Source organism: Muntiacus reevesi, chromosome 5 (genome assembly GCF_963930625.1).
Source record: "Muntiacus reevesi chromosome 5, mMunRee1.1, whole genome shotgun sequence".
NCBI lineage: Eukaryota > Metazoa > Chordata > Mammalia > Artiodactyla > Cervidae > Muntiacus > Muntiacus reevesi.
The window spans coordinates 39,341,151-39,616,613 of NC_089253.1; the positions used below are offsets into that span (position 1 = coordinate 39,341,151).

At 38.7% G+C, this 275,463-nt stretch overlaps 5 protein-coding genes, 1 non-coding gene and 4 pseudogenes across 11 annotated transcripts; 7 read left to right on the forward strand and 3 right to left on the reverse strand.

The window, feature by feature from the left end:
- Positions 1-5,762: 5,762 nt before the first annotated feature.
- Positions 5,763-70,636, reverse strand: LOC136169663 (solute carrier family 22 member 10-like). Of its 4 annotated transcripts, XM_065937572.1 has the most exons (11): positions 70,509-70,636; positions 32,679-32,989; positions 23,591-23,694; positions 16,722-16,876; positions 16,452-16,620; positions 14,657-14,780; positions 13,971-14,086; positions 11,693-11,907; positions 9,307-9,415; positions 8,644-8,847; positions 5,763-7,214 (listed from the first exon to the last, which is right to left on the reverse strand). In XM_065937572.1, the coding sequence occupies exons 2-11, from the start codon at positions 32,757-32,759 to the stop codon at positions 7,154-7,156; spliced, it is 1,338 nt and encodes a 445-aa protein (XP_065793644.1). In that variant the 5' UTR covers positions 32,760-32,989; positions 70,509-70,636; the 3' UTR covers positions 5,763-7,153. The 4 variants fall into 4 exon arrangements, with proteins under 4 accessions (XP_065793644.1, XP_065793642.1, XP_065793643.1 ...); XM_065937570.1 differs by lacking the exon at positions 70,509-70,636 and having other exon boundaries at positions 32,679-33,268; XM_065937571.1 differs by lacking the exons at positions 13,971-14,086; positions 70,509-70,636 and having other exon boundaries at positions 11,693-11,831; positions 32,679-33,268.
- Positions 67,757-67,860, reverse strand: LOC136170058 (U6 spliceosomal RNA). The gene has a single exon (XR_010663516.1). It is a non-coding gene; the product is annotated as a U6 spliceosomal RNA (small nuclear RNA).
- On the forward strand, positions 68,500-72,303 carry LOC136169288 (FH2 domain-containing protein 1-like; annotated as a pseudogene).
- A 12,053-nt stretch (positions 72,304-84,356) lies between these two features.
- On the forward strand, positions 84,357-122,437 carry LOC136169665 (solute carrier family 22 member 10-like). Of its 2 annotated transcripts, XM_065937576.1 has the most exons (11): positions 84,357-84,413; positions 84,510-84,960; positions 85,645-85,748; positions 99,408-99,562; positions 99,661-99,829; positions 112,859-112,982; positions 113,465-113,580; positions 116,483-116,697; positions 118,233-118,341; positions 118,820-119,023; positions 120,532-122,437. In XM_065937576.1, the coding sequence occupies exons 2-11, from the start codon at positions 84,559-84,561 to the stop codon at positions 120,590-120,592; spliced, it is 1,659 nt and encodes a 552-aa protein (XP_065793648.1). In that variant the 5' UTR covers positions 84,357-84,413; positions 84,510-84,558; the 3' UTR covers positions 120,593-122,437. The 2 variants fall into 2 exon arrangements, with proteins under 2 accessions (XP_065793648.1, XP_065793649.1); XM_065937577.1 differs by lacking the exon at positions 113,465-113,580 and having other exon boundaries at positions 84,411-84,960; positions 116,483-116,558.
- Positions 122,438-127,311: 4,874 nt separating this feature from the next.
- LOC136169161 (glycine cleavage system H protein, mitochondrial-like) lies at positions 127,312-132,738 on the reverse strand (annotated as a pseudogene).
- A 3,117-nt stretch (positions 132,739-135,855) lies between these two features.
- Positions 135,856-150,840, forward strand: LOC136169664 (solute carrier family 22 member 10-like). The gene is made up of 10 exons (XM_065937575.1): positions 135,856-136,418; positions 137,153-137,256; positions 140,197-140,351; positions 140,445-140,613; positions 141,761-141,884; positions 142,580-142,695; positions 145,685-145,899; positions 147,972-148,080; positions 148,565-148,768; positions 150,061-150,840. The coding sequence occupies exons 1-10, from the start codon at positions 136,017-136,019 to the stop codon at positions 150,119-150,121; spliced, it is 1,659 nt and encodes a 552-aa protein (XP_065793647.1). The 5' UTR covers positions 135,856-136,016; the 3' UTR covers positions 150,122-150,840.
- Positions 150,841-168,878: 18,038 nt separating this feature from the next.
- Positions 168,879-192,810, forward strand: LOC136169662 (solute carrier family 22 member 10-like). 2 transcript variants are annotated; one of them, XM_065937568.1, is made up of 10 exons: positions 168,879-169,408; positions 170,319-170,422; positions 173,445-173,599; positions 173,702-173,870; positions 175,343-175,466; positions 177,984-178,099; positions 185,250-185,464; positions 187,233-187,374; positions 188,777-188,980; positions 191,297-192,810. In XM_065937568.1, exons 1-10 carry the CDS (start codon positions 169,025-169,027, stop codon positions 191,355-191,357), a joined length of 1,674 nt encoding a protein of 557 aa, XP_065793640.1. In that variant the 5' UTR covers positions 168,879-169,024; the 3' UTR covers positions 191,358-192,810. The 2 variants fall into 2 exon arrangements, with proteins under 2 accessions (XP_065793640.1, XP_065793641.1); XM_065937569.1 differs by having other exon boundaries at positions 187,266-187,374.
- An 820-nt stretch (positions 192,811-193,630) lies between these two features.
- Positions 193,631-197,495, forward strand: LOC136168819 (transmembrane protein 216 pseudogene; annotated as a pseudogene).
- Positions 196,852-232,953, forward strand: LOC136169289 (solute carrier family 22 member 10-like; annotated as a pseudogene).
- Positions 232,954-236,666: 3,713 nt separating this feature from the next.
- On the forward strand, positions 236,667-261,227 carry LOC136168821 (organic anion transporter 7). The gene is made up of 10 exons (XM_065936519.1): positions 236,667-237,068; positions 237,752-237,855; positions 246,323-246,477; positions 246,581-246,749; positions 248,049-248,172; positions 256,856-256,971; positions 257,647-257,861; positions 259,211-259,319; positions 260,000-260,203; positions 261,096-261,227. The coding sequence occupies exons 1-10, from the start codon at positions 236,667-236,669 to the stop codon at positions 261,154-261,156; spliced, it is 1,659 nt and encodes a 552-aa protein (XP_065792591.1). The 3' UTR covers positions 261,157-261,227.
- Positions 261,228-275,463: the final 14,236 nt, after the last annotated feature.

Below are 275,463 nucleotides of genomic sequence, written 5' to 3' on the forward strand. Positions count from 1 at the left end.
TGACGTCTTTGCCTTTTAAAACACTGTCTACTTTTGTCAATGCTTTTCTTCCTAAGAGCAATTATCTTTAAATTTCATGGCTGCAGTGATCATTTGTAGCGCTTTTGGAGCCCAAGAAAATTAAATCTGTCACTGTTTCCACTTTCTCCCCATCTCTTTGCATGAAGTCATGGGACTGGATGCCATGATCTTAGTTTTTGAATGCTGAGTTTTAAACCAGCTTTTTCACTCTCCTCTTTCATCCTCATCAAGAGATTCTTTAGTTCCTCCTCACTTTTTGTTGCTAGAGTGGTACCTTCTGCATATATGAAGTTGTTGCTATTTCTTCCGGCAATCTTGATTTCAGCTTGTGATTCATCCAGACGGGCATTTTGCATGCTGCACTCCTCATGTAAGTTAAATAAACAGGGTGACAGTATACAGCCTTGACGTACTCCTTTCCCAACTTCAAACCAGTCTTTTGTTTCATTTCCATTTCTAACTGTTGCTTCTTGACCTGCATACAGGTTTCTCAGGAGGTGGGTAAGGTGTTCTGGTATTTCCATCTTGTTGAGAATTTTCCACAGTTTGTTGTGATCCACACAGTCAAAGGCTTTAGCATGGTCAATGAAGCAGAAGTAGATGTTTTTCTGAAATTCCCTGTTTTTTTCTATGATACAACAGATGTTGGTAATTTGATCTCTGGTTCCTCTGCTTTTTCTAAATCCCGCTTGTACATCTGGAAGTCCTTCATGCACATACTGTTGAAGCCTAGCTTGAAGGATTTTGAGCATTAGCTTGCTAACAATGAACTTAGAAAGCTGCATACAGAGATGGAATAATGAATGGTGAAGCAACCCTGACCCAGAGGAGAGGAGGAAAGGGAAGGTGGTTACTGGATTGGAAGGAAGACAAACTGAAACCTGCCTTCTCCTTACTGAGACAAACTGCTTTTCTATTAATAACAAGAGAAGTTAGTTGAGAATATAAGCTCAGTTCCCTTCTCTGTCATGTCTAGCTCATAGAAGAGAAGTTTTGCCCATTGTGCCACCATTGCTTCATTTAGCTCACTTCCTGATGTGAATCTCCAGTATATGTGCTCACTTGGATGCCCTGTAACCCTCTTTGTTTTCATTTTCAAAATATCAGTGTGGCTATATAAATTCCTGGTGTCTCCGTTAGCTCCCTACACCACCCTACATATCACCTCCACACCTGTGATTGCATGTATACTACGTTATAGAGAAAGAAAGGGAACACATCTCTCTTGTTTATTGTATGCCAGTGCTCATCACAAAACATGGCACTATGTTGGCAAATGATATGTGTTTTTTGTTGAAGAGTTTGAGAAGAGGAGGAACTGGAGGAGGCACAAATGAAAACAACCCTGTTGACTTGTTCTGCACACCCAACCTATGTAAGAGGATTTGCCCCCATCCTTTGTGAGGAGAGTGTCATACAGTACATGACAACATTCAAAGAGAGGGGACATGTATCTAATCTATTTATGTCAAAGTTCATAACAGTGTTGTGAGAAGAAGACACTGATTTGGAGATAAAAGGTGAGGAAAACACACCAAATAAGACTCATATGGAACAGATTACATTGTGTAGATTTCCTTATTCATATCACACTGTCAGTCTCTTCACTGGAGACTGATGTAGAGAACCTCCCTCACAGTACAGATTTTGTCATTTAATATTCTTCATTTTTCTTTGAATTTTAGTTGAAGAAAATCTTGTGCACGAAGTCATGAATAGATAGAGAATATGTACATGTCAATGACTATTTCAATAATTAAAATGTAACCAAGGTCCTGATCAAGCTAGAAAAATCTGAAAGCCTCGGAAGGTCCTCTCATTTACATCTTGAACCACATTAACAACCACCACCACCACAGCCTCACTCTCACTTCCTCCTCAGTGTCATGTCCCATGTACTGTCCTGATCTTCATCACTGTATCACAGTTTAGTCTGATCTTAACCTTCACATAATGTAAATGGTAAGAAGATTCTGTGACAACCTCCTTTCCTCATGCTCATTCATGAAGAGCCATCCATTCTGTTGATGTAGCCGTAGGATGTTCTCCTTGCTAGTGATTTAGTTTCCATAAGATTAATACTTGTGGGAACTTAAGATGAATAATATGAATACTAATGGAAACTTAAGGAGTTCAGACCATGAACTCCTTATTGCAAAATTCAGACTTAAATTGAAGAAAGTAGGGAAAACCAGTAGACCATTCAGGTATGATCTAAATCAAACCCCTTATGATTATATAGCAGAAGTGAGAAATAGATTATAGGGATTAGACCTGATAGTGCACCTGAGGAACTGTGGACAGACGTTCATGACATTGTACAGGAGGCAGTGATCAAGACCATCCCCTCCTTCCCAAAGAAAGAAATGCAAAAAGGCAAAATGGTTGTCTGAGGAGGCCTTACAAATAGCTGAGAAAAAAAGAGAAGCAAAAGGCAAAGGAGGAAAGGAAAGATAAACCCATTTGAATGCAGAGTTTCAAAGAATAGCAAGGAGAGATAAGAAAGCCTTCCTCAGTGATCATTGTAAAGAAATAGAGGAAAACAATAAGATGGGAAAGACTAGAGATCTCTTCAAGAAAATGAGAGATACCAGTGGAACATTTCATGTAAAGATGGGCACAATAAAGGACAGAAATGGTATGTACCTAACAGAAGCAGAAGATATTAAGAAGTGGTGGCAAGAATACACAGAAGAACTGTACAAAAAAGATCTTCATGACCCAGATAACCATGACATGGTGATCACTTACCTAGAGTCAGACATCCTGGGATGCAAAGTCAGGTGGGCCTTAGGAAGCATCACTACAAACAAAGCTAGTGGAGGTGTTGGAATTCCAGTTGAGCTATTTCAAATCCTAAAAGATGATGCTGTGAAATTGCTGCAGTCAATATGCCAGCAATATGCCAGTCAATATGCCAGCAAATTTGGAAAACTCAGCAGTGGCCACAGGACTGGAAAAGGTCAGTTTTCATTCCAATCCTAAAGAAATGCAATGCCAAAGAATGCTCAAACTACCACACAGTTGCACTCATCTCACATGCTAGCAAAATAATGCTCAAAATTCTCCAAGCCACGCTTCAGCAATATGTGAACCTTGAACTTCCAGATGTTCAAGTTGGATTTAGCAGAGGAAGAGGAACCAGAGATCAAGTTTCCAACATCCATTGGATCATTGAAAAAGCAAGAGAGTTCCAGAAAAACATCTACTTCTGCTTTATTGACTATGCCAAAGTCTTTGACTGTGTGGATCACAACAAACTGTGGAAAATTCTTCAAGAGATGGGAATACCAGACCACCTGACCTGCCTCCTGAGAAATCTGTATGCAGGTCAAGAAGCAACAGTTAGAGCTGGACATGGAACAACAGACTGGTTCCAAATTGGGAAAGGAGTACATCAAGGCTGTATATTGTCACTCTGCTTATTTAACTTTCATGCAGAGTGCATCATGCAAAATGCCAGACTGCATGAAGCAAAAGCTGGAATCAAGATTTTTTGGGGAAATATCAATAACCTTAGATAAGCAGATGACACCACCCTTCTGGCAGAAGTGAAGGAGCACTAAAGAACCTCTTGATGAAAGTGAAAGAGGAGAGTGAAAAAGTTGGCTTAAAACTCAACATTCAAAAAACTAAGATCATGGCATCTGGTCTCATCACTTCGTGACAAATAGATGGGGAAACAATGGAAACAATGACAGACTTTATTTTTGGGGGCTCCAAAATCACTGCAGATGGTGACTGCAGCCATGAAATTAAAAGACACTTGCTTCTTGGAAGGAAAGCTATGACCAACCTAGACAGCATATTAAAAATCAGAGACGTTACTTTGCTGACAAAGGTCCGTCTAGTCAAAGCTATGGTTTTTCTAGTAGTCATGTATGGATGTGAGAGTTGGACTATAAAGAAAGCTGAGTGCCAAAGAATTGATGCTTTTGAACTGTGGTGTTGGAGAAGACTCTTGAGAGTCCCTTGGACTGCAAGAAGATCCAACCAGTCAATCCTAAAGGAAATCAATCCTCAATATACATTGGAAGGACTGATGCTAAAGCTGAAGCTCCAACACTTTGGCCACCTGATGGGAAGAGCCAGTTCATTGGAAAAGACCTTGATTCTGAAAATGATTGAACGCAGCAGGAGAAGGGGACGACAGAAGTTAAGATGGTTGGATGACATCACTGATTCGATGGACATGAGTTTGAGTAAACTCTGGAGTTGGTGATGGACAGGGAGGCCTGGCCTGCTGCAGTTCAAGGGGTCTCAAATAGTTGGACATGACTGATTGACTGAACTGAGGGTATACCCTAGTAGACGCCTTTTGCATTTAGTTACATTGTGCTTTTTCACCTTTTCAGTATTCACTCAGAGACTTACGTTTCTGAATCATAGACAAAGTGCAAGGAAAAAGCAGAGATAATGTTCAAGGGAGGCCTTGCTTGCAATTGCTCTGATCTGTGGTGTTTCTTCTGTTTCAATATCTAAGTGTAGCTCTCTCTGGGTGTAGTGGATCATTAAAGTGGACCTCTGCCCCTTAGATACTTTCTGGGTAAAATGTAGACAACCCAGGGGAAAGCTTTGATTCCATTTCTGATGGTGCAAGTGTGCTTTCCCATATCCTTACAGTTTCTCTGGTCCTAAGAAATCAGAAATGAAATTTCAGTGTCCCAGAATAGTGTTAGACTTTAGGAAACTGTGCTCCTAGATCAAGGTGCCACAGATGTGTTTTTCCAGCTTCAATCACTATTTGAGAAAACAGAAATTCTTCCCTGTGTTGGGATTGAGATGCAAGAGGTCAACAGGATAACGAAACCCTCCCTTTGATCTGAAATCCGTAATTTTGGCTTTGTATAAAGATACCACAGTGGAGAGATTTTGAGAATATACACCCGACATAATTCTGGAATCCTTCCAAATTGGAGGGACTTGAGCCTCCAAGTTATAATCATAGACTTATAGAAAATCAAAATGTGACACCCAAGTTGCATTGTGGCCTACATGAGAGTTCTGATTTTATGCTTTTTGTCCCATTAAATCCCTGTATCCACAGAAACAAGTCAAGTCCTTTATATGTTACACATACATGACAAGGGGCTCCCTTGATAGCTCAGTTGGTAAAGAATCCACCTGTAATGCAGGAGACCCCAATTTGATTCCTGGGTCGGGAAGCTCCACTGGAGAATGGATGGGCTACCCACTCCAGTATGCTTGGGCTTCCCTTGAGTCTCTGCTGGTAAAGAATCTGCCTGCAGTGTGGGAGACCTGGGTTAAATCCCTGGGTTACAAAGATCCCCTGGAGAAGGGAACGGCTACTCACTCCAGTATTCTGGACTGGAGAATTCCATGGACTGTATAGTCCATGGGGTCGTGAAGAGTCGGACATGACTGAGCGACTTTCACTTTCACTTTTCATGCACAAGTGTTTGCTAAACTAAAAATTGAGTAGAACTCTTAACATAATGTCAACTGTTTTTGGCAGCATTAGAGCATATTTGCTTTTTTAAACTATACCATGCTGTCTTGTATGTGAGTGTCTATTGCAGTGTACCCTCAACCACAATGAGAATTGTTATTACTTTTGAGTCTGTTCTTTTTAAAATGAAAGATTATTCTTCAGACTTGTTGTGTCTTAAATTGCTATTAACTTTTCCTATATGGATTAGCCATGACACTTGAAATACAGCTTTTTCCCACTGAATCAAACATTTTGTTATTTAAAATTCTTTTTATTGGAGTATAGTTGATTTACAGCGTTATATTATTTTCTGCTTCACAGCAGAGTGAATCAGTTATACATACAGATATATCCAATCTTTTTTAGATTTTTTACCCATCTAGATCATTACAGATTGTTGAGTAGAGTTCCCTGTGGTATAGAGTAAGTCCTTATTAGTTACCTGTTTTATATTTTGTAGTATGTATATGGGGCTTCCCTGGTAGCTCAGCTGGGAAAGAATTCTCCTGCAATGCAAGAGACCCCAGTTCAATTCCTGGGTTGGGAAGAACCCCCACTCCAGCATTCTTACATGGAGAATCTCCATGGACAGAGGAGCCTTGGTGGCTACAGTCCATGGGGTTGTCTAGTTGGACACAACTGAGCAATTAAGTACAGCACAGCACAGTGTGTATATGAACTTATTTACAAAATAAACTGAGTCGCAGACGTAGAAACCGATCTTATGGTTACTGGGGGAAAGAAGGGGAAGGATAAATTGAGAGATTGGGAGTATAGCTTTTAGTTTGTAGTGATTTTATTAAATGCATACACATTTTGAAATTGCTTATACTTCAATTTTGATGTCTTAAAATACTAAAATTATACATGCTAATTGTTGAAAATATGAAAAGAGAAAATCCAAAGAGAAAGTAATAGTCACTTAAATCCTGCCATGAAAAAAGTCACTATTATCATTTCAATGATTGTATTTTCAAAGATTGCTTCCCAGGTGGCACTAGTGGTAAAGAACCAGCCTGCCAATGCAGGAGATGTAAGAGATGTGGGTTCGATCCCTGGGTCAGGAAGGTCCATGGAGAACGAAATGTCCATGGAGAAAGAAAGGTCCATGGAGCAACCTGCTCCAGTATTCTTGCCTGCAAAAGTCCATGGACATGAGGAGCCTGGTGGGCTACAGTCCATGGGATCGCAAAGAGTCAGTCACGACTGAGCTCACACACACAAGATATTCAAGGATTACGTAAGTTTTCTTTTGAAGGAGATTTATGATGTCAAGTGTATTATGTTAAGCATATACGTATTGGGTATCTGTTTCTGGATTTCTTTCAATGTCCATTTGAATATGATATAGTGTTCTGATTTTTGTAAATTTTTTCAGAGTTCACCATATGCTGTTCCCTATATTAACCAGTCAGATCCTAATTCCATGGCGTTTCTTTGTTTCTGAATCATCTTGTCTATTAATAATTTATTGATAAATTCAAAACTTTTTAAACTACTTCCCCTCAAATTGAACTATTCATGAAATTACATGTTCCAACAAAGTATATGGTAAAGTGCAAATTAATATAATGATTGTAAATGGGATACATTTTCCAGTATATTTTCTTGCTAGTTTGTGAATAAAAAGGAAAATTCATATTTGTTCTTCATATTTTTCTTTTCTTCACCAATAACTCCTTAAAACTTTGTCACTTTTATGTAGAAATCTTTTTCACTTGCTTTTCTTGAGAATTTTTTGCTGGAAAAACAAGACAGAAACAACCAGTCAACCAACCAATAAGTAAATGAAAAACAATCTTTAAAAAAGAAAATGTGAAAATCGGTTTGTGTGCCCTCCATACATAAATACAAATTGATCCTCTCCATCATCTTTTTTAATTCAATAAAATCTGTGGGATTGACACTCATGCTGGAATAGGCTCTGCTGGCTGTGAAGATCCTAGAAAGTTACTACCATCATTTGGTCTCTTTAGAGGTCTGCCAGTGATGAAAGAAAGGCAAGCGGTGAGCTGAAAATCCTAAGGGAGTTTCCCATTTGTTATGGGTTGAATCATGTCTCTCCTAAAATTCCTGTGTTCAAGTTATAACTCTTAGTACCTCAAATGTAAGATTGCCATATTTGCAAACAGGGCAGTTGCAGATAAAATGAATTAAGATGAGGCCATACTGGGCTAGGGTGGGCTCCTAATCCAATAAGACTGGTGTCTTTACACAAAGGGAGCATCAGGACACAGGTGTGCAGGGAGATGCCATGTGAAGATTGGAGTGATGCTGCCACAAGCAAAGGAGCTATTGAAATGTAGGAGAGACCTGGAACAGACCCTTCCCTAGGGCCTATAGCAGGACATGGCCCTGCCAACAGCTACAGCTCAGACTTGCAGACTATACAATTGTGAGACAATAAATTTCTGTTGTTTAAGTAACTTAGTTTGAGTCACTTCATTATGGAAGCTGTAGGTCAGTAATGAGTTTCCTAGGTGGGGCAGTGGTAAACAATCCACCTGCCAATGCTGAAGACACAAGAATTTGGAGTTCATTCCTTGGGTCAGGAAGATCCCCTGGAGTAGGAAATGGCAACCCATCGCAGTATTCCTGTGTGAAAAATTCCATGGACAGAGGAGTCTGGTGGGCTACAGTCCATGGGGTTGCAAAGAATCAGACATGACTGAATGACTGAGCAATTTTCTTATTTACAAATTTTTTTTTACCAGTTTCTTATTTTCCTTATCCTTGATATTTCCATTATTTATGGCAGCAAAACTGCTTAGTCTTAAAGGCACCAATATAAGATTTATCTCTCTAATATCTTTTCAAAGAGAGGCTTTAATTTTTATGGATCTAAAGATTATGAAACATGATCAGAAATGTATGTCTCTCATGAGGGCAGGTAAGATGTGCCCTAAGATTATTAGTAGAGCTAATATCTTCTCTTCAGCACTAAAACTACCAAAGAGAACAGGGCAGAAGGGATCTCTGCAGTCTAGATTGAAACTCACAGTGAATAGAAATGACCTTGCCCCTTTGAAGGCAATGGCCTGAGATGGGAGTATCCCGGCAAGGTTCAGCCTCCCCAGTGATCTGAGGGACCCACGCAGTGTATTGCCTTTGTCACCCACAGATCCAAAGCACAAAGTCCCTCCCGGGAGCTGGTTAGAAGGTTTACTCACTTATTTTCCACATCCTGGATGGTGTCAGGCAGAGGCAGATTTTTAGTTTCAGGTAGGAGAAGGAGAACAGGAACAGCAATGATGGGACACACTCCATAGATGATCCAGGGCAGAGTGGGTAGATACACCACTAGGGCCATCAGCAGGGGAGCCAGAGCTGCCCCACACCTATTAGCCAACAGATCTAATCCTGCAGCTTTTGCTCTGAAAGGTAAATGACAATATACAATAATCCAGTTAAATTCTGGACTTAATTTGTGATCTATTATTTTGACTTTATTTTGAACCAGAAAACTCCACAAGTATTAAATCATGAGCTTGATGAAAAAGCCTTGCTTCTGTCATTTGCTCTGTGATTTGCTAGATGTCTTTGTCAAGGTCAATATGAATTAGTCCTTAAACAGAGTGTTACATGTTGTGACTAGCCTGACAAATCTTCTAAAAAGTTAAGAGAGGATGCATTGAAGTACTGCTTAGCATGGTACATGGCACAAAGCCAGCATTTACAGTAATTTTGGTTATAATTATTTTTAAGGTACTATTACAAATACTCATAATTGGTTTACAATTAACAGATCTTATTATGTTTACTCCCTTGAATAAGTACCAATTAGCTGGGAAATTTCTATTATGGTCCTTGGCAGAGTATTCATAAACTCATACCTGACAATAGTGGGGGTGAGTTCACTTTGATGGACTGAAAAAGAGGTCTGAGAGGCAGCAACACAGCTGATTCCCACACTTGCCAAAATCAGACGCAGGGTCTGCATATCTGGAAATGAGAAGATCAGTGAGATTAAAAAATCTGGGCTGAAGGAATCAACACCCACAAAATTTAGTCAGTAAAAAACTCTATAAACTGTTTGTATTTTTGAAGTATATTGTAGATTTATCTCTGGGCTTTCTACCCTGTTCCAGTGATTTATATTTCTGTTTTGTGCCTGTACCATACTGTGTTGTTTACTATAGCTTTGTAGTGTAGTCTTAATTCAGGGATCCTGATTCCTTGAACTCCATTTTTCTTACTCCAGGTTGCTTTGGCTATTGGGAGTTCTTTGCAGTTCCATACAAACTTTTTTCTTCTAGTTCTTTGAAAATGCCATTGGTAATTTAATGGGAATTGTATTGAATCTGTAGATTGCTTTGGGTAGGCTAGAAAGTCCAGACAGAAATTCATGAACCTATGGTTAACTAAACTTTGACAAAGGAGGGAAGAAAATACAATGGAGAAAAGACAATCTCTTCAACATGTGGTGCTGGGAAACCTGGACAGCTACATGTAAAAGAATGGAATGTGAACATTACCTAACCCCATTAAAAATAAACTCAAAATGGATAAAAGTCCTAACTGTAAGGCCAGACACTATAAAACTCTTAGAGGAAAACATAGGCAGAACACTCTTTGACGTAAATGGCAGCAAGATCCCCTTGCTGCACCACCTAGAGTAATGAAAATAAAAATGAAAACAAACAAATGGGACCTAATTAAACTTAAAAGCTTTTGCACAGCAAAGAAAACCACAGACAAGATGAAAAGACAACTTTCAGAATCTGAGAAAATAATTGCAAATGAAGCAACTGACAAGGAATTAATCTCCAAAATATACAAGCAACTCAATATAAAAGAAATCCAAACAACCCAATAAAAAATGAGTGGAAGACCTAAATAGATATTTCTCCAAAGAAGACATAAACATAGAGATGGCTAACAAACACCTGAAAAGATGCTCAACATTGCTCTTTATTAGATAAATGCAAATCAAAATTACAGTGAAGTATCACCTCACACCAGTCAGAATGGCCATCAACCAAAAACATGAGCAATAAATGCTGGAGGGCATGTGGAGAAAAGGAAATCCTCTTGCACTGTTGGTGGGAATATAAATTGATACAACCACTACAGAGAACCGTATGGAGGTTCCTTAAAAAACTAAAAATAGAACTACTATGTGCATGCACACTCAGTTGCTTCAGTCGTGTCTGACTCTTTGCAACCCTATGGATGGTAGTCCACCAGGCTCCTCTGTCCCTGGGATTTTCCTGGCAAAAATACTGGAGTGGGTTGCCATGTCCTCCTCTGGGGGATCTTCCTGACCTAGGGATCAAACCAGGGTCTCCCACATTGCAGCTGAACTACCAGGCTAGCCCCATCATATCTGGTACTGAGCCAAAACAGGGGGAGTGACCATATTATGTTTTCACCTGGGATATAATTACAAGATCTCACCCCTCCATCCTTGTTATTAAAAATGTGAATGGCAACTGAACAAGTCCTGTCCTAGAGGAACTGTCAGGAATAATAGTATCAGTTTACAGACAACTTTCACTATGTGATGATGATAAATAGATGTCTGAAGTGCCACTTGCTGATCTCTGGTTCTTTTCCTAAAATCTTATTAGGATTTCTCATAAACTCTTTGATTGGTTTGGGTAGGACTTAGCCTTTAATTGGGCTCCCCTGGTGCCTCAGTTGGTAAAGAATCCACCTACAATACAGGAGAGCCTTGTTCGATCCCTGGATCGGGAAAATCCCCTGGAGAAGGAAATGGCAACCCACTCCAGTATTCTTGCCTGGGAAATTCCATGGACAGAGGACAGGGGAGCCTTATGGGCCACAACATGGGTTTGACTTGCAAGAGTCAGACATGATTTAACAACTAAACCACCATCTGCTCCATAGACAGAGTATGGGCTGTCTCTGAAGGCAAGAGTTTCAGCCCCAGGGTTTGGGGTCAGGGTCTCTGATAGGGCACTGTACTGGGAGAAACACGTTCCATAATGTGTTCCTGTCTGATCTACCTTAAAAGGCCCTGAGGTGTGGCGGTGGTAAGTTTTGTTTTTTTTTTCTTTCCCTTTAACTACGACCATTCTTTACTGCTGGCTGATCTACCTTAAAAGGACCCGAGGTGTGCGGGTGGTAAGTTTGTTTTTTTTTCTTTCCTTTTAACTGAGACCATTCTTTACTGCTGACTCTAGACAGTGTGACCCATACAATCCGTGGTGGTTTGAAAAAGACACTTCCTTTCCCCAAATTCCAATCTTCTCTCACCTTGAGGCACAAATATGTTGATCAAAATGGAAAGTCCCACCAGGAACATGGAAAGCATCTGGATTGGTCGACGACCCACTTTGTTCATTGGGTAAAGTGCAAGACATCGGACTGAGAGAGTGAGAACGCCAAAGATTACCTGGAACAGGAAAATATTGCTTCCAAAGTGCTGTAGATTGATGATAATGCCAAAAAAGGATATTGAATTTGCAAATCTGTAGTGAACAAAAGAAGACCCAAGCCATAAGATTAGAGCCCATTGCTTACATTGATGATTATGTTGACCCAGGCAGCCAATGGTCAAGGTTAAAGAATAAAGGTCCAGTCTGCTTTCTATAATACTTCATTTTATGGTGATAAAGGTACAATAAAAAATTACGTGTCTGTATATGAAAGTGACACTCCCTCTGTCATTTTTTTCTGAGTCCCTAAAGCGTAGAGTTGACAATGACAGGAATACATAATCTGGCCCAGTCCACCAAAATGAATGATTTAGAGAAATTGAACACAGAATGATTGAAATTTATAAACTGTAGAAGGATTTCTTTTTGTGAGTTGTCTGTATAAATGTACATATGTATGTATGAATTCTGTGAGTCCTCCCTCTCTTCCCCCAACACCAGTACTGGGAAGAATTCCCTTTTTTTCAACTATGATTGAAGTTTGCAAAGAGACTACCAGTGTCTCCTTGACCTGGGAGCAGTGTCCTGGGGTCTAACAGGATTCTGGGAAATGTAAACTTAGTATCTGATTTCTTAGCACCAAAAGAAAATGGAAGAATTCAGAAAGCAAACGTGCAGCAACTGTACCATCAGAAATGTAATGAAATATTGCCACTGGGGATCTACATCTTACACAGAAAGCATCTAGACTTGAGTTCACTTTAAAGATCTACTACAACCGGAGAGAGCTACACTTAGAACTTAGAACAGAAGAAACACCACAGATCACAGCAATTTTAAGCAAGGTCTTTCTTGACCATTATCTATACTTTTTGCTTCCATTCTGATTATGTAGGATTCCGGAACATAAATCTGTGTTTCCTAGTGAGTAAAGAAATGTTGAAACAACCCAATGCATTTAAATGCAGACGTCTACTAGGGTATGTCTGGAAAGAAGGAAATTGTTAAGCTTAGTAGTTACTTCTTAAGATTGGCAGTGGGTATGTATTTTCCAGTGGCTTATGTGTGTGTAAGTCTTCAAAAATTCAGAACTATATTTAAGGTTTCTCCTCCTGACACTATCAAAGTTAGTAGTTATATCTCCTCAAGAAATAATGAACAAGATTTACTACAGAAGCCCTTGTGCTAGAGCACAAATTGTATCCAAAATGGAAACAAATAAAGTCCACCAAGTTTGAAGTACATACAGACATTGCAGTGTATTCATGTAACGGAAACTATAACAGTGGGGAGAACAGTTTACTGGTACAAGCAACAGAATGGGTGAATCTTCATGAGTGAGCCAGAAGAAAGAAGACCTGTCACAGAACCCTTCTGTCATTTATTATGTGAAGGTGAAGATCAGGCAACACTCACCTGTAGTGATGGAGATGGGAACAGTGCACAGTGGAGGGCAGTGAGGAGGAGATGAGAGTGGGGTAGTGGTGGAGGTGGTGGTGGTTATATGAGTTACACGAGCAGAACTCCTGGGGAATTAGGATTGTTCTATCTTGATTTGTATGTTGGTTACATTATTAGACATTGAAATACTCATTGATCTGTATTTATTTGTGATCTCTTCACATTAAAGTGTGCCAGACTTGCTTCAATTAAAATTCAAAGAGTAAATGAAGAAAATTAAGTGCCAAAATTTGTACTGTGAGGGAAGTTCTCAACCTCAGTCTCCAGTGAAGAGACTGACAGTGTGATGTGACTGTACCGTCATCATAAAATCAGTTCCACAGGAGTCTTACTTGGCCTGTTTTCCTCATCTTTTAAATGCAAATATGTGTATTACCATATGTGAAACAGATCACCAGTCCAGGCTCGATTCATGAGACAGGGCACTCAGGGCCGGTGCACTGGGATGACCCTGAGGGATGGGATGGGAAGGGAGATGGGAGGGGTGTTCAGGATGGGGGACACGTGTACACCCATGGCTGATTCGTGTCAATATATGGCAAAAACCACTACAATATTGTAAAGTAATTAGCCTCCAATTAAAATAAATACATTAATTTAAAAAATGCAAATATGCCCTTCCTCTCACGATACCATTATAACATTTGAAATAAATAGATTCGTGTTTCTTCTCACATGCACTGTGTGTAGCCCACCTCACAAAGAACAGGAGACAGGTCCTTTTTCGCAGGTTGGGTGTGCGGAACAAGTCAAACATAGTTGTTTTAGTCTGTGTTGTCTCCAGTTCCTCCTGCATGGTTGCTCTCAAACCCTTCAACAACAGCAAACACATATCATTTGCTAACATAGTATCAGGAATTGTGATGTGCGCTGGCACACAAGAAGATAAGAGACGTGTGTTCCCTTTCTTTCTAGTGTATCATATTATACATACACTCACATGTGAACATGAAATGAAGATGCAGGGAGTTAAGGGAGACTCCAGGAAATTAAATGTTAAAATGCTATTTTGAAGAAGAGGCCATAGATGGAGGTAGGGGTGACTCAAGAGTAGAAAAGTTTTAGATTCAGAGGAAGTGAGCTAAAGGATACTCCTATATGTATCCCTGAATCCCCCCACTGTTCACCTGAATCTATCACAACGTTGTTAATGAGCAATAGTCCAACACAAAATAAAAAAGTTTAAGAAAGAAAGAAGTAGCTGCACAGTGCTCAAAGTTTCTTTTCTACTAGATGCCCATGAAAGACTAGCGAATTTCCATTTTCAACTAGCTGTCCTTGCTAGAAAAGCAGCTTGTCTATCTCAAGAAGGAGAAGGCAGATATCAGTTTATGATTTCCCTTCAACCAAGTAATGATCTTCCCTTCCCTTTCTCACTCACCTCCAAGTTCAGGGTTTCTTCAATGTTCTTCATTCCATTTCTGTGTGCAACTATTTTAAGTTCCTTTAAGCCCTCATCTGGTTTATTGGTGATAATCAGCCATCGAGAAGATTCCACCAGCCACCTGATGAAAGATGAACATGCAAGTGCAGTCAGTTGTGCTCAGTCACTCAGTCCTGTCCGACTCCTTGAGACCCCGAGGATTGTAGCCTACCAGGCTCCTCTGTTCATGGGATTTTCCTGGTAAGAAAACTGGAGTGGATTGCCATTTCCTTCTCTAGGGGATCTTTCTGCCCCAGGGATTGAACCCACATCTCTTGCATCATCTCCTGCATTGGCAGGCAGAATCTTTACCACCAGCACCAGCTGGGAGGCCATTGCTTATTTGTCACATGTCAATTGATAATAGTTGCATTTTGCTTTCCATCTAAAATCTACCACTTCACTTGTTGGATCAGTTAGTTAGTGTTAACTGCTCAGTCGTACGACTGTGACCCCACTGACTGTAGCTTGTCAGGCTCCTCTGTCCGTGGCATTATCCAGGCAAGAATACTGGAGTGGGTTGCTATTCCCTTCTCCAGGTGATCTTCCTGACCCAGGGATTGAATCCAGGTCTCCTGCATTGTAGGCAGATTCTTTACTGTCTGAGCCACCAGGGAATATGAGAAATTCCAGATCTATTATATAAATACTAGGAGAATATGAGACCAACCACTCCATGCCAGTGCACTTGAAAGATGTAGGAACACAGACTTTAGAGTCAAATTGCCTCTCTGCTTACTCACCAGGAGGATTTACAAGAAGCTTGACAAGCTTAATCTTGAGAGTCCCTCACATGATAATTTCCTTCCACTGTGGTGTGGAACAAACAACTTTTTGCACATGATATATATTTACAGTATCTATTCCTTTAAAAAAGAAGCCCCCAAAATGTCAGCTTAAAGCCTAACAATGACTACAATTACTCCTACTACTACTAGTTATGTTGATAACTAATTATCCAATTCCTAATACCAATTAATGACTAATTACTTCTTTACATCTGCCTCAGTTTTCTCATTAATAACATGGGTACAGTAGTGCTAGCTTCCTTGTAGTGTTACAAATACAGAATGACTTAATAGATGAGTCTGATGTGGATTATACGGTCTTCTCTCTCATCTCGCTCTATAAAACCTGTAGTCATCTCTCTGTGTTCTCCTAAATCTGATTTTCCCTAGATTGGTTTTAGTGTGGGAATGAAGTTATCCATTAATAATTATTTGTTGAAGTTATTTAAGGGAAGAAGGAGTGCTGAATTCATAATGTAAATCATCTAATCTGCGTGCAAATTTAACTAGTGGAAAATCTTGTTGCTATTTTGTGAAACAGCTCTGTGAATAAATTTGCTGCATCTTTTTCATCCAATTCCATCTGCAACAGAGCAAATCACTGAAAGTTTTTCTGTGACCTGACTCATTCCAAAGCCAAAATAGAATTAAAGGTATTTGTTTCTTTTTTTTTAATAAAAAATTGAGTCTGTATTTTATATTAAGGAAAATAATATTGGAATAGCTCTATTACCTTTATATTGGGAAACAGTTAGGAACCAGGTGGCAGAAAATACCTAGCAGAAAGATTATTGTTACTCCATGTTATGTTTCTCAAATTTCAAATTGCCCAGAATGAACAAGTGAGAGACATGGATTTCAGGTCTAAACAATAAGAATGTGTCAGGGAATAAGAAAATCAGTATATCCCAATTCAATGTGCATTTTATCCCAGATTTCCTTAAGAGAGAGAGAGCACTTCATACCTTGAGGAGAGAAAGAAGACAAAGAAAGGTACAGACACCACTAGTTGCAGGGTGTGCCACTCTCGAAAGACAAAAGCCAGTCCTCCCAGGATCATCTGTCCAATACTAAGGGCACAGTATATCAATGTTAATACCATGCCTTTCGATTGGGATCTTGTCCACTCTATAACTGAAAGATATCAAGACAGTGTTATCACGTCAAATAAGTGTAAAATTTCAAGCTCAAATTCAAGGCTAAGAAGATGGATTAGATCAAAATTGTTGGCTTACTTAGAGAACAGTTGTTTGCTATTACAACTGCAATGGAGCAGCCCGACAAGAAACGCAGTAAGCAATAAATGAAGATGTTGGGAGCGAAGGTTGTACAGGTCCCAGAGATGGCAAGTTGGAGTAAACACCACCTGAGAATCAGCTTTCGCCCAAACCTACAAAACAGACAGTCAGCTTAGGTGATATTAGTAATGATAATTTGTGGTAACAAATTAAGAAAACAAAAACATACTCTGAAATTTCAACAAGAGAATCATGTGCCTGAAAACTTGGGTAAACAAAAGCTAAATCAACAATGCAAATCTCCATAAAGTAACAATCTTTGACTATATGCAAACAATACAAATACTTCATCATACAACCACCAGATGACTCTGTCAGATGACTCTGACACTGAAAGAAATTGTTCATCTGTGTTTTTATTTCTGCTTTGCAAATAGGTCCATCTCTATCATTTTTCTAGATTCCACATATATGTGTTAATTTATGATATTTGTCTTTCTCTTTCTGACTTTCTTCCCTGGTCTTCCAGTAGTTAGGACTCCATGCTTTCACTGCTGAGGGTGTGGGTTCTGTTCCTGATCCGGGAGCTAAAATCCTGCAAGCCATGTGGCATGGCCAAAAATAAAAATAAAAATAACTTCTCACAGAAGAAACCATGGTGTTGGAAATTGTAACATTTCTGTAAGCAGTCGTGTATTAGCATATGTGTTTAACTTGGTATATAGTCTCTCAAGTGTCTGAAACATAAGGGAGCTAAAAGTGTACTTGGGTCTCTAGGACCACACAGGCAAGGCTAAACTGATGCAAAAGATCAGTGGAATAATGCATGAAAGTTGTTGAAGGGTTAGGTAAGAGTCACTCTTTGTTGAATCTGATTTTATTGGCCTAAAGCCATATACTTTTCTAGAACAGAATATAAGAGCACCATAATTCAGCCAGAGGCTGTTATATAAATATCTCAGAGGAAAGAATTACCTAAGATGGAGAATGAAGGGAAAAGAAGGTACAAAAAAATGAGGAAAAGTGAATTCTCTGTATCATTGGCCATCAAGAAAAGAGGGCTTTAAGATACATGCATCCCATGCATGAGACAAGTGCTCGGGCCTGGTGCACTGGGAAGACCCAGAGGAATCGAGTGGAGAGGGAGGTGGGAGCGGGGATCGGGATGGGTAATACATGTAACTCCATGGCTGATTCATGTCAATGTATGACAAAACCCACTGCAATGTTGTGAAGTAATTAGCCTCCAACTAATAAAAATAAATGAAAAAGAAAAAAAAAGATACATGCATCCCAATGTTCATTGCAACTCTATTTACAAGAGCCAGGGCATGAAAGCAATCTAACTGTTAGCTGATGAAGGAATGGATAAAGGAAGATGCAGTACATATCTACAGTGGAATATAATTCAGCCATAAAATAAAATGAAATGATCGCATTTGCAACAACATGGATGGATCTACAGATTGAAATACTGAATAAAATGTCAGACAGAGGAGGAGAAATGTCATATGACATTCCTTATATGCAGACTTTAAAAAGATATCATAGAAATGAACTTATTTACAAATCAGAAACAGACTCACAGACTTAAAGAACAAACTTATAGTTGTCAGGGAGGAAGGGATAGTTTGGGCATACCAAATGATGATCTCAAAAGATGAAAAAGTCTTTTGACATAATACAATACCCTTTCGTGATAAAAAATACTCAATTAGGTGGTATAGAAGGAATATAACTCAACACAATAAATGTGATATAGACAACGCTTCAGAGAACATCATACTCAGCAGAGACAGTTTGAAAGATTTTCCTTTAAGTTCAGGGAAGAAAAAGTGCCCACTCACACCAGTTTTATCAACACAATTCTGTAAGTGCTAGTTAGAGATATTAGGAAAGATAAAGAAGAAAAATATAACCATACTGGAAAAGAAGAATTTTATTTTCTTTGCAACAGATAATATGAACTTGTATATATTAATAGAAAATCCTAAAGATTCAACCAAACAATTTGCTAGAACCAATCTACAAATTCAGTGCACTGCAAGATACAAAAATCAACATATGAAGTTAAATGCATTTCTATACACCAGTAATGCAATGTCTGAGAAATTTAAAAGGTAGCAATTCCACTTACTATAGCATCAAAATTGTAAAATAAGTATCAGTTTCATGAAAGAGATGAAATACATAGATACTACAGCAAGACTTTGATGAAAGAACTTGAAGAAGACACAAATAAATGGAAAGATAACCCACGTACATGAATTGGAAGAATTAGTATTGTTTAAATGTCTATGCTGCTCAAAGCCATCTATAGATTCAATGCAATCTCTATCAAAATTCCAACGGTAATCTTCCCCACTATCAACATTAAGGGTATATGAGAAATCTCTGTATTTTTTGTTTAATTTTGCTATGAACCTAAAACTACTCTAAGAAATAAAGCTTACTAAATAAAAAGTCTTGGGGTTTGAGCTCTGACTCTGCAGTTTACGAATTAAAATGCCCCGGGCTAATTAACTTATTAGACATTGTAAACTGCTGGTACAAGTGGTATTTACTTCCCAGTCTTGCCAAAAAAATGAAAATGAAAATGAAAAAAACTCCAATGGCATTTCTCACAGAAATAGCAAAAGCTATTCTAAAATTTACATGAAATTATACATGACCCCAAATGCCAAAACAATTATGACAAAGAAGATACCAACTTAGAAGCATCACGTTTTTTATTTCAGACTATACTATACAGCTACAGTAATAAAAAGATTATGGTACTGGCATAAAGATGGACACATATAATAATGCTCTTATCATGATTCCAGAAATTAATTCTTCAAATATCACATTTGATAAAGGAGCCAGTAATATTCTTTTCAATAATGATGTTGAGAAACTGGGTAATCACATGCAGAAGGATGAACTTTGATTTCTATTCATACCATTCAAAAAATCATTTAAGATGGATTAATGACTTAAACATTACCCTGAAACAGTAAACTCCTGGAAGAAAGCACGAGGAAAAAGTTCTTTGACTCTGGAATTGACAACAGTGTTTTAGATACAATGTCCATCCAAATGATGTGAGGCTTTATCTCATTGTTGTTTTGATTTTTCTAGCAAAGTAATGCTCAAAATTCTCCAAGCTAGGTTTCAACAGTACATGAACTGTGAACTTCCAGATGTTCAAGCTGGATTTAGCAGAGGAAGAGGAACTAGAGATCAAATTGCCAACATCCATTGGATCATAGAAAAAGCAAGAGAATTCCAGAAAAACATCTACTTCTGCTTTATTGATTATGTCACCCCTTTGACTGTGTGGATCACTAGAAACTGTGGAAAATTCTTAAAGAGATGGGAATACCAGGCCACTTGACCAGCCTCCTGAGAAATCTGTATGCAGGTCAAGAAGCAACAGTTAGAACCAAACATGGAACAACGGACTGGTTCCAAATTGGGAAAGGAGGTCGTCAAGGCTGTATACTGTCACTCTGCTTATTTAGCTTACATGCAGAGTACATCATACAAAATGCCAGGTTGGATGAAGCACAAGCTGGAATCAAGATTTCTGGGAGAAATATCAATAACCTCAGATACACAGGTGACACTACCCTTATGGTAGAAAGCGAAGATGAACTAAAGAGCTTCTTGATGAAAGTGAAAGAGGAGAGTGAAAAAGCTGGTTTAAAACTCAACATTCATTTTTAACTGACAGTCACATCGCTTCATGGCAAGTAGATGGGGAAACAATAAAAACAGTGATGGACTTTATTTTCTTAAAATCACTGCAGATGGTGACTGCAGCCATGAAATTAAAAGATGCTTGCTCCTTGGAAGAAAAGCTATGACCAACCTAGACAGCTAATTAAAAAGCTGAGACATTACTTTGCCAACAAAGGTCCATTTAGTGAGTACCTCATGAGAAATGCTGGGCTGGAAGAAGCACAAGCTGGAATCAAGATTGCCGGGAGAAATATCAATAACCTCAGATATGCAGATGACACCATTCTTATGGCAGAAATGAAGAGGAACTAAAAAGCCTCTTGATGAAAGTGAAAGAGGAGAGTGAAAAAGTTGGCTTAAAGCTCAATATTCAGAAAACTAAGATCATGGCATCTGGTCCCATCACTTAATGGGAAATAGATGGGGAAACAGTGGAAACAGTGTCAGACTTTATTTTTGGGGGCTCCAAAATCACTGCAGATGGTGATTGCAGCCATGAATTTAAAAGACGCTTACTCCTTGGAAGGAAAGTTATGACCAACCTAGATAGCATATTAAAAAGCAGAGACATTACTTTGCCAACAAAGGTCTGTCTAGTCAAGGCTATGGTTTTTCCAGTGGTTCTGTATGGATGTGAGAGTTGGACTGTGAAGAAAGCTGAGCACCGAAAAATTGATGCTTTTGAACTGTGGTGTTGGAGAAGACTCTTGAGAGTCACTTGGACTGCAAGGAGATCCAATCAGTACATCCTAAAGGAGATCAGTCCTGGGTGTTCATTGGAAGGACTGATGCTGAAGCTGAAACTCCAGTACTTTGGCCACATCATGTGAAGAGTTGACTCACTGGAAAAGACCCTGATGCTGGGAGGGATTGGGGGCAGAGGGAGAAGGGGACAACAGAGGATGAGATGGCTGGATGGCATCACCGACTCGATGGACATGAGTTTGAGTAAACTCCGGTAGTTGGTGATGGACAGGGAGGCCTGGCGTGCTGTGATTCATGAGGTTGCAAAGAGTTGGACATGACTGAGTGACTGAACTGAACTGAACTGAACTGATGGTTCTTCCAGTACTCATGTATGGACATGAGAGTTGGACTATAAAGAAAGCTGAGTGTAGAAGAATTGATGCTTTTGAACTGTGGTGTTGGAGAAGACACTTGAGAGTCCCTTGGACTGCAAGGGGATCAAACTAGTTGACCCTAAAGGCAATCAGTCCTGAATATTAATTGGAAGGAATGATGCTGAAGCTGAAACTCCAAAACTTTGGCCACCTGCTGCAAAGAACTGACTCATTGGAAAAGACTCTGATGATGGGAAAGATTGAAGGCAGGAGAAGGGGACGACAGAGGATGAGATGGTTGGATGGCATCACTGACTCGATGGACAAGAGTTTGAGCAAGCTCCGGGAGTTGGTAATGGACAGGGAAGCCTGGTGTGCTGCATTCCACTGGGTCACAAAGAGTTGGACATGGCTGAGCGACTGAACTGAATTGAACTGATGATCAGTGATGTTAAGTATGTCTTCATATACCTGTTGACTACTTCTTTGTCTTTTTTGAAGAACTATCTATTGAGCTCCTTTGCCCAAATTTAGCAACAGGTTATTTATGGCTTTTTTTTTTTTCTATTGGTTGTAGTAATTCTCTGTACATTTTGTATATTAACTCTTTATCTGATTCATGGCTTTCAAGTATTTTTCTCTCATTCTACATATTTCCTTTTTATTTTATCAAACATTTCCTTTGCTCTGCTGCAGACTTGTTTTGACATAGTCTTCTTTATCTATTTGTGCTTTTGATACCAGTGCTCATAAACTTTTTACCTATGTCAGTTTAAAATCCTTATCTTAGCTACAATGCTATCTCTTCACCTAATTTTCCACTCTCAACTCCTATCATAACTCACACAGACACAAACCCAGACATCTATGACTCTATGTCCATCTAAACTCTCAATCAGCATTTTATTATGAATAGTCCTAAAAGGCTCAGTCAGTAGGCTGATCCAAATGAGCACTCTGATCCAGAAATCTTTGACTAATTACACTGAGGTGATACTGGCAGAGTTCACAATTTTCAGTTCTAAGATTAAATGATATTAGGCTTACAAATGACAAGGGATACTTACTCTAAGCCTCCCATTTTCCCTATAGGAGACTTGAATGTGTAGCTGCCATGTTTGTCCTATTGCTTTAAGAATGTACTTTAAGAATGACCACTGTCAGGCACAGGATAATCCAAACTTCTCACACCACACATGAGGTCTATGAATTAGTTAATTGCCTTGTATGGTGGCAAATATTACCTGTAAGTAGGCTTTTTCTTTCTTTCTTTCTTTTTAAACATAATCACATAGCCTGATTATAGACACAATTATTTCTACTCCAACTTCAGTACCATCCCAGAAAGCACAGAAGTTTCATAGAGCACTAATTACAGTAGGGTAACCATGATATGGGATTCCTAGGTGGCTCCGTGGTAAAGAATCTGCCTGCCAATGCGGGAATGCAGAAGACATGGTTGATCCCTGAGTCGGGAAGATCTCCTGGAGGAGCAAATGGCAACCGAGTCTAGTATTCTTGCCTAGAAAATCCTGTGGACAGAGGAGCCTGGAGGGATACAGTCCATAGGGTCGTAAAGAGTCGGACACCCTGAGTGACTGAACACACATACACACAAGACCATGACATGAGGACGAAGGTAGGAACCTGCAAGCGTTTAGCTCACTGATCTGTGAGGGACACACAGACTTCATGGCAAAGGGCTACAACTCTGTTTCTTCAAACAGGCTGAGCCACCTATCTTGAAAATATCTTCTCTTATCTCATTGGTAACTCCTTCTCATCTTTATGAGGTCTCTCTAATTTTATGGTAATTTGCCTCTAAAAATTGTTCCAAAATACCCCTGCCCTTAATCTTATGGAAAGGTTATTTCTGTGTTAAAACAGAGAGATCTGTGGCAACAAATCACATCACAATGAGTCTAATTCTGAATTTCCATCCATAGCTCCCTGGAAACCAAGGCAACCCACAACAACATAAATTGTATCCTGGAACTATAGAAACATTTCCTGATGAAATAAGTAATCATAAACTGTGAACACACCACAGAGGAGGGGAAGCAGTGATGTGGAGATACTCACCTGTCTGAGAGATGGCCATAGATGAGGCCCCCCATCAGTGTTCCAACCATGACTAGGGATTGAATCAACGGTTTCTGTGACTGTTGGTCACATACAAGGTCCCACTGGAAGAGAAAGAAATCAGCCCAGAGGAGCTTCACAGTATGTTATATCCTTAAATATCTGCTCACTCTAATAGCCCTTTAATGAACTACTCTCTGGTCTCCTTTACAACCTTTACTTCTCCGTATCATTCCAGTCACAGCTTAGGCAGGACTTTTTCAGATCCTCAGCTAAATCTCGCAGGTTATATTAGGGCCAATCTTCATGTTCACTTAGCACTGCATACATCAATGTTTCTGTCTTTTGTTTTGTTGTTCAGTTGCTAACTCGAGTGTGACTCTTTGTGATCCCATGGACTGCAGCACACCAGGCTCTTCTGTCTTACACTATCTCCTGGAGTTTGCTCAAATTCATGCCCATTGAGTCAGTGATGCTATCTAACCATTTCATCCCCTGCCACTCCCTTCTGCTTTTGAGTTCAATCTTTCCCAGCATCAAGGTCTTTTCCAATGAATCAGATCTTCCCATCAGGTGGCCAAAGTACTGGAGCTCCGGTTTCAGTATCAGTCCTTCCAATGTGTATTCAGGGTTGATTTCCATTAAGATTGACTGGTTTGATTTCCTTGCAGTCCAAGGAACTCTCCAGAGTCTTATTTAGCACCACAATTCAAAAGCATCAATTCCTGGGCACGGACTTCTTGATGATCCAATGCCCACATCCATACATGACTACTGAAAAAATCATAGCTTTTACTATATGGACCTTTGTCTGCAGGTGATGTATCTGCTCTTTAACGTGTCTTGATTTGTCATAGCTTTCTTTCTAAGGAGCAAGTGTCTTTTAGTTTCATGGCTGCAGTCACTGTCTGCAGTGATTTTGGACACACTAAACACATTTTAAAAAAAATTTATGATGCCTGGATTTTACATTTAGGGTGAAATGCACTCTGATTTCATTTTTTGATGGACATGGAAATTAAAAAATTAATACACATATTTCCAATTTGTAAGTAAGGCAAGAACATTCTACCAAGGGTAGTTTTCACATATTATATCTTTTCTAACTGTACACCTTCACACAATTTAAAGATTTGTGATACTAAAATTCATTTCTAGTTTGTTTTTTCACTACACTTAATGTTGAAAAATAAAGTGCCTTTTTCATTTCTGGTTTCCTCAGAGTTGATAAGTAGTGGGATTGCTGAGTCTCATGGTGGTTTCATTCTTAGTTTTTTTTTTTTTTTAAGAATCTCTATACTGTTTTCCATAGTGATTGTATCAGTTTGCATTCCCACCAACAGTATAAGAGGGTTCCCTTATCTTCACACCCTGGCCAGCATTTATTGTTTGTAGACTTTTTGATGATGGCTATTCTGACTGGGTTGGGAAGATCCCCTGGAGAAGGGAAAGGCTACTCACTCCAGTATTCTGGCCTAGAGAATTCCATGGGCTGTTTAGTCCATGGGATTGCAAAGAGTCGGACACAAATGAATGACTTTCACTTTCATATTCTGACTGGTATGAGATAATACCTCATTATGGTTTTTATTTGCATTTCTCTAATAATGAGCAATGTTGAGCATCTTTTCATGTATTTATTAGCCATCTCTATGTCTTTGGAAAATATCTGTTTAGGTTTTCTGCCCACTTTTTTTTAAAAAAACTATTTTTTATTAAAGGGTAATTGCTTTACAGAATTTTGCTGTTTTCTGTCAAACCTCAACATGAATCAGCCATAGGTATACATATTTACACTTCCCTTTGAAACTCCCTCCCATCTCCCTCCCCACTCCACCCCTCTAGGTTGACGCAGAGCCCCTGTTTGAATTTCTTTAGCCATACAGCAAATTCCTGTTGGCTATCTATTTTACATTTGATAATGTAAGTTTCCAAGTTACTCTTTCCATACATTTCACCCTCTCCTCCCCTCTCTCCATGTCCATAAGTCTATTCTCTATATCTGCTTCTCCATCGCTGACCTGTAAATAAACTCTTCAATACCATTTTTCTAGATTCATATATATGCATTAGAATATGGTATTTATTTATGTTTATCTTTCTGACTCACTTCACTCTGTATAATAGATTCTAGGTTTATTCACCTCATTAGAACAGACTCAGATTTATTCCTTTTTATGGCTGAGTGATATTCCATTGTGTATATGTACCACAACTTCTTTATCCATTCATCTGTCAATGGACATCTAGGTTGCTTCCATGTCCTAGCTATTGTAAATAGTGCTGCAATGAACAATGGGATACATGTGTCTCTTTCAGTTTTGGTTTCCTCAGGGTATGTGCCTAGGAGCAGGGTTGCTGGGTCATATGGTGGTTTTATTCCTAGTTTTTTAAGGAATCTCCACACCATTTTCCATAGAGGCTGTGTCAACTTACATTTCCACCAACAGTGCAAAGGCAATCCCTTTTCTCCACATCTCCAGCATTTATTGTTTGTAGACATTTTGATGAGGGGCCATTCTGATTGGTGTGAGATGATATCTCATTGTCGTTTTGATTTGCATTTCTTTAACAATGAGTGATGTTGAGCATCCTGTCATGTGTTTGTTTGCCATCTGTATGTCTTCTTTGAAGAAATGTCTGCTTAGGTCTTTTCCCCACTCTTTGATTGGGTTGTTTGTTTTTCTGGTATTGAGTTGTTTGAGCTGCTTGTATATTTTGGAAATTAATCCTTTGCCAATTGTTTCATTTGCTATTATTTCCCCCCATTCTGAGGGTTGTTTTTTCATGTTGCTTATAGTTTCCTTTGCTGTGCAAAAGCTTTTACGTTTAATCAGGTCCCACTTGTTTACTTTTGTTTTTATTTCCCTTACTCTAGGAAGTGGGTCATAGGGAATCTTGCTTTGATTTATGTCATCGAGTGTTCTGCTTATGTTTTCCTCTAAGAGTTTTATAATTTCTGGTCTTACATTTAGGTTTTTAATGCATTTTGAGTTTATCTTTGTGTATGGTGTTTGGAAGTGTTCTAATTTCATTCTTTTACATGTAGCTGTCCAGTCTCCCCAGCACCATTTATTGAAGAGACTGTCTTTGCCCCATTGTATATTCTTGCCTTCTTTTTAAAAAATAAGGTACCTAAAGGTGGATGGGTTTATTGCTTGGGCTTGTTTCTGTGCCAGTACCATACTGTCTTGATGACTGTAATTTAGTAGCATAATCTGAAGTCAGGAAGATTGGTTCTTCCTGCTCCATTCTTCTTTCTCAAGATTGCTTTGACTATTCAGGGTCTTTTGTGTTTCCATATGAATTGTGAAATTTTTTGTTCTGGTTCTGTGAAAAATGCCATTGCTAATTTGATAGGGATTGTGTTGAACCTGTAGATTGCATTTGGTAGTATGGTCGTTTTCACAATATTGATTCTTCCAACCCAGAACTTGGAATCTCTCTCTAGCTGTTTATGTCATCTTTGATTCTTTCATTAGTGTCTTATAATTTCTGTGTGCAGTTCTTTTGTCTCCTTAGGTAAGTTTATTCCTGGATATTTAATTCTTTTTGTTGCAATGGTGACTGCGATGGATTCTTTAATTTCTCTTTCTGATTTTTCATTGTTAGTATATAGAAATGCAAGTGATTTCTGTGCATTGATTTTGTATCCTGCAACTTTGCTAAATTCACTGACTAATTCTAGTAATTTTCTGTTACTATCTTTAGGGTTTTCTATGTACAGTATCATGTCATCTGCAAACAGTGAGAGTTTTACTTCTTTTCTGACCTGGATTCATTTTATTTCTTTTTCTTCTCCGATTGCTGTAGCTAGGTCATCCAGAACTATGTTGAATAATAGTGGCAAAAGTGGACACCCTTCTTGTTTTCTTGATCTTAGGGGGAATGCTTTCAGTTTTTCGCCATTGAGAATAATGTTTTCTGTAGGTTTATCATATATGACCTTTACTATGTTGAGGTAGCTTTCTTCTATGCCCATTTTTTGAAGAGTTTTAATCATAAATTGTACTGGAGTGGGTTGCCATTTCCTTCTCCAAAATTGGTGCTGAATTCTGTCAAAGGCTTTTTCTGCATCTATTGAGATTGTCATATGGATTTTGTCTTTCAGTTTGTTAATATGGTGTATCACATTGATTGATTTGCATATATTGAAGAATCCTTGCATTCCTGGAATAAACCCTACTTGATCATGGTGTATGAGCTTTTTGATGTGTTGCTGAATTCTGTTTGCTAAAATTCTGTTGAGGACTTTTGCATTTATGTTCATCAGTGATATTGGCCTGTAGTTTTCTTTTATTGTGTTGTCTTTGTCTGGTTTTGGTATTAGGGTGATGATGGGCTCATAGAATGACTTTGAAAGTGTTCCTTCCTCTGCAAGTTTTTGAAAGAGTTTTAGAAGGATAGTATTAGCCCTTCTCTAAATGTTTGATAGAATTCTTCTGTGAAGCCATCTGGTCTTGGGCTTTTGTTTTTTGGGAGATTTTTGATCACAGCTTCAATTTCAGTGCTTGTAATTGTTCATAATTTCTGTTTCTTCCTGGTTCAGTCTTGGAAGATTGAACTTGTTTAAGAATCTGTCCATTTCTTCCAGGTTATCCATTTTATTGCCATATAGTTGTTCATAATTGTCTCTTATAATCCTTTGTATTTCAGCATTATCTGTTGCAACCTCTCCTTTTCATTTCTAATTTTGTTGATTTGATTCTTCTCTGTTTTTTTCTTGATGAGTCTGGCTAAAGGCTTGCAATTTTATCTTCTCAAAGAACCAGCTTTTAGTTTTATAATTCTTTACTATTGTTTCCATCATTTCTTTTTCATTTATTTCTTCTCAGATCTTATGATTTCTTTCCTTCTACTAAATTTGGGGTGTTTTTGTTCTTTTTCCAGTTGTTTTAGGTCTAAAGTTAAGTTGTCTATTCTATGTTTTTCTTGTTTCATGAGGTAGGATTGTATTGCTACAGACTTCCCTCTTAGAAGTGCTTTTGCTGCATCCCATAGGTTTTGAGTTGTCATGTTTTCATTGTCATTTGTTTCTAGAAATCTTTTGATTTCCCTTTTGATTTCTTCAGTAACCTGTTGGTTATTTAGAAATGTGTTGTTTAATCTCCATGTGTTTGTGTTTCTTGCCGCTCTTTTTCTTGTAATTGATATCTAGTCTCATAGCGTTGTCATCAGAGAAGATGCTTGATACGGTTTCAATTTTCTTAAATTTACTGAGATTTGATTTGTGACCCAAGATGTGGTCTATCCTGGAGGATGTTCCATGTGCACTTGAGAAGAAGGTGTATTCTTCTGTATTCAGATGGAATGTCCTGAAGATACCAATGAGATCCATCTCATCTAATACATCATTTAAGATTTGTGTTTCCTTATTAATTTTCTGCTTTGATGATCTGTCCATTGATGTGAGTGGAGTGTTAAAGTCTTCTACTATTATTGTGTTACTGTCAGTTTCTCCTTTTACGTCTGTTAGTGTTTGTCTTATGTATTGAGGTGTTCCTATGTTGAGTGCATAGATGTTTACAATTGTTATGTCTTCCTCTTGGATTGATCCCTTGATCATTATGTAGTGTTCTTCCTTATCTCTTGTAAGCCTCTTTATTTTACAGTCTATTTTGTCTGATATGAGGATTGCTACTCCAGCTTTCTTTTGCTTCCCATTTGCATGGAATATGTTTTCCATCCTCTGACTTTCAATCTATATGTGTCTTGAGGTCTGAAGTGGGTTTCTTGTAGACAGCATATATATGGGTCTTGTTTTTGTGTCCATTCAGCCAGTCTATGTCTTTTGGTTGGAGCACTTAATCATTTACATTTAAGGTAATTATTGATATGTATGTTCCTATTGCCCTTTTCTTAATTGTTTGGAGTTGATTTTGTAGATCTTTTTTCTTCTCTTGCATTTCCTGACTATATAAGTCCCTTTAACATTTGTTGTAAAGTTGGTTTGGTGGTACTGAATTCTCTTAACTTTTGCCTGTCTGAAAAGCTTTTTATTTCTCCATCAATTTTGAATGAGATCCTTGCTGGATACAGTAACCTTGGTTGTAGATTTTTTCCTTTCAGTACTGTAAATATATCCTGCCATTCCCTTCTGGCCTGCAGAGTTTCTGCTGAAAGATCAACTGTTAAGCGTATGGAGTTTCCTTTGTATGTTACTTGTTGCTTCTCCCTCGCTGCTTTTAGTATTCTTTGTGTTTAGTCTTTGTTAATTTGATTAGTATGTGTCTTGGCATGTTTCTCCTTGGGTTTATCCTGTATGGGACTCTGTGCCTCTTGGACTTGATTGACTATTTCCTTTTCCATGTTGGGGAAATTTTCAACTATAATCTCTTCAAAAATTTTCTCATACCCTTTCTTTTCCTTTTCATCTTCTGGGAGCCCTATAATTGGAATGTTGGTGCATTTGATGTGGTCCTAGAGGTCTCTGAGACTGTCCTCAGCTCTTTCTATTCTTTTTACTTTATCCTGCTTTTCAGAAGTTATTTCCACCATTTTATCTTCCAGCTCACTAATTCGTTCTTCTGCTTCAGATAGTCTGTTATTGATTCCTTCTAGAGTATTTTTGATTTCAGTAATTATGTTGTTTGTCTCTATGTTTATTCTTTAATTCTTCTAGGGCTTTGTTAACTGATTCTTGCATTTTCTCCATTTTGTTTTCAAGGTTTTTGATCATCTTTACTATCATTATTCTGAATTCTTTTTTGGGTATTTTGCCTATTTCCTCTTCATTTATTTGGACTTCTGTGTTTCTAGTTTTTTCCTTCATTTGTGCAGTATTTCTCTTCCTTTTCATTATTTTTATATATTTATTTTGTATGTTTATTAGTCTTTAGGTTTTATTTTTGTTTGAAGTTATTGTGTTTGAGGTCTGCTTTTCCCAGGCCTCAAGGAAAGTTGAATTCTTTCCTTGAAGAAGGTTGAATTGTTTCTTCCTTTTACTTTCTGCCCTCCTAAGATTGGCCCAGTAGTTTGTGTGAGCTTTGTATAGGGTGAGATTTGTGCTGAGTTTTTGTTTGTTTGTCTTTCCTCTGATGGCAATACTGAGTGAGGTGATAATCCTGTCTGCTGATTATTAGGTTAGAATTTTTGTCTTGTTTGTTGTTTAGGTGAGGCATCCTGCACTGGGTGCTACTGGTGATTGGGTGATGCTGGCTCTTGTATTCAAGTGGTTTCCTTTGAGTGAGCTCTCACTACTTGATATTCCCTAGGGTTAGTTACCACAGGCTGCTTGGCTTGTGGGGACCCTGCTGGTGCCAGGTGTGCAGGGACACGGGCTGCCTCTGTCACAGGAGTTATGGCCATATCAGAGTCTTTCTTCCAGTCTTTTGTAGCTGGCAATCCGAAGGCCTCTTTGGCCAGTCTTTCTCCATAGCTCCGCCCATTCAGGCACTTAGAGGGCTCCCTTGCCTGGAGTCCTTCTCTGTTGTTCAGTGAGTCAGGCACATAAAGGGTCCCCCCTGGCTGGGGTTCTACTCTGTAGTTTGGCATATCAGTCACTGAAAGGAGCACCCTGGGTGGGGTCCTAATCTAGTTCAGTGCGTCAGGCATTTGATGGGCCAGGCTGTCTGTTGTTCAGCTGTCGATGCTGGCATGTGGGGAGAGAGAGGCTATGGTGATGGCTTCACCCTCTACGTGTGACTCAGCAGTATCACCTTGCTTCCATGGCTGCCGGACTTTCCTCCACCAGCATTTTCCATCCCAATCTCCTCCCTCACATCCCCTCAGTCCGTCTCTCCGCAGTCAACAGCAGCCCTCACCCTGGGATTGCTCCACAATCCCTAAACTCCAGCTCCCAGCTGCTGTGCCTTCAAGAAGACCAGCGTTCCTGTCTGGGGTATATATGGCTATGGCAAGGACTGTCTGATTCTCATTCCATCTAGGCTGCCACAGATCAGCTGTTTCACTCTCAGCCTTAAATGTTTCTCCTCTGACTCAGACAATTGCCTTGCCATGGGGATTGGACCCCTGCTTCAGTTCCCCCACCCATTGAGGGTAGGTCCAGTCCTACTAACACTCCTGTTTTCCCCCCTGGTTCCTTTGTCCTACCAAGTTTTGCATGGTTCTATATATTCTTTTCCACTGGTCAGGTACTCTGCCTGCCCTCAGCTGGTGTTCTACATGCACTTCTGTGTCTGAAGGTGTATTCCTGATGTATCCGTGGAGAGAGATATACTCCACGTCCACCTATTCCTCCACCATCTTGTTCTCAGTCTCTGCCTACTTTCTGATTGGGTTGTTTTTCTGGTATTGAGTTGCAGGAACTGCTTGTGTATTTTGGAGATTAATTCTTTGTCAGTTGTTTCATTTGCTATTATTTTCTCCCATTCTGAGGGCTGTCTTTTCACCTTGCTAATAGTTTCCTTTTTTGTGCAAAAGCTTTTAACTTTATTAATGTCCCATTTGATTATTTCTGTTTTTTTTAAATTACCATATATAAAATAGATAACCAGTGTGAGTTTGATGTATGACACAGGGCATGAAAAGCCAGTGGTTTGTGACAACCTGGTGGGATAGGGTGGGGAGGGAGGTGGAAGGGGGCTTCAGGATGGAGGGGACACATGTATACCTATGGCAAATTCATACTGATATATGGCAAAACCATCACAATATTATAAAGTGATTATCCTCCAATTAAAATAAATTAATTAATTAAAAAGAATAAAGTGCTTGGCAATTAAAAAGATAATCAATCACTACATACAAAAAGTATGAATGGAAGATGGCTATATTATCTACTCAATGATTGAAGACTTGAACCCCGATTAATTTATGTTACTCTAAACAGGATAGGAGCACTCCCTGGTGGTTCGGTTGGTAGAGTCTGCCTGCAGTGAGGGAGAACTGGGTCCGATCCCTGGGTCGGGAAGATCCCTTGGAGAAGGTAATGGCAACCCACTCCAGTATTCTTGCCTGGAGAATTCAGTGGACAGAGGAGCCTGGTGGGCTACAGTCCATGGGGTCATAATGAGTCAGACACGACTAACTTTTACTTTCAAACAGGGTATGACTCAGGACACGACTATATGCTTAGGACATGATCGAGCATACACCTAAACTTACAAGAAGTAAATGGGGTCTTTACCTCAGTCACGATGGTGGAGGAGAACAAGTTGTGGTCATACACCCAGCCGTCCACACAGGGCTCCGTGTCCAGGTCAGTCATGTTGGGGAAGGTCCCATTCAGGTGAAGGAGCTGCCACTGGGGGTGGAGGAAGCGGCGACACTTCTCTGGTTTCAAGTTTGAATCCAGTGGGATGGAGATTCTCAGGAGGACATCAGGGCTGAGGATCCCAGTGTCATTATCAGAGACAGTGGCATTATCGAGGATGTGGACCCAGCAGCGATGACCAGGAACGGCTGCAGTGAAGTTCTCCAACAGTGAGTGACAGACTACTACCATGAGAGAAGGGAGAATTAAAGTCATCTGAAGCATCTGGAATTTCCCCAGGCCACCAACTTTATCCAGGAGCTCCTCAAAGGCCATTGCGAACAGGTGATACTCAAGAGGAGTCAAAATGACTTTACAGAGAGACGTTCAAAGGGAGAAAATGTTTTCTTTAATTCACACTAAATCTATGTGACCTCATGCCAGTTTCTCATGCCTGGGTCTAATCCACCTCACTACTGTAACAGAGCAATGGGATCAGTTTCCCTAGTCCTTTTGAAAGCATGGGCTGGTTTCTTTTTAGCAAAGTTATGGAGAAAATTATTTACCAAAGATATCTGTATCTGATGAACATTAAACTTGTTTAAAGATTTACTCTCTGAATCTGTTTGTCCTTTGCGATACTGTGAAACTGGCATAGGACTTTGTCATGTACACGACCTCTGAATAACCTTAAAGTAAGCCTGCTACATAGTCTTCAGTCATTTCTAAAAAATGAAACTTGAGAGACACAAGGATGATTCTAGGAAGGAGTAGAAAACAGTTTTATCTTGTTTGCGCTGTCAAGCGCAAACACACTAGTCAAGAAAACACAATCGTTTGCTCTTAATTAAAGTGGCATGTGGTGCAATTTCTAACTGGTTCAAAGTTGGGAAAGGTGAACAACGAGGCTGTATGTTGTCACTCTGTTTATTTAACTGATATGCAGAGTACATCATGTGAAATACCAATCTGGATTAATCATGAACTGGAATCATGACTGCTGGGAGAAATATAAACAACCTCAGATTTGCATATGATACCACTCTAATGGCAGATAGTGGAGAAGAACTAAAGAGCCTCTTGATGAGATTAAAAGTTCAGTTCATTTCAGTTGCTCAGTTGTGTCTGATTCTGTGACCCCATGGACTGCAGCACGCCAGGCCTCCCTGTCCATCACCAACTCCTGGAGTTTACTCAAACTCATGCCCATTGAGTCAGTGATGCCATCCAGCCATCTCATCCTCTGTTGTCCCCTTCTCATCCCACCTTCAATCTTTCTCAGCATCAGGGTCTTTTCAAATGAGTCAGTTCTTCAGATCAGGTGACCACACTATTGGAGTTTCAGCTTCAGCATCAGTCCTTCCAATGAACACCCAGGACTGATTTCCTTTAGGATGGACTGGTTGGATCTCCTTGCAGTCCAAGGGACTCTCAAGAGTCTTTTCCAACACCACAGTTCAAAAGCATCAGTTCTTTGGCACTCAGCTTTCTACATAGTCCAACTTTCACTTCCATGCATGACTACTGGAAAAACCATAGCCTCGACTAGACAGAACTTTGTTGGCAAAGTAATATCTCTGTTTTTTAATATGATGTCTAGGTTGATCATAACTTTTCTTCCAAGGAGTAAGTGTCTTTTAGTTTCATGGCTGCAGTCATCATCTGCAGTGATTTTGGAGCCCCCCAAAATAAAGTCAGCCACTGTTTCCACTGTTTCTCCATCTATTTGCCATGAGGTAATGGGACTGGATGCCATGATCTTAGTTTTCTGAATGCTGAACTTTAAGCCAACTTTTTTACTCTCCTCTTTCACTTTCATCAAGAGGCTCTTTAGTTCTTCTTCGCTTTCTGCCATAAGCAGAAAGTGTCCTGCAGATATGCAGGACATGCATATGCAGAAAGTGCATATGCACATGCATATGCAGAAAGTGACATGCAGATACGCATGTCACCTGCATATCTGAGGTTATTGATATTTCTCCCGGCAATCTTGATTCCAGCTTGTGCTTCCTCCAGCCCAGTGTTTCTCATGATGTACTCTGCATATAAGTTAAATAAGTAGGGTGACAATATACAGCCTTTTCCTATTTGTCTAACTCAATGAAACTATGAGTTATTTCGTGTAGAGCCACCTAAGATGGATGGGTCATCATGGAGAGTTCTGACAAAATGTAGACATTATGGAGAAGGGAATGACAAACCACTTCTCTGTTCTTGCCTTGAGAACCCCATGAACAGTATGAGGATAAAAGAGGAGAGTTAAAAAGCTGGATTGAAACTCAACTTTCAAAGAACTAAGATCATGGCATCTGATCCAATCACTTCATGCAAACTCAAGGGGAAAAAAATGGAAGCAGTGACAGATTTTCTGTTTTTGGTCTCCAAAATCATTGCGGACAGTGACTGCAGCCATGATACTAAAAATGCTTGCTCCTTAGACAGAAAGCTATGAAAAACCTTTTGTTGGTTTTCAGTCACTAAGTTACATCCACTCTTTGTGACCCATGGACTGCAGCCCTCCAGGCATCTCTGTTCATGGAATTCTCCAGGCAAGAATACTGGAGTGGGTAGCCATTTCCTTTTCCAGGGGATCTTCCTGACCAAGGATCAAAACTGTGTCTCCTGCATTGTAGGAGGATGCTTTACCAACTGAGCCACCAGGGAAGTCCATTATGTTGAAGTAGTTTCCCTCTATGCCCATCTTCTGAAGTGTTTTTAATCATAAACCTGTGTTGAATTTTATGAAAAGCTTTTTCTGCATTGTTTGAGATTTAAAAAAAAATTAATTTGCTCTTGTGGTGTGTCACAGTGATTGATATGTGGATACTGAAAAATTCTGCATACCTTGTATAAATCCCATTTGATCATAGTGTATGATCCCTTTATATGTTGTTGGATTCAGTTTGCTACTATTTTGTTGTGGATTTTTGCGTCTATGTTCATCCATGATATTGGCCTGTAAATTTTTCTTTTGTGTGTGTGGTTTTGGTATCAGAGGGATGGTGGCATCATAGTATGAGTTTGGGAGTGTTCCTTCCTCTATAATTTTTTATTACTTTTTTTTTTTTTTTTTTGTCTACACTGTGTGGCATGTGGGATCTTAGTTCCCTGACCAGGAATGGAACCCAAGCCCCCTTCAGTGGAAGCACAGAGTCTTAACCACTAGATCACCAGGTAAGTCCCTTCCTCTACAGTTTTTTGGAAGAGTTTCTAAAGGGCAGGTGTTAATGCTTCTCTAAATATTTGATAGAATTCATCTGTGAAGTTATCTCTCCTGGACTTTTGTTTGTTGGGGGATTATTGATCACAGTTTCAATTTCAGTACTTGCAGTTGTTCTGTTCATATATTCAGTTTCTCCCTGGTTTTGTCTTGGAAAGCTGTACCTTCATAGGGATTTGTCAGTTTCTTCTAGGTTGTCCATTTCATTGGCATACTGTTTTACTTCTGTGGTGTCCTTTGTAACTTCTAATTTTATTGGTTTGAGTCCCCCCTTCCTTTTTTTTTTTTGAGGAGTCTTGCTAAAGATTTATCAATTTTGTTTATTTTCTCAAAGAACCAACTTTTAGTTTCATGGATCTTGCTTTTGTTTTCTTTGTATTTCATTTAATTCTGTTCTGATCTTTATGATTTCTTTCCTTCTACTAACTTTGGCTTTTGTTTGTTCTTCTTTCTCTAGTTGGTTTAGGTGTGAGTTTAGGTTGTTTATTTGAGATTTTTCTTGTTTCTCGAGGTTAGATTGCATTGCTGTAAACTTCCCTCTTAGAACTGCTTTTGCTGTGTTTCATAGCTTTTGGATCATCATGTTTTCATTGTCAATTGTCTAGATATTTTTTAATTTTCTTTTTGATTTTTTTCACTGATCCACTGATTAATAGCATTTTGTTTTACCTTTTTGTGTTTGTGTTTTTTTTTCAGTTTTTTTCCTGTAATTGATGTCTAGTCTCATAGCATTGTAGTTGGAAAAGATTCTTAATACAATTTCAATTTTCTTAAATTTATCAAGGCTTAATTTGTGGCCAAATGTGATCTTTCCTGGAGAATGTTCCAAGTGCTCATTGGAAGAAAGTGTGTTCTGTTTCCTTTGGATAAGTGCACTATAAATATCACTGAAGTCTATTTGATCTAATGTATCATTTAAGGCCTATGATTCTTTATTAATTTTCTGTATGGATGTTTATCTCCATTGGTGTAAGTGGGTGTTAAAGTCTTCCATTTTTATTGTGTTACTGTCAATTTCTCTTTTTATGACTATTAGCATCTGCCTTTATGCTGAGGGGCTTCTAGGCTGGGTGCATATATATTTACAATTGTTCTGTATTCTTCTTGAATGATCCCTTTATCATTATGCAGTGTCCTTCCTTGTCTCTTAATATTATTTATTTATTTGGCAATGCCAGGTCTTATTTGCAGCATGCAGGATCCTCAGCTGTGGCATGCAAACAGTTGTGGCATGCAGGATCTAGTTTCCTTATCAGGAATTAAACCCAGACCCCCTGCATTGGGAGCACAGAGTCTTAGCTACTGGACCACCAGGTAGTTATTTTTCCTTGTCTCTAGTAATAGTGTTTGTTTTAATGTCTATACTGTCTGATATGAGTATTACTATTCCAGCTTTTATTTGACTTCCATTTTCATGGAATATCCTTTTCCATCTCCTTACTTTGAATCTGTATGTGTTCCTAGGTCTGAAGTGGGTCTCTTGTAGACTCTCTCTCTCTCTATATATATATATATGGAGATATATATATATATGGAGATATAACATTTATATCAATTAATCCAGTCTACATCTTTTGGTTGGAGACTTTTATTCCTTTACATTTAAGATAATTATCGATATGTATGTTCCTATTGCTATTTTCTTTTTTTTCCATTTATTTTTATTAGTTGGAGGCTAATTACTTTACAATATTGTAGTGGTTTCTGCCATATATTGACATGAATCAGCCATGGATTTACATGTATTCCCCATCCCGATCCCCCTCCCACCTCCCTCTCCACCCGATTCCTCTGGGTCTTCCCAGGGCACCAGCCCCGAGCACTTGTCTCATGCATCCAACCTGGGCTGATGATCTGTTTCACCCTTGACAATATACATATTTCGATGCTGTTCTCTCTAAACATCCCACCCTTGCCTTCTCCCACAGAGTCCAAAAGTCTGTTTTAATACATCTGTGTCTCTTTTTCTGTTTTGCATATAGGGTTATCATTGCCATCTTTCTAAATTCCATATATATGAGTTAGTATACTGTATTGGTCTTTTTTTTTTTTTTTTTTACTTTAGAGTTTTATGTATTCAAAATGCGACTTTGTCTTCCTCTGCATATAAGTTGAATTGCTTTGAATGTCTCTTCCCCTCTGACTTCTCTAACTAAAAATGCAACATTATAGAAGCAATCCTTGTATGGCTGAGTCCCTTTGCTGTCCACCTGAAACTATCTTAATATTGTTAATCTACTATACTCTAATGCAAAAAGATTAAAAATATAAAATAAAAGCAATCCTTCATGCTATTTAAAAATATGAATTATAAGATTTTTTTAAAAGATTAAAGGATAAATTAATAAAGCACAGTACCTGTCGACTAAAAAAAAAGTATACTGTATTGGTCTTTATCTTTCTGGCTTACTTCACTCTGTATAATGGGCTCCAGTTTCATCCATCTCATTAGAACTGATTCAAATGAATTCTTTTTAATGGCTGAGTAATATTCCACGGTGTATATGTTCCACAACTTCCTTATCCATTCGTCTACTGATGGGCATCTAGGTTGCTTCCATATCCTGGCTATTATAAACAGTGCTGCGATGAACATTGGGGTGCATGTGTCTCTTTCAGATCTGGTTTCCTCAGTGTGTATGCCCAGAAGTGGGATTGCTGGGTCATATGGCAGTTCTAGTTCCAGTTTTTAAAGAAATCTCCACACTGTTCTCCATAGCGGCTGTACTAGTTTACATTCCCACCAACAGTGTAAGAGGGTTCCCTTTTCTCCACACCCTCTCCAGCATTTATTGCTTGTAGGCTTTTGGATAGTAGCCATCCTGACTGGTATGTAATGGTACCTCATTGTGGTTTTGATTTGCATTTCTCTGATAATGAGTGATGTTGAGCATCTTTTCGTGTGTTTGTTAGCCATCTATATGTCTTCTTTGGAGAAATGTCTGTTTAGTTCTTTGGCCCATTTTTTGATTGGGTCATTTATTTTTCTGGAATTGAGCTTCAGGAGTTGCTTGTATATTGTTGAGATTAATCCTTTGTCTGTTGCTTCGTTTGCTATTATTTTCTCCCAACCTGAGGGCTGTCTTTTCACCTTGCTTATAGTTTCTTTTGTTGTGCAAAAGCTTTTAAGTCTTAATTGCTTTGGATTCATTTTTGTCCATCTTCTTTCTTCCATTTTTCTTTTGATCTCTTATCTTGTGGTTTGATTGATGTTGTGTTTGGTTGCTTTTAATTTTTTTCCATGTATCAATTTTTTGCTTTTGGTTTGCAGTTCCCATGAGGTTTTTAAATTTATTTTATTCCTTTGGCTGTGGTAGATCTTCCTTGCCGCATGCGGGCTTTCACTATCTGTGCTGAGTGAGGGCTGCTCTTTGTTACTGTACGCAGGCTTGTACTTGCAGTAGCTGTCTTTGCTGTGGAGCGGAGGCTCTGAGTGCCCGAGCTCCAGCATTTTCAGCCCGTAGACTCAGTAGTTGAAGCTCATGGGCTCCGGAATGCAGGTTCAATAGTTGCGTGTGTGAACATTGCTCAGTCATGTGTGACTCTTTGTGATCTCATGGACTGTACAGTCCATGGGATTCTCCAGGCCAGAATACTGGACTGGGTTGCCATTTCCTTCTCCAGAGGATCTTCCCAACCCTGGGATCCAACCCAGATTTCCTGCATTGTTGGCAGATTCTTTACCAATTGGGCCACCAGGGAAGCCCTCAGTAGTTGTGGTCATGCGCTTTGTTGCGCCATGGCATGTGGGGTCTTCCTTGACCAGGGATGGAACTGGTGTCCCCTGCATTGCAAGGCAGATTTTTCTGGACCACTGGAGCACCAGGGAAGTCCACTGCCATGAGGATTTTATATAGCAATCTATATATGTAAAAAGTTATTTTAAGTGGCTGGCTTCTTAATATCAAATGCATTTCCACTCCCTGCATTTGTGTTCTCCTCTTCTCATAATTATTGCTGGTTTTGATATCATATTTGTATGATGATGTCTTATAGTTACTTTATGTTTGCCTTTACTTGTGAGCTTTTCCATTTGTGATTTTCTTATATCTAGTTGCCTCTTCAATACATCCCTTACCTAGAGAAGTTCCTTTAGAATTTTTGTATGGTAGTTTGACAGTGCTGAATTCGCTTAGTTTTTGCTTGCCTGCCAATTTTTATTTCTCTGCCTAATCTGAATGAGAGTCTTGCTGGGTATAGTATTCTTGGTTGTAGGTTTTCCCCTTTAATCATCTAAAAATTATTGTCTACTATTATTTATTTATTTACTATGAACCATTTTTTAAAAGTCTTTATTGAATTTGTTACAATATTGCTCCTGTTTTATGTTTTGGTTTTCTGGCTGCCAGGAGTCTGGGATCTTAGCTCCCTGACCAGGGATGGAATCTGCCTCCCCTTGTTTTGGGAGTTGATATCTTAACCACTGGACTGCCACAGAAGTCCCTTTCTGCACTTTATTGATGAGAAAATGAGGCAATGTATTGTATCGGACAAAAAGTTTGTTTTTTTCTGTCAAATGTTACTGAAAATCCTGAACAAACTTTTTGACCAACACAATCAGTGACTCATTCCTGTATTCAGCTACCAAGATCCCTGGAAGTGGCAGAAGTACTTATAATACTTGTTGGTGTTTGAACTTATAATATTTAGGGACTTCTTTCTATTTTTTTAGAATATGTGCTATAAATATACACTATGTGCACAACATTGCTAGAGCACATGCCAAGCTTTGGGAGGAAATCATGCTTGTGAGTGACTCTCAGGTTTAAACTTTGAAGTTTCTTGGAAAATTTCCTGGTGAATAAACAGAGAGCAGTTTGACTCCAAAGTCTCTGATCCCTTGTTTATAGTACATGTTTTAAGTATTCATATTTTCCTAGAATTTGTATAACAGAACATGAATTTGTATTTTTGATCCAACAAGTGAAGTGGTGGATTTTAGATAAAAGGCAAAAAAATTTGTTGTCAAGAATCAAGTGACAAATAAGCAAGAGATAGTTGACTGCACTTATGTGTAATTCTTTCATCAGGTGGTTAGTAGAATCTGCTTGGTCAGTACTGATAAGTACTGATTATCAACAACCACTCGAGAGTTTAAAGGAACATAAAAGTTTGCACAGAGACATGGAGTAAAGAATGCTGAAATAACCCAAAATATGGAGGTGAGCAGGAAAAGGAAGTGGTTATTGGGTTGGAGGGAAGACATATGGCAACCTGCTTTCTCCTTATTGAGAGAGACAAACTGCTTTTCTATTAAAAACAGGGACATTCAGTTGAGAATATAAACTCAGTTCCTTCTCTGTCATGTCTGTCTCATAGAAAAGAAGTTTTGCATGTTGTGAAAATAGTGCTTCATTTAGCTCAGTTCCTGATGTGAGTCTCCAGTAAATGTGCTCTCCTGGATTCCCTGTACCCTTCTTTGGCCTCATTTTCAAAGTATCAGTGTTGCTATATAATTTCCTGTGTCTCCCTAGCTCCCTACACCATCTTTCATATTATACTCACAACTGTTCTTGTATGCATGTTATACTAGAAAGAAAAGTAATGTATCTCTCTTGTCCTGTTGGGTGCCAGCACTCATCACAATACCTGGTGCTATGTTGGAAAATGATACATATTTCTTGTTGTTAAAGGTTTTGACAGTGACCATGCAGGGGGAACTAGACACAGCACAGACCAAAACTACTGTTTGACTTGTTCTGCACATCCAACCTTTATAAAGGGATCTGTCTCCTGTCTTTTGTGAGGTGAGCTTCACAAAGTACATGACAGCTTTCAAAGGGTGGGGACATGAATCTATTTATTTCAAAGGTTATAACAGTGTTGTGAGAGACAAGGACTGATTTCGAGATAAAAGATGAAGAAATAAGACTCATATGGGACTGATTATATTGTGTAGAGGTGGTTTTGTCATATCACACTGTCAGTCTCTTCACTGGAGATTGATGTTGAGAACGTCCCTCAAAGTACAGATTCTGGGGCAGTCTTAAGATGGTGGAGGAATAGGACAGTGAGACCACTTTCTCCCCCACAAATTCATCAAAAGATCATTTGAATGCTGAGCAAATTCCGCAAAACAACTTCTGAATGCTGGTGGAGGACACCAGCACCCAAATAGGCACCCAAAAAGGCAGCCTATTCTCATCAAAAGGAGGTAGGACAAAATATAAAAGACAAAAAGAGAGACCAAAAGAGTTAGGGATGGGGACCCATCCCAGGGAGGGAGTCGTGAGGGAGGGGACATTTCCAAATACCAGGAAACCCTCACACCAGCGGGTCTGTGGGGAGTTTTGGAATTTCAGATGGCAACATAACCAGGAGGAAGAACACACACACACACACACACACACACACACACACACACACAGATTATGCACCTAACCACAACTCCCAGAGGAGAAGTAGCCCAGATGCTCGCACCCACTAGCAGTGAGCAGGTGCTGAACAGGGAGGCACGGGTTGCATGCTTAGGGTAAGGACTGGGCCTGAATGCCCTGAGGACAACCTGAGGGAGCTAACATGAGAAAGCAACCTGAACTGTAGGATAGCCAGAGAGAGAAAAAGAGAGAGAGAGAACTTTCCCATGAAAAGCTCTAACCTAAGGCACAGCCTGGCCCACTCACAGAACAAAGGATTGAGCGAACACCAGAGGAGAGCTAGCTAACTGCAGACTGACCCTCCCCATGCTAGAGGCAGGGAGGCAGGCAGGTGACAGCTGGAGCCGGAAGGCAAGGGGCAATCTTGTCTCCAGAGATGGCATCCTCCACCAAACTGCGAGCAGGCTCCCAGTTGCTAACCAAGTCTTCCTGGGGTCCTGGATGATTGACATCTGCCAGAAGGATCGTAGCCAGAGATCAGCTCCCCAGAGGAGACACACGGCACACCTGAGATGGCGCTCTTGCTGCGCACCCAGGAAACTGAGCAGCTGGGACTGGGAGGTGATAAGATGCACAGACCCCCTGGGACAGTGCGCTGGCCAAGCACCTGGTCACCTGAGCTGCTCGGGCCTGGGATGGGCACAAAACGCATGCACAACCAAGTCTGTGCCTTTGTGGAGTTCCTGAGAACCTGAACCTGAGCAGCTTAGACCTGAGAAGTGCACACAGCCCAGGGCACACTTTGGGCAGTTCCCCTGCGAGAAACCTGGAGCCTGAGCAGTGTAGACTGGGAAAGAACACACACCGTGAGTGGGGGCAAACCCAGTGTGGCCCAGACACTGTGAGCACTCCCCACACACGCCAGTGATATTTGTTCGCAGTGTTCCTCCCTCCCACAGCACAACTGAACAAGTGAGCCTAAATAATAACCACCTTTGCCCCCTTGTGTCAGGGTGGAAATCACACACTGAAGAGACTTGCAAACAGAAGAAGCCAAAATAAACAAAGAATAGGGAACTGCTTTGGAAGTGACAGATTCAACACATTAAAACCCTGTAGTTAGCATTGACTACATTGGAAGGGGCCTATAGACCTGAGAAGAAGTATAAACTGGAACAAGGAACTATCTGAAACTGAACTGACCCCACATTGCCTCAACAGCTCCAGAGAAATTCCTAGATATATTTTACTATTATCATTTTTTAATAAATTTTTTAATTTTTAAGTTCTTTATTATTCCTTTAATTTTCATTTTTATAACCTACCATTACCTTGCAAAATAAACCCCTATTTTAAAGCAAATTTCATATATATATATATATATATATGTTGTATAATTTTTGTGATTTTTTTTAATATTGTATTTTTGAGAGTCTAACCTCTACTCTAGATTTTTAAGCTTTGCTTTTTGGTATTTGTTATCAGTTTTGTACCTTTAAGAATCTAATCTTCAGTATCCAGTTTTATTTAAGAGTGTGGTCACTGGCTCGATTGCTCTCTCCCCTTTTTGACTCTTCTTTATTTCTTCCAGGTCACCTCTATCTTCTCCCTTCCTCTTCTCTTCTCTACCTAACTCTGTGAATCTCTTTGGGTGTTCCAGGCTGTGGAGAACACTTGGGGAACTGATTATTGGCTAGATTTGTCTCTCTCCTTTTGATTCCCCCTCTTCTCCTCCTGGTCACCTCTATCTCCTTCTTCTCTCTTCTCTTCTCTATGTAACTCCATGAACCTCTCTGACACAGTTCCAGACTGTGGAGAGCACACAGGGAATTGATCGCTGGTTAGATTGCTCTCCTTTTGATTCACCCTCTTCTCCTCCAGGTCACCTCTAGCTCCCTCCTCCCTCTTCTCTTATCCATGTAACTCTGTGAACCTCTCTGGGTGTCCCTCACTGTGGAGAATCTTTTCACCATTAACCTAGATGTTTTATCATCAGTGCTGTATAGATGGAGAAGTCTTGAGACTACTGTAAGAATAAGACTGAAAGCCAGAGGCAGGAGGCTTAAATAGAAAACTTGAGAACACCAGAAAACACCTGACTCCAGGGGACATTTATCTACAAGAACTCATCCAAAGCCTCCATACCTGCCCTGAAACCAAACTCCACCCAAGAGCCAACAAGTTTCAGAGCAGACATACCAAGCTAATTCTCCAACAACGCAGGAACATAACCCTGAGCAGTAAAATACAGGTGGCCAGAAGTCACACCAAACCCACAGACACCTCAAAACTCTTCTATGCCAGTGGACACTTCATTGCACTTCAGAGAGAAGAGGTCCAGCTCCACCCACCAGATCACTGACACAAGCTTCCCTAACCAGGAAACCTTGACAAGCCACTCGTCCAACCCTACCCACAGGGAGGAATCTCCACAATAAAGAAGAATCACAAACTTCCAACATACAGAAAGGCCAATCCAAACACAGAAATCTAAACAAAATGAAAAGAGAAATATTCAGCAGGTAAAGGAACATAATAAATGCCACCAAATCAAACAAAAGAGGAGGAGGTAGGGAGTCTATCTGACAAAGAATTCAGAATAATGATAGTAAAAATGATCCAAAATCTTGAAAACAAAATGGAGTTACAGATAAATAGACTGGAGACAAGGATTGAGAAGATGCAAGAAATGTTTAACAAGGACCTAGAAGAAACAAAAAAGAGTCAATCAGTAATGAATAATGGAATATCTGAGATCAAAGCACTCTGGAGGGAACCAACAGTAGAATAACTGAAGCAGAACATAGGATAAATGAGGTGGAAGATAGAATGGTGGAAATAAATGAAACAGAGAGGAAAAAAGAAAAAAGAACTAAAAGAAATGAGGACAACCTCAGAGACCTCTGGGACAATGTTAAATGCCCCAACATTCGAATCATAGGAGTTCCAGAAGAAGAAGACAAAAAGAAAGGCCTTGAGAAAATACTTGAGGAGATAATAGTTGAAAACTTCCCTAAAATGGGGAAGGAAATAGCCACCCAAATCCAAGAAACCCAGAGAGCCCCAAACAGGATAAACCCAAGGTAAAACACCCCAAGACACATATTAATCAAATTAACAAAGATCAAACACAAAGATCAAATATTAAAAGCAGCAAGGGAAAAGCAGCAAAAAACACACAAGGGGATTCCCATAAGGGTAACAGCTAATCTTTCAATAGAAACTCTTCAGGCCAGAAGGAATGGCAGGACACACTTACAGTGATGAAAGAGAAAAACCTACAACCCAGATTACTATACCCAGCAAGGATCTCATTCAAATATGAAGGAGAAGTCAAAAGCTTTACAGACAAGCAAAAGCTGAGAGAATTCAGTACAACCAAACCGGCTCTTCAACAAAAGCTAAAGGATCTTCCCTAGACAGGAAACACAGAAAAGGTTTATAAACTCAAACCCAAAACAACAAAGTAAATGGCGATGGGATCATCCTTATCAATAGTTACCTTAAATGTAAATGGGTTGAATGCCCCAACCAAAAGACAAAGACTGGCTGAATGGATACAAAACAAGAACCCTATACATGCTGTCTACAAGAGACCCACCTCAAAACAAGGGACACTTACAGACTGAAAGTAAAGGGCTGGAAAAAGATATTTCATGCAAATGGAGACCAAAAGAAAGCAGGAGAAGCAATACTCATATCAGATAATATAGACTTTGAAATAAAGACTGTGAAAAGAGACAAAGAAGGGCACTACATAATGATCAAAGAACAATCCAAGAAGAAGATACAACAATTATAAATATATATGCACCCAGCATAGGAGCACTGCAATATGTAAGGCAAATGTTAACAAGTATGAAAGGTGAAATTAACAGTAAAACAATAATAGTGGGAGACTTTAATACCCCACTCACACCTATGGATAGATCAACTAAACAGAAAATTAGCAAGGAAACGCAAACTTTAAATGATACAATGGACCAGTTAGACCTATTTGATATCTATCGGACATTTCACCCCGAAACAATGAATTTCACCTTTTTCTCAAGTGTACATGGAACTTTCTCCAGGATAGATCACATCCTGGTCCATAAATCTAGCCTTGGTAAATTCAAAAAAATTGAAACAATTCCAAACATCTTTTCTGATCACAATGTGGTAAGATTAGATGTCAACTACAGGAGAAAAAGCTATTAAAAATACAAACATATGGAAGATAAACAACATGCTTCTGAATAACCAACAAGCCACAGAAGAAATCAAAATATGCATATAAATGAATGAAAATGAATACACAACAACCCCAAACCTATGGGATTCAGTAAAAGCAGTGCTAAGGGGAAAATTCACAGCAATGCAAGCTTACCTCAAGAAACAAGAGAAAAATCAAAGAAATAACCTAACTGTACACCTAAAGCAACTAGAAAAAGAAGAAATGAAGAACCCCAGGGTTAGTAGAAGAAACAAAACCATAAAAATTAGGGCAGAAATAAATGAAAAAGAAACAAAGGCGACTATAGCAAAAATCAACAAAACTAAAAGCTGGTTCTTTGAGAAGATAATTAAAATAGACAAACCATTAGCCAGACTCATAAGGAAAAAGGGGAGAAGAATCAAATCAACAAAATTAGAAATGAAAATGGAGAAATCACAACAGACAACACAGAAATACAAAGGATCACAAGAGACTACTATCAGCACTATATGCCACTAAAATGGACAATTTGGAAGAAATGGAAAAATTTTTAGAAAAGTATAACTTTCCAAAATTGAACCAGGAAGAAATAAACAATCTTAACAGATCCATCACAAGCATGGAAATCGAAACTGTAATCAGAAATCTTCCAACAACCAAAGCCCAGGACCAGATGCCTTCACTGGTGAATTCTACCAAAAATTTAGAGAAGAGCTAACACCTACCCTACTCAAAATCTTCCAGAAAATTGCAGAGGAAGGTAAACTGCCAAACTCATTCTAGGAGGCCACCATCATCCTAACACCAAAACCAGAAAAAGATGCCACAAAAAAAAAAAAAAAAAAAAAAGAAAATTACAGGCAAATATCACTGATGAACATAGATGCAAAAATCCTGAACAAAATTCCAGAAAACGGAATCCAACAGCATATTAGAAAGATCATGACCAAGTGGGCTTTATCCCAGGGATGCAAGGATTCTTCAATATTTGCAAATCAAAGTCATACACCACATTAACAAATTGAAAGATAAAAACCATATGGTTATCTCAATAGATGCAGAAAAAGCCTTTGACAAAATTCAACATCCATTTATGATAAAAACCTTCCAGAAAGCAGGCATAGAAGGAACATACCTGAGCATAATAAAAGCCATATAGGATAACCCCACAGCAAACATTATCCTCAATGGTGAAAAATTGAAAACATTTCCCCTAAAGTCAGGAACAAGACAAGGGTGCCCACTCTCACCACTACTATTTAACATAGTTTTGGAAGTTTTAGCCACAATAAGCAGAGAAGAAAAAGAAATAAAAGGAATTCAGAAGAAAAAGAAAAAGTAAAGCTCTCACTGTTTGCTGATGACATGATCCTCCACATACAAAACCCTAAAGACACCACCAGAAAATTACTAGAGCTAATCAATGAATATAGTAAAGTTGCAGGATATAAAATTAACACACAGAAATCCCTTGCATTCCCATACACTAAGAATGAGAAAACAGAAAGAGAAATTAAGGAAGCAATTCCATTCACCATTGCAATGAAAAGAATAAAATACTTAGGAATAAATCTAACTAAAGAAACAAAAGACCTATTTATAAAAAACTATAAAACACTGATGAAAGAAAACAAAGATGACACAAATAGATGGAGAAATATACAATGTTCATGGTCAGAATAATCAATATAGTGAAAATGGGCATACTACCCAAAGCAGTCTACAGATTTAATGCAATCCCTATCAAGCTACCAACGGTAGTTTTTAGGGAACTAGCACAAATAACTTCACAATTTGTATAGAAATACAAAAGATCTCGAATAGCCAAAGCAATCTTGAGAAAGAATGGAACAGGAGGAATCAACCTACCTGACTTCAGAAGATACTACAAAGCTATAGTCATTAAGACAGTATGGTACTGGCACAAAGACAGAAATATAGATCAGTGGAACAGAATAGAAAGCCCAGAGACAAATCCATGCACCTATGGACACTTTATCTTTGACAAATGAGGCAAGAATATACAATGGAGAAAAGACAATCTAACAAGTGGTGCTGGGAAAACTGGTCAACCACTTGTGGAAGAATGTAACTAGAACACTTTCTAACACCATACACAAAAATAAACTCAAAATGGATTAAAGGTCTAAATGTAAGACCAGAAACTATAAAACTCTTTGAGAAAAACATAGGCAAAACACTCTCTGACATAAACCACAGCAGGATCCTCTATGACCCACCTCCCAGAGTAATGGAAATAAAAGCAAAAATAAACAAATGGGACCTAATTAAACTTAAAAGCTTTTGCACAATGAAGGAAACTATAAGCAAGGTGAAAAGACAGCCTTCAGAATGGGAGAAAATAATAGCAAATGAAGCAAGTTACAGAGAATTAATCTCAAAAATATACAAGCAGCTCCTGTAGCTCAATTCCATAAAAATAAATGACCCAATCAAAAAATGGGCCAAAGAACTAAACAGACACTTCTCCAAAGAAGACGTACAGATGGCTAACAAACACATGAAAAGATGCTCAACATCACTCATTATCAGAGAAATGCAAATCAAAACCACAATGAGGTACCATTACATGCTGATCAGAATGGCTGCTATCAATAAGTCTGCAAACAATAAATGCTGCAGAGGATGTGGAGAAAAGGACACTCTTACACTGTTGGTGGGAATGCGAGCTAGTACAGTCACTATGGAGAACAGTGTGGCGATTCCTTGAAAAACTGGAGACAGAACTGCCATACGACCCAGCAATCCCACTTCTGGGCATACACACTGAGGAAACCAGATCTGAAAGAGACACGTGCACCCCAGTGTTCATCGCAGCACTGTTTATAATAGCCAGGACATGGAAGCAACCTAGATGCCCATCAGCAGATGAATGGATAAGGAAGCTGTGGTACATATACACCATGGAATATTACTCAGCCATTAAAAAGAATTCATTTGAATCAGTTCTAATGAGATGGATGAAACTGGAGCCACTATACAGAGTGAAGTAAGCCAGAAAGATAAAGAACATTACAGCATACTAACACATATATATGGAATTTAGAAAGATGGTAACGATAACAATGTATGCAAAACAGAAAAAGAGACACAGAAGTACAGAACAGACTTTTGAACTCTGTGGGAGAAGGTGAGGGTGGGATGTTTCGAAAGAACAGCATGTATATTATCTATGGTGAAACAGATCACTAGCCCAGGTGAGATGCATGAGACAAGTGCTCAGGCCTGGTGCACTGGGAAGACCCAGAGGAATTGGGTGGTGCTTTATACCCTTTATACCCTTCTAGAGGAGCCTGTTCTATAATCGATAAACCCCGATAGACCTCACCATTCCTTGCTAATGCAGTCTATAAACCGCCATCTTCAGCAAACCCTAAAAAGGAACAAAAGTAAGCATAATCATAGTACATAAAAACGTTAGGTCAAGGTGTAACCTATGGGATGGGGAGAAATGGGCTACATTTTCTAATTTAAGAAAATCCAATACAAAAGTTATTATGAAATTAATAACCAAAGGAGGATTTAGCAGTAAACTAAGAATAGAGTGCTTAGTTGAACTAGGCCATGAAGCATGCACACACTGCTTGTCACCCTCCTCAAGTAGGCACAATACACTCAAACTTATTTATATGTATTAATGAGAGGAGACAAGTCGTAACAAGGTAAGTATACTGGAAAGTGTGCTTGGCTAAATCAAGATATAGCTTAAACAAAGCACCTAGTTTACACCTAGAAGATTTCACATGCCACGAATATCTTGAACCAATCCTAGCCCACAAACCCATTCACACTAAATTATCAATATCCTACAAATAAAGCATTTATTTACCATTAAAAGTATAGGAGATAGAAATTTTAATACGGCGCTATAGAGAAAGTACCGCAAGGGAACGATGAAAGAAAAAAAATTAAAGTACAAAAAAGCAAAGATTACCCCTTGTACCTTTTGCATAATGAGTTAACTAGTAAAAACTTAACAAAATGAATTTTAGCTAAGTACCCCGAAACCAGACGAGCTACTTATGAACAATTTATCGAGAACCAACTCATCTATGTAGCAAAATAGTGAGAAGATTTGTAAGTAGAGGTGAAACACCTAACGAGCCTGGTGATAGCTGGTTGTCCAGAAAATGAATATTAGTTCAGCTTTAAAAATACCAAGAATACAAATAGATTATAATGTATTTTTTAAAGTTAGTCTAAAAAGGTACAGCCTTTTAGAAATGGATACAACCTTAACTAGAGAGTAAAACTTGACACATACCATAGTAGGCTTAAAAGCAGCCACCAATTAAGAAAGCATTAAAGCTCAACAATAAAACAACATTAATTCCAATAATAGTCAGCTCCTAATCCAATACTGGACTAATCTATTAAAAATAGAAGCAATAATGTTAATATGAGTAACAAGAAGTACCTTCTCCCTGCATGAGTTTAAGTCAGTATCTGATAATATTCTGACTATTAACAGCAAAATAAGAGTAACCTAACTATAAATAACTTATTAATTATACTGTTAATCCAACACAGGAATGCACTTAAGGAAAGATTAAAAGAAGTAAAAGGAACTCAGCAAACACCAAACCCCGCCTGTTTACCAAAAACATCACCTCCAGCATAACTAGTATTGGAGGCACTGCCTGCCCAGTGACAACCATTAAACGGCCGCGGTATCCTGACCGTGCAAAGGTAGCATAATCACTTGTTCTCTAAATAAGGACTTGTATGAATGGCCACACGAGGGTTTTACTGTCTCTTACTTCCAATCAGTGAGATCGACCTTCCCATGAAGAGGCGGGAATATATTAATAAGACGAGAAGACCCTATGGAGCTTTAACTACTTAGCCCAAAGAAACAAACTTTATTACTAAGGAAACAACAACACTTTCTATGGGTTAACAACTTTGGTTGGGGTGACCTCGGAGAACAAAAAATCCTCCGAGCGATTTTAAAGACTAGACCCACAAGTCATATCACACAATCGCTTATTGATCCAAAAAATTGATCAACGGAACAAGTTACCCTAGGGATAACAGCGCAATCCTATTCGAGAGTCCATATCAACAATAGGGTTTACGACCTCGATGTTGGATCAGGACATCCCGATGGTGCAACCGCTATCAAAGTTTCGTTTGTTCAACAATTAAAGTCCTACGTGATCTGAGTTCAGACTGGAGCAATCCAGGTCGGTTTCTATCTATTATGTATTTCTCCCAGTACGAAAGGACCAGAGAAATAAGGCCAACTTCAAACAAGTGCCTTAAATTAATTAATGATATCATCTTAATTAACTCCACAAACAAACTTTACCCTAGATAAGGGTTTTGTTAAGGTGGCAGAGCCTGGTAATTGCGTAAAACTTAAAACTTTATAACCAGAGATTCAAATCCTCTCCTTAACAAAATGTTCATAATTAATATTCTAATACTAATTATTTCTATTCTCTTAGCTGTAGCATTCCTCACACTAGTAGAACGGAAAGTCCTAGGATACATGCAATTTCGAAAAGGCCCGAACGTTGTAGGCCCCTACGGCCTGCTCCAACCTATTGCAGACGTCATCAAACTTTTTATTAAAGAACCACTATGACCCGCTACATCTTCAATCTCAATATTTATTTTAGCCCCTATCCTAGCCTTGTCTAGCCCTAACCATATGAATTCCCCTACCCATGCCATATCCCCTCGTTAACATAAACCTAGGAGTCCTATTCATGCTAGCAATATCAAGCCTGGCCGTATATTCTATTCTCTGATCGGGCTGAGCCTCCAATTCTAAATACGCACTAATTGGGGCCCTACGGGCAGTAGCACAAACAATTTCACATGAAGTAACACTAGCAATTATTCTACTATCTGTTCTCCTAATAAATGGGTCCTTCACATTTTGCACTTTAATTATTACACAGGAACAAGTATGACTTATTTTCCCAGCATGACCCTTAGCAATAATATGATTTATCTCAACACTGGCAGAAACAAACCAAGCCCCCTTTGATCTCACTGAAGGTGAATCAGAATTAGTCTCCGGCTTTAACGTAGAGTATGCAGCAGGACCATTTGCCTTATTTTTTATAGCAGAATATGCAAACATTATTATAATAAATATCTTCACAACAATTTTATTTCTAGGAGCATTCCACAATCCAATTCTACCAGAACTTTACACAATCAACTTTACTATCAAGTCCCTGTTACTAACAATCTCCTTCTTATGAATCCGAGCATCTTACCCTCGATTTTGCTACAACCAGCTAATACATCTGCTATGAAAAATTTTTTTACCCCTAACACTAACCCTATGCATATGACACGTATCACTACCCATTTTTCTATCAAGCATCCCCCCACAAACGTAAGAAATATGTCTGACAAAACAGTTACTTTGATAGAGTAAATAATAGAGGTTCAAGCCCTCTTATTTCTAGAACTATAGGAATTGAACCTACTCCCAAGAATCCAAAACGCTTTGTGCTCCCAATTACACCAAATTCTAATAGTAAGGTCAGCTAATTAAGCTATCGGGCCCATACCCCGAAAATGTTGGTTTATATCCTTCCCGTACTAATAAACCCAATCATCTTTATTCTTATCAACAATAATATTAGGTACTATCATTGTCATAATTAGCTACCATTGATTACTTGTCTGAATCGGATTTGAAATAAACATGCTCGCCATTATTCCTATTATAATAAAAAAGCATAACCTATGGGCTATGGAGGCATCCACCAAATATTTTTTAACCCAATCAACAGCCTCAATATTACTAAAAATAGCCGTTATTATTAACCTAATATTTTCAGGTCAATGAACTGTAATAAAATTATTTAACCCAGTAGCATCTATACTCATAACAATAGCCCTCGCCATAAAGTTAGGAATAGCCCCATTCCATTTTTGAGTCCCAGAAGTAACACAAGGCATCCCCCTGTCATCAGGCCTGATTCTGCTCACATGACAAAAATTAGCACCCATATCCGTACTTTACCAAATTTCTCCATCCATTAATCTAAACATAATCTTAACCATTTCCATTTTATCAATTATAATTGGAGGCTGAGGAGGGCTAAACCAAACCCAACTACAAAAAATTATGGCATACTCATCAATTGCTCACATAGGCTGAACAACAGCAGTCTTATCATACAACCCCACAATAACATTACTAAACCTGATCATTTATATTATTATAACTTCTACCATATTCTCACTATTTATGGCTAACTCAACTACCACCACTCTGTCACTATCACATACTTGAAATAAAATACCTGTAATAACCGTCTTAATCCTTGTTACCCTCCTATCAATAGGAGGACTTCCCCCACTATCAGGATTTATGCCAAAATGAATAATTATCCAAGAAATAACAAAAAACAATAGCCTCATCTTACCCACCCTCATAGCAATCACAGCACTTCTAAACTTATATTTCTACATATGACTCACATATGCCACCGCACTAACAATATTCCCTTCTACAAACAATATAAAAATGAAATGACAATTCTCCACTACAAAACAAATAACCCTCCTACCTACAATAATTGTTCTATCTACCATACTACTACCACTCACACCAATTCTATCAGTACTAGAGTAGGAGTTTAGGTTAGCCTAGACCAAGAGCCTTCAAAGCCCTAAGCAAGTATAATATACTTTACTCCTGATAAGGATTGCAAGACCATATCTTACATCAATTGAATGCAAATCAACCACTTTAATTAAGCTAAATCCTCACTAGATTGGTGGGTTCCACCCCCCACGAAACTTTAGTTAACAGCTAAAAACCCTAATCAACTGGCTTCAATCTACTTCTCCCGCCGCGAGGAAAAAAAGGCGGGAGAAGCCCCGGCAGAATTTGAAGCTGCTTTTTTGAATTTGCAATTCAACATGAAATTTCACCACAGGACTTGGTAAAAAGAGGATTATAAACCTCTGTCTTTAGATTTACAGTCTAATGCTTCGCTCAGCCTATGTTTCATTAACCGCTGACTATTTTCAACTAATCGCAAAGACATTGGCACTCTGTATCTACTATTTGGTGCCTGAGCAGGCATAGTAGAACAGCCCTGAGCCTGTTAATTCGTGCTGAACTGGGTCAACCTGGAACCCTACTTGGAGATGAGCAGATTTATAACGTAGTTGTAACCGCACATGCATTCGTAATAATTTTCTTTATAGTAATGCCTATTATAATTGGAGGATTTGGCAATTGACTAGTTCCCTTAATAATTGTTGCCCCAGAATACGTGTAACTCAATGGCTGATTCGTGTCAATGTATGACAAAACCCACTGAAATGTTGTGAAGTAATTGGCCTCCAACTAATAAAATAAAATTAAAAAAAAAAAATAATTGTTGCCCCAGACATAGCATTCCCTCGAATAAATAATATAAGCTTTTGACTTCTCCCACCATCTTTTTTATTACTTCTAGCATCATCTATAGTTGAAGCCGGCGCAGGAACAGGCTGAACTGTATACCCGCCTCTAGCTGGTAATCTAGCTCACGCAGGGGCTTCAGTGGACCTGACTATTTTTTCTTTACACCTGGCAGGTGTCTCTTCAATTCTAGGGGCCATTAATTTTATTACAACAATTATTAATATAAAACCCCCTGCTATATCACAATATCAAATCCCCCTATTCATATGATCCGTACTAATTACTGCCGTATTACTACTCCTCTCACTCCCTGTTGCCTTATTACTACTCCTCTCACTCCCTGTGCTAGCAGCCAGAATTACAATATTGCTAACAGACCAAAATTTAAATACAATCTTCTTTGACCTGGCAGGAGGCTGAGACCCTATTCTGTATCAACACCTGTTCTGATTTTTTGGTCACCCTGAAGTATATATTCTTATTTTACCCGGCTTTGGTATAATTTCTCACATCATAACATACTACTCAGGAAAAAAAGAACCATTTGGGTATATAGGAATGGTCTGGACCATAATATCAATTGGATTTTTAGGGTTTATCATATGAGCCCACCACATGTTCACAGTTGGGATAGATGTTGACACACGAGCCTATTTCACATCAGCTACTATAATTATTGCTATCCCAACTGGAGTAAAAGTCTTTAGTTGATTAGCTACACTTCACGGAGGTAATATCAAATGATCACCTGCTATAATATGAGCTCTTGGCTTTATTTTCCTTTTTACAGTTGGAGGCTTAACCGGGATTGTTCTTGCCAATTCTTCTCTCGACATTGTTCTTCACGACACATATTATGTAGTTGCACATTTCCACTATGTACTGTCAATAGGAGCTGTATTTGCTATTATAGGAGGATTTGTTCACTGATTCCCACTATTCTCAGGATATACCCTCAACAACACATGAGCCAAAATTCATTTCATAATTATGTTTGTAGGTGTAAATATAACCTTCTTTCCACAACATTTCCTAGGATTGTCCGGCATACCACGACGCTATTCTGACTACCCAGATGCATATACAATGTGAAATACCATCTCATCCATAGGCTCATTTATCTCTCTAACAGCAGTTATACTAATAATTTTTATTATCTGAGAAGCGTTTGCATCTAAGCGAGAAGTCCTAACCGTAGAACTAACAACAACAAACTTAGAGTGACTAAACGGGTGCCCTCCGCCATACCATATATTTGAAGAGCCTACATATGTCAACTTAAAATAAGAAAGGAAGGAATCGAATCCCTCATAGCTGGTTTCAAGCCAACATCATAGCCACTATGTCTTTCTCAATTAATGAGGTGTTAGTAAAATATTACATAACTTTGTCAAAGTTAAGTTACAGGCGAAAACCCCATACACCTCATATGGTTTATCCCATACAATTAGGTTTCCAAGATGCAACGTCATCTATTATAAAAGAACTACTACATTTTCATGATCATACATTAATAATTGTTTTTCTAATCAGCTCACTAGTACTCTACATTATCTCATTAATGTTAACGACAAAATTAACTCACACTAGTACAATAGATGCCCAAGAAGTAGAGACAATCTGAACTATCCTACCAGCCATTATCCTAATTTTAATTGCTCTCCCGTCTTTGTGAATCTTGTATATGATAGACAAAATTAACAACCCATCTCTCACAGTAAAAACTATAGGACATCAATGATATTGAAGCTATGAATATACAGATTATGAAGACTTAAGCTTCGACTCCTATATGATCCCAACATAAGAATTAAAACCAGGAGAGCTGCGATTATTAGAGGTAGATAACCGAGTTGTTCTGCCAATAGAAATAACAATCCAAATGTTAGTCTCTTCTGAAGATGTACTACACTCTTGAGCCGTACCATCCCTAGGACTGAAAACAGATGCAGTCCCAGGCCGCTTAAACCAAACAACTCTTATGTCGACTCGACCAGGTCTATACTACGGACAATGCTCTGAAATCTTCGGGTCAAATCACAGCTTTATGCCCATTGTCCTTGAACTAGTCCCATTAAAATACTTTGAAAAATGATCTGCATCAATACTATAAAATCATTAAGAAGCTAACATAGCACTAGCCTTTTAAGCTAGAGACTGAGGGCACAATACCCTCCTTAATGAAATGCCACAACTAGATACATCTACATGACTTATTATAATTGTATCAATATTTCTAGTCCTCTTTATTATTTTTCAATTAAAAATTTCAAAATACAATTTTCATTTTAACCCAGAACCCACATCAACCAAAACACAAAAGCAAAATACCCCTTGAGAAGCAAAATGAACGAAAATTTATTTGCCTCTTTTATTACCCCAATAATCCTAGGCCTTCTGCTCGCTACCCTTATCGTTATGTTTCCTAGTCTACTATTTCCAACATCAAATCGTCTAGTAAATAACCGTCTTATTTCCCTCCAACAATGAGTGCTTCAACTTGTATCAAAACAAATAATAGGTATTCATAATGCCAAAGGGCAAACATGAACATTAATACTTATATCTTTAATTTTATTTATTGGATCCACAAATCTCCTGGGCCTATTACCTCACTCATTTACACCAACCACACAACTATCAATAAATCTAGGTATAGCCATCCCCCTATGAGCAGAAGCTGTAGTTATGGGCTTCTGCAACAAAACTAAAACATCACTTGCCTATTGTCTTCCACAAGGAACACCAACTCCATTGATCCCCATACTAGTTATTATCGAAACTATTAGCCTTTTTATTTGACCAATCGCATTAGCCGTACGACTAACAGCCAGTATTACTGCAGGACATCTGCTAATTCACCTAATTGGAGGAGCCACACTTGCACTAATAAACATTAGTACCACAATAGCCCTCATCACATTTATTATTCTAGTACTACTTAGAATTCTTGAGTTTGCAGGAGCCATGATTCAAGCCTACGTATTTACCCTTCTAGTCAGGCTTTACTTGCATGACAACACATAATGACACACCAAACCCATGCTTATCACATAGTTAACCCAAGTCCCTGACCTCTAACAGGAGCTCTATCAGCCCTACTAATAACCTCTGGCTTAATTATATGATTTCACTTTAACTCAATAATCCTATTAATACTTGGCCTAACAACAAATATACTTACAATGTACCAATGATGACGAGACATCATCCGAGAAAGTACCTTCCAAGGACACCATACTCCAGCTGTCCGAAAAGGCCTCCGCTATGGGATAATTCTTTTTATTATCTCTAAGGTCTTATTTTTCACCGGATTTTTCTGGGCATTTTATCACTCAAGCCTTGCCCCAACACCTGAATTAGGCGGATGCTGACCCCCAACAGGCATTCACCCACTTAACCCCCTAGAAGTCCCACTACTTAACACTTCCGTCTTACTAACTTCAGGAGCTCTATTACTTGAGCCCATCATAGCCTTAGAGAGGGAAACCGCAACCACATATTACAAGCCCTATTTATTACCATCGCACTAGGCGTTTATTTTACACTATTACAAGCCTCAGAATACTATGAAGCACCTTTTACTATTTCAGACGGAGTTTACGGCTCGACTTTCTTCGTAGCTACAGGCTTCCACGGAATGCATGTTATTATTGGATCTACCTTCTTAATTGTCTGCTTTTTCCGCCAATTAAAATTCCACTTTACTTCCAGCCACCATTTCAGCTTAGAGGCCGCTGCCTGATACTGACACTTCGTAGACGTAGTATGATTATTCCTATAGTATCTATCTATTGATGAGGCTCATATTCCTTTAGTATTAATTAGTACAACTGACTTCCAATCAGTTAGTTTCGGTATAGCCCGAAAAAGAATAATAAACCTAATACTAGCCCTTCTAACCAACTTTACACTAGCCTCACTACTTGTTATTATCGCATTCTTACTTCCTCAATTAAACGTATATTCAGAAAAAACAAGCCCGTATGAATGTGGATTTGATCCCATAGGATCAGCTCGCCTGCCCTTCTCTATAAAATTTTTCCTAGTGGCCATTACATTTCTTCTTTTTGTTTTAGAAATTGCACTTCTTCTACCACTACCATGAGCCTCACAAACAAATAATCTAGGTACAATACTTACTATAGCCCTCTTCTTAATTTTATCATTAGCCGCAAGCTTAGCCTATGAGTGAACCCAAAAAGGACTAGAATGAACCGAATATGGTATTTAGTTTAAAATAAAATAAATGATTTCGACTCATTAGATTGTGATTAAATTCATAATTACCAAGTGTCTCTAGTATGTATAAATATTATAACAGCATTTATAGTGACCCTTGCAGGACTATTAATATATCGATCTCACCTCATGTCCTCTCTCTTATGCCTAGAAGGCATGATGTTATCCCTATTTGTAATAGCTACTCTAACAATCCTAAATTCACACTTTACCCTGGCAAGCATGATGCCTATTATTTTACTAGTTTTTGCAGCCTGCGAAGCAGCACTAGGATTATCACTACTGGTAATAGTATCAAATACATATGGCACTGACTACGTTCAAAATCTCAATCTACTTCAATGCTAAAATATATTATCCCTACAATAATACTCATGCCTCTGACCTGATTATCAAAAGGCAATATAATTTGAATTAACTCTACAACTCACAGCTTATTAATTAGCCTTACAAACCTTCTCCTTATAAATCAATTCAATGATAGCAGCCTCAACTTCTCATTAGTCTTCTTTTCTGATTCCCTATCAACACCACTATTAATCTTAACCATGTGGCTTCTCCCCTTAATATTAATAGCTAGTCAACACCATTTATCAAAAGAAAACCTTACCCGAAAAAAACTATATATTTCTATATTAATCCTATTACAATTATTCTTAATCATGACTTTTACTGCCATAGAACTAATTTTCTTCTATATCCTATTTGAAGCAACACTAGTGCCAACACTTATTATTATCACCCGATGGGGAAATCAAACAGAACGCCTAAACGCCGGCCTTTACTTCCTATTTTACACACTAGTAGGCTCTCTCCCACTACTAGTCGCATTAGTCTATCTCCAAAACATTACCAGATCCCTAATCTTTTTAGTGCTCCAATACTGAGTACAACCCCTATCCAACTCCTGATCAAATGTTTTTATATGATTAGCATGCATAATAGCCTTCATAGTAAAAATACCGCTATATGGCCTCCACCTTTGATTACCTAAAGCCCATGTAGAAGCCCCCATTGCAGGCTCCATAGTCCTTGCAGCAGTACTACTAAAATTAGGAGGATATGGCATACTACGAATCACAACATTCCTAAACCCACTTACTGAATTCATGGCATATCCTTTCATTATATTATTCCTATGAGGCATAATTATGACCAGCTCAATCTGCCTCCATCAAACAGACCTCAAATCATTAATTGCATACTCCTCTGTCAGTCACATAGCACTTGTTATTGTAGCCATCCTTATTCAAACACCTTGAAGCTACATGGGAGCCACAGCCCTAATAACCGCTCACGGCCTCACCTCTTTTATGCTTTTCTGCTTAGCAAACTCTAACTATGAATGAATTCACAGTCGAACAATAATTTTAGCCCAAGTTCTACAAATCTTTCTTCCACTAATAGCCACCTGGTGACTCCTAGCAAGCCTAACTAATTTAGCTCTTCCCCCAACAATTAACCTAATTGGAGAACTATTTGTAGTAATATCTTCTTTCTCATGATCCAATATTACAATTATTTTAATAGGGCTAAATATAGTAATTACTGCCCTATACTCTCTTTATATATTAATCACAACACGAGGTAAATATACTCACCATATCCAACATCTCACCCTGCTTTACACGAGAAAATGCCCTCATATCATTACACATTTTACCCTTATTACTACTATCACTGAATCCAAAAACTATCCTAGGGACTTTGTACTGTAAATATAGTTTAAAAAAAACATTAGATTGTGAATCTAATAATAGAAACTTATATCTTCTTATTTACCGAAAAAGTATGCAGGAACTGCTAATTCTATGCCCCCGTGTACAATAACACGGCTTTTTCGAACTTTTAGAGGATGGCAGTTATCCGTTGGTCTTAGGAACCAATAAATTGGTGCAACACCAAATAAAAGTAATAAATCTATTCTCTTCCTTCACACTAGTTACCCTGCTGTTATTAACTATCCCCATCATAACTACAAGTTCTAAGAACTATAAAACCTCTAATTACCCGCTCTACGTAAAAACAACCATCTCATGTGCCTTTCTCACCAGTATAATTCCTACAATAATATTCATTCACACAGGCCAAGAAATAATTATCTCAAACTGACACTGACTTACTATCCAAACTATCAAACTATCACTTAGCTTTTTTTTTTTTTTAATTTTATTTTATTAGTTGGAGGCCAATTACTTCACAACATTTCAGTGGGTTTTGTCATACATTGACACGAATCAGCCATAGAGTTACACGTATTTCACTTAGCTTTAAAATAGACTATTTCTCAATAATATTTGTCCCTGTAGCATTATTTGTCACATGATCCATTATAGAGTTTTCAATATGATATACGCACTCAGACCCTAACATTAATCAATTCTTCAAATACCTTCTCCTATTCCTCATTACTATACTTATCCTCGTCACAGAAAACAATTTATTTCAATTATTTATTGGAAGAGAAAGTGTAGGAATTATATCATTTTTACTCATTGGATGATGATATGGACGAGCAGATGCAAATACAGCAGCCCTACAAGCAATTCTATACAATCGCATCGGTGATATTGGTTTCATCCTAGCAATAGCATGATTCCTCACAAACCTTAATGTCTGAGACTTCCAACAAATTTTTATACTAAATCCAAGTAACTCTAATATACCCCTAATAGGGCTCGCACTAGCCGCAACCGGAAAATCCGCCCAATTTGGCCTACACCCATGACTACCCTTTGCAATAGAAGGTCCAACTCCCGTCTCAGCACTACTCCACTCAAGCACAATAGTAGTAGCAGGCATCTTCCTACTAATCCGTTTTCACCCACTAACAGAAGATAACAAATTTGCATAATCCATTCTATTATGCCTAGGAGCTATCACTACCCTATTCACAGCAATATGTGCTCTTACCCAAAACGACATCAAAAAAATTATCGCTTTTTCCACATCTAGTCAACTAGGCCTAATAATAGTAACAATCGGTATTAACCAACCTTACCTAGCATTTCTCCACATCTGCACCCATGCTTTTTTCAAAGCTATACTATTCATGTGTTCCAGCTCTATTATCCACAGCCTAAATGATGAACAAGATATTCGAAAAATAGGAGGCCTATTCAAAGCAATGCCATTTACCACAACGGCCCTAATCATTGGCAGCCTTGCACTAACAGGAATGCCTTTCCTCACCGAATTCTACTCCAAAGACCTAATTATTGAAGCTGCTAATACATCGTACACCAACACCTGAGCCCTTTTAATAACACTAATTGCCACCTCTTTCACAGCCATTTATAGCACTTGCATTATTTTCTTCACACTCTTAGGACAACCTCGATTTCCAACCTTAATCACCATCAACGAAAATAACCCTTTTCTAATAAATTCCATTAAACGCCTAATAATTGGAAGCCTTTTTGCAGAATTTATTATTTCTAACAACATCCCTCCAACAACAATTCCCCAAATAACAATACCTCATTATTTAAAAATAATAGCTCTAACAGTAACAGTTCTAGGCTTTATTTTAGCACTAGAAATTAGTAATATAACCCAAAACCTAAAATTTAATTATCCAACAAATATTTTCAAATTCTCTAACATATTAGGATATTTCCCCACAATTATACACCACCTGACTCCTTACATAAATCTAATAATAAGTCAAAAATCAGCATCCTCTCTCCTAGACCTAATTTGACTCGAAAATATTTTACCAAAAACAACTTCACTTGTCCAAATAAAAATATCAGTTATAGTCACAAATAAAAAAGGCTTAATCAAACTGTATTTCCTCTCTTTCCTAGTTACAATTATTATCAATATAGTTCTATTTAATTTCCATGAGTAATTTCCATAATAACTACTACACCAATCAACAAAGACCATCCAGTCACAATAACTAATCAAGTACCATAACTGTATAAGGCCGCAATTCCCATAGCCTCCTCACTAAAAAACCCAGAGTCCCCTGTATCATAAATAACTCAATCCCCCAGCCCATTAAACTGAAACACAATCTCTACCTCCTCATCCTTCAGCACATAATAAACTATCATAACTTCCATTAATAAGCCAGTAATAAACGCCCCTAAAACAGTCTTATTAGATACCCAAATCTCGGGATATTGTTCCATAGCTATTGCCGTTGTATAACCAAAAACCACTATTATTCCCCCTAAATAAATCAAAAACACCATTAAACCCAAAAAAGACCCACCAAAATTTAATACAATACCACAACCAACCCCACCACTCACAATTAAACCCAATCCCCCATAAATAGGTGAAGGTTTTGAAGAAAATCCTACAAAACCAAGCACAAAAATAATACTTAAAATAAATACAATGTATGTTATCATTATTCTCGCATGGAATTTAACCATGACTAATGATATGAAAAACCATCGTTGTCATTCAACTACAAGAACACCAATGACAAACATCCGAAAAACCCACCCACTAATAAAAATTGTAAACAACACATTTATTGGCCTCCCAGCCCCATCAAACATTTCATCTTGATGGACCTTCAGATCCCTGCTAGGAATTTGCTTAATTCTACAAATCCTCACAGGCCTGTTTCTAGCAATGCACTACACATCCGACACAATAACAGGATTTTCCTCTGTCACCCATATCTGTCGAGACGTCAACTATGGCTGAATTATTCAATATATACATGCAAATGGAGCATCAATATTTTTTATTTGCCTATTTATGCATGTAGGACGAGGCCTGTACTATGGATCATACACTTTTCTAGAAACATGAAACATTGGAGTAATTCTCCTGTTTACAGTTATAGCCACAGCATTTGTAGGATACGTCCTACCATGAGGACAAATATCATTTTGAGGGGCAACAGTTATTACCAACCTCCTCTCAGCAATCCCATACATTGGCACAAACTTAGTTGAATGAATTTGAGGAGGCTTTTCAGTAGATAAGGCAACCCTAACCCGATTTTTCGCCTTCCACTTTATTCTCCTATTCATCATCGCAGCACTTGCTATAGTACATTTACTTTTTCTCCACGAGACAGGATCCAACAACCCAACAGGAATCCCATCAGATGCAGACAAAATCCCCTTTCATCCCTATTATACCATTAAAGATATTCTAGGCGTCCCACTTCTAATTCTTTTCTTAATATTATTAGTATTATTCGCACCAGACCTGCTCAGAGACCCCGACAACTACACCCCAGCAAACCCACTCAATATACCCCCTCATATTAAGCCTGAATGATATTTCCTATTTGCATATGCAATTCTACGATCAATTCCCAACAAGCTAGGAGGAGTCCTAGCCCTAGTCTCATCTATCCTAATTTTAATTCTTATACCTCTCCTCCACACATCCAAACAACACAGCATAATATTCCGACCATTTAGTCAATGCTTATTCTGAGTTCTAGTAGCAGATCTGCTAACACTTACATGAATTGGAGGACAACCAGTTGAATACCCCTTCATCATTATTGGGCAACTAGCATCCATCTTATACTTTCTTATTATCCTAGTTCTTATACCAGTTACTAGCACAATCGAAAATAACCTTCTAAAATGAAGATAAGTCTTCGTAGTATACTCAATACACTGGTCTTGTAAACCAGAAAAGGAGAACAACTAACCTCCCTAAGACTCAAGGAAGAAGCCATGGCCCCACCGTCAACACCCAAAGCTGAAGTTCTATTTAAACTATTCCCTGATGCATTATTAATATAGCTCCACAAAAATCAAGAATTTTATCAGTATTAAATTTCCAAAAACCTTTAACAATTTAATACAGTTTTCCACTCAACTGTGTATATCATTAACTACACAAATTACACAATAAAATATACAGTATGACTTCGTGCATCTATAGTACATAAAATTAATGTATTAGGACATACTATGTATAATAGTGCCTTACATTATATGCCCCATGCTTATAAGCATGTATATGTCATTATTTACAGTACATAGTACATACTTTCATTTATTGTACATAGTACATTAAGTCAAATCAGTTCTCCTCAACATGCATATCCCGTCCCCTAGATCACGAGCTTAATCACCATGCGGTGTGAAACCAGCAACCCGCTTGGCAAGGAGCCCTCTTCTCGCTCCGGACCCATACACTGTGGGGATAGCTATTTAATGAACTTTATCAGACATCTGGTTCTTTCTTCAGGGCCATCTCACCTAAAATCGCCCACTTTTTTCTCTTAAATAAGACATCTCGATGGACTAATGACTAATCAGCCCATGCTCACACATAACTGTTGTGTCATACATTTGGTATTTTTAATTTTGGGGGGGGATGCTTGGACTCAGCTATGGCCGTCTGAGGCCCCGACCCAGAGCATGAATTGTAGCTGGACTTCACTGCATCTTGAGCATCCCCATAATGGTAGGCATGGGCATTGCAGTCAGTGGTTACACGACATAATCATTATTTCAAGATTCAACTTTATAACCTTTATCCCCCCCCAACCCTTATATAGTTACCACCATTTTTAGCACACTTTCCCCTAGATAATATTTTAAATTTATCACATTTTCAATACTCAAATTAGCACTACAGGAGGAGGTAAGTATATAAGCGCCAATCCTCCCCCAATCGCGCACAGTTAATATAGCTTGAACAACAAAGCAAGGCACTGAAAATGCCTAGATGAGTGTACTAACTCCATAAACACACAGGTTTGGTCCCAGCCTTCCTATTAACCCTTAATAGACTTACACATGCAAGCATCCACATCCCAGTGAAAATACCCTCCAAGTTAATAAGACTAAGAGGAGCTGGTATCAAGCACACACCCATAGCTCACGACACCTTGCTCAGCCACACCCCCACGGGAGACAGCAGTGATAAAAATTAAGCCATAAACGAAAGTTTGACTAAGCCATATTAATTAGGGTTGGTAAATTTCGTGCCAGCCACCGCGGTCATATGATTAACCCAAGTTAATAGGCACACGGCGTAAAGCGTGTTAAAGCACTACACTAAATAAAGTTAAATTTCAATTAAGCTGTAAAAAGCCACAATTGCAATAAAAATAAATAATGAAAGTAACTTTACAGCTGCTGAAACACGATAACTAGGACCCAAACTGGGATTAGATACCCCACTATGCCTAACCCTAAACACAAATAGTTTCATAAACAAAACTATTCGCCAGAGTAGTTTTAAGCTACCAGCAATAGCTTAAAACTCAAAGGACTTGGCAGGGAGGTGGGAGGGGGGATCGGGATGGGGAAGACATGTAACTCCATGGCTGATTCATATCAATGTATGACAAAATCCACTGCAATGTTGTGAAGTAATTAGCCTCCAACTAATTAAAAAAAAATTAAAAAAAAAAAGAAGACCAGTTTGTATTTATGCAGCGAGTGCATCCCAAGTTATTTATTTATTTATTTATTTTCCATTTATTTTTATCAGTTGGAGGTTAATTACTTTACAATATTGTAGTGGTTTTTGCCATACATGGACATGAATCAGCCATGCATTTACATGTGTTCCCCATCCTGGTCCCCCCTCCCACCTCCCTCCCCATCCCATCCCTCTGGGTCCTCCCAGTGCCCAGCCCCGAGCACTTGTCTCATGCATCCAACCTGGACTGGTGATCTGTTTCACACTTGATAATATACATGTTTTGATGCTGTTCTCTCTAAACATCCCACCCTTGCCTTCTCCCATAGAGTCCAAAAGTCTGTTCTATACATCTGTGTCTCTTTTTCTGTCTTGCATATAGGGTTATCATTACCATCTATTTAAATTCCATATATATGCATTAGTATACTGTATTGGTGATTTTCTTTCTGGCTTACTTCACTCTGTATAATGGGCTCCAGTTTCATCCACCTCATTAGAACTGATTCAAATGAATTCTTTTTAACAGCTGAGTAATATTCCATGGTGTATATGTACCACAGCTTCCTTATCCATTCGTCTGCTGATGGGCATCTAGGTTGCTTCCATGTCCTGGCTATTATAAACAGTGCTGCGATGAACATTGGGGTGCACGTGTCTCTTTCAGATCTGGTTTCCTTGGTGTGCATGCCCAGGAGTGGAATTGCTGGGTCATATGGCAGTTCTAGTTCTAGTTTTTAAAGGAATCTCCACACTGTTTTCCATAGTGGCTGTACTAGTTTGCATTCCCACCAACAGTATAAGAGGGATCCCTTTTCTCCACACCCTCTCCAGCATTTATTGTTTGTAGACTTTTGGATAGCAGTCATTCTGACTGGCGTGTAATGGTACCTCATTGTGGTTTTGATTTGCATTTCTCTGATAATGAGTGATATTGAGCATCTTTTCATGTGTTTGTTAGCCATCTGTATGTCTTCTTTGGAGAAATGTCTGTTTAGATCTTTGGCCCATTTTTTTATTGGGTCATTTATTATTCTGGAATTGAGCTGCAGGAGTTGCTTGTATATTTTTGAGATTAATCCTTTGTCTGTTACTTCATTTGCTATTATTTTCTCCCATTCTGAAGGCTGTCTTTTCACCTTGTTTATAGTTTCCTTTGTTGTGCAAAAGCTTTTAAGTTTCATTAGGTCCCATTTGTTTAGTTTTGCTTTTATTTCCAATATTCTGGGAGGTGGATCATAGAGGATCTTGCTGTGAAAAAGTATGGAACGCTTCACGAATTTGCGTGTCATCCTTGCGCAGGGGCCATGCTAATCTCTGTATCGTTCCAATTTTAGTATATGTGCTGCTGAAGCGAGCACTGCTTGCATTTCTAAAACAGCAGGTTCAGGCGGGCGCGATCAGCGCTCGGGAAGGTGGATGGGTCTGAGCCTGCCCGGGGTGATCTCGTGGGCCCGCATGTCCCCGCGCGGCGGGCGGAGGACTCTCCCCGGCCTGCCCTGTCGCGACAGAGCCTGCACTTAGCGTGTGAGCTGTCATCGCCGCTGTGCACCTGCACCCGCGCGCCCTCACCCCACCAGCCGCTGCCCTTGCCGGGAGGGGCAAACGCTGGGGCTAGCGGCCCGGGGGAACCCGTACCCGCGTCCCTCTGCTGCCGCCAAGCAGACGCGCCTTCCCGCGGACTCCGGCGGATACGGCGCCCTCCGAGACTTTCGTGTGGTCCAGCTGGTGGCGCTTTGGTTTGGAAGATGACACCCAGCGGCGGCAGACTTCTCATTGTTCACTCGCTCAGGTTGCGATCTTTGCGCTCTTTGCGGTCTTATGGACTGCTGCATGCCAGGCTTCCTTATTTTTCCGGAGTTTGCTCAAACTCATGTCCATTGTGTTCATGAAGCCATCTGACCATCTCATTCTCTGTCACCACTTCTCCTCCTGCTAGTGGCTGGAAAAGTATGGCATAAGTCTGATGTCTGTGTCTGCTTCCCCAAAGGTAACATACTATGCATATTATGAATTATATCTGCTTGGTCAGTTATAAAGGGAGTAGGAATAGCACAACAGCAGCTGGATGAATGGTTGGGCAATCACCATCACCAACTGCTCTCCACCTGCCCATCAGGTTCAAACTCCTTAGAAGGGTTTCTTTTCTCTCCTCCCCCTAACCCCCAAAATTGACTGGAGGGCCTCTGGTCCCCCTCCCCACCCCAAACTACCCTCACCCTCTCACCGGAACAGCTACAGCCACCTTGGTAAGAAAAAGTGAATGAGAAGCTTTTTTACATTGGAAAACCATTCCAGAGGAGCAAGTTTGTAGCAAAACCAACATCTGGACCTTGGCACCAGACAATAGCATCACAACCAAATCAACACAGAGACCACCCAGGAGCTGTTTGGGCAGCAAGAAAATACCACCAAGTCTTCCTCTTTTAGGAGAGGAAGGCTTTAAAATTGTCCTTCAGGAAGGCCAGAGAAGAGATTACTATCTTGGATGCAAAATGGAGCATGAACACTGGGATAGTTCTTAAGTTATTTTAAGAATTCTCCTTGGTCCATTGAAGAAGACATTCACCAAGGAAAGAGTGAGCATGATGGATCAGAGACATTGCGATACACTAAGCTTTTGCCAGAGTCAGAAGATATGAAGAAACTAAAAGCATTTAGTGGAGACATTGCCAAACTGTCCTAGGAAGACCACTTAATTCAGGTGCCGAACTACTCACTGCAGATTGAAGTCATGGTGCTAAATTAGAAAGAATTTTTGCCTTCTTCTCTATACACAGAGGTGATGAGTCTCAAAACTGCTACAAAAGAACTGATGTGTGTGAGGAACTACATTCGATATTATTAATATTATTAATATACTTGGTGCTGCAAGAAGGGAATATCATGATTGCAGAGGGGGCATGCTAGCAATGCAGTGTGATTTAAACTGTCTTCTTTGCTCAACTTGGCAGACAACGCAAATAAACCTAAGGCGAATCTCCTGCATTGTTGCACGGGAAGCCCAAAAGAAAGATGCCGTGCCTCTGAACTTTTCTGAAAAGTTTCATTGTGTTCTGGGGGATGCCAGATTATCTCTGGAAAATACGGAGGCAGGCTGCACTCTCTCTTTTTTTAAAGTACAATTTTATTTATTTTTGGCTGTGCTGGGTCTTCCTTACTGCATGCCGGGTTTCTCTACTTGCAGGAAGAAGGGGCTACTCTCTAACTGAGATCTCAATGCCTTGGCTTCTCCTGCTGCGGATCTCTGGGCTCTAGGGCCCTGGGGCTTCGGGATTTGCAGCAAGTGGGCTCAGTTCTTGTGTCCCGCGGGCTTAGCTGCTTCCCGGCCTTTGGGATCAGGACGAGATCTCTAAAGAACACCCAGCGGGGTGGTGAGTGGGTGTCAGTGGACGAAAATTTCCTTCAATGTGCCCTGGAAAAGCTGGGGTGCTGGAAGCAAGGACTCGGAGACAAGACGCAATGTCTTCACGGACTTCTGTGAAGACAAAGACACCGCGTGACTGGACGAATGCCTCCAGATAGTTAGCGACTTAGTCGGATTCAGTGACGCGGTGAAGGACAAGCGAGAACGTGAGGCGCCGGAGCCGAAGTAGCGTCCTTGGGCGGCTGGGGAGCTGGGGATCCGGCCGGAGCGGCAGTGAGAATGACTCGGGGCTGTTGACGGAGGGGAGCGCGGAGGACCACCCGCTTTCCTCCAAACCAAGCCCATCAGCCCTTCCTACTAGACCCCCAACGCCCGCCGCTCCAGCCTCTCCCTGGGCGCCTCGGACCCCGAGCTTCTAACCTTCGCGGAGAGAGCTCCACTGGCAGCCCCGAGGAGGAGCTCAAGTTCAACAGCTCTGCCGGGAGCTGCCCCCGGCGGGACCCGCCCGGCGGAGCCTGGAGAGCCTAGGGGCCGGGACCCCAGCCTCGGAGAGCCAGGAGGAAGCCCCCGAACCGCCTTGGCTTGGCCGAGCCAGTCCCAGCTCTCCCCGCACCCCGGCCTGAGGACCCTCCGCCGTCTTACCTGGGGTTCAGCGCAGTGGGCCCAGCATCCTCCTAAACAGGAGCAGCGAGCCGGGGTCTGGGTCCCGAGCGGTACCCTCTACTCTCGCCATTGGCCCTAAGGATTAGGGCGCATGAGCTGGTGACGGGACTGGCTCACTTCTACTGCCAGGCTCCCACGGGCCCGGAAGAGCCGGCCACCTGACGGTGAATGACTTCAGCCCAGCAGAGCTGGCGTCTGCGGGGGGATGAGAGACAGTCCCCGGGCGCCTGCAAAGAGCCTGTCGCCCCTGCGGGCAGAGGTGCCCAGGGCGGGGGCGGGGGGATGGCGGGGCGGCCCCGGAGCGCGGCTCTGAGATTTGAGGGCAGCAGCCGCCCTGAGAACCAAGATCCTGGCTCTGCGTTCTACGTCTCAGACACCACCGACTGCTCGCTGCCCCTGGACTGCTAGGAGGGAACTGACTCCGGACCCAAAGCGGGGGACCCGCAGGATCGGGGCGATGGGGGAGGGCTCCGTGTCCTCCGCAGCCAGGGAGACCGGAGGCAGCCAGGTCTCCTCTAACCCCACCTGCATCCCGCCAGGGGAAGCATTGTTTTTGTGTTTTGATTCGTTCCATTATCACTGGGTCGGGAAGATCTCCTGGAGAAGGAAATGGCAATCCACTCCAGTATTCTTGCCTGGAAAATTCCGTGGACAGAGGAGCCTGGTGGGCTACATGGGGTTGCAAAATGTCGGACACGATTGAGCACACACGTGCGTGTACACACACACACACACACACACACACACACACACACACACACACACCTGGTCTTTGGTACTATAGTTTTAAATCCTGAATAAAACCAGATCAACTTTTAAAGGGCTGTTGGGCCACTAGGTTTTTAAAAACAAACCTCCCAAAATGAAATTGCTTTAAGGAGATATTATATTATCAGGAAATTTTTGAAAAGAAAATAGTTGTTTTTTTTTCCAAAACAAAGGGGAAAGCATGTACTATTTCAATTCAGTGCCAGTTTCACTATTTCCCATTAACTAATTGGGAAATGAGGGAATTCTTGAAATCTTTTTTGTTATTTAAAAATTGCCTCCAGCTTTTTTCCCCCCACTTTTGATCTCTTATTAGTGAAACTTTGTTTCAGATCTGACAGTGTTGGATAGACTTCAGCAAATATGATGTACTGGTGATGAATCCATATGGTTGATGTTACAGTCTCCCTCCCATAGAATGTTGCCTTCCATTTGAATTCATTTGGAAACTTAACTTCCATAAGTCAGGTAAATTGAAAAGGCAAACTTTATGGTTGAAGAAGTAAGGCACCTGACCACAAAACCTCTCGTAAAAATAGTCCAAGTTTGTATTTCCAGGACTCCACAAAGATGGTTATAAGAAACCTGAGCCATTTTTTCCCATCTCAAAAATTGTAGAAAGTCATGTACTTAACAATACAGGCAATAATGTTCAAAACACAGGGTTTGTAAGACAGGTTAAAGTTTGTGGATTTGAGGATAGTGCCAAGATCCTGACCCTTTGGTGGGAGCCTAGAAACAAGGGTCTGAGTCCCTGTTTTTATCACTGATGCTGTGTGGCTTTAGCCAGTCACTCCCTTTCCTTATTCCTCTGTTTCCCAGTCTGCAGATGTGGGGACATGGCCTCTCTCATGCCTTCAAGTGTCCTTCTAACTCCAAGAGTCCAAGTCATCATGAACAAACAAGAGCCCATCTCTGCTCTGGGATCAGCTTTCAGAATGAACCCCCAGCATCTTTACAGAAGAGACCTCACATAGAGGGCTGCTCAGATGAAAGCACTTCTTAATGAATTTTTGCTCTGAAACCTAATAAGCTGAGTTTCCTGAGGTGTGGTGTCTTGCTTAGCTCCATGGACAACTTGTATGCATCTTTTGTGGGCATGTGATTATTCTATTACATTTTATTGGTAGGAAACTTGGAAAAATAATTTAAGTATATAATGCAGAAGTGTAAATAAGTTTCTATGTAAATTTAAGATGAATATATTTAAAGGTCCTTTTGTATGTTCTTTTATGTAATGTGTAGTTTAATGAAGTTTATGGGGAAAAAAATCAAAACAGCAGTTTTAAAAGTGCTAATAGTTCTCATTGTGGGCAAGGGCATACTGCTGTGGACATTCATAAAGGTTAACAAATGCTATAATAAAATGATAAACATAATATAACTTATTAAAAACAGTTGGTAGCTTTAAGGAGTTTTATTCAATTTTAAGTTCAGCAAACACTTGTTGAGTATGTTTAGCCTACAAAAGACTTGGATTGTTCTGATGAGTACAAAGATTTATGAGACAAAATCATAAAATCAAAGGTATCAGGTAGTCCACAAATATGGTTCTTCTTCCACATCGTGCTTTTGTAGAAGATTATGTGATTTTAGCTTGGGGGCTCAAGGCTCTAAGTTGGCAGGTTTCTAGAATTATTTTGGGTGCATATACTTCAAAATCTCTGCACCTGAAGTATCAAGACTCCAGCATCTTTATACAAAGCTAAAATAATGGCTGAGAGAACAAGGAAGGGACCTTTCACATTTCTGCTCAAAAAGACAACCAGGTGTCTGAAAGAGCACCCTTTGTCTGTGTCCACTTTGCAGCTCTGCTACCGTTTGCCCTTCCCAGCAGAGTTTGTCAAGTATATTGAGATGAACATATTTTTTTTTCTTGTTTAGTCTAAATGATGGGTTACACTGATATGTTTTAAAATGTTAAATTAAATTTCCACTAGGACAAGCCTACTTGTTCAGAATGTTGTAACCTTTGAAAAACCACATTGTTTTTATTAAATGTGCTAAATTTTTTAGTGAGAAGTGTTGCATCTACATAAATGAGTGTAATTGGACTGTAGATTACTTTTTCCCTACCTTCCTCTGCTTTTGGTATCATAAGAGTGTTACTCACATGGAATATTAGGAAACCTCCTCTCTTTTTCTACTCCTGGAAGAGTTTGTATGAAATTGAAATGACATCTTCCTTAAATATTTAGTGAAAGTTTCCAGTGAGGATATCTGTAGTTTTCTTTGTAGGAGAATGTTCAGTTATCAATTTATTTTATATAATAGATATAAGGCACTTCAGTTTAGCTATTTCTTCTTGAATAATTTTTCTCCTCACCATAGATCTTATTTCTTTGCTTGCCCAGTAATTTTTGATGGAAGTCAGGCATTGTGACTTTTCACTTGTTGGGTGCTGGATATTTTTGTAATCCAAAAAATGTTATTGAGTTGAATGGGATATGCTTAAGTTACTAGAAACACTGATCTTTTGGGGAATCTTCTTTTTAAATAGATTTAGGTGATACAAGAGCAACATTTAGCCTAGGGTTAATTTTTCCCCTACTGATTCAAAACTTTCTGATAATACTACCAAACACTTCATGAAAATTAGGAGGCTTTCTACAGTGGATGATAGGAATCAACACTATTTCCATTATTTCCACCCTGGTATAAAATTCAGGACACTTTACCTCTAATTATCTAGGATGGGTCTTTCTCTATCTTTGTACTTTTTTTTCCTTTTTAACGTGCATGAATGTCTGACTAAACATTTGCTGGGAATCTCTGCCTAATGCTTAATGGAGTCTTGCTGCAGATCTGAGGATCAAAATAATTTCTAAGAAAGCTAATTGTACAAGATAGTTCAGAAAAAAATTTCCTAGTGCATACAAGAGAACTTATGATATAAGTCAAGTTATAAACAATGTGGAAAGTGGTATAGTTCTAAAAAAAATATTGAAATACTTTGGGGAAATAACATTACAGTTTTATATTACATTAGAATAAATTCTGATTAATTTAAAAGTTAAAAAAAATTTTAAAAGGCAAGTCACAAAAAGATGATGAGAAAATACAGATGAACATCAAATGTTCAGAATGTGAAGGGTTTTCACTTTATAAATGCAATTTAAGTGTTCAAAGATGTAAAGATTCTGCTTAACTCTTCATTTTTAAACGCTTTAACTTTTAAATATTTTAAGGAGAAAACATCTAATTAGAAATTAACTAGAAAAGCATCCCAGCATGAGGAGACTGACGAGTCAAACTGGTGAGATGAGAGAAGCAAAACGCAGCTTTCAAGGTTTGTTTCAAGGAGAAGACATGTGGCACTCTGAGAGATGCTGCTGCCCATGATGTGTTGGAATTATCTTGATCTACTACCCAGTTTGGATTTCACTCAGTGGTCAAGAGTTTTGCGTGGTAGACAGCAAGGGTTGGATTTTTAAGAAGGGTAAACCAGTGACCAAGCCCTAGGTGTTTGGAGTGGGAGCACTGATTCCAAGAGCCTAGACTACCAGAGAACTAACCCTTAGTTCAGTTCAGTTCAGTTCAGTTGCTCAGTTGTGTCCAACTCTTTGTGACTCCATGAATTGCAGCACGCCAGGAACTAACCCTAAGGAGTATCAAATAGTGAGAACTCACTCAAAAGAAACTACTTGAATAAAAGACCTGGCATCACCCAACCACCAGTAGCACCCTGTGCAGGACACCTCATCTAAACAACTAACAAAACAAAAATACAAACCCAATCATCAGCAGACAGAATTACCACCTCACTCAGCCTTGTCTATCAGAGGAAAAACAAACAAAAACTCAGCACAAATCTCACCCTACACAAAGCTTACACAAAACACTGGATCAACCCTAGAGGGGCAGAAACCAAAAGTAAGAAAGAATTCAACCTTCTTCAAGAAAAGATTTCAGCTTTCCTTCAAGCCTGGGAAAAGGAGACCTCAAACACAGTAAGTTATTAAAAAAAAATGAAAAGGCAGAGAAATACTACACAGATGAAGGAACAAACTAGAAACACAGAAGTCCAAATAAATGAAGAGGAAATAGGCAAAATACCTGAAAAAGAATTCAGAATAATGATAGTAAAGATGATTAAAAAAAAATAAACATTGAAAACAAATGGGGAAAATGCAAGACCTAGTAGAATTAAAGAATAAACATACAGAAACAAACAACACATTTACTGAAGTCAAAAATACTCTAGAAGGAATCAGAGTATTTTTTTATTTCAGTAATTGTTTCTGTAGCAGAATACCTAAAGCAGAAGAATGAATCAGTGAGCTGGAAGATAAAATGATGGAAATAACTTCTGAAGAGCAGAATAAGCAAAAAGAATGGAAAGAGATGAGGACAGTCTCAGAGACCTTTAGGACCACATCAAATGCACCAACATTCCAATGATAGGGGTCTCAGAAGAAGAAGAGAAAAAGAAAGGGTATGAGAAAATTTTTGAAGAGATTATAGTTGAAAATTTCCCCAACATGGAAAAGGAAATAGTCAATCAAGTCCAAGAGGCACAGAGTACCATACAAGTTAAACCCAAGGAGAACATGCCAAGACACATACTAATCAAACTAATGAAGACTAAACACAAAGAAAGAATATTAAAAGCAGCAAGGGAGAATTGACAAGTAACATACAAGGGAAACCACATATGCTTAACAGTTGATCTTTCAGCAGAAACTCTGCAGGCCAGAAGGGAATGGTGGGATATATTTACAGTACTGAAAGAGAAAAATCTATAACCAAGATTACTGTATCCAGCAAGGATCTCATTCAAAATTGATGGAGAAATAAAAAGCTCTTCAGACAGGCAAAAGTTAAGAGAATTCAATACCACCAAACTAGCTTTACAGCAAATGTTAAAGGGACTTATATAGTCAGGAAATGCAAAAGAAGAAAAAAGATCTACAAAATCAACTCCAAACAATTAAGAAAAGGGCTATAGGAACATATATATCAATAATTACTTTAAATGTAAATGATTAAATACTCTAACCAAAAGACATAGACTGGCTGAATGGGTACAAAAACAAAACCCATATATATGCTGTCTACAAGAAACCAACTTCAGACCTCAAGACAAATATAGACTGAAAGTGAGGGGATGGAAAATATATTCCTGCAAATGGAAAGCAAAAGAAAGCTGGAGTAGCATTCCTCACAGCAGACAAAATAGACTGTAAAATAAAGAGGCTTACAAGAGATAAGGAAGGACACTACATAATGATCAAGGGATCAATCCAACAGGAAGACATAACATTTGTAAATATCTATGCACCCAATATAGGAGTGCCTCACCACATAAGACAAACACTATCAGATGTAAAAGGAGAAATTGACAGTAATACAATAATAGTAGGAGACTTTAACACTCCACTGACATCATTGGACAGATGATCAAAACAGAAAATTAATAAGGAAACAGAAATCTTAAATGATACATTAGATGAGATGGATCTCGTTGGTATCTTCAGGACATTCCATTCAAATTCAGAAGAATACACCTTCTTCTCAAGTGCACATGAAACATTCTACAGGATAGACCACATCTTGAGTCACAAATCAAATCTAAGTGAATTTAAGAAAATTGAAATCGTATCAAGCATCTTCTCTGATGACAAAGTTATGAGACTAGATATCAATACAAGAAAAAAAAAATGGTAAGAAACACAAACACATGGAGATTAAACAATGTGTTTCTAAATAACCAACAGGTTACTGAAGAAATAAAAAATTTTCTAGAAACAAGTGACAATGAAAGCATGAAAACTCAAAATCTATGGGATGCAGCAAAAGCACTTCTAAGAGGGAAGTTTATAGCAATACAATTCTACCTCAAAAAACAAGAAAAACGTCAAATAGACAACCTGACTTTACAACTAAAGCAATGGGAAAAAGAAGAACAAAAGCATCCCAAAATTAGTAGAAGGAAAGAAATCATAAAGATCTGAGCAGAAATAAATGAAAATGAAAATGAAAAAGAAAAAGAAATGAAAGAATAATAAAACTAAAAGCTGGTTCTTTGAGAAGATAAACAAAATTGACAACCCTTTTGCCAGACTCATCAAGAAAAAAAGAGAAAAGAATCAAATCAACAAAATTAGAAATGAAAAAGGAGAGGTTACAACAGACAAGGCAGACCAAAAAAAAAAAAAAAAAAAAAAAAAAGGCCAGGGCCAGATGGCTTCACAGGGGAATTCTATCAAACATTTAGAGAAGAGTTAATGCCTATCCTTCTAAAAATCTTTCAAAAATTGCAGAGGAGGGAACACTTCCAAACTCATTCTATGAGGCCACCATTACCCTGGTACCAAAACCAGACAAAGACAACACAAAAAAGGAAAAGTACAGGCCAATATCACTGATGAATGCAGATGTAAAAATCCTCAACAAAATTTTAGCAAGCAGAATTCAGCAACACATCAAAAAAGCTCATACACCATAATGACGAAAAACTGAAAACATTCCCCCTAAGATCAGGAAAAAGAAAAGGTTGTCCACTTTTACCACTATTATTCAACATAGTTCTGGAAGACCTAGCCACAGCAATCAGAGAAGAAAAATTAATAAAAGGAATCCAGATCAGAAAAGAAGAAGTAAAGCTCCGTTTGCAGATGACATGATACTGTACATAGAAAACCCTAAAAATAGTATCAGAAAATTATTAGAGCTAATCAATAAATTTAGCAAAGTTGCAGGATACAAAATCAATATACAGAAATCACTTGCATTTCTATATACTAACAATGAAAAATCAGAAAGAGAAATTAAGGAATCAGTCCCATTCACCATGGCAACAGAAAGAATTAAATATCTAGGGATAAACTTACCTAAGGAGACAAAAGAACTGTACGCAGAAGATTATAAGACACTGATGAAAGAAATCAAAGATGACATAAACAGATGGAGAGATATTCCATGTTCCTGGGTATAAAGAATCAATATTGTAACAATGACTATACTACCAAATGTCACCTACAGATTCAGTGTGATCCCTATCAAATTACCAATGGAATTTTTCACAGAACTAGAACAAAAAATTTCACAATTCATATGGAAATACAAAAGACTCCAAACAGCCAAAGCAGTCTTGAGAAAGAAGAAGGGAGCTGGAGGAAATCAACCTTCTTGGCTTCAGATTATACTATAAAGCTACAGTCATCAAGACAGTATGGTACTGGCACAAAAACAGAAATTTAGACCAATGCAACAGGATAGAAAGCCCAGAAATAAACCCATGCACCTATGGCTACCTTATTTTTGACAAAGGAGTCAAGAATATACAATGGTGCAAAGACAGCCTCTTCAGTAAATGGTGCTGGGAAAACTGGACAGCTACATGTAAAAGAATGAAATTAGAACACTTCCTAACACCATACACAAAGATAAACTCAAAATGGATTAAAGACCTAAATGTTGAACTAGAAACTGTAAAACTCTTAGAGGACAACATAGGCATAATACTCGATGACATAAATCAAAGCAAAATCCTCTATGACCCACCTCCTAGAGTAATGGAAATAAAAACAAAAGTAAACAAGTGGACCTGATTAAACTTGAAAGCTTTTGCACAGCAAAGGAAACTATAAGCAAGGTGAAAAGACAACCCTCAGAATGGGAGGAAATGATAGTTTATGAAACAACTGATAAAGGATTAATTTCCAAAATATACAAGCAGCTCATACAACTCAATGCCAGAAAAACAAAAAACCCAATCAAAAACTGGGAAAAAGACCTAAACAGACATTTCTTCAAAGAAGACATACAGATGGCTAACAAACACATGACAAGATGCCCAACATCGCTCATTATTAGTGAAATGCAAATCAAAACTACAATAAGGTATCACCTCACACCAATCAGAATGGCCCTCATCAAAAAGTCTACAAACAATAAATGCTGCAGGGGGTGTGGAGAAAAGGGAACCCTCTTGCACTGTTGGTTGAAATGTAATTTGATACAGCTACTATGGAAGATGGTATGGAGATTCTTTAAACCAGGAACTTAAACTAGGAACAAAACTACCATATGACCTAGCAATTCCACTCCTAGGCACATACCCTGAGGAAACCAAAATTGAGAGAGACACAGGTATCCCATTGTTCATTGCAGCACTATTTACAATAGCTAGAACAAGGAAGCAATCTAGATGTCCATTGACAGATGAATGGATAAAGAAGTTGTGGTACATATACACAATGGAATATTATTCAACTATAAAAAAGAATGCATCTGAATCAGTTCTAATGAGGTGGGTGAACCCAGAACACATTATACAGAGTGAAGTAAGTCAGAAAGAGAAAGATAAATATTGTATTCTAATGCATGTATACAGAATCTAGAGAAATGGAAGATTCTGAAGGTACTGAAGAATTTATTTACAAGGCAACAATGGGGATACACATAGAAAATAGACTTATGGACATGAAGACTGAGGAGTAGACGGTGAGATATATGGAAAGAGTAACATGGAAACTTACACTACCATGTGTAAAATAGATAGGCAACAGGAACTTGCTATGTGGCTCAGGAAATTCAAACAGGGGTTCTGTGTCAACCTGGAGGGGTGGGATGGGGCGGGAGATGGGAGGGAGGTTGAAAGGGAGGGCATATGCATACCTATGGCTGATTCATGTTGAGGTTTGATAGAAAACAGCAAAATTCTGTAAAGCAATTACCCTTCAATAAAAAATAAATAAAATTTAAAAAAGAAACTCTTAGGAAGATAAAATAACTCAGAGAGTCAAAAAAAAAAAAAAGAAAGAAAGAAAGAAAGAAATTAACTAGGGTACATAAAACAAAATATTCTATAGTGAGGGGAAATATTTCTCTATAGGAGAAAATTATTTGTATACATTTGCAAATTTCCTTGTCCCACCAGGAAGGAAGAAGTAGCTTTCTACGGCAACGGCTTTGGGGCAGTGGGACTTACAGGGGCCTCATCTCACCACCCCTTCCTATCTCCATGAAGCTAAAGCTGGAACCCTCTAGGCCCCAGTTTACAGTAAGACCTAGCCAAGCTGACCAGGTCCATTCCTTCCAAGGGCTCCTCACTTCAGCCTGTGGAAGCCCAGCAGCCCCTCCTAATCCCAGCCCCTCTTCTTTAGGCACTCATCAGAGCCCTCCTTGAATCAAGCTCCCACACCTTATCCCGCCATGGAGACCCTCTGGGGATGCCAACTCTAAGGCCAAGGATCACCCAAAGGCTTCTTAAATAGCCTTGCTTCATGAAAAAGTATCTTGAATAGACTGGGCTTTCCCTACACAAAGTCCTTCTCTGTGAGATTGGGAAGTGCATGGAGTTGGGCCGGCAGGGGAGGAGGGTGCTGAACAAGAGCCAGTCCCATCCCATCTGTGCTCCTGGAAACTGCCATTTGTCACCTACACAAGTCTGTGCACTTAGATGGGTGGTTGGAAGTAACTTCTCCCTGTTTTGCACTTTAGACTCAAGTCACTGAATGTGGTTAGTCACTTTTCCAGAAAATGTAAGACTGTAACTACCAAGCAAATCCTTGGAATTTCCTGGCAGCCCAGCTTCATTTAACTCTGACTTCAGAGGTGGATCAGTCTTCCAGTTTATGTACCCTGTACCCTGTTCTCAAATTTACAATGCTGCCTCTTCTCTTCCCCCTCCATACCCCCACTGCAAGTTGGAAGGTGTCCAATATGTTACTGGGGAAGAGTGGAGAGCAATTACAAATAGCTGCAGAAAGAATGAAGTGGCTGGGCCAAAGCAGAAACAATGCTCAGCTGCGGATGTGTCTGGGGGTGGAAGTAAAGTCCAATGCTGTAAAAAACAATATTGTGTAGGAACCTGGAACATTAGGTTCAGGAATCAAGATAAGCTGGATGTAGTTAAGCAGGAAACGGCAAGAGTGAACATCAAAATTTTAGGAATCAGTGAACTAAAATGGATGGGAATGGGTGATTTTTATTTAGATGACTACTGTATCTACTACTATGAACAAGAATCCCTTAGAAGAAATTGAGTAGCCCTCATAGCCAACAAAATAGTCTGAAATGCAGTAACTGGGTGCAATCTCAAAAAACACAGAATGATCTCAGTTCATTTTTCAAAGCAAACCACCTCAACATCATAGAAATACAGGTCTATGTCCCAACCATTGATGCCAAAAAAGCTGATGTTGACTGATTCTACAACACCTTCTAAAACTAACACCAGAAAAACAAACAAACAAAAAAAAGAAAGATGTCATTTTCATCATAGGGGATTGGAATGTGAAAGTAGGAAGTCAAGAGAAACCTGGATTAGCAGGAAGTTTGGCTTTGGAGTACAAAATGAAGCAGGACAAAGGCTAACAGTTTTGTCAAGAGAACATGCTAGTCATAGCAAACACCTTTTTTCAACAATCCAGGAGATGACTCTACACAAGGACACCACCAGATACTCAATAGCAAAATCGACTGATTATGTTCTTTGCAGCCAAAGATGGAGAAGCTGTATACAGTCAGCAAAAACAAGACTGTGGCTCAGATCATAAACGTCTTATTACAAAATTCAGGCTTAAATTGAAGAAAAGTAGGGAAAACCACTAGACCAATCAGGTATGACTTAAATCAAATGCCTTATGACTATGTAGTAGCAGTGATGAACAGATTCAAAGGATTAGATCTGGTAGACAGAGTGCCTATAGAATTATGGACAGAGATTTGTAACACTATGCAGGAGACAGACATCCCTAAGGAAAAGCAATGCAAGTAGGCAAAGTGGTTGTCTGAGGAGGCTTTACAAATATCTGAGGAGAGAAGAGAAGTAAAAGGCAAAGGAGAAAGAGGAAGATATACCCAACTGAATGCAGCATTCCAGAGAATAGCAAGGAGCAGTAATAGCACAAGTGTTTGGGTACTGAGTGGTGTCTGGCTCTTTGGGACACTTTGGACTGTAGCCTCCCAGGTTCTTCTGTCTATGGAATTTTTCAGGAAAGAATATCGGAATGGGTTGCTATTTTCCTCCTCTAAGGGATCTTCCTGAACTAGGGACTGAAGCCACATCTCACTCACAATGCAAAGAAATGGAGGAAAACAATAGAATGGGAAAGACAAGATCTCTCCAAGAAAATTGTAGATATCAAGGGAACATTTCATGCAAGGATGGGCATGATAAGGGATAGAAATGGTGAGGACCTAACAGAAGCAGAAGAGATTGAAAAGAGATGGCAAGAATACACAGAAGAACTATACAAGAAAGGTGTTAATGACCTGGATAACCATGATGGAGCCATCACTCAACTAGAGCTGGACATCCTGGAGCTTGAAGTCAAGTGTGTTCTAGGAAGCATTATTACAAACAAAGCTAGTGGAGGTGATGGCATTCCAGCTGAGCTATTTCAAATCCTAAAAGATGATGCTGTTAATGCTGCACTCAATATGTCAGTAAATTTGAAAAACTCAGCAGTGGCCACAGGGAAAATGTTGATTTTCATTCCGGTCCCATAGAAAGGCGTTGCCAAAGAATGCTCAAACACTGTACAATTGCACTCATTTCACATGCTAGCAAGGTAATGTTCAAAATCCTTCAAGTTAGACTTCAGTGGTATGTGAACCAAGAACTTAAAGATGTATGAGCTGGATTTAGAAAAGGCAGAGGAACCAGAGATCAAATTGCCAGCATTTGTTTTATTATGGAGAAAGAAGGGAGTTCCAAAAAAAACACATCTATTTCTGCTTCACTGACTAAGTTCAAGCCTTTAACTGTGTGGATCACAACAAACTGTGGAAAATTCTTAAAGAGATGATAGTATCAGACCACCTTACCTGTCTCCTTGGAAACCTGTATGCAGGTCCAGAAGCAACAGTTAGAACCTTACATGGAGCAACTGACTGGTTCAAAATTGAGAGAAGAGTATGACAAGGTTCCATATTGTCATCCTGCTTATTTAACTTCTGTGCAGAATACATCATGTGAATTGCTGGGCTGGATGAATTACAAGCTGGAATCAAGATTGTCAGGAAAAATATCAACCTCAGATATGCGGATGATAGCATTCTAATGGCAGAAAGTAAACAGCTAAAGAGCAGAACTAAAGAGCTTCTTGATGGTGGTGAAAGAGGAGGGTGAGAAAGCTGGCTTGAAACTCAGCATTCAAAAACTAAGATCATGTCATCTTGTCCCATTACTTCATGGCAAACGGGAGCAAAAAGTGGAAGCAGTGAGAGATTTTATTTTCTTAGGCTTCAAAATCACTGCAGACAAGAACTGCAGCCATGAAATTAAAAGGCATTTGCTCCTGGGAAGGAAAGCCATGACAAATTTAGACAGTGTATCAAAAAGCAGAAACATCACTTTGCTGACAAAGGTCCATTTAGTCAAAGCTATGGTTTTTCCAGTAGTCATGTATGGATGTGATAGTTGGACCATAAAGAAAGCTGAGCACCAAAGAATTTATGCTTTTGAATCATGGTGCTGGAGAAGAGTCATGAGAGTCCCTTGGACAGTAATAGGATCAAACCAGTAAATCCTAGTGGAAATCAACCCTGAATATTCATTGGAAGAACTGATGCTGAAACTGAAGCTCCAATATTATGAATACCTGATGGCAAAAGCTGGCTCACTGGAAAATACCCTGATGCTGGGAAAGATTGAAGGCAAAAGAAGCAGGGGGCAGCAGAGGATGAAAGGTTAGATAGCATCACTGACTCAGTGGACATGAGTTTCAGCACACTCTGGGAATTAGCGGAGGACAGAGCCGGTGTGCTGCAGTCCACGCCGTCGCAAAGAGTTGGACATGACTTAGCAAGTGAACAACAACAGCAAAGTACATATAAACACGTAAAACCCTTCCTTTTTTGTTCTTTCCACAAAAAAATCATAAAGCCGTTCAATTCTGTCCTTTCCATCTGAAAATGACTGAATACTGGTAGCAGGTTTATTTTAACTTGTTTGGAGACCATGTACATGCCAAAGTTCATTGTTGCTGATACAGAATCCCTGGGGACAAGCACATCAGAGAGTAAATCTTTAAACAGATTTAATGTTCATCAGATACAAGTATCTTTGGTAAATAATTTTCCCTATGACTATTAAAAAGCGAACATCCTATGCTTCCAAAAGGACTAGGGAAACTGTTTCCATTTCTCTGTTGCAGTAGTGAGGTGAGTTGGATCCACTCGATAGTGAGGAGAACCTGATATGAGGCCACATAGATTTAATGTGAATTAATGAAAGGATACTGTTTTCTCCCTCTGAAGTTGCAGCTTTGAAGTCATTGTGACTCTTCTTGAGGATCCCCTGTCCACAATGGCCTTTGAGGAGCTCCTGGATAAAGTTGGTGGCCTGGGGAAATTCCAGATGCTTCAGATGACTTTAATTCTCCCTTCTCTCATGGTAGTAGTCTGTCACTCACTGTTGGAGAACTTCACTGCAGCCGTTCCTGGTCATCGCTGCTGGGTCCACATTCTTGATAATGCCACTGTCTCTGGTAACGACACAGGGATCCTCAGCCCTGATGTCCTCCTGAGAATTTCCATCCCACTGGATTCGAACTTGAAGCCAGAGAAGTGTCATCGTTTCCTCCACCCCCAGTGGCAACTCCTTCACCTGAATGGGACCTTCCCCAACATGACTGACCTGGACACGGAGGCCTGTGTGGACGGCTGGGTGTATGACCACAGCTTGTTCTCCTCCACCATCGTGACTGAGGTAAAGGCCTCATTTGCCTCTTGTGGGTACTTGTTCTCTGTGTTTAGAATAATGTAAAATAAACACAGGTTCAATATTCAGGTAGCCAGCTTTCATTCATTCTTTTAGCAGTGATTGCTGATTTTTGAAAAATTGTCAATTACTTACAATTTGAGGACACTGAAATTAACAAACTGGTTATGGATTTTACTATCACAAAACTTAAGTTTTGTGTGAAGTTTTATGTTTAGCCAAGGTAGTACTTGATATAAATTGTGGAAAATTATTCTTGGTAACATGCTCTGAGCCTATGTGCAAATTGGAAATATTTATATTAATTTAAAAAATTCCATGTCCTGGATTCTTATCAAAGAAACAAACCAAATACACTTTATTCCATGTGTAAAATCCAGGCATCAGTAATGAAAAAAAAATGCCCTCAATATTTTCAATGTGTGGCAAAATTTGAGAACCAGTGAGGCACACAGTACTAAGTGAATATGATTTGTCATGATAGAACTTAGAGGATTTAGTCGAGGATTTAGAGGATTCCATGCTCAAGCTGAGACTTGAGTAATGTATGTGAGTAAATGTTCCAAGGAAATCAGAGTGTGTGTTCCCTGAGGGTTGTTAGAGTGAGTGAATGTTCGTTGAGGGATATCAGAAGCTGTGAAGCTCCTCTGTGATGGTTTCCTTCTCTTCCAGTGGGACCTCATTTGTGACCATCAGTCACAGAAATCAGTGGGTCAGTCCCTATTCATGGCTGGAATGCTGGTGGGAGGCCTCATATATGGCTTTCTCTCAGACAGGTGAGTATCTCCACATCACTGCTGCCCTTCCTCTGGGTAGTTTCACAGTTTTCTATTAACTCTTTCATGAAGAATTCTTTATTGAGTTCCAATAGGCAGTTTATACTGTTGGTTTCTAGGGAGCTATAGATGGAAATGGAGAATTAGACTTATTGTTACAAATGCAATTTTTTTTTTTTTTTTTTTTTTTTTTGGTCACAGAGCTCATTGTACTGGACACAGAAATAACATCTCTATCAGGTCAGGGGGCATTTCAGAACAGTAGAGGAGGGTTGCCATAAACTTCATTTGTAAAAATGAGCAGAAATTACCGATGAGAAGTGAGAGTAAGGAGCTTCAAGACAGGAGGTTCAATCTTTTTGGAGAAACAATATTGCGGGTTTATATGTTATGGCTCTGTGTTAATTCACTCCTTGGCTCTGTGAGCTAAATGCCTGTGGGTTCTCATATTGGTCCTGCTGTCTTGGTACCCACTGTATTCATTTCTAGAAAACTTTGGTGTTTGGTGAGACGTTTCTGAATCTGGATTAAGAAATAATTATGACTATAATGTGGATGTTTGATTTTGCTTGGTAATATTTCCAGCCACCTGGAAATATTAACTAATCTGTAAACCTCAGGTGATATAATTTGTGTTGTGGGATGTTTGGGTTATCTTGTACCTGGCAGTGGTCACCAAAAGTAAGAGAACGATGGTGGCAGTCACACATCGAGTCCTCTGTAGGGGAAGTGGGAGGCTTAAAGCACTCCTTGTCTGTAAGCCTAATATCATTTCCTCTTACATCTGAAAAAGTCCTCTGTAGCGGAAGTGGAGAGGCTTAAAACAACCCTTGTCTGTAAGCCTAATACTATTTCCTATAACATATGAAAAAGTCCTCTGTAGCAGAAGTGGGAGGCTTAAAACACTCCTTGTCTGTAAGCCTAATACTATTTCCTCTTACATCTGAAAAAGTCCTCTGTAGGGGAAGTGGGAGGCTTAAAACACCCCTTGTCTGTAAGCCTATCATTTCCTCTTACATCTGAAAATTGTGAACTCTGACTGTGTCACCTCTGTGTAATTCATAAGAGATTTCACAGCCAAAGTGCTCATATTGGCCAGTCTTCTAACTGAGCCTTTTACGATGATTCACAACCAAAGCTGATTGATCAATTTAGATAATACTGATGTGTGGAGATGCTTATAGATATGTGTGTGTTAGTGTGTGTCAGTATGTTATGAAGATGAGAGAAGAGAATTCAGTGAAGAAGCAGGAAACTTATAGTTCAGTCAAAGATTTTGAACTAAAAATAGATTAAAAGCTCTGGATATTAGTATCAAAAGCAAAAATAGACAAGTGGGGTTATGTCAAACTAGAAACTTCTCCATTGCAAAGGAAATGATCAGCAAAATGAAATGGAAACCTACAGAATAAGACAAAATATTTGAAAGACATATGTCTGATAAAGAGTTAATATCCAAAGAAACTATTACAACAAATAACAAAAGCTCTCAAATATACTGATTTTTAAAATGGCATAGGATCTCAGTCAATATTTCTCCGAAGAACATGTAGAAATAGTCAATCAGTATATGAGAAGACTCTTTACATCACTAATAACCAGAGAAATAGAAATCAAAAGAATGGTGAGATATATCCTCATGCTGGTTCTGATGGCTATTATATCTAAGATATTGTTGCCAAGATCAATGTCAAGGAGATTTTCCTTTTGCTTTCTTCCAGGAGTTTTGGGGTAATGTTTAAGTCTTAAATTCACTTTTAGTGAATTGAAAAAATTTTTGTAAGTTTTCAGAATTTTCTATATAGAATTTCATACCATATGCAAAGTCAATATAATTCCTCCTTTCCAGTGGATGCTTTTTTTTTTTTTTTTTTCTTGCCTTATAGCTCTTCCAGGACTCATAACACTTATAGGACTTCCAGGATTATGTTGATAGGAGGGGTGAGCTGGCACCTCCTTTCCCCTCCTGAACTGAGAGGAAAATCTTTCAACCTGTCCATACTAAGTATGCTATTATCTGAAGACTCATCATATATTACCTTTATTATGCTGATGCGCATTTCTTCTATCCCTAATTGAGTATTTTTATCATGAAAATATATTGTATTATGTCAAATGGCTTTTCCTGCATCTTTTGAGATGATCATATTATTTTTATTTTTCATTCTATTAATGTTGTATATTGCATACATTGAATTGTGTATGTTGAACTCCAGGCATCCTAGGAATAAATCCCACTTAATCGTAGTGTATAATCCTTTTAGTGTGCTGTTAAATTTGGTTTCTAATATCTTGTTAAGAAAATTTTACATCTCTATTTAGCAGAGATATTGGTCTTTAGTTTTCTTGTAATGTCCTTATCTAGCATGAAAATGGTGGTCTTTTCCTGTGAGTTTGAGAGTGCACTCTCCTCTTTAATTTTTTGGAAATGTTTGAGAAGAATTGGTGTTAATTGTCATTTGAATGTGTGGGAGTACTCACCTGTGAAACCATCTGGTCCTATCTTTTTAAATTTAAATATAGTTGATTTGTAGCATTATATTATCTTCAGGTACACAGAATTATATTTCAATATTTTATAGATTATGCTCCATTTAAAATTATTATGAATTAATGGTTACATTTTTCTGTGCTGTACAGTAGATCCTTGTGGTTTATTTATTTTATACATAAAGGCACATTTATACATAAGAGATACATTTGTATCTTTTAATCCCATACTACTTTATTTTCTGTATCTGTGAAGCTGTTTCTTTATTGTTACATCCATTCTTTTCTATTAGTTTTTGATTTCACATATAAGTGATAGAGTACTTATTTTTCTCTGCCTCCCTCATTCCACTAAACATACAGGTCCATCCACATTGTTGCAAATGACAGAATTTCCTTCTTCTCTATAGCTGAATGATATCCCATTGTATATATGCACCATATCTTGTTTGTTCATTCATCTGTTAATGGCCACTTAGATTGCTTCCATATCTTGGCTATTATAAATAATGTTTCAATGAACACTGGGATACATGTATCTTTCTGAATTATTGCTTTTTTTTTCTGCTTTTTTTTTTTTTTTAGCAATACCAGGAATGGTATTGCTAGATCATATGGTAGTTCTATTTTAATTTTTTGAGGCACCTCCATATTGTTTTATACAGTTTTTGCACCAATTTACATTCCCACCAATATTTCATGAAAGTTCCCTTTTCTCCATACTTCTTCTGACATATGTTATTTGTTGTCTTTTCCTTAATAGTGATCTTGATATGTACAAGGTGATATCTCAGCGTGCTTTTACTTTTCATTTTTCTAGCAATTAATGATGTTGAGCATTTTATCATCTCTCCGTGGACTGTCAGTATGTCCTCAATGGAACAATGTCTATTTAGGTCTTCTAACCATTTTAAAATTTGACTTATTTACTTTTTGATACTGAATTACGTGATCTGTTTAAATACTTCTGACAGTAACAATACATTTTTTATGGGGTAAAATTTTAGTCATTGTTGGTAGTTCAGGTTTTCTGTTTTTATGACTTAGATAAATAGGAATTTATCCATTTATTCTAGCTTATCAACTTTATTCTTTATAAATGTCAGTAGCAGTCTCTTTACAATTCTCTGTATTTCTGTGGTATTAGCTGAAATGTCTCCTTTCTAAAAAAATTTTGAGTCTTCTTTCATTTTATTAGTTTAGATAAAGTTTGTCAATTTTGTTCATTTCTTAAAAAATAATCTCTTGGGTTTGTTGATGTTGTTACTGATTTTCTGGTTTCCATTTTTTTCGTTTTTGACCTTCTCTTTGGTATTTAATTCTTTCTGCTAACTGTGGGCTTGTTTCTCTCTCTCTCTCTTTTTTCTGTTCCTTAAGGTTAAAGTAATGTAGTTTGAGAGGCTTCTTTTTCATAACTGCCCCATCTATTGCTATAAAGTTTATTCTTAGAGCTGATTTAGCAGCACTTCACAAGTTTTGATGTGTTGTATTACCATTTTTGTTTGTTTCAAGATGTTGGGGATTTCTCTTTTGAATTATTTTATGTCCCATTGGCTTTTTAGTTAATTTTTATGTATTTGAAGGTTTCCAACTTTCCATCCATTATTTATATCTAGCTTCATCTTATTGTAGTTAGTTACAAAGATACTTGACAGAATTTCAATCTTCTTAACTTTACTAAGACTTTTTTGTGACATAGTATATAATCTATTTCAGAAAATGTTAACTGTACACTGAAGCATGTGTATTCTGCTGCTGTTGGATGAAATGTTCTTTGTATCTGTTAGGACTGTTTGGTCTAAAGTATAATCCAAGTTTATTGTGCTTTTATTGACTTGCAGTCTGGATGATCTCTTTCCATTGTCAAAAACATGGTATAGAATTTCCCTCCTATCGTTGTATTGTCTATTTCTCCTTTCACATATGTTGTTGTTCATTGTATAGTCACTAAGTCATATCTGACTGTGACCCCATGGATTGCAGCATGCCAGGCTTCCGTGTCCTTCACTGTTTTCTGGGGTTGCACAAACTTGTGTCCATTATGTCAATGATGCCATCCAACAATCTCATCTTCTGTCGCCCTCTACTCCTCCTGTCCTCAATCTTTCCCAGCTTTGGAGTCTTTTCCAGTGAGTTGGCTCTTCATGTCAGGTGGCCAAAGTATTGTATCTTCAGTTTCAGCATCAGTCCTTCCAAGGAATATTCAGGACTGTTTTCCTTTAGGATTGACTGGTTTGATCTCCTTGCAGTCCAAGGGACTCTCAAGAGTCTTCTCCAGCACCACAATTCAAAAGCATCCATTCTTTGGCTCTCAGTCTTCTTAATGGTCCAAATGTCACATCTACACATGACTACTGCAAAAACCATAGCTTTAACTATATGAACCTTTGTCAGCAAAGTGAAGTTTCTGCCTTTTAATATGCTCTCTAGGTTTGTCATAACTTTCTTTAAAAGGTGCAACCTTCTTTTAATTTCATTGCCTCAGGGACCATCTGCTGTGATTTTGGAGTCCAAGACGATAAAATCTATCACTGTTTCTACTTCTTCCCCATCTTTTTGCTATGAAGTGATAGGACCAGATGTCATGATCTTGGTTTTGTGAATGTTGAGTTTTAAGCCACCTTTTTCACTCTCCTCTTTCACCCTCATCAAGAAGCTCCTTAGTTCCTCTTCACTTTCTGCCATTAGAGTGCATTCATCTGCATATCTGAGGTTGTTGATATTTCTCCCGGCAGTCTTGATTCCAGGTTGTGATTCATCCACCCTGGCCTTTCACATGATGTACCCTGTATAAACTTAAATAGACAGGGTGACAATATACAGCCTTGATGGACTCCTTTCTCAATTTTGAACCAGTTCATTGTTCCATGTCTTGTTCTAACTGTTGCTTCTTAACTTGCACATAGGTTTCTCAGGAGACAGATAGGGTGGTCTGGTGTTCCCATCTCTTTAACATTTTTCCACAGTTTGTTGTGATCCATACAGTCAGAGGCTTTAGAATAGTCAGTGGAGCAGAAGTAGATGTTTTTCTGGAACTCCCTTGCTTTCCCTATGATTCAATGAATGTTGGCAATTTGATCTCTGATTCCTCTGCCTTTTCTAAACTCAGCTTGTACATGTGGAAGTTCTTGGTTCACGTATTGCTGAATCCTAACTTGAAGGATTTTGAGCATGGCCTTACTAGCATGAGAAAAGAGCACAACTGTTCAGTAGTCTGAACATTCTTGGGCTTCCCTGGTAGCTCAGTTGTAAAGAATTAGTCTGCAAATCAGGAGCCATAGGATATGCTGGTTCGATTTCTGTGTTGGAAAGAGTCTCTGGAGGAGGGCATGGCAACTCACTATAGCATTCTTGCCTGGAGAATCACATGGACAGAGGATCATGGTGGGCTACAGTCCACAGGGTTGCAAAGAGTTGGACATGACTGAAGTGATTTAGCATGCACATTGAACATTCTTTGGCACTGCTCTTCTTGGGATTGAAATGAAAATTGACCTTTTCCTGTTCTGTGGTCCTACCAAACATTTAAAGTAGAATCAATACCAACCCATCTTAAATTTATCCATATAAATAGAAGATGGGATAATATTTTAAAGTTCATTTACTAAGCCAGCATCGTACTGATACCATAGCAATGAAAAAACAGGGAACTAAAGCTATAGGACAATATCAATGGTAAACATAGATGCAATGATCCTTATTAAAATACTAATAAACCAAATTCAGTGACACAGTAAAAGCATTTTATACCATGAACAAGTGGTTTTTACCCCAAGCATGCAAGAATGGTTCAAAAAAGAAAAAAAAGAATGGTTCAAAACATGCAAATCACTCAACATGATATAGCATATTAACAGAATAAAGGATCATATCAATGGATAGTTAAAAAATTGAAAATATTCAGCATCATGCTTGATGAGATATTTGCTATGACCAGTGTGTTCTCTCGACAAAACTCTGTTAGCCCTTTACCTGCCTCATTTTGTACTCCAAAGCTAAACTTGCCTGTTACTCCAGGTATCTCTTGACTTCCTACATTTGCATTCCAATCCCCTATAATGGAAAGGACACCTTTTTCTGTGTTTGTTCTACAAGATGCTGTAGGTTTTCATAGAACCAGTCAACTTCAGTTTCTTCAGCATCAGTAGTTAGGGCATAGACTTGGATTGCTGTGATGTTGAATGGTTTGTCTTGGCAACAACTGAGGTCATTTCATTGCTTTTGAAATTGCACACACACGATGTATTTTGGACTCTTTAAATATGAGGGCTACTCCATATCTCCTAAGGGATTCTTGTCCACAGTAGTGTATATAATGGCCATCTGAATTAAATTCACTCATATCCATCCATTTTAGTTCACTGATGCCATCTTCTGGTTGACCACGTCCAATTTACCTTGATTCATGGACCTAACATTCCAGGTTCCTATATTATATTGTTCTTTAGGGCATCAGACTTTGTTTTTACCAACAGACACATATGCAACTGAGCTTCATTTGAGCTTTGGTCCAGTTAATTCTTTCTGGAGCTCTTTGTTATTGCCCTTCATTCTTTCCTAGTAGCATATTGGACATCTTCTGACCTGGGGGGCTGGTCTTCTGGGGTCATATCATTTTATGTTTTCATAATGCCAATGGGGTTCTTGCCACAAGAATACTGGAGTGGTTTGCCATTTCCTCCTCCAGTGGACCATGTTTTGCCAGAACTCTTTACTATGACCCACTAGTCTTTGGTGGCCCTGCATGATGTGGCTCCTAGTTCCATTGAGTTACACAAACACCTTCACCAAGACAAGGCTGTGATTCATTGGAAATCTTATCAATTGCAATAACACAAATAAATAAATTATTATACTATGAATGTATTATTATACTACATGAATAAGCTTGACACAAGACACATACTGCATGACTAACTTATATGTGGATTATGAAATACTTGAATCAGAGGAAGATAATGTAGAGAAGTGATTGTCAAGATTTTGGGGGTGAGAGAAATGGGGAGATGTTGGTCAAAGGGTATAAAGTTTCAGTCTTGCAAGATCAATATATCCTGGTTGTGTATGGCACAGTTGTTGTTTTTCAGTCCCTAAGTCATGTCCAACTCTTTGCCACCCCATGGACTACAACATGCCTGGCTCCCACGTCCTTCCTGTCTCCCGGAGTTTGCTCAAATTCATGTCCACTGTGTAGATGATGCTATCTAACCATCTCATCCTTTGACTCTCCCTTTCCTCCTGCCTTCCATCTTTCTCAGCATTAGGGTCTTTTTCAGTGAGTAGGTATAGTTAATGATAATTTACTGTATACTCAAAACTTGCAAGAGACTAGATCATAAGTGCTCTCTCACACACAAAAATTGTATCTGTGACATGATGGGTATGTTAATAAACTTGGTTTAAGTGATCGCTTTGCAATACACATACATCAAATCATCACAATGAACATCTTACATATATGCAATTTATTTGCTTTTGTCAGTTATACCTCAATAAAGTGGACAAATTACCAATGGATTTGAATAGACACATTTGTTTACAAGGAAGATATACAACTTGTAAGAAGCACATGAAAAGAAGCACAACAGCATCACTTATTAAACCATGCCAATCAAAACTATATTGAAACCCCAATATACAAAATAGATAATTAATAAAGACCTACTCATCAAAAAAGCAAGAGAGTTCCAGAAAAACATCTGTTTCTGCTTTATTGGCTATGCCAAAGCTTTTGACTGTGTGGATCACAATAAACTGTGGAAAGTTCTGAAAGAGATGGGAATACCAGACCACCTGACCTGCCTCTTGAGAAATCTGTATGCAGGCCAGGAAGCAACAGTTAGAACTGGACATGGAACAACAGACTGGTTCCAAATAGGAAAAAGGAGTACATCAAGGCTGTATATTGTCACCCTACTTATTTCACTTATATGCAGAGTACATCATGAGAAACGCTGGACTGGATGAAGCACAAGCTGGAATCAAGACCAGGAGAAATGTCAATAACCTCAGATATGCAGATGACACCACTGTTATGGTAGGAAGTGAAGAAGAACTAAAGAACCCCTTGATGCAAGTGAAAGAGGAGAGTGAAAAAGTTGGCTTAAAGCTCAACATTCAGAAAACTAAGATCATGGCATCTGGTCCCATCACTTCATGGCAAATAGATGGGGAAACAGTGGAAACAGTGGCTGACTTTATTTTGGGGGGCTCCAAAATCACTGCAGATGGTGATTGCAGATGTGAAATTAAAAGACGCTTACTCCTTGGAAGAAAAATTATGACCAACCTAGACAGCATATTAAAAAGTAGAGACATTACTTTGTCAACAAAGGTCTGTCTAGTCAAGGCAATGGTTTTTCCAGTGGTCATGTATGGATGTGAGAGTTGTACTGTGGAGAAAGCTGAGTGCTGATGAATTGATGCTTTTGAACTGTGGTGCTGGAGAAGACTCTTGAGAGTCCCTTGGACTGCAAGGAGATCCAACCAGTCCATCCTGAAGGAGATCAGTCCTGGGTGTTCATTGGAAGGACTGATGTTGAAGCTGAAACTCCAATACTTTGCCACCTGATGCAAAGAGCTGACTCATTTGAAAAGACCCTGATGCTGGAAACTGTTGAAGGCAGGAGGAGAAGGGGACGACAGAGGATGAGATGGTTGGATGGCATCACGGACTCAATGGGCATGAGTTTGAGTAAATTCTGGGAGTTGGTGATGGACAGGGAGGCCTGGCGTGCTCTGGTCCATGGGATCACAAGGAATCAGACATGACTGAGCGACTGAACTGAACTGAACTGAAACACCTACTGTATGGCAGAGGGAGTTGGATAAGGGAATGGCAACCCACTCTAGTATTCTTGCCTGGAGAATCCCATGGACAGAGGACCTTGGTGGGCTACAATCCATGGGGTCGCAAAGAATTGGACACAACTGAGTGACTAACACACCTGTACACACATAGCAGAGGGACCTCTACTCCATACTCTGTAATGACCTATGTGGGAAAAGAGTCTAGAAAAGAGTAGAACCCCTTGGACAGCAAGGAGATCAAACCAGTCAATCTTAAAGGAAATATTCATTGGAAGGACTCATGCTGAAGCTGAAGTTCCAACACTGGCCACCTGATGGCGAAGAGCTGACTCTTTGGAAAAGACCTTCATGCTAGAAAAGATTGAGGGCAGGAGGAGAAGGGAGTAATGGAGGATGAAATGGTTGGATGGCATCAGTGACTCAATGGACAAGAGTTTGAGCAAATTCTGGGAGATAAGGAAGGACAGGAAAGCCTGATGTGCTGCAGTCCATGGGGTCACAGAGTTGAATTCAACTTAGTAACTGAACAATGACTACATGTGTATGTATAACTGACTCGCGTTGCAGTACAGAGGAAACTAGCACAACATTAAATCAAGTGTACTCCAACTTAAAAAATCTGAATTGAAACCAGTTCAAACATCCTAGGATGACTAGAATAACAATAAGTAAAAATCAGAAATGAGTGTGATGATAGTTCAAGAGGATGTGGAACTCACCCTCCCACCTGAACACATTAAAAACTATATCCATACATGGAACGACCCTCAGTGAGCACTACTGTGAAAGTAGCGTAAGGATTTCCCTGACAGCCCAGTGGTTAAGACATCACCTTCTAGTTCAGGGCTTGTCAGTTTGATCCCTGGGTCAGGAAATTAAGATCCCATATACTTTGAGGCCTAAAAACCAAAACCTAAAGCAGAAGCAATATTTTAACAAACTCAATAAAAGACTTTAAAAGATGGTCCATATCACACCTTATCTTCGACAAAGGAGGCAAGAATATACAATGGAAAAAAGACAACCTCTTTAACAAGTGGTGCTGGGAAAACTGGTCAACCACTTGTAAAAGAATGAAACTAGAACACTTTCTAACACCACACACAAAAATAAACTCAAAATGGATTAAAGGTCTAAATGTAAGACCAGAAACTATAAAACTCCTAGAGGAGAACATAGGCAAAACACTCTCCGACATAAATCACAGCAGGATTCTCTATGACTCACCTCCCAGAATATAGGAAATAAAAGCAAAACTAAACAAATGGGACCTAATGAAACTTAAAAGCTTTTGCACAACAAAGGAAACTATAAGCAAGGTGAAAAGACAGCCCTCAGAATGGGAGAAAATAATAGCAAACGAAGCAACAAAGGACTAATCTCAAAAATATACAAGCAACTCCTGAAGCTCAATTCCAGAAAAATAAATGACCCAATCAAAAAATGGGCCAAAGAACTAAACAGACATTTCTCCAAAGAAGACATACAGATGGCTAACAAACTCATGAAAAGATGCTCAACATCACTCATTATCAGAGAAATGCAAATCAAAACCACAATGAGGTACCATTACATGCCAGTCAGGATAGCTGCTATCCAAAAGTCTACAAGCAAGAAATACTGGAGAGGGTGTGGATAAAAGGGAAGCCTCTTACACTGTTGGTGGGAATTCAAACTAGTACAGCCGCTATGGAGAACAGTGTGGAGATTTCTCAAAAAACTGGAATTAGAACTGCCATATGACCCAGCAATACCACTTCTGGGCATACACACTGAGGAAACCAGATCTGAAAGAGACACGTGCACCCCAATGTTCATCGCAGCACTGTTTATAATAGCCAGGACATGGAAGCAGCCTAGATGCCCATCAGCAGATGAATGGATAAGGAAGCTGTGGTACATATACACCATGGAATATTACTCAGCCGTTAAAAAGAATTCATTTGAATCAGTTCTAATAAGATGGACGAAACTGGAGCCCATTATACAGAGTGAAGTAAGCCAGAAAGATAAAGAACATTACAGCGTACTAACACATATATACGGAATTTAGAAAGATGGTAACGATAACCCTATATGCAAAACAGAAAAAGAAACACAGAAGTACAGAACAGACTTTTGAACTCTGTGGGAGAAGGTGAGGGTGGGATGTTTCAAAAGAACAGCATGTATATTATCTATGGTGAATCAGATCACTAGCCCACGTGGGATGCATGAGACGAGTGCTCGGGCCTGGTGCACTGGGAGGACCCAGAGGAGTCGGGTGGAGAGGGAGGTGGGAGGGGGGATCGGGATGGGGAATACGTGTAACTCAATGGCTGATTCGTGTCAATGTATGACAAAACCCACTGAAATGTTGTGAAGTAATTGGCCTCCAACTAATAAAATAAAATTTAAAAAAAAAAAAAAAAAAAAGAACTGCCATATGACCCAGCAATACCACTTCTAGGCATACACACCGAGGAAACCAGATCTGAAGGAGACACGTGCACCCCAATGCTCATCACAGCACTGTTTATAATAGCCAGGACATGGAAGCCACCTAGATGCCCATCAGCAGATGAATGGATAAGGGAGCTGTGGTACATGTACACCATGGAATATTACTCAGCCATTGAAAAGAATTCATTTGAATCAGTTCTAATGAGATGGATGAAACTGGAGCCCATTATACAGAGTGAAGTAAGCCAGAAAGATAAAGACTAATACAGTATACTAACGCATATATATGGAATTTAGAAAGATGATAACGATAACCCTATATGCAAAACAGAAAAAGAGACACAGATGTACAGAACAGACTTTTGGACTCTGTGGGAGAAGGCAAGGGTGGGATGTTTTGAGAGAACAGCATCGAAACATGTATATTATCTATGGTGAAACAGATCACCAGCCCATGCTGGATGCATGAGACAAGTGCTTGGGACTGGTGCCCTGGGAAGACCCAGAGGAATCGGGTGGAGAGGGAGGTGGGAGGGGGCATCGGGATGGGGAATACATGTAAATCCATGGCTGACTCATGTCAATGTATGACAAAAACCACTACAATATTGTAAAGTAATTAGCCTCCAACTAATAAAAATAAATGAGAAAAAAAAAAAAGATGGTCCATATCAAAGAAAATCTTTTTTTAAAAAAGGAGATTCATTTGACGTCTTTAGCATTATTATTTCTGGAAAAGTATTTTGCTTTGAAATTTATTTTATTTGATGTTGATATAAATATTCCAGCTTATTATTATTACTATTTGTGTTGTATATCTTTTTTGTCAATTTAGTTTTAACCTATAATAATTTAAGTACTATTGTGGGAAGTATGGGCTTCCCTGGTGGCTCAGATGGTAAAGAATATGCCTGTGATTCAGGAAAAGCAAAAAATTAAGTTTTCAAAGAAATCCATTCTGGTAATTTCTATCAGTTGAAATTAATTTGATATGATTGCTACAACTTTTGTCTATCAAATCATTTTATGTTTTCTAAATTATTTTCTTTATGATAATGATTACATATATGATTATTTGATGTGTTTATTCCTATGTTGCTCATTTTCTGTTTTCGGAGGAACTGTTTGAATACTTTAAGAATTCCTTTTAAATATTGCAGAGAAATTCCTGATCCCAAACATGTTTATCTATTTTTATTACTGGATATATAGATTTGCACATCCTATTAAGTCCTAGATGTTTCCACTAAGACTCTGTTTTCATGACTCTCAGTGAAACCGAAATTTTATTTTTCCTTCTTTTGTCCTTCATCTTTTCCTGTTCATTCTCCATCTTACATAGTTTTTCTCTCTGAGAGATTTATATAATATCCTCTATCTATGTTGTAGTGCTTTTACATTTTGTTCTAGAAAAGCATATTGCTTGAGACCAATAAATCCAGATTCAACAAAGAGTGATCCTTACATAAACCTCCTACAACTTTGTTGCATTCCCCACCAATCTTTTGTATCAGTGTAGCCTTAATCTGTCTGATCCTAGAGACCCAAGTACACTTTTAGCTCTTTTGTGGTCTACACATTGGATAGACTATCTAGTTTGTTAAATATGTAAGTTAGTAAAATATGTGCTTACAGTATGTTACAATTTCCAACATTGTAGTTCTCTTTATATGCTAGATGACAGAGTCCATTGGTGATTGGAGTATGAAGTTTTGGTATTGCTAGTGTACATTGTAGACAAGGAATGTTATTTGAGGAGATTTCCATTGTTGATTTAGCTCTTGATTTTTCAAGCGTTCAGGTACAAAGAATCATTTGTTAAAGCATTCTTTACATTTCAGTGTATGGTTTTGCTTTCTTAATGTTTTGCCCCAAATTATCATTGCTTTCGTATTCTAACTGCCTTCTGTTTCTTAGGTTTGGGCGGAAGTTGATTCTCAGGTGCTGTCTTCTCCAGCTTGCCATCTCTGGGACCTGTGCAGCCTTTGCCCCCACCTTCCTCATTTACTGCTCCTTACGCTTCTGGTCAGGCTGTTCTGCTGTGGTCATCATATCAAATAACAGTATGCTCGGTAAGTTGACAATTTCGATCTCTTCCATTTATCAAACCTTAAATTTGATCCTGAATTTTCGTCATCTAACATTACTACCTCAATTGTGTTTCTTTCAGTTACAGAGTGGACTAGATCCCAGTCAAAAGCCATGGTAATAACACTGATAGCCTGTGCCCTTAGTATTGGACAGATGATGCTGGGAGGACTGGCCTTTGTCTTTCGAGAGTGGCGCACCCTGCAGCTGGTGGTGTCTGTACCTTTCTTTGTCTTCTTTCTCTCCTCAAGGTAAAATCTTCTCTCTCACTCTGACTTAAGGGAACTGGGATGAAAATGCATATTGAATTGCAATATATTGACTTCCTTATTCCCTGGACCCATTCTTATTGTTTGGCTATAAAACCCATGTTTCTCATCTGTTCATTCTATACACTTTGAGATTCCAGGAGCAGCTTTGTTGTTGTCATTCACTTGCTAAGTCACGTCTGACTCTTTGCAGCCTCAAGGACTGTAGCATGATAGGATCCTTTGCCTTCCACTGACTTCCAAGGTTTCCTCCAATTCATGTCTATTGACTCAGTGATGCTATCTAACCATCTTATCCTCTGCCTCCCCCTTCTCCTTTTGCCTTCAGTCTTTCTGAGTATCAAGTCTTTCCCAATGAATCATTTCTCCACATCAGGTGGCCAAGGAATTGGAGCTTCAGCTTCAGCATCAGTCCTTTCAATGAATATGTAGGGTTGATTTCCTTTAGGATTGACTTGTTTGATCTTGCTGTCCAGGGGACTCTCAAGAGTCTTCTCCAGCACCACGGTTCAAAAGCATCAATTCCTTTGGTGCTCAGCCTTCTTTATGGTCCAACTCTCACATGCGCACCTGATTACTGGAAAAATATAACCTTGACTGTATGAACCTCTGTCAGCAAAGTGATGTCTCTGCTTTTTAATATGCTATCTAGGTTTGTCATAGCTTTCCTTTCAAGTAGCTAGTATTTTTTACTTTCATGGCTGCAGTTAAAGGTCCACAGTGATTTTGGAACCCAGGAAAATAAAATCTGTCACTGCTTCCACTTTTCCCCCTTCTATTTGTCATGAAATGATGGGACAAGATGCCATGATTTTAGTATTTTTGTAATATCTAGATAAGATTTATTGATCAGATTGTTTTAGAAAACCAACATCAAAACACTGACAAGATACGTCAATACAGATCGGACATTTTAGGGTAAATCCATTGTATTTCCTACCTGCTTGTAGGTAACTAGGTAAGGTGGAAAAACTATCCTGATCATAAGACATGCACATCAGACTGCAAAAGGACTTCCACACTATTTAACAGAGCTGTGGTAAATAGCTTTAAAGTAAGGCAGGCATCATGTGTTGCCTAAGCAAACCCTATACCAAGAGTTTTTTGAAAGTTGAGTTTCAAACCAGGTTTTTCACTTTCCTCTTTCACCCTCAACAAGAGGCTCTTTCGTTCCTCTTCACTTTCTGCCCTTAGTGTGGTATCATCTGCATATGTGAGGTTTTGATATCTCTCCTGGCAATCTTGATTTCAACTTGTGCTTCACCCACCCTGGCATTTTGCATGACGCACCCAGCATATAAGTTAAATAAGCAGGGTGACAATATACAGCCTTGTGACATACTCCTTTCCCACTTTTGAATCAGTCCATTGTTCCATGTCCAGTTCTAATTGTTGCTTCTTGATCTGCATACAGGTTCAGGGACAGGTAAGGTGGTCTGGTACTCCTATCTCTTTAAAAATTTCCACAGTTTGTTGTGATCCACACAGTCAAAGGCTTTAGCATAAATGAAGCAGAAATAGATGTTTTTCTGGAACTCCCTTGCTTTCTCTATGATCCAGTGGATGTTGGCAATTTGATCTCTGCTTCCTCTGCCTTTTCTAAACCCAACTTGTAAATACATTTTGAAGTTTTCAATTCATGTACTGATGAAGCCTAGGTTGATGGACTTTGAGCATTACCTTGCTAGTATGCGAAATGAGTGCAATTGTATCATAGCTTGAACATTCTTTGACACTGCCCTTCTTCGGGATTGGAATGAAAACTGACTGGAGGAAAGAATAGGGAATAACAATGAACTTTTGGATAGGGGGTTTTAGGTATTTTCTTGCCATCCTTCTTCATACCTCTTATTAGTATAGAGCTAATAGAGTTATTTGAAAAGTATTTTCCTTAATATCAAATATTGTCTCAAATATTTTAAAAAGGTATACTATCAGTTTTTTGCCTTTGAAATTAATATGGTTACAGTAGATTTTCAGTGATTTTCTATGTTGCAGATGAAACTGAATAAAAAGACAGCAAATATATTCAGAGAGAAGTTTGCTGAAATAGTAGCATGATTTCTCCAGTGTGAAAATGGCATGCATATTTGGTGTTTTACATTATGTGTTGAGCAGTCTCTCTTTCCTTAAGTAATTTTAACAAACATTTTTTTTAATGAACAAAACATTTTTTAAAATTTAGTTAACTACCTGACCTATTTACAATATTTTTTTTTCTATTCTCTTAGAATGGGACTGGTGATGGGACCAGATGCTATGATCTTCACTTTTTAAATATTGAGTTTTAAGCCAACTTTTTCACTCTCCTCTTTCACCTTCATCAAGAGGCTCTATAATTCCTCTTCACTTTCTGCCATTAGGGTGGTGGTGTCTGCATATCTGAGGTTATTGATATTTCTCCTGGCAATCTTGATTCCAGCTTGTGATTCATCTAGTCAGGCATTTCACATGATGTCCTTGCTGTGGCTAGGACTTCCAAAACTATGTTGAACAGTATTGTCTAGAGTGGACATCCTTATTTTGTTCCTGGTCTTAGAGGAAAGACTTTCAGTTTTTTACCATTGAAAATAATGTGTGCTGTGGATTTCTCCTATATGGCCTTTATTATGTTGAGGTAGTTTCCTTCTATGCTCATTTTCTGGGAAGTTAATCATAAATGGGTGTTGAATTTTGTCAAAAACTTTTCTGCTTCTATGGAAATTGTCTTAAGGCTTTTATCTTTTAATTTGTGACTATGGTGCATCACATTGATTGATTTCTGTATAAGCATTATTGTATCCCTGGGATAAACCCCACTTGATCATAGTGTATGATCCTTTTAATGTGCTATTAGATTCATTTTGCTAGTATTCTACTGAGGATTTTTGCATCTATGTTCACCAGTGATATTTCCCTGTAATTTTCTTCTTTGTGTGTGATATCTTTGTCTGGTTTTGGTATCTGGGTGATGATGGCCTTGTAGAATGAGTTTGGGAGTGTTCCTCTCTCTGCAATTTTCTTGAAAGTGTTTGAGAAGGATAGACAGTTGGCTCTTCTCTAGACATATGATATAATAGAAATCACCTGTGAAACCATCTGGCCCTGGACTTTGGTTTGTTGCAAGATTTTTGATCACAGTTTCAATTTCAGTGCTTGTGATTGGTCTGTTCATATTTTCTATTTCTTTCTAGTTCAGTCTTGGAAAGTTGTACTTTTCTAAGAGTTTTTCCATGTCTTCCAGGTTGTCCATTTTATTGGCATATAGTTGCTCATAGTAGTCTCTTTTGATCCTTTGTATATTTGTGGTATCTTTTGTAACTTCTCACTTTTCATTTCTAATTTTATTGCTTTGAGTCTTCTTCCTGTTTGCTTGATGAGTCTGGATAAGGGTTTATCCATTTTGTTTATTTTCTCAAAAAGCAGCTTTTAGTTTTATTGATCATCACTATTATTTTCTTCATTTATTTATGCTCTGATTTTTATGATTTCTTTCCTTCTACTAACTTTGGCCCCTTTTTATTCTTCTTTTTCTAATTGCTTTAGCTGTAAGATTAGGTTCTTTATTTGAGATTTTTCTTGTTTCTTGAGGTAGAATTGTACTGCTATAAACTTCACTCTCAGAACTGTTTTTGCTGCATTCTGTTGGTTTTGAATGCAAGACCCAGATTTCCCCACAGCCAGTCCCTCCCATCAGGAGGCTTCCACAAGTCTCTTATCCTCATCCATCAGAGTGCAGACAGAATGAAAGCCACAGTCTCAGAAACTAACCAAAATTGATCACATGGATCACAGCCTTGTCTAACTCAATGAAACTACGAGTCATGCCATGTAGGGTCACTTAAGATGGGCAAATCATGGTGGAGCGTTCTGACAAAATGTGGTCCACTGAGAAGGGAGTGGCAAAGCACTTCAGCATTCTTGCCTTGAGAACCCCATGAACAGCATGAAAAGGCAAAAGATACGACATTGAAAGTTGAACTCCCCAACTCGGTAGGTGAACAATATGCTGCTGGAGAAGCGTGGAGAAATTGCCCCAGAAGGAATGAAGAGGTTGAGCCAAAGTGGAAACAGCGCCTGGTTGTGAATGTGTCTGGTGGTGAAAGTAAAGTTCTATGTTATAAAGAACAATATTGCATAGGAACCTGGAATGTTAGGTCCGTGAATCAAGGTAAATTGGAAGTAGTTAAACAGGAGACGACAAGAGTGAACATCAAAGTTTTAGGAATCAGTGAACCAAAATGGACCAGAACGGGCAAATTTAACTCAGATGACCATTATATCTACTACTGTGGGCAAGAATCCCTTAGAAAAAAATGGCGCAACCCTCATAGTCAACAAAAGAGTCCAAAATGCAGTACTTGGGTGCAATCTCAAAAATGATAGAATGATCTCTGTTCGTTTCTAAGGCAAACCATTCAATATCACAGTAATCCAAGTCTATGTCTCAACCACTAGTGCTGAAGAAGCTGAGGTTGAACAATTCTTTGAAGAGCTACAAGACCTTCCAGAACTAACACCAAAAAAGATTTCCTTTTCATCATAGGGGACTAGAATGCAAAAATAGGAAGTTAAGAGATACCTGGAGTAACATGTAAGTTTGGCCTTGGAGTACAAAATGAAGCAGGTCAAAGGCTAACAGAGTTTGGCCAAGAGAATGAACTGGTCATAGCAAACACCCTCTTCCAACAACACAAGAGATGACTCTACACATGGACATCACAATGGTTAATCAGATTGATTATAACCACAAAATCAGATTGATTATACTCTTTGCAGGCAAAGATGGAGAAGCTCTATACAATCAGCAAAAACAAGACTGGGAACTGACTGTGACTCAGATCATGAACTCCTTATTGCAAAATTCAGATTTAAATAGAAGAAAGTAGGAAAAACCTCTAGGCCATTTATGTATGAACTAAATCAAATCCCTTTCAATTATACAGTGGAAGTGACAAATAGGTTACAGGGATTAGATCTGATAGACAGAGTTCTAGAAGATCTATGGATGGAGGTTTGTAACACTGTAGGGAGGCAATGATCAAAATCATCCCCAAGAAAAAGAAATGCAATAATGCAAAATGGTTATCTGAGGAGGCCTTACAAATAACTGAGAAAAGAAGAGAAGCAAAGGCAAAGGAGAAAAGGAAAGATATATCCATCTGAATGCAGAGTACCAAAGAATAGCAAGGAGAGGTGAGAAAGCCTTTCTAAGTGATCAGTGTAAAGAAATAGAGGAAAACAATAGGATGGGAAAAACTAGAGACATTTCAAGAAAATTAGACACCAGGGGAACATTTCATGGAAAGATGAGCACAAAAAAGGACAGGAAGAGTATGAACCTAAAAGAAGCAGAAGATATTAAAAGGAGGTAGCAAGAATACACAGAAGAACTATACAAAAAAGATCTTATTGACCCAGATAACCATGATGGTGTGATCACTCACCTGCTGGAATGAGTGTCTGTCCAGTCAGACATCCTGGAGCCCAAAGTCAAGCAGGCCTTACAAAGCATGACTATGAACAAAGTTAGTGGGGGTGATGGAATTCCAGTTAAGCTGTTTCAAATCCTAAAAGATGATGCTGTGAATGTGTTGCACTCAATATGCCAGCAAGTTTGGAAAAACTGCAGTGGCCACAGGAATGGAAAAAATCAGTTTTCATTCCAATCCCAAAGAAAGGCAATGCCAAAGAATGTTCAAACTACTGCACAATTGCACTCATCTCACACAGTAGCAAAGTAATGCTCAAAATTCTCCAAGTTAGGCTACAACAGTACATGAACCAAGAACTTCCAGATGTTCAAGTTGGATTTAGAAAAGGCAGAGGAACCAGAGATCAAATTGAAAACATCCATTGGATCATAGAAAAAGCAATAGAATTCCAGAAAAACATCTACTTCATTGACTTCAAAGGCTAAACCCTTTGACTGTGTGGATCACAACATACTGTGGAAAATTCTTAAAGACCACCTTACCTACCTCCTGAGAAACCTGTTTGAAGGTCAAGAAGCAACAGTTAGGACCAGACCAGACTGGTTCCAAATTGTGAAAGGAGTACATCAAGACTATATATTGTCACACTACTTATTTTACTTATATGCAGAGGACATCATTCAAAATGCTGGACTGGATGAAGCTCAAGCTAGAATCAAGATTGCCAGGAGAAATAACATGTACCTTAGATATTCAGAAGACACCACTCTAATGGCAGAAAGTGAAGAGGAACTAAAGAACCTCTTGAAAGGGAAGAGTTAAAAGCTGGTTTAAAACTCAACATTCTTAGGGCCTACACTATAGCTGACGAGTTAGATTAAGAGCGATGAGCCCAGAAATCTGCATTTTTAACAAGCTTGCCTTATGAAATGTCTGCTCACTATAATTTGAGAATTGCTAGACTTGGCCCTTAATTTGACATTGCTGAAATGGTGCTTGTTTTTCCATCTGGAACCCTCCCTAAAAACTCTCAACAGTATTAAACATCCTTCCCCCCTACCCCCAAAGAAACATAATACCTCAACATACAAAAACTAAGATCATGGCATCTGATCTCATCACTTCATGACAAATAGATGGGGAAAAAATGGAAAGTGACAAACTTTATTTTCTTGGGCTCCAAAATCACTGTGGATGGTGACTGCAGCCATGAAATTAAAAGAGGCTTGCTCCTTGGAAGCAAAGCTATGACAAACCTAGACAGTGTATTAAAAAGCAGAGACAGCACTTTACCGACAAAGTTCCATCTAGTCAAAGCTATGGTTTTTTCCAGCAGTCATGTATAGGTGTGAGAGTTGGACCATAAAAGGCTGAGCACCAAAGAATTGTTGCCTTTAAATTGTGGTGCTGGAGAAGACTCTTGAGAGTCCCTTGGACTGCAAGGAGATCAAACCAGTCCATCCTAAAGGAAATCAGTGCTGAATATTCAGTGGAAGGAGTGATGCTGATGCTGAAGCTCTAATATTTTGGCAGCCTGATACAAAGAGTTGACTCATTAGAAAAGGCCCTGATGCTGGAAAAGATTGAAAGTGGAAGACAGAAGATGAGATGGTTGGATGGCATCACTGACTTAATGGACATGAGTTTGAGCAAGCTCTGGGAGACAGAGAAGGACAGGGAAGCCTGGCATGCTGCAGTTCATGGGGTTGCAAAGAGTCAGACATGACTGAGCAACTGAACAAAACCACCCAATAGGTTTTGGGTGGCCCAATAGGTTTTGGATCACTGTGTTTTTGCTGTCATTTGTTTCCAGGTATTTTTTATTTTCTCTTTGGTTCCTTTAGTGATCTTTTGGTTGTTTAGAAGCGTATTGCTTAGTTTCCATGTGTTTGTGTTTTTTGCAGTTTTTCCCTGTAATTGATATCTAATTTCAGCATTGTGGTCAGAAAAGATGCTTGATATGATTTTAATTTTCTTAAATTTATGGAAGCTTGGTTTGTGACCCAAGATCTGATCTATCCTGGAGAGCCATATGCTATTGAGAAGAAAGTGTATTCTGATGATTTTGGATGGAATGTCATGTAAATATCAATTAAGTCCATTTGTTCTCATATGTCACCTAAGGCTTGCATTTTCTTATAAATTTTTTTTCTGTGTAATTTGTTCATTGGTGTAAGTAGGGGTGTTAAAATCCCCCAGTGTTATTGTGTTACTGTTGATTTCCCCTTTCATGGCTGTTAGCATTTACTTTATATTTTGAGGTGCTCCTTTGTTGGGTGCATAAATATTTACAATTCTTATATCTTCTTGGATTGATCCCTTGGTCATTATGTACTGTCCTTCCTTGCCTCTTATAACAGTCCTTACTCTAAAGTCTATTTTGTCTGTTATGAGTATTGCTACTCCAGCTTCCCTGTGATTTTTGTTTGCATTATCTTTTTCCATCCCTTCACTTTCAGTCTATACACGTCGCTAGGTCTAAAGTGGGTCTCTTGTAGACAGCTTATATATGGGTCTTATTTTTTTATTCATTCAGTCAATCTGTATTTTTTGGTTGAAGCTTTTAATCTATGTACATTTAAGGTAATTATTAATATTTATATCCTTATTACCATTTTATTAATTGTTTTGGGTATGTTTTTGTAGGTCTTTTCCTTCTCTTAGATTTCCTGCCTAGAGGAGTTCCTTTATCATATGTTGTAAAGCTGGTTTGGTGTTGCTAAATTCTCTTAACTTTCGCGTGTCTGTAAAATTTTTTATTTCTCCATTGAATTTGAATGAGATCCTTGCTGGGTAGAGTATTTTTGGTTGTAGTTTTTTTTCCTTTCATTACTTTAATTATATTCTGGCCTGCAGTGTTTCTGCAGAAAGATCAGATTTAACCTCATGGGGATTCCTTTGTATAGTATTTGTTGCTTTACCCTTGCTGCTTTTAATATTTTTCTATGTATTTAATTTTTTTCAAATTTGATTAATATGTGTCTGTCATGCTTCTCCCCTGAGTTTATCCTGTATCAGATTCTCTGTGCTTCTTGGACTTAATTGGCTATTTCCTTTCTCGTTAGGGTAGTTTTCAACTATAATCTCTTCAAATATCTTCTTACCCCTTTCTCTTTCTCTTTTTTTTTCTTTTCTGGGATCCCTGTAATTTGAATGTGTGCATTTAATATTGTCTCAGAGGTATCTGAGATTGTCCTCAATTATTTTAACTCTCTTTTTTATTCTAGTCTGCTTCAGTTATTTCCAGCAAACTATCTTCCAGCTCACTTATTCATTCTTTTGATTCAGTTATTCTTCTGTTGATTCCTTCTAGAGTATTTTAAATTCAGTTTTTGTGTTGTTCATCACTTTTTTAAAATTCTTTATTTCTTCTAGTTCCTTACTAAGGGTTTCTCGCATTTGCTCCATTCCATTTCTGAGATTTTGTATCATCTTTACTATCAGTGGGCTTCCCTGGTAGCTCAGCTGGTAAAGAATCTGCCTGCAATGCAGGAAACCCTGGTTCAATTCCTGGGTTGGGAAGTTCCGCTGGAGAAGAGACAGGCTACCCACTCCAGTGTCCTTAGGCTTACTCTGAATTCTTTTTCCTGTAGATTTTCTATTTCCTGTTTGTTTATTTGGTCTTGTGGGTTTTTACCTTCTCCTTCATCTGCACAATATTTCTCTGTCTTTTTTATTTTGTCTGACTTTCTGTGTTTAAGTTTTCCTTTCCCCAGGCTGCAGGGTTATAATTCTTCTTGCTTCTGGTCTTTCCCCTAAGTGGGTGAGTTGGTCTAGTGCCTTGTGTAGAGAGGGACGAGTGTCTGCATTCTGATGGGTGGAGCTGAATCTTCTCCCTCTGATGGGAGGGTTGTGTAAAGTGGTGTGTTTTGGGGTGTCTGTGAGCTTAGTATGACTTTTGGTAGCTTGTCTGCTGATGACTTGGTTTGTGTTCCTATTTTGCCTGCTGTTTGGCATGAGGTGTGCAGCGCTAGGTACTACGGGCAGTTGGGTGGAACTAGGTCTTGGATTTGGATGGAGGCCTTTATGGGAGCTGTCACTGATTAATAGTCCCTGGGGCAAGGAATCCTTTGTTCAATGTCTTGGACTCGGTGCTTCCACCCTAGAGGCTCAGGCCAGACTTCCAGTCAGGGAATCAATACCCCACAAGCCATTCATCATGGTAATAAAAGATAAAAAAGAAAAAAAGAAAAAAAAAAAAAACCCACGAAGCACAAAAAGGAAACTCTGAAAAATATTAAAGCAAAATCTAAAAAGCAGAAACAAGAGCAAAGGAAACAAGCATGTGCATGCACGTGCGTCAGCACACGCACACACATGCGCGCGCGCGCACACACACACACACACACACACACACACACACCAGAAACCAAAACAAAACCAAGAAAGCAAAGTACAAGAGAGCAACCAGACAAACAAAGGAAACCCAAAATGAGATCAACTAATTAAAAACAAAACTAACAAAAATACAGAACAGAAAATAAAACCAAAGCAGAGTGCCAACTGAGGAATAAAGCAAAGAAAGCAAAACAAGCATGGAAAAATGATTTAAAAAAAAGAACAACAGAAAAGCAAAGTTAATATAGAAGTATATAAAAGATATATATGTATGTATATATATATATTTAAAAAACAAAAGAAGTCTCCACAAAATGAAAAGAACCAACCCCCCAAAACAGAACAGAAAGCCAAAGTAAATCCATGGCTGATTCATGTCAATGTATGACAAAAACCACTACAATATTGCAAAGTAATTAGCCTCCAACTAATAAAAATAAATGGAAAAAAATTAAATAAAAGGAGAAAAAAGTGACAAAAAACAAAAACCCAAAATAAAAGTAGAGATAGATTTAAAAAATTAAAAGTATGGTTAAAAAAGAATCCAAAAAAATAAATAATAATAATAAAGACAGCAACCACTACAGCAGAGAACAAAGAAATTTCAAAAATAGCCAAAGTGAAAGTGAAGTTGCTCAATCGTGTCTGACTCTTTGTGACCCCGTGGACTGTAGCCTACCAGGCTCCTCTGTCCATGGGATTTTCCAGGCAAGAATATTGGAGTGGGTTGCCATTTCCTTCTCTAGGAGATCTTCCTGACCCAGTGATAATGGAACAAATCAAAACACAAAAACAATAATAAATGTTTTCCTAGGGTCTCAGCCATTGGTGTCCTTTGCCCCACCATGAGCCATAGCCCACCACCGCTTTCCCAAAAGACCCCCCATTGCTGGGGAGGGCTAATCTCTAGACTTGCTGTGGACCCTGTGAGGACAGCTGAGACTCTAATTTGGCCCTCCTCCCATGTATGCTTGCCATCAATATCCACAGCTGCCAGAGCTAGAGCATTTTCTTTTGTGGGAGCATTCCTTATACTCTCATATATTCCATAGATGCAAAGTCCTTAGTTGATGTTGGGTATTTAATCTGCAGCTTGAGCAGCTGATGAAAAAGTTTTTGATCCTCTTACTTAATTGCCCTGCCCCTGGTGCTCACTTGTGGTTTTATCACCAACTCTGCATGTGGTCCACTCACAGGAGTCTGCTCCTAAGGCTGCCCTGGAGGACTCAGGTCTGCTGCAGTGGGGACCAGGCATGGAGGTGCCATAGCTGCTTGAGTTGAGGGAGGCTGGTGGTGCCTGGGGTACAGGGAAGCCAGCGGCCATGGATGCAAGAGATAAGACTCTATTGGTTGCTTTCCCTCACCTCCAGAGGCAGGCAGGCAGCCATGGCTGGTTCTTCTCTATTGCTAGGTAGCCCAGGCTGGTGTGTGGGGAGAGAGACGCTCCAGTGGAGACTCTACTCCCTGCATTTGACTCAGCAGTAGCACCCTGCTTCCACGGCAGTCCAATTTTCCTCCAAAGGCATTCCCTGTTGTGGATTTTCTCCTTTCTATTCCCTTAAGACATCTCCCCTAGCCAATAGCAGTCATCGCCTGGGTTTGCTCATTGCCTGGGTTTGCTCTCCAATCCCTAGGCTCCAGCTCTCAGACCCCCTGCATACCCGTGGACGTGCCTTCCAGTCTAGGGTATGTAGGACTGTGGCACAGATTGTCTGTGTGGTTCTCACTCTATCCAGACTGTCACATCTCAGCTGGTTCATCCTTTTCTGACAGCCTCAAGTTCTTCCCTTCTGTCCCAACTGATTTCCCTGGATGTGGGAATCTCTCCTTTCCTTCCACTACCCCACCCTGGGGTGTAGGTCTGGTCCTCCTTGCTCTCCTCCTCCTTTTCCCTTCTTTCTTTCATCTTAACCAGTTATGTATGGCTCCATATGGTCCTTTCTGGTGATCAAGGTCTCCTGCTAGTAGTGTTCAGCCAGTGTTCTGTGAGAACTTTTGCATCTGCAGAGGTATTCCTGATGCATCCGTGGAGAGAGATGCACTCCATGTCCACCCACTCCCCTACCATCTTGGAAAGCCCCAACAAACAGTTTTTAAATGGACAAATTCATTCTTGCACTTAAAACCATTCTAGGAAGAATCAGATTTAATAGATCACAGAAAGATGACTATAGATTTAACAGTGAGATGAGTTCAGAGAGAGGGGGACAGTGCAATCCACGTCAGAATCACGTGCTCAGTCATTCTATCCTCTTAAAAACCATAAAAGGAAGCTAGGCCTCTGGTTCCCATTTTACTGATGAGAAAATTGAGGCACATGTAATATGTGACTCACATGTGTAGTTAGATATCAACACTGTTGGTAGTGGCAGGTGTATTTATTTATTTTTTTGGAGGGGGTAGTTATTTTATTTTATTTGCTTTAATTGGAGGCTAATTACTTTACAATATTGTCATGGTTTTTGCCATAAATTCACATGAATCAGCCATGGGTGTACATGTAAAATATTTTTTGACCTCTACCATACATAACTGGGGCTTCTTCTTTTTAAAAATTTATTGTTTATTTATTTTTGTTATGCTGCATCCTCATTGCTATGTGCGCTTTTCTCTAGTTGCAGCCAGTAGGGGCTACTCTTCATTGTAGGGCATGGGTTCTCATTGGGGTGGTTTCTCTTGTTGCGGAGCAGGAGATCTGGAGCACACAGACTTCAGTAGTTGTGGCACATGGGCTAAGCAGTTGTGGTTTCTAGGGTATAGAGCAAAGGCTCAATAGTTTTGGTGCATGGGCTTAGTTGCTCCCCGGCATGTAGGATCTTCCCAGAACAGGGATTAAACCCAGGTCTCCTGCATTGGCAGGTGGATTATTTACCACTGAGATACTAGGGAAGCCTGGGGCATTTTTTTTTTTAAGAATACATATTAAAAAAAAAAAAAAAGAATACATATTATGTGCACAAAGTTGCTAGATCCCATGTCAGGCTTTGAGAGGGAATTATGTATGTGAGGCACTCTCTAGTTTAACCTTCATCAACTTCTAGGAAAAACTCCTGCTGAATAAGCATAAAGGCAATTTGTCTCCAAGTCTGTCATCCTGGCATGGAGTATCACTCTCATATTTTCCCAGAATTAGTTTAACACAACATGAACATCTAGTTGATGTCATGGATAGTAGGTGGGAGACATAAAACACATTGTCAATAATCATATGGCAAATAAGCAAAGAAGGGTTGACTATACCTGTCTGCTCTTTCATCAGGTGGCTGGTAGAATCTTCACGGTGGCTGATTGTCACCAATAAACCAGATGAGGGCTTAAAGGAACTTAAAATAGTTGCACACAGAAATGGAATAAAGAACTCTGAAGAAATCCTGAGTATGGAGGTAAGCCGGAAAGGCAAGGTGGTTACTGGGTTGGAGGGAAGTCGTGAACTAATACCTGCCTCCTCCTTATTGAGATAGACAAACTGCTTTTCTAACAAGGCCATCTATTTGAAAACGCAAGCTCAATTTCCTGGTTTTTCATGCCCATTTCTTATAAAAGGAACTTTGAACACTGTGCAAGACTTCTTCTTTTAGTTCATCTCCTGATTTGAACCTGCAGCCTATGTGCTCTTATGGATACCCTGCCCACTTCCCTCCGCCATGGCCTCATTTAAAAAAAATCTTTGTTGCTGTGTAATTTCCTGGAGTCGCCCTTAACTCCCTAGATCCTCCTTCACATCATGTTCACATATGTGATTGCATGTGTCACCTGTTGTATGACAAAGAAAGAGAGTGTATCTCTCCTATCCTATTGGGTGCCAGTGTTCATCACAATACCTGGCACTATGTCAGCAAGTGATACGTATTTGTTGTTGTTGAAGGGCTTGAAAGCGACCATGCAGGAGGAGCTGGAGGCAGCACAGACCAGACCTACTGTGTTTGACTTGTTCCGCACACCCAACCTGCGTAAAAGCATCTGTATTCTCTACTTTGTGAGGTGGGCTTTACAGAATGCATGTGGTTGTTGCTATTGTTCAGTTGCTAAGTCGTGTCCAACTCTTTGTGACCCCAGGGACTATAGCATGCCAGGTTCCTCTGTCCTCCACTATCTCCTGGAGTTTGCTTAAACTCATGTCCACTGAGTCGGTGACGTTATCTAACCATCTCATCCTCTGCAGCCCCCTTGCCCTTTTGCTTTCAATCTTTTCCAACAAACTTTGGAGTCTTTTCAAACAAGCTGGCTCTTCACATCAGCTGGCCAAAATATTGGAGCTTCAGCTTCAGCAGTAGCCCTTCCAGTGAATATTTGGGACTGACTTCCTTTATTATCGACTGATTTGATCTCCTTGCTATCCAAGGAACTCTCAAAAGTCTTCTCCAGCACCACAGTTTGAAAGCATCAATTCTTTGGCAGTCAGTCTTCTTTATGATCCAACTCTCACATCCATACACGACTACTGGATAAAACATAGCTTTACATAGCAACATTCAAAGAGTGGGGACATAAAGCTATTTCATTAATTACAACAGTGTTTTGAGAGGGAGGCACTGATTTAAAGATAAAAGATGAGGAAAACACACCAAATAATACTGCCACGGAAATTAGCACATGAAGTAGAGTTGGTTATATCATTCTGTCAGTCTCTTCAGTGAAGGTTTACATTGAGAATTTCTGTCACAGTGCGGATTTGGGGGTTTATTTTTTCTTTAAATTTTAATTGAAGCAATTTTTGCCAATAGATACCTGAAGGCATTATGAATATCTACAGATCAATGAATATTTCAGTATGTAAAAATGTAGCAACCTCCAGATCAAAGGAGGAAAATCCTGATACCCCAGGATTCCCCTCACATATCCTGTACAATAACAGACACCACCACCTCCACCACTGCCTCATTCTTGTTCTCTCCTCACGGCCCTCACCTGTCCAACTGCCCTAATCTCTTTCACTGCAGAAGAGTCTTGCCTGATCCTGACCTTCACATAATGTAAATGATACGAGGATTCTGTGACAGGCCCACTTTTCTCATGCTCATTCCTGAAGATTCACCCATTCTGCTGCATGTAACATTGGGTGGTTCTCCTCCCTAGTGCTTCAGTTTTCATTAGATGAATACACTACAATTTCTTTATGTACTTCAATGTTGGTGGACTTTTATTGGTTTCCAATTTGGATACATTTTATTTGTGTGTTAGCACAAGGGCTTCTGTAAGGAGATTTTGGTCATTATCTCTTGAGGGGATATAAGTACTTACTTTGGTAGAGTCAGGAGGAGAAATTTTAAACATAATTCTTAATTTTTGAATACTGAATACTCATGCACAAGAAGCAAACAGGACAACATAGACTCACTGACAAGCTTAAGTAAGTGACTATTGCATTTCATAATTGATCTCTTCCCAGGCATATCCTAGCAGATCATTTCTGCATTTAACTTCATTATGCTTTTTCATAATGAAGAAGCACTGAGGCACTAAATGGGAGATAGAAGATAAGGAAAACACACCAAGTAATACTCACATGGAAATTAGTGCCTCCCATTTTTGGGGGGCTTTCCTGGTGGCTCAGATGGTAAAGAATCTGCCTGCAATATGGGAGACCTGGGTTGGGAAGATCCCCTGGAAGAGGGCATGGCAACCCTCTCCAGTGTTCATGCCTGGATAATCCCCAGGACAGAGGAGCCTGGTGGGCTACAGTCCATGGGCTTGCACAGAGTCTGACATGACTGAGCAACTAAGTTCACAATACATGCATTTTCTACTTTTCCATATTCACTAGGACATAGACTTGTGTTTCTAAACCCTAGAAAATCAGAGTGGAAGGAAAAAGTAAAGATGACAGTCATCAGACACCTTTCTTGGAATACCGTGATCTGTGATGTTTCTTCTATTTTAATGTCTAAGTCTAGGAGAAGGCAATGGCAACCCACGCCAGTTGCCTGGAAATGGCAACCCACTCTTGCCTGGAAAATCCCATAGATGGAGGAGTCTGGTAGGCTGTGGTCCATGGGGTCACTAAGAGTTGGACACGACTGAGCGACATCACTTTCACTTTTCACTTTCATGCATTGGAGAAGGAAATGGCAACCCACTCCAGTGTTTTTGCCTGGAGAATCCCAGGGACAGGGGAGCCTGGTGGGCTGCCATCTATGGGGTCGCACAGAGTTGGACACAGTTGAACTGGCTTAGCAGCAGCAGCAGTTGTACTAAGTCTAGCTCTCTCTAGGTATAGTAGATCATTAAAGTGGGCTTCTTTCCTTTAAATGTTTTCTGGGTAAAATCTGAAGTGAGATCCTTTGATTCCATTTCTAATATTACTGTTGGTGTGAGTTTGCTTTCCTGTATTCTTACACAGTCTCTTAGCCCTAAAAAATCAGGACTTTAAATCTCATAGAACTGTGTTAATCCCCAGGACACTATGCTGTCAAGTCAAGGGGACACAGACAGTATTTTCCAGTTTCAACCACTAGTTGAGAAAATAGAAATTCTTTGCAGTATTGGGATTGGGCGAGGAGAGAGGGGACTCACAGCATATAGACAACCCTCAAAAAGAAATTATTTCCCTCATTTCTAAGTTTTACTATTAATGCTTCTATTGTCAAATATTATATACCATCCTGTTTGGAGACTGAGTCACGTTATGTTTCCTGTTGCTGTCATATTTGTGTTTAATAAATCAGACAAAAGAATGTCAGAAAAAGTGTTATTTTCATATACAGCCATGTAATTTTTATGGTGACTTTTCACCTTAAAATGAAGAATTACACAAGTCAGAGAGGGCCTTTATTGTTTAACGTTGATCATTGGCTGCCTGGGTGAATATAATCACCAATTATAGTACCTTTGCTGTAAGTCTTATGGCTTACGTCTTTCTTTCTTTTTTTTTTTTTCACTACAGATTTTCAACCACAATACCCTATTTTGGCATCTTTATGAATCTACAGCACTTTGGGAGCAATATTTTCCTGTTCCAGGTAATCTTTGGAGCTCTCACTATCTCAGTCCGAAGTCTTGCTGTTTTACCCCTGAATCACATGGGCCGTCGACCAACCCAGATGTTTCTCATGTTCCTGGTGGGGATTTCCATTTTGGTCAACACATTTGTGCCCCAAGGTGAGAGAAGACTGGACTTTGGGGAAAGGAAGGGTCTTTTTCTCATTCTTCAAGGTTTGTTTGGTCATATTTGTCTGAAGCCAGGAGTAAAAAAGGTCCTAATGAAAGGTTAAATATTCCCCCAAACCAAACTGATGGAAAATTCTGCTAAGTTTTTGAGAAAAGAGCTAAAGGTCAGTAAGGGGCAGCTCAAATATATATTTACTTTCATCATATAGTGGAAATGTCTGGAAAATGATCCCATTCATTCCAGGTAGTCTCTCTAGGACAGCAATCATTCACTTGTGGTTTTCCCATTCACACATTAAATAACAAGTAGAGAGGGATGAGGCCTTGCAATTATATCCCACATGAGAGCATACTATGGCCACACCCTCTGTTTGGGCTCTTCATTACCATCTTTGATGACTGGTCTACTTCCCCATTTCTATGTATCTGCATATGACTGTGAGCTTGAGTCACTATGACTATAGTTCTTGCTGAAGACAGTCTCCCAGGAAATGAAAAAAGAACCCTCTTTTTCAATTGGGGGAAAGAGGGTGAAGTAGAAACAAGAATTGAAGCTGAGAAAAATCCTTGTCCATTTCCTATCAGATTACTTTATAAGTTAATAGAATAATGATATGTAATAATTAGGAGAAAGTTTGTGGGCGATTTGCTTCACTGTCTCCAATGCACAAATGTGACTCACAGCATTACAGATAGGTATTTTTATTGCTCCTCAGAAGATCATCAATAATGCATTAATAATACTGCTTTACCAAGGAGTTCTTTTCAATATTATCCAGTTATAACTACGTTTCTTTTTATCCTGTGCAGAAAACTGATTCCCCTAAATTTTCTTAATTGTTCCCTAATTCTGACAATTTTTCCCAACTAGAGGCTTCGATTTTAGGTTCTTCATGTCTAACATTGATGTAGATCTAGCTTCTCCTCAGTCTGTCCACTAATAGAGCAGTACTGTCTTGTTACTCTCTGGTGTCATACTTACCCCAAGGCAATGCTGTATCTACACTAGGTTGATTGACTTATTTGGGTTTACCTGGGACTTCTCTGATTTTATCAATGAAAACCTCACATTATCACAATCTTCAAATTCCCAGAAAAACCAGGATGACCAGTCACTTTAAAACCTGCACTTTAATTGTAAACTTCTCAAGACTGGAGCTAAACATTAGACTCAGTAATCGTCCATGTCACAGTCTTAACTTCAACAATAAGGATATTGCAAGTACTGGGCCAAATTAGTGAAAGCAAATTTCTGCCACACTCTTTCCTTTTTTTTTTTTTTTCTTGCAAATCTCAGGTATGCAGATGGATTTGTTGCAGTTAATCTGGATAGTTTTGTGTAATTTTACCACATATCTTGATGATTTTACATTTCTCAGTTTATCAACATATGTAGATATATATATTCTATGGTATATTTCAAACCTATCAATAAGCCATAGTTTTCTTTTTTTCCTGAGTAAATTTGGTGGATGCCAGTTCCTCCAGCCCAGATTCCTTAATGTTGCTGGTCTTCCTGTCTCCAGAAATGCAGACCCTGCGTGTGGCCTTGGCAAGTGTGGGAATTGGCTGTGTTGCTGCGTCTGGGTCTGCTCTTTCTGTCCACTCTGCTGAACTCATCCCCACTCTCCTCAGGTAAGAGTTTATGGACGCTCTGCCAGGACCCAAAGTATGACTTTCCAGTATAACTGATGCTTATTTCAGGAATGAACACAATAAGATCTTTAAGTTATAAATTAATCATTTGTAATAGTAATAATATATCAATAGCAACTATAGCCAAAGTTAATTGAAAAACCTGACTTTGTTTTTGTATTGTTCTGAGCAGTAATTCAACGTATCTTCTCATTAATCTTTTGGCTCTCTTATTACTACTATAGGTGCAATGTGTAACATTCCATATAAAATGATGAAAATGTATCAATGCACTTTGACGAAGACAGCTAGAAAACCAGGGAGCAAATCTCAATAACAAGGGTTTATCACCAAGTTCATGACTATGAATATAGTAATTGTGTTTTGTTGCACTTCATAACCCAGTCAGAATAATATCTCACAAATTTTACGTGCAGACATTTACTGAATTGCTGCATCATGTCATTTACTCCTTCAGGGCAAAAGCTGTAGGATTAGATACGCTAGTTAGTAGGTGTGGGGCAACCCTGGCTCCCCTCTTGATGACCCTAGTGGTGTATCTACCCACCCTGCCCTGGATCATCTATGGAGCTTTTCCCATCGTTGCTGGCCTTCTCATTCTTCTCCTACCTGAAACCAAAACTCTGCCCATTCCTGACACCATCCAGGATGTGGAAAATAAGTGAGTAAACCTTCTCCATCCCCTGGGAGGGACTGCGTGCTTTGGATCTGTGGGTGAGAAAGGCAACACACCACATGAGTCCCTCAGATCACTCAGGAGGCAGATCCTTGCCTGGGATACTCCCATCTTGGGCCATTATCTTCATGAGAGGCAAGGTCATTTCCATCCATTGTGAATTCTAGTCTGGACTGCAGAGATCCCCTCTGCCCTGTTCTCATTGGTAGTTTTAGTGCTGACGTGATGATAATTAGCTCTGTTATGATTTTACATACTACCTGTCCTCATGAGAAACACACATTCATATTGGGATCATGATCCTCAGATCCATAAGAGCTTGGGATAGAGGGGAAAGAAATGGGATGACCAGTGAAGGAGCATTGTTGGGAAAATCACATTTAGTTAAGGACTTTCTGTGGAAAGGTAGTAAAAAAAAGTTATTTGTTTGCATGTGGCTGTAAGATTCAGTCAGTTTTGCTGCCAGAAGTTATGCAAAGATTGAGGATAATAAGAAACTGGAAAAGGCATTTTAAAACTATAACATTGTGTCTTAGTTTCATAGGGCTTCTACAGTAGAATCTGACAAACTGAGTGACTTAAGCAAAATAAATTTACTGTCTCAAATTTCAGGTGGCTGAAAGTCTGAGCTCAAGTTGTTGGCAGGACTCTACATCCTCTGAAGGCTCTAGAGAAGGGTCTGTTCCAGGTCTATCCTGGATTCTGGTAGTTCCTTGGCTAGTGGAAAATAGCTCCAATCTTCACATCACATCCCCCTGGCATGTCTCTATGTCTCAAGTTCCCCCTTTTTATAAGAACACCATCATATTGGATCAGGGGCTCTTTCTACTCCAGTTTGACCTCATCTTAATTAATCAGCAAGAACCCTGTTCTCAAATATGATAATTGCATATTCTGCGGTAGATGGTTAAGACTTCAATATATATACTTTGGAAGGTACATAATTGAACCTATAACAAGTGGGGAATTCCTTTAGATTTTTAACCCAGTTCTTGACTTATCAGAGGTGTCATTGGCCAGAGATCCAAACGACAAGGTGAGAATCCAAAAAGACCAAAGAGTAGCACTTTCAAGTGCTTCTTTGTGCCTGCCCAGTTGGTGTCATTCAGTCACCAAGTCATGTCTGATTCTTTTGGGACCCCATGGACTGTAGCCCATAAGGCTCCTCTGTTCATGGAATTTCTCAGGCAAGAGTATTGGAGTGGACTGCCATTCCCTTCTCCAGGGGATACTTCTGACCCTGGGATCAAACCCGTGTCTCTTGCATTGGCAGGAGAGTTCTTTACCACTGAGCCACCACTGAGACACCCTGATTCAGCAGTAAGGAATCTGTGACTTAGTGACTCAACAGCAACAATGAAAGGAGCTGATGCTTAGGGATCAGTTTGCACTTGTACAAGGAGAGCATCCAAACTTATTTCTTCTCTTTCATAATGTCTATTCTTATTTTCTGATCGGTTGGTTAATTTGTTGTTTCTCCTTTGGTTTTTCAGGCAAAGATTCTCAAGAAAAATAAATGAAAAAGATTCTTACACAAAAGTGACAAAATGTTAAGGCTCTTCATGGCCTTGCTGGTGAGGAAGAAAAAAACATGCAGAAAAAATGTCTCCAGGAGTAGATCTCTCCTTTATATCTACAAAATGGCAAGAAAATACACTTGAGAAATACATCTCATTTACAATTATTGCATTAATTGGTAATTAAACATATAATAAATGAGAATATGTAATTCCATGAACAATCCCATTTTGGGGGGAAGGAGTCAAAAAAGTTTCAAATTTATCAATAAATCATTAATAGACAAGATGATCCAGAGACAGAGGAATACCATGGCAGGTTCATGTAAGGAGCACCATGTGATGAACTCTAAATAAATTTTCAAAAGTCAGAGCATTATGGCATAAGCAACTGGACATCAAAAGAAATCCAGAAGCAGACACCAATATATCTGTAAACTTAGTGCATGATACTTTTGATGTCATAAATCACTGGCAAATAGAAAATTATGTTCTTTTTGGAAATACATTCATTGAAATGGTAACAATGGTGAACTTTAAGTGGTCAAATTTCAAGTGATTACTCTTTCTTTGTGATTTTTTATGTTCATGTTTTTAAAAAGTAAGCATACATAATTTAAAATATTATAAGGGGATGACCAAGTGACTGCTTGATAAGGAAATTGTTATGGATCAGCCATCTCAACAGAAGCAAAGCTATTCTTCAAGGTCATGGAAGAATGACCGTGAAGGCAATTCAGAGATCTTCAGAGCTGCCACTCCAATCACAAGCCCGGAGGGCCAGGGGCTGAGAGGGCCTGTTGTTATTGTTATTTGTCGTGTCTGACTCTGTGACCCCAGGTGAGCTCTGCCTGCTACTGTCTTACCTTGCTGTTGTCTATGGTTCCCTTATTTATGGTATAATTTACACAGCGTAAAAAGTACAACTCCCAAGGCCAAAATTCAGTGTATTTGTATAAATTCATATACCAGGGTCAAACGCAATCCAATCAACAGGGAGGTTAATTCCATCACCCAGAAATTACTTTTGTGCTCATTCCTCAGTCAGAATTGCCCCTTAGCCTTCAATCTTCTTCCACTGTGTATTTCACTAGGTGTTAACTATGTTTCTCCTAGAACATCACATAAGTTTATTACAGATTTATACGTTTTTTTGTATCGACATTTGCTTGGTATATTGTACTTGAGATTCATACCTGTTTTTGTTTGTATCCCTTTTTATTGCCATAAAGTATTACATAGTATGGATTTGAAAATACTGCCAAGTTAGATATCTGAAAAAGGGTTAATATCCAAAATTTATAAGTAACTCCTACAATTCAATAACAAAATACCAAGTAACCCAATTTAAAAATAGAGAAAGAACCCTAATAGACATTTTCCTAAAGAAGACATACAAATGGCCATCAGATTTTGGACAGTTGCTCAACATCACTGATCATCATGGAAAGGAAAATCAAAACTACAATGGAGAATCGCCTCACACCTCTTAGAATGGCTATGATGGAATAGAATTTATACTTTAAAGCAGGACAAGAAACTTTAAGCATGACATATTCCCTGCTCATACCGATCCCTCCTTCATGTGCAATGTGTATCTGCATTATACATTAATCAGAGCTCCTGAAGGATGAGACTGTTGACTCAACTGTAACAAGTAATGGCAACCTGCTGCTTGCTTGCTGTGTGCAGAATTGGACTATGTATCTTTGGTGAACTTAATGCAAAATGTCAGTGCATCATTTGTGATGAAAGTTTCTTTGTCTCAAAAATATGTATGACGTGTATGTCTTCAGCTTCTAACAAATAGAACAGTCCTCAGAGTTTTCTGAAAGGCTGTCTCCTGGATTACAATCCTCAGGCTGGTTCAAATAAAATTCTCTATTTCTCCTTTGGATTGACTATTGATTAATTTTTCATTGACAGCTAGCATCAAGAAGACAAGAGATAATAAGTGTTGGAGAGTATGTGGTTATGGTTGTTATTTAGTTGCTGAGTCTTGTCCGACACTTTTGTGATGCCATGAGCTACATCTTGCCAGGATCCTCTGTCCTTGGAATTTTCCAGGCAAGAATACTGGAGTGCGTTGCCATTTCCTTCTCCAGGGGATCTTGTCGACCTAAGGATCAAGCCTTCCTCTCCTGCATTGCAGGCAGATTCTTTACCACTGAGCCACCAGGGACGTTAATATGTGGAGTAAAGGCAATACTTGGTGCTAATATGAATTGGTGCAGTCACTATGGAAAACAGTGTAAAAATTCCACAAAAGTTTTTAATAGCATATAATCCAGCAATCCTATTTCTTATTTTATATGCAAAAGGAATGAAAACAGGAAAATGAAAAGATATTTGTACTCCCATGATTATTTTTTTACAATAACCAAGAAGCAACGTGAGTGTCCATCTGAAAGTGAATGGTTGAAAACATAGTGTAAGTTTAAACAATGGGATATTATTCAGTCATGAGAAAAATAGAAGTATTATTTGTGAAAACATGAATAGACCTTGACAGCACTATGCTAAGTAAGATAAATCAGAGAATAATAGATACTGTAAATAAGCTAGACGTCAAATGTAAAAAAGTCAAATCTGTGTAAGATGGTATAAGTAGGATGGTAGTTATCAGGAGCTGGGAGACTGGGGAATTGGGGAAATGTTTAATGGTACAAATTTGCAACTAGTAGATGAGATGTAATGCATAATTTGTGATTATAGTCAACAATGTAGGTGTGTGTATGTGTGTGTTTGTGTATGTGTGTGTGTGTTAGTTGCTCAGTCGTGTCTGGCACTTTGCAATCCCATGGACTGTAGCTTGCCAGGCTCCTCTGTCCATGAGTCTCCTGGCAAGAACGCTGGAGTGGGTTGCCACTTCCTTCTCCACGTGATCTTCCCAAACCAGGGATCAATCCTGGGTCTCCCGCATTGCAGGCAGATTCTTTCCCATCTGAGCTACCAGGAAAGTCCATAGTCAACAATACTATATTGCAAATTTCAAAAGTTATTAGTCTGGATCTTAATTATTCTCCACACAAAAAGAAATGATAATTTTGTGGGGTGATTACGGTGTTTAGCTGACACTATGATAATTATATTGAAGTATACAAATGTGTCAAATCAGCACTGCTGTTTATCTTGTTGTTGTTTAGTTGCTCAGTCATGTCCAACTCTTTGCAACCTCATGGACTATATAGCCCACCAGGCCACTCTGTCATGGATTTCCCAGGCAAGAATACCTGAGTTGGTTGCCATTTTCTTCTCCAGAGGGTCTTCCCTACCCAGGGATCGAACCCACCAGTCTCCTGCATTGGCGGCAGATTCTTCACCGCTAAGCCACCAGGGAAGCCCCCACTGTATATCTTTTGTATATGAGCTAAGTCACTTCAGTCATGTCTGATTCTTTGCGACCCCATGGAGTATAACCCGCCAGGCTTCTCTGTCCCTGGGATTTCCCAACCAAGAATACTGGAGTGGGTGTCTTGCCCTTCTCTAGGGGATCTTTCCATCCTAGGGACCGAACCTGCATCTCCTCCATCTCCTGCAGTGGTCGGGGGGTTCTTTATCTCTAGCGCCACCTGGGAAGCCCGTTATCTTAACTTTATACAATTTTTTATGTCCATCATCAATTCCAGGAAAATAAATGACCCAATCAAAAAATGGGCCAAAGAACTAAACAGACATTTCTCCAAAGAAGACATACAGATGACTAACAAACACATGAAAAGATGCTCAACATCACTCGTTATCAGAGAAATGCAAATCAAAACCACAATGTGGTACCATTACATGCCAGTCAGGATGGCTGCTATCCAAAAGTCTACAAGCAATAAATGCTGGAGAGGGTGTGGAGAAAAGGGAACCCTCTTACACTGTTGGTGGGAATGCAAACTAGTACAGCCGCTATGGAGAACAGTGTGGAGATTTCTTAAAAAACTGGAATAGAACTACCATATGACCCAGCAATCCCACTTCTGGGCATACACACTGAGGAAACCAGATCTGAAAGAGACACGTGCACCCAAATGTTCATTGCAGCACTGTTTATAATAGCCAAGACATGGAAGCCACCTAGATGCCCATCAGCAGATGAATGGATAAGGAAGCTGTGGTACATATACACCATGGAATATTACTCAGCCATTAAAAAGAATTCATTTGAATCAGTTCTAATGAGATGGATGAAACTGGAGCCCATTATACAGAGTGAAGTAAGCCAGAAAGATAAAGACCAATACAGTATACTAACACATATATATGGAATTTAGAAAGATGGTAACAATAACCCTATATGCAAAACAGAAAAAGAGACACAGATGTACAGAACAGAATTTTGGACTCTGTGGGAGAAGGTGAGGGTGGGATGTTTTGAGAGAACAGCATCGAAACATGTATATTATCTATGGTGAAACAGATCACCAGCCCAAGCTGGATGCATGAGACAAGTGCTTGGGACTGGTGCACTGGGAAGACCCAGAGGAATCGGGTGGAGAGGGAGGTTGGAGGGGGGATCGGGACGGGGAACACATGTAAATCCATGGCTGACTCATGTCAATGTATGACAAAACCCACTACAATATTGTAAAGTAATTAGACTCCAACTAATAAAAATAGATGGAGAAAAAAAAAAAAGAACAAACAGACAAATAAAAACTTGAAACAATCTTGTTGGGCTTCACCAGTTAAGCTAACAATGTACATACATTTCATTTATTCAACAGTGAAAAAAATAAGCTATAGAAACACATAGAATGGGGCTTCCCTGGTAGCTCAGCAGGTAGAGAATCCACCTGCAATTCAGGAGACCCCGGTTTGATTCCTGGGTCAGGAAGATCTGCTGGAGAAGGAATAGGCTACCCACTCCAGTATTCTTGGGCTTCCCTGGTGGTTCAGCTGGTAAAGAATTCACCTGCAATGCAGGAAACCTGGGTTCAATCCCTGGGTTGGGAAGATGCCCTATAGAAGGGAATGGCTACCCACTCCAATATTCTGGCCTGGAGAATTCCATAGACTATTCCATGGAGTGGCAAAGAGTTGGACAGGACTGAGTGACTTTCGCATATAGATTAGGCTTCCCAGGTGACTCACTGGGTAAAGAATCCACCTGCCATATATGAGACCTAGATTTGATCCCTGGGTTGGGAAGATCCCCTAGAGGAGGGCATGGCAACCCACTCCGGTACTCTTGCCTGGAGAATCCCATGGACAGAGGAGCCTGGCAGGCTACAGTCCATGGGGTGGCAAAGGATCGGAGGTGACTGAGTGACTAACACTTCCACTTTTCATTTTATTTGCATCTCGATACAATTTTCAACATGATAGTTTTTTGTTTATCTTTTCTTTCAGATATTCCATTAAGTGCATGGAAATGCAATAGGTCTCTGTATTAATCTTGTGTCCTATAGCCTTGCGAACTTCATTCATTACCTCTAACAGTTTGTTGGTGGTGACTTTAGGGTTTTCTGTAGAGTATCATGTCATCTACAAATAGTGATAGTTTTATCTCTTCCCTTCCCATTTGGATACATTTTAGTTCTTTTCCTTGTCTGATTGCTGCGCACATGACCTTCAGTATTTTGTTTAATAGAAGTGGTGAAAGCAGGCATCCTTTTCTTGTTCCTGAATTTACCAGAAGTCTTTCAACATTTTACCTTTGAGTGTTACATTGGCTGTAGGTGGTTTTGTTAAGAAGCCTTTATTAGGTTGAGTTATGTTCCTGCTATAACCACTTTGATGAAAGTTTTTATAATGAATGAATGTTGAATTTTGTCAAATGTGTCTTCTTGGTCCATTGAGGTAATTGTGATTTTTTTTGTCTTTCTTGTGACCCTGAAATAAATTCAATTTGATCATGGTAAATGATCCTTTTTATATACTGTTGGATTTAGCTTGGTAATATTTTTTTTGTTGAGGATTTTTGCATCTATATTCATCAAAGATGTGAGCATGTGATTTTCTTTTGTCTCTTGTGTTGTCTGCTTTTGGTATCAGGGTAATAAGAGCAGTCTTGTAGAATGAAGTTGGGAGTGTTACTTCATCTTCATTTTCTGGTAAAGTTTTGAGGAAAAAAAGGTTTAATTTTTTCTTTATATGTTTGGTAGAATTCCTCAGTGAAGCTGTTCAGTCCTGGACCTTTTTTGTCAGGGATTAAAAAAAAAATACAGACCCTACTTCACACATAGTGATTGGTTTGTTCAAATTGTCTGTTTCATCTTGACTTATTTTTGGCAGGCAGTATGTTTCTAGAACTTTGTTTATTTTTTCTAAGTTGTCCAATTTGTTGGCATGTATTTGTTCATAGTATTCAATTCTGGTTGGATTTTTTTTCCCATCTGTATTTCTATGGCATCGGTTATTATTATTTCTCTCCTTTCTCATTTTGTTTATTTGAGACCTCTGTCATTTACTTTTGGTGAGTCTGAAAGTTTGTCAAACCTCTGAGTCTAGAGGTTTATCAATTTTGTTTATCTTTTCAAAATATTAGCTCTTGGTTCCTTTGATCTTTACCACTGATTTTTATTTTTTTAATTTTTTTTAAGAAGCTGAATATTTTATTATTAAATTGTTTATTCTCCTGCAAGGCTGTTGCTTCACTGTATAAAAATAGCACCAGCAAACACAGTATATTGCAAAATTAAGACAGTAATATTCTTCACTGGACACTATACAACTAACAAACTTTTCTCCACTGGAAGTTATTTCTACTGGGAAGATCATTTTGACCCAAATCCAAGGATAGCTGTAAGCAAGTTGCAATGTCATATAAGGTATAAGATAACCATGTTATCCTTGAATTACATAATTTTTATAATTAGTTTTATCAGAGATAATTTCAGGAATTCTGAATATTATAACTGGAGCCTAGCCTAAAAATCACAGGATGCTGTGGAAAAGATACACAGTGTTTATCTGAAGGCATTAGAAAGTTAAGGGGTATTTTCTTCAGGAAACATTGTTACAAGTAGTTTCTTTTGCTAAAAGTTGCTTTTTAAATATCTATCCACCACTAGTTTAAGACAACTATGTTAGATTAAGTTGTTTCAAAGTAGTTTATTTAGGGGTTCCATTTTCATTCCTCAATAGATTTTATGTATTTTTCATATGCTTCTTCACTCATTAGTTCATCTAGTTCTGAAGGGTTACTGAATGTCATCTTGATCAGCCAACCATCTTCATAACAAGACTTGTTGACAAGTCCTGGATTTTCTGCTAGAGCTGTATTAATTTCAGTTACTTCTCCTGATAGAGGGAAATAGAGTTCACTAGCAGCTTTCACACTTTCCAAAGCACCAAACTCCTCTTGTTTGTTCAACTTTGTCCCAACTTCAGGCAGACTACAGTAAACAACATCTCCCAAAGCTTCCTGTGCAAAATTGCTGATTCCCACTGTTCCAACACCGTTTTCTGTTGTTACCCATTCGTGTTTTTCTGTGAATTTCCGCACCGACAGCAGAGCAGGACCGGCGCAGTGCCCGGACGGCACCCGCCCCCAGTCCCCATGGCCGCGGCGAGCAGGGCGCGCTGGGTGCCGAGATGGCGCGCAGACTGCCGACCGCGGCCGCACGCTCCGCGCCGCTTGCAGCGCCGCGTTCGCACGGGTGCAGAGGGTCTCGGCGCGGCATCTAGAGCACCCCGGCCGACGAGGGCGGGGTGGGGCGGGGCGGCCCCGGGCCTACCACTGATTTTTAAAGCTCTCATTTATTTATCTCCTCACAGGTCTTTATTATTTCCTTCTTCTGCTGACTTTGGGCTTCTTTTTTGTGATTATTTTAGATAGTACATTAGGTCTTATTATCTAAGATTTTTCTTGTTCCTCGGTGAAGGCATGTACAGCTCCAAACTTCCATCTTAGAATTGGCTTTTTTGCATCATTAGCTCATTGGTTCTCTCTTTGATTTGATCATTAACTCATTGGGTTTTTAGTAGTATGTTGTATAGTCTTCACGTATTCATTCTTTTCTGTTTTTTTCTTTTCTGAAATTGATTTCTAACTTCATAACATCATGGTCAGAAAATATGCTTGATATAATTTCTATCTTCTTAAATTTGTTGACACTCATTTGGTTACCTAGTATGTAGTCTGTTCTGGAGAACGTTCTATGCACAATTTAAAGAATGTGTATTTTGTTTCGTTTGTTTGTTTTTGTTTTGGATGTAGCATCCATTAGATAGCAAGTAAGTCCAACATTGTGTCATTTAGGACCTCTTTTGCTTTATTGCTTTTCTTTCTGGATATTCTCTCCACTGATGTCAGAGGGGTTTACAGTATCCTACAATTTCTGTATTATTGTCACTTTCTCCCTTTATGTCTATTAGTATTTATATATGTAAGTGCTCCTATATTGGGTGTGTATATTTTATTTTATTTTATATTTGCTTCTGTTCTGCTGTAAGCACCACCCCCATTCCCTGAGGCCATGTTCTCTACTGTGTGTATTTTATTTTATTTTATAATAACTTTATTTTTTTTAGTGTATTCTTTTTTCCTTTTATTTTATTTTTTTGTTTATTTATATTAGTTGGAGTTAATTGCTTTACCATATTGTAGTGGTTTTTGCCATACATTGATATGAATCAGCCATGTATTTAGGTGTGTTCCCCATCCTGAACCCCCCTCCCAACCTCTCTCTGGGTGAGTGTATTTTAATGAATGTAATACCCTCTTCTTGTACTGATCTCTTTATTATTTATGCCATTCTCTGTCTTTCTTTATTTCTTTGTTTTACAGTCTGTTTTGCCTGGCATGATTGCTACTCCTGATCTCTTGTTTCCATTTGAATGAGATATCTTTTTCCACACTTTCAGTCTGTGTCTTTTGTCTTGATGTGAATCTCTGGTGGACAGCATACTGCAGGTTCTTATTTTTTTAATCCAATTAACCACTCTGACTTTTTTTTAAAGATTAATTTATTTATTTTAATTGGAGGCTAATTACTTTACAATATTGTGGAGGTTTTTGCCATACATTGACATGAATCGGCCACGGATGTACAAGTGTTCCCCCATTCAGAACTCCCTTCCCACCTCCCTCCCCATCCCATCCCTCTGAGTTGTCCCAGTGCACCAGCTTTGCCACTTTGACTTTTGATTTGACTATTTAGTATGTTGACATTTAAAGTAATTATTGATAGCATGTACTTATGACCATCTTAATTTTTGTTTTCTGATTGTTTTTGTATTTCTTCCTTTTCATTTCTTCTTTTTGTTTTTCCTTTTATAGTTTGATGATTTTCTTTTTTTAGTATGCTTTCTCTCTTTTTAGTTTTTGTGAATCTGTTGTTTATTTTTGATTTGTGGTTACCAAGAAGTTCATAAAGTTCATCACTATATTTTCTTTCTGTAACCTAGATTCATTTAAGTTAAACAACATTCTAAAAGATCTACATTTTTGTACTTCCCCCTACATTTTTTGATGTCTTATTTATATCTTCATGCTTATCCTTTTTACTGTGTATTGTGTTTACAATTGTCTTTATAAGTTCATATTTCTTTAAATCTACATACTGGCTTATTTTATTAATCTTCAATCATTTATATATATTTGTCTTTCCTATTTTGCTTCTCTCTTTTCTTTATATTCTTGCTTCTTCTCTATTTAGAGAAGACCCTTCAGCATTTCATTTAGTTTAGGCTTAGTATTTGTTGAATTCTTTTAGCTCTTGCTTGTCTGAGAAGTTCTTTTTACTTTTTATATTATTATGGAGGTAGGTGAGATTCATGTCCTCTTACACACCATCTTGATCCCTCCCCTCAATACTGTAAAGTAAGTAGCCTCCAACTAATAAAAATAAATGGAAAAAAAAAATAAAACAGCTGTAAGCGGCAGAGTTTAAAAAATGGAAAATTGACTAATACTTGCCAAAATTGGAAAGGGAATAATAGGAGCAAGGGCAGATGGTATATTTATATCAGTACAACAAGAAGAATACTTCAGTTAGGAATTCTTTAGTATTTTGACTGTGGTGATGGGCACAGGAAGCTTCACAGATGATAAATCTATATGGTACTTAAGTGTGACCCACACACACAAATACAGGTAAAACTGATTGGGAAATCTGGATAAGATCAGTATATTGTATCACTCTCAAAAAACTAATAGTAACATTATACTATAATTTTACAAGTATTATAACTGGGGAAAGCTGGGTGAAGTGCATGCAGTTTCTCATATTATTTCCTGCAGTTGCATGTGAATCTATAATAATTTCCTAAAACACATCAATTAACAATGTTTACAAATGTTATAGCATGTAAATTGTAAGAAATCTGGAATGGTTATATTAATATAAGAAAATATACAGTTGAAATTGAGGACCATTACTAGAGATAAAGAGGCCAAGTTCATAATGAGAAAATGATCATCAGGATTCTGAGCATCCCCACATATAAGATCCTTAATATAATCTGTTAAATAAATAAATAAACCTGAGAAAATAAACCCTTACATAAGCTTATCTATCACTACTTTTCTCCTGTATCTTTATTTGGAAGAATTTAAAGTTATTGTGAAGTCCTGGTGTGATTTAAATTGATGCAGAATGTCAGTTACCAAAATATAGTAATTGTGCCACTACCATACTGTCTTGATGACTGTAGCTTTGTAGTATAATCTGAAGTCAGGAAGGTTGATTCCTCCAGCTCCACCCTTCTTTCTCAAGACTGCTTTGGCGGTTTGGTGTCTTCTCCATTTCCATATGAATTGTGACATTTTTTTGTTCTAGTTCTGTGAAAAAAATGCCATTGGTAATTTGATAGGGATCACATTGAATCTGTAGATTGCATTTGGTAGAATAGTCGTTTTCACAATATTGATTCTTCCTTCCCAGGAACATGGAATAGCTCTCCATCTGTTTATGTCATCTTTGATTTCTTTAATCAGTGTCTTATAATTTTATGTATACAGTTCTTTCATCTCCTTAGGTAGGTTTATTCCTAGATATTTTATTCTTTTTGTTGCAATGGTGAATGGGATTGATTCCTTGATTTATCTTTTTGATTTTTCATTGTTAGTATATAGGAATGCAAGTGATTTCTGGATATTGATTTTGTATCCTGCGACTTTGCCAAACTCACTGATTAGCTCTAGCAGTTTTCTGATAGTATCTGTAGGGTTTTTTATGTAAAGTATCATGTCATCTGCAAGCAATGAGAGGTTTATTTCTTCTTTTCCAATCTGGATTACTTTTCTTTCTTTTTCTTTTTCTCTGATTGCTGTAGCTAGGACTTCCAAAACTATGTTGAATAATAGTGGTGTGAGTGGACACACTTGTCTTGTTCCTGGCACAAAAACAGAAATCTAGGCCAATGGAACAAGATAGAAAGCCCAGAAATAAACCCATGCACCTTTGGGTAACTTAAAAGAAGGCAAGAATATACAATGGGGCAAAGACAGCCTCTTCAATAAATGGTACTGGGAAAACTGGACAGCTACATGCAAAAGAATGAAATCACAATACTTCCTAATACCATACACAAAAATAAACTCAAAATGGATTAAAGATCTAAATGTAAGACCAGAAACTATAAAACTCTTAGAGGAAAACATAGGCAGAACACTTGATGACATAAATCAAATCAAGATCCTCTATGACCCACCTCCTAGAGTAATGGAAATAAAAACAATAGTAAACAAGTGGGACCTGATTAAACTTAAAAGCTTTTGCACAGCAAAGGAAACTATAGGCAAGGTGAAAAGACAACCGTCAGAATGGGAGAAAATAATAGCCCACGAATCAACTGACAAAGGATTAATTTTCAAAATATGCAAGCAGTTCATACAACTGAATACCAGAAAAGCAAACAATCCAATCAAAAAGTGGGAAAAAGACAAAAACAGGCATTTCTCCAAAGAAGACATACAGATGGCTAACAAACACATGGAAAGATACTCAATATCGCTCATTATTAGAGAAATGCAAATCAAAATGACAATGAGACATCAACTCACACCGATCAGAATGGTTATCATCAAAAAGTCTACAAAGAGTAAATGCTGTAGAGGGTGTGGAGAAAGGGAACCCTCTTGCTCTGTTGGTAGGAATGTAAATTGATACAGCAACTATGGAAGATGATATGGAGATTCTTTAGAAAACTAGGAACAAAACCAGCATATGATCTAGCAATCCTACTCCTAGGCATATACGCCAAGGAAACCAAAATTAAAAAAGACACAAGTACTCTAATGCTCATTGCAGCACTATTTCCAATAGCTAGAACATGGAGGCAACTTAGATGTCCATCGACAGATGAATGGGTAAAGAAGTTGTGGTACACATACACAATGGAATATTACTCAGCCATAAAAAAGAATGCATCTGAGTCAGCTCTAATGAGGTGGATGAACCTAGAACCTATTATACAGAGTGAAGTGAGTCAGAAAGAGAAAGATAAATATCATATTCTAACACACATATACAGAATCTAGAAGAATGGTACTGAAGAACTTATTGACAGGGCAGCAGTGGAGAAACAGACATAGAGAATAGACTTATGGACACAAAGAGAGGGGAGGAGAGGGTGAAATGTATGGAGAGAGTAACATGGAAACTTACATTACCATATGTAAAGTAGATAGCCAATGGGAATTTGCTGTATGGCTCAGGGAACTCAAGCAGGGGCTTGTGTCACCCTAGAGGGGTGGGATGGGGAAGGAGATGGGAAGGAGGTTCAAGAGGGAGGGGACATAAGTATACCTATGACTGGCTCATGGAAAACAACAAAATTCTGTAAAGCAATTATTCTTCAGTTAATAAATAAATAAAAATTTTTTTAAATTTATTTATTTATTTTTTTTAAACTTTTTTTTTTTTTCATTGCGTTTTGTCATACATTGATGTGAATCAGCCATAGAGTTACACGAATTCCCCATCCCAGTCTCCCATCCCACCTCCCTCTCCACCCGATCCCCCTGGATCTTCCCAGCCCAACAGGCCTGAGCACTTGACTCATGCCTCCCACCTGGGCTGGTGGTCTGTTTCACCACAGATAATATACATGCTGTTCTTTCGAAACATCCCACCCTCCCCTTCTCCCACAGAGTTCAAAAGTCTGTTCTGTTCTTCTGCGTCTCTTCTTCTGCCCTGCATATAGGGCCATCGTTACCATCTTTCTAAATTCCGTATATATGTGTTAGTATACTGTAATGGTCTTTATCTTTCTGGCTCACCTCACTCTGTATAATGGGCTCCAGTTTCATCCATCTCATTAGAACTGATTCAAATGAATTCTTTTTAACGGCTGAGTAATATTCCATGGTGTATACGTACCACAGCTTCCTTATCCATTCATCTGCTGATGGGCATCTAGGTGGCTTCCATGTCCTGGCTATTATAAACAGTGCTGCGATGAACATTGGGGTGCATGTGTCTCTTTCAGATCTGGATTCCTCAGTGTGTATGCCCAGAAGTGGTATTGCTGGGTCATATGGTAGTTCTATTTCCAGTTTTTTAAGAAATCTCCACACTGTTCTCCATAGTGGCTGTACTAGTTTGCATTCCCACCAACAGTGTAAGAGGGTTCCCTTTTCTCCACACCCTCTCCAGCATTTATTGCTTGTAGACTTTTGGATAGCAGCCATCCTGACTGGCGTGTAATGGTACCTCATTGTGGTTTTGATTTGCATTTCTCTGATAATGAGCAATGTGGAGCATCTTTTCATGTGTTTGTTAGTCATCTGTATGTCTTCTTTGGAGAAATGTCTGTTTAGTTCTTTGGCCCATTTTTTGATTGGGTCATTTATTTTTCTGGAATTGAGCTTCAGGAGTTGCTTGTATATTTTTGAGATTAATCCTTTGTCTGTTTCCTCATTTGCTATTATTTTCTCCCAATCTGAGGGCTGTCTTTTCACCTTACTTATAGTTTCCTTTGTTGTGCAAAAGCTTTTAAGTTTCATTAGGTCCCATTTGTTTATCTTTGCTTTTATTTCCAATATTCTGGGAGGTGGGTCATAGAAGATCTTGCTGTGATTTATGTCAGAGAGTGTTTTGCCTATGTTCTCCTCTAGGAGTTTTATAATTTCTGGTCTTACATTTAGATCTTTAATCCATTTTGAGTTTATTTTTGTGTACGGTGTTAGAAAGTGTTCTAGTTTCATTCTTTTACAAGTGGTTGACCAGTTTTCCCAGCACCACTTGTTAAAGAGGTTGTCTTTTTTCCATTGTATATCCTTGCCTCCTTTGTCAAAGATAAGGTGTCCATAGGTTCGTGGATTTATCTCTGGGCTTTCTATTCTGTTCCATTGATCCATATTTCTGTCTTTGTGCCAGTACCATACTGTCTTGATGACTGTGGCTTTGTAGTATAGTCTGAAGTCAGGCAGGTTGATTCCTCCAGTTCCATTCTTCTTTCTCAAGATTACTTTGGCTATTCGAGGTTTTTTGTTTTTCCATACAAATTGTGAAATTATTTGTTCTAGTTCTGTGAAAAATACCGTTGGTAGCTTGATAGGGATTGCATTGAATCTATAGATTGCTTTGGGTAGAATAGCCATTTTGACAATATTGATTCTTCCAGTCCATGAACACGGTATGTTTCTCCATCTGTTTGTGCCCACTCTCACCATTACTATTCAACATAGTGTTGGAAGTTTTGGCCACAGCAATCAGAGCAGAAAAAGACGTAAAAGGAATCCAGATAGGAAAAGAAGAAGTGAAACTCTCGCTGTTTGCAGATGATATGATCCTCTACATAGAAAACCCTAAAGACTCTTCCAGAAAATTACTAGAGCTAATCAATGAATATAGTAAAGTTGCAGGATATAAAATTAACACACAGAAATCCCTTGCATTCCTATATACTAACAATGAAAAAACAGAAAGAGAAATTAAGGAAACAATACCATTCACCATTGCAACAAAAAGAATAAAATACTTAGGAGTATATCTACCTAAATAATTTTTTAAGAATGTAGTTATTGCACCACATTCCACCTTGCTTTAATTAAAAGCAAAGGATTATATTTTCTTAATTATTTTACTCTAAATTCAATGAAAAAACAAGAAAAAACACTTGTTTTATCTTCTTTCCTTAGGAAAATCATAAAGCAGTTCACTTCTATGTGTCTCAAATTCTGTTTTCTGGAAATGACTGGAGACTGTGTGGAAGTCTTATATTAACACATTTAGAGAGTATGTACATGTTGAAGTCCAATATTGATTTTACAGAGTAACTGAGGCGAAGTGTTTTCAGAGAGTAAATCTTTAAACAGATTAAACGGTAATCACACAAAAGTGTCTTTGGTAAATAATTTTCTTTATAACTTTACTAAAACAGTGATACCTCCTGATTCCAGAAAGACTGAGGAAACTGCTCCCATTGTTCTGTTGCAGTAGAGAAGGGATGGGACACATTGATGAGATACTGTTGTGAGTCACACAGATCTAGCATGAATTAATGAAAGGAAAGCTTTTTCTCCCTTTGAAGCTAGAACTGAGGTCATCCTGACTCTTCTTGAAGATTGCCATTACGCAATGGCCTTTGAGGAGCTCCTGGATGAAGTTGGTGGCCTGGGAAAATTCCAGATCCTTCAGATTGTTTTAATTCTTCCTTCCCTCATGATAATAGTTTGTCAAATACTTTTGGAGAACTTCACTGCGGCCGTTCCTCATCATCGTTGCTGGGTCCACATTCTTGATAATGCCACTGTCTCTGATAATGACACTGGACTCCTCAGTCGTAATGTTCTCCTGAGAATCTCCATCCCACTGGATTCAAACTTGAAGCCAGAGAAATGTCATCGTTTCCTCCACCCCCAGTGGCAACTCCTTCACCTGAATGGGACCTTCCCCAACATGACTGACCTGGACACGGAGCCCTGTGTGGACGGCTGGGTGTATGACCACAGCTTGTTCTCCTCAACCATCGTGACTGAGGTAAGGCCCCATTTACCTCTTCTAAGTGTATGGTCTGGGTGTTTAGGATAAGACAAAGTTATATCTGAAGATTCATGTCTTCACTCACTGAGTAGATAGTGTAGCCAGGTCTCTTTCATTCTTTTAAGAAAACTGATTACTTATTTATTTAATTGTCAAGCACAATTGATGACAGTGAAATCAATAACTGGATATGAATTTTAGTATCACAAAGCTTTAAGTTTAATTTCCTAACCATCAGTTCTCAGATAATGTGAGAAGTACTTGATATAAATTGTGGAAGATTATTCTTGGTCATTTGCTCTCAGTCTAGTTGCAAATTATAGATATTTGTATTAAAATTTTTTTAAAGTCCTTTCCTGGATACTTGTCATACAAGCAAATCAGAGTGCATTTCACTCTAGGTGTGAAATCTAGAGCTGTTGAAAAATCTAGGTTGTTGAAAAAGCAACCTTGAAGTTTTCAGTGTGTGGAAATGATTGAGAACCACTGAGGTATGTAGTGCTAAGTGAATATGAAGATTGGCCCTAATATAACCTAGAAGATTTAGTTGATGATTATTAGAAAAAAACAATGCATAAGCTAAGACATGAATGATATAGATCAGTAAATGTGGTAAAGAGAAACCAGTAGACATGAATTTCACTGATGGCTTTTTGACTGAGTGAGCGTTGAGGGCTATAAGACTACGAGATGCTGTGAAGCTCCTCTGTGCTGGTTTCCTTCTCTTCCAGTGGGACTTTGTATGTGATCATCAGTCACAGAAACCAGTGGCTCAATTCTTATTAATGGCTGGAATGCTGGTGGGAGGCTTCATATATGGCCATCTCTCAGACAGGTATGTCTCCAGGTCATTGCTGTCCTACTCTGTCTTGTTTTCAGAGTTTATGATTAATTGTTTCATAAATAAGTCTTTATTGAGTTCTGATAGACAGTTTATACTGTTGGGGGTCTCCTTAGTTCCCAAGGAGCTACAGATGGAAATGTAGGATTGGACTCATTGTGAAGAATGCAATTTTGTTGCCACGGAGATCTCTGTACTGGACACAGAAATGATATCACCATAAGACCTAGGGGCATTTCAGAATAGCTTATTATTATTATTATGAAATTGCTTTATTGGAACTGAAAGAGTTGCTAGAGAAGGAACGTTCAATTTGAAATTATTTTTTAAATTAATTTTTATTGGAGTATAGTTACTTTATTAGTTTCTGTTGTACCACAAAGTGAATAAACTGTATACATTTATCCCTTCTTTATTGGATTTCCTTCCCATGCAGCTCACCACAGAGGGCTGAGTAGAGTTCCCCATGCTACACAGTAGGTTCTCCTTAGTTATCCAAGCCCAGTCCCCCAGTTCATCCCACTCCTCCTCCTCCCACTGGTATCCCTATGTCTATTCTTCTGTGTGTGTCTATACTTCTGCTTTGCAAATAAATTCACCTATATAATTTTCTACATTCCACATATAAAAGTTATTATATGACTTTTTTTTTCTCTTTTGGACTTTCTTCACTCTGTATGAGTCTCTAGGTCCAACTGCATCTCTGCAGATTGCACAGTTTTGCCCCCTTTTCTGGCTGAGTAATGTTCCATTGCATATACGTACCACATCTTCTTTATCCATTCCTCTGTTGATGGACTTTTAGGCTGCTGGGAAGACCCAGAGGAATCGGGTTTTTGATCATCTTTACTATCTTTATTCTGAATTCTTTTTCAGGTAGTTTGCCTATTTCCTCTTCATTTATTTGGACTTCTATGTTTCTAGTTTGTTCCTTCATTTGTGTAGTATTTCTCTGCCTTTATATTATTATTATTTTTTAAATCATTGTATTTGAGGTCTCCTTTTCCCAGACTTCAAGGTTGAATTCTTTTTTCATTTTGGTTTCTTCCCTCCTATGGTTGGTCCAATGCTTTGTGTGAGCTTCATATACAGTGAAATTCGTTCTGAATTTTTGTTTGTTTGCTTGATTTTCCCCTGATGGGCAAGGCTGAGTGAGGTGGTAATCCTATCTTCTGATTATTGGGTTTGTATTTTTGTTTTGTTTGTTGTTTGGATGAAACAGTTTGCACAAGGTGCTGCTGGTGGTTGGATGATGCTGGGTCTTGTATTCAAGTGGTTTCCTTTGTGTGAGTTCTCACTATTTGATACTCCCTAGGGTTAATTCTCTGGTAGTGTCTTGGAGTCTTGGTAGGGTGTCTTGGTAGGGTCTTGGAGTCAGTGTTCCCACTCCAAAGGCCCGGGGCCTGATCTGCTGGGAAGAGGATACCTTGGAGGGATGGAGCTGGGAGGCTGTGACTGAGCAACGAATTTTTACTCAGGTTCTAAGGGCAGCACTACGTGTGGCCCTGTGATGAACAAAGGCCTCATAGGACTGAGGACTAGGCAACTGTCCGTGGGAAGATTATAATTCAAAATCAATCATCTATTGCTCTTGTCAGCATCCCAGAAGTCTCTCTTCACTAGTTTCCCAGATTTGACATGGTGTCACCAGGATTTGAACTGCTGTCTCTTCTAACTCCAGCTCTTAGGCTCTGACAATGCCCAGAAGAGCATGTGGTGGGGGTTACCAAGGTTTCTGCTGTGGTTCTGTCTATCATCTTGAGAGCTTAGACCAATACTCAACATCTCCAGCCTCTGGTATCTTTGGATCTTCCCCCCACTTTTCCTTTGTGCTTCGTCTAGTTTCACTTGCTCATAGGATGCTGTATGCAGCGACCTCCACCCTGCACTCAGACCAGAGTTACAAGTATGAAGGGCAGAGGCTGGCCCATGCAGTTAAGGCATGTGCCAAAGCACTGTGCATGGCACTGCAACTCAAGATGTGGTTGTTGTTTCGATTTTTCTCATTCTAACATTTCATTTTTTTCCTGCATTATTTTCTTGATAGTGATAATAATTATGATTTTTTTGGTGATGCTTATTCCTATGGTTCACATTTTCTATTTTTAGGGTGAATTATTTGAGCATTTTAAGAGTTCTGTTTTAAATATTGCAGAGGAATTGTCAATTCCAGATTGTCTATCTGTTTTTATTACTGGCATATAGGTTAGCAGATCCTGTTTAATCCAGATTGCCTCCACTAAGGCCCTATTTTCTTGATGCTCATGGAACACAAAATTCACTTTTTCTTATTTGTCCTTCACCTTACTTTTCACTTCATTCTTCATCTTACATAATTCTTTCCTCTGAGAAATTTATATAATGTCTGCTGTCTGGGTTATGATACTTTTATATTCTCTTCTAGAAAAGCACACTGCTTGAAGCCTATAAATCCAGATTTATCAAAGAGTGACTCTTACATACACCTTCAACAACTCTGATGCATTGGTCCACTTTTGCATGATCTTTTGCATCAGTTTAACCTTAACCTGTCTTGTCCTAGTGGCCCAAGTACACTTTCAGCTCTCTTGTGTTCTGGACACTATACAGACTCATAGGTATTTGCTAAATACCTATGTTAGTATGGTGAGTTCTTATGGTATTTTCCAAGTTCCAACATTATAGTTTATTTTATATGGTGCCACTTGGTGTCAGAGGCCACCTGGTGATTGGAGGATGAGGTTCTGGTCTTGTTAGTCTATAGAAAAAGAGTGTTATTTAAGGAGATTTCTAGTGTTGATTTAGCCCTTCTTCTTCTTCTTCTTTTTAAAGCTTTCATGTACAAAGAATCACTTGTTAAAACATTCTCTAAATTTCAGAGTATTCTTTTGGTTTCTTATGTTTTTACCACAAATTATCATTAGTCCCATCATCTAAGCAGATTCTGTTTCTTAGGTTTGGGCGGAAGTTGATTCTCAGGTGCTGTTTGCTCCAGCTCGCCATCTCTGGGACCTGTGCAGCCTTTGCCCCCACTTTCCTCATTTACTGCTCCCTACGGTTCTGGTCAGGCTGTTCTGCTGTGGTCATCATGACAAACAACAGTTTGTTGAGTAAGTCAACAATTTTTGTCTCCTCCCATTTTACAAGCCTTAAAATCACTTCAAAATTTCATCTTTATGTGACCCACTTGGATTTTCTTCCAGTTATAGAGTGGACAAGATCCCAGTCAAAAGCCGTGATATTAACATTGATAGCCTGTACCTTTAGTGTGGGACAGATGATGCTGGGAGGACTGGCTTTTGTCTTTCGAGAGTGGCGCACCCTGCAGCTGGTGGTGTCTGTACCGTTCTTTGTCTTCTTTCTCTCCTCAAGGTATGAGCATCTCTCTCACTTGGTCTTATGGGAACCTGGGATGAAAATGCATATTGAATTGAGATATATTGATTTTCTTATTCCACAGACCATTTTTTATTGTTTGGACCTAAAACCCATGTCTCTCATCTGTTCACTCTGTGGGATTCAAGATCTGAGAAGCAGAATGCAGAGTAACAATGACCTTTCTGTCTGGGGATTTCTAGATATTTTCTGCCATCTTTATAAGTTTTATCCAGTATAGTGGTCAGAGTTAGCTAATATTATTTTCCTTAGTATAAAATATAGGCACAGACATATTTTAAAAATACTGTTTTTTGAGCTCTGGAATGAATCCAATATGGTAAAGACTCAGCGATTTTCTATGTTGTTGCTGATTTTGGATAAAGGAAGAGGCAGCAAATTTGTTCATATAGCCAGTTGACAAAGTAGTGGCATAATTTCTCCATTACTAAAAATGACATGTAGATAGGGTGATTTCTGTTAGTGTTCAGCACTTCCTTTTCTCTTAAATAGTTTTAACAAACATTTACTTATGGGTAGTTCCACCCTTACTCTTAAAACCAGTCTAGGGAGAAGCAGCCTAAGTGATCACAGAAGGATGACTATAGGTTTAATACACTGAGATGAGTTCAAAGAAGGAGCAGAGTGTAGTCCTTGTCAGAATCATCTCCTAAGTCATTTTATCCTCTTTTCAGTTCTACAAGGAAGATGGCACTACAGTCCCCATTTTATTGATGAGAAAACTGAGGCAGATGTAAACAAGTGACTCACTTGTGTAGCTAGGTACCAACATTGTTGGTAGCAACAAGAGTATTTGCAATACTTGCTGGGCTATAAGCTTACATCATTTGGGGTCTTCTTTTTTTAAGAATATATATTATAAATATACACTATATTCACAAAGTTGTTAGATCCCATGCAAAACTTCCAAAGAGAATATGCATATGAAGGACTCTCCACCTTAAACTTCATAAGCTTCTTGGAAATTCTCTTCCTGAGTAAGCAGAGAGGAAATTTGACTCTAAGATCTGAGAATCCAACAAGTGAAACAGTGGATATAGATGGAAGGCAAAAAGTATCTGCTGTCAAGAATCATACAACACATAAAAAAGAGAGCTGACTGCACTTGTGTGCCTTTCTTCAGGTGGCTGGTGGAATCTGCTCGGTGGCTGATTATCACCAATAAACCAGATGAGGGCTTAAAGGAACTTAAGAAAGTTGCACACAGAAATGGAATGAAGAATGCTGAAGCAACCCTGAACATGGAGGTGAGCAGGAAAGGGAAGGTGGTTGCGGGTTGTAGAGAAGAAATAAACTGACACCTGCCTTCTCCTTCTTGAGATAGACAAGCGGATTTTCTAACAGGGGCAGTTAGTTGAGAAGACAAGCTCAGTTCTCTCATCTTTCATGTCTATTTCAGAGAAAAGAAGCTTTGCTTGCTGTGCAACTACTTCCTTTAGTTCATTTCCTGAACTGAATCTATAGGCTCTGTACTCCCTTGGATACCATGACCTCATTTTCAAAATTTTGTTGTTGCCATTTAATTTCCTGGGGTTTCCCTTAGCTCCTTATATACTCCTTCATATCACATTCACACTTGTGGTTTTATGTTTAATATGTTACACTAGAAGGAAGGAGGGGCTTTCCGGGTGGTGCTAGTGGTAAAGAACCTGCCTGTCAATGGAGGTAGATGTAAAAGACACGGGTTTGATCCCTGGGTTGGGAAGATCCCCTGGAGGAGGGCACGGCAACCCACTCCAGTATTCCTGTCTGGAGAATCCCATGAACAGAGGAGCCTGGTGGGGAATTGTCCAGAGGGTCGCAAAGAATCGGACACAACTGAAGTGATTTAGCACACACACGCAGAAAGAAAGGGAATACATCATTTCTGTCCTTTTGGGATCCAATGCTAACCACTATACCTCGAACTATGTTGGCAAATGATATGTGTTTGTTGTTTAAGGGTTTGAGAGTGATCATGCAGGAGGAGCTGGAGATAGCACAGATGAAAACTACTGTTTTTGACTTGTTCCGCACACCCAACCTGCGAAAAAGGATCTGTCTTCTGTTCTTTGTGAGGTGGGCGTCCTCACAGTGCATGGCAACATTCAAAGAGTTGGGGCATAAAACTATTTATTTCAAAGATTGCAAAAGTGTTGTGAGAGGGAGATGGTGATTTGAAAATAAAAGATGAGGGAAACACCAACTAAGACTCACAGGAAACTGATTATATGATGAAGAGCTAGAAAAAAAAAAAAGAGTTAGATTTTATCACTCTATCTGTCTCTTCACTGGAGACTGATTTTGAGAACTTCCATTAAGAGCAGATCTTAGCACTTATTTTTCTATATTTCTTTCAATTTAATTGAAGCAAAATTTTAAAACAGAAACATAAAGACATCAAGAACATATCTGAATCAATGAATATGTCAATATGTAAAAATTTAACCAGCCTCCAGATCAAGATAGAAAATTCTAATCTGCTAATAGAAAACTAATGAATAATTTGTAGTATATTTGTACAATGTAATTTGTACAAATTTGTACATTTGTACAATGTAATATCTTATAGCTGTTAAAATGATTGAACTAGGGCACCAACATAGATGCAACTATAAAAACGTAATGAAAAAGAAAACTTCAGAATGATTTGTAATTTATCAGCATGATGCCAATTGTTTTACATTGAAAAAAGGTAAAACAATCTTATATACAATACTATACCAGTGTGCATAGGATATACACATATGTAACAAGAGTAGAAAAGCAAGTATGTCAATGGTAAGTATCAGCCCCTTTGGGAGGATTGAAGGAGAATGAGATCAAGAAGGAACATACAGGGAGCTCCAATCTTATCTATAAAACTTTAATGCTATTAAGGGAGTAAATAAGTAAAGCAATTAGACAACATATTGAAATGGTGGACACATATTATTCTCTTTATTTTTCCTGTGTGCAAGAAATACTTTTATAATAAAATATTTTTAATTAAAAAATAAAACATAAACCTGAAGAGATTAAGAATATATACAAATCAATGAATATGTCAATATGTAAAAATGTAACCAACTTCCAGATCAAGACAGAAAATTCAAATTTCCCAGGAGTTCCTGTCAACTATCCAGTTGCACAATCACCACCAGCACCACTTCCTGACTCTATTCTCTCCTCAATACCCTCTCCTGTGAAAAATAAAAATTAACAACTGTTCTCATCTTCTTCACTACAGATGAATGTTGCCTGATTCTTTTACCTAATGTAAATGACAGATGGGTTCATTGACAGCCCCCTTTCTTTATGCTCATTCACGAAGATTCACCCATTCTGTTACGTATAACAGTAGGCTCTTCTCCTCCCTAGGGCTTTAGTTTCCACTAGATGATTAAGCTACAACGTCTACATGTAGTCCAGTGTTGGTGAACTGTTACTTGTTTTCAATTTGGATTCAACTTATTTGAGTGTTGGGGCTTCCCAGGTGACTCAGATGGTAAAGCATCTGTCTGCAATGCAGGAGACCTGGGTTGGATCCCTGGGTCGGGAAGATCCCCTGGAAGAGGGCATGTCAACACACTCCAGTATTCTTGCCTGGAGAATCCCATGGACAGAGGAGCCTGGTGGGCTACAGTCCATGGGATAGCAAAGAGTTAGACACGACTGAGTGTAGCACAATGGCTCCTGTGAAAATCTCGTTCGTTATGTCATGAGAGTATATAAGTACTTGTATTTTGGTAGAGTCAAGAGGAGAAATTTTAAATATAATTCTAACTTTTTGAAGATTTAGCAAAGAATGAAAAGAGTACATGACAATATAGACCTTCCCCAAGCTTGAGAAAGTAGCTATTGTCTTGTACAATTTACATCTCCCTAGGAATACCGTAGTAGACTGCTTCTGTATTTAACTGCATTGTGCTTTTTCACTGTTTCCATATCCACTAGGAAACAGACTTTTGTTCCTGAATCCTAGACAATCAGAGGGGAAGGAAAAAGCAAAGATAATGGTCAAGAGAGAACTTGCTTGCAATTGCTGTGATCTGTGGTGTTTCTTCTGTAGTGATGTCTAAGTGTAGCTCTCTCTGGGTGTAGTAGATCATAAAAGTGGACTCCTTTCCCTTAGATGTTTTCTGGGTAAAAGGTTGATCCCAAGTTGGAATATTTGATTCCATTTCTGATGGTGCAGTAGATGTATGCTTGCTCTTCTGAATTCTCATGTGTTCTCTTAGCCCTAAGAAATCAGATATGAACTTTGAATTCCCCAGAATTGTGTTAAAACCCAGGATACTACACTCCCAGGTCAAGAAGACATACATGGTATCTTCATAGCTTTAATCAGTAGTTGAGAAAAGAGAAATGGTTTACAATAGTGGGTTGGGGGTAGGAGATGTAAGATTTACAGCATACAGACAAACCTCAAAAAGTAACTTTTTCTAAATTCCTAGTTTTTGTCTTCTCCATTCAATTTCTATGTAGCATCCAACTTGCTGATCAGAGCAGGTATGCTTTCCTGTCACTGCTAACTCTATGCTCAGGGACTCAGACAAATGAAAGACAGAAGGGGTATAATTTTCATATATTTGTTGTTATTCAATTACTCAGTCGTGCCCTACTCTGACACCCCATGGACAACAGCAAGCCAGGTTTCCCTGCCCTTCACTATCTTCTGGAGTTTGCTCAAAGTCACGTCCATTGAGTCGATGATGCCATACAACCATCTCGTCCTTGGTCATCCCCTTATCCTCCTGCCCTCAATCTTTCCCAATGTTAGCATCTTTTCCAATGAGTCAGCTCTTCACATCAGGTGGCCAAAGTATTGGAGCTTCAGCTTCAATATCAGTCCTTCAAATGAATATTCAGGGTGATTTCCTTTAGGGTTCAATGGTTTGATCTCTTTTCAGTCCAAGTGACTCCATGTAATTATTTATGATAATTTTACCTCTAAAATTGGAGAAATCAGGTTGGGACTTCATTCTTTAACCTTGACCATTAGCTGCCTGTGTGAATATAATCATCAACTATAGCATCTGGGCTCTAAGTTTTATGACTTCTGTCTTTCCGCTTTCATTTACTACAGATTTGGAGCCATAATACCCTTTTATGGCATCTTCATCAATCTACAGCACTTTGGGAGCAATATATTCCTGTTCCAGGTCATCTTTGGAGCTCTCACTGGCTTAATCCGATGTCTTGTACCTCCAGTATTGAATCACATGGGCCGTCGACCAACCCAGACGCTTCTCATGTTCCTGGTGGGACTTCTCATTTTGGTCAACACATTTGTGCCCCAAGGTGAGAGAAGACCAGGCTCTGGGGAAAGGAAGGGCCTTTTTCTACTCCTTCAGGGTCTGCAACTGATCACACTTGTTGGAAGCCAGGATTAAAGAGAGATTCTAACTAAGGGCTAAGTATTTCCCCAAACCAATATGACTGTTAATGAGAAATTCTGCTAATAAGTTGTTGAGAAATGAGTCACATGTTGGCGAGGGACAAATCAGGCACATGTTTATATTTGCTCCATTATGGAAATGTTGGAAACTAGTGCCATTTATTTCAGACAGTTTCTCCAGAACAGCATTTGTTCACTTTCTCTTCTCCCCTTCACTCTTTGGGGCTTCCCTGGTGGCTCAGTGGTAAAGAATCTGTCTGACAAAGCAGGAGCCACAGGAGATGCAGGTTCAATCCCTGGGTCAGGAAGATCCCCTGGAGTAGGAAATGGCGACCCATTCCAATATTCTTGCCTGGGAAATCCCATGTACGGAGGCACCTGGCAGTCTACAGATCTATGGGGTCACAAGGAGTCAGACATAACTGAACACACATACACTCATTCACTCTTTTAATAACAAACATGGTGGAGCAAGGTCTTGCAATTATATTCCAGGAGAGGACACAATATGGTCACCCCCTCTGGGCTCCTCATTGCCAGCTTTGATGACTGGACTACTTCCCCATATCTATGTATTCACATGTGACTGTGGTGTTAAGTCACCATAACTACATCTCCTGCTTATGGAAGTCTTTCAGGAAGTGAAAAAAAAAAGTTTCCAGTTCTTCAAATAGTGAAAGAGTGTACAGCAGGAAGAAGAGTTTAAGCATGTTAAATCCCTTATCAATTCCCTGTTAGATTACTTCATATGTTAATAGAATGATGTTATATAATGACTAGGAGAAACTTAGTGGGCACAATGTTTTGCCATCTCCCAGTGCAGAAATGTGCTTTACACCCTCATAGACTGGTGAACTCTGCTCCTCAGAATATCATTAATGATGCAGGCTTACTGCCTTACAGTAAAGTTTGTTTCCAATATTAAATAGCTATAATTAGATTTCTTTTTATATTGCTCAGAAAACTGATTCTTTGAACATTTGAACATAGGGAATAATTGTTTCCCTAATTTTGAATTGGGACTTCTCTGATGGCTCAGTGGTAAAGAACACACTTGCCAATGCAGAAGATGTGGGTTCTATCCCTGGATCAAGAACATCCCCTGGAGAAGCAGATGGCAACCCACTCCAGTATTCTTGGGTGGAAAATCCCATGGATGGAGGAACCTGGGAAGTGGGGGGAGGGGTGCAGGGGGAGCTACAGTTCTTGGGGTTACAAAAGAGTCAGACATGATGTTGCAACTAAACAACAACAGCAACAAATTTTGACTTATTTTTTTTCCTAGTAGCTGTCCATTCTTCCATTTTTCCTAGTAGGTTTCCTTCCATTCAAAACTAAAATTGATCTAGATCTAGATCTTCTGCCTGTCCTCTCAGAGATTAATCCTGTCTTTCTAGTACTTTCTGGTGTCATGCTTACCGGCAATGCTGTATCTGCTCTAGGTTGCCTGACTCATTTGGGTTTACCTGGTACTTTTCTGATTTTATCAATGAAAGTCTCAACTTATTAAAATCTGCTAATTCCCAGGTACACCAGAATGACTGATAACTTTAAATCCTGCACTTTAATCATAAAGTCCTCAAGGTTAGAGATGAGCCTTAGATTCAGGAATTGACTGCATGATGGTCCTACCTTCTACCATAAGGATATAACAAGTACTAGACTGAATAAGTAAAAGCAAATTTCTGCCAGATTCATTTTTTCTTCTGTTTCTCCAGTAAATCTCACCTATGTGAAGAGATTTGCTGCAATTAATCCAGATACCTTTATGTACTTTTTACCACCTATATTTATGATTTTACATTTTTCATTTGTTCAGCCACTCCATGATCACTGCCACTGTACAATTTTCTACAATATATTTCAAATATACAGGTAAAGCAGTAGGGTTTTTTTTTTAACCCCTGACTAAATTTGGTGGATGCTGATTCCTTCCACATAGTTATTTTAATCTCTCTGATCTTCTTGTCTCCAGAAATGCAGACTGTACGTGTGACTTTGGCAAGTGTGGGAATGGGCTGTATTGCTGCCTCTAACACCAGTATTTCTGTCCACTTTGCTGAACTCCTCCCCACTCTTGTCAGGTATATGAGTTTATGAATGTTCTGCCACCACCCCCCAAAAAACTTTCCCAGCTAACTGATGGTTGTTGCGGGAATAAGCATAATAGGAAATGTTAACTATAAAGCAATTGTTTTTAACTGTACTAGTGATATGCTAACAGCAATTATAGCCACAGTTTATTGAAAAAGCTGATTTGGGGTCATGTACTGTCCTAAGCAATACTTCAGGGCTTCATTTCATTAACCTTTTGGGCCATTTGTTAGAATAGGTCTAGTGTGTAACATTCTGTTTAGTTATGACAATGGGTCTTTCACACTTTGACCCTGACAAAGACAGCTGGAAAATCACAGAGCAAATTGTAAAAATAAGTGTTTGTCATCAAACCCAAGTATTTAGTAATTGTCTTTTATTGTCTTCCATAATCATGTCAAAATAATAGATCATAAATTACAAGTGCAGATTTTTACTGAATTATTACAAAAATTATTACTTATCATCATTTAGAGCAAAAGCTGCAGGCATAGATATGATGGCTAGTAGGTGTGGGGCAGCACTGGCCCCCCTGCTGATGACCCTAGCGGTGTACCTACCCACGCTGCCCTGGGTCATCTATGGAGTGTGTCCCATCATTGCTGGTCTCCTCGTCCTCCTCCAACCTGAAACCAGACATCTGCCTCTGCCTGACACGATCCAGGATGTGGAAGATAAGTGAGTAACCTGCTACCAACCCCTGGGAGGGACTGTGTGCTTTGAATCCATAGGTGAGAAAGGCAATACACTGCGTGGGTCCTTCAGATCACTGAGCCTTGCCAAGGATACTTCCATGTTGGGTTATTGCCTTCATGAGAGGCAGGTCATTGCTACCCACTGTGTGTTCCAGTCTAGACTGCAGAGATTCCCTCTGCCCTGTTCTTATTTGTAGTTTTGGTGCTGATGTGATGGTAATTATTTCTGTTGTGAGGGCACATCCTACCTGCCCTCATGAGAGACACACATTCCTGATGGTGTTTCATGGTCCTCAGATCCACAAAAGCCTAGTATGTGAAAGGGAAACAAACGTGAAAGAATAATGTTAGGAAGACCACATAGAGTTAATGATTCTCTTTGAAAAGATAATTAATATTATGTATGTGCCTGTAAGAGTCAGACAATTTGCTGCCACAAGTAATGGAAAGATTGGTACAAGGAAAATAGAAATTGACAAAATATATTTTAAAATAAGAAAAATGGTGTATTAGTGACCTGGCGCCCATAATCATGGTACACAAAGTCAGTGACTTAACAGAAGTGATTGCCTCACAGTTATCTAGCTTGTAAGTCTGAGCTCAAGTTGTTAGCATGGTCATGCCCCATCTGTAGACTCTAGGGAAGGGTCTATTCCAGGTCTCTCCTGGTTTCTGGTAGCTCCTTTGCTTGTGGCAGCATAACTCCAATTTATACATGACAGCTTCCTGGCACACTTCTGTGCCCAAATTTTCCCTTTGAATAAAGACACCAATCAAATTGGATTAGGGGCCCATTCTAGTCCAATAAAACCTCATCTTAATTAATTCCATATGCAACATTCTTGTTTCCAAATATGGCAATCTCACATTCTGAGATACTGAGAGTTATGACTTCAGTGTATGAATTTTGAGAAAGACATAATTCAACCCACAACAGATGGGGAGTGCCCTTAGATTTTCAGTTCACCTCTTGGCTTTCCAAAGGTGTTGTTGATCAGAGGTCTAAAGAGACCCAAGTGAGAGTAGCAATTTTCAAACTGCTTTCTTGGGTCTGCACAGTCTGCAGAGTCTTTTCCATCATGAGTATCAACCCTATGGATTTTATTGAATTATAAGAAGTTGAAGTTTGTTAGAGGTTTGAAGTTGAAGGTTAGAAGTTCAGTTTGTACTTGTGCAGGGAGGGCATCTGAACTTATTTTCACGTTTTTCTCTTTTTTAATGTTGATTGTTATTTGCTAATTGGCTGGTTGATTTGTTTCTATTTTGTTTCTCCAGGAAACAATTCTCAAAAAAAGTAAATGAGAAAGATTTCTGCATAAAAGTGACAAAATTTTAAGGAGGTTATATGACTGACCAGAGAGGAAAGGAAAAATATGAAGAACAAAGCTTGGAGTTTTCCTTTATGTCTACAAAGTAGCAAGTAAATATACTGGAAAATTGAATCTAATTTATAGCTATTGCCTTAGTGTTCACTTAAACATATAATTTCTTGGTACACATTCCATGAACAGTTCAATATTTAGGGAAAGTAGTTGAAAAAGTTTAAGATCTATCAATAAATTATTAATAGACAAGATAATTCAGAAGCAGAGGAATGTCATGGAATTAGTATGTGACTGCTTGATGTGTGGGACAGCATATGGTGAACTGTTCATAGATGTACAAAAAATATAGGATATGAAAACAAACATCAAAAGAAATTCAGAAACAGATACTAATATATATATATATACTTAAGACATGATACATATGACATCATAAATCTCTGCAAATAGAAGGATTATATGATATGTGGAAATACACTCATTGAAATAAGAATGTTGACCTTCGAATGGTGAAATTTTAAATGATTATTGCTTTCTTTTTGCAATTTTCTCTCTTCATATTTTCAATAGTTAGCATATATAATTGAAAATTCTTTTAAGTTATCAACATTGAATGGCAAATATAGTATAAGCAATTTTTTAAATGTATATGTATTAAATATAATCACTGCAAATTAAGTTAGATTCTTAGTGTCATGGCTAATTAATAAGAAAAGCTTTTCTATTTAATAGTAATTACTAAAAGACAATAGTAATTAATAAAAGGCAAACCAGTTTGAAATATGTTTCCATTTTTTTTTTTATTAGTTGGAGCCTAATTACTTCACAACATTTCAGTGGGTTTTGTCATACATTGACATGAATCAGCCATAGAGTTACACGTATTCCCCATCCCGATCCCCCCTCCCACCTCCCTCTCCACCCGACTCCTCTGGGTCCTTCTAGTGCACCAGGCCCGAGCACTTGTCTCATGCATCCCACCTGGGCTGGTGATCTGTTTCACCATAGATAATATATATGCTGTTCTTTCGAAACATCCCACCCTCACCTTCTCCCACAGAGTTCAAAAGTCTGTTCTGTACTTCTGTGTCTCTTTTTCTGTTTTGCATATAGGGCCATTGTTACCATCTTTCTAAATTCCATATATATGTGTTAGTATGCTGTAATGTTCTTTATCTTTCTGGCTTACTTCGTTCTATATAATGGGCTCCAGTTTCATCCATCTCATTAGAACTGATTCAAATGAATTCTTTTTAACAGCTGAGTAATATTCCATGGTGTATATGTACCACAGCTTCCTTATCCATTCATCTGCTGATGGGCATCTAGGTTGCTTCCATGTCCTGGCTATTATAAACAGTGCTGCAATGAACATTTGGGTGCACGTGTCTCTTTCAGATCTGGTTTCCTCAGTGTGTATGCCCAGAAGTGGGATTGCTGGGTCATATGGCAGTTCTATTTCCAGTTTTTAAAGAAATCTCCACACTGTTTTCCATAGTGGCTGTACTAGTTTGAATTCCCACCAACAGTGTAAGAGGGTTCCCTTTTCTCCACACCCTTTCCAGCATTTATTGTTTGTAGACTTTTGGATAGCAGCCATTCTGACTGGCGTGTAATGGTTCCTCATTGTGGTTTTGATTTGCATCTCTCTGATAGTGAGTGATGTTGAGCATCTTTTCATGTGTTTGTTAGCCATCTGTATGTCTTCTTTGGAGAAAAGTCTGTTTAGTTCTTTGGCGGATTTTTTGATTGGGTCATTTATTTTTCTGGAATTGAGCTTCAGGAGTTGCTTGTATATTTTTGAGATTAATCCTTTGTCTGTTTCTTCATTTGCTATTATTTTCTCCCAATCTGAGGGCTGTCTTTTCACCTTACTTATAGTTTCCTTTGTAGTGCAGAAGCTTTTAATTTTCATTAGGTCCCATTTGTTTATTTTTGCTTTTATTTCCAATATTCTGGGAGGTGGTTCATAGAGAATCTTGCTGAGATTTATGTCGGAGAGTGTTTTGCCTATGTTCTCCTCTAGGAGTTTTATAGTTTCTGGTCTTACATTTAGATCTTTAATCCATTTTGAGTTTATCTTTGTGTATGGTTTTAGAAAGTGTTCTAGTTTCATTCTTTTACAAGTGGTTGACCAGTTTTCCCAGCACCACTTGTTAAAGAGGTTGTCTTTTTTCCATTGTATATCCTTGCCTCCTTTGTCAAAGATAAGGTGTCCATAGGTTCGTGGATTTATCTCTGGGCTTTCTATTCTGTTCCATTGATCTATATTTCTGTCTTTGTGCCAGTACCATACTGTCTTGATGACTGTGGCTTTGTAGTATAGTCTGAAGTCAGGCAGGTTGATTCCTCCAGTTCCATTCTTCTTTCTTAAGATTACTTTGGCTATTCGAGGTTTTTTGTATTTCCATACAAATTGTGAAATTATTTGTTCTAGTTCTGTGAAAAATACCGTTGGTAGCTTGATAGGGATTGCATTGAATCTATAGATTGCTTTGGGTAGAATAGCCATTTTGACAATATTGATTCTTCCAATCCATGAACATGGTATGTTTCTCCATCTGTTTGTGTCCCCTTTGATCTCTTTCATCAGTGTTTTATAGTTTTCTATGTATAGGTCTTTTGTTTCTTTAGTTAGATATACTCCTAAGTATTTTATTCTTTTTGTTGCAATGGTGAATGGTATTGTTTCCTTAATTCTCTTTCTGTTTTTTCATTGTTAGTATATAGGAATGCAAGGGATTTCTGTGTTTTAATTTTATATCCTGCAACTTTACTATATTCATTGATGAGCTCTAGTAATTTTCTGGAGGAGTCTTTAGGGTTTTCTATGTAGAGGATCATGTCATCTGCAAACAGCGAGAGTTTCACTTCTTCTTTTCCTATCTGGATTCCTTTTACTTCTTTTTCTGCTCTGATTGCTGTGGCCAAAACTTCCAACACTATGTTGAATAGTAGTGGTGAGAATGGGCACCCTTGTCTTGTTCCTGAATTCAGGGGAAATGCTTTCAATTTTTCACCATTGAGGGTGATGCTTGCTGTGGGTTTGTCATATATAGCTTTTATTATGTTGAGGTATGTTCCTTCTATTCATGCTTTCTGGAGAGTTTTAATCATAAATGAGTGTTGAATTTTGTCAAAGGCTTTCTCTGCATCTATGGAGATAATCATATGGTTTTTATCTTCCAATTTGTTAATGTGGTGTATTACGTTGATTGATTTGCGGATATTAAAGAATCCTTGCATTCCTGGGATAAAGCCCACTTGGTCATGGTGTATGATTTTTTTAATATGTTGTTGGATTCTGTTTGCTAGAATTTTGTTAAGGATTTTTGCATCTATGTTCATCAGTGATATTGGCCTGTAGTTTTCTTTTTTTGTGGCATCTTTGTCTGGTTTTGGAATTAGGGTGATGGTGGCCTCATAGAATGAGTTTGGAAGTTTACCTTCATCTGCAATTTTCTGGAAGAGTTTGAGTAAGATAGGTGTTAGCTCTTCTCTGAATTTTTGGTAGAATGCAGCTGTGAAGCCATCTGGTCCTGGGCTTTTGTTTGCTGGAAGATTTTTGATTACAGTTTCGATTTCCTTGCTTGTGATGGGTCTGTTAAGATCTTCTATTTCTTCCTGGTTCAGTTTTGGAAAGTTATACTTTTCTAAGAATTTGTCCATTTCATCCAAGTTGTCCATTTTATAAGTTTTCATTTTAAAAACAGCAGATTTAACTAATTATAGTATCATTTTGGGTGAGTGCACACTGTGGTGGGCATTCATAAATGTGAAAACATGCTATAATTTAAGAAATCCAACATGTTATAGGCTGTTGAAGACAATTGGCATTTTATTAAGAGTTTTATTCCAAAACTGAACCAGGAAGAATAGAAAATCTTAACAGACCCATCACAAGCACAGAAATCAAAACTGTAACAAAAAATCTTCCAACAAACAAAAGCCCAAGACCAGATGGCTTCACAGGTGAATTCTACCAAAAATTTAGAGAAGAGCTAACACCTATCCTACTCAAACTCTTCCAGAAAATTGCAGAGGAACATGAACTGCCAAACTCATTCTATGAGGCCACCATCATCCTAATACCAAAACCAGACAAAGATGCCACAAAAAGAGAAAATTACAGGCCAATATCACTGATGAACATAGATGCAAAAATCCCTAACAAAATTCTAGCAAACGGAATCCAACAGCATATTAAAAAGATCATACATCATGACCAAGTGGGCTTTATCCCACTTGGTGCAAGAATTCTTCAATATTCACAAATCAATCAATGTGATACATCACATCAACAAATTTAAAGATAAAAACCATACGATTATCTCAATAGATGCAGAGAAAGTCTTTGACAAATTCAATATCCATTTATGGTTAAAAAAAAAAAACCCTCCAGAAAGCAGGCATAGAAGGAACATACCTCAACATAATAAAAGCCAAATGTGATGAACTCACAGCAAATATTATCCTCACTGGTGAAACATTAAAAGCATTTCCCCTTAGGTCAGGAACAAGACAAGGGTGCCCACTCTCACCACTACTATTCAACATGGTTTTGGAAGTTTAGCTACAGCAATCAGAGAAGAAAAAGAAATAAAAGGAATCCAGATAGGAAAAGAAGAAGTGAAACTCTCACTGTTTGCAGATGACATGATACTCTACATAGAAAACTCTAAAGACTCTTCCAGAAAATTACTAGAGCTAATCAATGAATATAGTAAAGTTGCAGGACATAAAATTAACACACAGAAACCCCTTGCATTCCCATATACTAACAATGAGAAAAGAGAAAGAGAAATTAAGGAAACAATTCCATTCACCATTGCAATGAAAAGAATAAAATATTTAGGAGTAAATCTACCTAAAGAAACAAATGACCTATTTATAAAAAACTATAAAACACTGATGAAATAAATCAAAGATGACACAAATAGATGGAGAAATATACCATGTTCATGAATCAGAAGAATCAATATAGTGAAAATGTGTATAGTGCCCAAAGCAATCTATAGATTCAGTGCAATCCCTATTAAACTACCAACAGTATTTTTCAAAGAACTAGAACAAATAATTTCACAGTTTGTATGGAAATACAAAAGACCTCGAATAGCCAATGCAATCTTGAGAAAGAAGAATGGAACTGGAGGAATCAACCTGCCTGACTTCAGACTATACTACAAAGCTACAGTCATCAAGATTGTATGGTACTGGCACAAAGACAGAAATATAGGTCAGTGGAACAAAATAGAAAGCCCAGAGACAAATCAACACACCTATGGACACCTTATCTTTGACAAAGGAGGCAAGAATATACAATGGAGAAAGGACAACCTCTTTAACAAGTGATGCTGGGAAAACTGGTCAACCACTTGTAAAAGAATGAAACTAGGACACTTTCTAACACCATACACAAAGATAAACTCAAAATGGATTAAAGATCTAAATGTAAGACCAGAAACTAGAAAACTCCTAGAGAAGAACATAGGCAAAACACTCTCTGACATAAACCACAGCAGGATCCTCTATGACCCACCTCCCAGAGTAATGGAAATAAAAGCAAAAATAAACAAATGGGACCTAATTAAACTTAAAAGCTTTTTCACAATGAAGGAGACTATACACAAGGTGAAAATACAGCTTTCGGAATGGGAGAAAATAATAGCAAATGAAGCACGTGACAAAGAATTAATCTCAAAAATATACAAGCAGCTCCTGTAGCTCAATTCCAGAAAAATAAACGACTCATTCAAAAAATGGGCCAAAGAACTAAACAGACATTTCTCCAAAGACATACAGATGGCTAACAAACACATGAAAAGATGCTCAACATCACTCATTATCAGAGAAATGCAAATCAAAACCACAATGAGGTACCATTACACACCAGTCAGAATGGCTGCTATCAAAAAGTCTATAAATACCCTAGATAATATACATGTTTTGATGCTGTTTTCTCGAAACATCCCACCCTCGCCTTTTCCCACAGAGTCCAAAAGTCTGTTCTGTACTTCTGTGTCTCTTTTTCTGTTTTGTGTGTAGGGTTATCATTACCATCTTTCTAAATTCCATACATATATGTTAGTATACTGTATTGGTCTTTATCTTTCTGGCTTACTTCACTCTGTATAATGGGCTCCAGTTTCATCCATCTCATTAGAACTGATTCAAATGAATTCTTTTTAATGGCTGAGTAATATTCCACGGTGTATGTGTACCAGATGCATGAGACAAGTGCTCAGGCCTGGTGCACTGGGAACACCCAGAGGGATCGGTGGAGAGGAAGGTGGGAGGGGGGATCAGGATAGGGAACACATGTAAATCCATGGCTGATTCACGTCAATGTATGACAAAAACCACTACAATATTGTAAAGTAATTAGCCTCCAACTAATAAAAATAAACGGGAAAAAAAATCTACAAACAATAAATGCTGGAGAAGGTACACTGTTGGTGGGAATCCAAACTAGAACAACCCCTATGGAGAACAGTGTGGAAATTCCTTAAAAAACTGGAAACAGAACTGCCATACGACCCAGCAATCCCACTGCTGGGCATACACAGAATAAACCAGAGTTGAAAGAGACACATGTACCCCAGTCTTCATCACAGCACTGTTTACAATAGCTATGACATGCAAGCATCCTAAATGTCCATCAGCAGATGAATGGATAAGAAAACTGTGGTACATATGCACAATGGAATATTACTCAGCTATTAAAAAGAATGCATTTGAATCAGTTCTAATGAGGTGAATGAAACTGAAACCTATTGTACAGAGTGAAGTAAGTCAGAAAGAAAAACACCAATACAGTATTCTAATGCATATATATGGAATTTAGAAAGATGGTAATGATGACCTTATATGTGAGAGAGCAAAAGAGACACAGATGTAAAGAATGGACTTTTGGACTCTGTGGGAGAAGGCGAGGGGTGGGATGATTTGAAAGAATAGCATTGAAACATATATATCAATATATGTGAAAGAGATCGCCAGTACAGGTTCGATGCATGAGACAGGACACTCAGGGCCAGTGCACTGGGATGACCCTGATGGATGGGGTGGGGAGGGAGGTGGGGGGGAGGTTCACGATGGAGGACATATGTACACCCATGGCTGATTCCTGTCAAAGTATGGCAAAAACCACTACAATATTGTAAGGTAACTAAAATCCAATGAACATTAATAAATTAATTTTTTAATAAAGATATTTATTCAATTGTTAGTTCTGAAAATACTTGTTGGGCACATATAACTTACAAAGGACTTGACTTATTACCATGGACAGAGATTTAATGAGAAAAAATTATGAAATCAGATATAACAAATAGTCCACAAATGCAGTTTCATTGTCACGTTGTCATTCTCTACTAGTCCATTTGATTTTTATCTTGGAGGCTCAAGTCTCTGTCACTTGGCAGGATTCCAGAATCATTTTGGGTCCATGTACCTCAAAATCTCCCCATTTGAGGGATCAAGATACTAGGATCTTCATACAAAACCAAGATTGTGAGTTAGATATCAAAGAAAGAGTTTTCACTTATCTAATTAAAAAAGATTTCTAGGTCTCCAGCAGTGCACCCTTTGACCATGTCCACTTCACATTCTATAGCTCCTTGCCTTTTCCAATAGACTTTGTCAAATATGTTGAAATGAACATACAGTTATTTTCTTGTTTAGTCTCTGTGGTTGGTGAATTATACTGGTTCTTTTTTAAAATTTCTTTTTAATTGGAGTATAACTGCTTTACAATGTTGTGTCGGTTTCTGTGTACAAGGTGATTTATCCGTACGTATACCCATGTCCCCTCCCTGTTGAACATCCCTCCTACTCCCTCACCACCCCGTCTCTCTGGGTTGTCACAGAGCACCGGGTTGAGCTCCTTGCGTTATACTGCAACTTCCCATTAGCTCTCTATTTCATATGGTCATGTATATGCTCCAGTGTGACTCTCGATTTGCCCCACCCTCTCCTTTCCCGGCTGGGTTCACAAGTCTGTTCTCTCTGTCTGTGTCTCTATTCCTGCCCTGCAAATATGCTTATCAGTACCGTTTCCCCTAGATTCCATATATGTCATTAATATCCGATATTTTTTTTTTTTTTTCTCTTTTTGACTTACTTCACTCTGTATGGGATTCCCTGGTGGCTCGGGCAGTAAAGTGTCTACCCACAATGCGGGAAACCCGGGTTCAATCCCTGGGTCGGGAAGATCCCCTGTAGAAGGAAATGGCAACCCACTCCAGTACTCTTGCCTAGAAAACTCCATGGATGGAGGAGCCTGGTGGGTTACAGTCCATGGGGTCGCAAAGAGTCGGACACGACTGAGCGACTTCACTTCTTTCTTTCACTCTGTATAAGCTCTAGGTTCATCCATCTCATGAGAACTGACTCAGATTCATGCCTTCTATGGCTAAGTAATATTCCATTGCATATAAGTACCACAGTTTCTTTATCTATTCATCTGTCACTTCCATGTCCTGGATGCTGTAAATCATACTGCAGTGAACATTGGGGTACATGTGTCTTTTTCAATTATGCTTTTCTCAAGGTGTATCTCCAATAGTGGGATTGTTGGGTCACTGCAGGCGTGAAATTAAAAGACATTTGCTCCTTGGAAGAAAAGTTATTATCAACCTAGACAGCATATTAAAAAGCAGAGACATTACTTTGCCAACAAAAGCCCGCATAGATAAAGCTATGGTTTTTACAGTAGTCATGTATGGATGTGGAAACTGGACCATAAAGGGAACACATGTAAATCCATGGCTGATTCATGTCAATGTATGGCAAAAACCACTACAATATTGTAAAGTAATTAGCTTCCAACTAATAAAAATAAATGAAAAAAAAAAACACCAAAAAACTGAGCACCTACGAATTGATGCTTTTGGACTGTGGTGTTGGAGAAGACTCTTGAGAGTCCCTTGGACTGCTAGGAGATCCAACCAGTCAATCCTAAAGGAAATCAGTCCTGAATATTCATTGTAAGGACTGATGCTGAAGCTGAAGCTCTAATACTTTGACCACCTGATGCAAAGAACTGACTCATTGGAAAAGACCCTGATGCTGGGAAATACTGAAGGCAGGAGGACAAGGGGACAACAGAGGATGAGATTGTCGGATGGCATCACTGACTTGATGGACATGAGTTTGAGCAGGCTCTGGGAGTTGGTGATGGACAGGGAAGCCTGGCATGCTGCAGTCTATGGGGTCACAAACAGTCAGACCCGACTGAGCAACTGAACTGGCTGATGGTAGTTTTACTTCTAGTTTTTTAAGGAATCTCCATATTGTTCTCCATAGTGGCTACACTGATTTACACTCCCACCAACAGTGAAAGAGGGTTCCGTTTTCTCCACAATAGCCATTCTGACCAGTGTTAAAATGGATACATTTTAAAGTGTTAAACAAACCTTCCACTAGAATAAGCCTGTTTGTTCAGGGTATGATGACCTTTTAAAAACACCATAGTGGGAATTGACATAGGTACACTATTGATACTATGTATAAAGTGGAGATTGACATGTATACTTGATACTATGTATAAAGCAGAGATTGACATGTATACTACTGATACTATGTATAAAGCGGAGATGGACATGTACACTACTGATACTATGTATAAAGTGGAGATGGACAAGTACACTACTGATGCTATGTATAAAGTGGAGATTGACATGTATACTACTGATACTATGTATAAAGTGGAGATTGACATGTATACTTGATACTATGTATAAAGTGGAGATGGACATGTACACTACTGATGCTATGTATAAAGCGGAGATTGACATGTACACTACTGATACTATGTATAAAGCGGAGATGGACATGTACACTACTGATACTATGTATAAAGCGGAGATGGACATGTACACTGCTGATGCTATGTATAAAGTGGAGATGGACATGTACACTATTGATACTGTGTATGAAGTGGAGATTGACATGTACATTACTGATACTGTGTTTGAAGAAGAGAGCTGTTGAAAACAGACTCTGTGGCTCAGGGAACCCTACCCAGTGCACTGTGGTAACCTGATGGGAAGGAAATCCAAAAAAGAGAGGATATATGTATGTGTAACATTGATTCACTTTGCTGTACAGTTTAACTAACACAACAATGTGAAACAACTGTTCTCTAATAAAAATAAAAAATAAAGTACTATTTTAATTGATTTTCAAATACTTTAGCGAGAAGTTTTGCATCTATGTTAAGGAAAGCTATTGGTCTCCAGATCACTTTTCTTCTACTTTCATCTGCTTTTGGTATCAGAATAATGCTACTCACATAGAGTGTTAGGACGCCTTCTCTCCTCTTCTATTCCTGAAGAAGTTTCTGTAAAACAGGAAGTTTAGTCTTCCTTAAATATTTGGTGAAAGTTTCCATTGAAAGTACCTGCAATTTTCTTTGTAGGATGATGTATAACTATGCATACCCATTTATTTTATGTAATAGGTAAAGGACCATTCAGCTTTTCTATTTCTTCATGAAAAGAGAATAATAAACTTTTTAATATAAATTTCAATTTTATAATACACTATTATTGGTGATAATCACAATGTTGTACATTAGATCTACAGAACTTATTTTTCTATAGTTGCATGTTTGTGCCCTTGAACATCTTTTTCACAAACCTGGTTACAACATGAAGCTCTCTATTTTTATGAGTTTGGCTCTTTAAAATGTTACATACATGTGACATCATATAGTATTTTATTTTTATATCTGGTGACTTCGCATAAGGTCCTCCAGGTCCATTCGTGTTGTCACAAATAGCAGAATTTTCTTTTTTCTTAGCTGGCTAATAATCCTTTGTACATATAGACCATTTTTTAAAATCCATTTATCCATTAACACCCACTTAGTTTGTTTCCATATCTTGGCTATTTTGATAATGCTACAGTCAAAATGGGAGTGCATTTATCTCCTCAATATACAGTTTTAATTTTCTTCAGATGTATACACAGATGTGGGGTTACTGAATCATATGATAGTCCTATCTTAAATTTTGTTGAGGAATCTCCACACTGTTTTTCATAGTGGCTGTACCAATTGCATTCCCACCAGCAATGTAAAGGGTTCCCTTTTTCCATATCCTTAACAATACTTATTATTTTTTGTCCACTTGATAATCATTGTTGCAAATGATGTGTGGTGACATCTAATAGTGGTTTTTAAATTTACATTTCCCTGATAGTTAGTGATGTTGAGCATCTTTTCGTATATCTATTGTCAGTCTTGATGACTTCTTTAAAAAAATTTTTTTGCTCCTCTGCCATTTTTTAAGCTGGATTTTTTTGTTTGTTTTGTTACAGAGTTGTATGAGTTTTTGTATATTTTGGGCAGTAACTTCTAGTCCAGTGTATGATGTGCAAATATTTTTTCCCATTTAATTTTGCTGCCTTTTCATTTAGTTGATTGTTTCAGATCAATTTCATTTGGGATGTGGATGCAAAAATCCTCAGTAAAACACTAACAAACTAAATATGCATGCATGTGCGCTAAATCATTTCAACTGTGTCCAACTCTTTACAACCCTGTGGATATAGCCCACCAGGCTTCTCTGTCTATGGGATTCTCCAGGCAAGAATACTAGAGTGAGTTGCTGTGCCCTCCTCCAGGGGATCTTCCTGATCCAGGGATCAAACCTTCATCTCTTACATCCCCTGCATTGGCAGGCAGGTTCTTTACCACTAGCATCACCTGGGAAACTCCAACAAACTAAATATACCAACATATAAAATGGTTATAAACACAACCAAGTATTATTAACCCCATAAATACAGAATCAATCTAATACATATGATTAAATAATAAAATATAGTATGTTAAAGATAGAAAGTTTAAAATCACAAAATTATGTCATTAGAGAAAAAGCATTGGTCAACAAGTTGAACTCTTTCATAGTAAAAAAGCTGAATAAACACATGATAGAATGGGACTTCACCCTGATAAAGAGAATATATGTTGTTTCATTTTGTTGATTATTTTCTTTGCTATGTAGAAGCCTTTGAGTTTGATATAGTCCCAGTTTTCTATTCTGATTTTGTTGCCTGTGATTTTGGTCGTATCTATGAAATCATTACCAAGACCAACGACAAAAAAGTTTTCCCCTGATTTCTTTGAGATGTTTTGCAGACCCAATTCTGTGTTTAAATCTCTCTTACAAATGGAATATTATTTGGTCTTAAAATAGAAGCCAATCCTGCCATTTGAGGCAACATGGATAAGCATACAGATATTAAGATAAGTGAAATAAGCCAGTTACAGAAGGACAGATACTGAATGATTATGACATTTTTAAATTATTCAAACTTATAGAAGCAGAGTAGAATGGATGGTATTTGCCAGGCCCTGGGGGGTGGGGAGTGGGAAATAGTTTCTCAGTAGTATGAAGTTTCTAGATGAAGAACTTTGTAAAAATAATACCATATTGTGCATCAAAAATGTGTCAAAGGTATGGATCTCATGTTAAATGTTAACTTAAAAAACTACAAAAAAGCAAAAGGAAATTTTTGGATGTGATCAGTATGGTTAGTACCTTAATATAATGATGATACCTTAAATGTATATATATCTACAAACTCAAAGTGTATATCCTAAATGTGTGTGATAGTTATATATCTATTATACTTTAATTAACCTATAAAAGAGCAGATATGAAGAACATACAGAAATTGTCATCCTAAATGATGAAAGGTCAATTTACTCAAAATGAATTCAGGTACAATATAATGTCAACTATCACCACATATATTCAACAATTTATTGAAAGTTTTAGTGAGAATAATTAGATAAGAAAAAGAAACTAAAGATATACATCCATTTTGGAAAAGAAGAAACAAAGCTATTTTTATTTGCAAATAGCATAACTTTATATGTAAAAAATACCAAACATCCACTAAATACCTATTAGAAGTAATAAATGAGTTTATCAAATTTTCATGTTAAAAGATAAATTGCAAAAACCACTACAATATTGTAAAGTAATTAGCCTCCAACTAATAAAAATAAATGGAAAAAAATAAATAATAAATTGCAAAATCAGTTTTATATCTCTGGTGATGATGATGGTGAGTACTCAGTTGCATCTGACTCTTTGGGATCCCACAGATTGTAGCTCATGAGGCTCCTCTGTCCATGGGATTATCCTGGCAAGAGTACTGGAGTGGGTTGCCATTTCCTCCTCCAGGGAATCTTCCCAACCCAGATATTGAACCCGTGTCTCCTGTGTCTCCTGCATTGCAGGCAGATTTTTCTTTTTAACCACTGGGCCACCTTGGGAGGCCCCTTATTTCCCTAGACTAGCAATAGACAACACAAAATTAAATCTATAAAAACCAAATCAATTTATGATAGTATTACAGAGAATAAAATACATAGAAAAAATTAATAGAAGGAGTGCAAGATCTGTCCATTTTTAACCACAAAACAGTGTTAGAAAATAAAGTGGATCTTAATATAGGAAAAGATATCTCATATTTTTTATTGAGACAAACATTTGCAATAATGCAATATTACTCAAATCAATCTATAGATTGGATGCCTTGTCTATCCACATCTCAGCTGGCTTTTTTTCCTTTTGGCAGAAATTGACAAGCTGTCATTAGCATTCATATGAAAATCCAAGAACCCAGATTGCCAAAACAATACTGAAAAAGAAGAATAAGTTTACAGAACTTTCATTTTTTTCAGTTTCAAAGGTTATTGCAAAGCTATAGCACTGTGTGGTTGAGGCATAATAATAGATTGAGAGATAAAGGAATAAAATTGAGAACACAGAAATAAACTCTAAAGTTATGGTCCATTGATTTTCAACAAAAGGAGCAAGAAGTCTTTAAGATATGATGCTTGATCAAAACCACACACTACTGTATGTAAAATAGATGACTAATAAGAAGCTGCTGTATAGCACAAGGAACTCTACTCAATACTCTGTAATGGCCTATATGGGAAAAGAATCTAAAAAAAGGTGGGTATATGTATATGTATAACTGACTCATGTTGCTATACAGCAGAAAATAGCACAACATTGTAAATAGACTATACTTCAATAAAAATTAAAAAGAAAAACTACAATGAAGTATCATCCCACACTTGTCCAAATGGCCATTATCAAAATGTCTATAAATAATAAATGCTGGAGAGGATGTGCAGAAAAGGGAACCCTCCTATGCTGTTGGTAGGAATGTAAATTCATGCAGCCACTATGGAGACCCGTATGGAGGTTCCTTCAAAAACTGAAAATAAGAATTGCCATATATGGTCCAGCAGTCTCACTCCTGGGCATACATCCAGAAAAGATAAAAATTCTAATTCAAAGATACGTGCCCAGTGTTCATAGCAGCTCTCCTTACAAAGTTGTTGTCCTTGTTTAGCCACAAAGTTGTGTCTGACTCTTGTGCAACTCTAGACTCTAGCCCTCTGGACTCCTCTGTCCATGGGATTTCACAGGCAAGAACACTGGAGTGGGTTACCATTTCCCTCTCCAGAGGGGATCTTCCCAACCCAAGGACTGAAGCTGCATCTCCTGCATTGGCAGGCGGATTCTTTACCACTGAGTCATCAGGGCATTTGTAATAACAAGTAACATTTATGGAAGCAAACTAAGTGTTCATTGACAGAAGAATGGATGAAGAAGATGTGATATTAATACACATCAATAATGGAATATTGCTGATCCATAAAAGGAAAGCAATAAGTCCATTTGCAGGAACATTGATGGACCTGGAGATTATCATACTGAGTGAGGTAAATAAGGCAGAGAAAGACAAATATTATATGATATTACTTAAATGCTGAATCAAAACTGATACTAATGAACTGGTTTTCAAAACAAAAAGAGATTCACAGACATAAAGAACAAACTTACAGTTATCAAAGGGGAGGGAGGGTGGAGAGAGGAATAAACTAGGAGGTTGGGACTAACATGTACACACTACTATATATAAAATAAATAACCAACAAGCATAGCACAGGCACAGCGAACTATATTCAATATTCTGTAATAACATATAAGGATTACTATATAGTTTCTAGTTCCTTGTTACAATGATCTGTGTTTCTATTGATACTCTTTCTTAATTTCTTTAGCATCTTTATTACTTTCTTTCAGAACTTGGATAATAGTAGACTGGTGAGGTCTGTTTTGTTTTCGTTCTTTCGGAAGTTTCCTCTGAATTTTCATTCTACTTAACTTTCTCTTTCTCTGAATTTAGGAGAAGCAGTTATCTATTGTGCTGTTGAAGGGGTTTTTTTTTTTTCATTTATTTTTATTAGTTGGAGGCTAATTAATTTACAATATTGTAGTGGTTTTTGCCATATATTGACATGAATCAGCCATGGATTTACATTGAAGGGGTGTTTTAGGTGGCGGCATCCCTGGGAAGACTGTGTGAAGGAGAGGTTTATAATGGATGCTAGCCTGTCTTCCCTCAGGGTGTTGAATTTGTTTGGGGGTGACCTAAAGCCTGTTCCAAGTGAGGCAGGAATTCCGTCTGCTCCATGCCTGTCAACATACTCTCATGGACAAGTCTGACATGTCCCCAGTTTTTGGAGTAGAAGCCCTGAAAGTCATGTTGAATCTGGTTCCTTTCCCCACGAGTGCGTGCCTGCCCAGAAGAGGGGAGCACTGATGCGACCAAGGCCCATGTGCTCACAGAGAAGGCATTGCCTGTGCTGGCGTCCACAACTCTGCTCAGATGCCGCCCAAGGATGCATCCTTTTCCCTGACGTGTCCATCTCAGAGCTTGGTGGAAGGCTGCGATGTGGCGTGTGCAGGCTGACGCGTTTGCTAGGCTGGGCTTGGAGTCATGGCACTGCGGTGGCTGCACTGCTTTCCGTTGTATGGGCTGCCTCTCTGCGTGTTTTCCCCTGGGATCTCTCTGCCCCAGATCCAGAACTAAACCGTGCTGTGGAGTAATTGGGGCTGGGGCTTTAGCCCTGCTTAGCCTGGGGAGTGTGGTGAGGAGGCAGCTTCCAGGGCAAAGCTCTCTGTCCATCTTCACTGTTGGAGCCAAATGTGTGCTCCCTTTTGTGTAGCATCAAGACACCTCCAGCCCATCTCTTTGTCCCAGTCATTCTCCCAGCAACCAAGGGGGGTTGTGCCATCCATGCAGGGCCCCTGGACTGGGATTTCCAGGCTGTGACTCAGCCAGCTAGATCCCCAGAATGAGGGCCTGCCCCTGAAGAACTTCTCTTACTTTAAGACTCCTTTCCTGGGCTGGGATCCTGACCCTATGCCTTTCCTCTGTCCTCCTCTGTTATGTGGAAATCTGTCTTGTATCTTTGGTTGTATAGGAGTTCTGACAATTTCTCGTTAATATTTTGTAAGAATTGTCCCACATGTTGATGTATTTTTCATGTGTTTATAAGGACAGCTGAGCTCCACCTCCTCCTACTATTCCACTTTGAGCCCTCCCTTCTATATAGCAACTTTTATTTATTAAAAAAAAATTGTTTTTGCATTTGAAAATTTGTTCAATAACTTCATTTTATTAGAAATATTATTATTGATCCAATAATTTCTCTTTTAATGGACATTTAATCTCTTATACTTCTGAGGCTTTATTATCATTTTTAAATTTATTTATTTTTAACTGGAGGATAATTGCTTTACAAAATTGTGTTGGTTCCTGCCATACATCAACATGAATCAGCCATAGGCATACATATGTCCCCTCCCTTTGGAGCCTCTCTCCCACCTCCCACCCCATCCCATCTCACTAGGTTGTCACAGAGCACCAGTTTGAGCTCCCTGCATCATAGAGCAAGTTCCCACTGGCTATCTGTTTTACATATGGTAATGTATATGTTGCTGTTTAGTCACCAAGTTGTGGCTGACTCTTCGTGACCCCATGGACTGCAGCACACCAAGCCTCCCTGTCCCTTACCATCTCCCAGAGTTTGCCCAAGTTCATGTCCATTGTGTTGGTGATGCCATCCAACTATCTCATCCTCTGTCACCCTCTTCTCCTTTAAAAGTTGTTATATACTTTACCGTTAGGGGAAAGAAGGAGAGAATGGTAATGCATATCTGCTGCTGCTGCTGCTGCTGCTAAGTCACTTCAGCCGTGTCCGACTCTGTGTGACCCCATAGATGGCAGCCCACCAGGCTCCCCCGTCCCTGGGATTCTCCAGGCAAGAGCACTGGAGTGGGTTGCCATTTCCTTCTCCAGTGCATGAAAGTGAAAAGTGAAAGTGAAGTCGCTCAGTCGTGTCCAACTCTTAGCGACCCCATGGACCACAGCCTATCAGGCTCCTCCGTCCATGGGATTTTCCAGGCAAGAGTAATGGAGTGGGGTGCCATTGCCTTCTATGGTAATATACATAACAACTTTAAAATGACAGAGGCAAAATAACAGAAAAGAGATTACTAGATGACAAAGGGAGGAAAGGGAATGACGGGAGCAAGGGGAGGTGGCATATTTCTAATAGTACAAAATTCAGGATTCCTGTGGAGAGGGAATTCTTTAGTATCCTGACTGTGGTGATGGGCACGGGAAGATATACAGATGATAAAACTATGGTACTAAGTACAAGAACACACAAATATAAGTACAGGAAAAACTGGGAAAACCCGAATAAGATCAGGAGACAGTGTACCTGTCAATATGTTAGCTGTGATTATCATATTACCATTTTATAGATATTATTATTGGGGGAAAGTGCACGTACATTATATTTTTCTTGCTCCTGCAATGAATCATCAATAATATCAATAAACATTTCAATCAAAAGTATAAACGGGGAACTTCCCTAGTGGTACAGTGGATTGGAAGCTGTCTGCCAATACAGGGGGGAATGGATTCAATCCCTGGGCCAAGAAGTTTCCACATGCTGCGGAGCAAGCCCAAGCGCCACAATGACTGAACTCCTGTGCTGAGACTGCTGAACTCCCTACAGACTGTGCTCCTAGAGAAGCCCCCACAGTGAAAAGCCCACACATCACTCTGAAGAGCAGCACCTGCTCCCCACAGCTTAGAGAAAGCCCAAGGGCAGCAGTGAAGACCCAGCACAGCCAACAATAAACAAATGGATAAAAACTTTAAAACATAGAGGATTGGAAAGTTGTAGCTTGTAAACTGTAAGTATAAGAAACTTGGAATTGTTATATTAAAGTGAGTAAATGTACACTCATGTAGGTATAGCGGAGCATTACTAGACATAACGAGGCCAGGCACATTTTGATAAAATGGTCAGTTCATCAGGGTTCTGACCAGTAGCACCCAAAAACCCTTAATATACTCTGTAAGTGAAAACATCAAAAGATAAACCCTTGGGTGATCTTACCGTTGTCTTTCTTCAGTATCTTTATTTGAAGGATTTAAAAATCATTGTGCATTCCTAGTGTGATTGAAACTGAAGCACAATAGCAGTGGCCAAAAGTTAGTAATTGTATCACAACTCACTTTGCTTTAATTAGAAACAAGGGATTATATTTTGTTAATTATTATAGCCTAAAGTCAGTATAAACAAGAAGTCACTCACTTTCTGTAATTTCCACAGAAAATCCATAGAGCAGTTCCCTTCTATATCTCTCAAATTCTATTTTCCAGAAATGACTGAAGACTGTGTAGCAGGTTTATTTTAGATTATTTAAAAAGCATGTTCATGTCAAAGTCCAGTGTTGATTTTACAGACTCACTGAGGACAAGCGCATTAAGTGAGTAAACCTTTAAACAGACTTAATGTTCATCAGATAGAGGAATCTTTGGTAAATAATTTTCTCTATGACGTTACTAAAAAGCCAACACCTCGTGATTCCAGAAAGACTGAGGAAACTGCTTCCATGCTCTCTTACAAGTGGCGAAGTGGCGAGAACTGTTGATGACAAACTGGTGTGAGGTCACATGGATTCCATGTGAATTAATGAAAGGAAAAATTTCCCTCCCTTTGCCTCTTCACGATGGCTTTTGAGGAGCTCCTTAATGAAGTTGGTGGCCTGGGAAAATTCCAGATCCTTCAGATGGTTTTAGCTCTTCCTCTTGTTGGGATAGCAGCCTGTCATATACTGTTGGAGAACTTCACTGCTGCCATTCCTGGTCATCGCTGCTGGGTCTACATCCTCGACAATGCCACTGGGATCCTCAGCCCTGATCTCCTCCTGAGAATCTCCATCCCACTGGATTCAAACTTACAGCCAGAGAAGTGTCGTCGCTTCCTCCACCCCCAGTGGCAGCTCCTTCACGTGAATGGGACCTTCCCCAACGTGACTGACCTGGACACGGAGCCCTGTGTGGACGGCTGGGTGTATGACCACAGCTTGTTCTCCTCCACCGTCGTGACTGAGGTAAGGCCCCATTTTCCTCTTCTGAGTACTTGGTGTGGGTGTTTATAATAACATAAAATAGACACTATTCAAATCTTCAGTTACTGAGAAGATAATGTAATGAGTTCTCTTTTATTCTTCCAGTGGTTGTTTATCTATTTAAATTGCCAAGAACTTACATTACAATCACAGCTTCCCTTGTGGCTCAGATGGTAAAGAATCTGCCTGTAATGCAGGAGACCTGGGTTTGATCCCTGGGTTGATTTGGTTTGATCCCTGGTTTGATTCCCTCCCTGAAGAAGGGAATGGCTACCCACTCCAGTACACTTGCCTGGAAAATTCCACAGACAGTGGAACCTGGTGCATGGGGTCACAAATAGTTGGACACAACTAAGTGACTAACACGTTCACTTCATTTTTAATTACAATTGAGAATGAGGAAATCAGCAAACTGGATATGAATTTTACTGTCACCAAACTTAAAATTTAATGAAGAGGTTGATGTTTAGATAAGTACATGTTTGATATAATGTGTGAAAAATTATTCTTAGTTGCATGTTCTCAGTCTAGTTGTAATTGGAAGTACTTCTATTAACTTTTAAAAATTCCATTTCCTGACTAATTGTCAGAGAAACAAATCTGTATTTCACTCTAGATGTGATCCAGATATCAGTGATAAAAAAAAAAAAAACCTCAGCTATTTTCAGTGTATGGAAAAGATTGAGAATCACTGAGGTATGCAGTGCTAAGTGAATATAAAGATTGGTCCTGATTAAATCTGAAATATTGAGTGAGAATTTCTAGAAAAGCCATGCTTAAGCTGGACTTAAATAGTATAGGTGAGTAAATGTAGGAAAGCAAAGCAGAATGTACTCACTGAGGACTTTAAAATGCTGTGAAGCTCCTCTGTGCTGGTCTCCTTCTCTTCCAGTGGGACCTCGTATGTGATCACCAGTCACAGAAATCAGTGGTTCAGTTTGTATTCATGGCTGGAATGCAGCTGGGAGCCTTCATATACGGCCATCTCTCAGACAGGTGAGTGTCTCCCAATCATTGCTGCCCTTCCAGTGTGTATTTTCACAGTTTATGATTGTTTCATAAGGAAGTCATTACTGAGTTCCAATGCACAATTCACACTGTGGGTTGCCGTGGTTCCCAGGAAGTTATAGATGGAAATGTAGAATTAGACTCATTCTGATGGATGCCATTTTGCTGCCACTGGGCTCTCTGTACTCAACACAGAAATGTCACTTCCATAATACCTGAGGGGAATTTCAGAATAATACTTAGAGGTGAACTACCATAAACTTCATTTATAAAGTTGAGAAGAAGTTACCAAGTGGAAGAAGAGGAAGGTGCTCCAAGACAGGAGGTTCTCATTCTGTGAAAAATGCCATTGATAATTCGATAGGGATTGCATTGAATCTGTAGGTTGCTTTGAGTAGTTTGAGAAAACTCTAGGAGATAGTGAAGGGCAAGGCAACTTGGCATGCTGCAGTTCATGCTGCAGTTGAGAAGAGTCAGACACATCTTGCAGACTGAATCATAGCAATGCATTAAACAAAAGAACCTTGGAATATATGAAACAATCACTGACATAACTGAAGGGCAAGGTGGTTCTCTATTCATAGCTGAGAACGTCAATACTTCAGTTTTAGAAATGGATTAAACTTCTAAGCCAAAGAATAGTAAGGAAATACAAGACTTGAACAGTACTACAAACTACTAGAGCTAACAGACATGGATTCTTTCATCCCTTCTTGATGAAAGAATACACATTCGGTTCATGGAGCATGCTCCAGACTTGACCATGTATGGGGCTCAAAGCCAAAAATCAGAAAATTTTGCAGGATTTCTAGGCTTTTTAGATATCCTGAGGTGACCATGTATGATAAAAAGTAGGACTAGTGAGTTAACCAATCTGTAAATATTTTTGTTCTAATTCATAAAAATAAAAGGCAACATCTTAGACGTGGAATTGCTAAACCATCTCTGAGAAATGTGAGTCACGACTTATTAATTTAGGTTGGCAGCAGAGGGGCAGAAGGAAATACAGAGGGAAGGCTGTGTGTGGATGTTTGTATTTTGTATTTTATTATTGTATTTTGTATTTTAATATGTTTGTATTTTATTATATTTGTATTTTGATGATAACCATTGATGTGTGTGTCTCCTGGCTGTACCACAGGGATGCATTGTTAAGTAACTAATTCAATGAAAACACACCTCCTTGCTAATACTTTAATAGCTGAGTTTGGAGAATGAATCCTCTTAGAAATCACTGTACCTTGTGTACTCTGTTGCTTTACGTCTCATTTTTAACTGAACATGAAGTGAATGTAGTATTTCAATCATAGCTCTGCCAATATCTTTGTCTAGAGGCCTGTTGCCATTTTTGTCTTCTCTGAAATTTTTGTCACCAACAAAGGCACAATTATGCGTTTTTCCTTAAAGATTGAGTGGTGGCTCAGACAGTAAAGAACCCGCTTGCAATGTGGGAGACCTGGGTTTGATCCCTAGGTTGGGAAAATCCCCTGGAGGAGGGCATGGCAACCCACTCCAGTATTCTTGCCTGGAGAATCCCCATGGACAGAGGAGCATATTGGGCTACAGCCCATGGGGTTGCAAAGAGTTGGGCATGACTGAACGACTAAACACAGTGTATTTTTGGTTAATGGCAAATATTCAAGATGTGTGAAATAGCATGATACATAACTGTATGATCTTAATCACATAAAAATGGATGCTTAGTTGTGAAAATACACAAATGAGACCTAGAAGAACACATCAAATGGTAAACTGCTTGTGAATATGAATGACTTAGTTTTTTCACTTCTTTTGTACGTGTTGACTTTTAAGAAACAAATGTTATTTTAAAAACCTTTAAAAAAATATTTTCTGTGATTACAACAGAATGAAATTAGAAAGCAGAAGCAGAAGGTAAACCGGAATTTTTACAAATACATGGAAATTCAGTGTGACTCTAACATAAACCTTAACAACTTTGATGCATTGTTTCACTGATCTTTTGCATCAGTTGCATCTTAGCCTGTCTGGTGCTAGAGACCAAAGTAACTTTTAACCTTCTTGTGTCCTATACTGCAGGGGTTAACAGTCAGCTGCCTGTTGCTCTGGCTAAGCCATGAGAAAATCACCAAGGGAAAAGAATAAAAGCAAAATGTAGCAGTACAGTATAACCCAAATTAAAGTGCATCAGGTTGATCAGTTGGGGCTGTCATACCCTGCTAAACTAAGGAAAAGCATAGTGTGGACCTTGGAACGCCACTAAGATGTTTCCCCAAGGCATATGCGAGTCTATGACCTCCAGCTAGGTGGTAGCCCTTGTACAAGAAAATAACAAAGATAGTTTATAGTAATCAATAAAATGGGAGATGTGACCGGGGACACAGAAAGCTGACTTCATTGTAATGCAACAGATACTTTCTGCTTGCCAAGACACTAAATAAAAGTGATGTGACTCTGAGGAACAGGGCTCTTGACCCAAGAGGTCTTGAGTCCCCCAGTCCCATCTTTAAAACTTTAATTCTGTCTCTAGCTCCTTTTTTCCAAACTGTGCGTCGACCACTTTCCATCCCTATCTGGTGTGCTGGCCGCAACACTACACACTATAGAGATTCTCTACTCTGCTAAATACATAAGTTAGTACAATGAGTGCTTACAGTATATTATAATTTCCAACACTGAAGTTTTTTTTATGGGCTTCCCTGCTGGCTCAGATGGTAAAGAATCTACCCGCATTTCAGGAAATCTGGGTTTGATCCCTGGGTCAGGTCTCCTGGTGACTGGGTGATGAAGTTTTGGTAATGTACAAAACATTATAACACTTGTTTAGGTGTTATAACATACCTACTTATTTAGGTAACAAGGAGTGTTACCTTGAAGCAATTCCCATTGTTGACCTGGCTTTTGTGTACTCAAGCTTGCAGATACAAAGAATCACTTATTAAAACATTCTCTAAACTCCAGAGTATGTCTTTTTAATGTTTCACCACAAATTATCACTACTTCCATAATCTAAACTGACTCTGTTTCTTAGGTTTGGGCGGAAGTTGATTCTCAGGTGCAGTTTGCTCCAGTTCGCCATCTCTGGGACCTGCACAGCCTTTGCTCCCACCTTCCTCATTTACTGCTTGCTACGCTTCTGGTCAGGCTGCTCTGCTGTGGCCATCATAACAAATAACTGGATGCTCAGTAAGTCAACAGTTTTGTTCTTCTTCATTTTCCAAGCCTTGAATTTGATCTTGAAATTTCACCCTTAGATGACATTAATATCCGAATTGGGCTTTCCTTTAGTTGCAGAGTGGACAAGGTCCCAGTCTAAAGCCATGGTAATAATGCTGATAACTTGTGCTGTTAGTATTGGACAGATGATGCTGGGAGGACTGGCTTTTGTCTTTCGAGAGTGGCGCACCCTGCAGCTGGTGGTGTCTGTACCTTTCTTTGTCTTCTCTTTCTCCTCAAGGTATGAGCATCTCTCTCACTGTATTTTAAGGGAACCTGGGGTGAAAATGCTTGCTGAATTGGGATATATTGATTTTCTTATTCCCTGAACCCTTTCTTATTGTTTCTGCCTAAACCAGGGTCTTTCATCTGCTTACTTTGTTCAATTTGAGATTTGAGAAGCAGAACACAGAATAACAATGAGCTTTCTGCCTGGGAGTTCCAGGAATTTTCTGCCATTAAGTCTTATCCAGTGTTGTATCATTGAGTTATTACATTACTATTTTTCTTAATATAAAATATATACTTAAATATTTTTGAAAGATAAAGCTTCAATTTTTTGGCTTTGGAATGAATATGATACAATCAAGTTCTCGATGATTTTCTGTCACAGATTAAATTGGATAAAGGAAGAGGCAGAAAATGTATTCATAGAGCAATTTAACAAAATAGCAGTTTAATTTCTCCAGAAGAGAAAATGACATGCACATTGGATGATTTACATATGTGTTCATCACTCTGTCTTTCCTTAAGTAATTTTAATGAACATTTATTTATGGATAATCTCATCCTACACTTAAGACCATTCTAGGGAAAGTCATATTCAGTAGATCCCAGAAAGATTGCTATGGATTTAGCAAAGTGACATGAGTACAAAGAGAGAGAAATAAAAATGATAATCCACATCAGACTCATCTGCTAAGGCGTTCTATCCTCTTAACCAGGAAGGTGTGTTTATTGTCTCTGTTTATTGATAAGGAAACTGGGGCAGATGTGAATAGGTGACCCCCACTTATGTAGCTGTTGTTGTTCAGTCACTCAGTGGTGTCCAACTCTTTATGACCTCATGGACTGCAGCACACCAGGCTTCCCTACATTTGCATTCCACCGACATTGCCGGAAGTGGCAGGAGTATTGACAATATTTGTTGGCCTAAAAGCGTACATGGTTGGATGGCATCACCAACTCGACGGACGTGAGTTTGAGCAGGTTCTGGGAGTTGATGATGGACAGGGAAGCCTAGCATGCTGCAGTCCATGGGGCTGCAAAGTGTCGGACTTGACTGAGCAACTGAACTGAACTGAAATGCACTTGGGGGCTTCTTTTTTCAAGATAATATATATTATGAATATATGCTATGTGCATAAATGTGCTGGATCTCATGCTTAGTTCTGAAGGGAATTATGCAAGTGAGGGACTCTCAGACTTAAGCTTCATAGGCCTCTTGGAGAACCTTCTGCTCAGTAAGCAGAGAGGCAATTTGACTGCAAACTCTATGATCCTTTGCATGTAGAACATCTCTTAGATGTATTACATAAAGTGGTCATTCTTGTATTTTCCTAGCAGTCTGTAACAAAACATGAGCTCCTTTTCCTAACCCAACACTTGAAGTGGTGAATATTGGATTGAAGGCAAAAAGCATATGCAGTAATTAACCATATGACAAATAAGCAAGAGAGAACTGACTGCACTTGTGGGCCCTTCTTTCATTAGGTGGCTGGTGGAATCTGCACGGTGGCTGATTATCACCAATAAAATAGATGAAGGATTAAGGGAACTTAAGAAAGTTGCACGCAGAAATGAAATGAAGAATGCCGAGGAAACCCTGAACATGGAGGTGAGCAGAAAGGAAAGGTGGTTACTGGGCTGAATGGGAGTCATAAACTGACACCTGCCTTCTCCTAATGAGATAGGCAAGCTGCTTTTCTAACAAGGGCAGCTAGTTGAGAATACAAATTCCCTGGTTCTTTATGGTCATAAAGGCCATAAAGCTCATAGAAAAGAACCTTTGAGCACTGTACAAAGCTTCTTCCTTTAGCTCACTTCCTGATCTGACAGTATATCCTATGTACTCTTCAGGATGCCCTGACCCCTCAGTGGATCTCATTTTCAAAATTTAACGGTTGCCATTTAATTTCCTGGAGTATCCCTTAACTCCTTACCTACTCCATCATATCAACACCTGTGATTGCATGTGTAATATTGTTCAGTTGCTAAGTCATGTTCAACTCTCTGTGACCCCATGGACTGCACCTCGCCAGTCTTCCCTATCCCTCACTATCTCCCGAAGTTTGCTCAAACCCATCTCCATTGAGTCACGCCATCCAATCATCTCATCTTCTATCGCCCCCTTCTCCTCCTGCCCTCAGTCTTTCCCAGCATCAGGGTCTTTTCCAATGAGTCAGCTCTTTGCAGCAGGTGGCCAAGTATTGGAACTTCAGCATCAGTCCTTCCAATGAATATTCAGGGTTGATTTCCTTTAGGACTGACTGGTTTGATCTCCTTGCTGCCCAAGGGACTCTCAAGAGTCTCTAGCATGCAATTCAAAAGCATCAATTTTTCAGTGTTCAGCCTTCTTTATGGTCCAACTTTCACATCTATACATGACTACAAAACCATAGCTTTGACTATATGGACTTTTGTCAGCAAAGTGATATCTCTGCTTTTTAATGGACTGTCAAGGTTTGTCATAGCTTTTCTTCCAAGGAGCAAAGTGTCTTTTAATTTCATGGCTGCAGTCACCATCTATAGTGATTTTGGAGCCAAGAGAATAAAATTTGCCACTGTTTCCACTTTTTCCCCTTTTCCCCAACTATTTGTCATGAAGTGATGGGACTGGATGCCATGATCTTAGTTTTTTGAATGATGAGTTTTAAGCCAGCTTTTTCACTCTTCTCTTTCACCCTCATCAAGAGGCTTTTTAGTTCCTCTTCACTTTCTGCCATTAGAGTGGTATCTTCTGCATATCTGAGGTTGTTGATATTTCTCCTGGCTATCTTGATTCCAGCTTGTGAGTCTTATAGCCTGGTGTTTTGCATGATGTACTCTGCATGTAATTTAAATAAGCAGGGTCACAATGTACTCCTTGTGTACTTGATGTACTCCTTTCCCAGTTTTGAACCAGTTCTTTGTTCCATGTCCATTCTGTTGCTTCTTGCCCTGCCTATAGATTTCTCAGGAGGCCAGTATAGTAGTATGGTATACCCATTTCTTGAAGAATTTTCCACAATTTGTTGTGATCCACACAAAGGCTTTAGCATAGTAAATGAAGCAGAAGTAGGTGTTTTTCTGGAATTTCCTTGCCTTTTCTATGATCCAGTCCATGTTGACAATTTGATCTCTGGTTTCTCTGCCTTTTCTAAATCCAGTTTGTACATCTGGAAGTTCTCAGTTTGTGTATTTTGAAGCCTAGCTTGAAGCATTTTGAGAATCACCTTGTAGCATGTGAAATGAGTGTAATTGTGCAGTAGCTTGAACATTCTTTGGCATTGCCTTTCTTTGGGATTGGAATGAATACTGACCTTTTCCAGTCCCGTGGTCACTGTTGAGTTTTACAAATTTACTGACATATTGAGTGAGGCATTTTAGCAACATCATCTTTTAGGATTTTAAACAGCTCAACTGGAATTCCATCACCTCCACCAGCTTTGTTTGCAATAATACTTCCTAAGGTCCACTTGACTTCACACTTCAGAATGTCTCACTCTAGGTGAGTAAACACACCATCATGGTTATCTGGGTCCTTCAGACCTTTTTTGTGTAGTTCTGTGTAGTCATGCCACCTCTTCTTAGCCTCTATTGCTTCTGTTAGGTCCTTGCCATTTCTGTCCTTTACTGCACCCATCTTTTCAAGAAATGTTCCCTTGGTATCTCCAATTTTCTTGCAGAGATCTCTAATCCCTCCCATTCTACTTTCCTCTGTTTCTTTGCATTGTTCACTTAAAAAGGCTTCCTTATCACTCTATGCTATTCCCTGGAGCTTTGCATTCAGATGGGTATATCTTTTCCTTTCTCCTTTGCCTTTCACTTCTCTTCTTTTCTCAGCTATTTGTGAAGCCTCCTCAGACAACCACTTTGCCTTCTTGCATTTCTTTTTCTTTGGGATGGTTTTGGTCACCACCTCCTTACAATATTATGAACCTCCATCTGTAGTTCTTCAGGCATGCTGTATATCAGGTCTAATCCCTTGAATCTATCTGTCACCTCCACTGTATAATCGTAAGGGATTTGATTTAGGTCATACCTGAATATACTACACTAGAAAGAAATGACACATGTCTCTCCTATCCTCCTGGCACTCATCACAGTACCTGGCAATATGCTAGCAAATGATACTTGATTGCTTTTGTTCAAGGGTTTGAGAGCGACCATGCAGCAGGAACTGGAGGGAGCACAGACCAAAACTACTGTGTTTGACTTGTTCCGCACACCCAACCTGCGTAAAAGGACCTGTCTCCTCCTCTTTGTGAGGTGGGCTACCCACAATGTATGACACCTTGAATGGGAACATGAATCTGTTTATTACAAAAGGTTATGACAGTGTTGTGATAGGGAGGGCTTATTTGTGCTTAAAAGATGAGGAAGAGAGAACAAGATGGCGAAGGAGTAGGTGGACGTGGAATACATCTCTCTCCATGGATCCATCAGGATTACACCTTCAGACATAGAACTGCATGCAGAATACCAGTTGAGAGCAGGCAGGAGTACCTGACCAGAGGAAAAGAATATATAGAACCATGCAAAACTCGGTAGGATGAAGGAACTAGGGGGAAAAATAGGAGTGTTAGTAGGACTGGACCTGCCCTCCCTTGGTGGGAGGGGTAACTAAAGCAGGGGTCCAGCCCCCACAAGGGGGCAATTGTCTGAGTCAGAGGAGAAACATTTAAGGCTGAGAGTGAAACAGCTGATCTGTGGCAGCCTAAATAGAATGAGAATCAGACAGTCCTTGCTGCAGCCACACATACCCTGGACAGGGACGTGGGTCCCCTGGAAGGCATAGTGGCTGGGAGCTGGAGTTTGGGGATTGTGGAGAGATCCCAGGGCAAAGGCTGCTTTTGACTGCGGAGAAACAGATTGAGAGGAGGTGAGGCAGGGGGTGGATTGTGGTGGGAAATGCCTGTGGAGGAACGCCAGGCAGCCATGGAAGCAAGGCGATAATGCTGAGTCACACGTAGGGGGTGGAGATGTCACTATAGCCTCTCTCTCCGCACACACCAGGCAGCTGAACAATAGAGAGGCTGGCCCATCAAATGCCTGACGCACTGAACTAGAGCAGGGCTCCACCCAGGGTGCTCCTTTCAGTGACTGATGTGCCGATCTACAGAGTAGGACTCCAGCCAGGGAGGGGCCCTCTATGTGACTGATGCACAGAACAAGAGAGAAGGACCCAGGCAAAGAAGCCCTCCAAGGGCCTGAATGGGCGGAGCTACGAAGAAAGAATGGCCAAAGAGGCCTGCTGATCGCCAGCTACAAGAGGCTCGAAGAAAGACTCTGCCATAACTCCTGCAGCAGAGGCAGTCGGTGTCCCTGCACATTTGGTGCCGCCAGGGTCCCTGCAAGTCAAGCAGCTGCACAACCTTCATGCTCAACTCTCACCGGGGCAGAGCTGCCACAAGCAGAAAAAGTCTTGCCTCTATGCACACAAGGTCACTCCAACTCTTTATGACCCTGTAGACTGTGGCCTGCCAGGCTTCCCTGTCAGGGAGGGTGGTTCTCCAGGCAAGAATACTGGAGCATATTGGCCAATACTGGTTGCCATACCCTTCCAGATCATTATATTTCCTGCCGCCCTAGCTGCCAACTTCCCTGAGTACCTGGTGCTGCCTGAACCCCTGTGATCCAAGCAGCTGCACCACCTCCTCACTTAGCCCTCACAGGGGCAAACCCAAGTCCTTCAGGGCAACCTCAGAAGCAAACCCCGGTGGACGACCCACATGTATAGGTGGAAATGAAATCACAAATGAAACCCAGGGGCAGTGTGGCTAAGGAAGAAGACCCCAAAGCTTCCCACCAGCTGTACAAGCTGCAGATTAAATCCACATGATCACCTAGGTGGACTGTGTGCCTATGGAGTATATAAAAGGCCATTGAGAGCTCCCACAAAAGAAAATGCTCCAGTTCTGATAGCTGTGGAGCGTGGAAGCAGGAACACAGAGGAGAAGGACCAGATTAGAATCTGAGTTGCCCCCACAGCAGGTCAGGAGATCAGCACAGTGTTGGGGTGCATCCTAGGGAGCTGAGGTGGACTGTGACTCCCAGCGAGGGAAAGGACTCTGACAGCAGTTGCTCAAGAAAAACGTTTATTGTTCTTCCTTACGTTTTGACTTGCTCTGTAGATTCTTTTGGATACCTTCAGGACATTCCATCCAAATGCAGAAGAATACACCTTCTTCTCAAGTGCACACAGAACATTCTCCAGGATGGACCACATCTTGGGTCACAAATCAAATCTCAGTAAATTTAAGAAAATTGAAATTGTATCAAGCATCTTCTCTGATGACAATGCTGTGAGACTAGATATCAATTACCAGAAGAAAAAAAAAACGGTAAGAAACACAAACACATGGAGATTAAACAACACGTTTCTAAATAACCAACAGGTCACTAAATAAATCAAAAGGGAAATAAAAAAATTTCTGGAAACAAATGACAATGAAAACATGACAACTTAAAACCTATGGGATACAGCAAAAGCACTGCTAAGAGGGAAGTTTATAATAATACAATCCTCACTCAAGAAACAAGAAAAACATTGAATAGACAACCTAAATTTACACCTAGAACAACTGGAAAAAAAACAAAACCCAAAAATTAGTAGAAGGAATGAAATCACAAAGATCAGAGCAGAAATAAATGAAAAAGAAATGAAGGAAACAATAGTAAAGAATAATAAAATTAAAAGCTTGCTCTTTAAGAAGATAAAATTGACAAGCCTTTAGCTAGACTCATCAGGAAAAAAAAGAGAGGAGAATCAAATCAATAAAATTAGAAATGAAAAAGAAGAGGTTACAACAGACAGTGCAGAAATACAAAGGATAATAAGAAATTATTATGAACAACTATATGACAATAAAATGGATAACCTGGAAGAAACAGGCAGATTCTTAGAAAAGTTCAATCTTCCAAGACTGAACCAGGAAGAAATAAAAATTATGAGCAACCCAATTACAAGCACTGAAATTGAAGCTGTGATTAAAAATCTCCCAAAAAACAAAAGCCCAGGGCCAGATGGCTTCACAGGACAATTCTATCAAACATTTAGAGAAGAGCTACTGCCTATCCTTCTAAAACTCTTGTCAAAAAATTGCAGAGGGAGGAATACTTTTGAAGTCATTCTACGAGCCCACCATCACCCTGATACCAAAACCAGACAAAGATAACACAAAAAAAGAAAACTACAGGCCAAAATCACTGATGAACATAGATGCAAAAATCCTTTAAAAAATTTCAGCAAACAGAATTCAGCAATACATCAAAAAGTTCATACACCTTGGTCACGTTGGGTTTATTCCAGGAATGCAAGGATTCTTCACTATATGCAAATCAATCAATATGATATGCTATATTAACAAACTGAAAGATAAAACCATATGACAACCTCAGTAGATGCAGAAAAAGCCTTTGACAAAATTCAGCACCCATTTATGATTAAAACTCTTCAAAACATGGGCATAGAAGGAACTTACCTCACCATAGTAAAGGCTATATATGATAGGCCTACAGCAAACATTATTCTCAATGGTGAAAAACTGACAGCATTCCCCCTAAGATCAGGAACAAGACAAAGAAGTTCACTTTCACCACTATCATTCAATAGTTCTGGAAACCCTAGCTACAGCAATCAGAGAAGAAAAAGAAAGAAAAGGAATCCAGATTGGAAAAGAAGAAGTAAAACTCTCACTGTTTGCAGCTGACATGATACTGTACATAGAAAAACCCTAAAGAAAAACCCTAAACCTATCAGAAAATCACTAGAGCTAATCAGTGAATTTAGCAAAGTTGCATGATACATAAATCACTTGTATTTCTATATACTAACATTGAAAAACCAGAAAGAGAAATTAAGGAATCAATCCCATTCACCATTGCAACAAAAAGAATTAAATATCTAGGAATAAACTTACTATGGAGACAAAATAACTGTACACAGAAAATTATAAGACACTGATGAAAGAAATCAAAGACTATATAAACAGGTGGAGAGATATCCCATGTTCCTAGGTAGGAAGAATCAATATTGTGAAAATGACTACACTACCAAATGTAATCTACAGATTCAATGCCATCCCTATCAAATTACCAATGACATTTTTCACAGAACTAGAACAAAAAGTTACACAATTCAACACAAAAGTCCCTGAATAGCCAAGGCAGTCTTGAGAAAGAAGAATGGAGCTGGAGGAAATCAACCCTCCTGAATTCAGATTATACTACAAAGCTACAGTCATCAAGACAGTATGGTACTGGAACAGAAACAGAAATCTAGACCAATGGAACAAGACAGAAAGCCCATAAATAAACCCATGCATCTATAGGTACCTTATTTTTTACAAAAGAGGTAAGAATATACAATGAATGCAAAGACAACCTCTTCAATAAATGGTGCTGGGAAAACTGGACAGCTACATGTAAAAGAATGAAATTAGAACACTTCCTAATACCATACACAAAGATAAACTCAAAATGGATTAAAGACCTAAATGTAGAGCTAGAAACTATAAAACTCTTAGAGGAAAACATAGGCAGAACACTCAATGACATAAATCAAAGCAAGATCCTCTATGACCCATCTCTTAGAGTAATGGAAATGAAAACAAAAGTAAACAAGTGGGACCTGATTAAACTTAAAAGCTTCTTCACAGCAAAGGAAACTATAAGCAAGGTGAAAAGACAAGCCTAGAATGGGAGAAAATAATAGGTAATAAAACAACTAGCAAAAGATTATTTTCCAAAATATACACACAACTCATACAACTCAATGCCAGAAAAACAATCAAAAAGTGGGGGAAAGACCTAACAGACATTTCTCCAAAGACATACAGATGCTAACAAACACGTGAAAAATCCTCAACATTGCTCATTAGTAGAGAAATGTAAACTAAAACTACAATGAAATATCATATCACCTCACATCGATCAGAAAGGCCATCATCACAAAGTCTACAAACCACAGATGCTGGAGAGGGTGTGGAGAAAAGGGAACACTCTTTCACTGTTGGTGGGAATGCAAATTGATACAGCCACTATGGAAGATGGTATGAAGATTCCTTTAAAAAACTAGGAATAAAACCGCCATATGACCCAGCAATCCCACTCCTAGGCATATACCCTGAGGAAACCAAAATTGAAAAAAACACATGTATCTCATTGTTCATTGCAGCACTATTTACAATAGCTAGAACATGGAAGCAGCCTAGATGTCCATCACGAATGGATAAAGAAGTTGTGGTACATATACACAATTGAATGTTACTCAGCCATAAAATGGAATGCATTTGAGTCAGTTCTGATGAGGTGGATGAACTTAGAACCTACTATACAGAGTGAAGTGAGTCAGAAAGAAAAAGATAAATATCATATTCTAATGCATATATACAGAATCTAGAAAAATGGTACTGAACAATTTATTTACAGGGCAGCAATGGAGAAACAGACAAAGAGAATAAACTTATAGCCAGTGGGAGAGGGAGGGAGATGATGAGATGTATGGAAAGAATAACATGGAAACTTTCATTACCATATGTATAATAGCCAACGGGGGTTTGCTGTATGGCTCAGGAGACTCAGACAAGGGCTCTGTATCAACCTGGATGGGTGGGGTGGGGTGTGGTGGGAAATGGGAGGGAGGTTCAAAAGGGAGGGGATATGTATACCTATGTCTGATTCATGTTGAGGTTTGACAGAAAACAACAAAATTCTGTAAAGCAATTATCCTTCAATAAAAAAATTTAAAAAGATGAGGAAAACACAGCAAATAAGACTCACATGGAGCTGATATTATTATGAACAGTTCATTATGTCATATCACACTATCAGTCTCCTCACTGGAGATTGATGTTGAGAACTTCTATTGCAGTACAGATCTGCCTACTTAATTGCCTTTATTTTTTCTTTCAGTTTTCATTGATGCAAGTGTTGCAAACAGAAACATGAAGAGATCAGGAATATATATGTAAATAAATGAGTACGTCAGTATGTAAAAATGTAACCAAGATACAGATCAAGATAGAAAATCGTAAATCCCATGGAGTCCCCACCACCACCACCAGCACTACCCCCATATGCTCCTCAACCACCCTCTCCTTTGCCAAACAAAACTTAACAGCTGTCCTGCTCTCCTTCACTATAGACGAGTGCGTCCTAATCTCGACCTTCACTTAATGTAAATTATAAACGGTTCTGGAGCAGCCCATGTCTCATGCTCACTCATGTAGATTCACGCATTCAGTGGCATGTAACAGTAGATTATTTTCCTCCCTAGTGTTTTTGTTTTCCATCCCATGAATACACTACAATGTTTATATGCACTTCAATATTGATGAACTTTTGTTTACAATCTGGATACCTTTTGTGTATGTGTTAGCACATGGCCTTCTGTGAAAGTCTTGTTTGTTATCTCATGAGGGAATGGTTTGGTAGAGTCAGGAGGAGAAATTTTAGATTCTGAATGTTTGAAGATGTATACACATGGACCAAAAAAAGCACACAGGACAGTATATACCCACTGCCAAACTTAAGAAAGTAACTATTGAAAAGTATATTTTATCTCTTCCCAGACATATCTCAGTAGACTGCTGCTTCACTTAACTACTTTGTGCTTTTTTGAACTTTTCATACCCACTAGGACATGAACTTACATTTCTGAATCATAGATGATCAGAAAGGAAGGGAAAAGTACAGATAATGATCAAGAGAAGACCTGTTTGCAAATGCTCTAGTGGTTTCTTCTCTTGCAATGTCTAAGTCTAGATCTCTCTGGTGAAGTAGATCCTTAAAGTGGACTCCATTCCCTTAGATGCTCCTTGGTTAAAAGGTAGATCCTCACCGGGAATCTTTGGTTCCATTTCTGATGGTACAGTTGGTGCATGTTTGCTTTCCTGCATCCTTACATTTTCTTTTAGCCCCATGAAGTCTTATATGAACTTTAAATTACCCAGGATTGTGTTTGGACACCAGGATACTATGCTGCCAAGTCAAGGGGACACAGGTAGCTTCTTTGAAATTTCAGTCACTAGTTGAGAAAAGGGAAGTGCTTTACAGTATGGGCTTTGGAGGAAGAAAGGGAGGACTCTCTGCATACAGACAACCCTCAAAAAGAAGTTATTTCCCTAAATTTTTAGTTTTGATGCTTATGTTTTCAAATTCTCTGTACCTCCAGTTTGGCGATTGAGTCACATTATATTTTTACTGCCAGGTCTTTGCTTAGAGACTCCAGAAAGGACAAAAGGAATATTGTTTTCATTTATAGCCATGTAATTATTTATGGTGACTTTACCATCTAAAATTGAAGAAACTAGGTTGAGACTTTATTCTGTAGCCGCATGGGTGGACATAATCATCAACTGCAGCACCTGGGCTCTAAATCTTATGGCTTGTGTCTTTCTTCTTCTGCTCACTGCAGGTTTGCTGTCACAGTACCCCTTTATGGCATCTCTATGAACCTACAGCACTTTGGAAGCAATATATTCCTGTTCCAGGTCATCTTCGGAGCTCTCACCACCTTAGCCCGATGTCTTGCACTGGTAATACTGAATTACAAGGGCCGTCGACCAACGCAGATGCTTTTCTTGTTCCTGGTGGGACTTTCCATTTTGGCCAACACGTTTGTGCCCCAAGGTGAGAGGAGACTGGACTTTGGGGAAGGGAAGGGTCTTTTCCCCATCCTTCAGGGACTGTAACTGGTCACACTTGTCTGAAATTAGGTTTAAAGAGAGGTTCAGAATAGCATTAAAACAAGTATACTATCAAGGTGAAACAGATCACCAGCCCAGGTTGGATGCATGAGACAAGTGCTTAGGGCTGGTGCACTGGGAAGACCCAGAGGGATGGTATGGGGAGGGAGGTGGGAGGGGGGATCGGGATGGGGAACACATGTAAATCCATGACTGATTCATGTCAATGTATAGCAAAAACCACTACAATATTGTAAAGTAATTAGCCTCCAACTAATAAAAATAAATAAAAAAAATAAAAATATAAAAATAAAGAGAGGTTCATATTTTGAGCTAAGTATTCCCCCAAACCAATCTGATGATTTATGAGATTTTCTGTTAGTATTTTTTTGGGGAAAAAAACAAAGGTCAGTGAAGGGCAAATAAGGCATATATTCATCTTCATCAGATCATGGAAGTGTCTATAAACTGGTAGCATTTATTCCAGACTATTTCCCTAGGGAGCACTTGTTCACTTGCCCTTTGTCCATTCACACTTTTAATAACAAGTATAGAGGGAGGGCTGAGGTTTGCACTTATACCCCAGTGATGACACAGTACGGTCACCCCTTTGTTTGCACTCCTCGTTAGCACCTTTGATGAGTGGTCCACTTTCCCATCTCTAGTATACACATGTGAGTGGCTGTTAAGTCACCATGACTACAGCTCTTGCTTATAGTAGTCTCCCAGGAAATTAAAAAAAAAAACAAAATAAAACAAGACTCCTTTTTCCAAGGAATGAAGGAGTAAACAGCAGGAACAGGATTTAAGCAGATTAAAATCCCTGTCCATTCCATGTTAGACTACTTTATAAGTTAATAGAATGAAAATATGTATTGATTAGGAGAACCATAATGGGCACAAAACTTCACCATCTCCTAGTGCAGGAATGTGCCGCACAGCATTAGAGATGGGCAGGCTCTGTTCCTCAGAATGTCACTAATGACACACACTTACTCCCTTATAAGAGCATTCTTTACAATATTATAAAGTCATAACCAGATTTCTTTTTATACTGTGCAGAGAGCTGTTTCTCTAAAGTTTTTTTTTAGTGGTCCCATTATCTAACATTGATGTAAACCTGGGTTCTCTTTAGCCTTTCCACTAAGAGAGCAGTTCTGTCTTCCTATTACTCTCTGGTGCCATACCCATGGCAATGCTGTTTCTCCACTAGGTCAACTGACTTAGGCAACCTGAGGTTTGCCTAAGAGTTTCCTGATTTTTTCAATGAAAATCCCACATTGCTAAGACCTCCTAAATCCCAAAGAACCCAGGATGACTGGTCATTTTAAATTCTACACTTTAATTGTGAAGTCCTTAACTTTAGAGCTGAGTTTTTACTCAGTAATTGTCCACATGACGGTCCTACCTTCTGAAATAAAAAGATAAAAAGTACTGGACAGAATAAGTAGATGCAAATTTCTGCCAGACTCACCTTTTCTTCCTGTTCTCTGGCAAATCTCATATGCAGAGAGATTTGCTATAATTAATCCAGACCATTTTATGTACATTTTATAACCTATGTTGATAATTTCATATCTCTCAGATTATAAAATACTCCATGATCTCTGCTATTGTAATATTTTCTACAACCTGTTTCAAGCGTTCAAATAGTCTATTATAGAGCTGTTGGTCTTGACTAAACTTGCCGGATGCTGATTGTTTCAACACAGTTGCCTTAACCTCACTGATCCTCCCGTCTCCAGAAATGCAGACTCTGCGTGTGACTTTGGCAAGTGTGGGAATCAGCTGTGTTGCTGCTGCAGTCACTAGCTACTGTGTCCACTGCGATGAACTCATGCCCACTCTTCTCAGGTATAAGACTTTCTATACCTCTGGAAGCCTGGGTAAAGCTTGATATATACTGTCCTATAGTTTAATAAAATTTGTGGCTTAGAGAAGGGACCAGGAAAATGTTCTAATTCCACATATAAGAAGGTAGTAGTTTACCATCTGTAAGTTCCAGTTATGAGTGTAAAACAGAAATACAAAATACCGAATCAGCCAGTTCTAGTGAGGTGGATGAACCTAGAGCCTGTTATACAGAGTGAACTAAGTTAGAAAGAGAAAGACAAATAACATATATTAAGGCATATGTATGGAATCTAGAAAAATGGTATTGGTAAACCTCCTTGCATGGAAGGAATGGAGATGCAGACATAGAGAACAGACGTGGACACAGTGGAGGAAGGAGAGAGTGGGACAAATGGAGAACAGCATAAACATACATACACGACTGTGTGTAAAATAGGTATCTGGTGAGAAGCTTCTATATAACACAGGGAACCCGACCTGGTGTCCTGTGATTATCTAGAGGGGTGGGATGAGGGGAAGGGAAGGAGGCTCAAGAGGGAGAGGATATATGTATAATTATAGCTGATTTGTGTTGTTGTATGGCCTAAACCAATACAACATTTTAAAGAAATTTTCCTTCAGTTAAAATAATAATACTACAGTACAGAACAGACTTTTGAACTCTGTGGGAGAAGGTGAGGGTGGGATGTTTCGAAAGAACAGCATGTATATTATCTATGGTGAAACAGATCACCAGCCCAGGTGGGATGCGTGAGTCAAGTGCCCGGGCCTGGTGGGCTGGGAAGACCCAGAGGAATCGAGTGGAGAGGGAGGTGGGATGGGGGACCGGGATGGGGAATACGTGTAACTCTATGGCTGATTCATATCAATGTATGACAAAACCCACTGAAAAATAAAAAAAAAAAGTAAAAAAATAAAAATAATAATAATGAATGAAAATAGGATGCAGAATTTTTATACAAAAAGTAAATATTTTAATATTCATAAAAATAAAGACAAAATAAATCCCTAAAAAAGAAATGTGAAGTACCAAAAATATTAGGAAATAAAAACAAAAAGTGGATTTAATTTTAATTACTGTTGATTTGGATATGGATTTTCTAAAAAGTGACGTTTTAATATACCAAAGATAATTATCACTGATGACTTGGTGCCATGTACTATACTAAGCAGTATTTCAATGCATCTGTTTAAAATGATGAAAATGGGTCAACACATCTCGATCTTGTCAAAGACAGATAGAAAATCACAGAGTAAATAACAGAATCAAGTGTTTTTCATAAAGCCCATGCATATATAATAATTATGTTTTATTGTGTTACATAATCACATCAAAAAACAGATCAGAAGTTACATATGTGGATTTTTACTGGATTATTATATATTCCTGTTTATCCCTTAGGGCAAAAGCTTTTGGATTAGATGCAATGGTTAGTAGGTATGGGTCAGCACTGGCTCCTCTCCTGATGACCCTAGTGGTGTATCTACCCACCCTGCCCTGGATCTTCTATGGAGTCTTTCCCATCATTGCTGGTCTTGTTGTGCCTTTCCAACCTGAAACCAGAAATATGCCTCTGTCTGACACTATCCAGGATGTGGAAAATACGTGAGTAAACCTTCTACCATCTGTAGAAGGGACTGTGTGCTTTCGATCTGTGGGTGAGAAAGGCAACACACCGCGGGGGTCCTTCAGATCCAGCCTTGCCTGGAACACTTCGATCTCGGGCCATTGCCTTCATGAGTGGCGAGATGTCTATCCGTTACAAGTTCCAGTCTAGACTGCAGAGATCCCCTCTACCTTGTTCTCATTGGAAGCTTTAGTCCTAAAGAGATGATAATTAGCTCTATTGTGATGGCATATCCTACCTGCCCTCATGATGGTATTTAATGATACTCAGATCCACAAGAAAGAAAATATTAGTTGCTCAGTTGTATCTGACTCTTTGTGACTCCATGGACTGTAGCCCTCCAGGCTCCTCTGTGCATGGCATTCTCCAGGCAAGAATACTGGAGAGTGTAGCCATTCCCTTCCCTAGGGGATCTTCCCAACTCAGGGATCCACAAGAGCTTGAGATATAAAGAGGAAATTTTAATCAAGAGGCATGATCACTCATACAGAAAGACTGGGAGTGTCAAGCTACATCAACAATGACTTGACCAAAATATTTAGCTAGACAAGTCTTATCTCAGTGGAAAAACATGGACAGAAGTCTGAGAAGATTGAATAAATAATGAGAGATGAGAAAGTGGAAACACTTACTGTTTCCACTTTAGAAACAGTAAGTGTAAACAGTACTTTAGAGAAATCTCACTGTATGCATTTGAGATTAGGAAAACCATCTGAAATGGCTGACAGTCAGAGGGGGACAGAGGACCAAAGCGACAACTTTAAAAAATAATAGCAAGCATTATTTCACAGAGTTTCACTACTGGTTAGAAGTAATGAACTGAACTCTTTGAGGTTTCGGTCATTTCTTTATTGTTTCCCTTTCTCGTTTGAGTAAAATGTGTTAGTCATTCTATGCTGTATCATTCAGTGCCCAGAGTCAAATAGATCTGCGATATGAAAATAACTCATATTTAGATGTATGTGTTTCCAACATCATATATTTTATTGTTTGCAATTAATGGGTTCTAACCTCATGAAGAAATTTGGATTTTTTGTTTTATAAAACAATTTTCCTAATTTGAATTAAGGCATTTCAACTAACTAGATGAGATCTCTTTCTCTGAGCAAGAGAGATTCAACAACTTTGAGAGAAAAATTAATTATCATTAAAAATGGAACAAGCTGTGGAAATTATGTTATTACAATGATTATTCACACTTTTTTCTTGGTATGAAATTGTTGGTATTTATTACAGTTTAAAATAAATGAATCATACTATAGAAAAAAAAGAAATAGTAATAAAGAAATTAGTCTTGTTTATGAAACTCTAAGATTCAGGCAAACTTTGTCACTATACTTCAGGGAAAGTATCAAGGATAGGAGGAAAAAGAAGCTAGTAAAAGTATTTTAATGTGAGAAATATGGTATCTTTGTGGCATCAGGCTTCTATAATCAAGTTCCACAAACTGAGTGGATCACACAACAGAAATGTATTTTCTCAGTCTGGGAGCTTGGAAGTCCAAGCTCAAGTTGTTGGTAGGGCCATGCCCCCTCTGAAGGCTCTAGGAGAGGGTCTGATTCAGGTCTCTCCTGGCTTCTGGTAGTTCCTTGGATCGTGGCACCATAACTCCAATCTTCACATGGCATCTCCCTGGTATGCCTCCATGTCCAAATATCCTCTTTGTATAATGACACCAGTCAAATTGATTTAGGACATAACCTACTCCAGGATGACCTCATCTTAACTAATTATAACTGCAAGAACCATGCTTCCAAATATGATAATGTCACATTCTTAGATACTGAGAGTTAAGACTTGAATAATGATTTTTTAATTTCCAGCTTTATTGACGTATAATTGACAAATTAAAATTGCTTATTTAGGATGTACAATGGGATTTTTAAAAGGTGTACAATGTGATGATTCAACAGATGTATTTTTAAGAAACTTTTTCTTTTATTAACACAACTCTTTAAATAACATATGAATTTTTGAAGGGACATATTTCAATGCATAACAAATGGGGTTACCATTTCCCATTTGCCTCTTGACTTTCCAAAGATGTTATTGGCCAGAGATCTAAAGAGACAAGTGAGAGTAGCATCCCTCAAATTTGCTTTCTTGTCAACAGCCTTTGCAGCATCAGTGTCAATCTCTCATGGATTTTACTGGATTATAAGAAGCTGATGGTTAGAGGATCAGTTTGTACTTGTGCAGGGAGGGCATCCAAACTTATTTTTTTCTCTTTTTTAGTGTTTGTTTCTATTTGCTAATTGGTTGGTTGATTTGCTTCTGTTTTTTTGTTTTTACAGCAAAAAAATCTCAAGAGAAGCAAATGAAAAAGATTTCTGCATAAAAGTAACAAAATTTTAAGTGGATTTCATGAGATGACTGGTGAGGAAAATAAAAACATGAAGAAAAAGAAGGGGAGTTTTCCTTTATCTTTACATACTAACAAGAAAATATACTCTAAAATGAATCCCATTTACAATCATGGCATTAATTTTCAATTAAACAGGAGACATGAGTTCAGTCCCTGGTTTGGGAAGATCCCCTGGAGAAAGGAATAACTACCCACTCCAGTATTCTTGCCGGAGAAATCCCATGGACAGAGGAGCCTGGTGGCCTATGGTCCATGGAGTCACAAAGTCGGACACGACTAAGCAACTAAGCATACATGCACACACACACACACACACACACACACACACACACACACACACACACAATTTCTTGGAATATAATTCCATGATCAGAACAGTGGTGCCCACATAGAATGAATGTTAGAAAACATTTTTTTCTCTTCTACTCCTGAAGGAGTTTGGGTAAAATGGGTTATATGTCTTTCTTAAATAATTGGTAAAATTTCCAGTGAAGATACCTGTAGTTTTCTTTGTGGGAGGATGTTTAACTGTAAGTTTATTTTATGTAACAGATGTAAGACTATTCAGTTTATCTTTTTCTTCATTTATAGTTTCTGTCCTCATCATGTATCCTATTTTCCTGTAACTTTACTTACCTGGTAATGTTCGATGGATGCCGAGCATTGTGACTCAACTTCTGGGATATTAGATAATTTTTTTATTCCTACAAGCACTGAGCTGTCTGGGATATGCCTAAGTTACTTGAAAACATTTATCTTTTTTGGTCTGGGGGAAATCTTGGGCACTGTGTACCAGGCAGCTGCTTGGACTTGTCCATAGGCTATTAATACTGGCAAGGGGCCGAAGAACCATGGGCAAAAGGGCTGCCTAGACATATCTTCTGGCTTGCTCGCCAAATCTGTAATCAATCCAGGCTTGTTTGCCCACTGCAGAACAAGTCAAACACTCAGTCACTGAGGTTTGCCACAGAGAAAGTGTTATTTGTGAGGTAGCTAAGTGAGGACACAGCAGAACAAATCTCAGATCTGCATCTGCAAAGGCTGGAGGCCTGAGATATTTATGATACAAAGAAGAGGAGTGGTCTCAGGCATTTGGAAAGGTGGTTGGAGGTTGGGAAAATGTGAGGTAATTCATTTCTCTGGGGGCCCATGTTTAGGGTCAGTGGGTTCAACTAGTTTTGGGCAGGTGAATTGAGCAGGGTGTGCCCAAGTCACTGCAGTCGCGTCCGACTCTGTGACTCTGTGGACTGCAGCCTTCCAGGCTCCTCTATCCATGGGATTCTCCAGGCAAGAATGCTGGAGTGGGTTGCCATGCCCTCCTCCAGGGGATCCTCCTGACCCAGGGATCAAACCCTCGAGTCTCTTCAGTCTCCTGCATTGGTAGGTGGATTTTTTTACTGCTAACATCACCTGGGAAGCGAGGTGGGTATTGGATAGGAGCTGACTTCAAACTTTTGGAAAATAACTTAAGCCCCCATGACTATGGTGTAGTTCATACCATACATCAGAAATATTATCAATAAGGGTGGTTAGAAGTCTGATGATAAATTATATACGGTTCATGAAGCTGGGAGGGTTTGTAGTTAGAGACAAGCAAAATAATAATAATAATAACTAAAGTAGGCTTAACTAGTAAAGGCAGGTTATAAGTAGAGGGTTTCCTAAGAAACTGTTCCCTTATCTGCTACTCTGTAAGACATGTTCAATGAGTTCTGTTAAGTGCCAGCTTCCATTAATCCTATGGACCATGGTTCCCAATTTCTCCCTCCCTCTTTCTTACTACCAACTGTATGTGTTTCTCTGCTTTCTGTTCACTTCCCTCATCCTATATTTTATTTTTGTTTTTAAAATTTATTTTTTTAATAAGGAAAAGTATTTGTGCCTTGCACAATTTTTGTTTTTTTTTTCATTTATTTTTATTAGTTGGAGGCTAATTACTTTACAATATTGTAGTGGGTTTTGTCATACATTGACATGAATCAGCTATGGATTTACATGTATTCCCCATCCCGATTCTCCCTCTCACCTCCCTCTCTACCCGATCCCTCTGGGTCTTCCCAGTGCTCCAGGCCCGAGCACTTGTCTCATGCATCCAACCTGGGCTGATAGTCTGTTTCACCCTTGATAATATACATGTTTCGATGCTGTTCTCTCGAAACATCCCACCCTCACCTTCTCCCACAGAGTCCAAAATTCTGTTCTGTACATCTGTGTCTCTTTTTCTGTTTTGCATATAGGGTTATCGTTACCATCTTTCTAAATCCCATATATATGTGTTAGTATGCTGTAATGTTCTTTATCTTTCTGGCTTACTTCACTCTGTATAATGGGCTCCAGTTTCATCCATCTCATTAGAACTGATTCAAATGAATTCTTTTTAATGGCTGAGTAATATTCCATGGTGTATATGTACCACAGCTTCCTTATCCATTCATCTGCTGATGGGCATCTAGGTTGCTTCCATGTCCTGGTTATTATAAACAGTGCTGCAATGAACATTGGGGTGCATGTGTCTCTTTCAGATCTGGTTTCCTTGGTGTGTATGCCCAGAAGTGGGATTGCTGGTTCATATGGCAGTTCTATTTCCAGTTTTTTAAGGAATCTCCACACTGTTTTCCACAGTGGCTGTACTAGTTTGCATTCCCACCAACAGTGTAAGAGGGTTCCTTTTTCTCCACACCCTCTCCAGCATTCATTGCTTGTAGCCCCAGTCCCATCTTTAAAACTTTAATTCCGTCTCTAGTTTCTTTTTTCCAAACTGTGCATCGACCGCTTTTGTATGTAGAAACTCCCAAGGATCCACTAAATAGCCATCAGAAGTAACAAATGAGTTTACCAACTTTGCAGAATACTAAATAAATTGTAAAAGTCAGCTGTATTTCTCTACACTAGCAATGTGTGTGCTGTACTTAGCCACTCAGTTGTGTCCAACTCTTTGTGACTCCACAGACTGTAGCCCACCAGGCTCCTCTGTCCATGGGGATTCTCTAGGCAAGAATGCTGGAGTGGGTTGCCATGCCCTCCTCCAAGGGATCTTCCCAATCCAGGATCGAACCCAGGCCTCCCACATTGCAGACAGATTCTTTACCATCTGAGCCACACTAGCAATAGACAATCCAAAAATAAATCTTTTAAAAATCTACTTACAAGAGTATCACAGAGAATAAAATACACAGAAAAAATTAATAGATGAAGTCTGAAGATGGTACCACGAGGTGAGATTTTGGAGGTAAACTGTTGTCCTCCACCATCATGGAAATCCTGTCCTTTCTGAATGGATGGTATTATGCTACCTATTTCCTGCTAGAACTCTTTGTATTTCTGTATAAAGATCTCCTGTTCCCATGCCCAACAGTACTAGTACTGTTGGGTACTGGATGTGATGATGCTCTTCCTGTATCTTGGAACTGAAGTAATTCGACTACTCTTTGGTACAAAGGAAAGTATCTGCCAATGGAAGATGCCACATGATATTAATCTTGACCTTCCTGTCCACCATGGTGGCGTCCTATTACCTGCTGCTGCGGACCTCTGTGATCCTCCTGGAAGCCATCATGGACAGCATCTTGCTCTTCTTCTGTAGCTCAGAGCTGCTGCTTGAGGTGCTAACCCTGGCCACTTCCTCCAGTACAGACAGGATGTAAAGTGCAAAACTTTCAGCCAGCAGCCCTCACAGGTCGAGACCACACATACATCTGATACTTCAGCCACAGCAGTGAGAAGTGGCAGGCCATGTTGGAAAAGGTTGCAGCTTTTCCTCGGCACAGAGACCTGGGGAACAAACCCAGCATAAGGCCACTGGGCACCGTCTTCTCAACCAGGACCATCAGCCCAGGAGACTCTTCTACACTCCAGAATAGGGAGGGGCAAGGCTGGTGCCTTCCTGGCCGCTCTAGGAACCAGCTCCCTTCTGACCTCAGGTTTTCCTCTTTGATCATCGTGGCCAGAGCATCTTGTGTGGACCGTTCAGGCTCCCTGGGCTTCCAGCAGGACCTGAGCCACAGGCTCCCCGTGTGTGCTGTGCCCCACATGTCCTGCAGGAACATGGGGTGCCTCAGGAGGGTGTGCTCCCAGAGTGATGCAAAAGCTGCTCATCGCATTTCTCAGACTGAGCTCCAGAGCTTTTTAAGTAGCTCATAGTGTTAGTTCTCTACTCTCCTCATGAAACAAACATTGTTTTATAATATGTATTTTCTGTTAACAAATTAATAGGAGTATAAGAATTGTCAACTATAAACCAAAAAAAAAAAAAAAAAAACCAAAAACCAGTGTTCTGAGAAAATAAAGATCTCTAATACATAAATGGAAATATAGCTCTCAATCTTGTATCAGAAATTTTAGTGTTGTCAATAAAGCAATGCTTCTCAAGTTGATCTATAGCTTCAGCATAATTTCTATCCAAATTTCAGCTGACTTTTTGGGGGCAGAATTTGACTTTCATTGTCAATTATATCATTAATTGTCAATTTGTAATATCTTTGTTATCAATATTCATATGGATTCAAGGACATAGATTAGCCAAAACAATATTGGAAAAGAAAAACTTAGAGGACTTTCACTCTTCAATTTCAAAGATTACTGCTGAGCTATAAGCTATAGTACAGTGTGATTCAGGCATTAGAACAGAATTTAACATAAAGGAATAAAATTGAGAGAACAGAAACAAATCCTAAAGTTATGGCCAACTGATATTTAACAAAGGGGACCAGAAAAATCAGTGGGAGAAAGGCAGTCTTCATAGATAATGCTTGGAGGAAAAGATACACATACACATAAAGTTTTAGGACCTCTATCATATACCATGGGGCTTTCTGGGTGGCTCAAATGGTAAAGAATCTGCCTGCAGTGTGAGAAACTTGGATTCGATTCCTGGGTCAGAAAGATCCCCTGGAGAAGGGAATGGCTACCCACTCCAGTATTCTTGCCTGGAAAATCCCATGGACAGAGGAGCCTGGTGGGCTATAGTCCATGGAGTCACAAAGAGTCAGACATGACCATAAACAAACAAGTTTCAAAATGAATCCTGGACTTGAATATAAGAATTAAACTGTGAGAAAAAAAAAGAATTAAACTGTGAATTTTCAGAAGAAATTATAAGATTAAATCTTCATGATTTTGGTTAGTCAATGATTTCTTAAACATGGCATGAAAGACCAAATGATAAAAGAGATCAGCATCAGAAAGATGGCAAAAGAGGATGTCCCAGCCTTCCTGTTCCATGGAAACACCAATTTAACAACGGCCCATGGATAAAATTTCCTTTTTGAGGTACCGGGAACCCAGACAGGAGGTTTCATCAGCCTGGTGCAGCACAGAAATGAGAAAAAACTCATTTCAAAGGGAAATAGAAAAACTTCACTTTCCTCCTGTCATTCTCTCAACAACGCATGAGCAGCGCTGAGAAAAATTCCTTTGGCCTAAAATTCTTTCATGACAGAAAGAAAGAGAAAGCCCGTCTGTGGATTCTGACATCAGGCTCTGCCCATGGCCCTCACCAGGCAGCCCAGCCAGGGTCCCCGACAGCTGGCCTGTCCAGAGTTCCTGGCCAAGGTGACTGGTGTAGAACGTTCCCTGCCAAAGCCAGTCTGTAATGACTGAAAAAGGTGACTGCTTCCTCAAAAATGCAAGGTTACAAGAATCATGAAGACTTGGAGAAATATGAGACAACTAAAGAAAAAAATACAGCTCCAGGAACTGACCCTAAAGAAACCGATATCTATGAACTGCCTGACAAAGAATTCGAAATAATCATTTCAGAGAAGTTCAGGTAGCTCTTTAAATGGCAAACAAATAATGCTAAGCAGCAACACAAAAGCATAAGAAAGTACAGGTCTCACTGGTAAAGGTAAATGCAAAGACAAAAAATAATGTAACACTGGGATGGTGGTATGTAAATTACCTTTTAGCCTCGACATAAAATTTAAATACAAACAGTATTAAAAATTCATGACCATAAATTTTTTTATAAATATAGAATAAGAAAATGTAAATTCTGACACCATAGCACATGCCCTGTGTGTTTGTGGCAAGTAAATTCATAGAATTCTTGCATGCAATTGAAGTTAGTTACTATCAGGTTATAAAACAAACTGTCCAAACTAGAAAAAGTTTTAAGCAAGAATTATGGTAGCCAGAAAGGAAAAACCTGACAGTTGATGCAAAAAGATAAAGAGGAAAGTATCAAAGTACATTACCACACATGCAAAAAGACCTTTTCATTAATATGCTACAGCTCACTTCATTGATTTGATCTCATTGACAGCCTTCAACAGCATAAAGGGACAAAACTAGAGTTCATATCCACGTTTGTTTAGTGGAGACAGACTGCACCTAGACCATATGAGAAACTTCTATTAGGCAAGGCCGCTCTGAAAATTGAGGCCTCCTCAAAAGGCTTCCCAAGAAAGATGCCCCAGAAAGATGCTGCCTTCATCCTAAAGACATATTCTACTAAATCAGTGGAATCAGATCTGCCCCAACCTTTGGTGAGACAAGGAAATACAGGACATAGAAGAATTCTGTAGCATGAGATAAGCTTTATCTAAGAATTATCAGGCTCCTGATGTACAAACAGGGAGTGAGGCATTCCAACTTAAACAGAAAACAGAATAAACTTCTGATGAACCCACTTTCTTCTTCAGCTACTGCCTTATTCTCTGATTTCTTCCATGAAAAAAAAATCTTTCTCATTTTCTTCTCATCTATTTATATTTTTAACCATTCCTATAATACATTCAATTACTCAGTTCCAGGAGGACTTCCCTATATCTTAGATGGTAAAGAATCTGCCTGCAATGCAGGAGATCTGGGTTCGATCCCTGGGTCAGGAAGTTACCCTGGAGAAGGAAATGGCCACCCACTCCCATATTCTTGCCTAGGAATTCCATGGACAGAAGAGCCTGGTGGGCTACAGTCCATGGGGTCTCAAAGAGTCAAACATGACTAAGCGACTAACACACACACAAAATGCATTCCACAGAGCAGTTCTCCTGGGTTCCCTTGTCATACCACTCTCCCCCCAGGTACCCCTCCCCAATAAAGTCTCTTGCTTTGTCAGTTTGTGTGTCTCCTTAGACAATTCATTTCCAAGTGTTAGATAAGAGCCTACTTTCAGGCCTTGGAAAAGGTGTTCCCCTTCCTACAACAAATGATGACTCTGATGGGGACTCTTCTTTGCTGCAACTGACATCCTAACCACTTGGGGTACTCAACAATGGGCTTGCCTGCTGATAGACCAGGCCCAGTGATGACTCTGGTGGGGACTCTTCTTTGCTGCAACTGACATCCTAACCACTTGGGGTACTCAGCAATGGGCTTGCCTGCTGATAGACCAGGCCCAGTGGATGCAACTGGGATCCTTTTGTCCTTGGTCTCCTCCTAATGCAGACGACTCCCTAGAGTGCCCCGACTGGGTAAGTAGCAAGAGACTTTATTGATCTTTCTCCCCATCTTTCTCTCTTTCATCTTCTTAATCCTTCCTATCCTACCATTTTTTCTAGTGCCTCGGACCTGGACCCAGGAGTCTGGTCAAAAGGCCTCAGTCTGAGATGAAGATCAGAGCCTGATCACCTTCAGTTGGCAGAGAACTCAAATTCTGATTCTCTTCTGGTCTGGTCTGGTTTCTGGTTTAGCCAAAACCCAGTCCTCCCTTCCCTGGAAGCCCAGTGTAAAGTCTCATAATGCCTAGGTGTCAGCAGGTGGCAGGAGACATCTGTAAGGCCACCCCTTTTGACTCCCTCCCCCAGAAGATCCCCTGAAGAAGGAAATGGCAAACCATTCCAGTATTCTTGCCTGGAGAATTCCATGGACATCGGAGCCTGGCAAACTACAGTCCATGGGTTTGCAAAGAGTAGGACACAACTGAGCTACTGAGCACACACACATACACATAATACATTCAGCCCCACCAAATTTCTTAAAATCCTAATGTTTTCTGTATTTTCACATCCAAATGTTTATTTGTGTGTTCGTTGCTCAGTCATGTTTGATTCTTTTGTGACCCCGTGGACTGTAGCCCGCCAAACTACTCTGTCCATGGGATTCTCCAGGCAAAAATACTGGAGTGGGTTACCATTCCCTTCTCCAGGGCATCTTCCCAACCTAGGAATCGAGCCTGGGCCTCCCACCTTCCAGGCAGATTCTTCACTGTCTGAGTCACCTTCTTCAAGTGACATTCAAAATCTGACTGCCCTTAACGACCTGAACTATTACTTACCAAGTCTAAGTCACTCTCATTTTTCATCTGCACTATTCTCCCTTCTCCAATTCACACATCTCATGCAGAATGAAAGTCAACACTCTTACCTTCAATATTAGATCTAGCCTCCTCTTTCTCTTTACCTCTCTAACCTTATCTAACTTTTTATAGCCTCTTTGCAACCCCATGGCCTGCAGCATGTCAGGCTTCCCTGTCCTTTGCTATCTTCAAAGGAAAGTATATAAAACGTGTGTATATATATATATTTAAATTATTATTTTAAAAAAACAGTTATTAACTACTATCAAAGTTACAAACTGTAACACACTAGTAACTAAGAATACACATATTTGCCCCTCCAGAATAATATTTTATTAGAAACCACCTTCTAGATGTTTGTAGTAATTACTTTCATACACATCACTTTATTATTGTTCACGGTTTCTTTATTAGATAAAATTCACACGTGGTCACATGTATGAATTCTAAGTTCAAAAGTCAATGTATTTGATGAGATTGGGCACATTCAGGATTGTATGGAATAGACAAAAAATTCAGTGTATTTTGATAAATTCATATATCAGTGTCAGCCACAATTCTATAAACAGGCAGATTAATTCCATCTGTCTAGAAAGATCTTTTGTGTTCATTCTTCAGTCAGAATTGTCCCTTAGTCCTCATCTCTCCTTCACTATATATTTCACTAGGTATTACTTTGGTTATTCTAGAACATCACATAAATATAATTATAGACTAATTATCTTTTTGCATTTGGCTTTTGCTCAGTATAGTGTATATGAAAGTCATGCCTGCTTTTCTTTGTATCACTATTGTATTCCTGTTTACTGCTAAGTAATGTTACATAGTACAGATGGAAAAATATTTGCAAACCATAGTGCAGTGTGCTTCTGCATTATACATTAACCAGACCTCCAGAAAGGTGATAAAGCCTGTTTGATCATAAACATCAGTGTTCTTTTTTCTTTTTCTTCCAATGTCAGCAACCCTTTAGGAGATTAGCTTTTGTTTTCCTAATTCTGTAAGGGATCGCAGAGACCTGCTGCTCACCTCAAATATGCAAATCTGAACTAAATACCTTTTGTGAACTTCATAAAATGTCTGTATCATTTTCATGTATGATCCTTTGTCTCAAAAGTGTATAGGACTGTGCCTTTGACTTCTAACAAGTGAAACAGTTATCAGCCTTCTAAAGACTGTCTCCGAGATTATAATCCTCTATTTGGCTCAAATAAAATTCTTTGTTTCTCCTCTGGCTTAATCACTGTTGATTTTTAGTTAATATCTATCACCAAGAAGACTTGCGATAGTAAGCGCTGGTGAGGATGTGGACAAGGGCAAACTTTTGTACACTACCAGTGGCAACGTAAATTAGTACAGTCACTATGGAAAACAGCATGGAGTTTCCTCTGAAAATTAAAAATAGAATTGCCATAGGATCCAGTAATCTTGCTCTTGGCATATATCCAAAGGAAATGAAAAGAGGAAATTAAAAAGATAGCTATACTCCCATGTTTATTGAAGCACTATTTACAGTCTCCAGGATATGGAAACAATCTAAATGTCAACCACTTGGTGATGGATAACGTTGCATACGTCTAATATATATGATGAAATATTGTTTACCCACGAGGAAAGGAAATCTTACTGTTTGTGACAACACGGATGGACCTTGAAAACACTGTGCTAAATGAGATGTCAGAGAATGACACATTCTGTGTATAACAGATGTCAGATCTAAACCCGTCAAACTCGTGGAAACAGAGTAGAATGGTGGTTATTGGGGCTGGAAGATGGGGGAATTAGTGAAAATTTTAATGGTATAAACTTGCAACTAGTAGATAAATGAGTTCTGCAGATGTAATGCACAGTTAGTGATTTTCGTTGTCCACAATTGGTGTTTGTGCGCATGCTCAGAGGTGTCCGACTCTTTGTGACCCCATGGACTGTGCCCTACCAGGTTCTTCCGTAGGTGGGATTTCCCAGGCAAGAATACTGGAGTGGGTTGCTATTTCTTTCTCCAGGGGATCTTCCTGTCCCAGGAGTCAAACCGGCATCTCTTGGGTCTCCTGCATTGGCAGGTGGGTTCTTTACCACTGAGCCACCAGTTTATAATACTACATTATAAATTTGAAACTTAGTAACAGACTAGATCTTTATTGTTCTCACCACAGAAAGGAAATAATAATTCTGTGACATGAATAAAGTGTTAGCTAACACTATGTTGGTGGTCATATTGCAATATACAATGTACCAAATTAACACATAGTATATCTCAATGTTATAAATTTTGTCTATTATATCTCAGTTATGAACAAACAAATACACAAACTAAAAACTATCTAGATGGCTTTCATCAGGTGATGGGTTAAACTAACATTTGTATCTACATTTCATGTACTCAACAGCAGAAAGAAATAAGCTATTGATAGCAACTTCAATGAATATCTGTATAATTTTGATTGGCATGAAAGCCAACTTCATAAATATTACATACAATATTATTATTTGGTTAAAATTAAAATTTTCAGCTTCATGAGATAAAGTAAGAGATATGTCTTATATTAACATTGTGTAAGTTTAAGATGTACAGCATAATAACTAAATATATGCATGTACTGTGAAATAGTTAATAAAATAACCTTAGTTACCACATACAACACTTCACATAGTTACAATTTTTGTGATGAGAACTTTATATATAAAGCACATATTCTTTATCCATCCATTGACAGAATGCTAGACTGTTTTCATGTCTTGAGTATTGTAAATAGTGCTCTAATGTACATTGGAGATGAGATGCAGATACCTCTTTAAGACGGTGACTTCATTTTTCGATTTTGTATCCAGAAGTAGGAATGCTAGATCTGATGATAGTTTTATTATTAGTATTTAGAGGACTTTCCATATTACTTTCTACAGTGGTTGTTCCAGTTTGCTTTGCCACCAGCAGTCTCCATGCCTTTCGTTTTGTCCTCATGCTTACCAGCACTTGTTATCTCTTATTCTTTATATGATTATATGATAATTGTTTTAACAGATGTGAGGTAGTATCTCATTGTAGTTTGGGTTCACATTTCCCTGTTAATTAGTGATATTGAAATGCTTTCATTTATCTGCTTGCCTTTTGAATATCTCCCTTGGAGAAATGTCTATTCACGTGCTTTGTTTATATTGGTAGGATTTTTCTTTTTGCTATTAAATTATGTGTGTTTCTTAAGTATTTTGGATGTTAACTTCTTATCAGATGTATAAATTGGAAATATTTTCTGTCATTCGACAGCTTCTATTTAACTTATGGATAATTTCTTTAATGTGTAGTAGCTTTCTAATTTGATATGGTCCCACTTTTTTAGTTTTGTTTATTTGGCTTGTAGTCTGGTATCATCAGTAAACTCATTGCCAAGACCAATGTCAAAATGCTTTCCTCCTATGTCTTCTTCTAGGAGTTACACATATTCAGGTTGTATGTTTAAGTTCTTAACCCATTTTGAGTATTATTTTTTGTAAGTGATGTAAGAGAGAGGTCCAGTTTCTTTCTTTCCAGCATGAATATCCAGTTTTCCAGCACCATTTACTGAAGAGACTATGTTTTCTCCAATAAATTTTCTCAGCTCCTTTGTCGAATATTGCATGCATGCTAAGTCGCTTCAGCTGTGTCTGACTCTTTGCGACTCTACGGACTGCAGCCCACAAGGCTTCTCTGTCCATAGGATTCCCCAGGCAAGAATAGTGGAATGGGTTGCCATGCCCTCCTCCAAGGGATCTTACTGACGCAGGGATCAAATCTTCATCTCTTACATCTCCTGCTTGCAGTTCAGGGTTCAATCCCTGGGTTGGGAAGATCCCCTGGAGGAGGAAATGGCAACCCACTCCAGCATTCTTGTCTGGGGAATTCCATGGACAGAGGAGCCTGGTCGGCTATAGTTCATGGAGTCACAAAGAGTCAGACATGACTGAGCAACTAACACTTGTCAAATGTTAGTTGATTCTATATGTAAATGATTTCTTTCTGGGCTCTATATTGTATTGCCAGGAGTGTGACAGCCTGAGACGAGCTCCCCTGAGGAGACGCATGGCCCCCCTGGGACCCTCACGGAGGACCTGGACACCTGAGCGGCTTGGATCTGGGAAGTACAGCAGGCATACGGCCCATACAGCAGGGTATAAAAATAAATTACCGTATAATAAAGCATAATGAGAAAGAATATATACAGCCGAATCACTCTGCTGTATAACAGAAATTAATACCACATTGTAAATCAACCACACTTCAACCAATTTTTAAAAATCTGCATTCCATCATGGCAGAGCACACAGTCTGCCTACAGAAAAGAATCAGCTGGGTGTCCATCAGCCTCGGCAAATCCTGTTAGCTACCTGGCTCCAGGCAGCCTTTCACTGACAGATTTGTTTGCCACTAAAGAGGAATCAGCAGGAGGCCAAGGAACTGATATTTCATCGTCTAAAAAGTGACCCATTGAAGACAAGTCACCAAACAGTGTTCGTCAACCTCGGGAAATGACATTTTTTAATGGGGAAGGAGACAAAAATCATTGCTGGCTAAATTGGCAGGCTTGGTTCTCTAAGGTGGGGACTCACATTTGAAAATCCAATCAATCCTGCCTTAAATAATAAAGTGATCCCAAAAAAGCAGAAAGAAAATTTTTAAAAATCTGATCATAATATTATGGGAACTCTTTTTTAAGTTAAAGCCACTTTTCTACTGCTGCTTTCAAGTTTTTTTCTTTGTGTTGGACTTTTGACAGTTTAATAATATGTGTCTCAGTGTAAATGCCTTTCAGGTTTAATTTATTTGGGGTCTGGGTCCCATGAATCGGATGTTCATTTATTTTCCCATGCTTGGGAATTTTTAAGACATTTTTTCTTGAGATTAATTTTCTGTTCATTTCTCTTTCCTTTCTTGGATTTTCATAAGCATGTTTTGTTTTCTTTATGTTGTCCCATAAGTCTCATGGCTTCTCTTCACTCTTCTTCATTCTTGTTTGCTTTTTTTCTCCTCTGACTGGATAATTTCAAATGACCCATCTCCTGGTTCACTGAATCTTTCTTCTGCAATGTTTAGTCTTTTATAGAAGTTCTCTAGTAAATTCTTTAGTTCAGTCATATTCTTTAGCTCTAAGATATCTGTTTATTTTTATTTTGGGGTTATTCTCACTTCTATATTGAAATTTTCATTTTGTTCATTCACTGTTTTTGTAATTCAGTTTAACTGTCTGTGTGTATGTTATTGTAGTTCATTGAAATTTTTAAAAAAGATTATTCTGAATTCTTTGTCAAACAGTTAATAGATCTCCATTTCTTTTAGGTCAGTTCCTGGAGCTTTAATTCCTTTGGTGGTTTAATGTTTATTTGATTTTCTGTGATCCTTGATTCCTTGTATTGGCATCTATGCTATGAGCAAACAGTCTCCTCTTCTAGACTTTAAAGGTCTGCTTCAGCAGGGAGGGTCACTGTACAACCTTCCTTGTTGTGTGGGGTTTCAGGCTATGTTCTACACTTGGGTGAGGTTTTTGGAAGAGGCATAAATAAGGGTGCAGACTATGTTCAGTGATCAGGCAGCGTCATAGGTTGGGTTGTGATATGAGGTGAGGCTGTTTTCTAGGCTGTGCAGCTAGGCAGTACCATAATTGGGCTCTGAGGACCACAGTTCAAGATGCTTGGTTATATGGGTTCAGAGATTATTCTTAAAAGTAGAGCAGAATTTCTGGCTTGACTTCCTGTCCACAGATGCATACTGTGGCTGCCTGGGTTGTCTGGGCAGGGTTCCTGATTGGGTGGAAATGGAAGCTATACTCAGAAGTTAGGCAGACTTGTGAATTTGCTTCCCTGCTCAGTCAGGGCCATAAGCCAGCACCATGCCTAGTATGGCCTGTAGGCTGGAAATCCAACTAAGGTAAAATTTCCAGCTGAGCTCTTTGGCCACCAGCTCAGTTCTGCAGAAGAACAGAACCGCTGGCTGGGCTCTCTACTTGGATTCTGTGGCAAGCAGAAATGCAGCCCACCAAAACTTGGGTGCTGGTTACTGTGAGCTCTGCCCACTTCTTCATCTCAATTTGATTCCCAGTGACTGAACCTGGGAATTCCCCTAGTGATTCCCACAAGGCCAGACCTGAGTGGGCCTACTGGGAAGCGTCTCATAATTCTATGGCAGATGAATGTCCACTTGGATCCTCTTTTTCCCACTGGAGAAACTGTAAGCTCAAGGGGGCCCTCTTGGTGTGGTGCAGTGTTGGGCTGGGGGAGGAATAATGTGGTCAGAGTGTAGTCACTCCTCTTGTCCTTCTTAAGTATTTTTCTCTATCTTTGTCCTTCAGAGATTGCTTCATCCTTGTCCTCAAGTTCTGGAATTTTCACAGCAATGGCTTGTCTGAGGATAGTTGCTAGCTAATCTTCTATAGAGAAGGACTCAGATAGGAATGACCTATGTTACAATCCTGATGGCTTCACTTCCCCATATTTTTCTTTGTATATAACAATATTTTAATGACAGATTTTTAAAGTGGAAAACAGATTAGTAGTTGCCAAAGATAGCAAAGAGAAAGATAGCAGCAGGTGCAAGGTGAGTGTATTTATATACTCAAGAGGGATATATACATATATGTGCAAGAGGCATATCAGTGGAGACGGATCTCTAGTATCTTGACTGTGGTGGTGGATGCACAAAGCCAAACAGGTGATAAACTATAAGGTACCAAGTACCTCCCCCCCCACACACATATACAAATGTACAGGTAAAACCGATTGGGGAAGTCTGAATAAGGTTAGTGCATTGTGTCACTATCAATAAATTAGTACTAATATACTATAATTTTGCAAATATTTCTATTGGGGGAAAATGGGTACTGTGCAGACAATTTCTCATTACACTATTTCTTGCTGCTGTATGTGACTCTACAGTTATCTCAATAAACATTTTAATAAAGTATATAAAGAATTGGAAAGTTATAGCTTGCAAACTCTAAATGTAAGAAACTTGGATGACTATATGAAAATGAGAAAATATATACTTGAAATCAAAGAATATTACCAGAGATAACTAGGCCAGTTTCATAGTGATAAAAGTTCATCAGTATTCTGAACAGTGGCACATAAATTATACTTAATACATTATGTAAAGTGTTAGTTGCTCAGTTGTGTCCGACTCTGTGACCCCACGGACTGTAGCCTGCCAGGCTCCTCTGTCCCTGGAATTCTCTAGGCAAGAATGTTGGAGTTGGTTGCCATTCCCTTCTCCAGGGGATATTCCCAGCCCAGGGACTGAGCCAGGTCTCCTGCACTGCAGGCAGATTCTTTCTGTCTGAGCCATCAGGGAGTCCATACATTATGTAAACCAATAATATATTACGTAAACCAATAAATAAATCCAAGAAAATAAACTCACATGAGTTTACTACTGCCTTTCCCCTGTACCTATATTTCAAGGAACTTAAAATTATTGTGAGTTTTTGGTGTAATTTAAACTGAAGCACGATATCAGCTCCTGAAAACTAGTAGGGTTGTGTTTTGTTATTTTAATAAAATTCAGTATTAAACAAGAAAGCATTTGTTTCCTACTCTTTCCACAGAAAAATCATAAAGCAATTTAGTTCCATGTCTCTCAAATTCCATTTTCTAGAAATACTGAAGACTGTGTAGCAGGCTTATCTTAGATTATTTAGAGACCATGTTCGTGTCAAAGTCCAATGCTGATTTTACATAACCCCTGAGGACAAACACACTCAGAGAGTAAACCTTTAAACAGATTTCATTGTCAACAATGGGAAGTATTTTGGTAAATAATTATCTCTATAACTTTAAAAAAAAGAAGAGTATTATATCCTGATTACAAAAGGACTGGGAAAACTGCTCTGTTGCAAGTAAGGTGACAAGACTCATTAATGAGAAACTGGTGCGAGGTCACATAGACAGTTTGAATTAATGTAAGGAAACTTTTTGTGCCTCTGAACTTGTCTCTATAAAGTCATTGTATCTTCTCTTGATTATCACCTTTTCACAGTGGCCTTTGAGAAACTCCAGGATGAAATTGGTGGCCTGGGGCAATTCCAGATGCTTCAGATGCTTTTAGCCTTGCCTTCTTTCATGATGATAGCATGCCATATACTGCTGGAGAACTTCACTGCAGCTGTTCCAGGGCATTGCTGCTGGGTCCACATCCTCAATAATGACACTGTCTCTGATAATGACACTGGGACCCTCAGCCTTGACGTCCTCCTGAGAATTTCCATCCTCTTGGATTCTAACTTGAAGCCAGAGAAATGTCATTGCTTCCTCCACCCACAGTGGCAGCTCCTTCACTTCAGTGGGCTCTTTCCCAACGTGAGTGACGTGGACACAGAGCCCTGTGTGGATGACTGGGTGTATGATCACTGCTTCTTCTTCTCCACCATCATGACTGAGGTAAAGACTCATTTACGATTGTGAGTACATGGTCTGGGTGCTTAGAATAACATAGCATAAATACTGTTTAAGTGCTTAGTGTAACCACCTGTCTTTCATTCTTTCAGCAATAATGATTGCTTACCTTTTTAAAAGCCAAGCACTTATAATTGAGGACAGTGAAGTCAACAAACTGGATATGAATTCTAATATCACAAAGCTTTACCTTTAGTATAAAGACTGGTGACTAGAAAAGCAATTACTTGATACAACGTGAAAAATTATTCTTGGTCACTTGTTCTCAATCTAGTTGCAAATTGGAAATATTATTTTTAATAAGAACATATTTCAATACCCTGGTTACTTGTCAAAGAAACAGACTGGAGTATATTTCATTCTAGATGTGAAATCTAGTCTTCAATATTTTTTTAAAAACTCAGTGTTACCATTGTGTGGCAAAGATTGAGGACCGCTGGGGTGTGTAGTGCTAAGTGAATATAAAGACTGATTCTGTTATAACCTAGAAGACTTGGTTGAGAAATTCTAGAAAAGCCATGCTTAAACTGAGACTTGAATGATATAGATGAATAAACATAGTTAAAAAACAGAATGTGCTCATGAAGGGCACACTGAGGGATTATGAGATGCTGTGAAGCTCCTTTGTGCTGGTTTTCTTCTCTTCCAGTGGGACTTTGTGTGGGATCATCAGTCACAGAAATCAGTGGTTCAGTCCCTAGTCATGGCTGGAATGCTGGTAGGGGGACCTCATATATGGCCATCTCTCAGACAGGTGTCTCCACATCCCTGCTGCCCTTCCTCTGGGGTGGGTTGCCTTTTTTCCCAGGGAGCTATGGATGGAAATGCAGAATTCAACTCATTGTGATGAATGACATTTTGTTGCCACAGAGTTCTGTGTACTGGACACAAAAATATCATCTCCACAAGATCTGGCGGATATTCCAGAACAGTATTTAGAGGGTAAGTATCATAACACTTCATCCAGAAATATGAGGAAGAGTTATCTATGGGGACAGAAAGGAAGGTGCTTCAAGACAGAGGTCCAACTTCTTTAAAAACACACAGAGAGAGAACAGCATTGCTGGCCTTTGCCATGATTTCTGTGTTAAGTCCCTACTGAACTCAATGAGCTAATTGCTTATGGGTTCCCACATTGGTCATCATGTCTTGGTCGCCCCAACATACCTGGTAGGCATTTCTATTTGGAATTGTAAAATAATTGTGGTTGTAACCTAGATTTTATCTTGCTTTTAAAAGCCTCGTATTAAGTATTCTTGCAACCATATATTACCTTAGTATAGGGTAATTAATCTATAGACCTCAGGAGTCACAATTTGTGGTGTGAGAAGTTTGGGTTATCCTGGGCCAGCAGTGTCCATCCTGAAGCAAGAGACAACAGTTGCAGACAGACACTCAAGTCTTTCACAGGTGAAATGAGAGATTTAAAGTGTCCCTTCATCCATAAGCGTGATGTCATTTTATCTTTCACCTGAAAATTGTGAAGTTTGTGTGTAATTATGCCAAATGTAATTCATAAAAGAGTTGGCCAGTATTCTGACCAAAGCCTTTATGACTATTCACAATAAAGTGCTTTTTGATGCTACTGTGAGTGGAATTGTTCTCTTTAACACTTTTTTCACATATTTCATTGTTGGTGTATAGAAATGCAATTGATTTCTATATGTTGATTTTGTATCCTGTGACTTCATTGAATTTGTAGACTAGTTCTAACAAATTTTCAATTGAGTCTTTAGAATTTTCTGTGTATAGGATGATAGCATCTACAAACAGAACTTAATTCTTCATTTCCAACTTCTATGCCTTTTTCTTGCGTTCTTTCTCTGATTACAACTTACAATATTATGTTAAACGTGACTTGTGTGAGTGGGCACCCTTGTTTTTTCCTAAGCTTACAGGAAAATCTTTCAAACTGTCAGCGTTGAGTATGATATTAGCTGAGGATTTGTCATGTATGGACTTTATTATGTTGAAGTACATTTCTTCTATACCCAATTAATTATTTTTATCACTAAAGGATGTTGGATTTTGTCTGCATCTCTTGAGATGACCATACTAATTTATCTTTCACTCCATTATGTGGTTTTTCACATTTATTGATTTGCATATCTTGAGTGATCCTTACATCCTAGGGGTGAATTCCACCTGATCATGTTTTATGATCCTTTTAGTGTGCTATTGAATTTGGTTTACTAATGTTTTGTTGAGAATTCTTTGCATCTGTATTCAGCAGAGATGTTGGTCTGCAGTTTTCTTGGAGTGTCCTTATCTGACTTTGGAATCAGAAGAGTGGTGGATTTCTAAAATCAATTTGAGAGTGTTTCCTCCTCTTCAAATTTTTTGGAAGTGTTTGAGAAGAACTGGTTTAATTCATCTTTAAATGTTTTGCAGAATTCACCTGTGAAACCTCTTGTCCAGGTTTTGCATTGTTTTTCTTTTTGTGTATGAGAAGGGGAGGTTTATATTACTGATTTAATCTCCTTAGTCGTTATTGCTCTGTTCAGATTTTTCCATTTATTTATGATTCAGTCTTGGTAGATTATATGTGTCTAGGAACTTATCCATTTCTTCTAGGTTAACTTTTTTTTATTTAAGGTTTTATTTTATTAAAGGTTTTATTTATTTTATTAAAACACAGGAATATTTGAGTAGTACCTTATAACCCTGTGTCTCCTCTTTCATTTTTAATTTTTTATTTGAGTCTTCTGTCTCACTTTCTTAATCTGGCTAAACATTGTTGAAAACAAAGTAATGAGGTCCACCAATATGATTATACTGTTGTCTATTTTTCCTTTCACGTATGTTCAGTTCAGTTCAGTTTAGTCGCTCAGCTGTGTCCGACTCTTTGCGACGCCATGAATCGCAGCACGCCAGGCCTCCCTGTCCATCACCAACTCCCGGAGTTTACCCAAACACATGTCCATCGAGTCGGTGATGCCATCCAGCCATCTCATCCTCTGTCGTCCCCTTCTCCTCCTGCCCCCAATCCCTCCCAGCATCAGGGTCTTTTTCCAATGAGTCAACTCTTCACATGAGGTGGCCAAAGTATTGGAGTTTCAGCTTCAGCATCAGTCCTTCCAATGAAGACCCAGGACTGATCTCCTTTAGGATAGACTGGTTGGATCTCCTTGCTGTCCAAGGGACTCTCAAAGTCTTCTCCAACACCACAGTTCAAAAGCATCGATTCTTTGGCGCTCAACTTTCTTCATAGTCCAACTCTCACATCCATACATGACCACTGGAAAAACCACAGCCTTGACTAGATGGACCTTTGCTGGCAAAGTAATGTCTCTGCTTTTTAATATGCTATCTAGGTTGGTTATAACTTTCCTTCCAAGGAGTAAGCGTCTTTTAATTTCATGGCTGCAGTCACCATCTGCAATGATTTTGGAGCCCCCAGAAATAAAGTCTGACACTGTTTCCACTGTTTCCCCATCTATTTCCCATGAAGTGATGGGACCAGATGCCATGATCTTAGTTAGTATTTGCTTAATATATTGAGGTGCTCTGGTGTTAGGTGCATAATTATTTATTACTGATATATCATCTTGATCAATGATTCCTTTATCATTATGTAATACACCTTTTTGTGTCTCCTTACCATTTTTGGTTGGAATCTATTTTGTCTGATGTAAATATCAGACAAAAATATTCTCATTTAATTGTACTCTGCATAGAGTATCCTTTTCTGTCCCATCTCTTTGAGCCTATATATGTCTTTAAAGCTGAAGTGAGTCTCTTGTAAGGAGAATATAGTTCAGTCCTTTTCTAAAAAATCCATTTAGTGACTTTCTCTTTTGATTGGAAAATTAAACCCATTTGCTTTTAATTGTTAATAAGTTGGCTTCCCTGGTGGCTCAGTGATAAAGAATCCACCTGCCAATGCAGAAGACACAAGAAACATGGCTTCAATCCTTGGGATGGGAAGATCCCCTGGAGTAGGAAGTGGCAACCCACTCCAGTATTCTTGCCTGGAGAATTCCACGGACAGAGGAGCCTGACGGGCTACAGACCACGGGGTCACAAAGAGTTAGATGTAACTGGGGCAATAACAAGCAACAGTGCTGAAAATGTTATTTTCTCTTTCATCTTCAATATTAAAATGGCTACACAGAAATTCACCAACTTCAATAAGTTTTTTAAATGCACACTGATGGCAGCTGTCAAAACAAGGTAATAAAATTATTTTGAATGAAGTTAAAGACAACTGAACACTACTAGAGTCATCTTATGGGGGGGGGGGGAAATGAATGGCCCTTTGACCAACCCAACATGAACACCAATTCTTCTTGAACTTTTCCATGAAACTGAAGAGGAGGAAAGCTCCCTGACTCACTCTATGGGACCAGTGCTGCTCTGATATCAAAGCCAGATAATGATATCACAAGCAAACAACAGAGCAACACCCCTTATGAATGCAAAATCTGCAACAAAATGCTAGCAGACTGAATCCAACTCCATATTTAAAAAAGTATATACCATGAACAAATCATATTTATTCCAGGAATGCAAAGGTAGTTCATCATAAGAAAATCAATCAGTGCAATGTAGCACTTTATTAGAATAAAGAAAGCATAACTTCAGTTGATATCATTCAGCATTTTATCAAACCTCTTTCAAGATAAAAATAAGACTATTAAGAATAAAAGGGAACAAGAGGTTAAAGGATATTTAAGAAAAAAATTACAACTAACATTATACTCAATGGTGAAATGAAAACTTTCACACTAACTTCAGGAGCAAGTCAAGGATGTCTGCTTTCACTGTTGCTAATCAACATTGTACTGAAGAATCTAATTAGAGTAATTAGATAAGAAAGAGGAATAAAAATTATCCAAATTGAAAAGAAAAACTTTAGTCTACCTATGTTTGTAGATGACATAATTATACAAATTTAAAATTCCACAGAATGCACAAGAGAGCTATTGCATTTAATGAATGAATTCAACAAAGTTGTAGGGTACAAGAAAAACACACAATTATATAACCACATTGAACAAGCAGAAAAAGAAATTGAGAAAGTTATTACACTTACAATATCTTCTAAAAGAATAAACTACCTATCAATAAAATTAACCTAAGAGGTAAAAGATTTGTATACTGTAAACTATAAAGCCTTGCTGAAAGAAATAGAAAAGCCCTAAATAAATGGAAAGGAATCCTGTGTTAATGATGTCAGAAGACTTAATGTTGGCAACAAGTCAATCTACTTGATACAATCAACAGTTTCAATGAAATCCCTATCAAAATTCCAACATTGTCCTCTGTAGAATTGGAAAGCTTAACTTTAAATTTGTATGAATTTGAAGCTCCAAAGAGCCAAACAATATTAAAAAGAAAGACAAATTCAGAGGACTCACACTTTTTGGTTTCAAAACTACTACAGAGTGAAGTAAGCCAGAAAGATAAAGAACATTACAGTATACTAACACATATATACGGAATTTAGATAGATGGTGGCGATAACCCTATATGCAAAACAGAAAAAGAGACACAGAAGTACAGAACAGACTTTTGAACTCTGGGGGAGAACGTGAGGGTGGGATGTTTTGAAAGAACAGCATGTATACTATCTATGGTGAAACGGACCACCAGCCCAGGTGGGATACATGAGTCAGGTGCTCGGGCCTGGTGCTCTGGGAGGACCCTGAGGAGTCGGGTGGGGAGGGAGGTGGGAGGGGGGATCGGGATGGGGAATACGTGTAACTATATGGCTGATTCATGCCAATGTATGACAAAACCCACTGAAATGTTGTAAAGTGATTGGCCTCCAACTAATAAAATAATATTTAAAAAAAAAAAAAAAAAAAACTACTACAAAACTGCCATAACCAAACATTATGGTACTGGCATAAGGATAGAGATACAAACCAACATAAAGGAACTGATTCCAGAAATAAACTTGTACGTTTAGAGCCAACTGACTTTTGTCAAGTGTGTCAAGATCACTCAGAGTGAAAAAGAAAAATATTTTCAGGAACTGGTGTTGAACAACTAAATATCCATGTTCACGCCTGCAAATTTACTTCAGTCATGTCCCACTCTTTGAGATCCTATGGACTGTAGCCCTCCAGGCTCCTATGTCCATTGGATTCTCCAGGCAAGAACAATGGAGTGGGTTGCTCTGTCCTTCTCCAGAGGATCTTTCCAACCTAGGGGTTGAACCTGCATTTCTTAACATCTCCTGTATAGGCATGAATGGTTTTTTCACCACTAGTGCCACCTGCTGCTGCTGCTGCTAAGTCACCTCAGTCATGTCCGACTCTGTGCGACCCCATAGACAGCAGCCCACCAAGGTTCCCCCGTCCCTGGGATTCTCCAGGCAAGAACACTGGAGTGGGTTGCCATTTCCTTCTCCAATGCATGAAAGTGAAAAGTGAAAGTGAAGTTGCTTAGTCGTGTCCAACTCTTAGCAATCCCATGGACTGCAGCCTACCAGGCTCTTCCATCCATGGGATTTTCCAGGCAAGAATACTGGAGTGGGGTGCCACCTAGTAAGCCCCTAAATGCCCATACAGAATTTTTTTTAAAAGTTTACTCTTCTCTCACTCTATATGCAAAAGCTGAGTGAATTAATAACCTATATGTAAGAGTTAAAACCTTAAAACTCTTAAAGGAAGCAGCAAAGAAGTGAATCTTCATGACCTTGTATTTGGTAATGGATTCTTAGACATGCAAATCACAAACAAAAGAAAAATAGCTAAATCAGACTTCATCAAAATTAAAAACCTTGTGCATCAAAAGTTATTATCAAGAGAATAGAAAGTAACCTACAAGTTGGGTGAAAATATTTTCAAATAACACAGCTGATAAGTATTTAATATCCAGAATATATAAACCATTCAATAACAAAATGATAAGCCAATTTAAAAATTAGCAAAGGACTTGAATATATTTCTATAAAGAAGATATACAAGTTGTTGATAAGCACATGAAAAGATCCCAACATCATCACTTATTAAAGAAATGCAAGTCAAAACTATACAGCAAACCATATCACACCTACTAGGATGGCTATAATTTTAAAAGAGCAGAAATAGTAAGTGTTGGTGAGCAAGTAGAGAAATTGAAACAAACCCTCATTCATTGACAGTGGAAATATAACATGATGAAGCCTCAGTAGACATGAATTTGAGCAAACTTCAGGAGATAGTGAAGGACAGGGAAGCCTGGTGCACAGAGTCGGACACAACTTGGTGACTGAACAACGACAACAAGATGGAAAACAGTTACACCATGGAATATTACTCAGCCATTAAAAAGAACTCATTTGAATCAGTTCTAATGAGATGGATGAAACTGGAGCCCATTATACAGAGTGAAGTAAGCCAGAAAGATAAAGAACATTACACATACTAACACATATATATGGGATTTAGAAATATGGTAATGATAACCCTATATGCAAAACAGAAAAAGAGACACAGATGTACAGAACAGACTTTTGGACTCTGTGGGAGAAGGCAAGGGTGGGATGTTTCAAGAGAACAGCATCGAAACATGTATATTATCTATAGTGAAACAGATCACCAGCCCAGGTTGGATGCATGAGACAAGTGCTTGGGCCTGGTGCACTGGGAAGACCCAGAGGGATCAGGTAGAGAGGGAGGTGGGAGGGGGGATCAGGATGGGGAATACATGTAAATCCATGGCTGATTCATGTCAATGTATGACAAAACCCACTACAATATTGTAAAGTAATTAGCCTCCAACTAATAAAAATAAATGGAAAAAAAAAAAAACAGTTTGGCAGATTGTCAAAAGTCTAAACAAAATTTTCACATGAACCAGCAATTCCATTCTTAGATTTAAACTCTAAAAAATTAAAAACAGAGACTTTGATAGCTGTATATCAGTATTCATTACAACATTATTTATAATACCTGAAGGTGGCAATCCAAGTATGCATCAGCAGATTAATGGGTAAACAAATATGGTGAGTATACACAATAGGATATTAGTCATCCAGAAAGAAGAATGATGTTCTGGTACTTGGTACAACATAAATAAACTATGAAAAAAATATGCTGAATGAAATAAACCAGGCACAGAAGGACAAACATATGCATCCACTTACAAAAAAACGATCTGTCTGACCTTTGCGGTTTTAAGCAGGAGGTGTCCGAAAAAGTCACCGCAGGGATAACTGGTTTGTGTCGGCCAAGCGTTCACAGTGACACCGCTTTTTGACCCTTCGATGTCAGCTCTTCCTATCACTGTGAAACAGAATTCGCAAGAACTAGTTAAGACTAGGAAAATTAGTGGAGGCAGAAAGTAGATTTAAGGTATCAGAAGAATAAGGTGAATGAAGAGTTATAAACTAATGATTACAGAATATGAACTCTGTATCTAATTCTGTCAGTTTTATTTCACGTATTTCAAGCTTTTGTTGAGTTCATACACTTTGACCTTTTCAGCATTATTATTTCTATAAATGTATTTTGTTTTGAAATTTGTTTTATTTGATGATAATGTAAAGACACCAGGCATCTTATAATTACTATTTGAACTAAATTTTTTTTTACTGTCAATTTACTTTCAACCCACAATATTTTAAGTACTACTGTACCTAAAATTAGGTCTTTTTTTAACCCTTTGGTAATCTTCCTCTTGTGATAGATGGTTTAAGTCATTAGCTATTTGTTTGGTGTGATTGTTGTTATGATTCATTTCAATCTATCACTTTAATTTTTTCTACAAAATTTTTTTGATGATTATGTTGTTGTTGCTGTTCAGTTGTTCAGTCAGGCTTCCCTGTCCTTTGCTATCTCCCAGAGTTTGCTCAAACTCACATCCACTGAGTCAGTGATGTCATCCAACTATCTCATCCTCTGTTGTCCCCTTCTCCTGCCTTCAATCTTGATGATAATAATGATTACTAAAGTGATTATTTGGTGTTATTTTTGTTCCTATGTTTTTACATTTTCCATGTTTTTTTGGTGGACTATATGAATTTTTAAAGAATTCTATTTCAAACCTTGCAGAGGAATTCTAAATCCCAAAATTTGTACTTTAGTTTTTATTACTGGATATATATATTAGCACATCCTGTGTAGTCCAAGTCATATACACTAAGGTACCATTTTCCTGATGCCCAAGGAAAACCAAATTCCCTTTTCCTCATTTGTCTTTCACCTTCTTTTCCCCTTGATTCACCATCTTACATTAATCTTTCCCCCAAAAGGGTTATGGAGCTCATACTGTTCTAGGGCAGCATGTTGCTTGAGAACTGCAAATCCAGATTCAATAGAGTGATTTTACATAAAGCTTTAACAACTTTAATGCATTGTTCCATGATATTTTGCAGTGGCTCAGGAGTTCCCTGGGGCCTCGGACAGTGAAGAATCTGCCTGCAATGCAGGAAACCTGAATTCGATCCCTGGGTCCAGGAGATCCTCTGGAGAAGGGAATGGCAACCCACTCCAGTGTTCTTGCCTGGAGAATTCCATGGACAGAGGAGCCTAACAGTCTACAGTCCATGGGGTCGCAAGGAGTCACAAATGACTGAGCAACTAACATTTTCTTTTTTCAGCTGTAATTTGGAGACTCAAGTATACTTTTAGCTCCATGTGTTCTAGATACTCTAGAGACTCTCTGCTTTGCTAGATACACATACTTGTAAAATGGATGCTTATGGTAATATTACGATTTCCAATACTGTGGTTTCTTTAATATGATATCACTTGATGTCAGTTGCCTCCTGCTGACTAGAGAATGAAGTTTTTATATTCTAGGCTATATTACATAGACAAAGAATGTTACTTTTGGGGAAATGTGTTGATTTAGCTCTTGTTTTTTCAAGATTTCAGGTTCATGAATCGCTTGTTAAAACACTCTCTAAGTTTCAGAGTATGCTTTTGCTTTCTGAGTTTCTTGCAATATATTACTATTACTCCCATAATCTAAGCTGACTCTCTGTTTCTTAGGTTTGGGCGAAAGTTGATTCTCAGGTACTGTTTGCTCCAGCTCGCCATCTCTGGGACCTGTGAAGCCTTTGCTTCCACCTTCCTCATTGGCTGCCTACTACGCTTCTGGTCAGGTTGTTCTGCTGTGGTCATCATAGCAAATAGCAATATGCTTGGTAAATCCACAACTGTGATCTAATCCATTTTCCAAGTCTTGAATTTGACCTTGAAATTTCATCTTTATCTGACATTAGTATCTCAATTGGGTTTCTTCCAGTTATAGAGTGGATAAGTTCCCAGTCAAAAACCATAGTAATGACACTGCTATCCTATACCCTTAGTATCGGACAGACGATGCTGGGAGGACTGGCTTTTGTCTTTCGAGAGTGGCGCACCCTGCAGCTGGTGGTGTCTGCACCTTTCTTTGTCTTCTTTCTCTCCTCAAGGTATGAGCCTTCTCTCTCACTCAGTCTTATGGGTACCTGGGATGAAAATGCATATTGAATCAGAGTAGTCTTACTCCAGGGATCATATCTAATTGTTTGGAACTAAAACTCATGTCTCTCATCTGTTCACTCTGTGCAAACTGAGCTTTGAAAAGCACAACAGGGAGTGACAATGACTTTTCTTCCAGGGAAATCTAAGTATTTTCTGCCATCCTTCTTCATGTGTCTTACTCTGTGTAGCAGTCATAGAGTTATTTTAGTGTTATTTTCCTTAATGTAAGATGCACTCAAATATTTAAAAAATAAGGACCTTTAATATTTTTGGCTTTGGAATGAATCACATTATGGCAAAGTTTTTATTTTCATTTTTGTAGGTGAAATTGGATAAAAAGAAGAGGCAACCAATTTATTCATATAGTTCGCTGACATAATAGAAGCATACTTTTTTCCAGTAATAAAACTGGCATTCAGTTGGGTGCTTTACAACATATGTTCAACAGTCCCTCCCCTCTTAGACAATTTTAAGATTTATTTATGGTAAACTTCATCATTAAACTTAAAATCAGTCTAGGGAGAATCGGATTTCATCAACCATTAAAGAAATGACTATAGATTTAATACACTAAGAGGAGTTTAGAGAGAGAGGAAAGCGCAATCCATGCCAGATACAACCGTTATGTCATTCTAGTCTCACAACAGGCCCACAAGGACGGAGGCATTACTTTCTCCACTGTATTGATGAGAAAACTGAGACTCATTTAAATAAGTGACTCATCTGTGTACTTAGCTACTGACAACAGGTTACTAAGAGCAGGTCATGGTTGGAGTACTTGCACATGTTGTTGGGATTTAAGCTTACATAATTGGGGGGCTTTTTAAAAAAGAATATTTTATAAATATATAATGTGAGCACAAATTTGGTAGAACCAAAGACAAACTTTCAAAGGGAATTATACATGTGGAAGACTCTCAAACTTAAGCCTCATAAGCTTCTTGGAAAATCTGCTGATTAAGCACAAAGGAAATTTGACTCTCAAGTCTGTATTAGACTGCGTGTGCTATGCCTTTCAGGTGCAATGCCCACAATAGTCATTCTCCCATTCTCCTAGTATTTGTATAAAAGAACATAATTTGTTTCCTAATCCAATAAGTGAAGTTCTAGATATAGATGAAAAGCAAAAGTATCTGTTGCCAATAATCAGCTGACACATAAGCAAGGGAAAGCTGACTGCACTTGTGTGCCTTTTTTTCATCAGGTGGTTGGTTCAATCTGCTCAGTGGCTGATTGTCACCAATAAACCAGATGAGGGCTTAATGAAACTTAAGAAAGTTGCACACAGAAATGGAATGAAGAATGCTAAAGAAACCCTGAACAGGTGAGCAGGAAAGGAAAAGTGCTTACTGGGTTGGCGGGAAGAAATAAACTGACACCTGCCTTCTCCTTATTAAGATAGACAAGCTGCTTTTCTAAAAAGGGCAGTTAGTTGAGAATGTAAGCTCAGTTCCCTTATCTTTCATGGCTATATCATGAAAAGAAGCTTTGATCACTGTACAAGGATTTGTGGTTTAGCTCATTTCCTGATCTGAATCTACAGCCTCTGTGCTCTCATGGATCCCTGCCCAGCTCTATGGCCTCATTTTCAAAATATCACTGCTCCTGTCTAATTTCCTGGGGTCTCCCTTAACTCCCTGCATCTTTCTTCATATCTCATTCACACAGGCGATTGCATGTGTAATATGCTACACTACAAAAAAGGGAGCACATCTTTCTCGTCCTGTTGGGTACCTGTGCTTTTCACAATACCCGGCACTATGCTGACAAGTGATATGTGTTTGTTGTTATTGGAGGGTTTGAGAGTGACCATGCAGGAGGAGTTGGAGGCAGCACAGACTAAAACTACTGTTTTTGACTTGTTCTGCAGACCTAACCTGTGTAAAAAGTTGTGTCTCCTGATCTTTGTCAGGTGGGCTGACAACATTCAAAGAGTGGGGACATGAAGCCATTTATGTCAAAGATGTGTTGGGGGGGGCATATTTAAAGGTAAAGGATGAGGCAAACACACCAAATAAGACTCACATGGAACTGATTATATGACAAACAGGTTGTATCACACTGTCAGTCTCTTCACTGGAGATGAATGTACTCCATCTGTAATCCATCACAGTACAGATTTTGGCACATCAGTTCAGTTCAGTTGCTCAGTCGTGTCCAACTTTTTGCAACCCAATGGACTGTAGCACACCAGGCATCCTGTCGATCACCAAGCTCCTGGAGCTTCCTTAAAATCATGTCCATCAAGTCGATGATGCCATCCAACCATCTCATCCTCTGTTGTCCCCTTCTCCTCCTGCATTCAATCTTTCCCAGCATCAGGGTCTTTTCCAATCAGTCAGTTCTGTGCATCAGGTGTCCAAATATTGGAGTTTCAGCTTCAACCTCAGTCCTTACAATGAATATTCAGGATTGATTCCTTTTAGGTTTGACTAGTTTGATCTCCTTGCAGTCCAAGGGACTCTCAAGAGTCTTCTCCAACACCACTGTTCAAAAGCATCAATTCTTCGGCACTCAGCTTTCTTTGTCCAAATCACATCCATACATGACTCCTGGAAAAACCATAACTTTGACTAGATGAACATTTGTTGGCAAAGTGATATCTCTACTTTTTAATATTCTGTGTAGATTGGTCATAGATTTTCTTCCAGTGAGCAAGCCTCTTTTAACTTAATGGCTTCAGTCACCATCTGCAGTGACTTTGGAGTCCCCCAAAATAAAGTCTCTCACTGCTTCCACTGTTTCCCCATTTATTTGCCACAATGGGACCAGTGACTTTGGAGTCCCCCAAAATAAAGTCTCTCACTGCTTCCACTGTTTCCCCATTTATTTGCCACAATGGGACCAGAGGCCATGATCTCAGTTTTTTGAATGTTGAGTTTTAAGCCAACTTTTTCACTCTCCTCTTTCGCTTTCATCATGAGGCTCTTAGTTCTTCTTCACTTTCTGCCATAAGGGTGGTGTCATCTGCGTATCTGAGTCATTGATATTTCTCCTGGTAATCTTGATCCCAGCTTGGCATTTCACATGATGTGCCTTGTATATAAATTAAATAAGCAGGGTTAAAATATACAGCTTTGGCCTACTCCTTTCCCGATTTGGAACCAGTCTGTTGTTCCATGTCCAGTTCTAACTGTTGCTTCCTGACCTGCATACAGATTTCTCAGGAGGCAGGCCAGGTGGTCTGGTATTCCCATCTCTTTCAGAATTTTCCACAGTTTGTTGTGGTCCACACAGTCAAAGGCTTTGGCATAGTTAGTAAAGCAGAAGTAGATGTTTTTCTGGAACTCTTGCTTTTTCGATGATTCAACGGATGTTGGCAATTTGATCTCTGGTTCCTCTGCCTTTTCTAAATCCAGATTGAACATCTGAAAGTTTACGGTTTATGTGCTATTGAAGCCTGGCTTGGAGAATTTTGAGCATTACTTTGCTAGTGTGAGATGAGTGCAATCATGCGGTACTTTGAACATTCTTTGGCTTTGCCTTTCTTTGGGATTGGAATGAAAACTGACCTTTTACTTTGGCCACTTCTGAGTTCTCCAAATTTGCTGGCATATTGAGTGCAGTAACTTAACAGCATTATCTTTTAGGATTTGAAATAACTCAACTGGAATTCCATCACCTCCACTAGCTTTGTTTGTAGTGATGCTTCCTAAGGCCCACTTGACTTCACATTGCAGAATGTCTGGCTCAAGGTGAGTGATCACATCATCATGGATATCTGGGTCATGAAGATCTTTTTTGCATAATTCTTCTGTGTATTCTTGCCACCTCTTATTATCTTCTGCTTCTGTTAGGTCCATACCATTTCTGTCCTTTATTGTGCCCATCTTTACATGAAATGTTCCCTTGGCATCTCTAATTCTCTTGAAAAGATTTCTAGTCTTTCCCATTCTATTGTTTCCTCTATTTCTTTGCATTGATAACTGAGGAAGGCTTTCTTATCTCTCATTGCTATTCTTTGGAACTCTGCATTCAAAGGGGTATATCTTTGCTTTTCTCCTTTGCCTTTCACCTCTCTTCTTTTTTCAGCTGTTTGTAAGGCCTCCTCAGACAACCATTTTGCTTTTTTACATTTCTTTTTCTTGGGGATGGTCTGGATCACTGCCTCCTGTACAATGTCATGAACCTCTGTTCACAGTTCTTCAGGCACTCTATCATGTCTAATCCCTGAAATCTATTTGTCATTTCCACTGTATAATCGTAAAGGATTCGATGTAGGTCATACCTGAATGTTCTAGTGGTTTTCCCTATTTTCTTCAGTTTAAGTCTGAATTTGGCAATAAGGAGTTCATTATCTGAGCCACAGTCAGCTCCCAGTCTTGTTTTTGCTGACTGTATAGAGCTTCTCCATCTTTGGCTGCAAAGAAGATAATCAATCTGATTTCAATATTGACCAAAATAGGAGAAGACTTTGCAAACTGTAATATGAAGAGATCAAATTGTTGTTGTTCAGTTGCTAAATTGTGTCCAACTCTTTATGACCCCAAGGACTGCAGCACTCCAGGCTCTTCTGTCCTCCACTAACTCTTGGAGTTTGCTAAAATTCATGTCCATTGAGTCAGTGATGCTATCTAACCATCTTATCCTCTGTCATCCCCCTCTCCTTTTACTTTCAGTCTTTCCCAGCCTTAGGGTCTTTTCCAAAGAGTCAACTCTCCGCATCAGGTGGCCAAAGTATTGGAGCTTCAAAATGGTCCTTCCAGTGAATATTCAGGGCTGATTTCCTTTAGAACTGTCTCATTTGATCTCCTTGCAGTCCAAAGGACTCTCAAGAGTCTTCTCCAGCACCACAATTCAAAAGCATCAATTTTTCAGTGTTCAGCTTTCTTTATGTTCCAACTGTCACATCCATATATCATCACTGGAAGAACCATAGCTTTGATCATACAAACCTAAAGTTGGCAAATTGATGTCTCTGCTTTTTAATATGCTGTCTAGGTTTGTCATAGCTTTCCTTCCAGGGAGCAAGCATCTTTTGATTTCACCATCCTCAGTGATTTTGGAACCCAAGAAAAGAAAATCTGTCACTGCTTCCATTTTTCTCTTTCATGGCAAATGCTATGAAGTTATGGGACCAGATGCTATAATCGTAGTTTTTTTCATGTTGAGTTTCAAGCCAGCTTTTTCACTCTCCTCTTTACCCTCGTCAAGACTCTCTTTAGTTCCTCCTCATTTTCTGCTGTTAGAATGGTATCATCTGTATATCTGAGGTTGTCGGTATTTCTTCAGGCAACCATGATTCCAGTTTGTGATTCATCCAGCACTGCAATTCGCATAATGTACTCTGCATATAAGTTAAATAAGCAGGGTGAAAATATACAACCTTGTCATACTCCTTTCCCAGTTTGGTACCAATCCATTGTTCCATGTCCAGTTCTAACTGATGCTTCTTGACCTGTGTACAGGTTTCTTAAGAGACGGGTAAAGTGCTCTGGTACTCTCATCTCTGTAAGAATTTTCCACAGTTTGTTGTGATCCCACAGTCAAAAGTTTTAGCATAATCAATGAAGCAGAGGTAGATGTTTTTCTGGAACTCCCTTGCTTCCTCCATAATCAACCAAATGTTGGCAATTGATCTCTGCCTCTTTGAAACCCAGCTGGTACATCTGGAAGTTCTTGGTTGACAGGCTGCTAAAGCCTAGCTTGAAGGATTCTTAACATAACCTCACTAGCGTGTGAAATGAGCACAATTATGTGGTAGTTTGAACATTTTTGGTATTGCTTTTCATTGGGATTGGAATGAAAACTGACCTTTTCCAGCCCAGTGGTCACTGCTGAGTTTTCCAAATTTGCTGACATATTGAGTGCAGCACTTTAATAGCATCATCTTTTAGGATTTGAAATAGCTTTGCTGGAATTCTATCACCTCCACTAGATTTGTTCATAGTGATGCTTCCTAATGCCCACTTGACCTCACACTCCAGAATGTTTTTCTCTAGATAAGCGACCACACCATTGCAGTTATCTGGGTCATTAAGACCTTTTTTGTATGGTTCCTCTGTGTATTCTTGCAATTTCTTCTTAATCTCTTCTGCTTCTTTCAGGTCCTTACTGTTTCTGTCCTTTATCATGCCTATCCTTGCATGAAATGCTCCCTTGAGTTTTCTTAAAGAGATCTCTATTGTTTTCCTCTATTTCTTTGCATTGTTCACTTAAGAAGTCCTTATCTCTCCTTGATATTCTCTGTAATTCTGCATTAATTTGGGTGTATCTTTTCTGTTCTTCCTTGCTTTTTACTCTTTTCTCAGCTATTTGTAAGGCCTCCTCAGACAAACACTTTGTCTTCTTGCATTTGTTTTTCCTTTGGAATGGTTTTTATTCACTCCCTCCTGTACAATGTTATGAACTTCTGTTCATAGTTCTTCAGGCACTCTGTCTACCAGACCTAATCCATTGAACCTATTTGTTACCTCCATTGCATAATCATAAGAGATTTGATTCAGGTCATACCTGAAATGCCTACTGATTTTCCCTACTTTCTTTGATTTAAGTCTGACTTTTGCAATAAGGAGCTGATGATCTGAGCCACAGTCAGCTCTAGGTCTTATTTTTGCTGACTTTATAGAGCTTCTCCATCTTCAGCTGCAGAGAACATAATCAATATGATTTTGGTATTGACCATCTGGTATGTCTGTGTGTAGAATCATAACTTGGGTTGTTGGAAAATGGTATTCGGTAGGACTGGCATGTTCCATTGACAAAACTCTGTTAGCCTTTGCCCTGCTTCATTTTGTACTCCAAGGCCAAACTTTCCTGTTATTCCTGGTGTCTCCTTACTTCCTACTTTTGCATTCAAATCCTCTATGATGAAAAAGGCATCTTTTAAGTGTTAGCTCTAGAAGATGTTGTAGGTCTTCATAGAACCAGACAACTTCAGCTTCTTTGGTATCAGAGGTTAGGGCATAGACTTGGATTAGTATAATGTTGGATGATTTGCCTTGGAAGTGAACCAAGATCATTCTATCATTTTTGAGATTGCACCAAAGTATGATTTTCAGACTCTTGTTGACTCTGAAGGCTACTCCATTTCTTCTAAGGGATTCTTGCACACAGTAGTAAATATAATGATCATCTGAACTAAATTCACCCATTCCCATCCATTTTAGTTCACCGATTACTAAGATGTTGATCTTCACTCTTGCCATCTGCTTGACCATATCCAATTTACCTAGATTCTTCGACCTAACATTCCAGGCTCCTACGCAATATTGTTCTTTTCAGCATCAGACTTTACTTTCACATCAACAACTGAGTGTTGTTTCCACTTTCACCCAGCTGCTTCATTCTTTCTGGAGCTATGAGTAATTGCCCTTCATTTACTCTTCCCCATTAGCATATTGGACACCTTCCAACCAGTGGGGCTCATCTTCCAGTGTCAAACCTTTTTGCCTTTTCATACTGTTCATGGTATTCTCATGGCAAGAATACTGGAGTGGTTTGCTATTTCCTCCTCCAGTGGACCATGTATTGTCAAAACTCTTCATTATGACCCATCCATCGTGGGTGGCCCTGCATGGCATGGCTCATAGCTTCATTGAGTTATATAAGTTCCTTCACCACGACAAGGCTGTGATCCATGAAGGGGGATAAGATCATCCATGATCTTATCCATGTGATCCAGTGAATATTTCTAAAGAGTAAAACTGTAACCAACCTGCAGATCAAGATAGAAAGATCCTATTTCCACAGGGGTTCCCCTCAAGTTATCCTATACAGCAATAACCACCACCACTGCCTGACTCTTCTCTCCTCACTTCCCTCTCCTGCGAAAAACAAAAATTAATAACTATTCTGATCTCCTTCACTATAGATGAGTATTTGTTGATCTTGACCGTCAAGTAGTGTAAATTGATAAATGTTTCTGTGACAGGCCCTCTTTCCTCATGCTTATTCATGAATATTCACCCATTCTATTGCATGTAACAGTAGGTTGTTCTCTTCCCTAGTGCTTTAGAGTCCGTTAAATGAATACACTACAATTTCTTTATGGACTTCAATGTTGGTGGACTTTTGTTTCCAATGTGAGATGTTAGCACTAGGGCTTCTGTAGAAAATCATGTACATTATCTCTTGGAATATAAGTACTTACTTTGAGATCAGGGGGAAATTTTTATATTTAATTCTGAATTGTTGAAGTGTTATTTTTTTAAAATCCCATACAGGACAATATAGAGCCAATGCCAAGCTTAAAAAATTAACTACTGAATTGTACAGTTTACTTCTTTCTAGGTATATCCTAGCAAACAACTTCTGCATTTAATTGCATTGTGCTTTTTCACTGGGCTATCGACATAGATTTCTTAATCTAGACAACCAGCTTAAGATTCCCCTACTCTAGACAATCTGAATAGGGGAAAAAAATAGAGATAATGGTCAAGAAAGGACTTACATTCTTTGGATTGCTATGATCTGTGGTGTTCCTTCTGTTGAAATGTCTAAGTCTAGCTCTCTGGGTGTAGCAGATCTTTAAAGTGGATTCCTTTCCCTTAGATCTTTCCTGGGTAAATTGTAGATCCCCAGTGGAAACTTTTGATTCCCTTTCATATCATACAGTTGATGAATGTTTGCGTGAATTCTTACATTTCTCTTGGTCCTAAGAAATCAGACATGAACTAAATTCCCTAGAATTGTGTTAGGTACCAGACACTGTGCTCCCAGGTCAAGGGGACACAGTAGTATCTTTGCAGCTTCAACCACTAGTTGAGAAAAAGGAAATTGTTTACAGTACTGAGGTTGGTGAAGGAAAGGGTAGGACTCAAAGCATACTGACTACTTTCAAGAAAGAAATTCTTCTCTAATTTCTAAGTTTTACCCTTCTATATCCAACTTCTATACACCATCCAGTATGGTGACTTGACCAAATTATGCTTTCATTTCACTGCCAACTCTATACTAAGTGACTCAGACAAAAGAATGACAGGAGTATCATTTTCACTATTGTCATATAATTATTTATAGTAGCTTTATGACCTTAAAATGACATATTATACAGGCTGGATCTTAATCCTTTAGCCTTGACCATTGACTGCTTGGGTAAATTCAATCATAGGCTGCAGCTCTAAAGCTGAGCTCTAAATCTTATTGTTTGTGTCTTTCCTCTTCTGTTCCCTACAGATTAGGAAGCACAATACCTTGGTTTGGCATCTTTATGAATCCACAGCTCTTCAGGAGCAATATTTTCCTGTTCCAGGTAATCTTTGGAACTTCCACTCTCTCAGCCTGAAGACTTGCATTTTTACCACTGAATCATATGGGCCGTTGACCAACCCAGATTCTGTTCATGTTCCTGGTGGGACTTACCATTTTGCCCAACACCTTTGTGCCCCAACGTAAGAGAAGACTGGATTCTGGGGAAAGAAAGTGCCTTTTTCTCATCCTTCAGAGGTTATATTGGTCACACTTATCTGAAGCCAGTAGTAAAGAGAGGTCCTAATTAAGGGCTAAGTATTCCCACAACCCAAACTGATGAGAAATTCTGCTAGTAAGTTGCTGGGGGTAGAGCCAAAGGTCAGTAAGGGGAAGCTGAGACATATATTTATCTTCATCACATCCTAAAATATCTGTACCATTTCATCCTCACACTTCCTCTAGGACAGTTCTTATTCACTTGCCTTTTGTCCATTCACACTTCTAATAACATAGAGGGGTGCAGCTTTGCAATTATGCCCCAGGTGAGGACACAGTAGGGTCATTCCCTCTGTTTGGGCTCTTAATTACCAGCTTTGAGGACTGGTCTACTTCCCCATCTCTAATGTATCCACATGAGACTGTGGGGTTAAGTCACCATGACTAGAGCTAGTGCATATTATAGAGGTCTTCCAGGAAATGAAAGAAAGTCCCCCCTTTTCAAGAAATGAATCAGTGAATAGTAGGAATAGTATTTAAGCATTTTAAAATCTTTGTCCTTTCCATGTTAGATTACTTTGTACATTAACAGAATGATGACATGCAATGATTATGAGAACCTTAGTGGGCACTATGCTTCACCATCTCCCAATGTAGGAATGTGCTTCACAGCATTAGAGATGGGTATACTCTGCTCCTCATTAATGATGGAGGCTTATTCCCCTACCATTGAGTTCTCTCCTATATTAGAAAGCTATAATTATATTAATTTGTATACTGTAAAACTTCCTCTGAAACTTTTTCAGGGGTTTCCAAATTCTGACATTTTTTTCGGTATAGAAGTTTCCATTCTTGCTTCCATGTGTGTAACATTCATGGAAATCTGGCTTCTCTTCAGCCTGTGCAATAACAGACCAGCCTTGTCCTTCTATTGCTCTCTGGTGCCCTACTCACCCATGGCAATGCTGTACCTGCACTAGGTTCAGTGAGTCATTTAAGTTCACCTGGGACTTTTCTAACTTTATCAATGAAAACACCTCATTGCTAAAACCTTCTAATTCCAAGGGAAACCAGGATGACTGGTCACTTTAAATTCTGCACTTTAATTTTAAGTTTCTTAAGGTTGGAGTTGAGCCTTAGACTCAGTAATTGTCTACATGACAGTCCTACCTTCTACAATAAGGATATTGCAAATAATGGCAACCCACTCCAGTATTCTTGCTTGGATAGAGGAGCCTGGAGCGTTACAGTTCATGGGGTCACAAAGGGTCGGACACGACTGAAGCTACTTAGCACTCACAGACAGACAGAATAAGTAAAAACAAATTTCTGCCAGACTCACTTTTTCTTCTCCTTCTCTGGCGAATCTCCGATATGCAAAGAGATTTCCTGCAATTAATCCAGATAATTTTATATACTTTTTACCATCTACATTAGTAATTCTACATTTCTCTGTTTATCAGTCCCTCCATGATCCCTAGGGCTTCCCTGGTTCCCAGGTGACACTAGTAGTAAAGAACCCACCTGACAATGCAGGAGACATAAGAGATGCAAGTTTGACCTCTGGGTCAGGAAGATCCCCTAGAGGAGGCATGGCAACCCACTCCAGTATTCTTGCCTAGAGAATCCCATGGACAGAGGAGCCTGGCGGGCTATGGTCCATAGGGTCTGCAAAGAGTCAGGCATGACTTAAGCAACTTAGCACCCACCATGCTCCATGACACTGTACAATTTTCTACGTGTTTCAAACATACGAATAACATATAGGGTGTCTCTTGTCCTCATGGAATTTGGTGGATGCCGATTATTCAGCCCAGATTTCTTAATCTCCGTGGTCTTCCTGTTTCCAGAAATGCAGACCCTGCGTGTGACTTTGGCAAGTGTGGGAATCGGTCGTGTTGCTGCTTCTGCTACCAGTCTTTCTGTCCACTTTGTTGAATTCATCACCACTCGGCTCAGGTATATGAGTTTGTGGGTGCTCTGCCAGTATACAAAGTAGGACTTTCCCAGCTAATTGCAGCTTATTGCAGGAATATGCACAATAAGATCAGTTACCTACAAAACAATCATTTGTAATGGCAATAGCAGCAATATACTAGCAGCCATTATAACCAAACTTTATTGGAAAAGCTGACTTGGTGCCTTGTACTGTGCTGAGCAGTACTTTATTCCCCCCTCCCCCCCAATTATATTTATTAGTTGGAGGCTAATTACTTTACAATATTGTAGTGGTTTTTGCATACATTGACATTAATCAGCCATGGATTTTCGTGTGTTCTCCATCCTGAACTGCCCTCCCACCTCCCTCCCCATCCCATCCCTCTGGGTCATCCCAGTGCATCAGCCCTGAGCACTTGTCTCGTGCATCCAACCTGAGCTGGCGGTCTGTTTCACACTTGATAATATACTATTTTGATGCTGTTCTCTCAGATCATCCCACCTTCGCCTTCTCCCATAGAGTCCAAAAGTCTGTTCTATACATCTGTGTCTCTTTTTCTGTCTTGCATATAGGGTTATCTTTACCAACTTTCTAAATTCCATATATATGTGTTAGTATACTGTATTGGTGTTTATCTTTCTGGCTTACATCACTCTGTATAATGGGCTCCAGTTTCATCCATCTTATTAGAACTGATTCAAATGAGTTCTTTTTAATGGCTGAGTAATATTCCATTGTGTATATGTACCATAGCTTCCTTATCCATTTGTCTGCTGATGGGCATCTAGGTTGCTTTTATGTCCTGGCTATTATAAACAGTGCTGCGATGAACATTGGGGTGCACGTGTCTCTTTCAGATCTGGTTTCCTTGGTGTGTATGCCCAGGAGTGGGATTGCTGGGTCATATGGCAGTTCTATTTCCAGTTTTTTAAGGAATCTCCACACTGTTCTCCATAGTGGCTGTACTAGTTTGCATTCCCACCAACAGTGTAAGAGGGTTCCCTTTTCTCCACACCCTCTCCAGTATTTATTGCTTGTAGACTTTTGGATAGCAGCCATTCTGACTGGCCTGTAATGGTACCTCATTGAGGTTTTGATTTGCATTTCTCTGATAATGAGTGATGTTGAGCATTTTCATGTGTTTGTTAGCCATCTGTATGTCTTTCTATGGAGAAATGTATGTTTAGATCTTTGGCCTATTTTTTGATTGGGTCATTTATTTTTCTGGAATTGAGCTTCAGGAGTTGCTTGTATATTTTTGAGATTAATCCTTTGTCTGTTTCTTCATTTGCTATTATTTTCTCCAAATCTGAAAGCTGTCTTTTCACATTGCTTTTAGTTTCCTTTGTTGTGCAAAAGCTTTTAAGTTTCATTAGGTCCCATTTGTTTACTTTTGCTTTTATTTCCATTACTCTGGGAGGTGGGTCATAGAGTATCCTGCTGTGATTCATGTCAGAGAGTGTTTTGCCTACGTTCTCCTCTAGGAGTTTTATAGTTTCTGGTCTTACATTTAGATCTTTAATCCATTTTGAGTTTATTTTTGTGTATGGTGTTAGAAAGTGTCCTCGTTTCATTCTTTTACAAGTGGTTGACCAGTTTTCCCAGCACCACTTGTTAAAGAGGTTGTCTTTTTTCCATTGTATATTCTTACCTCCTTTGTCAAAGATAAGGTGTCCATAGGTTCGTGGATTTATCTCTGGGCTTTCTGTTTTGTTCCATCGATCTATATTTCTGTCTTTGTGCCAGTACCATACTGTCTTGATGACTGTGGCTTTGTAGTAGAGCCTGAAGTCAGGCAGGTTGATTCCTCCAGTTCCATTCTTCTTTCTCAAGAATACTTTGGCTATTCGAGGTTTTTTGTATTTCCATACAAACTGTGAAATTATTTGTTCTAGTTCTGTGAAGAATACCGTTGGTAGCTTGATAGGGATTTCATTGAATCTATAGACTGCTTTGGGTAGTATACTCATTTTCACAATATTGATTCTTCCAATCCATGAACACGGTATGTTTCTCCATCTATTTGTGTCCTCTTTGATTTCTCTCATCAGTGTTTTATAGTTTTCTATGTATAAGTCTTTTGTTTCTTTAGGTAGATATACTCCTAAGTATTTTATTCTTTTTGTTGCAATGGTGAATGTTATTGTTTCCTTAATTTCTCTTTCTGTTTTCTCATTGTTAGCATATAGGAATGCAAGGGATTTCTGTGTGTTAATTTTATATCCTGCAACTTTACTATATTCATTGATTAGCTCTAGTAATTTTCTGGTAGAGTCTTTAAGGTTTTCTATGTAGAGGATCATGTCATCTGCAAACAGTGAGAGTTTCACTTCTTCTTTTCCTATCTGGATTCCTTTTATTTCTTTTTCTGCTCTGATTGCTGTGGCCAAAACTTTCAAAACTATGTTGAATAGTAGTGGTGAGAGTGGGCACCCTTGTCTTGTTCTTGATTTTAGGGTAAATTCTTCTGATTTTTCACCATTGAGGATAATGTTTGCTGTGGGTTTGTCATATATAGCTTTTATTATGTTGAGATACATTCCTTCTGTTCCTTTAACAGTAATTTAATGTGTTCTCTCATTAATTTTTTAAGGCTATTTGTCAGAATAGGTGCAGTCTGTAACTTGTAGTTTAAAATGATGACAGTGAGTCTTAATATGCTTTGACCCTGAGAAAGGCAGGTAGAAAATCATAGAGCAAAGTCACAAAAATAAGTGTTTTTCACCAAATCCATGTATTTAACAGTTGTGTTTTGTTTTCCATGATTTAGTCATGAATTCATGTCTAGTAACATGCCAGGTTCCTCTGTCCGTGGGATTCTCCAGGCAAGGAAACAGAAGTGGGTTACTATTTCCTTCTCCAGGGGAATCTTCCTAATTCAGGAATCAAACCCACATCTCCTGCATTGTATGCAGATTCTTTACTGCTGAGATGCCAGGAAAGTCCTCTGTCTTCCATAATCAAGTCAAAATAAAATATCACAAGTTTCATGTGTGTATTATTACTGCATTATTACGTGTTGTCTTTTATCCTTCAGCACAAAAGCTGTGGGATTAGATATGATGGTAATTTGGTTTGCAGCAACACTGGCTCCCCTCTTGATGACCCTAGTGGTGTATCTACGAAGTTTACCCTGGATCATCTATGGAGTGTGTCCCATCTTTTCTGGTCTTGTTGTCCTTCTCCTACCTGAAACCAGAGATATGCCTCTGTTTGACACAATCCAGGATGTGGAAAATAAGTGAGGAAACCTTCCACCATCCCCTTGGAAGGACTGTGTGCTTTGAATCCTGTGGGTGAGAAAGGCAACACACTGAGTGGGTCCCTCAGATCACTGAGGAGGCTGAGCCTTTCCTGGGATACTCCCATCTCAGCCCAGTACCTTCACAAGGGACAAGGTCATTTATACCCACTGTGTGTTCCAGTCTAGACTGCAGAGATCCCCTCTACCCTGTTCTCATTGGTAGCTTTAGTACTGAAGTGACAACAATTAGCTCTATTGTAAGGGCAAATTGCAAAGAGTTGGACATGACTGAGCAACTGAACTGAGCGGAACTGAAGGGCAAATCCTACCTGCCCTCATGTGAGACACATATTCCTGATGATATTTCATGATCCTCAGATCCATTAGAACCTGGGATATAAATGGGAAAGAAATGAGATTTCTAGTGAAGGAATAATGTTAGGACACACAGAGTTAAAGTCTCTCTTTGAAAATATAATAAAGAAATAAATAATTCTTGTGTTCGCCTCTGTAAGATTAGGCAACTTTGCTACCATAACTAATAGAACTATTGAGGGTAGGGAAAGTAAGAAACCAGTAAAAGCTATTTTAAAATTATAAAAATTGTATCTTAGCTTTCTAGTGCTTTCATAATAAATAAAGCTCTCCAACTGAGTAACTTTAACAACAGAAATGTATTTGTGTCATAGTTCTAGAGACTCAAGTTGTTGACAGGGCCATGTTTTCCTCTGTAGGCTCTAGAAAAGGGTCTGTTCCAGGTTTCTCCTGGGGAAGAAAACAACATAAATTAAGAAAGCAGGAAAAAATGAAAGTATGTAATAGGACTCTATTCTTGTGGGGAAATGTCTAGGTATTAGTCAAAATATTAACATTAGTATCTATGTGAATTACTACTGCCAAGAGCTTTCATGAAGCAAAATGTTCTATTTCTAACTTTTTATTATGAATGTTTAGTTCAAAATTAACCTGTATCTATGCTGTTTATAAGAGACCTGCTTCAGGTCTAGGGACATGTACAGACTGAAAATGAGGGGATAGGAAAAGGTATTCCACACAAATAAAAATCAAAGGAAAGGTGGAATACTAATATTTATATCAAATAAAATAGACTTTAAAAGAAAAACTGTTACAAGAGATAAGAAAGGGATCAATCCAGGAAGAAAACATAACAATTGTAAATATATATGCACCTAATGTCTGTGTGTTAGTCACTCAGTCATGTCCAACTCTTTTCAACCTCATGGGCTGTAGCCCACCAGGCTCCTCTGTCTGTCGGATTCTCCAAGCAAGAATACTGGAGAGGGTTGCCATTTCCTACCCCAGGGGATTTTCCCAACCCAGGGATTGAACCCATGCCTCTTGCATTGGCAGGCAGATTATTTACCACTGAGCCACCTGGGAAATCCCATGCACCTAACATAGAAGTACCTCAATTTATAAGGCAAATGCCACCATGATGAGAGAAGAAAAGGAAATAAAAGCAATTCAAATTGTAAAAGAAGAAGTAAAATGGTCACTGTTTGCAGATGATGTGATGCTATACATAGAAAATCTTAAAGATGCTATCAGAAAACTACTAGAGCTCATCAATAAATTCAATTAAGTTGCAGGATACAAAATTAGTACCCAGAAATCTCTTGCATTCCTATACACTAACAATGAAGATCAGAAAAAAAAAAAATAAAGAAAGAAGCAATCTCATTTACCATCACACCAGAAAGAATGAAATAATTAGGAATAAACCTGACTAGGGAGGCAAAAGACCTCTACTCCAAAAACAGTAAGACACTGATGAAAGAAACTGAAGACACAAACAGATGGAAAAACATAATACTTAGGAATAAACCTGACTAGGGAGGCAAAAGACCTCTACTCCAAAAACAGTAAGACACTGATGAAAGAAACTGAAGACACAAACAGATGGAAAAACATATCATGTTCCTGGATTGGAAGAATCCGCATTGCCAAAATGACTATACTACCCAAGGCAATCTACAGATTCGGTGCAATCTCTATCAAATTACCAATGTCATTTTTCACAGAACTAGAAGAAAAAACTTTTAATGTGATAGAAGCATAAAAGATCCTGTATAGCTGAAGAAATCTTGAGAAAGAAAAATGTAGCTGAAAGAATCAGGCTCCCTGACTTCAGACTGTATTACAGAGCTATAGTAATCAAAACAGTGTGGTACTAGCATAAAAACAGAAATATAGCTCAATTGAACAGGGTAGAAGGCTCAGAAATCAACCCATGCACCTATGGTCACCTAATCTATGACAAAGGAGGGAAGACTAGGGAAGAATACACAGTGGAGAAAAGACAGTCTCTTCAATAAGTGGTGGTTGAAACACTGTATAGCTACATGAAAAATAATGAAATTAGAACATTCTCTAATACCATACAGAAAAATAAATTCAAAATGAATGAAAGACCTAAATGTAAGATGGGATACTGTAAAACTCCTCTAGGAAAATACAGGCAGAAGACTCTGACATAAATCACAGCAATATTTTTTGGTTCCACCTCCTAAAGTAATGAAAATAAAAGTAAACAAATGGAACCTAGTTAAACTCACAAACTTTTGCATGCAAAGGAAGCCATAAACAAAATCAAAAGACAACCCACAGAATGGAAGAAAATGTTTGCAAATGAAGCAACTGACAAGGAATTTATTTCCAACTATACAATATAGCTCACGAAGTTCAATTTCAAAAAAAAAAATCAAAGAAAACAATGAACAGAAGACCTAAATAAACATTTAGCCAAAGAAGACAGATGGATTAACAGCTCATGAAGATGCTAAACATCAGTAATTATCAGACAAATGCAAATCAGAACTTGCAATGAGGTATCACCTCGCTCTGGTCAAAATGGCCATCATCAAAATCAAATAACAATAAATGATGGAAGTACCTCTCCCTTACTCACCATAGTCTTACACTTGAAGACCTTATCTTACACACTGCTATTTGAGAACAGAAAACATCCTCACAAATGTTATCTGAGTGAATCAATAAGCCTGTAATAAATAAAGTGGTAAATGCACTTACCACTGGCTTAGCCCTCTGCCCTCCATCACTACCTGTCCTGACCCCATTTCGAGTACTTTATTTTCAACAGGAATTCATGGTTTGATTTGACTTGAAGCAGAATAATATCTTTTACCGAAAGAAAAATATTGTACCATATTTCACTTGCCGTAAATTAACTCAGGACTATTTTCATTAATTTTTTTAATGAAAATTCAATATTAAACAAGCAAAACACCTACTTTCAGTACTTTTTACAGAAAAATAAAAAAACAGTTCACTTTCAAGTCTGGCAAATGACATGTTCTGAAATGGACTGCAAACCATGCAGCAGGTTTATTTTATTTACAGATGTGGCGCTCAAAGTCCAATGCCACTTTGGGGCACTGCTGACAAAAAGAATTTTCACAGAGTAGACCTTTAAACAGTTTTGTCAATTACTGGAAGCATCTCAGCAAAGTATTTCTCTGTGACGTTAAAGAAAACAGTTACCAACCTGATCCCCAAACAAGCTGGAGAACTAGCTTCCATGCCCTTGCTGTGGAGGTGACCCAAGACCCACTGAGCTAACATTGAGATCAGGATCAATACACACTTAGTGTGTGACATAGTGAAAGTTTTCCTCTCTTTGAACTCCTCTAAATAGTCATTTTGCTTTCTCTTGGGGATCACTGCTCAGCCTCGATGGCCTTTCAGGACCTCCTGGATCAAGTTGGAGGCCTGGGGAGATTCCAGATCCTTCAGATGCTTTTCCTTTGTATCTCCAGCCTCATCACCTACCCTCATATTCTATTGGAGAACTTCACTGCAGCCGTCCCTGGTCATCACTGTTGGGTCCACATTCTCAACAATAACACTGACTCGGCTAATGACACTGGGACCCTCAGCCCTGATGCCCTCCTGAGAATCTCCATCCCACTGGACTCAAACCTGAGGCCAGAGAAGTGTCGTCGCTTCAGCCGCCCCCAGTGGCAGCTCCTTAACCTGAACAGGACCTTCCCCAACATAACTGACCTGGACACAGAGTCCTGTGTGGATGGCTGGGTGTATGACAAAAGCATGTTCACCTCCACTATCGTGACTGAGGTAAGAGGCCTCGTTTACGTCTTGTGAGTACTGGTCTGAGTCTTTAAGGGTAACTGAGTAATGAATAAGTTTCTAGCCTTTTTAGTCACTATTAGGTGCTCATTCTTCAATCTTTCAGCAAATGTTAATTACTTCTTTATTGAATGCCAAACACCTATATATTTAAAGAGTTTAATGAACTCAAAAATAGATGTGACCTTGCTATTATATGGCTTTTATTGTTAGAAAGATCAAGGTTAAGAAAATAATATATGTGATGTGTTTAAAAGATCATTAATGTTCAACCTTGCTTGTAAATTAGAAATATCAGAGATATTGATGGAAACCTCCAAGCACTGTATCCCAAAGCAGCCATATAAGAAGATCTGTGATGAAATTCTGGCATCAGGAAACTTTTTAAGGCCCTCAAATATTGCACTCTATGGCCAAGATTGAGGACCACTTTATATAGAACAAAACAAGGCATTGTTAAATCTAACAGGTTTAGAGAAGGCTTCCTAAAAGAAGTTATATTTAAGCTGAGACTTGAGTAGTAAAAATCCACTAATGTAAAAAAGGAAGCTGGAGAGGGAAAGGGGGATAAAATAAACAACCACGTGAATCAATCAAACTGCTTGAATCAGGTTTCTACCGAGAGGTTATAAATCGTGGAGCTCTCCTTTGCTGCTTTCTTTCTCTTCCAGTGGGACCTGGTATGTGAATCTCAATCACTAAAATCAATGGCCAAATTCTTATTCATGGCTGGAATGCTGGTGGGAAGCTTCATATATGGCCATTTATCAGACAGGTGAGTGTCTCTGAATCACAGCTCTCTTTACTCAGGTATTTTCAAGAACTCATAAATATTCTTCTATTAAGAAACATTTATTGCAAATTACACTGTCCTGGGGTTTCCTTAGTCCCCAGTGATCTAGAAACACAAACAGAGAATTACTGTCAGTGTGGTTAAGTGCTATTTTATCAGCTGTGAGCATTGTGTATGGGATACAGAAACATTATCTCCATCAGACATGGGAGCAGTTTGAGAATGAGGTTTGGAGCAGAGGTGTCACGTCATAGTTTATAAAGATTAAAAAGAGGTTCCTATGGGAACAGAGAGGAAGACGTTTCACATCATGAGATTCAACCTGTGTTCAGTCCCTCCTGACCTCCCTTTTCTGATTGCTTGTAGATTTTTAAAGTATGGCTATCATGTCCTTATTTCTCAAATATGCTGCTAGACATTCCTATGAAACCTATGTTATACATAGCATTGTGTCTTGGTGATGTATAAAAACAGTATTTCAGTGGCCTTGATTTTTTTCCTAAAACATTATAATAAACATAAAATTTTCAACCATGTAGGGAAATTAATCTAATGACAACTTCTGCCACAATTAGTGGTCTTAGAAATGGAAGTATCCTGTACCTGACAGTACACTTAATTAGACAGCCCAACCAATTCCACCAACCACCCAAGTCTGTCTTCTCTAAAGGGTATGAGGAGTTAAAGTACTCCTTACCATCTACTAGCATAATGTCATCTATTATCTCAGCTGAAAATCATGAATTCTGAATGTGAATGATCTTATAAAAGGTAAGATACTTTATTTTTAAAAGTATCTTATTTAAAAAGCTACCTTATTAAAGTTTTCAGAGTCACAGTGTTCATTTCTAACAGTTCTGTAACACATATGAAAGTGAAAGTCGCTCAGTCATGTCCAACTCTTTGCAACTCCATGGACTGTATAATCCATGGAATTCTCCAGGCCAGAATATTGGAGTGGGTAGCCTTTCTCTTCTCCAGGAGATCTTCCCAACCCAGGGATCGAACCCAGGTCTCCCACATTGCAGGAAGATTCTTTACCAGCTGAGCCACAAGGTAAGTCTAGATATTAAGCCCTATTCCACTGGTCCAATCAATAATGCAGAACTGTTAGATTATACATACTATATAAAAGTGTTCAGAATCAGAGTGTTCATTTCTAACAGTTCAATTACACAGAACTATTTACCTTGCAGAAATAAAAATTAAACAATATATCTATGCAGACTGATTTTTGAAAAAGTTTCCAAGACTGCTTAATGGGTAAAATATGTCTTGTTTAACAAATGGAGCAGTGCTTATTAGACATACACATGCAAAAGATGCAAGTAAACCTAAAACCATAGCAAATATTAACACAAAATGGATTCGCAACTTTAATAAAAGAGCTGCTGCTACTGCTGCCAAGTCACTTCAGTCGTGTCTAACTCTGTGCAACCCCATAGATGGCAGCCCACCAGGCTCCCCCATCCCTGGGATTCTCCAGGGAAGAACACTGGAGTGGGTTGTCATTTCCTTCTCCAATGCAAGAAAGTGAAAAGTGAAAGTGAAATCACTCAGTCATGTCCGGCTCTTAGCGACCCCATGGACTGCAGCCTACCAGACTCCTCTGTCCATGGGATTCTCCAGGCAAGAGTACTGGAGTGGGGTGCCATTGCCTTCTCTGAATAAAAGAGCTAAAACCACAAAACTCTTATAAGAAAACAGGGGTAAATCTTCTTGACTTTGGGTTTGACAATGGATTCTTAGGTATAACGTTAGAAGTGTGAATAACAAAAGAAGATATAAGTAGGTGGGCCTTGGCTTCCCTGGTGGCTCAGAGGTTAAAGCATCTGCCTGCAATGTGGGAGACCTGGTTTTGATCCCTGGGTTGGGAAGATCCCCTGGAGAAGGAAATGGAACCCACTCCAGTATTCTTGCCTGGATAATCTCATGGACGGAAGAGCCTGGTGGGCTACAGTCCATGGGGTCACAAAGAGTCGGACACAACTGAGTGACTTCACTTTCATCAAAATTAAAAACTTCAGCACATCAAAGGATTTTATCCATAAATTGAAAAGATAACATGTCTAATGGGAGAAAATATTTGTAAATCATATATGAAGGATAAAGATAGGTGAATAGACCAATAGAATAGGGTTTAATATCCAGACTATAGAAAAACTCCTACAACTCAACAACAAAAAGACAGAGAACTGTTTTTAAATGAGCAAAAGACTTGAATATACATTTCTTTTATAAAGTTATATATATGGGGCATAAGCACATAAAAAGATGCTCAACATTATGTCATTTTTAAAATGTTAGTCATCCCAGTGCACCAGCCCTGAGCACTTGTCTCGTGCATCCAACCTGGGCTGGTGATCTGTTTCACCCTTGATAATACAATATTGTAAAGTAATTAGCCTCCAACTAATAAAAATAAATGGGAAAAAAAGAATAAAAAAATAAAAATTAAAAAATTAAAATGTTAGTCAAACCACAATAAAATGCCACTTCACACATACTAGGATTGCTATAATCCCCCCCCCAAAAAAATGAAAAATAGCATGGTTTCACAAGGATGTAGAGAAACAGGAATCTTGTACATTGCTGATGGGGAGGTAAATTGGTACCACCACTATGACAAATACTTTTGGAGTCTTCAAAAAATTAAAGTTAGAGAAACCACATGACCTAACAATTTCATTGCTAGGTATAAAATCAGAAGAGTTGAAAACAGGAACTCAAACAAATAGCTTATAAAACAATGTCATTGCAACATTATTCACAATGGCCAAAAGGTGAAAACTACACATATCAGATGAATGGGTAAAATGTGATATGTACAGCCATAAAAAGAAATAAAGTTTTATATCATGGTAAAACTTGTAGGACCATGACAACATGTAAACTAAAATGACAGACAAAATATAACAAATATTTATGATCTCACTTATATAAAATATATAGACTAGGAAAATTCATGAAGAAAAATGCAGATTAGAGATACCAGAAGCTGGGAAGAGAAAGGAATGAGGAGTTATTTCTTAATGGGTGCAAAGTTTCTACTGAGGATTTTGGAAAGTTTTGGCAGTAGATAGTGATGATGGTTACATAAAATCATGAAAGTAATACCAGTGAGTGATCTATATAATCAAAAGTGGTTAAAATAGCAAATCATATTTTATGTATTATACTACAACTAAAAAGAAATATGAGGCTTCCCTGGTGGCTCAGATGGTAAAGAACCACCTGCAGTGTGGGAGACCTGGGTTCAATCCCTGGGTTGGGAAGATCCCCTAGAGAAGGGCATGGCAACCCACTCCAGTATTCTTGCCTGGAGAATCCCCATGGACAGAGGAGCCTGGAGGGCTACAGTCCATGGACTCGCAAAGAGTTTGACACAACTGAGAGACTAGGCACACATTGCACAAAAAGAAATATAACCAAAAGAATGAGACGACAAACCACAAACTGGGGAAATATACTTGCAAAAGACACCTGAAAAAGAATAGCTAACCAAAATACACGAAGAACTCTTTTTGAAATTTATTTATCTATTTTTTAATTGAAGGATAATTGCTTTACTACATTGTGTTGATTTCTGCCATATATCAACATGAATCAGCCATAGGCATATGTATACAAGGGACTCTTTAAAAAAAGAAAAATGAACATTCCAATTAAAATGTAGTCAGAAAATTTGAAAGACATCTCCAAAGAAGTTGTACAGATGGAAAATAAACATATGAAAAGATGCTCCACAACATACATCTTTAGGGAAATACAAACTAAAACAATGATATGCTACTACATATGTATTAGAATGACAAACAGATAGATAGATAGATAGATGCACATCAAAGGCAAAGATGTAGAGCAGCAGATACTCTCTTATTCGTTGCTGATGGGAATGTAAAATGATATAGCTGCATTTGAAGACATATTGACGGTTTCTTACAAAATTGAGCACACTCTTGCCAAATAATCTAGGAATCATACTCCTTGCTAATTACCCAAAGGAGTTGAAAAGTTACGTCCACACAAAACCTACCCAGGGATGTTGATAGCAGCTTTATTCATATCTTCTAAGTCAAAACTTAGAAGATGAATGCATGAATAAATGCATTTATTTTGGCAAATGCATACATAAATAGTTATACATCAAGCCATGGGATCTTATTCAATGCTAAAAGGAAATGAGCTATCAAGCCATGAAAAGATATGGAAGAACTTTAGATATATACTGACAAGTGAAAAAGCTAATCTGGAAAGTCTACATACTGTATGATTCCAACTACATAGCATTCTGGAAAAGTTAAAACTATGTAAACAGTAAAATGATAAGTGGTAGATAGGAGGAAACTAGGGCTTCCCTGCTGGCTCAGATGGTAAAGAATCCGTTTGCAATGTGGGAGACCTGAGTTCGATCCCTGGGTTGGGAAGATCCACTGGAGGAAGGCATGGCAACCCACTCCAATATTCTTGCCTGGAGAATTCCCATGAACAGAGGAGCCTGGTGGGCTACAGTTCATCGGATCGCAAAGAGTCAGACACAACTGCGCAACTGAGCACACAACACACATAGGAGGAAAACAAAAGAATAGGCAGAATTCAGAAGTATTTTAGGGCAGTGAAACCACTCTTTATGACACTGTAACAGTGGGCACATGTCATTACACATTTCTCAAAACCCATAGAATGTACAATAGCAAGAGTGTATCCTCATGTATTCCTAATGAACATTGGGAGATAATGACATATCATTGTAGGTTCGTTAGTTGCATCAAATGTGTCTATTGGTGCAAGAAGGCAGGGACACTGCATGAGTGGGGGCAGGGATATTGAGAAATCTCTGTATCTTCCTTTCATTGTTGCAGTCAACCTAAAACTGCTCAAAATTAGGAGCACCTAAATATGTAAAGCAAATATTAACAGACATAAAGGGAGAAATTGACATGACACAATAATAATAGGAGATTTCGGCACCTCAGTTATACCAGTGGAGAGATCATCCAGATGGAAAATCAATAACAGCTTTAAATGACACATTAAACCAGATGGTCTTAATATATATACATATGTATATCTATATATAGATTAGCTCATCAAAAAACAGAATACACATTCTTTTCAAGTACACATATAACATTCCCCAGGATAAGTCATATGAAGGTCACAAAACCAGTCTTAGTAAACTTAAGAAAATTAAAATCTTATCAGGCATCTTTTTTGATCACAATACTATGAGACTAGCAATCCACTACAAGGAAAAAAACTGCCAAAAACACAAGGATATGGAGGTTAAACAAAGGCTACTAAACAACTAATGGTTCACTGAGTAAATCAAAGAAGAAATTAAAAAAAAAATACCTAGTGACAAGTGAAACCAAAAACACAGCAATCCAAAAGCAGTACCAAGAGGAAATTTATACAAGTCTACCTCAGAAAACAAGAAAAATCTCAAATAATAACCAAACCTTACACCTCAAGGAACTAAAAAGAAGAACAAACAAAACCCAAAGTTAGGAGGAAGAAAAAAATAATAAATATCAGAGCAAAAAAATCAATAATACATTAAAAGGATCATACACCATGATCAAGTGGAATTTATCCCAGGGTAGGGATGCAACAATGGTTCAGTATCTGCAAATCAATCAGTGTAATAAAGCACATTAACAAACTGAAGAAAAAAACTCATATGATCATCTTGATAGATGCAGAAGAACATTGAAAAAATTCAACATTTATTTATGATAAAAGCTCTCAACAAAGAAGTTACATATCTCAACACAATAAAGACCATATGTGACAAGCCCACAGTTAACTAACATCATACTCAAAGGTGAAAAATTGATAGCATTTCCAGTAATATCAGGATCAAGACAAGGACACCCTCTCTCACCTCTTTTATTACTTTTATTTACATAGTACTGGAAGTCCTAGCCACAACAATCAAATAAAAAAAGAAAGAAAAGGAATCCAAATTGTAAAGGAAGAAGTAAAACTGTCACTGTTTTTAAATAACATGACACCATACACAGAAAATCCTAAAGATGCTACCAAAAAGCTACTAGAACCCATCAATGAATTTGGCAAAGTTGCAAGATATAAAATTAATTTACAGAAATCTGTTATATTTCTATATACTAACAATGTATACACTAACAATCAGGGAGAAATATTAAGAAAACAATCCCATTTACAGTTGCATCAAAAAGAATAAAACTCCTAGGAATAAGTCCAAATGAAGGGGTATAATTCTGTACTTGGAAAACAATTAGTCATTGATGAAAGAAACTGAAGACAACAACAAAAGAGGGAAGATAAACTGTCCTCAAGGATTAGAAGAATAAATATTGCTAAAATGAACATACTGACTAAGGTGAAGTCCAAAATCAATGCACTGTCTATCAAATTGCCAATGTCATTTCTCACAGAACTAGAATAAATAATTCTAAAACATATGGAAGCATGAAAGACCTCCCAATAGCCAAAGCAATCCTGAGAAAGAAGAGCAAAGCTGGCGTATCATGCTTTCTGATTTCAAACTATACTACAAAGTACACTAATCAAAGTTTTATACTAGCTCAAAGCCGGATACACAGATCAATGGAACCCAATAGAAAGCCCAGAAACAAACTCCTCGCATGTATATGGGCAATTAAAGAATATACAATGGAAAAAGACGGCCCTCCTCAAGAACCAGTATTAAGAAAACAGGTCCAACTCTTTGCAAACCCATGGACTGTAACTCTCCAGGCCTCTGTCCATGGAATTTTCCAGGTAATAATACTGGAATGGGTTATCACTTCCTGCTCCAGGAGATCTTCCCAACCCAGGGATCAAACCCACAACTCTTGCACCTCCTGTATTGGCAGGCAGGTTCTTTACCACTGTGCCACCTGGGAAGCCCTAAAATGGAATATTGCTCAGCCATGAAAAAGAATGAAATCTTGCCATTTGACAACATGGATGGACCTAGTGGGTGTTATGCTAAGTGAAACAATTCAGACAGAGAAAGACAAATGCCAACTTCACTAATATGTGGAACATAAAAAGAAAATGATGACCAAAACAAACAGTTATGGATAAAGAGAACAAACAGGTGGTTCTAAAGGGACAGGGATGTGGGGGAAAAATAGATGAGGGAGACTAAGAGGTTTTAACTTCCAGGTGTGCAATAAATGAGTCAAGAGTATGAAATGTACAGTGTGGGGAGTATAGTCAATAGTTATGTAATATCTTCTTATGGTGACAAACTAAACTTACCATGGTGATCATTTTGAAATGTGTAGAAATACTGAATCACTATGTTGTGTAATAGGAACTAACCTAGTATTGTAGATCAGTTAGACTCCCAAAGCAAACAAACTCACAGAAAGCTTTGTTATCAGAGGCAGACATGAGAAGAGGGGAAATTGGATGGAAACAGTCAAAAAGTAGAAACCTTCAGCTATAAGTAAGTACTAGGGATGTAATGTATAACATGATGAATATAATTAACATGGCTGCATGTTATGAAAGCTGTTAAGACAAAAAATCCTGAGCTCTCATCACACGGGAAAAAAAATTCCCCTTTCTTTAAATTTGCATCTATATGGGATGATGAATGTTCACTAAATTTATTGTGATAATCATTTCATGACATGAGGCAAATCATTATGCTGTATACTTTAAACTTGTCCAGTGCTGTATTTCAATTATATCTCATCAAAATTTCATTGCAGCACTGTTTATAATAGCTAGGCCATGGAAGCAAACTAGATGTCCATTGGCAGACGAATGGATAAGGAAGTTGTGGTACATATACTCAATGGAATATTATTCAACTATAAAAAAAGAACACATTTGAGTCAGTTCTATTGAGGTGGATGAAACTGGAGCCTATTATACAGAGTGAAGTAAGCCAGAAAGAGAAACACCAGTGCAGTATATTAATGCATATATATGGAATTTAGAAAGGTGGTAATGACAACCCTATATACAAGACTGAGAAAGAGACACAGATGTAAATAACAGACTTTTGGACTCTGGGAGAAGGCAAGGGTGGGATGATATTAGAGAATAACATTGAGACTTGTATATTACCATATGTAAAACAGATGACCAATACAAGTTTGATGCATGAAGCAGGGCACTCAAAGGGACAACCCAGAGGGATGGGGTGGGGAGGGGGGTTCAGGATGGTGAGACCCATGTATATCCATGGCTGATTCATGTCAATGTATGGCAAAAACCACCACAATATTGTAAAGTAATTAGCCTCCAGTTAAAATAAATAAATCTAATTTAAAAAAAAAAAAAAAACAAGGTAGGGGGAAGAAAAACAAAAATCTTTTAAAAAATAAAATGAAAATTAGAAAACATGCCCTAAATTTCAAAGTGTGTATTCTTTTTTTTGTTTTTTTCATTTCTACTATACTGTTGCTACTACTACCGTATCTAACCTGTCTCCATTTCTCAGGTTTGGGAGGAAGTTAATTTTCAGATGCTGTTTGCTCCAGCTTGCCATTACTGACACCAGTGCAGCCTTTGCTCCCACCTACCTCATTTACTGCTCACTGCGCTTCTTGGCTGGGTTTTCTACCATGAGCATCCTGACAAATTGTACTATTCTTAGTAAGTCAAAAACTTTGGGTCTTTGACATTTTCCAAGCCTTAAATTTGACTTTTAAATTCTAACTTTGTCAGAAGTCAAGATCCTATTTGTGCTTTCTTTCAGTTGTAGAGTGGACAGTGCCCCGATTCCAAGTCATGGGAATGACCCTGTCCATCTGTGCCGCTTGCTTGGGCCAGATCATCCTGGGAGGACTCGCTTTTGCCATTCGAGACTGGCACACCCTTCAGCTGGTGTTTTCTGTACCATTATTTGCCTTCTTTCTTTCCTCAAGGTATAAAATTTCTTTCTTTATCTGAGAAGATCCTAGATGCAAGGTACATGGAGTTAGAATGCAAGAATTCTGATTGGTCTTAGTCAATATTTGAGCACATGCTTAACTAATCTTTGCCCTGTGTACAACTAAAGAAGTAGAACAGTTAGTGTTACAAGATAATATCAAGGGCATTCAGGTAAATGTGAATTTTAGATAAAACACAAAATTTTTATATAGTCACCCCAAATTTTGTATGGAACATACAAAATGGAACATAGTTACACTAAAAATCACTCATTGTTTACACAAAACTTCTACTTACCTGAGAGTTCTGTATTTTTATTTGGGATTTCCTGATGGCTCAGATAGTGAATAATCTGCCTGCAATGCAAGAGACCCAGGTTTCATCCCTAGATCAGGAATATCCCCTGGAGAAGGGAATGACTACCCACTCCAGTATTTTTGCCTGGAGAATTTCATGTACAGAGGAGCCTGGCAGACTACAGTCCAAAGGTCACAAAGAGTTGGGCACAACTAAAAAACTAACATTTTCACTACTGTTCTGTATTACTAACCTAATAAAAATACAGTGTCTCATTAAAGTAAAATTTCAAATAAACAGCAAATATTTTTTAGTATATGTACAAAATACTGCATGGGATGTAGTGGTACTCAAGGTTTACTCATATTCACTGTTAATCTAAATTCGAATTTAACTAAACACACTATTTTATTTGCTAAAACTGTTACTATCCCTCTGAATAATGGGAAGGGAACACTATGACTCCAAGTCTATATTCTGGCAATAAAGGTGTACTGCATGCAGAGGTCATCTTCACCGTTTCCTAGTTATGGTGAAAGTGAAAGTTGCTCAGTCGTGTCTGACTCTTTGCAACTCCATGGACTATACAGTCCATGGAATTCTCCAGGCCAGAATACTGGAGTGGATAGCCTTTCCTTTCTCCAGGGGATCTTCCCAACCCAGGGATCGAACCCAGGTCTCCCAAATTGCAGGTGGATTCTTTACCAGCTGAACCTCAAGGGAAGCCCAAGAATACTGGAGTGGGTAGTCTATCCCTTCTCCAAAGGGTCTTCCCAACCCAGGAATCAAACTGGGCTGTCCTGCATTGCAGGTGGGTTCTTTATCAACTGAACTATCAGGTTATGGTAAGAGAGAATATACATTATATCTTCTGGTATAACAAAACAAGAGGTAGGTATTAGATGAGAGGGGAGAGGTATTTCAGGGGAAAAAAAGGTATGTGAAAAAATGAGGAAATGAGAGTTGGTTGCACCTCTGTTCTCTTCTTTGATCAGGTGGCTGGCAGAGTCTGCTCGGTGGCTGATTATCACCAACAAACCCGAGAGGAGCTTAAAGGAACTTAGAAAAGCTGCTCACAGGAATGGAAGGAAGAATGTTGGAGATGCCCTAACCATGGAGGTGAACAGAAGAGGGGATTGGGATGACGTGACCTGACATATACTCTAGTTGGTGTCCAAGTGAATAAGGGGTGGGAACACAGGTGTGGTTGGGGTCGACTTAGCTCATTGTCCTGGTCTTCAATAGCTGCCCACATTGTGTGAGTGAATATTAAGAGAGAGCATCATGATGCTGAAGGGACTGAACGTAGATATTTCACTCAGCAGAGGCAGAAAGTACTTAGTATGTACGATTGTGAAGACTGTGTATTGGTCACCCTTTGTGATAGAGAAAGTTAAAAAAAAACTAATCCATTTCTTTCCAATTAACATTCCAATGGCTTTTTTGTCAAGATGGTAAGGCAAGAAGAGAAGCAGCTTAATGACCATGCAGAAAAGAGCGTGTGAAAGTGAAAAACAGTCATGTCTAACTCTTTGTGACCCCATGGACTATACAATCCCTGGAATTCTTCAGGTCAGAATTCTGGAGTGGATAGTCTTTCCCTTCTCCAGGAGATCTTCCCAACCCAGGGATTGAAATCAGGTCTTCCACCTTGTAGGTGGATTCTTTACCAGCTGAGTCACCAGGGAAGCCCAAGAATACTAGAATTGGTAGTCGATCCCTTCTCCAGTGGATCTTCCCAATCCAGGAATTGAACCAGGGTCTCATGAATTGCAGGTAGATTCTTTACCAACTGAGCTATGAGGGAAGCCCATTACTAACTTTTTTTGTTTGCAATGATAAGAGAATGGAAAGAATGCTAATAGAGACAAGGAGAAATCATCTACCCTCGTTAATAAGAAAAAGAGAAGGTTAGGGGCTAGACAGTCAAACAAGAACAATAAAACATTTCTGCAAATTTACTCATTGGCACATCTGATCAATTTTTTGAAACCACTTTATTGAGGTTTTAATATACAAAGAGCTGTACCTATTTAATGTACAACTTGATGGATTTGCAAGTTGGTATACATCTGAACATCATCACCACAGTTTATACAATAAACATATCCATTACCTCCTAAAACTTTCTCCATCCTTCTTTGTTTATTATTTTTTTGTGATAACACAATATAAGACCTCCCATCACAGCAAATTTTGAGCACACAGTAAGTACAGTATACCCTAGACACAATGCTATAGATGGATTCCTTTAGGATTGATTTTTCTAGCTCAACTTAAATTTTGTACTCTATGGTAAATATTGCCCCATTTCTCACATCCCCCAGCATCTGGCAAGCACTATTCAGAAACTCTCTGCTTCTTTGAGTTTGACTATTTTAGATTCCTTGTATAAGTGGTATCCTGCAGTATTTGTTCTTTTGCACATAGCTTATTTTTTGTAGCATAATATCCTCTAGGTTAGCCATGCTCTGGCAAATGGCAAAATTTCTTTATTTTTATTGCTAAATAATATACCATTTTGCATATATACAGATGGCACTTTCCTTTTCTATTCATCCATAGATGGACATTTGCTTCCATATCTTAGCTATTGGGAATAATGATCTAATGAATATATGAGGGCAGATATCTCTTCAAGATCTCTGAATGTATATCCAGAAGAAAGATTACAGGATAATATACTGGTTCTAGTCTCAATTTTTTGAGGAACCTCCATACTGTTTCCATAGTGGCCACAGCATTTCACATTCCCAGCAACAGTGTACAAGGATACCCTGTTCTCCACATCTTCGCCAATACTTATCTCCTTTTTTATAATAGCCATTCCAACTGGTGTGCAGTGGTAACTCACAATTTTGATTTGCCTTTTCCTAACAATTAGTGATGTTAAGCACTTTTTTATGTACCTGCTGGCCATTTGTATGTGATCTTTGCAGAAATGTCTATTCAGTTCATAGGCCCATTTTTTGTTGTTTTCGCTGTTGCGAAGTCATATCCAACTTTTTTCGAGCTCATTGACGGCAGCATGCCAGTCTCCCCTGCCCTTCACTATCTCCTGGAGTCTGCTCAAACTCATGTTCATTGAGTTGGTGATGCCATCCAACCATCTCATCCTCTGCCATACCCTTGTCCTCCTGCCTTCAATCTTTTCCAGCATCAGGGTCTTTTCCAATGAGTCAGCTCTTCACATCAGGTGGCCAAAGTATAGCAGCTTCAGCTTCAGCATCAATCCTCCCAATGAAAATTTAGGGTTGATTTCCTTTAGGATTGACTTGTTTGATCTCCTTACTGTCCAAGGGACTCTCAAGAGTCGTCTCCACCATCTTCTAAAGCATCAGTTATTCATTGTTCAGCCTTCTTTGTAATGCAACTCTCATATCTGTACATGACTACAGGAAAAACCATAGCTTTGACTAGATAGAACTTTAATTGAGTTATTTGGGTTTTTTGCTATTGAGTTGTAGGAGTTTCCTATATATTCTGGATATTAACCCTCTAGAAGACATATGGCTCACAAATAATTTCTTCCAGACTGCAGGTGCTTTTTCATTTTGTCAGTTACTTCCTAGCTGTGTAAAGGCTTTTCAGTTTGATATAGTACCATTTGTCTATTTTTGCTTATTACTTGTGCTTTTGGTGTCACAACCAAAAAATCCTTGCCAAGACCAATATCAACAAGCTTCTCTCCTATATTTTCTTTAGGAATTTTATAGTTTAGGTTTTTAGTCTTTAAGTTGATTTTTTATTTTTCTTAACTTACTTTATTTTATTTTTTCAGTTTTATTTATTTATTTTCTTTTACTTTACAATATTGTATTGGTTTTGCCATACACTGACATGAATCTGCCATGGGTGTACATGTGTTCCCCACCCTGAACCCCTTCCCACCATAATGCCTTTACAATATTGTGGTGGTTTTTGCCGTACATTGACATGAATCACCCACAGGTGCGTAGTGTAAGGTAAGTTTCCAATTTCATTTTTTGCATGTAGACATCCAATTTTAATAAACACCATTTATTAAAGACAATCTTGTCCCCATTGTGAATTCTTGGTACAATTGTCAGTAATCAATTGTCTGTATATGCATGAGTCTTTTGCTGGGCTCTCTCTTCTGTTCTATTGGTTTACATGTCTTTATGCTAGTATCATGCTCTTGGTTACTGTGGATTTGTTATATATTTTGAAACCAGAATATGTGATGCTTCCAGCTTTGTTCCTGTTCAAAATGCTTTGACTCTCAGGGGGTCTTCTGTATTTCCATATGAATTTTAGGTTGGTTTGTTTTTTTTTCTGTAGAGATTATCAATGGGCTTTTGACAGGGATTTATTGAATCTGCATATTGCTTTGCGTTGTATGGACATCTTAACAATACTAATTTGTTTAATCCATGAGCATGGATATCTTTTAACTTTCTAGTATCTGGCTTAATTTCTTTCTTCAATGTTTTCAATATGCAAGTCTCTCATCTTCTTGTTAAGTTTATCCCTAAATGCTTTATAGTTTTTGATGATATTGCAAATAGGGCTGTTTTATTAATGTTATTTTTAGATAGCTTGTGGCTGGTGTATAGAAATACAACTGATTTTATATGTTAATTTTTTATCCTGTGAATTAACTGAATTCACTTATTCATTTAACAACTTTTTGGATATGTGTTTAGGTTTTTCTACAAATAAGATCATGTTGTCTGAAAAAAAGATCATTTTACTTCTTTCTTTCTGATTTGGATGCCTTATTTTTTTCTTACCTAGTTGTTCTGGCCAGGACTTCCAATTCTATGTTGAACTGAAGTGCGATCCTCGTCTAGTTCCAAATCTTAGAGGAAAAATTTTCAGCTTTTCACCATAGAGTATGATATTATTAGCTGTGGACTTTTCATACATGGCCTTTAATGGAAGTTCCTTCAGTACTTAATTTGTTGAGAATTTTTGCCATGGAAGTGTGTTGAATTTTGTCAAATGTGTTTTCTGTGTTTATTGAGAGAATCATATGATCTTTAGCTTCATTCTGCTACTTTGGTATATCATATTATTTGCTTGTATTGAGCCATCTTTGCATTCCAGGAATAAAGCCCACTGGGTAATGGTGTGTGATCTTTTCAATATGCTGCTGAATTTGGTTTTCTGACATCTTGTTGCTTATTTTTTTTTTTTTTTACTCTATTCTTCAGGAATGTTGGCCTGTATTTTTTTCTTTTCTTTTCTTATGGTTTCTTTGTCTCACTTTGCTGTCAGCATCATAGTGGTCTGACAAAATAAATTTAGAAGGATTTCTATCTTCTATTTTTTGGAAGAGTTTGAGAAGATTCGTATTAATTCTTTAAATGTTTGGCAGAATTCACCTGTAATGCTATATAATATTAAGCTTTTGTTTCTGGAATTTTTAATTACTGCTTCATGCTGTTTATTAGTTATTCATCTATTGAGGCTTTCTAGTTCTTCTCAATTCAATCTTTGTAGGTTATATGTCATATATTTGTGTTAGAATGGTCCTTTTGCCATTATAAATTACCTTCTTGGTCTCTTGTGACAGTTTTTTATTAAAATCTATTTTATCCATACAAGGTGGACTATCCCTGCTCTGTTTTGGTTATCATTTTCATGGAATGTCTTTTTTTCCATCCATTCATTTAAAGTTTGTTGTGTTCTTAAACTTTAGAAATAGAAAACCTAAATTCATTTTGTCAGGCCAATATAATCCTGAAACCAAAGTGAGACAAAGATACCACAAGAAAAGAAAAGAAAAAAATATAGGCCAACATTCCTGAAAAGTATAGTTGAAAAAATCATCAGCAAGATGTTAGAAAATCAAATTCAACAGCATATTAAAAAGATCATACACCATTACCCAGTTGATGTTTTTGAACTGTGGTGTTGGAGAAGACTCTTGAGAGTCCCTTGGACTGCAAGAAAATCAAACCAGTAAATCCTAAAGGAAATCAACCCTGAATATTCATTGGAAGACTGATGCTGAAGCTGAAGCTCCACTACTTTGGCCACATGATGTGAAGAACAGACTCATTAGAAAAGACCTTGATGCTGGGAAAGATTGAAGGCAGGAGGAGAAGGGGACGACAGAGGATGAGATGGTTGGATGGCATCACTGACTCAATGGACGTGAGTTTGAGCAAGATCTGGGAAATGGTGAAGGACAGGGAAACCTGGAGTGCTGCAGTCCATGGAGTCACAAAGAGTAGGACACAGCTGAGTGACTGAACAACAGCAAACCTAAAGTGATTCTCTTACAGATAGCAGAGAACTTACAGTGGGGGTCAAGCCAGGGTGTGCTGGAAAATGTTTAATACTTTAGTTACAGGAAGAAAAAAAAGCCATAGGTCTCAGATTTGTGGTGCTGATCAATTTCTGTGATGTGAATATTACCACTGTAGCCAGTTTCAAGCCACCAACAGGATAGTAAGTGCTTAACAAACTATCTAAACATTTAACAAAGGGCTTTTATGAATTTTCACACTGATTCCAGGTCACAACTGGGCGAGGGTTCAAGCAGGGGCTGTTTCATGCATTTTAATCCGGGAGAGTGTTATAAGTGATATGAATAGGTTTAAGGAAAAAAAAAAGAAAATGAAATGAAAATCAGAGAGAAAAGTGCATTTTACAAAGTGAAGACACAGCAGGTTCCTATTTGAACATGGGCCTCTTTTTCCCAGAATAAGGATTTTATCGGGTAGTAAGAGCTCCTTGGTTTCTGTGAGTGAGATGGCATTGCCCCCTACAGAACTATTTCTGCTCTCACTTCATATCTCTGCATGCTCACAAAAAGATGAGTGACCAGTATAAAATAACCACAATGCGTTGTTGCTGTTTTAGTCTCTAAGTTGTGCCTGACTCATTGTGACCCCAAGGACTGTAGCCTACCAGGCACCTCTGTCCATAGGATTTCCCAGGCAAGAATACTGGAGTGGGTTGCTATTTTCTTCTCCAGGGGATCTTCCTGATATATCTTGAAATTTAACTTTGATATTGGATGTAATTCAAGTCTAGTCTTACAGGCTTTGAACTCCTCATCTGGCCCAAGTTTAGGATATTATTTGAGCTTATTCTGACATTATCACACAGAATATACACAGAACTAAACAAAAGGATCTTCATAACCCAGATAACCACAATGGTGTGATAACTCACCTAGAGCCAGACATCCTGGAATGTGAAGTCAAATGGGCCTTAGGAAGCATCACCGCAAGCACAGCTAGTGAAGGTGATGGAATTCCAATTGAGCTATTTCAAATCCTACAAAATGATGCTGTTAAAGTGCTGCTCTCAATATGTCAGCAAATTCGGAAAACTCGGCAATGACCACAGGACTGGAAAAGGTCAGTTTTCATTTCAATCCCAAAGAAAGGCAATGCCAAAGAATATTTAAACCACCACACAATTGCACTCATCTCACACAATAGCCAAGTAATGCTAAAAATTCTCCAAGCCAGGCTTCAACAATATGTGTACCATGAACTTCCAGATGTTCAAGTTGGATTTAGAAAAGACAGAGGTACCAGAGATCAAATTGCCAACATCTGCTGGATCTTCAAAAGAGCAAGAGAGTTCCAGAAAAACATCTACTTCTGCTTTATTGAGTATGCCAAAACCTTTGGCTGTGTGGACCACAACAAACTGTGGAAAATTCTGAAAGAGATGGGAATACCAGCCCACCTTACCTGCCGCCTGAGAAATCTGTATGCAGGTCAAGAAGCAACAGTTAGAACCAGACATGGAACAACAAACTGGTTCCGAATAGGAAAAGGAGTACATCAAGGCTGTATATTGTCACCCTGCTTATTAACTTCTATTCGAAATGCCGGACTGGAAGAAGCACAAGCTGGGATCAAGAATTGCTGCGAGAAACATCAATAACTCAGATAAGCAGATGACACCACCCTTATGGCAAAAAATGAAGAAGAGTTAAAGAGCCTCTTGATGAAACTGAAAGAGGAGAGTGAAAAAGTTGGCTTAAAGCTCAACATTCAGAAAACTAAGATCATGGTATTTGGTCCCATAATTTCATGGCAATTGGAAAAAAATGGAAACAGTGACAGACTATTTTCTTGGGCTCCAAATTCAGTGCAGATGGTGACTGTAGCCATGAAATTAAAAGACACTTCCTCCTTGGAAGAAAAGCTATGACCAACCTAGACAACATATTAAAAAGCAGAGACATCACTTTGCCAACAAAGTTCATCTAGTCAAAGTTACATTTTTTTCAGTAGTCATGTATGGATGTGAAAGTTGGACTATAAAGAGAGCTGAGCGCCAAAGAATTGATGCTTTTGAACTGGAGTTGAAGACTCTTGAGAGTCCCTTGGACTGCAAGGAGATCCCACTAGTCAATCCTAAAGGAAATCAGTCCTGAATATTCATTGGAAGGACTGATGCTGAAACTGAAACTCCAATATTTTGGCCACCTGATGCGAAGAACTGACTCATTGGAAAAGACCCTGATCCTGGGAAAGATTAAAGGCAGGAGGAAAAGGGGACGACAGAGAATAAGATGGTTGGATGGCATCATCGGCTCAATGGACATGAGTCTGAGCAAGCTTCAGGAGTTGATAACGGACAGGGAAGCCTGGCATACTGCAGTCCATGGAGTTGCAAAGAGTCAGACATGACTGAGTGACTAAAATGAACTAAACTTACATTATCATCCATGATGCAATCCTGACTCCTCTCTTCTAAAAACCCAAGTCCAATATTTTTGCTACTTAGGTTATAACTGAAAGGATGTTATTGCATGTGTAGGTCCTCAGTTAAGGTGGCCTTTCACTTCTCTGAATTTCTCATGAAATTATTCCAATGGACTTCATGATATTTTTTCATTTGTAGAGGTGGGATAAGAATTGAGACTATATTGTTTGAATAACTAATAAATAGGTATCTGAGATACGTTGGATACAATTCCATATGCACATTTATAGCCTCATGTCTGGCCCTGGAAATCTTTGTGAGAGAAACGCTATTATTTTTCTCCACCTACTCTTCTACTCTGGTTCCTCTACTTGTTCTTTTTTTGCTGTTATTGTTCAGTCACTAAGTCATGTCCAACTCTTTGTAACTCCATGGACTGTGGCACTCCAGGCTTCTCTGTCCTCCACTATCTCGTGGAGTTTCTCAAATTCATGTTCATTGAGCTGTTGATGTGAATTGAGTTTTAGAAATATTTAATTAAGTTTCTCAAGGTATATACCTAGCATACTGCAGGACTATTAAATAACTCTGTATTATAACCTGTTCTGAATATAAATCGTTCTACTCCAAGATCTCTCCTGATTTCATCCTCAGATTTAACTCTAGGCATCTCATTCATGGAGGTACAACATGCCAGGAATTTCCCCAAAAGTAACTGAACAAAGAACCAAAACAAAGAATCTCAGGAAATGTTCTTTTTCCTGAGATAAACAGTTTTTCTGCAAGGGATAGCCAGCTGATAACCAAGCTTGGTTTCCAGGTCTTTCATGCCCATCTGGCACAAATGGACCTTTGGACCATTATCCAAGTAAGCATGATTTGATTCCCTTTCTTATCTGTGTATCTGACATATAATCCCTTTCTAATGATCTGCAGCCCTCTCAAATCCTGTGTTTAAATATTTTTGTGGCTAAATAATTTCCTTCAGTCCCTTTTAACTCAGCAATTCTCTATTCATATCACTTTTACATCCATTGTTACATTTTCAATGACTATATTTCCCAGTATACAGAAAGGGAAGTCATCTATCTTGTCCTCTGTTAGGGGCCTCACAATGCCTACTATTGTGTGACAACTGAACAGTTTGTTGTTGTTGAAGGTCCTGAGATCCGCCATGCAGGAGGAGCTGGAGGCAGCACAGACCAAATCTTCTCTGTTTGACTTGTTCCGCACACCCAACCTGCGTAAAAGGATCTGTCTCCTGTCCTTTCTAAGGTGGGCTTCACACAGTGCATGAAAGATGTTAAAATATTGGAGACATGAATCTATTCCTTATCAAAAGAACAACATGGTGGTAACAGATCTGAGATAAAACAGAGAAAGCCATAATGATAACTGCCATATTGAGTAGTCAACGGGTTATGAAAAGACTGACCCAGAGCTAGGTATACAACAAAGAGTTCTGTTTATCATATCACCCTAACAAGTTCATCACTGGAAACTGAGGCTAAGAACTTCAGATGTTCTCATGATACAATGTTGGCTTTAACTCTCTTCACTTGTTTGTTTTCATTTTAATTAAGGTAAAATTACAAACCACAAAATGAAGAAGAATATATAGCCTGATGAATATTTCCATATGTAAACATGCAACCATCACCCAGATAAAGATACAGAAAAACTCTAAATCCCTGGAAGGTTCCATCATGTGTCCTCCACAAAAATACTCCAAACCCACCTCCAAAATGTAACAATGATTAGGAGCTCCAAATACATAACTATCTTATAGTTTTAAAATCATCACCTTATGAGGAAATATTTCATAAAACCTATCATGTTTTTATACTTTAAAACCAACCACTGGCTGCTTAGTTAATAGTTATGATCATCATTTGTAAGACAAAGACTCTAAACCTTATGGTAAATGTCGTTCATCTTTGTTCACCACAGATTTGCAAACTTCATGTCATTTTTTGGTCTGATTCTCCACCTCCAGTATATGGGGAGCAATGTTTTCCTGTTCCAAGTGCTTTTTGGCGCAGTCAACCTCCCAGCCAATTATGTTGCTTTTTTGTCACTGAATCACCTGGGCCGTCAAGTAAGCCAGACACTCTTCATGTTTCTTTTTGGAATCTCCATCCTGGCCATCACATTTGTGCCTCAAGGTGAGAAAAGAGCACAGGTGAAATAAGAAAATGTCTTACCCCAGGTATTTGAAGACAGAATCTGAAGCTAGAAGGAAGTGAAGGCTAGGGTTCTAAGGATTTTCCATAACCAGTCTAAGGATTTAGGATAGATTCTGCCATTAAGTGGCTGCAAAATAGTTCAGACAGTGCAGACAACTAGTTGTCTACATCATATCTGACATGTATTTGGTAATTGGTACCTGGGACAGCAATTGATCACTTTCCCTTTGGCCAATCACACTTGTAACTGTAAATGGCAGTATTATGTCGTATATCAAATTGTATCTCATATGAGGACACAATACTGCCACTTCCTCTGTCTGGTCTCTTTCCTATTATGACAGTTTCAGTGACACTTTACTACCTGACTATGTATCCACTCATGTGTCTGGAATTAGGTCACCATAACTTCAACCTGGTTCCAGGTTTTCATCTTGACTCCAAGGTATTTTTAATCCCTTCCCTTCAAGCATAGTAGATGTGTAGAATAGGGGGAAATGAATTAAGCTGTTAACAGCCTCTCTTAAAATCCATGTTACTAAGTTAAATGACTGTATGCAATGAATAAGGGAAGCCAGATGGTCACCATACTTCAGGTAACTCCCAGTGCAGTGGCATTTATGCAGGATCCCATCTTGAATATCAGCAGCAATGCAAATTTCCTGCCTTTCAACAGAGCCCACTCCAACGTTGTAATACTTTCATGAACTTTTTTTTTAATGGGATAGAAAACTGACTGTCTGAAACATCTTTTCAGAAGTTTCCAAAGTCTACTTTTTTCCCTAAAACAGATCCTTATTCTTGAATCTTAAAGTACTATTCTAGATCAAGCAATTTTCCAGCTTATCCATTAACATGAGCCCCATTCTTTTATGATTCTCTACTGCGTCACTAGCCCTTTGTCAATATTGTGTAAACACATGACTTTTAAAGGATATTGATGAGTCTTAACATTTGTCAGTAATTGCTCATATGATAGTCCTATGTTACACATGAAAGATAGAAGAAACACTGGATAGAATAAATGAAAGCAAACCCTTTCTGGGATTTTGTTCCACCCTCTATTTTTAGGAAACTTCTAAAATCTCTGATATGCAGATATGGCTGATTCAAATACTCAGCTTTTTAAATTCTCATTTAGGCTGTAATATACAGATAAGTCACATTTCTCAGCTATTAGTCTCTGCACATTCTCCGCTCCATGCATTTTCTCTACTATGTATTTAACACATGCAAATGTTTCCAACTGTGTCTTTTTCAGTTATAATTTGGGGGATGTTGATTTCTTCATCTCAGATTTCCTGAGTCTCACTGATGTTCTTCTCTAGAAATGCAGACCCTGCGTATGGCTGTGTCAACTTTGGGAGTAGCGTTTTCTTCTGTGACTCTCATGTGTTCTTTTGCCCATGGAAATGAACTAATCCCCACTGTTCTCAGGTACACAAGCTCATGGAAGCCCTAGCAGAGTCAAAATAGACCTTTCCCAGCTAATTAAGACTTATAGAAGGAAGAAAACTAATCTGAATCATTATCAAAAGCATTGATTATAGTAGTATTAATAATAAAAATTAGAGCCAAAATTTTAATCAAAATCTCAATTTTGTTAGGCATGTTAAGCCCTTTAATGTATCATCTCCCATAATCTGCTGAACCATTAAGGTGCTATGGGTAAGAGTATTTTTAAGTAACAAAAACTTTTTTAAAAAACACTTGTGCACTTAAAAAATTTTGTGAGCAAATAAGAGTATATTTTAAATGTAAAAAGTACATCATTAGTCTTCATGTATCTAAATACTGCTGTGATGTCTCCCATGTCTGCACACATGCTAAGTTGCTTCAGTCATGTCTGACTCTTTGTGACCCTATGGACTGTCCACGAGGCTGCTCTGTCTATGGGATTCTCCAAAGAAGAATACTGATGGGTTGCCATGCCCTCCTCCAGGGGATCTTCCCAACTCAGGGATTGAACCTGAGTCTCTTACATTGGCAGGTTCTTTACCTCTAACTCCACCTAGGAACCCCATGTGGTCTCCCATAGTCAAAGCAAAATAATAAATCTCATATTACATGTATGGATTTATACCAGATTATTTTTGTATTGTTGTTTTCACTCCAAGGGTAACAGCTTCAGGATTCTTGGGAATTGCTTCTAATATTGGTGCAGCCCTGGCTCCCCTCTTGATGATCTTAACAGTGTATTCCCCCCACCTGCCCTGGATCATCTATGCAGTCTGCACCATCCTTGGTTGCCTTGTTGTCCCACTTCTACCTGAAACCAGGAATAAGCCTCTGCCTGACTCCATCCAGGATGTGGAAAAGGAGTGAGTAAACCCCTGGTTGTCCCTTAGAGTTGCTGTGTGATACAGGTCTGTGTAAGAAGGCCAAGGTACCATACAAGGTCATGGTCCCCGGGGGAGGCTTACATCTAGATGTCTCTAGGTGGTCAATGCCTTTATTTTAGCTACAGCTTCATCCCTCCCCACAGTGACCTCAGACTCCCCCAAGACTCCCTGGATCACCCAGACCAGCACCAGTAGGCACCAGTAGGTTTCGTGATGAAGAAGTCAAAATTAGGTGCCCTAGTATAACATAAACAACCCCGAAGGTGTTTTACAAACATGCACAGATTTAAACATCAGATTCTCGCCCCTCAGGCCCTAGCAGTGCTCAGCCCGGTGAGGGCAGTAAGCTCTCTGAGATTACCGGTGTCTGTAGGTCTGTGACCTGCCCTGGTCACTGAAGCAGGTCCCTGAGGGAGACCAAGGAGAGGGCAGGAGCCCTTCCTCTCTCTAAGATGACAATCTTAGGAGAAGGAGTCCTGTTGTGCTGCCTGTGAGATTCAGACCATCTGATTTTCACTAGAAATGAAAGTGTTGAAAAAAGAGACGAGAAGAGGTGGTAATTACTGGTATTTTTAAAAGATCAAGAATTTGAAAGGATTTTAAAACTTTTGTATACTTCCTTTGCCTCTTCCAAAGACCCAGTTAGCCGACACCTTGGTGTCCAATATCAAAGCTGCCTTCCCAGATCCTTTCCTGGGAGCATGGCCTTTTTCTTCACAAAATTTACTCAGATCCTCAGGACAGGTGTCAGTAATTTTATCAATACTCACAGACCAACACAATCCATTTTCTCTAAAGAATTTAAGACATAGGTGCCTTTTCCATGTTTTTTAATCTTGTTCTTTTGTTGTTTTCATTGTATTTGCTCTAGGAGAAAAGCCTCAAGAAAAGCGAAGCCGGAAGGTACTTTCATGAAAGTGACACAATTTTAAGGAATTCCATTCCAGGCACTATCTGCTAATCAAAGAGCAAGATAAACAAGAAAAATTGGGGTCATTCCAAATTTGGTCATTCCAAATTTGGTAAAATTTGGAAAACAAATAAATAAAAAGATGTAATAGGAAAATGGACCTCATTAACAATTGCAGTTCTAAATAACTACATACAAAATGCCTATGACTGATCATAATATGAAGTTTGAGGAAAGTAATGATGATTTTAAAGGAATCATAATAAAGCATGTATGTTTCTGTATAGAGAGACAGAATAGCATTAAAAAACATTGATTCTGTTCCAATTAATGGCACAGTCATTGATGGAATAATTATTAGGGGAACAACTTGAAAAATAGCTCCAAATTTATCTACAGGTTAATAATAGGCAAGATTCAAAAGATGAAGTTTATGGAGGGAAGGTGGTGCAAGTATATGGGGCAGTACACGCTGAAATGAAATGCAGATACATTTACAACTCAAAAGACGTCCAGAATAGGCTTGTGGCATGTAGAACACTTGTAATTTGGAAATTGGGACAGCATAAATCACTGATAGAAATAAATGATTATGTAATAAATATCATTAACTAACTTTGGAAATAAATGACTAATAATTTGAAAAGGTATTCCACATGTTTAAAATGACGAATGGAACAATTAAGTCACATTATCCAATAGAAAATGTGGGTACAAAATCTCAGGATTAAGAAAACTTTCTGATTAGTAAAAACAAATGCCAACAGTTTAAATATATGTATATCTGACTAAATAACTCTATTTAAAACCTCTATTGGACAAAACTATAAAAACTTATGGGATAAATCCAGAAAAATATTAATATTCACCAAAATGATAAAGTACCTTTAGGATATTTTACTTTCTTTATCAGTTTCTGTATTCTAAGTTTTAAAAGGAGATGGACGAAACTGGAGCCCATTATACAGAGTGAAGTAAGCCAGAAAGATAAAGAACATTACAGCATACTAACACATATATATGGAATTTAGAAAGATGGTAATGATAACCCTATATGCAAAACAAAAAGGATAATGCAATATTTTAAAATATTGTACGGTCATCAAAAATAAACTGGAAAAAGACCAAATAACAATTTTCAAAATGATTATATAATAATATGTGGGATTCTAATAATCATGGAAAGAATATATAATTCAATATTAGATGGTCAAAAGGCAAGAACATATACTTTTCAAAAGAAAAAAATCCTATGACTAATAACTTTATGAAAATGTACAAGACCAGTGGAATTTAAAGACATACAAACTAAATAAAATACCAACTTCTATTTTCCAAAAGAATGTAAATCAAAATTTGTAAATTGATGGCTAAATTCAAAAATAACATATGCCATACAGTTGTGTAAAACAGAATGGTGTCATTATAAGTAGCTTTAAAAATATTTCATTGACTCAGCAATAATTTGTTCAGCATGTAAGTCATTAAGCAGCGTGTTAGGAACCTTGGATACACAGAGGAAATGAAAAAAATTAGATATTAGCAAATATTAATCTACATGTGACAGATATTAGTCCACATGTACTGGTGTGACATCTTATTTTTATTTTATATGATCAAAGAAGATTTATTTTAAAGTCCTCATTCACCCCAGGCTGGTGAAAAATTGCAAATCAGTTACTTTGGGAAGTTATTTCCATAAGTCTTCCACACCAGAGCTTTCTAGCTTCTAGGAGTATGTACAGTGGCAAGGTGATAAGGTGGTTACAAGGAGGACTGCACTGGTTATCAGTCGTCTATTCAAAGAAATTACCAGGTTACTACTGGACCAAGAGACGCTCGGGTGCAGCAACTTTACCATTCACACCATAATGAGATGCTGGAATCTGGGGCTTCCCATCTGACAGCTTATCTCCTTATACAGCTATAGACGTAGGAGTCTTCTGTTTCCATGAAGTGTTGTCAGGGCTCAGGACTGGGTTCTTGCTCCCCCAAGATCTACAAACATTCCTTCATCCTCAGACTTCCCAGACACTCAACTTCTTTCTTTTATTAGCTCTTCTACATACACCCTCTAGTTACCCCCATGGGCTTTAGCTTTTGAAACACACTCAAGCAAATCAATCAGTCTTACAATCTTTTATTTTTCTCCTGCCAATAACTTCCAAGAGACCAAGAAACAGAAATGACAACCTGCAAGAAACGAGAGAGAAAGGAATGCCAGGGAACTCTCAATGATGAATGTCATCGGTTTATACATCCTTCTTCCTAATGAAATGCTTGATGTCCCATCATGAGAAAAACCAGACAGCATCTATTGTGCGTCGCCCCAAAGACTGATTTCCAGCCCATAAAATATGATGCTCTGTGGCAGAGAAAGCCCCAGGGGTCCTCATGGGTTTTTTGTTTTTGACTTATTTATTTGGCTGCATCAGGTCTTAGTTGCAGCACATGGTATCTTTGTGGCTGTGCACAGACTCTAGCTCTGGCATGGGGTTTCCCTGAGTGTGTGGGATCAGTCGTAGCAGTGCACAGACTTTGTTGTTCTGCAGCATGTGGGAACCTTAGTTTGATGACCAGGGATCGAGCCTGTGCCCCCTGCATAGCAACGTGGATTCTTAACCACTGGACCACCAGGGAAGTCCCCTTCATGGTATCTGATGCTACCATCCACATTTGTGGCCCAGCAGATGCTCCGTAATACAAGCAGTAGAGTGATATGTATTATGGTGGAGAAGTACAGTAAGCACAAGTATAGAAAATTGGAATGGGAGGGTTGGGCAAGTATCCTTTCAGTTTAACACAAAGTTGCAGGCCGATTCTTCAAAAACCTCTTCAGTATTTCCAAATTGTCATTGTCTTGCAACAGGATTACCAGTGAATATGTTTCATTTACTCTGTATTTTGCAGTATTTCTCAAGAAGAGTTTTACAAAAGGAAAAAGAGAATTCAGAGAACTAACAACATTTAAAATCAAGTGAGGAAATGCTGTATGGCAAATCCTTTCTCCTATTGTAATATTAGATCTTCCTCCTGGCTATAGATACCAACTACCCCTTAATAGAGACCCTTCAGCCATACCCTTCTAAGCCATGAGGCTGTATATAATTTTTGACAATTTTTATATAAAACATGAGTATATTAATTATTCAGAAATAGCATCATGAAGTCTAGTCAAACGTTCCTAAACAGTCGTCAGTCAGTTCAGTCACTCAGTCGTGTCTGACTCTTTGCGACACCATGAATCGCAGCACGCCAGGCCTCCCTGTCCATCACCAACTCCTGGAGTTTACTCAAACTCATGTCCATCGAGTCAGTGATGCCATCCAGCCATCTCATCCTCTGTCGTCCCCTTCTCCTCCTGCCCCAAATCCCTCCCAGCATCAGGGTCTTTTCCAGTGAGTCAACTCTTCACAAGAGGTGGCCAAAGTACTGGAGTTTCAGCTTCAGCATCAGTCCTTCCAATGAACACCCAGGACTGATCTCCTTCAGGATGGACTGGTTGGATCTCCTTGCAGTCCAAGGGACTGTCAAGAGACCTCTCCAACACCACAGTTCAAAAGCATCAACTCTTCGGCGCTCAGCTTTCTTTATAGTCCAACTCTCACATCCATACATGACCACTGGAAAAACCATAACCTTGACTAGACAGATCTTTGTTGGCAAAGTAATGTCTCTGCTTTTTAATATGCTACCTAGGTTGGTCATAACTTTCATTCCAAGGAATAAGCGTCTTTTAATTTCATGGCTGCAATCACCATCTGCCGTGATTTTGGAGCCCCCCAAAATAAAGCCAGCCACTGTTTCCACTGTTTCCCCACCTATTTGCCATGAAGTGATGAGACCTGATGCCATGATCTTAGTTTTCTGAATGTTGAGCTTTAAGCCAACTTTTTCACTCTCCTCTTTCACTTTCATAAAGAGGCTATTTAGTTCCTCTTCACTTTCTGCTATAAGGGTGGTGTCATCTGCATATCTGAGGTTATTGGCCTTTCTCCCAGCAATCTTGATTCCAGCTTGTGCTTCCTCCAGCCCAGCATTTCTCATGATGTACTCTGCATATAAGTTAAATAAGCAGGGTGACAATATACAGCCTTGACTTACTCTTTTTCCTATTTGGAACCAGTTTGTTGTTCCATGTCCAGTTCTAACTGTTGTTTCCTGATCTGCATATAGGTTTCTCAAGAGGCAGGCCAGGTGATCTGGTATTCCCATCTCTTTCAGAATTTTCCACCCATGCAGTCAAAGGCTTTGGCATAGTCAATAAAGCAAAAATAGACGCTTTTCTGGAACTCTCTTGCTTTTTCGATGATCCTGCGGATGTTGGCAATTTGATCTCTGATTCCTCTGCCTTTTCTAAAATGAGCTTGTCCTAAACAAGCATGGTACCTAAAGCCAGGGCAGCTATAATAGGACAGCAAATGATTCTTGTAAAGACATGGCATGGAAATCTCTGCTGAAAGAGGTTTCCACTGGCATCCTTGCTAGCAAGTTATTGGCTCTTTATTTTCTCAAAGTTACTGAATGGAATATAGTCTTGTGATGGACCTGCGAAAAGGAATGTGTGAAAACTAGAGAGCTGGTCTGTGTCACCACTCATGCAGTTTAAGTAAATTTGGGATTGGTTGGTTGGTGGGTGGATTTTTCACCATCCAATGGACACACAATCTTTCTTTCCAGAAAACTCAGAGACATTATTTGAGCCTTGTTCCCCAGAATCTATTTTGTTCAGAGTCCATGAGTAGCTGTTGATCACAAGACAGAGGTTAAGAGGCTTAGCCACCATTAGCCATTGTCTGTACAGCATGCTCAGTAAGAGCTAAAAACTCTTATATGAGGATATCTCAACTACAGAGCTGCCATTTGTCATCTATCAATATGCTTTACTTCCTAGATATAGTGTTTATTGTTCCATTTTAGATAACCTATGGTAATAATAAAAGAAACATATCATCCCTCTGGGCAAGATAGATGGACCACAGCAAGAGTATGACTTAATGCATACATCTATTCTTTGGGTCCTTGTTTAAAGGGATGTATATCCTTCAGTGTTACACCTATTGGTAACATCCTTTACAACAACCAGAGTACTACACATGTATAATATATCTAGTGTCACAACACATTCAGTAGTATCAATCGCTACTACTTGATGGCCCAAAAGATCCAACCTACAAAATTACATTAGCAACATCTTAGCAAGGTGGCAGAAAAAGAAGTCCTAGACCTTCCTCCCCACAGATTTAACAATAAAATTACAAAGTACTTCTGTGAGAAATCCAGAATCCAATTAAAATATTCATGCACCCCAGATGAGCATGAAGCCAACATCTTCAACCAGTAGGGAATTCCTGACACTCTCCACCCTCTTTGATCAGAGCCCCTCTGTACACCTCACACTGAGGGGCATTTGACTAGAAATCACCAACTTCTATCTTCTTCCTTGAGAAGAAATTGAAATATTGTAAATTCAACTGATTTATACCAGATTTTTTGAGAGATTATCATCCATACAAATAGGATTGGATGCCAGGTTGGAGAGGGTGTCTCTGAAAATAAAGACATAAACCTTGCATCAGGATATGCAAAACCATAAACAGACACTAGAAGGAGACCCAGGACAGTGATTTACCACAGTAACTGCTAGCCTCAGTACTACAATGGGGAGAAGTCCTGAGTAAAAATCAGCCAGCTTCTTCAAACTAGAGATTACACACAAAAGTCAGAGAGGACATATATCTAGAAAAGGCTTGAGAGGTCTCCAGAATCTCTAGCCAGGCTTTGTTAAACTCCTCCCTGTATGAGACCAGATTACAGGGTTTGGAAGAGCCAACTGATTCTTCAGATGTTAAAAATATCAATAAGAAAAATAACAAAATACGCAGTGAAACAGGCAATCATGACACATTTAAATGAACAACTAAATCTCCAGAAACTGAACCTAAAAGAAATAGAAATACATGAATTGCCAGAGAATGTAAAATTACCATGGTAAGAATGCTTAGTGACTTAAAGAGAGCACAGACAATGTAACAAAATGGGGTGGGGGGAGAGATATGTGTGAACAAAATGACACTATCAACAGAGGTGTAAACTGTGAATGAAAACCAGACAAACTCTGGAACCAAAGAATAGAAAAACTAAATTGAAAAATTTATGAGAAGGACTATACAACAGACTTGACCAGGCAGAAGACAGAATCAACCAACTTGAAGACCAAACTTTTGAAATTACCAAAGCAAAGGATCAAAAAGAAAAACAAGTAAAGAAAAATGAAGAGAGTTAAAAAGACTTATGGAACACATTCGAGTGAAACAACATGAACATTATGGGAGTCACAAAATAGGAAAGAAACAAGCAGAGAAACAATTTGAAGAAATAATAGCCAAAATTTTCCAAGTCCAAGGAGACAAATAGAAAATCAAGTTGGAACACCAATTGAGATAGGTCTAAAGAGACCTATCTTGAGGTACATTATAATCATATAATCAAAAGCCACAAGCAAAGAGAGAATCTTGAAAGCAACAAGAGAAAAACAACTTGTTATGCACAAGAGAGTGCCTATTAGATTATCTGCAGATTTTCAACAGAGATTTTGCAGTCTAGAAAGAAGTGGAATGATAAATTCAATGGAAAAAAAAAAACCCACTGTGAATCAAGAATACTATATCCAGCAAAACTATCCTTTAAAAGAAGAAGAAAGGCTTTCTCAAACAAAAGATGAAGAAGTTTATCATCACTTGATCAGACCTATATGAAATGCTTAAAGGAGTCCTCCAAGTTGAAGTAAAAGGACAATAAGCAGCAACACAAAACCATGTAAAAGTCTAAAATCCCTGACAAAGGTAAAGAGATAAATACAGAATCTTGTGACTTGTATTGTAGATGAGTGTCTTTTCATTTGTTTGTATCTTCCTCAACTTTTTAAATGATGTCTTTATTGTTGTCTAGTTGTTCAGTCTTGCCCAACTCTTTGTGAGCCCATGGACTGTGGTCCACCAGGCTTCTCTGTCCATGAGATTTCCCAGGCAAGAATATTGGAATGGGTTGGCATTTCTTTTTCCAGGGTATCTACCCAACCCAGGGATCGGACCCATGTCTCCTGCTTGACAGGCAGATTCTTTACCACTGAGCCACCTGGGAAACCAGAGATTAGCATGATGTGATGTCTTATGTTTTCCAAATATAACTCTTTCACCTCTGTAGCTGAATTTTCTTTTGATGCAGTGTTTAAGGTGATTGTTTTCTTAATTTCCCTTTCTAACAGATTTTTTTTTTAATTAGTTGGAGGCTAATTGCTTCACAACATTTCAGTGGGTTTTGTCATACAATTGATATGAATCAGCCATAGAGTTACACGTATTCCCCATCCCGATCCCCCCTCCCACTTCCCTCTCCACCCGATTCCTCTGGGTCTTCCCAGTGCACCAGGCCCGAGCACTTGACTCATGCATCCTACCTGGGCTGGTGTTCTGTTTCACCATAGATAATATACATGCTGTTCTTTCAAAACATCCCACCCTCACCTTCTCCCACAGAATTCAAAAGTCTGTTCTGTACTTCTGTGTCTCTTTTTCTGTTTTGCATATAGGATTATCGTTACCGTCTTTCTAAATTCCATATATATGTGTTAGTATGCTGTAATGTTCTTTATCTTTCTGGCTTACTTCACTCTGTATAATGGGCTCCAGTATCATCCATCTCATTAGAACTGATTCAAATGAATTCCTTTTAACGGCTGAGTAATATTCTATGGTGTATATGTACCACAGCTTCCTTATCCATTCATCTGCTGATGGGCATCTAGGTTGCTTCCATGTCCTGGCTATTATAAACAGTGCTGCAATGAACATTGGGGTGCACGTGTCTCTTTCAGATCTGGTTTCCTCAGTGTGTATGCCCAGAAGTAGTATTGCTGGGTCATATGGCAGTTCTATTTCCAGTTTTTTTAGTAATCTCCACACTGTTATCCATAGCAGCTGTACTAGTTTGCATTCCCACCAACAGTGTAAGAGGGTTCCCTTTTCTCCACACCCTCTCCAGCATTTATTGCTTGTAGACTTTTGGGTAGCAGCCATCCTGACTGGTGTGTAATGGTACCTCATAGTGGTTTTGATTTGCATTTCTCTGATAATGAGTGATGTTGAGCATCTTTTCATGTGTTTGTTAGCCATCTGTATGTCTTCTTTGGAGAAATGTCTGTTTAGTTCTTTGGCCCATTTTTTGATTGGGTCATTTATTTTTCTGAAATTGAGCTTCAGGAGTTGCTTGTATGTTTTTGAGATTAATCCTTTGTCTATTTCTTCATTGGCTATTATTTTCTCCCAATCTGAGGGCCATCTTTTCACCTTACTTATAGTTTCCTTTGTAGTGCAAAAGCTTTTAAGTTTCATTAGGTCCCATTTGTTTAGTTTTGCTTTTACTTCCAATATTCTGGGAGGTGGTTCATAGAGGATCTTGCTGTGATTTATATCGGAGAGTGTTTTGCCTATGTTCTCCTCTAGGAGATTTATGGTTTCTGGTCTTACATTTAGATCTTTAATCCATTTTGAGTTTATTTTTGTGTATGGTGTTAGAAAGTGTTCTAGTTTCATTCTTTTACAAGTGGTTGACCAGTTTTCCCAGCACCACTTGTTAAAGAGGTTGTCTTTTTTCCATTGTATATCCTTGCCTCCTTTGTCAAAGATAAGGTGTCCATAGGTTCGTGGATTCATCTCTGGGCTTTCTATTCTGTTCCATTGATCTATATTTCTGTCTTTGTGCCAGTACCATACTGTCTTGATGACTGTGGCTTTGTAGTATAGTCTGAAGTCAGGCAGGTTGATTCCTCCAGTTCCATTCTTCTTTCTCAAGATTACTTTGGCTATTCGAGGTTTTTTGTATTTCCATATAAACTGTGAAATTATTTGTTCTAGTTCTGTGAGAAATACCATTGGTAGCTTGATAGGGATTGCATTGAATCTATAGATTGCTTTGGGTAGAATAGCCATTTTGACAATATTGATTCTTCCAGTCCATGAACACGGTATGTTTCTCCATCTGTTTGTGTCCTCTTTGATTTCTTTCATCAATGTTTTATAGTTTTCTATGTATAGGTCTTTTGTTTCTTTAGGTAGATATACTCCTAAGTATTTTATTCTTTTTGTTGCAATGATGTTGTTTCCTTAATTTCTCTTTCTGTTTTGTCATTGTTAGTATATAGGAATGCAAGGGATTTCTGTGCATTAATTTTATATCCTGCAACTTTACTATATTAATTCATTAGCTCTAGTAATTTTCTGGAAGAGTCTTTAGGGTTTTCTATGTAGAGGATCATGTCATCTGCAAACAGCGAGAGTTTCACTTCTTCTTTTCCTATCTGGATTCCTTTTACTTCTTTTTCTGCTCTGATTGCTGTGGCCAAAACTTCCAACACTATGTTGAATAGTAGTGGTGAGAGTGGGCACCCTTGTCTTGTTCCTGATTTCGGGGGAAATGCTTTCAACTTTTCACCATTGAGGGTGATGCTTACTGTGGGTTTGTCATATATAGCTTTTATTATGTTGAGGTATGTTCCTTCTATTCATGCTTTCTGGAGAGTTTTAATCATAAATGAGTGTTGAATTTTGTCAAAGGCTTTCTCTGCATCTATTGAGATAATCATATGGTTTTTCTCTTTCAATTTGTTAATGTGGTGTATTACATTGATTGATTTGCGGATATTAAAGAATCCTTGCATTCCTGGGATAAAGCCCACTTGGTCATGGTGTATGATTTTTTTAATATGTTGTTGGATTCTGTTTGCTAGAATTTTGTTAAGGATTTTTGCAATTGTGTTCATCAGTGATATTGGCCTGTAGTTTTCTTTTTTTGTGGCATCTTTGTCTGGTTTTGGAATTAGGGTGATGGTGGCCTCATAGAATGAGTTTGAAAGTTTACCTTCATCTGCAATTTTCTGGAAGAGTTTGAGTAAAATAGATGTTAGCTCTTCTCTTTCAGCTGTGAAGCCATCTTGGTCCTGGGTTTTTGTTTGCTGGAAGATTTTTGATTACAGTTTCAATTTCCTTGCTTGTGATGGTTCTGTTAAGATCTTCTATTTCTTCCTGGTTCAGTTTTGGAAAGTTATATTTTTCTAAGAATTTGTCCATTTCTTCCAAGTTGTCCATTTTATTGGCATAGAGCTACTGATAGTAGTCTCTTATGATCCTTTGTATTTCAGTGTTGTCTATTGTGATCTCTCCATTTTCATTTCTAATTTTGTTAATTTGGTTCTTCTCTCTTTGTTTCTTAATGAGTCTTGCTAATGGTTTGTCAATTTTGTTTATTTTTTCAAAAAACCAGCTTTTAGCTTTGTTGATTTTTGCTATGGTCTCTTTAGTTTCTTTTGCATTTATTTCTGCCCTAATTTTTAAGATTTCTTTCCTTCTGCTAACCCTGGGGTTCTTCATTTCTTCCTTCTCTAATTGCTTTAGGTGTAGAGTTAGGTTGTTTATTTGGCTTTTTTCTTGTTTCTTGATGTAAGCCTGTAATGCTATGAACCTTCCCCTTAGCACTGCTTTTACAGTGTCCCATAGGTTTTGGGTTGTTGTGTTCTAACAGATTTTTAATTCATAGAAATGAAACAAATTTCTGTATATTAATTTTGCATCCTACAACTTTACAGAATTAGTTTATCAGTTGTTATGTTTTATAAATCATCACTTCAGGATTTTATATATAGTTTTATGTCATCTGCAAATAGTGACAGTTTTACTCTGTCTTTTTCAATAAGGATCCTTTGAATTTTTTTCTGTCTGTTTTCTATGGCCAGGACTTCCAATACTATGTTTAATGAAAGTGGAAAAAGTGAGTATCCTTGTCTTGATCCCAGTCTTAAAGAAAATGTTTTCAGTATTTCACTAAGTATGATTATGGCTGTATGTTTATCATATATAACCTTTAATTATGTTCCTTTTCTACCCACTTAGTCAATTGTCTTTATCATAAATGACTGTTGAATTTTGCCAAAAGCTTTTTCTGCATCTATGGACTTGATCGTATGATTTGATTTTTTTACTCTTTAATTTGTTAATGTGCCATATCACATGGATTCATTTGTGACTATTGAACCATCCTCGCATCCTTGAGCTAAATCTCACTTGACATGGTGTATATTTATTTTGAAGTACTTTTAAATTTACTTTTCTAATATTTTGTTGATGATTTTTGCATCTATGTTTACCAGTGATATCAATTTGTATTTTTGCGTGTGTGTGTGAGAGAGTGTCTTTGGCAAATCTAGACAGCATATTAAAAAGCAGAGACATTACTTTGCCACCAAAGGTCCATATAGTAAAAGTTATGGTTTTTCCAGTAGTCTATATGGATGTGAGAGTTGGACCATAAAGAAAGATAAGTGGCAAAGAATTGATGCTTTTGAAATATGGTGTTGGAGAAAACTCATGAGAGTCCTTTGAACTGCAAGGAGATCAAACCCATCGATGCTAAAGGAAATCAGTCCTGAATATTCATTGGAAGGACTGATGCTGAAGCTGAAACTCCAATACTTTGGCCACCTGATGCAAAGAACTGACTCCTTGGAAAAGCCCCTGATGCTGGGAAAGATTGAAGTCAGTAGAAGAAAAGGATGACAGAGGGTGAGATGGTTGGATGGCATCACTGATTCCATGGACATGAGTTTGAGCAACCTTAGGGAGTTGATGATGGACAGGGAAGCTTGGCATGCTGTAGTGCATGGAGTCACTAAGAGTCAGACACAACTGAGTGAGTGAACTGAACTGAGTATCTTTGTCTGGTTTTGGAATCAGGGTGATGCTGGTTTTAATGAATAAGTTTGGGAGTTTTTCTTCTACTTCAATTCTTTTGGAAATTTTGAAAGAATAGCTATTGTTTTCTTCAAATGTTTACTAGAAATACCCTGTGAAGCTGTCTGATCCTGGACATTTGTTTTGTGAACATTTCTTCTTGATTCAATCTTGGAAAATAGTACCTTTCTAGGAATTTATCCATCTCTAAAGAATGTTGTGCGTTTATTGGCACATAATTGGTTACAATAATCTCCTATGATCCTTTGTTTCTGTTGTGTCATTTATAATTTCTCCTCTTTCATTTCCGATTTTATTTATTTGAACTTTTTCTTTCTTGGTGAATCCAGTTAAAGGTTTGTCCATTTTCTTCCATTCTCAAAATTAGTTCTTAGTTTTATTGATCTATTCCATTGTTTGGGGATTTAGTCTTTGCTTCATTTTGCTACTCTGATCTTTCTTCTTTCTTTCCTTCTACTTAACTTTGTGTTTTATTTGTTCTTATTTCCCAGTTTCTTTAGGTGTAAAGTTGCTGCTGCTGCTAAGTCGCTTCAGTCGTGTCTGACTCTGTGCGACCCCATAGATGGCAGCCCACCAGGCTCCCCCATCCCTGGGATTCTCCAGGCAAGAACACTGGAGTAGGTTGCCATTTCCTTCTCCAACGCATGAAAGTGAAAAGTGAAAGTGAAGTCGCTCAGTCGTGTCCGACTTTTTGCATCCCATGGACTGCACCACACCAGGCTCCTCCATCCATGGAATTTTCCAGGCAGGAGTACTGGAGTGGGGTGCCATTGCCTTCTCCAAGGTGTAAGGTTAGATTATTTATTTGAGATTATTCTTGTTTCTTTAGGTACACTTGTATTGCTATAAACTTCCCTCTTAGAACTGCCTTTGCTTCATCCCATATATTTTTAAAATTTTCTTTATTTTAATTGGAGGCTAATTACTTTAAAATATTGTAGTGGGTTTTGCCATACATTGACATGAATCAGCCATGGGTGTACATGTGATCCCCATCCTGAACGCCCCCCCCCATCTCCTTCCCCATCCCATCCCTCAGGGTCATCCCAGTGCACCAACCCTGAGTACCTGTCTCATGCATTGAACCTGGACTCCATAGATTCTTTATCATTGTGTTTCTATTTTCATTTGTCTCCAGGTGCTTTTTTTATTTCCTCTTTGATTTCTTCAGTGACCCCTTGGCTATTTGGTAACCACACGCATATGTTTGTATGTTGTACAGTTTCCTCTTTTAGTTGACTTTTTTATTCACATAGAATTGTGCTTGATATGACTTCAAATTTCTTAAATTTATTAAGATTTTTCTTGCAGCTTAAAATGTGATATGCTGAATAATATTCCACATATACTTGAAAAGAATGTGTGTTCTGCTGCTTTGGGATGAAATGTTCTGTATACAGTGAATCCCCTACATACAAACCTTCAAGTTGAGAACTTGCAAAGATGCAAGTGTGCACTCATATGTCCAGTCAGATAGTTTGTCCATGTGTCTGGCATACATCGTCACATGTGTGCATCCTTTACAAGTGGTTCTGCTTTTGTGTACTTTACTGCACAGCAGTAAAATTGTGAAAGTGATGTCTCTACTTTTTAACAGACTAAGTTTGTCATAGCTTTTCCTCCAAGGAGCAAACATCTTTCCTTTAAAGAAGCAAGAAATTTTATTTACAATCTTTTCATATTTACTTCTATGTATTTTGCTGGTTTTAACAGTTATATTTAGATTTTTTTTAAAGAATATTTAATGCTATTCAAGGTGATATTTTATTCCACTTTATTCTGCTCAATTCTTCCATAGCAATTTTGTGCATCTGCCATATGTGTACCTTATGACATAAGATTATAATTAGTTATTTATTTCTCCTTTATCTACTGGATTATAACTGCCATGAAGTTATAGTTCCTTAAACTAGCACAAAAAAGATCCTCACAAATGCTATCTGTATGAATAAACAAGCTAAATAAATAAACCTCTATAAGAACTTTCCATTGGCATAGCCCTCTACCCTCCATCATTGCCCACTCTCCCCTCATTTCAAAAAAATCACTTTGCCAACAAAGGTTCATGTAGGCAAAGCTATGGTTTATCCAATTAGTCATTTATGGATGTGAGAGCTGCATCATAAATGAGGACCAAAGAATTTATGCTTTCAAATTGTGGTGCTGCAAAAGACTCTTGAGAGTCCCTTGGACTACAAGGAGATCAAACCAGCCAATCCTAAAGGAAATAAACCCTGAATATTCATTGGAAGGACTGATGTTGAAGCCGAAACTCCAATATTTTGGACACCTGATATGATGAAATGACTCACTGGAAAAGACTGTGATGCTGGGAAAGGTTGAAGGCAAAAGGAGAAGAGGACAACAGGATAAGATGGTTAGGTAGAATCACTGACTCAGTGGACACGAATCTGAGCAAACTGGGAGATGGTGAAGGAAAGGGATGCCTGGTGTGCTGCAATCCATGGGGTCTCAGAGTTAGATATAACTTAGCAACTGAACAACAACAACAATTTTCATTATGT

Bases quoted from the DNA above. Each gene is read 5' to 3' on its own strand.
- LOC136169662 (XM_065937568.1), top strand. From the start codon at position 169,025: ATGGCTTTTGAGGAGCTCCTTAATGAAGTTGGTGGCCTGGGAAAATTC. The intron at 175,467-177,983 runs GTGAGCAGAAAG...CTTTTGTTCAAG, and splicing joins AGGAAACCCTGAACATGGAG to GGTTTGAGAGCGACCATGCA. The intron at 185,465-187,232 runs GTGAGAGGAGAC...GTTTCAACACAG, and splicing joins CAACACGTTTGTGCCCCAAG to TTGCCTTAACCTCACTGATC.
- LOC136169664 (XM_065937575.1), top strand. From the start codon at position 136,017: ATGGCCTTTGAGGAGCTCCTGGATGAAGTTGGTGGCCTGGGAAAATTC. The intron at 142,696-145,684 runs GTGGGCGTCCTC...CATTTACTACAG, and splicing joins TGTCTTCTGTTCTTTGTGAG to ATTTGGAGCCATAATACCCT. The intron at 148,081-148,564 runs GTATATGAGTTT...ATCATCATTTAG, and splicing joins CTCCTCCCCACTCTTGTCAG to AGCAAAAGCTGCAGGCATAG.
- LOC136169665 (XM_065937576.1), top strand. From the start codon at position 84,559: ATGGCCTTTGAGGAGCTCCTGGATAAAGTTGGTGGCCTGGGGAAATTC. The intron at 85,749-99,407 runs GTGAGTATCTCC...TCTGTTTCTTAG, and splicing joins TATGGCTTTCTCTCAGACAG to GTTTGGGCGGAAGTTGATTC. The intron at 99,563-99,660 runs GTAAGTTGACAA...TGTTTCTTTCAG, and splicing joins ATCAAATAACAGTATGCTCG to TTACAGAGTGGACTAGATCC.
- LOC136168821 (XM_065936519.1), top strand. From the start codon at position 236,667: ATGGCCTTTCAGGACCTCCTGGATCAAGTTGGAGGCCTGGGGAGATTC. The intron at 237,069-237,751 runs GTAAGAGGCCTC...TTTCTCTTCCAG, and splicing joins CCTCCACTATCGTGACTGAG to TGGGACCTGGTATGTGAATC. The intron at 259,320-259,999 runs GTACACAAGCTC...TTTCACTCCAAG, and splicing joins CTAATCCCCACTGTTCTCAG to GGTAACAGCTTCAGGATTCT.
- LOC136169663 (XM_065937570.1), bottom strand. From the start codon at position 33,080: ATGGCCTTTGAGGAGCTCCTGGATAAAGTTGGTGGCCTGGGGAAATTC. The intron at 23,695-32,678 runs GTAAAGACCCCA...TTTCTCTTCCAG, and splicing joins CCTCCACCATCGTGACTGAG to TGGGACCTTGTATGTGACCA. The intron at 11,908-13,970 runs GTGGGCTACACA...TGTTCACTACAG, and splicing joins TGTCTCCTGTTCTTTGTGAG to ATTTGCAAATTCAATATCCT.